Source organism: Camarhynchus parvulus, chromosome Z (genome assembly GCF_901933205.1).
Source record: "Camarhynchus parvulus chromosome Z, STF_HiC, whole genome shotgun sequence".
Classification (NCBI taxonomy): Eukaryota; Metazoa; Chordata; class Aves; order Passeriformes; family Thraupidae; genus Camarhynchus; species Camarhynchus parvulus.
In genome coordinates, this window is record NC_044601.1 from 60,084,043 (window position 1) to 60,351,889 (window position 267,847).

The 267,847-nt window shown below is 43.7% G+C and overlaps 2 protein-coding genes across 2 annotated transcripts; one reads left to right on the plus strand and one right to left on the minus strand.

Moving 5' to 3' along the window:
* Positions 1-8,430: 8,430 nt before the first annotated feature.
* On the plus strand, positions 8,431-210,840 carry PDZD2 (PDZ domain containing 2). The gene is given in 27 exon segments (XM_030968474.1): positions 8,431-8,505; positions 23,069-23,142; positions 73,204-74,026; positions 142,087-142,489; positions 155,883-156,025; positions 156,671-156,803; positions 158,949-159,113; positions 171,745-171,856; positions 173,777-173,925; positions 174,577-174,696; positions 177,218-177,332; positions 179,064-179,137; positions 179,305-179,524; positions 180,563-180,680; positions 183,105-183,237; positions 186,046-186,127; positions 187,084-187,187; positions 187,940-188,105; positions 189,247-190,037; positions 191,194-191,338; positions 193,364-193,678; positions 193,681-196,954; positions 197,573-197,690; positions 200,708-200,809; positions 203,125-203,395; positions 205,279-205,413; positions 206,795-210,840. Coding segments are annotated over 25 exon segments (8,034 nt in total). The 5' UTR covers positions 8,431-8,505; positions 23,069-23,142; positions 73,204-73,547; the 3' UTR covers positions 206,962-210,840.
* Positions 210,841-218,231: 7,391 nt separating this feature from the next.
* Positions 218,232-219,862, minus strand: PMAIP1 (phorbol-12-myristate-13-acetate-induced protein 1). Its single transcript, XM_030969004.1, has 2 exons — positions 219,646-219,862; positions 218,232-219,297 (listed from the first exon to the last, which is right to left on the minus strand). Exons 1-2 carry the CDS (start codon positions 219,695-219,697, stop codon positions 219,098-219,100), a joined length of 252 nt encoding a protein of 83 aa, XP_030824864.1. The 5' UTR covers positions 219,698-219,862; the 3' UTR covers positions 218,232-219,097.
* Positions 219,863-267,847: the final 47,985 nt, after the last annotated feature.

The window sequence follows — 267,847 nt, forward strand, 5'->3', positions numbered from 1 at the left end:
CTAGGGAGGAATATAAAAGTGATTGATGGAAATTGTCAGAAGTAGGTCTATCTGTATGTAATCTGGCACCATCAGAAATGGCATTTGCTCAATGACCTTCCACCAGCCCTGTAATTACAACCTCAAAAAGACTGCAATTGATATAATTTTCAAAAGTTGTATCTGTACCCAGACATGGCCCACGGTCCAGGGGTCTCCATGCAGACAGGAACCTGTCTGGTTTGTAAGACAGAAAATTGGCAGAGCCCAGGCTGTCACACAAGACCCCAGAGACCAAGGCTGTAGGTGTTCCCAAGCAGGCCTGGCCCCTTGAAATAAAGACCTGATGGGAACTATTTCTCTGCTGGCCTCCAACTGGGAGACCAAGTGGCTCCTGTGCCTTTGCCCCATTCCCAGCTTGCAGGCTGGGTACATGGGACATAACTTCGGAGTTACCAACCTGTCACTGTGCTGCCTTTTCCTCCCCTGTGGGCAGATCTGTGGTGCTGCAGCTCCCTAAAGGAGTGGAGCAGGAGCAGGCGCTCACTGAGCTGTGCTGTGCAGATGGGGAGTGATGGCTTTGCACCTGGGTGTCCCTGGATCCCTTTGGCACCAGGTACTTGCTCAGATTGACATTGGCAAGGAAGTATTAAAAAAAATAAAAAAAGAAATGAGCTGACGCAAGACCTTTGGCTGCCTGCATAACAGCCACTTGGATCACACAAGTGTCACTTAGACCCCTTTGATACTCATGGTGTTTATGGCACTTACGCTCCTTTACTCCAAGCAAATTAACTCAAAATCAGTCTAAGCCTTCCATTAAACCTGGCAGATTCATGATAAGGAGAAGGCTCGTTCATTTCCCACTCTCAGAAAGAAATAGGCATATACACATCTTTTGTGCTGATTCACTTCCATGTGGAAATTCACCAGGCTGGCGAGCCTAATGCGCTGCTGATTCTGACCCACAGCTGGACCCGTCTCTCTTCAGGCATATCTTCACTCCTCCCTCCTCTGGATGGTAATTCTCTGCCTTCTGACTCTTTAATGTCACTGAAATGGGATTTGTATGGGGGATATTTAGCAATATTGCATTAGTATTTGACATTTCATCTCTTGGAAGTTTTTTGATGACGTTATTTGCAAGGACATTTTTCATCACTGTAAATTGCACTCCTCCAGGAGCAGTGTAGCAGTTTAATTTTCTAGGTCTGTCTTTTTGTCTCTTCCTCTCTATCAGGATTTCTGCAGATTTATTTGATTCACAGGTCCTTTGGATTTCTTATGCTTGTTACAATGCACCTGTGTCCCAATGGCACAGAAAAACATTTATTTGAAGTAACAGCTCTGGCTTGCAGGGCTTTGGATATGATACAAAAATAGAACTGTGTAGAAAACATTTTTTATTAACTTTTTCAGAATGCTAGACCCCAGGTAGTTCAAGCTGAATAACAACATATTTGACCCAAAAAAAGGAAACCAAATATTGGTTGCTAGAAATGACCACTGAGGGAAGATCTGGGAGCTCTGAGAGATTTTTTCTGCTTCACAGGTCTCCATACCATATGCTCTGAGGGCTACAGAACTCCAACGTGCAGTTTTTTTCATTAGCCAGTTAGTATTTTGCTAGCCTTGGAGCTCCCTTTTTTCCCCCGTGTTTATTTTTCGGGATTTTGTTTGTTTGTTTATTTTTAACAATGATGTAGAATAAATACAAAAGCAAAATGTTACAGTGCAAATGCCTCAATGAAAAGATATTCAGAAAGGTTGCTGTGGCTGTGCAATGGGAGTCTGATAAATACTAACTGCAGCCCACGCAGTTAGTGATATTCTTGTTCTTCTGGGTGTTTTTTATTATGTTTCTTTGCCAGAAAAGTTTTGTGATGGGGAATTTCTAACTGTAACAAATGAAATTTGGGGACAAACCTGTAGGAACAAAAAATATAAACAAAAACAGATGTTGCATATATTATACTGTTAAAAACTGACAGATTAAACTAAAAAATCTCTCGTGAATATTGGACATCTATATGCAGTATTAGAGAGACCTTCCTGATCCACTAAGACATTCTGACAGTGCACCTAATTTCTGCCTTGTCCTCATTTAACAAGATTTTTCCTTTCTTCATCACTTTTCATCTGAGATTCCAAATGCCTTGGACAGGCATCTGCCATATGGACCCTGGAGATGAAGATGTAATTTTTTGTCCTTATTTGACATGGTAGAAAATGAAGACATATAGATATGGAGAACTCAAAAAAACCTGTTGAGTGAGAGCTGCCTTTGGAAATGGTACATCCCTTTCAGAGCTGCTTGAATTTCCAGAAAAATCACTGCTGTTATGAGCAAAAGCTTTAAAATATCTCTTCCTTTCTTATTTTTTTTCCAAGTTTAGAAAAATAGTTACTGGCAGATGGCCTGCAGTGCTCAGCACTCATTCAAACAGCACTGAAATATTAGGAATTTCTATCCATGTGTCCAGGCACACAGAGACCCACATGCACAAGCAGAGACAATTCTAAGCTGGGCTTTAATGTGATTTTTCAAATCAAAGCATACTTGGAGGCAGATGTCAGACCAGATTCAAGCTAAATTTGTAGGCTGAGCTCATCAGAAGAATGGTACTATCTGACTGCAAAGGATTATAATGATGAACATGTGTGACAAGCATTCTATTGAACAACGGGTAGACTGTTTAAGGGATTTGTCTGCAGCAAGTGCTTCCTGTAAGGAGAGGACATCAGACTGGTTGTTTGTGTTATGAAATCAGGATGATCCCTTTGGTTCTGGTGGACTGTAGCCCATGTTGGATAAAGCAGGGGGAAAGCAGGAGCAGTGCCAATACCCAGGAGCAGGGAAGTGCTGGCAGCTGGGTACCCTTGGGGCAGTGTCTCTCCAGAACTCCTTAATCTCTTAAAACACTTCTCTTTGCACAGCCCCTGATTAATGTGATACTGACTAGGCACTGCCTCTGCTATTTGCGCATTAAGGCTGTGGACATTCCCTGCAGACAGATTGCTTTGGAAATGTTTAAGCAAAGTTTGGTATCTATTGCAGAGTTATTTGATAACTCCTTGGTGCCGGAGCTCTGCAGAAAGGCTTAAATCAGGGCTTTTCTTATCATCCCGTCGAGACAGCACACACTCAACTATTGTAAATAAAACATTCTGGTTTCTCCTATAGGTATGAGCAGATAAAGATTTTTGTGCAAAGATGAAGTTCAAATTGAAGAAGGTGCTTTTGAAATGGTAAATGGTTCTATATATGTGACCACATATTTAACCATGAAATCTAATGAATTCTATGACACACAGAGGCATTGCTGTAGGCAAAGGGAGGAATTGATTACCTAATAACAGAATCAAAGAAAAACAAACATGGTGTCAGAGCAGACTTGATAAACACTGCACCATATAAAGAGGGGGATGACTAATTTGCTGAAGGAATTAGCAAAAAGTCTTACCTTGATGAGAAGCTCTAAGATCTGTAGTGACTGATTTATTTTAACCTTAGGATTTATCTATTTCTTTGGTCTCTTGTCTACAGTCATCTAGTGGGTGCATTTGTCCTCTGAAACTGAAACAAATGTTGATCTTGGAATTCTATGGAAAAAGGTCTTTAGAGAACTGTGTCTTATATATACCAAAATAATATAAGGCTTTTACCCTCAAGATCTTGGAAAAATAATATTTCTATGAAGAGTTGTAGCTCTGCGTTTGAATCTGAGACTCTTTGACTAGTAATATTGACTTTGATCCCTTAAAGTATTTATATAGAGTAGAGTTTTGCAGAAAATGAAAATTTAATGTATGATATCCACAAACAATATATAGCAAATGTATCTAGAGTATATTTTCCCATATTAAATTTTAAATCTTGTTGATAATGGCCCTTTTGCTTCCTGCCTTTACCTCTCCACCCCGTATGTTCAGGGCAGTTATGCTTTTGTTTCACACTAATCAAAACTAAATACTTCTTAGGGGTTGACCACTTTTGTGCTCTGAGAGAAACCCATTGTATCTGCGGAATTTTACATCCTAGTCACGCTTGTGGTTTGTCTATGAAAATCCAGGAGAGGCATAAATGGACAGAAATCCCTGCTGATGGATTCACAGCTCTTTGCTTGTTTTTCCCCCTTGCTGTAAAGATGTAGGGTTTCAGAAAGAAGTGAAAATATATTGGATCAGGATCATTGTTTTTTCATTATTGCTGTTCCTGTTTGTGGTTGATGATCCAAATCAAAGCTGAAACAAAGTGGAATGTCACTGCTACAAATGAAACAAGGCTGTGCAGAACCAAATTGTGACTGTGGCTCTGAGCCTGGTGTGACTCTTCATTTTCTGTGCAAGGCTCTATCCAGCTTCCAAGATTCAGCCCTTTTAGTCTCATATTTACTCCAGCACATTATGGAGGAGACATATGTAATGTGTTCCATCTCTTGGGCTTTGCTTATGCAAAGAAAATCACTGTCACTGCTGCTGCAGAGAGAGGAAGCAGCATGGATACATTCCTCCAAAGTAAGACAGCATCCTGGAAAAATTTCTCTGCTTTTGAAGTAATTATTTCCAAATAAAATTGGAACAGTGTGCCCACCTGAGGACCATGATAACTCTGGGTTATTACTGTAATCATGCTGGTTAATTTTTCCATGTAGAATAGTTCATTTCAGCCTCCTTGTGAATGGAATTTACAATAGCACAGCCAGTGGTGGCTCATCCTTGGTCTATCTCATACCAGCTATGTCCATGGGGGAGTCTGTATTAAGGGCAGATATAAGATGAGAGAGAAGATTATTATATCATAATAAAAATGAAGGGTACCAGCTTTGTTCCATAAACACAGCAAAGCCTTTCCAGTGAGCTCACAATGTGTCAGGACTCATGCTGAGGTTTTTAAATCACAGCCTGAAATTTGGAAGCTGCTGGGGGGAAGTCATAATTCAGGTCAATCAGTACCAGATACTTATTGCCCCACTTTTTGCTGTCAGTGGTGGCAGCATTATGTACACCCTACCTTGATAGGATGATGCTGTGCTTTTTCATTTACACCTTATTCTATACCTACTGCTAGACAGTCTGTCCCCAAGCCTCTAAAAAAGACCTATCAAGTCATCCACAGGAAAACTTCAGAATAATGTAAACCCCCCACATCTGGGGACTTCAGGGAGAGCTGAGGGCAGGTCACAGCTCAGCTGATCTGGCTGAATTGCTGGATGCTGTCCAGCCATCCCCAGAGCTCAGCAGAAGATGGACACTGCCAGGGTGGCATGGGTCAGGGCAGAAAATCCTGCTTGCTCTTGGAAAATGTGACAAAATTACAGATTGCTGAAGATGGCATTGGGATAAAATGTTGTTAGGATGACAAAATTCTGCTGTGTAGCCACTCTGAAAGTACTCCATGTTTCTGAAAATATGCTACTGAAGTTTAGTCCTGCTGATACAGCCACACAACCTTATAGGATCTCAGGATCATTTGGATCTCAAAAGCTGAATATTATTCCATTGGCCTAATCTGATCTTACTCTCTGCTTTCTGGGTTCTCTCTTTTTCCTTGGGCTCCAGAACCTCTTTAAGGTTCCTCTGGCTTCCAGATAACTATTTTAGTTTCAGCATTCTTCCCTTATCTAAAGCAATTCAAAATGAGACTTTGGGCACTCTCTGGGAGGTGAAGTATGAAAGACATTGAGGGATATATTAAATCTCTACTCAGCTGGTGTCTGAGAAAAACACAGAATGCTACTGATGCTATCAACATCTGACCAGGCTGCAAAACACAATTACTGCAATTCTTATTTATCAGCGTGGGGAGATCCATACTCCTGAAACCCCATTTAATTAGGATTTTGATGCTCATACTGCTTAAGAGGTGCATAACCTTCAGGAAGAGCAGCAGGAAAAGCAGTGTTTCTCGGGTGTATAACAGGAGAATGTAAAATATTGCTGTCAGCCTCCACAATGACTGATTCTGGTGGTAGATAAAGCTGACCTTTCCATAGAGATCTGCAGAATAAACCCAACACATATAGCACAATATCTTTTTCCACCTTTTGGCCTGAAATCAGAAGTTGTAAGCAGTGATTGATTTACATCACAAAGCCAAAGGCCAACAGCTGCCTGTGAAAGCTTAGTAAAAGACATTGTTTATGAGCATTAGCTTTGACTCCAGTGTGTAATCCTGCCAGAGGCCAAATGCTCTGCAGCAGGAGCACCCAGCCTTCAGTGCTTTATATTGTTGTCTTGTAATTGATGCAGAAAATGGGGAAAACAGACACGACTGACTTTAGAGAGATTTAAATGATACTATTATATGGGAGGAAAGAAAGATAAAGCAGTCCCCTTCCTTGCCACTTCTCTGTTGGTGTAACCCCTGAAATGAACAAAATTCCTCTGATTTGAATAAGAAGTGATTCAGGAATAATCTGCTCTTTTGCCTTAGTGAGCTGTACAAATAGGCTGGACTTGTGTATATTAAAAAAATTAAGATAATGAGTCATCAGAAGTTATTGTATGTGTATATTGGTGATTCTGATCCATACACTGCTGCTAAGGTTAATCATAACATTTGCATGACTACTGGATATTATTTCGCAGCAGAACTGATCGCAGGGAAAAGTTGTGCTCTGAAATAAGGGGTCAGCAATCTGGTTGCCACAGGCCCTCTGGGAATTTTTCATGTCCCACTGGGATATAATCACAGTTTTGAACTGGAGAGTCAAAAGATATAATTCTCAGAGTTACCCTGCTTCACCTCATCATCCATCTTGCTGTTGTGAGCCAGCACCATTTCCAGAGAGCTACCTGGCAGCACAGAGGAGTGATTAGCAAGGATGTCCGTTCTCATGGGGATAAACAATGAACTCAGCATCATTCAGAGGCAGGTTCCTAGAAACAGGGGGGAAAAGTCACGAGTGGGGGCTGAATTAGTTTCTTGTTGCAATGCTTTTAGAGAGGTCTTCATACCCTGTGACTTTGCACTGGCAGGGGCACAGGGCAGCACTGGCCACGTGGGGTCTTGGGCACTGGTAGAATTTATTTCACTCCCAAATCTGTTGCATCCCCAAATCTGTTGCCACTGTTATTTCATTGATTTGTGCGCAGGATTAACCCTGGCCCCACAGGGAACCACCTAATGGGCTCACACTGCAGAGAGAAGACGCAGGGGAAAACCAGGGTGGGACGAGGTCCTCCTGCGTGCTCTGGGTTCGTGGGGTCTGGCGAGGTGTCAGCCTGTTTGCCGGCAGTGCTGGTGGGAAAACCTCCCCTCGCTGGGATGCTCTGCCGCCAGCCCCAGCAGTTATGTCTCGCTCCTGTGCCTGGGATTCCCTCGTGGAAACAAAGTCACCGACAGGAATCGCACACCTGGTTTTTTACACCTCCTCCTGGAGTTCATCAGTGTGAAAGGGGTTGGGTTTCTTCTCTCGCTGCATGCCACGGCCTCGGCGCCACCGGGCAAACCTCGCTGCTCCGCACGGAGGGTGTTCGGGGCGTGCTCTGCAGTACTGTTCTGTTTGCATGGAAGCATTATGCATTCACAGGACAATTGCTCGCAGCGTCCTTCCCGCGCTGAAAAGTCCTAAGGCACTGCCTGGTATCTTGTGGTGAGCCTGTCACTGCAACAAGTGCCTGTAGACAACCCTCTGCTCTAAACGCTGAGCTTGATTTAGTTATCAGCGCAGACATTGCCATCACGAGCAATCATCTTCAAAGCAGTGATAGGCAGAGCATCTGGGCCAAATTGTAACGTGATTACCTGACAGAGTCTTTAATAAAGACAATACTTTAGAGACACTTTGGTTGATCTGAATTTTTTTTTCCAAATTTAATTTTAGAACAGCAGTGTTGGAAACACACTCCCTGAGCCTTTTACGGGGCCATGAGTCAGGAGAGGATTCTAGCTTGAAAGAAAGCAGAGACACTGACCATTTCCTTTTGCAGTACTTAAGGAACGTGAACATGAAAAAGCAACTAAACACTTTAGAATGCAGTTTCATTTTGATAATCTTGAGGTTTCTATTAAAGGAAAAAAAAAGAACTTTGTTAAAATATTAGAAAGGATCAGCTTAGATTAAAAAAAAAGTGTAATTCATTTAAATCATCCCTGGAACTAGCACTGCCCGCTGAGAGAGAACCGAAGATAAAAGGGATACAAGGGGAACGTTTAAAAGACTTGAAAAAAATCCCGATGTGCCCTAAAATATTAAAACCCTGGCAGAGAGCAACGCCTGCTCGGCGGGGGCCGCAGATGCCCGGTAGCTCCCGCAGCGCCGCCCGGCTCCCGCAGCGCGCTCCGTGCCCTGCCCCGGTGTCCCGCGCAGGGAAGGCAGGCGGAGGGAGCCCCGGCAGGCGGAGGGAGCCCCGCCCGCCCCGTCGGGCCGCCCCTCGCGGCATCCCCCGCTCCCGCCCCGCCGGGGCCGCCCCCGCCGCTCCGCGGGCCGGGCCGGGCGCTCCACGGGCGAGGCAGCGGCGCCGGGCCGGGAGCGCCTGCCCCGGGCACGCCGGGCAGGTGTCGGGCCCCGTCCCGCCGAGGTGAGTGGGGAGCGCGGCGCGGGGGCGGCGGGGGCGGCGGGGCCGGGGCTGCCCCGGCGGCGGCTCCGCTCCCGCGGGGCCGGGCACGGCTGGGCTGGGCTGGGCTGGGCTGGGCGCTCCCCCCGCGCTGCCGCAGCGGGACGCGGGGGCTGCATCGCCCGGCGGTCGCTGTGGTCATCCCGGCATCGGCACCGGGGGCTGCGTGCCCCGGCGGACGGTGAGGTGCAGCCCCCTCGCCGCTGCCACCGGGGCTGCGTCTGCCGGGGGTCGTGAGTGCCTGCCCCGGTTGCCGGGGGGCTCTGTGTCCTGCGGGAGGGCAGGGTGCATCTCCCCACCCCAGGGCTGAGGCTCTTCGTCTTACCCAGAGTTGTTTGTGCGGGTTAGCAGCCCCTCCTCCATGTGTCAGTGGGATGCCTCCCCCGTGATCCCTGGGGCTCCATGCCCAGGGGGGCTGAGGGTCGCATCCCCTCGGGATGGAGCCCCCATCCTGTTGGAGGCTCCATCCCCAGGAGGCTGGTGAGTTGCTGGAGTCCATGCCCAGGGGCCAGTGCCGTCCATCTCTCTGTAGGTCAATGGGGCAGGTGTTGGTAGGGTCCGTCCTGCCGGGGTTGGTGGGGTTTCATTCCTCTAGGGGTCAGTGGGCCATATTCCCTGATCTGGGGGTGCTTGTAGGGTCTCTGAGCAGCCCTCGCTCTGTTATTCCCGGCGTGCCTGCCTGGGGGTCGAGGGGCAGCTCCATCGCCTGCTGTGACACTTTGTCCTATCTCCCGGCGTGGATTAGGTCATGTTGTGACAGTGCCTGTTACTGTCTTGCAGTGCACAGGACCCAGGGATGTGAGGAAGAGGGGCTGCTGTTGCAGAAAAAACAGCAACCACCCCCCACTTCCATGTACAGAGCAGTTTAATAAAATCAGACAGCATGAAGCATGTGGCCGATTTTTCCCCCCCAATCATCAGAAGGTGGTTCTCTGTGTCATTAAATACTCCTGTTGGCATAAAGCAGGCTGTGATATATGCAGTATTGTAAGCCGGGGAGCAGTTGTGGATGAGATATGTAACAGGAAAACATCAAGAGCTGACCTCAAACTCTGAAGTTAACTGTGCTGCCTCTCCTTCGGGTGGCCTGGGGTATTCTATTAAACCTGTCTCAGTTTATAACTATCTGACCATTCCACGTGGCCGTAAAAGGCTCTGATGCCCCTTTGAAGGCGCCATAAAGCTGCAAATGGGCTTAATATAGCCCATCCCGTTAACCTCAGTGCTTTCCCTCGGTATCCTTTTAATGAATAGCAACGCTCGTGAATTTCTCTCAACGGGCTGTCAAACCTTCTCTGCTTCTGGCTGGGAAAGAGCGCTGTGAAGCCTTGGGAGAGCAGTCGTCTCAGAACCGCCTTCAGCCCCTCGTCCCTGGGGGCTGCGGGAGTTTGTGGGGCACGGACACAAGATGCTGGTGCGCTCTGGTCAGAGCAGGGGCAGCGCGTTCGAGCACTGTCCCTGCGCCAGCCTCATGGTTTTAGTGGAGACATCAGGGCTGGGGCTTCGTTTTACTGCTGGCAGAGTGGCTGTGAGCAGGTTTTACCGGGGTGCTCAGACGCCTTGGTGCAGGTTCCTCTGCCTTCATTTTAAGGCACACTGCAATGCCTGTACACCCTCTGCAGCTCTCACGTTCGTGTGCAGGGTGCATGCCCTTGCAAATGCTGTGCTGAGCCCTTGGAATGACTCACAAACTTTTGTAGAGGGCCTTCTCCCTCTCTTGCATGGTCTTTGCACTCGACGAATTATCTGGGTAGCCAAAGCTCATGCCAAGTGGAAGCATAGCCTGGGATATTACCGATATTACTGAGTTAATAATTTTCTGAAAAACAAAATGCCTGAACACAAATAGAATGGAAAATGTGTCTTTGAAGTCTTTTTTTTCTTTAAATTTATTCAGTGCTTAGCCTGGAGGAAACCTATTTTTTTAAACTTTTATAAAACTTACGAACATTTTTACAGAAGTGGGAAGGATTCATTTTTCTTTTCTTTTCTTTTCTTATTTTTTTAAAAAGTATTTTGGTTTTCATGACATGCGGTCTTTTCTATGTTCCTTTTGAAATGTTGACAGGGGAATGCTAGTCTAAAAATCTTGATGTGTGAGTAGATGTTTGATCTGGTGTACCAGCTCCTGAGCTGGCAAATACAGCTGCCAGCAGCTCTGCCAGCAAAGCTGAGTCCAGCCAGGGATGCCCAGGCTTCCCAGGGTAGAAATCAAGGCACTGATTGTCTCAAATGAGTTGAAGTAGGGAGAGAAGGTCAGAGTCTAAGTGGTATTGCAAAGGATTTCCTAGGAATGCAGAGAGCTGCAGCTATCTTGCGTGGCAGGTATCTGCTGCAGGGGTTGTTTGGCAATGCTGGTGACATCAAACCTTAATGTTGTAAGGGTCAAATTTAAAAGCTATTGCATATCTTCATGATATTGCCATGGGTGTTTTACTAGCTTTTTAGTAGCTTTGTGAAATAGGGAACATCTCTGGGCAGGACTTTGGCTGGGTGCAAGAGTGCACGGTTGTTTTGGGAGGTAGGGAAGGTTTAATGTGAGGTCCATCTGCCTTAACTCATCTGCACAAGCATTGGGAAATGCTTTCTGCCTTTAAAATCCAAGTCATTACATCTGTGGAAAAAATCTCTTTTTTTTTTTTAATTGCAGTTCTTGTACACTGCACACTTTGTGTCCTGAAAGGACAGCTGAGTTGCCCTAAATTAAAAGGTCTGGGTTTCACCGCAGTAATATGTGAAAAGGTCTTATAGTGCAGACACATTTCTAAACTGCTCTGAATGTTGTTGCTAAAAGTAGCTTCTTTACTATATTTGTACACGTTTCTGTAATAACTAATATTTCTGTATATCATTATTGCCTCCAGTATGGAACTTGTTCTCTTGCTGGGCTGCCTGCAGGTGTTTGTGGGTGCTCTGTGTAGCATTCTTACCTGAAATGAGTTCCAAGCCCTCATAAACTCCATTACACAAGTGTAGAATTTAAAAAACAAACAACAACAGCAAAAAAAAAGTAGTTTTAACTGGGCCATGTTAAGTCAGGAAATACAGAGGCTGAGGCTCCAGCAGCAATATTAACTTGGCTGCAGTACACATCCTGTAAGCTCTTTCATGACATACACCTCATAATGTAAACAGGAATAAGCATGTAGATTAACGTATGCAGAGAAGGATTGTTTTTATGAAAAGAAAAGAGTATTTTTATGGATTTGACCCCCTTGTCCCTGTGACAGCTGGGTCTTGCACAGAGTTTGGGAAAGCCTGGCACTGCCTCACGCCAGGCTGGGCAGTGTGTCCATCACTGACTCAGGCATACCCGACTGCTGCTGGGGTGAGAATAGCAGCAGCAAATGAGTAATTTGGGGTCTGTTTCTGTCAAAACAATAGCAGGGTAATGAACTGCATTTTGTTCTTTAAAGTCTGAGTTGCAGCATGTATGATGCTTGAGCATTCCCTCTTGTGCCTCTCCCCACTGGCGTGCCTGGCCCTGCTGAGACTGCTGTGGTTGTAATGAAGTGCAGTGGCTTTGCTCTGGTGAGCCTCAGCTTTCTGCTTCTATTACCCACGTGTTATAGTAACAGCTCTCCTGGCTAATTTTAACTAGATCATGTACCAAAGTGATTAAATGAATATTGTACTTTAATACAGATCTGCAATGGACCAAGCAGTATTGCTCTTTCTATGATGTTGTCTTAATTAAAGACTGTGTTATTAATATATTTCACTGAATTGATAAATTTAGCCTGAAGGTCAAATAGTCTAATATGACCTTCACCATGTCACAAGACATTATATCTTGTGCAGTTACCACTGCTCTGAGCTGGAGATTTGCATGCGATGTGGTGTCATCTAGGGCAGAGTCTGTGGTCCTTCAGCAGCAGCTTCCAGCAATGACAGAGGTGGTCTGGGTGAATAAAATTAATTTACAGGTCCTCTCCAGGAGAAAACAATTATCCTTTTCTGTCTAAAAAGGGCTCCTAATCAGTATCAGCACACTGATATTGCTGCCTTGCTGTGACATTGTAAAGCTCTGCAAGGGAGGTGGGAGCAGCTGTAATACTGCAATCGAACACTTCTCCTCTGATACCTGCCTAATGGCACCTCCTCTTCAGTGCAGCCTCCCAAGGATGCTGCTGGAGCATTGTTGTAAGCCATGCTGTTGAGCTTTAATTTCATTATTGTTCAATTTGGCCAGCATTTTATTCACTTTCTGTGCAGCGTTAGACAATTTGCAAAGGGAGTTAGTAGCTGGGTACATAACAGCACTTACTGTGTGCACTTAATCTAAATTTCTCTTAAAATGGAATTGTATGAAAGTAATTCTGTAAAACTTTGAAATTACAGTAAGGCTGCTTTTGATAATTGAGTCATTCCCCCCCCCCCCCAACTATATTTATTAAAATTATCATGACATCACACAGAATGGTTCAAATCAAACAGAGTGTCTGGATCCCACTGGGTTTTGGTTCTGGCCATTTTTGCTGTGTGAGAGGTGAAGGTAGGCACTGCTTTGGGGCCTCACCATGGTGGATGGCCAGCTGTGCCCTGTCAGCTCTCACAAGTGGAACAGTACCTGCCAGGATTTGTGCTGGGGGACTTGTCAGAAAGAGCAGCATTGAAAAATGAGAAAACCATGGAAAATGGTCTCTTAACTACATTAAACACTTGTGAAACTTCTGTCATTCTGCAAAAAAACCCTGTAATTTTTACACAGTGGAGCTGTCCTCCCTGACTCAGACTGGGAAAAAGACCTATTCAATGTTACATTTTAATCATATACAACACAAAGACTTTTGCTGTGCTGTTTAAAATCCAGCTTTCTTTCAGGCTGTGTTCTGCCGGGATGTTTTCATCCAAAATGGACTGCTGAGGCTGACAGGAACAGTCTGAAAAAGCAGCTCTAACCTTCCTTCCTGACACCCACTGTGGGAAACTAGGGCATAAATGCATTAACACTTGTCACTGGGAAGAAAATCCTCTCCATGATGGGGACCAGAAGAGAGTGATTCCTAGATTCATGATACAAATTGGTTCATTATTTATTTCAATCAAAGTCTGTAGGTGCTGCTACAATGAAAAATTAAAGTGCACTTTACAGAATACACATGAGCTGACACCCTGCCAAACCCAAAGCCTTCCTGACCTACAAAACGAAGGAGACCTTTGATGCTTCCTCCACTCTTTTCAAATTCTCAGACAAACAGGCTTTGTCCAGAATTTCAGCAGAGGTAGGACCTCCTGAAACAGATACCAAACCCACTGTGTTCACTGTTGCCTTCCAGGGAAAACATCCTGCTTTTGCCTCCTGGTATTACAGATCTGCATGACAGCAGCCCAGCTGCTTGGTCTCCTGTAAATGCTTTGGACTTCACTAGGTGTCCTCTCACCCGTGCCACCGTCCTGTTGCATGTTGTGTCTAAGTTCAGCAATGCTCTCATCTTCCCAGATGGGTAAAAGACAGCTTGTTTCCTGCTGGAGCAGGGTTTTTCCGCTCCTCCAGCTGTATGCAAATACAACACTTGTATAAATCACTAACTGTGATCTGACTGAAGAAGAACACTCCTGCTTCTCTCTCTGCTTGCAGGGCAAAAGCAGTTGCCTGGTGGTGTGGGGAAAGTCTAGCTTTAATACTGAGCTGTGTCTTTTACTGGATGGTCTTAGTATCATAGAATGGCCAGGATTGGAAGGAACTTTAAAGGTCATGGAATTCCAACCTGCCTGCTATGGACAGGGACATCTTTCACTAGATCAGGTTGCTCCCAATTCCATCCATCCTGGCCCTGAACACACCTTCTCTGGGCAAAATGTTCTAGTGCCTTGCCAAACTCATAGCAAAGAATTTTTTCCTAATACATAATCTAAATCTTCTCTCTTTCAGTTTGATGGAATTCCCCCTTGTCTGTCACTACAGGACTACAAAGTCTCTCTCAATCTTTCTTGCAGGCTCCCTTTAGGTCCCGGAAGGCCACAATTAGGTCCCACCCCAAAGCCTTCTCTTTCCCAGGCTGAACAATTCCAAGTCTTTCTGTCTTTCCTTGTAGGAGAGCTGCTCCATCCCTCTGATCATCTATCTTGATGTTCTCCTCTGGGCTGACTCCAGCAGGTCCCTGTCCCTCCTGTGCTGGGAGCCCAGGGCTGGATGCAGTGCTCCAGGTGGGTCTCAGCAGAGCAGAGCAGAGGGGCAGAATCCCCTCCCTGCCCTGCTGCCCACAGGCTCTGGATGCAGCCCAGGACACGTTTGGCTCTCTGGGCTGTGAGTGCCATGGCTGGGCCATGTGCAGCCTCTCACCCACAGCACCCCCAAGCCCTTCTGGGCAGGGCTGCTCTGGGGCTGGTCATGCCCAGCCTGTGCTGGTACCAGGGGTTGTCCCAGCCCAGGTGCAGCACCAGCACCTGGCCTTGTTAAACCTCATGATGTTCCCACAGGTCCACTTCTCAAGCTTCTCTGGGTCTCTCTGGATGGCATCCTGTCCTCAGGTGTGTCAAACCACCTCAGCTTGGTGTCACCTCCAAACTTGGTGAGGGTGTACTTGATCCCTTCATCTGTGTGATAAACAAAGATAATAAATCACACTGGTCCCAGTGCAGACCACTGAGGGACTCCACTTGTCACTGATGTTCATCAGGACTGAGCCACTGACAAATACTCTCTGGATGCAACCCTCTGATCAGCTTCTTATCCATCTAACAGTCCACCCATGAAACCCATGTCTCTCCAATTTAATGAGAAGGATGTTGTGGGGGATCATGTCAAAGGCTTTACAGAAGTCCAGATAAATGACATCTGTAGTCCATTCTTTGTCAGCTGATGTGGTCATTCCATCACAGAAGGTCACTGGGCTGGTCAAGCAGGATTTACCTTTGGTGAAGCTGTGCTGGTTGTCCCAAATAATCTCCGTGTCCTCCAAGTGCCTTGGCACAGTCTCTGGGAGAATGTCTTCCATGACCTTCCCAGGCGCAGAGGTGAGGGTGGCAGGCGATTCCTGGAGTTCTCTTTTCTTCCCCTTTTAAAGATGGGTACAATGTTTCCTCTTTTCCATTCACCTGGGATTTCACCTGGCTGCCATGACTTTTCAAATATCATGGAGAGTGTCTTGCAAACCACACCAGCCAACTCCCTCAGGGCTCTGGGATGCACCTCACTGGGTCCTGTGAACTTACACACGTGGTGGTGCATAATTTACATTATGTATTCAGGGGGTCACAGACCTGATCTCTACTTAGAGTGGGAGTGAGTTTGGTCCCCCACAGTCTCTATCCTGCTGTCCATCCACTTGAGGGATGTGGGAAGATAGCTTGCCAATGAAAACTGATGACTGAGATCTCTTGGGGTGTGCATTTCTCAGGACAAAGATTGGAGAGAGCCTTGGCATCCATGGCTTTTGAGAAAGCTTCTGTCCAGAATCTGCAGCAGAACACAAACCCCAAAGGCTTTGCTTGCTGAATGCCACCCCAATGCTCTGAAGCACACGGTGCAGCTCCTTTGTGTCCCCTGTGCTGGGGAGGAGGGTGGATGGGACCCCTGGCAGCCACCTCTGCTCATTGTTGTGCCTGGCTGTCAGCACATCAGCTTTAATCAAGGCTGGCAGGAGCTTCAGTGGCCACTGACTTCATGTTAAAGACTAAAGTCCCTGTCTCATCTGAACTCAGTTCCCTTCATGAAGGATTTCAGATGACAAGTGGGACAGGTATTAAACTTTAACCAGCTGTTCATCTTTAAAATATTAGTCCTGTTCTTATGCTCTTACCTGTTTTCCCAGTGTGCCTGGGTTTGAAGGAATTTCACAAGTGATGACTGCTTATCTTATGGTCATCCCAGATCTGCAGTGTCAGTTTCCAATTTTCAAGCTTTCCTCACAGGTGTTTCTGCTGGGAACACGCTCACCATGTTTATCTGGGAATACAAATATGCTGAGTTCAGGCCAGCTTTCAGTTTTCTTCCCAGGCTCTCAGCAGCGTAGATTATATTCCCCTTCTCTTAATCATCTTCCCCACCCTTTATTGTTCTGTACCATAGAGGAACCTTCCTCCATACGGGTTGTATTTCAGTCCTTGACTTCTTGGGGTGAGGAGCTGAGCAGAGAAATGTCTTCACTGTTATGATGGGGTTTGGGCTGCAAGATGACATGTGACATGTCCTATTCCAGCAGGAATCCGTTGTGGAGTAGAAAACATCCTCCTGTTTATCTTCTGAATAAAACTATGAGCATTTCTGTATGGGAAATCTGTCCCGTAGCTCAGCTGGAAATAAATAAATGCAGCAAACAAATGGGTGGCACCATTCCAGAATGCACAGTTATCCAGGTTGGTGCACCATGGCTGCTGAGAGGTGTGGGCTCTGGGGAGCAGGCTGTGATGGGCTCAGCTTGGCCTGCAGCCTTGTCTTTCAGGCCATGTCCATATGCTCATCAGAGGATTTAAACCTCTGTGCAGTGAGTAGTCTGAAGTGTGGTGAATCACAGCTCCTGGAGGCGTAGGCTGGAAAGGACCTGCTGGGTCACCTGTGCTTTACTTTCAGGAGGATCCTTCCTAATTAAAGCATGACTGGTGATGCAAGGTGTCTTATTTGGGTCGTTGAATAAATTGCTGTCCTCTCTGTGAGATGTGAAAGTGTATTTACTAATGTGCCTGTAAATGTCTCAGCTGTGAGGCTGTTATTTACTGCACTATTGTAATGCAAATGTTTGTGGTTATGTTTGCATTGATCACACAGAGAGTGCACACAAATTTTATTTCTTGTGGTATTTAGGCTTGCTGGTTTTTTTACTTCCTGCTGTATCTGTTCTGTTAGACACTATATCATAGAAATTGCTTGAAGTGTAATTGCCTGTCACTCAAGAGCCATTTTACAATATAGAGCTGTATCAATTAAAAGATTCTTCCTCCTCCAATTAATTTTGATTCTTAGGGGTAGATAGCATTGTTTGTCTGCAGAGCATCCCAGTAAATCATTTGGTACTTTGTACATTTATTTACATTTAAATGTATTCCATGTGAAAGGTAATGGCCTGTAGTTACAGCTGCAGAAAGAACATTCATTGTCAGAGTCTTCTGGCTGGCTGTGGTGCTCCCAGCGTGGAGGCAGCCCGAGTGCTCCAGTCTGACAGATGTGAAATCACTGGTTGTGATCACTGTGAAATCACAGCCAAAGAGGGGGCAGCTGCCCTCTTTTCCTGTGCATCTAGGGTTGGGAGGTAGGGAAAGGTTTAGGTGTCACAGTTTCAAGTTTCTTAAATGAACTGCTTTTTCAAGTTTGTCAGTCTGAAAAGCAGTGTGTCCTACATGACTTTTGTGGGTGTGGGCAAGCATCAAAAATGGTAGCTCAGCTTGAGAAGCATGGGGAAACTGTTTAGAATTGATATTTCTTGTTTGGAGTGGTCCTCTAATGGAAGAGCTTTTCAGTACATACAGACTCTGGAAAAATTGAGCCTGTGAGTAGGAAGCCTTGACTGGAGAGAGCCTGTTTTGAGATTAATGATTTTATCTGTGGCCATTTAATACCTCCTATAGATGGGAGGATAGCTCCGGAGTGATCTCTCTGATGGGAGGCTGGAGGTCCTGCTGTTTGGAAGGCATGATATGACATCTTTAGTGTCTCTCTTCAGTGTTCATAGGGGCTAATCCTACCTTGGGGTTAGGGGTGGCCTTAAATTTGATGGAGCTTGGATTAGATGCCAACTGATTTAGGTATCTAATCTATAATGAGTAGAACTATTAGTCTGAGTCACGTATGTATGCAAGGAAATTTATCTTGAACTTTATGTACTATTAGATAGTCCAGACAGTGGACATTACATTAGCTACTAGCAATGATACTGCCATGGGCTCATACTCCTAGGGATCTCTGGATCCATTGTTTTTTGTTGTGGGGAAGAGGGAGGTGGCTCTTTCAAGAACTACTGTAAGCTGCTAAAGCTGATTACATTATTATTTTTTTTATTATTTTTTAACGAGCTAGTTAGTCTGTTAAAACTGAACTTGAGGTTTTCTATGGAAGACCTAATACTTGCCTTAAAATCACCAGGTTTCATTTTGGTCTGTAATTGCAGGAGTTCACCTGGCTGCACTGACTGCTGAAAATGGTTGGTATTTCAAGGCCATTGTGTGGGCTCTGAGTGTCAGTGTGTGTGTAGGTTGTGTTGAGAGTCAACATCCCTTATTTGGGGGTGGACGGGACACAAGGATCCATTGGGGCCCATTTCTTCTAAAGCCAGAGCAATCCTGGAGCAAAACCCCATGTCTTTTGCAGTCATCTTTTTCTTTCAGCTCCCACTTCCATTTATTTCATGATGCTGTTGGCACTGCAGGGACAATTTGCTCTTCCTCAGCTGCACTTGGAAACTTTCTGTTTGCTGGGAGGTGCCCTTGGCAGTTTGCATTGGGGAGCAAGCTGTGATTTCAGTTTAAATGAACACTGCTTCTCTTAAATAAGAACTTGTTTAAATAAAGTCAGGTTAAAAACCAACTAGGAGTCTTTATGGAAGAGCTTCCAGTTTAAACACGGCCTGGCAGCGATGTGCACAAGCCTGCCAGCATTTCAGAGAGGTGACCCTTTACAGCAGTGTCCCTGTCTCCTTGTTGAAGGTGCTCAGGAAAGAGCAGGTCCTCAATTTCCCTTAAATATCACCACATTTTGAAGGGATGGTGAGAAAAGTGGCCTATCTTGTGTTGATAAAAAATGAATGCAAATTTTTGTCTAAAACCTGCTTGTTTCAGTGAAGAATGTGTAGAAATACTCATATCTGGTGTGTTGGGAAAGGCTTATAAAGATATTCAGGACAATAAGCAGCTGCTTATTCTGGGTGCTAGCATGCTTTTTTCTGGCTACCTGGTGTGTCAGGTGTAAGCTGCTGCTCAGTCCAGGCCACTGTCTGAAGTGGTGTCCCAGAGGAGCTGTGTGTCTACAGGTGACAAGCCTGGAATAGTAAACCCTCTCCCTGTGCTAGCAGTGCTCTTGCTGCTTATTGCTCTGCATTGCAGGAGCCCAAACTGATATCCAAAATATGAGTTCTGCCTCTCCCTTAGTCTTCCTGATCACTTTAGTATTTGTAATCCCCCTTTTACGCTCCTGTTGCTGTGAAGAAAGGCAAAAGAGGCAGGACACCCTGATTATGTGCTTGAGAAGCAATTAAATGGTGTTGGAAATGCTGCCAAAACATGAAAAGCAAAGGGAAAGGACAAGTCTGGGTAAAAATTTATTTTCTGTTTCTTATATTGTGTGTATTATTAATAGATGGAAATTATTTCAGACAAAGCTGTGAATTTTGTTAGCCCTTCTAAAAACACTCTAATTTTTTTTAAAGCTTCCCTGTGAGTATTATGACCAACCTCATTTCACAGCTAGATATATTCATCTCAGTTAAATGCAATGGACAAAATCTAGAAAACCCAATTGCTTAACATTATAAGCAGCTTGCATAAACATGAATTATTAAGGTCACAAAAGCTCCTAGAAACCAGCTGAAATGAGTGCACTGTTGCATTTCTTTTTTTCAAAACATGCATTAATTAATAAGGGGCTTAGTGCCCCAGACTGTTTCTCCCCCCTCCATGCCTCCATCAGATTTTGCTTTCATCGAGTGGAGGGGAAAGTGTCACTTCTCTCTCTTCCTCCTCCCTTTTGTTTGGCTGGAGCACAGGAAGGTGCCAGACTTCATCCTTCACAAGCCAGTCATTCACAGCTGTGAGACCCTAAAATGCTCAGGCGGGTTCTTTTGGGGCTGTTACAACAGCAGCATGCCCTCCAGAACAGCCAGGGGTTTCATGTTATTCCTTCTTGGACTGCCAGAATAGGAGCAGGAGTCTGAAGAGAGGCTGCCAGGAACTAGAGAGCAGTCACATCCACATGTTTGGGCAGTGCAGAGAGGGCAGGGTGCTGACAGGAGAAAAGTGGAAGAGAAGAAGACAATGAAGAGACAGCCCGGTTTGTGTGGGCGTGGGCATCGTGTCATGTGCTGGTCCCCTCCACCTGGTGTGGGCAGAGGCAGCACGGGGTGGCATTGGAGCTGTAGGAATGTTTGATGGGAGCTCCTCTCCAGCCCCTTCCAGCACAGGAGATAATTTCAGTGGCTTGAGTGAGAAAAGGGCTGCTGTGACTGAGGAGGCCAAGCCCTCCTTGTGTGCAGAGTCAAAGCACATGTCAAGCTCAGCACTGGAAGATTCTTGGAGCAAGGAGCTGAAGAAGAAAAAAAAAAGCAGGAATAGAGTGGTGTTAATTTTTTAAATTAATTTATTCATTTGTGGTGCTGGCTGTAGAGGAAGCAAGTCAGATTAACTGTGTTCAGGGAAGAGGGTGCAGTGACCGAGTGGGAATTGAAGAGAACTTCAGTGCTGGGTGCAGGTGATGTGGGTGGGGGGAAGGCTGAACCTGATGGAACTTCCACAAGAAGAAGCAGCTCAGATGAGAGAGCTTACTCATGGGACTCTGTGTTTAGGAGGGGGGATGCCTTCAGACATGGTCCTAAAATGTGAAAAATACTACAAGCAAATATTGCAAGTGAACTTGTGTATGAGGTGGTTGAGGCTTGGTATCCTGGAGATAGCAAATGGCTTAAGACTTTTTATGTGGTTTGTACTGCAAGTAAACCCCCTAAGGCAGACACCTGCCTGTGCTTATCACAAGTCAGTGTGGAGAAGGTGGGCACAAAGGCTGATGGTTGGCATCTCTGCTGTCTGTGGTCCTGGCATCTGCAGAAGAAACTCAGGTAGGCAGGGTTTGGGTTGTTGAAACCCAGAGAAATGAAATCTTTACTTCTGGCCTTGCTGTGACTCCATTTTGCTTGGTGACTTAATGAAATACAGCACAAATGCCAAGGCATCTCATGTGGGCTTCTAAAAATCTTCCCAGGTACCACACTTGTGCTTTATCTGCGAGGAATCCAGTTCCTGCAGCCACCAGAGAAACAGTTCAAGGAAACACAAATGTTAAAGCCATTGTTCAAATGCCTCTGCTCTGGGGTGGGTACGTAGTTTTAGCTTCTCAAACAGCAAAGAAGTTCTTTGGGATGAGTTTGGAGGGGTGGACCTGCCTCCACCAGGCTGCAAGGAGGGGACAAAAGCCACAGTGCAAACATTCACCCCAAAGAACGATGGTTATTGGGCCTGCCTTGTTAAAAACCAAGAAAAATGTTTGTGCCATGCTGTATTCCATCATGGTTTTTGAAAATTAGCCTCATCAGAGGCTGCTTTTGATATATAATAAAAAAACTCTAAGCAACAAAGGAGCTTTAAAAGAAGCAAAGACTTGACATATTTGTTAATACTCAGGGTAGCAATGCATTAATTTTAAGGCATGCTTTTTTTTTTTGTTAATAAAATGAGGGCACTAATTAAAATTAATCAATTTATAAATCTTTCCACATCCAATTTTAAAGCGTAAATATAACATTTGCCTTGTCTGTCCCTTTTCTCATCCTGACACAATGCAGACCATGTCACTTTTAACTCTTTATGGTAATGAACAGATAAAACTATCTTAAATGATTTGCTAGAAGATATAACAATTGGTGGCACAGTGGAGATAGCTTTTAAAGTGCAGGAAGGATGACAGTGGAAATGTTGGGAGTGCCTCAAAATGTGTTTTAAAGCTTGCCTTTGGGATCTGCAAACCTGAGCAGTTTCTTGCCTTCGCTGCCTCCCTGTCCTCCATTACCACCCGTTTCACAAAAATGAGTTGTCTGTTGGCTGTCTTCCTTGAGGTCCATTTTTCAGTGTGATAATTTGCATTATAAAATACACAGGGATGAATTTACTCCAGTTTTGCTCACAAAGTGAGGCAGGATTTTAATGGGTGAGGTTGGAAAAAGAGAGGTGGTGGACCAATCCACAAATATGCCATATTTGATTAATTTATATGATTTAAAATTAAAAACAACAACAACAAAAAAGGGAGCTTATGGCAAAGAAACTCTTTGAAGTTTTATTTCTGTGACATGTGAGACTGCAGTGTTGCCAATGCTGAAGGTATTTTTCTGTGCCTTGTTTAGAAAGGAAGCTAAACACAACCTTGGGCCTGTGATTGTTGGGAGCTCCTCAATGTATGTTAATTAGTAGACTGTGAGAAAAGTAGTACAGCTGCTCAGGGAACTATATATTCTAATTTTTTAATGTGTTCCAGATATTATCAGTTGTGCCTACAGATCTTTGGTGCAGTTGTGGCTGTGTGGAGGTTGCACATGTCTGTGTACCACAGTAAGGCACTTGCATATAGAGTGCCGGCAAAACTGCTACCCCCTCCCACCCAAAAAAATCCCAAACAACCAAAAACCCCCTGTAGGTGATACTTTAAACTTTAACATGAGCTGTGTGTCTCTGCTTTGTCTCAGGCCATGCCAAAGTGAAGAGATAGCACGGAGCAGGTCTGTTGTGTGTGAGGATGCTCCTCTCTGCTTTCATATGCAGATTTTTAATAAAACAAGTATGCATCTCTGCTTCTTGTCATTCCTGTCCCTGGGAAGTTTAATGTCCCTTGCTATCTTCTATCAGTTTTCTGCTCTTTGTTTTTGATGTCTGTTCTTTATAAATCTTCCAGCCTGAAATCCGCCCAGAACTGCCCCCACTCCTCCTTGGCAGGACTAAAGCTCGGCAGCTGCAGACAGAGTGAAGGTAAGAGGAGAAAAATTGCAAATCCTCCAAGAAAAATGTGCAAAGCAAAGTTATGCTGCCTTGGGAAGGGGCAGCTTGCTATGGCTCTCCTACAGACACAAGTGCTTGGTGGATTAGCAGATGGAGAGTTTAGATCATTGTTTCCAACAGTGTTTGCACTCTAAATATTTATCCACTGTGCACAGGAGCATTGTTCCACCTTTCCAGAGAAGTTGTGCTCAGGTAGGAGGTTTGAGCCCCACTTCCTCCCAAGGGTAATGGGATTTAGATTTGTGATAGCAAGTTTGTGGCTCTTAAACAAAGTTGCTGAGAAGGACTGTTTTAAGCTGTGCTGCTGGTAATCAGTCTGCTTTTGTGAAAGCATAAAGAGACAGATGTTGCAATGCAGGAGTTAAGGCTCCACTGAGTGTTTGCTCGAGGTGTTCTTTCTCCCTGGGTGCTGCCATGGGAGGTGGGGGAGTTCAGGAGGACACGGCTGGACACTCACCCTCCTCATCTCCAGAAAATGAGAGGATTTCTCCTTGCGGAAAGCAACTTCTGCATGGTGCCGTGGAGGGCTTTTTGTCCTGTGTGCTCAATTTTCGGTTTTAAAGTGCTGTGCAAAATGACTTCTTTGCTTCCAGCCACAGATTCAGAACTGCAAACCACCCACTGTACAGCTGCTAATGCACAGATTATCTCCACAGCCAACAGCTTTAAGTAATCAAACAGAGATAATTTTACCTCTGTGACCCAACAAATAAACACCAGAATCAGGAAAAATCCTTTTGCCCACACAATCCTACCCAGGCTTTCAAAGGCAGAGTGAGGAGATTTGTCAGAGCCCGCAGAGGTGTCAAGGTCACCAGGTTTGTCCCATCCTGGATCGATGGTGAGCTGGCAGTGCTGTGGTGCGGGGTGCTCTCAGGAGGTCACGATGCTCTGTAACCTGATGAGACCATCTCTTGCTGCTGCTGCAAAAGACATCAAATGAGTAGGGCATAGACTGGAAGTTGTGTTTGCAGTCCTGCTTTCACAGGAAAAACTGTGGCTTGGATAGGCTTTTGTTGATGACTTCAGCCTTTAACTTTCTGTTCTTTGGAAGAACACACATTTCTCACAGCTATCAGGGGTTTAGCGCCATTAAGAAAACACAACTGTTACATACTGTAACGTTGAATCTGTGGCTTCTTTTTCACTGACCCGTCGCCACCAGTGTTGAGAAAGAGAAGAATTGTAGCCCAGAAGTCATATCAGAAAGCATTTTTTTTGCACTTTAAAAGTCTGTTTCATTTTGCTTTTATTTCCCAGATCAGCTAATTGTGACCATTTTCTTAGAAATGAAGTCTTGGTGTTTTTTAAATTTTAGTAAATTCTAGTTGCTCTGAGCTTTCCCTGCCCTTTCCCCCTTTGTTCTAGTAAACTCATTTCCTTATTCCTGTTATTAAGGATACTTACCATATTGTCATTGGGAAACAGCACTCATTTCTTCATGGAAAGAAGCTGCTTAATGTTTCATGTGTTGCAGTGAATAATTAAATAAAGAAAAATATATTAGCCCACAAAACTAGTTGGCAGCTGAAAGGAAGAATGCATTTGCAGTCTGCTGGGGAAAAGTGACACTCCTGGCCTGGTGTCTTGAAGCATGAGGGTAAGGTTTAAAAGCGAATAGGTCTGGCCTGACATTGAAAAAATCTGGATTTTTCAACTTCCCATGCACTTATAACATTAATCTTTAATTGTCGTATTCTTGAGCTACTGGCTGTGAGATCAGACCTGGAATTGGTGGGGCTAAGGAAAACCAGGCTGGTAAGTGGAATGAAATGTCAGCAGGGACCACGACCTTGTGAACTGTCGGGGATGGAAAGGCTGTCAGCACTCAGGCAGGCAGGGGGCCTGGCAGCCTGATAGCGGATGGCACAGCAGTCTCCGTGTAAATAAGGGGTTTTATTGCCCTTCATAGTCCTTTTCACCCCTTCTGAGCTCTACAGTCATTGCCCCTTTCCTTTCGATTTTGTAATGCATCTTGAAACACAACTGTTGGGCTCTGTGAAAGTGAGGTGAAACACTGGGCAGATGGGATTCTGTGCTGGGAGAAGACTGACTGCTCCCAAATGATCTAAATGAGCCATGGAATTTTTTTCTTTCCAAATGAAACCGAACTGAACTGTAATTTCACAGTGACCTTTGCAGTTTTACAAAATGAGATCAGACACTTGCCATCCTCGTGGCAGAGAGAGCCTCGTTCTAACAGTAATTCAGGGCCCAGTTACAAATTGGGATCTGTGCTGAGTATCTTTTTCTTTACCTCCTCTCATCTAGTTTTTCCTCTCACTGCACATATAATCTCAAATGGGTAACATGCTTTAGTAGAATTTGCTGAGGCCAGAGACAGAGAGTTGTGTGGAGAACAACTGTGCCATTGCACATCCCTTTGGATTTGGTTAGTGTTGGTCTCATCAGCTCAGGTAGGGGCCTTTGTGTTCTTTTTCTAGCCCTGTGTGCTGACATTTGGAGTCTGGATCCCATAATTTCTGTCTGTATCGTGCAATTGCCTTTTGCATTTTCTTTTCTGCGTGTGACCTGCAGCTCTGGCTGTGGTGGGGACACAGTGGGCAGGACAGCAGGGATGATGTGGATCTGGTGTGCTTGATACTCACCAGAGCGACTGCTCAGCAACCACAGAACATTCGCAGCCCTCCAGCCTCCATGTGCTCTGCTGCTCTGCCAGTGTGACTGGTCTGACCTCTGCTCAGAGTGAGAGGTTGGGTTCAATTCAACTTCTAGCAATGTGGGGAGAGCCCTAGGGAACTGTTGCAGCAACCTGAAGAGTCTCCAAAATGAGGAGAAAGGGGACTTTTTATTTCCAAAAAGACACTTAGAAATTCTTTTCAAGGGTTGCGCTGAACCAGTGCTGTTAACTCTTCTGGCTTATGTAAGTACTGCTGAAGTTGTGACCTTTTAGATCATGTCCACCAATTCTTCTCTTCAAATTGACAGACTCTGCACTGAATGGCTCATACTTGGTAGGACAGATACAGAAAACATGAGAAAAACTTTAAGAGGAAATGTGGTTTTTAATTATAATCTCCTGCACCTCATCTTTGGTAGCTCATCAGCTTGTGATGGGCTGTATGGCAGAGAGGATAGAGAGGCAGAGAGGATAGTGCCATTTAAAATGTGCTGCTTATTTCACTGGCTTAGACCTTTACTGTAGACTTGATTCAGCAAGGTAAATAACCACACATCTACTTTGAATTGCATGAATACTACTACTGAAATTAGTGACACTATTCCTGCGGTTCATTTAGGATGCATGGTTGCAGCTGACCCAATTCCTGCTGAAATAAGTGGAAGAATTTCCCAGTATTCTATAAACCCAGGTCAGGTTCTAAATCCGCTTAACCCTTTGAGTGCCTGCTCTGCTGTCTGCTTACCACAGTGTCATGGTTTGGGAGTGGTACAAATGCTGGCATGCATTGCATTGACCCGAATTTTTTCCGTAAGGTGCACCAACAGAGGAACTCTCCTCGGTCCCCAAACACACTGCAGTTCATCTTCTGATGCTGCTCTGTGTCACTATGTGATTCCTCCCCTTCCTTCACCACTCTTGATTTCATTCAGCAGAATCCTCATCTTTCCTGTGCAGGAGTAACAAGCAGGAGGAGTCACTGCACTCGAGAGTCGGTAGGAGGGCAATGGCAGCCAGACCTGGAAATCCAGTAACCCTGGTACCACTGACCTCAGGATTAAACCCTGCTCATTGAAACATGAGCCCAGGCTGCCAAATTGCCCATGATCAGCTTTAAAGAACTGGGAATAAAACCATGCCTGCATCTATTTTCTTTGCAGCAACTTTTTAGCTGGAGGCTCATAACTGGCTGCAGCAATGTGAATAGAGAGCCCCCACAAGAGACCTGGCAGTGTTCAGCTGTGCTCCAGGATCCCATTCTTGGGGTTTTGTTTGTTTGTCGTCTGGATTAAGGGGATTAAAGACTTAACCTTTGTACAGCCTTTCAAATAATAACTTGTTTGTGCTCATACTGCATGTCAGGGAATGATTCCCCCCTACTCCTGATTTCATGATACAAGTGAAGATCTCAGAGTGGTCAGGCTCATGTAAAGTTGTGCTTTAATCCCCCCTAAATTCAGCTCATTGCTCTGTTCTCCGTTTTGTGGTGTTGCTGGGACCAGGGCAGGGTACCTGCTGCAGACCTCTATCCCAGGGGCTGGGAGCTGTCATGTTAGTGGGGGGTCACAGTCTGAGCTCCAGATCCTCATCCAGCTGCTGCGCCTCTGGGCTGTGTTTTTTGTAATCAGAAATAAAATTCGTGCTGCCAGATGGGACCCTGCTGCATGTCAGTGTGTCACTGGCTGGCTGTGGCCATTCCTTACCTCCTGATCCAGAGTGGCTTTTCTAAACAGGTTTCAGAGGATTGTAGTTCTCACTGCAGCCCTCTGAGTGAGTGGCAGTGTCTTTTTTGAGATTCTTTTGGGATTTTTTTGGGGATTATTCCAACAGTGACTAAAATTTTCAAAAGCATCTAAGTGATTTAACAAATTTATTGGCATGTGTGAAAACAAGACTAAGGAAGAGTTGAGGGCTGTATTTAGCTTGAACATTTTTCTTCTACTCCTTGTGCATATTCCACATGCAATTAAGGGAAGACCCAAGGCCACCGTTGGGACCAGCTGGTCCCACCTGCAGGTATATCATCTGCAGGCATGGCCAGGACTTGCTTTCCTCGAAATGGTGCAACACCTGCATGGTCTGAGAGATGCCCAGGAGACAGTCAGGCAGACACACAGATGTGGGTGGCCCTGGCTTTAAGATCTTGTCCTTGGCGCTGCTTCCCTGCAAATAGCACTGATCCAAGAGACTCTGTACATGGGGGTGGGAGTTTTGGGGATTGGATTTTCTGGGGATGGGAGTCCTTGGGTTGAAGTGTGTGAGGACAAGGCATTCCTCTGGCAGTTTTTCCCCTGGCAGGGAGCTTGACCCACCTGGTTCCAAATGGGTAAAAGCAGTTCAATCTTGTGAGTGCTGTTCCTGGAGCTGTGGCAGTGCCATGGGACTCCAGTAGATGCAACTGTCAGCATGGCACTCTGCAGACACTTGCTGGGAAAAAAAAACATGTAATTTTTGCTCTTCCTGTTCTCAATGGACTGGAAGTAACAAGGGCGATACAACTTTATCACCTGGATGAGGTAACAGCTTTCCCATCTGGAGTGTCATCACATTCAGTAATTGTTGCCCCCTCCAGTAAACTACAGCTCTTTTTGAGATAGAGCAGCCAGTGTAAATAGTAATTTAAAAGCCACAATACCTAGAAAAGCCATGGATTTACAAGTCTGTATCCAAGAGTCTCTACTGTCCAGCCATGCTCAGGACATGAGTGACCACTGCTTTTCCTCCAAAGAAGCACAGTACTGTGTCAGGCTCTAACAAAGGTTGTTACCATCAAGGACTTTACTCTAGGGAAATAGCTTTTACAAGAACTGCCTCAATATTGCCTAAAAATGTACTTTAAAGAGAATCCTTAATCAAAGTGATGTAACAACAGGAGTATTTACTTTACTACTTGACCCTGGAACAGATAAGTCACAGAGAGTTAACCATTCTCTGCATTTTAGAGGGGATTTTATCTTGCAAGAAATTTGCCCTACCCTACTTAAATTTAGAAGATGTGAGTCCCCTTGTGTATTCTGCACAGCAAAGGGAATACAAACTGAGCTTGAGCAATGCATGTTAAATTTGCCAGCAGTTCTCACTGCAATAAATACCTCTTGCAACATAACACTGAAATCTGTGGATTGCAAGTCTGTGCTTTCTGGAGTATAATATACTTCATCCACTCCACCAAATGCCCATAAGGAAATCGTAAGTGAAATTAAACCACAATATATGAGAGTCAACTTGCACAGACAGTTGATTTAGGACAAAAGCACCTCATTGTGGCTCCTGACTGTACAATTTTCAGAAACAATTCACAGCAAGTACGTAATAGTCAATAAGTTGGGTTGGACATTAAGCTATGTGGTGGGTAACATGAAGAAATAAATGGAAATGTGGTTACAAATTTGAAACTTTATCTTTGGAAACTCTGTGTAGCATTTTTGAGAGCTCCACTTGACCTGCAACTGCTGGGTAGAGGCAGTAAAAGTGATATAAAGGCAGTGAAAATGAATTAATTTGAAAAGTCTAAGTGAATATTAATAGGACCTGCTATATTCAACAATTTGCAAGCATGTCTGGCATTTATAGATGAACTGTGCTGTTTGTTACATATTACATTAAAGAAGAATCCTGAACCAACATATCAAAATGTCAAACTAACACAGCATTTTTCTTTGATCTCCTTTTTTGTTAAAATGAATTATTGATAGCCTTTTCCGTGGCTGACAGGAGAGATTTCTGATTTTTATTTGCGTATTAGATCAAATCTCCTATTCCTTCTGTAGACAGAGGTCTTTACAACAACATCCAGATACGGCGTGTGCAATTGCAGAGCTTGGATTCTTTCTAGCAGGGAATGTTCTCCCCACCCATCCCGTGCTGCTGTGATTTCTTAAGCTGATATTTTCATTGGACGTCTTTGAGCAAATACACAGCCCACCCTGGAGCCAGCGGTCAGGACGAGGGTGCAATGGCTTTGTGTGGGCCCACAGACCACAGGGGTGGTGGGTGTGCAGCTCCACAGAGGGATCTGGTGCTGGTTTCCCAGGATCTGTGGAGAAAAACCTGTTTGTCTTTTCAGTGATGAGGCTTGGAGAAGGTGTTTTCAGTGATGAGGCTTGGAGAGGTTCGATTTATGCCAGGTTTCGGGGAGATGGGGTGTATGGTTCTGGAGGTTTTGGTGGTACCAGGGGATAACAACGTCTCTATTATCCACCAGCACCTGGTTTGGACATCAGCAAAAACTTGGTCCCTGCAAGACCTCTCAGATGCTCTGAGTTCTGTGGTTTGCAAAACTCTCTGTCCAAATGTCACCCGAATTATAGTTCCAGCAGTCGTGTGCTTCTTAAGGATCCACCTCCCTCCTGGAACTTGGCAGCCCCCAAACCCTTTTGCTGCACTTCATCTGCAGATGCAGAAGTGGTTTTGGCTTGTTTTATTTTAAGGTCAGAAGACTCTGTCAGAGAAACAAATCTTCCTCCTTATGGTCTCCTGTTTATCCTGTTTAGCATTTTTAATTGCTTCCAAAAGATGCTGCTTGAGTTTGGCAGCTGTTGGGGCTCTTCCTCCAACATCTCTGGGTTTATTCAGGCACAAGAAAGGATTGTGCAAGTTGTAGCCATAAGGCTCATGAAAGATTTTAGATTTGCATGGATTTAAATTGTTTCACTTGGTTTAAGTCAGAATAAATTGACTGGAAATGTGGGTGAGGGTGGCCCCAGGCAGAATGCTGCATGGAGGACAGAGGGACACACTTACCTACTTATACTCCCCCATCCCCAAATGTGTTTCTGTTGCTTGCATCCCATTACAGATTTGAGAAACACATTTCCCTCCCTGCAGTTGTGGAATGGGGGACCAGCAGCCCTTGTCTTTCTGTGCCTCCAAGGAGATGCAGAGCCTGTGAGTGCCTTTCCCTGCCTTCTGCTGTCTCTCAGCCAGCAGGTCTGCTAGCTTTCTTCATGCTTTAATCAGGTTTTTTCTCTCCGTTCTGCTGACCCAGTTTAGGCTCTTTGAAGGCACGGCAGAGCTCCCCGGCGGCTGCGGCTCTGCCCTGGGGGGACGTGGATGGGCGGCGGAGCTGAGCCGGCGGAACGGAGCGGCAGCGCTCAGCCCAGGGGAGGAGGGTGCGTTTGGAGGTGTGGGTCTCCTTGGTTTGCTCCCCTGGGCACATCTGGGTGCATGTTTTTTCTCCCTTAACTGCTGCATATGGCGTGCTGTTTTCTGCTTGGTTGTTGGTGTTTTCTTGTTTCTTTTAAAAATATTTATTATTTTTTAAAGGAGGTTTCATTTCAAGGCTGCTGGAGCAGTCCGCAGTGGGGTTTCAGACACGCGTGCTCACACTTCATGCCTTAATAGCACCTGACATAACCTGGTCACAGACACGAGCCAGGCAGATTATCCATCCCCCACCGCTGCTCTGTCCCTCTCCTGTCCCTTTTATGTAGGGCATCCTGCATCTCAGGCAGCATCCCCTGCCTGAATCCCTTGAGTAGCCTGAGGGGAGCCCTCCCTGCCTCCCCTTTTTATCCTGGGGTCTCAGTTTCGTGTTCAGGTGCTGAATTTGTGTCTCTTTTCTCTGTGTGTGGGTGGGGATGCCGGCTTTGCTCCGGCTGCACAGGGATGATTGCAGCTCTGCAGTAATAATTACATGAGCCAGGCTGAGGAGTGATGGTAGGGGAGAGGATCTGTGTGGTGCGATGACTCAGGGGTGGGGTGATGCAAGCCTGGGGCCTGACTTTGTCTTTGCAGACTGCAGAAACTTCTCTCCCAAAAGCTGGAGTCTAGGTCGGGAGTGATTTACCACAAGGCTGCCAGTATGCATTCTCTCTGCTTGGCACTGGCCCCACTTGTTACTGCAAAGGCCTACAGGAAAAGCATGAGACCATTTGTTTTCATGGTTTTTGTTGATATTTGGTGGTTTCCTGCCTGGCTGAAGGATCTCAGGTGGTGTAGGAGGAAAATAAGGACCTGTCCTCATGAGATGCTGTTCGTGATGAATTCCCTGACAGTTTACTTTTTGGAGCATTTATTGCAAATTGATTTTATTTCATCCCATGTTCCATGAACCAAGAAGAGTAATTTTGGCTTGCATCCATATTTACTTTAATCTGGGTGAATCTTCTTGTGTAGACATTCTTTGGGGTATCAGAGGGTCTTCAATACAGATCTGGTCTGGTGCTGTGGCAGCCTTTGGCTGACCCTTGCTGACCCTTCAGCACAGGAGACACCACTTTTTGTTTCCTTTGTCGTACTTACCATGCTTTGCCGTACTTTTTCATGGCAAAAGTCATGGTTCAGTCATGTGGGCAGGAGGTCACCCAGATGGGGACTCCTTGTAGCTGCCCTTCTGATCGCCCTCGTGGTCTCGGCCTTCTGCACACTGTTGCTTGGTTGGTGGCCACACTGCAGAGACTGTTCATAGCCCATCCCTCCTTCTCCTAAATGCTTCTTTAGGTCCAAGCACTCAGCCCTGTAGGAATTGGCACAGAAAGATGGGCTACTGGGTCTGCCTGATGGGTGTCAGGTAGAAACCAGCTTGTTCCAACCTAGGGCATTTCCCATAGGAGTGCTTTGCTGTTCAGGCTCTCTGTAGGGACAGTTGTGTGCAGGAGATGCCATCCCTGTGTATTAAAGCAGAAAGTGCTTTTGTATCTGTTCTACAGACGAAGTATTCTTATTATGTAACCTCTCTTTTTGCCTTTCCCTTGTCTTCTCATACATCTTCATAGGGGTTAATTTTAAACATTAGACCTCTTCCTTCTGAATTCCATTGCTGGTTTTCTCATGCATATTTGTTATTCAGTGAATAAAGCAGGGAACTTCTGAAAATTAGTGTGAGATGTATTTGTTAAAGTGGGTAGGTAGTGGCGCTGGAAGTTTTCCCACAGGTTATTTTGGTCCTGCCCTCAGGAGCTGAGCTGCTGGCAGGGCTGGGCTGCACCAGGGCGCCTGGTGGTTTGTGGTGCACACACAGGCTCTCAGCAGACCCCTGGCTTCATCTTTCACTTGAGATCGTGCCAGGATTTAAGCTCTGCAATGAAAGAAAGTGCAAAAACCCTGCTCCACACACATGGTAATAATACTTTAAGTATATTTATAGAAAGGGCTGGCATTTTTTCCTGTTGGTGTTAAATTATGGTAAGAAGGATAGAAGTGTTACTACAATGCAGTTCTTCATCTCCTCAGAGCATTTATTCTCTGCTGTGTAACAGCTCTGTGTGATACTGATGTTGTATGGTCATTTTTGGATCATTGCTCTCCTGTGGTCTAGGCACAGGTCTTGGAAACCCCTCTGTGCCACCGCATTGCTCCACCTGAGGGATTATCAGTGGGGTTTGTGTGTTTGTCATACAGGTTTGAGAGTTGTGTGGGGCTGAGGCAGAGGTAAGACATGGCATTGATTTTGGACTGATCCTGCATGGACTCAAGCAGAGCCAAGCCCTGATGCCAGGTGCTTTGCACTGCCTCCACAGCAGAAGAGAGTAGCAGGAGCAGCTCAGCTCTTCTGCTAGTGTGCTAGTGCTTTAATTTTTAGTAATTTCTCCAAGAATCAGCTGTTCATATTTTTTTCGCCCCTGTGCAATGGCTGACTTCTTAAAAGCAGAGGCTTGATTTCTTGCAGGCTGTGTTTTCTGTGGTTTTATTAATTTAATCATTATACAGGTGTGTGTATGTATGTGCAGTCACCTGACCAAAAATAGATGCTGTCAGAGCTTTTGCTCCTGCATTCAGGGCATAAAATCTGGCAGTGCTTTGGGCAGCTCAGGTAGCCTTCACACTGATGAATAGAAAAATCTGATCAATTGTTCCTTCAAAAAGCCGCCTTTCTTTTCGAACAGCTCAGACATGCGCTCAGATATATAATACAGGCAGCAGAACTGAGCTGAAATTAATCCAGTCTGTAGTTCCTATAGTGAGAAAATGTCTGGAAAACTTCATAGCAGGTTGCCCCAAGATGGCACTCTGTGTGCATGTCACGTTAAAATAATCTTATGGTTCTGAGAGACCATCTTTATGCACTGCATGTGTCTCTTCCTGGGGAGGTAAGATGCAAGTCAGAGGTGACAGGCATGCAGCAAATATTGTCACCCAGCCCTTGAGTGATGGTCAGTGAGAGCATCAGGGGCATTGTCAGAGGTGATGCAGGCAAAGATAGGAGGATCACAGCAGAAAGGGAACTAGTGGTTTCTGACCAGAACATGACCTAATATGTTTTCATCCTTTTACATGCTTTTTTTGTATTGATAAGGTGGTGTAACTCCCAGATATACATAACATTTCATGCAATTGTTTTGCTATTCCTTTCTCTCCTCCAGTGCAGGGTACAATTCTTTGACTGGGAAGGGAGTCGTGCCCTAAGCAAAATCTGACTGCTGAGGAAGCAGTATTTCCAAGGGGTAGGTCCAAAATAAAAAAATAACTTCCTCTTCTTTTGACAGTGGAAAAGTGCTGAAATATTTTTAAAAAAGTGAGAGGATAGAGGGGAAAAGATGGTACCTTAACTTTAGGTTAGAGATCATAGGATCATAGTTTGGCTTGAGTTGGAATGGACCTTAAAAATCATCTCATTCCAATCCCTCTGCCATCGGCAGGGACACCTTTCCCAAGAGCAAGTTGCTCAAGGCCCCTTCCAGCCTGCCCTTGGACACTTCCAGGGATGGGGCACCCAGAACTTCTGTGTGCAGCCTGTGCCAGGGGCCTCACCCCCCTCACTGTACTATTTTTTCCTAATACCTAATTTAAATGAAATGTTCTCTTTCAGTTTGAACCATTTCCACTTGTCCTGTCATTCCAGGCTGTTGTAAATAGTCCTCCTCCATCTTGTTGGCTCCTTCAGGTCCTGGAATGCCACAATTAGGTCACCCTGAAATGTTCTGCTTTCCAGGCTGATAAACCCCAATTCTCTCAGGCTTTTCTCACAGGAGAGATGCTCCATCCCTCTGATCACCTTGGTGCCTCCTCTGGGCTGACTCCAGCAGGTCCCTGTCCCTCCTGTGCTGGGAGCCCAGGGCTGGGTGCAGTGCTCCAGGTGGGTCTCAGCAGAGCAGAGCAGAGGGGCAGAATCCCCTCCCTGCCCTGCTGCCCACGGGGCTCTGGATGCAGCCCAGGATACATTAGGCTAAATTTTGGAAAATCTTAAGCCCAAGGGGATTAGTCAAATGTATATTTTAATGAATGGAAGATTGTCAAATATGTTTAACTTTGTTGGTGTCTTAGGTAGCCTGTGAGGGACTTTTTTGTTTCTCCTTGTGGAGTAATATTTATGATTCTGCTTTAATGTTTTTCCTTGTCTATCTGAAAAACTGGAAAGAAAATTTTAAAATAATTAAAGTTTTCTCCTTATTCAGTTCATCTGTAGCTGTCATTTATAATTCATTAATGATGTACATGCTTTGAATAAGCCATGTATTTCAAAATGGTTTGTAGAAGGAAAAAATTCTTTCACACTTTCACACTGTATTTTTGATAATAACTTTTATCAACCTATGACTGAAAATTTATCTCCATTTTGAACTTTCTGTAATGGATTGAGATAAAATCTAATTCTGCACTTCACCTACTCCATGGGCCAAACGGATCCTTCATTTAATTAATTCCAGAAAGGAAAGAAGAGAAAGGAGTAATTTACAGGAAGCTCTTGGCCCTGAACCCCCTTCCAAGCAATTGGCAAACTAGGTATGGCACAGTGGCAGTGGGTGAAGCCTCCTTCGTGGGGGCGGGAGATGAAACCTTGAGGTGTGGGATGCTTTCTGGAGCACAGGGATGTTACCCAGCGGTGCTGTCACCCTCTGAGCCCGCTCGGGTGCTCACCCACCGCTGCCTGGGCTGATGCAGACACTGACTGTGCTGCTCCACGGCCTCGGCAGCGCTCACTAACCTGGATCTGATGTGGCATGACAAGACACCAAGTTCTGCTCTGGCAGCGAGGCTGCTCACGTGCAGTGCAGCCCGCCAGGCTCTCCCAGGAAGCGCGAGCTGTATCCGTGCGTAATGGCCTTGTGCAGTTAAGTGGAGCACGCTGCCTGAGATGAAAGTCGAATTTCAGAGCAGGCTTGTTTCCCTCCCCTCCCTCTCCCTGCACCAGTGCCCCTTTCACCAGCACAACGGGATGTCTTCCTGCTTCCCCATCGCTCCCCAAAACACACAAGCCCTCCTTCCTGCGTGGTGTAACTAATCTGGTTTGCTGACTGAGATCTGCCGGGGCCTTTAAAGTGATGCCAGCTACTCTGTACTCAGTGTAGCATGGCAGCATTTCAGAGTGAAGCTAAAAATCCAAATCCAATAAGCAAGGAAATAACCATAAAGAAGAAGCCCTGGTAACCATTCTGTCCATCAGCTTGCTGCCTGATGGGGCAGCTTTGCACTAAAAGTTGGCCATGGACCATATGTTAGAAGTATGAAGACCTCTTTTTTCCTACTTTTTTCCTCTTTAAGCTCAAATCTATGATGAGATGCATTTTTTAAAATCCTATAGGAAAATCACATTATTTTCAGGGATGAGCTCTCAGGCAGTTTGGATTCCTTTTTCTCTCTGTTGGGATTAGCAAACAGCAGCAAAACTCACACTTCTCTTCCTAAATCCCCCTTCAAAATGGAAAAAAGGTTACCCAAGCTCAGGTTTTGTTCTTTTGAGATTTAACTGAAAGAGAATTTCAGTGAGGGGGTTGTGATCCTGTAAGGTGCTGGCTTTCATGAAAATTAGCAGAACAATTTTGTGAAAAATATTTGCATTTCAAGCGAATGCAGATTAGTAAGACTTTTACGGTGAAAAAGACTTTTATGGTTTTGTTAAAAAAACAGGTTAAGTGATTTATTGTTTGTTAAGTTTGTGGAGAGAAGATGACTTTTTAAAAAAGCATTAAATAATCCCCAAAAATATAGAACATCATGTGGGGGAACAGGATATGACAAAAGCCCAGAGTAATGGGGGACACCATCCATAGTGCCAGAATGGGTCCTGGAAGCAGGGGAATGCTTGCTTTTGGAGAAGAATGAAACAGGTGCTGGAAACTCTGTGGCTCTCCAAAATGGCACAGTGGTGTTCTCTTCTGCCAGAGCATTCCAAGGGAAAACTGTTCTTATATGGTTTCATCAGGCCAATTTTAACTTTTATTTTATTTTTATTGTACAAAACAAATAAAGAAATTTGCCAGTGTAGGGAGGATTAAGAGTGGATAATCCATTTTTGTGACTCATTCTGATAAGAAAAGAGCTCATCAACTCCCTGTAGCCTTGCATCTGAAGACAGTTGCTGACAGATTGCACAAAATATGTCCCTGCATTTTTAGGACCCTGAGACAGCATCTTGCAAGCAGATAAAACCAAATAAAATCTGACAAACCGTCTTTGTACTGGAGAGATGAGAGAAAAAGTGCAGATACTTTATGTTAGAGGATTTGAATGTGAAGCTATGAAGAAGGGCATTGAATTATAACTTAAACTCTTTAAATGTTCTCTTGAACATGAAGGATCTTAGTTAATTAAAAGTTATTGCATAACTGCTGCTGGGGAGTGAAAAGTTTATTTTTAATTATACTGTCTTACATAATGGTTACACGATGACAGAGGCAGAGAAAGCGATTTAAGTATACTTTTTTAATACAGTGAATTAAAAAGTGAGGTGTTGATGCATTAATTCATCCTTGACTTGTCCCTGGATCTGTTTCATGGTCTCTGCTTCAGCACACAGTTTTTGAGGACAGTGTCTGTTTGTTCTGGACTTGCACAGCCCACGGCTGTGATGACGACTTGTTGAGCATGGTATTCATCACGATAATAAATAATCTTGTCCACTTTCAGCTTCCCCTTTGATCTTAGAATGTTTTGGCCCGCAGACTGGTACACATGCGTCTGTAACTAATATGCCAACAAATCACATCTATAATTTATTGTAATCGTGGAAAACCTATTTCAGCTGGATGATTTCTTAAGTAATTTGTTTAACTCTGGCTATAGGATTGTATTTTCTGCCTTGATACAAAGAACTGTTGGCTTTAGAAGCTGAGCATGCAACAGTACAATTAAGTATGTTTTTTTTAACCAGAGACAGCATCTACAGAAAGTTTGCAAACACAGAAAGGGAAAGTAAGATAGAGGGGAACTGAATATTTGTGTGAAATGTAGAATAAAAGAGAATCTTGTTTTCTGTCTAACTTAAAAATATTTCCTATTAAATACTCCCTTCCCTTTTGAAGTCTGTGTGTGCCTCATCAGTGTTTGCCAGCACTGGTGAGGTACCACTGTGGGGCTTTGGGTCGTTAGAACTTGCCTGGCTCCTGCATGCTCAGGAAGGAGCTGCTGGAGGCAGCCAGACTCTGCTCCAGCCTCTGCTCCATCTACAGCCCCTGTGTGGGGCCTTGATGGCTGAAATGTTGTGTCTTGAAGTACAATGTTCAATTTATCTAAACAAAATACTTGTCCGGATGGGCCACCACCAGCTGATCAAGCTGACCAAAAAGCAGACAGGAAAACCTCAGGTTGCAGAGTGGTCCTGGGTTCACCCTTGTCGGACTTTAAAAGGTCTGTTTCTGGCCATGAACAAACTACTGCCCATTTACTTCTGCTTTGACAAGCACCCTTCCTACAAAAGGACTCATGATGATGATTGTTGTTGAGCTGGCCTCTAGTGTGTAGGGTTTTTAAGCCAAATTATGGTAGACACCATAATAGCTCTAAGGAAATCTGGTGTGAGACTCCTCTGCTTTATGGCCTTGGCCTGCCCTTCTCCCTCTTCAAATTCTGTAATTTCTGGGAGCACCTAAGACTTTTTTGAGTTACAGAGGACAAGCTGGAATTGATTTACTACCTGACTTAGTGGGGCTTTGAACAGAAACTTAGAGCTATTGAGTATTTCTCGCAAAGTCTTGTCAGAGGTTTAGAGCTTGCTTTGTAAATGCATTTATTAATTAATGTCTGCCTCTCTTTCATGGCTTTGGCTATTATTTTTTTTAATGGAAGCCATCACAAAGGGTTTAATTGCACTGATTTTTAAATTATTTTGTCTTAGAAGTATTTGTTAGGGAAAAAGCATGTGAAATTGAATGGATGTAAAAATTAATAACATCAGATCCTTTCAATAAAAGGGAATTAATGCAATGAAGATATGCAATATCAGGTTGTATCTATGGGGTCAGATATGCAGAGATCCCTGTCTGAGGCACATGAAATCATGAATTTAGAAGGAATGACAATATTGTCTGTTGTTGATGTTACAATATGCTTTCATCCTGTTGTTTGGTGGGGTGGTTGACACTCAGGGGTACCATGTGTCTGGTGTTATCATGCATCTCTATGAACAGCAGGCTTGTGCACTGCCCTTCCCTTTCATGCTTGTCCATGTATCTTCAATTGTCATCTAAGTATAAAGCCCAAAACTCAGTAATTTGATTGTTCATTTGTAAGCTTCTTATGTAGGTCAGTGCTTCTTATGTCCTTTAGAAGGGCTTAATTAAACTCTTTTCGGGTAGCTGGAAAAAGTAGGACAGGAAGGCAGGATGTCAAGTAACTCTTCAAACCAGTCTGATCTCCCATGACCAGGGCAGGTCCTGGAAACCCTGGACTGGGATTAAGATGCCTGCATGATTTTGAGTGCTAGAATCCTGCACCTTTATTTTGGCAAATATCAGGGGAATATTGCATATTGTTTATCATAATTTTCCTTAAATATTAGTGGGGAGTGTGTGCCAATTGTGAAACTGAAAGAAGAGTCTTAATGGAGAGGCACTGAGGCCAGAGATGGTGTTGGGGGTGGGACTTGATGGGTGGAATGGTTCAGCTCCACATCCTCAAACTGCAGAAATATGCTGCCTGGGGAAGGCACACGAAGGAGCAGCAGCAAGCAGCAAATAACCCCATCTATACCCCAGGAATACAAATGGTGTGCATTTGGGTATATGGTGTTAGATGCAGCATTTAGACATTACAGGATGGGGATGCCATAAAAGACTGCAGAGAGCAAATACTGCTGAGCCCTGACAAACCTCTTTAGCTGGCCAGCACACCAGAACCATCACCTTCTCAAAGGCACTTCGCCTTTTCTTTCCTCTTTGTTAATTAGATGCAAGAAAAGAGTAAAAGTCTCTGATTTAAGCACTGGCTTACTGAGCTCAGCCCTGAAAATTGAAATCTGTCTGCGACTGGGAGTTGTTGGCTTCTGCTCCATGGTTCTCTGGGGAAGAGCTGCTCACTCTCACAGCTGATTTCCCTGGGGTTTGGCTGAAAATCCTCTGCTGCTGCTGCCTCCTTGTGCCTCTGTGTATCCCAGGGGGAGACAGTCAGTGTCCTGCTTCCTTTCTGGCATTTTCAGATGGGAGGTTTGTGAGTTTTAGATCAACTAGAAACCAAGACAAGGTAGAACTTAGATTCATTTGAGAGGGGTTTTTTGTTTTTGTTTTTGTTTTTGTTTTTTTTTTTGTTTTGTTTGTTTGTTTGTTTGTTTTTGTCATTGTTGTTGTTTTCTGGTGGGGTTTTTTGGTTGGTTTTTTTTTTGGCAGGGGGAGGCAGTGTCCACTGATTTACTAATTTGTTTTTCTAACTCATTAATTTCCACCCCCTAAATGTAACCAGAAAGGAGGCGGCATCACTTGGCAAAGAAACATTTAGGTTAAGTTTCGTTTTGCTGGAAATGTTTTTCCTTAGTTGTTAAAAACAGATTGAGGTTTTTGACAGCACAGTGTGGTGTCCAGCCCAAGTGTGGGTGGCAGGGAACTCTTCGTAGGGGGGTGCCAGATGTTTTTCTCTGCCTCAGGGGAATATCTTTAAAAATACTCACCCTTCTGGTGAGATCTGCTGCTGCACAAACTGCAGAAACTTAGAGGGATCCCAAACATTTGTGCTGCCTGTGGACACTGAACTGGTGCTCTTGCACATCTAGAGCTCAGTAGGAAGCCAGGGGATCTTTGGTCTTAGAAGCTCCGTGACCAGACATGTCCCTGACTCATCATCTCCAGTGCACTGCTACTGCAAATTATTTGAATTTCCTGTGAGTCTGTAACCAAGGTAATGGCACTCGTTGTCACTGGTGGAGCTGGCTGTCCTGTTTCACTCATGGATTTTCTTTCTGATGGTACTTTGGGAATGGTTGTCTCTGGCTGAATGACATGATCTCTGTTTTGCTTGGTGATTGAAAGTGTCTGCTTTGATCTTGAAATCAGAGCTGAAACTTTTCTTCCACTGATGTTTGCTTTACCCATGCCTAACTGCTGTTAGATGGATATTGACTTCAACTCTGTGAATATCTGTTCTTCTGCACTGTGCTTTGGGGTCAGTATGGAAAAAAATATGTCTTTGTTCTTAGAGAGAGCACAGCATTCTGTGGGAGTGCTCTCAGCCTCTAGGGATCTTTGTCTGTCTTCTGATGGGTGTCTATTTTTGTTTTGAGGAGATTTCTGGACCAGAAAGTCAACAAAATGTAGGTCCAGAGGGATAATGGGAGTTGTGGAATCCAGCTGCCCATCTTAGAGCAGAACAATATGCTTAGGCCATCCCTGATGGATGGGTCCTAGCTTATTTAGCCTATTCTTCAAAAAACCTAAGGCAAAATCATCTTCTACTAGCTTGCTCCACTGCCCTCTCCTTGCAGGTTTTTTCTAATGTGTACCCTAGATATTCCTTGTTGGCAATTAAGCTGATTAATTTTTGGTTTACTCTCAATGGACATATAGTACAATTCACTGCTGTCCTTTTTGCAGCCTTGCACAGCTTTGAAGACTTAATGAGTTCAGACCTCTCTTTCTGAGCATACATACATTCCTTTCTTTGAGCCTTTCCACAGAGGGACATCCACCCCTGCAGTAAAATAGCCAAAATCTGGAATATTTCTCTTGGTCACCTACTAGGTTGTCTGGGAATTTTTCTCACTGTATGCAGTGAAGATGATTCATGGAAAAATGCTGGTTATAATCTGTCATGGCTATCTTTATTTTTAAGAAGTTTTTTTTTTAACCTCTTTATAAAGATGACTTTAGCAGATATGAGCACATGTAAGCAAAAAAAAAATCTTCTTTAACACAAATATTATTGAAGTTCCTTTTTACACAGCAACAATTTAAATGCTTCTTACTTCCTTTCAAAATATAGGATGGAAAGATTTAGGGAATGATGGGCATTTTTTCTTCCTTCTTACCTCAAAACTCTGCTGCAAAAATTGTGCATCTTCCAGAATACCACAGGGCAATTTTGTAAATGTGAGGACAACCAGAGCTTGAGTTGCTTTGTGGATTTGAATGACTTCAGACTATTTTCTTGCAGCTGAATATTTGACTGTGTGGGAGGGTTTTCTCCTAAAAGCAATGAAAAAACAGGGGGGAAGAAAACACTAAGTAAATTACAGTTCCAAATTTATTCAACAGATCACAGTTTCTGTACCATGGATACAGATTATATCACTAATATTTTGCACAAAGAAAGGAGGTAGTGCCACAGACCTGCAATTAATATTTCTCTTCAGCAAAATATTGTGATGTAGCTGTCCTGATTCTCAACATGTACAAAATCAGTGTGTTCCAAGCATTATTTTGCACTCGGCTTCAGTTTCTTGGGAGAAGTGTTGCAGCAGAAACTGGTACTTAGTTTATAAAAAGCACAGTCGGTATCACTGGGAGGGATTTTTGTGCCATGTGATGTGGCGTGGTGTGTCCTCCCCTCAGATTACAGACAGCCAAAGTTAATTGCCAGTGTGATGCCAGGCTGCAGCCAGCTCCGTGGCTGCCTGGCCTGGCCTCCTGGGCAGTTTCCCATGCTACACACTCCAGAGTTTGGGCTACTATGAGAAATATGGTGTGAGCATCTGCCTGCCTGGGCTGCTGCTGCTGCTGCCCATGGAGAGAGCTGGGCACTGGCGTGGAAGGATGTGCCAGTCCCTCGTGGGTGCCCGTGTCAACAGGCTGGAAACACTGAGCAGCCATGCAAGGAACAGCCTCTGGGTCTGGCCATCACAAAAGTGTGCAGGCTGGAGCTACTCCTCCAGCTAAGACAGGTTTTAGTGCTTTGGGTATAACAAAGCAAAGCCTAACCTAAGGATGTGCATCTGCATAAGGCAGGAGATTTTCTTTTTCCTTTTTCAACCACTTTTCTGCAAAACATTCTAAGTGCTTTGTTGCAGACAATAAGTATGTTGTTGAAGAAGGTTGATAGGCACTGCCTGGGCTTGACACAAGTGCCTGTGACAGCAGCACAGTTGGTATAATGACTTATATGCAGAGAACAAGATATCTGCATCCTAGACAAAGTGCTTTCTATGCTAGGACTTCTGCTGCCCACAGATGCTGGGAGAATTCTTCATAACAGCTGGGGTGCTCACAGTTTTGGGTGAAGGCTTCTGTTATCTGTAAGGGCTGAACTCTGGAGAGTAAAACCAAAAAAACCACAATATTTACCAAGGGGCACTTGGTGTCTCTACTTAGCTTTGTATTGCCATCTATTTAGAAATGTAAAATCAAGGTGGTTTTTTTCCCCCCTACCTCTACATGTTTCCATCACCATCATATTATGGATGCTACCAGGTGCAGATGGTCATCAAATCATCATGATATTCCTGCCTGTGCAGCAGTGCACCTTCCTCTGTGTCAGGATCCCACGGGGCATGTTTTGCATGCATGCAGCTCATTTAGGGAAGTACTTGGAACTTGCAGACCGACTGGGAATTGAATTTTATTTTCTCTCCCATGGTAACCACCAGTTTTTGCTCAGCACGAATGGCTGTCTTTCATCAGAAGACACATTTTTAATGGAGAAATAACTGGTAAAAAAACCCCAGAGCTGCCATGCATTTAGAGACAAGATGTGCCTTAGCTAAATCATTACTTCTAGAAAAGTTGTTTAGCCAAGCTGGCAGGCAGCTGCCTTCACCCTGGCCAGCAATAGTCTCCCACCAAACCACAAGACTCTACTTGGAATTTTTCTTAAGAGGTAGTCCTTGCAAATCCTCATCTCAAGCTGCAATTTTCTCTTTCCCCAGTTTCCATGATTTTCCTAAATCCAGGTATCCTTGATATCCCTTGCCTGCTATATCTTCTCTGTACCTCAGCCAATTCCCTACAGTCTAATCTTTAATCATTAGGTTGTTTTTCTTCTTTAGCCTGCGGTTTTGCATTAGTTAATCTGGGTTTTGCACATGCCTGCTTTATCTTGCAACACAGTGGGTTGCCCACTGATGGTCACCTTCTCCACCAGTACAGAGCCACCTCTGCAGCTCTTCTTGCTGGCACAGGAAACACGCTGTCAGAAGTGCAGCAGTGACTGTGGGCACTGTAGACTGGCATAATTTAGGACAGGTCAGGAATTCTCCCAGACCAGAGTTGGGCAATTGGCTGGATTAAAGTTGGCACAGAAAAGCACCCAGCCTTTGAGCAGGGGCTCTGCCCAGTGCAGCTGAGTAATCCTTAAGATGTTTCCTTCCTTTCTGTGTTGATATATAGCATTTTCGGCTAGTGTCCAGGCAGCCCACCAAATTCTGTTAACAGTCTGATCCTAAGGGGATTAGCTAATGACTTTCCATACTGATCGGGTAATGACTTTTTGGAAAGTGAGAACTCAGCAGAAAACAATCCTGGCAATTACAGTCTGCTCATGTCAATACTGCAAGTGTTGCAGAGCAGTTCCACGAATAAAATGGTTTAACTTCTCAAATTAAGTCTGTGTCTGTCTCACCAACCTCCCTACAGTCTCCTATTCTTGTCTGATAGAGGAATATCAGACAAGATATTTTATGCTCCAGACTCTTTGGGGGTGAGAGTGGTTGTAATCTCTCTGAGCAGACTCTTGTTCTGTCTGCTGCAAAAGCTTTTGGTGGCATGCTCTGGATCCTGTCGGCATTTCAGGTGCAGCCCAGCCCTGTGGGTTGGTGGCACACTCGTGTGTCCCCAGGCTGCACAGATCTGTCCCCTCCTTTACACCAGGAGAGATACTCAGTATGCTACTGAAAGCAGCCAAAAACCTTTCCTGACCTTGGAAGAGAAGATAGGATTTCAGACATCCAAATCCAGCACAGGCATCACTGGGGACATAAATGCTCTTTTGAAATGTATGGTTAAAAGGGGAAGTCTCTAAGCAGATCCCTGAATGAAGGTCTGGAAACAAGGGGAGAAATAGTTGCATATGTAAACACTCAGTTCAGAACAGGTCAGAAAGAGGGCAAGTTTGCAACCAGCATTCTGATAGCTCTTCCAGAAAAGTGGAGCACAACCTCACATTGACCCTTAGGGTATGCAAAGGAGAACAATTATGCTATAAGAACAACTCAAAATAGAAAAAAAATACACTCAAGAAGGGTCCTCAACCATACCAACACTTAAGTCTTTGTTCCCTCTGGAGACAAGAAAGAGTGTGCAGCACAATCTTCCTGGTACTTGCAGTAATTTTTACTTTTTCTAAGCACTCGTTGTGCCAACAAAACAACAGTTTAAAGATGTGTTAGCAGCTGCATCTGCAACTGCATCCTTCAGCCATTGTTATGCATAATTACTCACTGTTTTATCAATTCTTTTGTGCTCCCTGTAGTCTGGTTTGAGAGCCAAAGCACATCACTGAGATGTCTGCTTGGGTCCCATCAGAGGCACTGAAACTTGGCTGACTAACTGCTTTGTGCTGTTTGTTTCACCCTCGCTGCTTGATGCTTGATGTAAAAATCAAACCCCTCCAGCCTGTAAATGGGATGGAAAAGTTCATAAGTAACAACAGTGGCCTTCATGCCACAGTTTGCTTTCTAATATATGGAGTTTATAAAATACATCTTTAGCAAATAGTTCGCAGGAGGAAAAACTGCAGATAAGCAGTTTTTTGGAACTAAATGTGGCTGCTCCATTCTCTTCCAGCTACTATTAGACACAGTCTTAAGCAGTGTTGGTAGCTTAGTTGTGAAGAGCAGCTAAATATTGGAAGTGTTGGTACATCCTGATGGTGAGCACAGAGAAATCTAATGCTTGTTTTCACTGTTACATATTGCTTTGGAGATTTTTTGTGCCGTGTACAGCTCACCTCTCCCATGGCTGCTTGCCTCCTCCTTCCCCACTGTCACTGACTTGCTTCCCTGAGAAGAATAATGCCTATCCCAGGTTTCAAAGGAAATTTGTTCAGTGAAATGCAATTACATTTCTTCTTTATTTTGGCAACCTTACTTTTTCCACTCATCTTCACTGCAGTACAAAAGTCAGTAGTCTTTGATGAAAACTAATTTTTACTCCTTCTCCTCCACAACAAAAATTTGAAAAATACAATGACAGATCTTTTTCTGGAAACCAAATATTACATGATTCGAGCATGCACACCCATGAGATTATAATGCAAACTGATTTGCAGTGTGGTGGCCATAGCCAGCTGTTGGCCACAACAGAGTGCTGTTGTGTGCCCTCCTTGTCACTGTTGTCTCCAGTGATGCTCTGAATGGTGCCAAGTGCATCCCTCACACCCTGCCTCGGAGCGGGGGACACCCCTCTTAGCTGTCCCCAAGAACAAGTCCTCACCACTGCCACTCACATTCCTGGGGTGCTGCCTGAGCAGAGATGCCTCCCCTTTCCCTGTGCTCCTTGTCACTCAGCTGCTTTTGTCCTGCTCTGGTCTGGGGCAGGCCCTGCTGCCTCTTGCTGTCAGTGCATTCCTCCAGCTGGTGCAGTTGTGTGCCTCTCTGCCTCTCGCATTTTTTCACGGGCTGAGTCATCACCACTCCTGAGCGCTCCTGCACCTTCAGCATCTTGAATCTTGGTCTGAATCCTACTGCTTGGGCCAGTTTCTGGTATTTTCCTTCATTGTCCTGATTTTGCAGATTATAAATTTAAATGAAGAGGGTTCTGATTTTCCACTCTCTGCTGCTCCCAGGCCCTTGCTGCATAGTAAGCGACCAGCTGACAAACACGGCATGTAACATCATGCATATTCCTGCTGACATTGTTGACAGCAGAGCTCATGCATGAAAAAATTTATGCCATAAAGCATAGGTAGCTCTGCAGACTTCTGCTCTATTTAATGCCCAAGTCAGAATATTGGTCAAAGCTTCTATAAGAACGAGAAATGACATTTCCCCATCTGCTCATGTGAGGGGAGGAGTTTCTTCTTTGAAAAGCAGAATAATTGTTAGAAGACAAATGAGCAGGCTAAACTGCAATATGCTTCAGGAGCAATTGCTCCTGAGTTGCAAATGTGTTCAGTGAACAGGGACTGTGTAGCAGTGCTGTTGGGAACAGGTGTGAAAGCTTTTTAATGCTGCTGGCAAAGCAAAATGGTGCTTCTTTTTGACCATGCAGTAAAATAAGAGAAGGATTTAATAATAATTTTTAAATAATGACCAAGAGGAAAGTTGTTGTGCTTCTTATCTAACTTATTTTCTGATCCATGCACATTTGTTAAAGCAGAGACTGAAGGATGAGGTCTACTGACACTGTGGTCCTGTTCTATGTAGTAGCCTTTCTGCTGGTTTTTGGCAAATGATGTAATTATAAAATAGGCTGGGTTCTCTAAAGGGAATTTAGTTCCCACCCACTTGCCATGAGCAAGGGTCACCTTTCACTAGATCAGGTTGCTCACAGCCCCAGTCTAACTTTGAATGTTTCCAGGGATGCAACATCTACCACTTCTCTGGGCAGATTGTCACTGTCATTACAAAAAAAAAAGATTTCTTACATCTGGTCTGAATCAACACTTATTTAGTTTAAAATCTCTACCACTTGTCCTGTCACAACAGGCCCTACTAAAATGTCTGTCCCCATCTTTTTAACTAATAAGAAAACTAAAAAACTAAATTACTTAAAAAGTCTGCCCCCCTTTACTGAAAAGCCACAATTAGGTCTCCCTGGAGTCTTCTCTTCTCCAGGCTGAACTGTCCCATCTCCTTCAGTCTGTCCTCACAGCACAGGTGCTCCATCCCTCTGATCATTCTCAATGCCCTCCTCTGGGCTGACTCCAGCAGGTCCCTGTCCCTCCTGTGCTGGGAGCCCAGGGCTGGATGCAGTGCTCCAGGTGGGTCTCAGCAGAGCAGAGCAGAGGGGCAGAATCCCCTCCCTGCCCTGCTGCCCACGGGGCTCTGGATGCAGCCCAGGACACGTTTGGCTCTCTGGGCTGTGAGTGCCATGGCTGGGCCATGTGCAGCCTCTCACCCACAGCACCCCCAAGCCCTTCTGGGCAGGGCTGCTCTGGGGCTGGTCATGCCCAGCCTGTGCTGGTACCAGGGGTTGCCCTGACCCTGGTGCAGCACCAGCACCTGGCCTTGTTAAACCTCATGATGTTCCCATGAGCCTGCTTCTTGAGCTTGTCTGGGTCTCTGTAGATGGCATCCTGTCAAACCTCCTCAGCTTGGTGTCATCTGCAAGCTTGCTGAGGGTGCACTTTATCTCACTGTCCATGCTGTCAATGATGATATTAAACAGTCCTGGTCCTAGTACAGGCCCCTGAGGGACACCACTCGTCACTGATCTCCATTTCAAACAGTGAGCTGTTTATCCATTGCAAGATGTGACTTTGTGGCAAGTGCTGCCTCTCAGTTTGCTGAACTACCCTCTTGCCCTCAGGGTGCAGGGTCTGCATTCAGCATCAGCACTTCCCGCCACTGACCACGTGGTGAGACTGTTCACCCAGTTCCCTCCTTTCCAGGCAAAGCCTCTCCCATCTTGAGGACACCATCAGCCAAGGGGACAGAATTGTGATGGCTCTTTCAGTGTTGAAGGTTCTCTTCTCTTCTGCAGCTCAGTGTTCAGTGTAGCAGGGAACTGAAGCCCAGGTCTTGCCCTCACCTGCCTTGCAGAGCCATCTCTGCTGAACATCACAGGTATCTGGTATGAAAAAGAAAATGTTAATGGAAACTATCCAAATGGCATGTGGCCAGGGTATAATCCCCTGCCTGTGAGGTATTTCAAAACAGTGAAACAAATGTGTCATATTGCCTCTCAAGATGCCCTATTCACTATATTTCTAGGAGAAAGACTGTCAATTTTTGTGCTGGTTTTGTGAGCTAAGTTTAAACTAAGTTTCCTGTTGCTCCACTTATGCTAAAAACATTCCCAGATAGAACAATGTAGGAGGGTTGGGTCATACATTTATTTACACATTAATGAAAAGCCACATGCACAAACATTTAGCATTTTATTTTTGTAAAGACAGGCAAAACTCCTTCTCTTTCCCTTTTTAAAAACTCAGATCTGCTCTTGAGTTGTCATGCATTTGTTACAATTTTTTGGATTAGTGGTGTAAGTTAGAAATCCTTTGTTTCTCTACCTTTGCTGTCACTTGTCTAGTTTGTTTGAATTTGATAACGCACGATGAAAGGTCTGTGGGTAATCTGGGCGTTGCTGCTGCCTTAGACCCCATGCAATGTCAGTCCTACCCTGCCTCATCTGAAGAACCTTAATCTTTTTACCTGAAGGTGCTGAATGTGATTTAGTGGGAAGGTGTAGGCTGCTCATCCTGTATCCCTGTCCACTTCTCCAGGCTTGTGTGTTTCATGGCATCATGCCACCGACTGCACAGAGGGGTTGTCAGTCAACCATCCATGAGCACGCCTTTCTACCCAGAGCAGATTCTTTCCAGAGGTTTGCTCGATGAGAGACACATGCTTGAAGGTGGTGGTGACACTAGTATTTAATATTTCCTAGTATCTAAAGGCACTTTGTGCCAAGCTGTTTCAAAGGCACTCATGAAGACAATGGATCACACAACCTGTTAGATCTGCAGAAGGGCTGTGCTGGTGAGCTGGGGTTAGTGGGTCCTCTGGGTATCCAGGCACCTGGCAGTGGTGTGTTTTTCAGCAGTAAATGTTCAAAGCAGGAATTTAAAGCATTCCAGTGCAGTGTTTCCTTCTGGGCAGAAGACATTTGTGCCGACCTGCCTCTGTGTGTCTGTGGACTGCTGTTTGTGCTGTCGAAATGCCAGCTGGCTCCGAGCATCCGCACTCAGTCCTGCGCCGCGAAGGCACAGGCGCCGTTTGGTTGGGCCCCATAAATAGCTTTTGTTCATTCATTGAAAATGCAGTAATTATAAACATGCTAGTTTAATAACTGTGTTTAATTAATGGTGGGTTAGTAAACGATGTATGGAGAGGAGGTTAAAATTTACTAAAGGCTATCGCTGTGTAGCTCTTAATTGAATTAAGCGTGTATTAAACTGGGCCCCTTTCCTATCTCTGGAGAAACGAGCTGGGTGCACTGGAGTGTATGGATGCTATTGATTTCAGAAAGCTCTGGTTAAAGGCAGTACAAAAATGCTCTATGGCCAAAGTCCAGATCCTTCTGCATATATAATAAGGCCAAGGCAGTGTTAGCACAAAATGATAGAGAGCATGATGTTTACTTAAGGAATTCATATACCTGTTATTATTATCACAAGTCATTTCCCAAGAAGGCCTATTGAAAAAAAAAAATTCCCTGCAGTCACAATTTTAGCCTTATTTTGGAACTGTTAGCTCTTATAATAGTTTTTATATAGGAGAATAGGTTGTCCTGCGTCTGGTTTTTCTGTGTATATGTAAAAGCATATAAACACTTAAACACAGAGTCAAAAAATCTTAAGGAAAATATCAACAGATTTTTATTTTGTTTTTTTCCATCCGTGTCCAGCAAGACTGTTTATAGCATGAGTAGTCCTCCAGGAAGATTTGTAACACAAGGAATGCAGGCAAGAGCTGTTAGGCATGGCATCCTTGTGCCCTGTTTCTTTTAGAGAAACTCATGTCATGCTTGAAATGAGTCTCTATAAAACTTGTGTTCTTAGCACAGGAAAGTTGCATGTACATGTGGAATAAAGGTTGTCTCTGTTTGCAAAGGGAAAAATTAAGCAGAAGCTGCAATTGAGTTTGCTGGGAGATTTGGACAAACACTGCAGCTCAATGTAATGGAATAGGGTTTTTTTAGCTTTTGGATTAAAAGCTTCTAATGGACTTTTTAATGTATTTTGAAGGTCAAGTGTTATATATTGCAAATGAATATTTTCATGTTTTATGAGTATGTGCTCTCACTGTATTCATGCGCCTTCTTCTGATGTTGCTTTGGCTTTGCATTATAACCTTCACAACTAGTTCTCCTGGAGCCAGTAGAGTTTTCGCCACGTGGAAAACCAGGAGTTGGCTTTGGATTTTATTTTTTTTTCCCCTCAAGATGAGCAACTTGTATACTCAGGAAAAAGCAGTTTACATGAACTCAATGGGTCAATAGCCCTAATAAAAATTTTGCAGAGAAAGAATCTGCTGGTATTTTTTTCACAGATCCACAGCATCAGGGCACAAAATCTTATCAGAGCTGTTGGATAACTGACTCAGAAAATGCAGACAGCTTGTATTTGACTGTTTTTTTCTCCTATTGTACAGGCTGCAGAATTAGAAATAATATAAAGTGATCATTAGGAGAAAGCTGGGAAGGCCTCATTGACCATTTGACCAAGCCCTCAGTTACAGCACTTTTTCCAGAAAAATGGCATTTTCCTTCAAGTCCTTAGAAAAATTCTGTTAGAACTTAAAAAGGCAGATATTGTGCAGAATTTATCTGCCATGTTTGTTAAAAACATCTTTTCTAGTTTTATAGAAAAGTAGGTCACACTAGGGTGCACTGTTTGTTTTTGTGTTTTACAGACAAAAATGCAATCACAGAAGGATGTTCTAATGAAGCAATTAACAGGAAGATTTGTAAAAATATTTGAGGAATGTCAGTTTTCCAGGAAGTCTGGCAGTTTGGGAAAGGACCAGACTTTTAAGAATATCTGAAATGCTTGAACTGTCAACAAGAAAAAGCAAAGTAACACAAAAACTGATTTACAGAAACATATAAAGAAATTCAGTGGGTTTGGAGGCCTGGCAAAATTCAGGAAGCAGTGGAGGAAGTATTTAATGACAATTTCTGAAGGGCAGGACAATGGAATTGGTTTTGGTGATGTTTGTGCCCTCTGGGGGTGCTTGGTCCTGATGCTGCTCTTGCCAGGGTGAAGGGTGAAGTTTCCACCCCTGTGAAGGCTCTGTGAGTTTCTGGAGCCTTGCATGCCTGGATCTTGGGATGACACCTGCAAGGAGATCTCTTGTTCTCTGGAGGGCTCTGTGCAGCACCCACGTACTGGTTTTGCGGATGAAAGAGCTGCTTTAAATATCAGTGCTGAGGTTTGTGACACTGTGGCACAGTAACACACTTCTGTTTGGGTTTGTGTTGTGAATATTATGCCTCTGGTGTTTTCATGAGAGAAATGTGCCTGGTGAGAACTAGAGCAAGCCAAAACTGCTAAAGCTTGCTTGCGTGGTAATGTTATCTCTTTCATGGGCTATTGCTCTCCCACAATATAATTTAGTTCAGTATAAGTGGCTTCAAAGAAATCCTGCTGGTGTTGCTGCTTGTTACTCTACAACATTTGAGTTAAAATAGCAGGGAAAAAAAGGGTGGCTTAGCTTTGATGTCTGATACTGTTAGGAGTGAGTTGCTCTTTCCTGCTTCAGAGAGCTTCTCACAGCTGTTGAGAGAAGTACTTAGCCCCAAAATGCAAGACTTGTATCCCCCAGGGCTGGCGGAGAAGAGGTTGTGAATAATTTGACTTGAAGTCAAGGTGGTGCTCGGTGGAGCAGGAAATTAGGAGTGCTATTTTTAAATGCTGAAGAACTTATTAAAAAGCAGTAATAGTTTTCATTAGACAAAGAGCTTTGAGTTTGGGAGTCTCATGATTTGAGGTAGCATCATTCATCAAGTAAGTGTTTTTTAAAGAGTGCCAAGTAAATCTGTCTTTCTGGAAGGGTTGGTGACTATCAGGAGAATTAAGTAAGGGATGCGAAGCTTTTTGACATAAATCTTGGCATGCCAAGTATGTCTCTCTAAATTGGCAGCTGGTGTTGCCACACATTAGCATTTAGAATAAAATAAAAATGACAAATTTGTCTAATGTGAGAATAAAACTAACACAGAAATTCTGCTCAGCCTGCATCATTTGGTCCTCTCTCTCCTTTACTCTGTGCCTGTGATTTTCCAAGAATTTTAAAGATGAGAAAGACGCAAGCTTTCATACCCCCTCCCCTTCTAATGCCAGATGGAAAATGGCCCATGGACAGCAAAAGGAGGGATAATTCAGATAATAGGGAAGAAAATTCTGACTGTAAGGGTTGGGGTCACTTAGCCAGACAGGCTGGGGAATCCACACCAGTGGAGACTGCTGTGTGGAATTTGCAGGGATGTGCCATCTCTGTCCAACACTATTTCAAGCAGGGAGGTTGAGCAGTGGCCCACTGAGGTACTTTGCAAACTAGGTTAGTGTGCTTTCTATGACAGAAAAAGGGCAGTCAGCCTTTGAAGATGGTTACACCAGGGTAAAATCAAGAAAGCAGAAGTCTTACCTTTCTTTGTCCTTGCCCAAGACAGAAAAGCGTGTTAATGCAAAGAATATTTGACATTAAAAAATTATGTACAACCAGAGCAGAATAAGATCCAGATCCCCATGGCTGCAAAAAGTCGCTTTGATTTTTTTCCAGACCTTTGGGTTTCTTAGCAGCAAGTTCTCTGCCTAAGGGCTCTTCAGAAAATGGGTAGTCTAAAGCTGGCAGGTCTTGAGATTAATTTTATATTTTTCTACTGAATGTAAGTCCAAGAAGACATGTAGTAATCGTGATAACACATTTACAGCTGCACTGGAATGCCCTGACCCTAACCAGGTCATAAGCTTCAAAAAGTAACTGTTTTCTGTGATGTTAAAACTGCATTTATTCTTTGGCTTTGTAAGACTTTATAGTTCAGTAGACTGTGAACAGAAGTGCTATTTGGTGCTTCAGGAAGATTTTTCTATTTATTACTGCCCAAGATATCTCTTATCTCCAAAACAGAGATGACTTTTGAGGTCTCATACTCTTCAGCACCTGGTTGTACATATTTACACAGAACCGTAAATGAGGTATTTCCTTCCACTGTTGAGTCACTCTTGTCCAACAAGTGGTATATATGTAAGTAAAACCAAAGGTTTTTTTTTAAACTCATTATTCAATGGAAAGCTGATTAATGAGACCTTGAAACATAGTATCCCCAAGAGACAGTTCACAGCACTGCATGCAACCTAGTTCATGGCAGGCAAAAAAAATTAGAGGTGACTTGAGAGTGAGCCATTATATTGTGTTTGGAGGGAAATTCAGGCTCAGGCACACAGTGGAGCTTGCACTGGGTAACAATTCATACAGGTCAGCAGACCTGTGATAACTGGGGCTCAGTGATTGCCTCTGATAGACAACAAGAGGTCAAAACCAGGCTGTTGTGGGGCTCCTGCCCTGCTCGCTGCCAGGGCAGGGTCCTGCACCTTCCCTTTCACAAGCACTAATGGCTCTGTGGCCAGGTCTCCAGCCTGGCTGATTCCCTGGGGCAGTGGCAGGGGTCCTGCCCCAGACCAGCTACCCTCTGAATCCTTGGGATGAGAGAGCATATGAGGACACTGTGCATTCCCAAACATGCAGCAAGGAGCTTGCTCAGCCGTGATGACTGGCTTGGGCTCTGAGCTCTTTTTCTAGAAACATTGTCAGATTTTGAATTTCTACTTTCTCACCACTCTCATGACAATAAATGTTTTGTGTAGCTTCCAAGACAGAAAAAAATGCTGCTTGGTGCCAGATGAGGTTTGCTTCTACTCTAGTGACTCGCAAAGTAAGTCTGAAGTTTGCTGAGGCTGCTTATGGTTTTTAGAAACCATTGCTTTTAGCACGATGATTTTGGTTTCTAAAAGCCCTTTGAGGGGGTTGAAAATTCTGCCTTCAGCCTCCCAAACCACTGCTGTGGTTCAGACTGGTGAGGCTATTCAGTCATGGAAAGTGGAGCAGAATAAATTTTGATAGCAGCATCCCAAAGTAATGATGGTAGGAAGGAAGGGTGGAAAAGGGCAGAGGAGGGAGAAGATGTGTGGAAAGACAGTGTCTGGTTTGTGTGTGTGTGTGAGAGAGAGAGTGAGATAGAGAGAGAGGGAGAGAGAGAAAGAGAGGGAAGACTGAGTCTTTTTTGCTGGAGGAAGAAATCAAAACCCCTCTCTGAGGGTGTAGTCCTGCTCTTGATTCACTGCATGCCAGTTGAAAAGGGCAGCCCAGCTGGATTTCTGTCTGCTGTCCTAAAGAAATCTCTGCTCTCTGAAGCATTTTCTGCCTTAAATGTAAAGATTAGCACCACAGCTCACACTCCTGAGATGTCTGAAGCAGACTGGTGACTGCTTGCTTGATCTTCATTAAGGTGCATTTCAGTGGTTTTACCTGAGTGTACTGGAGATGTTCTGGGTTGTGGTCAAGGTTTGTTGTCCTGCACACTCAAGTTGAGGTCTGATGGAAGAGTTTCCACTCCTGCAAGTCCCTGCTGCCCTGAGGGGCTGGTTAAGGCCTGTGGGGTGAGCTGGTGCCCTAATGAGCTGTGGGCACATGGATAATGAGGCAGAAACGAAATCTCCCACATCTCTGTCCATCTTAAAATTATGAAGCGCAACATAATTTATCTGAGCAACCTTATTTTCAGCATTTGCTTCCTGTTGGAATAAAATCCCAATATTGCTGTATGGAACATGCCTGGGTTCGTCTGACCCTTGCTGCTTGACCAAGGGCAGCAGCTGTGGTGGTTTCACCTCAGAGACACCTTTGGCTGGCTGGATGTTGCTGCTGGCACTTGGGACAAGTCCAGGCAAGCGGGAACTCAGGTTTACCTCTGGTGGAAAGGCTTTAGGCGATGGTGAAGGAAAAGGAGACGGGTCCTGCTGGAGGGTTTGATCCAGAGCTTTATTCCTAGCACACAGACCTCTGAATGCTGCAACAGCTCCAACAGAACCAAGAACCACGTGGTTGCCGTGTCTTTTAAGCCCGGGGAGAGGGGGAGGGAAGGGGTAGGTATGCCACCAACCAGGTAGGAGGGAGGAAGTCTCAGGGGACAAGTGACACCTGTATGGCCCAATGTCCCCAGGGCTGAGAGGCATCTTTTGAACTTTGCCAATCACACCACGCCCTGGCTGGAATACCAAGATTGATGGACAGCTCTCAGCAGGAGGCAAGGGGAGGGGAAGGGAGAGGGTATTGGCACACCTGGGAAAGGAACTGGGATAGCTGAAACAGGGTATTACATCACACTGCAGCAGCTTCCCTCTTCCTTTCTGAGTGTTGTACTTCTGCTTTGGAAACAGCTCTGCTTTATATTTATCCCTGTTATATGATGGTCCAGAAAGCTTGCATTCATCCCCTTTTTAAAATTTTTTCCCTAAGTACAATTAATTTCCAACTAAAGGTTAGCAGTTTCAAAATGCAAATGTAAGAATATGGTGTTCTAATGGGAGAAGAGAAGCTGTGAGCAACCTGCCTATCCCCAGGAGAACTGCAAGGCTGGAAACCCCAGGGATGAGTAGCTGAGATGGGTTAAACAAGGGCTTAATTTTTTCTTTGAAAAACACTATTACCTGGTGTGTCAAGTCTATTCAAAATAATCCAAAATATCTCTTGGCAGATTATGGTTTTAAGAAATCCCATTTAATTCTGCTTCTTTCCTTAATGGATTCCTGTTATGGTTTACACTTTTAGGCTTTCTGTAGAAGCAGGGCAAAATTTCTGTCTGTTTTTTTGTCTGTGAGGAATAGAGAGTCCATAAATTAGCTATTTCTTATGGGAAAGCCTGCAGTGGCAATTCCTGTGGGACATTGTTCCTCTCAAGGGGAAACATCTTTTCAGGCTCGGCTCCTGCAATGCGCATTGGGCTTTTCACATCGGGCTGAGGACCGGCAGGATGAGGATGTGTGGTCATCAGCCTTGTCTGCAAGAACAGTATCAGACACCTAAACTCTTCAGATTTTTAAGGCTGAAGGTAGGGGAAAAGGCAAAAGAAAAGAAAATATTTGGGGATTTTTTAGTATAGTTCTCTGGAACTTTCACAGGAATTTAAATGTGATATTCCAGTGAATATGTCTCTTTAAAATACTGTGTTTTCCCAGTGGATGAGAATTCAAATTTTTTACTAACTCTACTTTATTGTATTTTTAAGGTTTTCTATCTTGAGTCTGGGCATCTGGGTTCAGTTTTTGTTTTATGAAAAAAGCACTGGGACATTTAAATAATTCAAGGGAGAAATTATATGCGCTCAGCAAACAGATGTCGAAAAAAAAAAAGAAAGAAGCTTAAAATCTAGGCCTCCAAAGTCACTTCCATATATTTCCTTTTTAAAGAATGCATTTTTAATCAGCTTTTAGAAACAAAGTGCTGTGCTGACATATACGTACTTACTCAGTGTTTCATCATGGGACAGAACAAAGAAAGTGAAACCAAAGTTACAAACTACTGTATTATAATATGCTAAATAAATGCTGTGATACCAAATTGGCTCACCTGACAAAGCCCAGAGTTACAAGACTGTTGTGTTGTTGTTTTCCAGATGATGTGAAGATAATTGAATGAGTTTCTATGCTTTGTAACAACAGGAGTTCATACAAGGGCTCTGATGGCTCTGGTAAAATCAAAAAGGGAATTAAAGAAGAATACCCTTTCCCAGGAAATACAATCACTGTTCTCATTGTAATTTGTAATTATAATTTTTGATTTATATTTCATACTCTTGTTCAGCACATTTTCCTATTAAATAATTTCAGTGATGAAGTTTGTATTGTGGTGTGTCTCTGTCTCCCTGCACACAGCAAAGCTGTAGGAAGGCTCCTGCCCTGGGTATCGTCTAAACTGTCAGCCAAAATATGAAGAAATGCAGTAATCTGAAGGAAGTCTTGCATGTTTTACTAAGATAATGGAAGAAAAGTAGGTGAAGACAGACAGAAGAGGACCTTGCCCTCCTGAGGTTGGCGCTGGAGGGGTCAGCCCAGCTGCTTTTGAGGCTGCTGATAAAGCTGCTTTTGCCACACGGTTTCTCGGTGCCGCCACATCATTAGTTTGCATTTGAGTTTGAGGTGTTTCAGTCCTGGTTTAGCAGCTGGGTGGAGCTCTGGACAGTCTGATCTCCAGGGGCTGCAGGTTTGCCCTGGAGGGCGCCTGGGAGAGCAGGGACAATGCAGGGTGTCCACCGTGCTGTTGCCTCTCCCCTTGGGGAAATGCCTCCACATATTGCAGTGCCCACTGGGCTTGGAGCCAGCTGAGGAAGATCTTCGAAGATGACTGAATAATCCAGTGAGGGACAGAGGCTGCTACACCTTTCACTGGCACCTCTAAGGGTGGATCAGGTTCAGTGGAGCAAATCTTCTCCTGCCACTCACTGCCATCAGTGTGAAGGTGATTTCTGGGTTTGTCACCTCTCCTCCATTTTCATTTTGGTGGAGGGGATTGCTCAGGTTTTATGGGGTCTTTTAAAGTTGTGTGTGACACTCTGCTCCTCCTCTCTTTATCCACCCTGCCCAAATTGAACCACGCTAGCAGCTATTGCAAAAGAGATGCTATTTAATCAGGTCCATGCTTGCTTGTTGCCAGAACAGGAGAATGTGGACTAGCAAAGCAGGGAAGGTTGTACCTGCTTTCTCTGGCGCTGGGTGGAAAGAATTACACTTTGTCATGCTCTGGCTTTCCTGGCTGCTGGCTTGTGAATGCTTGCTGGCAACTCTTTGTGAGCTTTCCTGCTTGGGAAGAGTGGTTCTTTCTGCAATTTCAGAGTATTTCCTTTTCTTGGTTGTTTTTCTTGTTGGCTCTGAGTCTTCCCTGCCTGCAGGTTGCTCATAGTAAAACATTAGCCACCAGTAAAACTGATTTTTTTTCATAGATACATAGTGCAGTGATATGGCTATGAAATAACTTGACAGCATCTTAATATGTTGCTTGGGATGCTGTGATGACCATGAAGCTGAAAGTGTTTAAGAAAAGTATTTTCCAACACAAAGAGTTGGGTTGAATTTTCTAATGCTGAAATATATGCTGAACATTGATATATGTAATATGGTCTTTGGGAATATTCTGGTGACAACATATACTTATTTCAGGTCCTGATCCCAAGTATGTTTCTGAGCACATGAGAAAACAGACACATTGTGTGTTGATATGAGCAATATTACATAGTTCCTTAAGTGTTTGAAGGATTAATACTTTAGTTTTTGATAACTGGACTTTTGCCTATGCCGTGCTTGCTTTTTTCTTAAAAAATAACCCCAAATGTGTATTTAATTTACAATATATAAGTCCAATATTGTAGTAGCATTATATTTAGTTTTAAAAAGTCTGTTTGGTTTAAATAAGGCTCACTTTGAAGCTTGAGCTTTATGGTGAATTTGGGGGAAAAACGGGGGTGTGTGGTAGTTCTGTTTTGTGTCTTTTCTTTTAGTGGTTATATCCTGTTACAGAGAATGATTATGATGACAGTTCATGTGGGGGAGTCATCTTGTTGCATGTTCTTAATCTTTGGCATGTCTCTGAAAGCCTGCCTAGCTTCTTTCAGATATGATCTGCAGTTACACCCATCTGAACAACATAATACATGAAAGTGCAGATGATGTGTCTTTAAGTCGTGTGTGATTAATACACCAATACTGTTTGGGAACGTAAAGATTCTTGTGTGTGTTTGCTCTGAATGGACTCCCTCTTTTGTTCCTTCAGCCCAGTAAGAACATTGACTCAGAAACTTGAATATTTAAGATGCCTGAAGGCAAGACTTTGCTCTCCAGGCTTTGCTTCTTGTCTTTGTAGAGATGATGACTGCATAAAAGCACATGATTAGATGAAGCATTGAATCATTATTTATAGAGCATAACATTTATTTATGTATTTTTAATTGGGGCTCAATTCAGCATTGAAGTCTTCTAAAGCAGCAAAGAGATACAAAAGAACTACCACGACAGCAACTTCTGTGTGTGAAACCTTTGTCCCGGACTTTGTACAGATTTAGTGAGATGGTATGTGGTGTAAATGTGTAGAAAATGAGTGTCCTGAACAATACATGGTGGTGACAGCTTTCCTGAAGACTCTGCATGTCTGGGCTGCAATATCTGGACTCTGATGAACATTGTGTGCAGACTTCCAGGAAAGCAAGCATCTTCTGAATTTCCCCTGAGAGCACAGGCTCTGCTGGCTGGGGGTAGCTCCTACTCTTATGGCAGCAAATACTTCTCAATTACCAAAGCTAGGTGTTCTAAGAAGCTTGCTCTATCTCTAGCTGCACTCTCCCCCCCTTTTTCTTGACAGATCATTTTCATTTAGGCAAAAAACTCTGTTTGAAAGGCACTAGACCAAAGATTGCAGTGATTGCCTCATCTAGTTATTTCTGGAACCAGAGTACCATCCTGGGCTTGCTTGTGTGGAACTTCAGAAACAGCCATAAAATTCAGCTGCCTCCAAAAGCACAATCACACATTGCCCAAGAAAGGTCAGAAGAGGCATGGGAGGCTTCCAGATCCATGTTCCAAGAGATATGGGTGCAGAAAGACATTGCTGCTGTGGTCAGTACTGGGGCAGGTCCTGTGTGATATCTTAATCAATGATCTGGACAAGGGGAATCAAGTGCACCCTCAGGCAGTTTGCAGATGGCACCAAGCTGGGTGTGAGTGCTGGAGGGCAGGGGGGCTCTGCAGAGGGATCTGCACAGGCTGGATCCATGGGCCAGGGCCAATTGTGTGAGGTTCAACCGGGCCAAATGCTGGGTCCTGTCCCTGGGTCACAGCAACCCCTGCAGCTCCAGGCTGGGACAGCGTGGCTGGAAAGCTGCTGAGTGGGAAAGGCCCTGGGGGTGCTGGTTTGCAGTGGCTGAACATGAGCCAGCGTGTGCCCAGGTGGCCAAGGAGGCCAAGGACATCCTGAATGTATCAGCAATGGTGTGGCCAGCAGGACCAGGGCAGTGACTGCCCCTCTGTGCTGGGCACTGTTGGGGCTGCACCTCAAATCCTGCTCAGTTTTGAGTCCCGCAGTGCAGGAGAGACACTGAGATGCTGAAGTTGGACTCAGTGACTCTGGAGGTCTTTTCCAACCTAAATGATTCTATGAAAGAAATGGATGCTGTAGTCAGCATCAGCAGCATCTATTCTCTGAGAGGTGATAGCTCTTTCTTCCACTGAGTTTCTACCCGCAGGGTTAACCTTCAATTTGGGAAAGAAAAATTCAGTCTGGTATGCATGCTTTGGGAGGCTGCTGTAGGGAGTTCAGCTGGAGGTTAAGAGGACAGGGGCAGCAATGACTGTGTTATGGTTCAGTGGTCTGTGTCCTTCAGAGGTCACACATGAACCCTTTGTGCCTCAAGAACCTCTGCATTGATCTGAGAGCAGGAATGGGAGCTAATTAAAACTACGGAGACTGAGCCTCCATCTGTGGAAATCCTGCTGTTGGCTGTGGTTGAAGTCATGTCCTGGTTTTGGAGATGCATTCCCTAGAGGAGGTGATGAACAGTCAGCTTCATGTGTGCTCTTGTCTGTCAGGGCTGTATGAAGGAAAGCTGAGCTCTGTTGATGTCTTTCACACACCTGAACCAACCCTTCATGGAGAAGGAGTGAAGTGTATGCAGTGTTGAAGGGAAATGCAGGTATTGCCTCCAGGTAGATATTAGTGGTAAAAATGTAAACTGTTACCTGAAAGTCCTTTGGTTTTTCACCTACTGGCTGAGTGGGAAGTGAAAGAACATTGGTGATGATGAGTAAATGAACAGTGTTACGGGATCTGCCTGTCATTGTCTAGGGTAAGTTTTGGGAGAAAACTTCTGAAGTGGCCTCTAGAAAGCAAATTCAAGCTGCCCCTCTTTGAGAAAAGTGGAAAAAAACTGTTTATTTAACAGCAAAGTACTCACAAACATGAAAAAATGAGCAGTATTAAACAATGGAACCTCTCACTGTTCTGAGGAGATGGCATATTCAGAGACAGTGCTTGTCATGGGCTGTAACTGGGCTCACTCAGTCTCTCATCTGTCCCTCTGGTGCTGGAATGCAGCGTCCCAGCCCTGGTGTGAGCTCTTGGTGCCATTCTGGGTGTTCAGTCCTGAGCAGGGCTGATCAGTTCCAAATAAAGGAAAAGCCACAGTCCAGGGAAATTCTCTGCCTAAGCCAGCGAAAAACTGACTAAAAGCAAAGGAGAGCTCTGTCCTGCTGTCTGTCCGTGCTGCAGACAACGCAGTCCGTGAGCAGGAATGCAGGAGAGTGAGTGCAGTTTCTGCAGACAAACCATACACTTCTTCTCTCCCCTTTGCTCTCAGAACCTGTCTCAGAGGCGCAGAACCTACTTCTGGGCCAAACACATGAAGTGGGGATATGGTGAATTCAGCATCATGAAGTCACCCCAGGACACTGCCAAAGCCAAGATGGAGAGGATCTTCTCTGAAAGTCCTTTCCTAAGCTCTACTTGGCACACTTGCTTGGGAGCACTCACAGCAGACTGTTAATTATTTCCAGTGCTCAGGTCATCAGATTAGAGATGGTTAATGGATTTTGGGAATAGTGATGTGGAAATACGCCTTCTTATATCTGGTAGTAGTAGTAGTAGTAGTAGTAGTAGTAGTAGTAGTAATAATAATAATAATAATAATAATAATAATAATAATAGTAATAATAATGTGTGTCTTAACTCAGAACTTATGGGAAAATAGAAAACTATTTATTTATTTATTTATTTAAAATTTTAGCCTTTCCAGTAACACGGTGAAATCACATCAGTCCACCTTCCAAGTGTATTCATTTTGCAGTGTTGTAAGTTGTTTGTTTTCTTGGTGCTTATCAGCATTTAATTTAAACAGTTTGTTGGGGATATTTGTTTGTTTAATATAGAATCACAGTATTGGAACATGAGATGTTTGTGGTTTGTTTGTAATACTAGATGCATGACTCCTGCAGACAATGCAGTCCAAATTTAACATGTTATTTACATTTTCTTGTTTTATGAATAATTAGTGCAGAGATCTTTCCCACAGGAAGATCTTAAGAAGAGTGGAAACATTTAAAAATAATTACAGATCTACTTTTGTACCCATTTTAATATAAGTGTTGTTTTCAGAAAGATCTGGAGTGTACAGTAAATCTCTATAGAGTGTTCAAAACATTACATGGAAGGCCAGTCCCTCAGGAAGCCTTTCATTTGAGACATTTGGGGTTTTGGCTATAAAGGTATAGGTAAATAGGGGTTTGTTTCAAAGTCATACAGGAGTAGGTGACATTAGCAAGGGCCTTTAAAAACTGTGTGACTTATTTAGGTGCCTAAATGTAAATTTGAAGTCTAACTCTGTTACTTATATCCTTATGCCTGTAGGTGTGACTAGTTTTCTGTGTGAAAATGTGTGTGTGTGTGTGTGTGTGTGTGAGAGAGAGAGAGAGAGAGAGAGAGAGAGAGAGAGAGATAGAACTGTGCTATTTTCAAACTTGGAAAAAGGATGTTTCTTGGAATCTGCATACTTAAAATTAGATTTCCTCTGTGGTTACACAATTGTAGAGTAAATCCAGAAAAGTATCTCTGACTAATTATGTTACTGCAGATTTTTACTTCTATAAATTATGTCAGAAATGAATTCTGAGTACTCTGAAAATTCATAATGGTGCTTCCCAGCATCAGCTCTGAACTCTTCAGCAAGTGGAAGAGATCCAAAGGATGATTAGGCATGTTGATGTACAGAGGAGGCTGAATAATTGCAGAACTGGATGGGTACCATTCTTCAAGAAACTCTTTAAATACAGTTCTTTCATCATTGAACAAGCTTGCAATAACTTGGTTCCTTAAACATGCTTTTTTTTCCTGCTATCAAACTGAATAGTCTTTAAGGGCTTAGAGGTAGATAAGTAGTTTTAATGATCTGACAGCTAAAGAAGTTTGCTTTGATATAGTCTGGGACACTAGATCATGTGAGAATTAGGTGATTTTTACTCTTGTCTGAAGTAAGTTGTTTCATTCTGGTATAAATTAATGCAAAAAGGCAAGCCTGTCTTACTTCAATACGCAAAATTACATTGAGAATAAGAATATTGGAAAGATTTAGAAAATCACTTAAAAATTGCAAAGCTTCTTCATTTTCCCACCTGACCTGGACTTGGAGAAGAGGCTGCTGGAGACAGTTTGTGTATAAAGAGGGCGAGGACGAAAGAGAATAATTTGATCATGCTAAAGGGCTTCTCTATCAGTATCAGAAAGAGTTTTAGATTTGATCCTCTCATTAATAATGGATGGCCAGACGGATGCTTCCTCCTCTGCTGTCTCTTTTTAATTCATCTGAGTGATGGTGGAAAATGCAACCCAGTGGTATGAGCCCAGCTGTCTCTCCAGTTTAAAATCCCACTGTGTCTGTCTCTGAATCTCCTCTTGCAACACAGCAGTTCTGGTATGTTGAAAAGTACACTTGGGAAGTCTCCTTACCAAACCAAGCAGGTCAAACAAACTAGTTATTTAATATACAAAAGACCTAAAACTGTGAAGCTGTATCATTGCAGCCCTGGCTCAGCATTTTATTGCCATCTGCAACCCAACTGGCTTTGGTTATCCCTGCTTTCAGAGCAGGGCTGCCTGCATGACTGCTCACCATCCCAAAATACATCATATTTGCTGTCCCCAGAGGACACCAGCCTCTTAAACATAGGCAAGACTGCAAGGACGTGCAGTGATGGAAGGGCTTGTGCTGCCTGACCTGGGGTGGGAACTGGAGCTTTTGGTCAACACCAGGGTTCAGAGCTTCACTGTTAACTACTGACATACAGCAGATGTGTTCTTCAGCTTTCACCTATTTATTTTATTTTTAGTACTATCATTGAAATCCCACCATGTTCCTGGTCCAGTGGGAAATACTTTCTAGGATATCATGATCCCCGATTTCTGGTATAATTTCATTCGATATGTTTTGGAAGTGTGTCTCTTTTTATGACCTTTCTTATGTTGTATGGACATAAAGAGGAAGGAGGAAGTAGATGGCTTCAGAGCTCTAGAAGGAATAAGCAGCTTCTACCAAGAGGCACTGGTTGGTTTTGTGGGATCAGAGGCAGCTCCTCCTGAGCAGTGCTGCTGACAAGGACATACCCTATGGCCTTTGAGGTAATACTGGTGGTGGAAGCTGCTGTGGACTTCACACTGTCCCTGGGCTGAGAGTGATCCAGTCCTGCAGTGCACTCATATGATCTGGAGCAAGGGTAGAAGGAATGTGGAGAGCCTTGCTCTCTTCCTGTCCTCTGGTGGGACATGGTGCTCCACATGATGCCTCGTCGTGGGGGCACATATTGTCCTTATGAAATTTTCCAGTGGCTCTGTGCCTACAGGAAAGCTTTAAGTGAGGCTGTATGGCATGCCTACTTTCTTGTAGCTCCATTCCATCTTTATAAAAATGGGCATAAGCTCATTTCCTTAAGGAAAGATTTTGCTAATTGCCAGTGCTATGGGTACTGTGAGAGCACCTGGAAATAAATAACTCCTCTAGAGAGCTATTTAGTGGCAAGGTTTTAAAAACAAATCCATGTATATGGTTAGGTTTTTACCTAACTGTTGTGCCTCCCTTTAGAGTGTAAGGTTTCCTGCAAGAATTCAGCATTTCCATGCTTGGCTGTTTCAGTGCCCTCTTGGTGAACTGTTCTTTGTTCTCAGGGCTTGCTTGGGCTGATACTGTAAATGTCCTGGCAATTACTAGGTTTGGTTTAGTAAGTCTAGATGTTTGCATGGGCCTTTTGATCTTTAATATAGTGGACATAAATACTTGAAAATCAAAGCAGTTAAGAAAGCATTGCAGGGAACCTGTCTGCAAGAATTGATACAGTTTCCCCACTGCTTTTATTTAGCTATGCTATATTCGGTTTTTTTCTGTGCCCAGTTTGCCGGGTTAACTGGTTTAAAGCAGGTTTCATCTGATCATATTCAGATACCTCTATTTTACTTGGCCACACATTTTTTAGGCAATGGAGCAGAAAGTGCACTTGAAAGATGTCAAGCATCTAGTCTGAAAATAAAGACCTACAAGAGACCAGATAACTATTTTCTCCTTAGAGGGCCTGTTCTTCTCCTTTGGCCAGAAATGGAGCCCATGGTGACAATCTCAGATGAGGATTCAGCTGATGTTAAAGAACAAAAATCCCAGTTTTAATATTCCTGTATTCCTGTTGTTTACTTGTGGGGAGGTCAGACCTGAGGTTGTGGTTTGACTGCACAGAAAATCCAGCTTTAGGGCTCCTAACGCTGTACTAAAAGCATTGAGGCCATGAAATATAAAATGCTGACTGCTATAAAACTTCCTGTCAATTCAAATTTGTTCAAAATCTCTCAAAGCCTCCCAGCGTAAGATTTAAATTTTTATTGCCAGGTCAAATATCAGAAGTCTTCCTATGGCTGGCATAAAGCTGACCTGTAAATGTGCACTCTGGCTAATTCAGCAGAAACCGTGTGCCTCGATCTGATTTGTACCGCTGGGTAATCCAGAATAAAACTAATTTGCTGCTGTCCTGAAGGATTTCAGACCTCAGACCATCACAGCAAAACTATCTTTAAATAACAGTGTGTCTTTTAGTGAAAACCCTGATTCAGTTCCAAAGTGGTTTTCTTCCTTTTTTTCCTACTAGTTTCTGACCAATAAGTAGTAGCTACACTTGAACAGAAATTAGTACATTAATGTCTTTTGCTGGTAGTGGATTTATTTCTCTGGTGCTGAAATGCCCAGATGACTTTAGGAAAACAAGTACAATGCCTTCATCTATATATATAAAAAGATTTACGGTATATGTCAAACATAACCTTTAAAGCAATTATAAAGTCATCTCACTCAGGGGATGAAAACAATTTTTGGAATAACTGTATGTATGTTTTTCTGGAAGTTTTGGCCAGGCTGGAAATGCCAAAGGGGTTATCCTGGAGGATTGGGTCTTGGCCATTTGCACAAATCACCTTTCAAAAATCAGTAATGGGACATTTTAATGACCCTCTACATTTCTGTTTCCCTCTATGAGACAGTGATTATAGGAGCTCTTTACATAATTCCTTTGAGGACAACATAGGAAGAAAAAGCTCAATTTGTCAGAAAAGAAAAAAGCTTATTGTTTATGCACTGAATATCCACATATGCTTTTTGACAGTTCCAGCCTCACCTTATTTAAATAAAATATTCTTATTTTTCCATAAGCAGTCATTTAAGACAGCTTTTGTGCTGCCTTAAGAAAGCCTCAAAGAAGGAGCCTCTCTTCACCTACATAAGGTATGTTTAGCTTGGTGTTTTGAACTAAAAGGCTGGAGATGAAGGAAGAAAGTGTATTACTTCCTGAGCCATAACTAAAAACTTGCACTGAGGAATGGAGAAGGAGATAGCCAGTTTATTTACGTGGGTGATATTTCAGCCTTCGAGAGCACATCTTATGTGGATGTGCTGGGTGGAACAAGGGCAGGTAAGAGCTGATTTTTCTGGCTGTAAATACTCCAGGGATGAAGGTGAGAAGAACTGATAAACACTAAGAAGAACAGAGAGGGCTGTAGAAGCTGCATGTCTGTGGGTATAAACTGATTATGAATACATTTAAGCCAGAAAACAGACCATTTCCAACTATGCAAAGTATTGGGGCAGCTTTCCAGCAAAATATCAGAGATGTAAGTGTTCTTTACTTCTATTTGAAATTCAATGAGTTTTATTGATTAGAGTGTGAAAATGTTGCTGTGATAGCTGGGGTCTGGATTTGATGATGCCCAGGAGGATCTTTGTGGCTGGTGGCACAAGGAAGGGGACCAAACAGCTCTGCTCACCAGGTGCTGGTGGCACAGCTTCCGGAAGAGGCATGCACCCAGGCTGCAGCCATGCAAAGTGGATGGTTTTGTGGTTGGATGGAAAGGAGTAGGACTTGGCTGTTGCCACTGCTTAGTGAGAGGGGACCATGCTTCTATCAAGGTTTTTGGAGCATCTTTTTGATCCTCTGAGAACATCTGGCCCAAAAGCTTCTCTTGCAAAGAAGAGCACCTGTCTTGTGCTGTGGGTTGGGTCTGGGTTCAGTCCATGGGCTGCCACAGCAGTGCAGTGTAAGCCTGAGCCCTAAAACCAGTAATTAGCATGGTGAGAGTCTTTTTAAGATTAAATCCCATTAAAGGCTGATCCCCTTTGTGGGTCCTCCTCAAATGACAGCAGTAGTCATGCTGTCTCTGCACCATCATGATCCTTCTATTTGAACAGGATTAATATTGTTTCCATATCACACTCAGTATATTAATTGACATTTCCCACCCCAGTACTTTCCCAGTTGAGATGTTCTGTGCTTGCAAACATCCTATCTGCAAAATCTTAGTTCACTTTATCCTTGAAACTGCTAATGAAAAATCTCAACAGACCACACTACTGAGATGTAGGTAAGATGGGAGATTTAATTACCAGAGAGTGTTAATCAGTAGCCTCAGAGGGATTCAGAGCAACCAGGACAAAATCTCTTTGGTGGAAAGTTGTCCCCAGGAACAGGGACTCCTTTTCACAAGACAGGAGACTTTGGGCCCAGGGGGCTGCCCGTTCCTAGTTCTGGCTTGTTTTACTCCAGACAATTCCAGTGTGGGCATAAAATTAGAGTATTTTGTATATAGGTCTGTACTCTATGCAAGGCAGGTGGGCTGGTCTGGCAGATCTGTCACCTACAGCAAGTAAGGAAGGTGGTGGTGACTCCATTAAATTTTCTCACATGGGTCTTGAGTCTATTTTGTGGAAGTCAAGAGTAAAAATAAATTTCTTCTTAGCGTTGAGGTTTCCATTTTTATCAGGCAGGTCTATTTTTTCCCTTGATGAACAGCTTACCACCTTTCTATTTTTTGCTTCCATTGGCAGTGGACACCTGAGCTGCTCTTCTCACCAGCACAGAGGTCTTCAGCTCAGTGCTGTGTTGTGTGCTACATCTGGAAGGAGTATTTCCTATTTATGCTTGTCTGGAGTAATTTTTCTAAAGCCAGAAGGTTTTGTTTGAGAATATCAAATCCCTTGAAAGTACTGTATAATTATCTACATGATTAATTTAAGTGTCTGCCGTGGCTCTGCAGTGAGCTCGGGGGCGTAGACAGGCAACCCGCAGTGTATCGATGCCCACAGCTTTTCCTGTGGGGAGAAGGAATGGCGTTTTGAAGGCTGCCTGCCTCCGGCGGCGTGGAGGGGGCTGTCCTCCTCTATCTCTGGAGGGATGTGTGTGCATGGAAGGGGACAGCCCTCCAGCAATGCTGCTAAATGAATGATGGATGAGTTTTGCGCGGAATGCAGATGCCTTTGAACGCTCCAGACGGCTAACTGCAGGATTGAAGCTGAAGTCAACATCAGTGCCCTTTGCCAATGCAGAGGAGATTTGGAGACTGGAGCTACAACTCTGAGCTGCTTTCAAGGAGCCCCAGGATCTCCAGGGACTCTGGCAGTGCTTTTGATCTGGGGATAGTTGGCAAAAGACAGTCTGTAACATGTCTACCCAATGTCAAAACTGATAAACAGCTGAGAACAAAACTTCTTAAATTATTAGGCAAAAGGGGCCTCAAAGAATGATCTGGTCCAATCTTCTCTAGAGCTTGAATGGTTTTGAACCCTGTCTGGTCAGTGAGAGCTGTACCAAAGTTTGCTGTTAAAGCAAAGGGTGTCATTGTCACAAAGGTGTCATTGTCATAACTCACAGGATGATATCCATTAAATGACCTCTTACTGTACTCTCACTAGGACAGAAAATGATGTTGAAGGAAGTAAAAGTAAGAGGGATTGAAATGGAGAGATCTAATGTCTCCCACGACCCAAGAGATATTGCCTCCAATCATTGTTCATGGCAGATCTCTGACCTTCTGCAGAGACCATGAGTGTTGGACTCCAGCACCTGAGATGGTGCTCCCCAGAGTCTTGATTTTCTTCATCCTTCTGACTGTAACGACTACTCTAAATCTACCTGGACATGATTCACATATATTACTCCATCATGGACAAGAGGAACGGACTGCTTTTCTCCTCATGGTCACTGTGGGGCATTGTAAAATACATGAGGACCTTTAACTTGTGCTCTCACACCCTACCTGCAATACTTTTTCCTTTTTAGCAGGCTCTAATTTTTTTTAGTATTTCATAGTAATTCACACTTTCAAGACTGGCAAGTCATGTCAGAACTCTGTTCCTATGGGGAAGTTTTGCTGCTGAGACCTTCCCAGCCCTGTGTGAGGCTACAGAAATACTTTATATGCCAGGTTACCTTTGTCCCCATTGACACATCCTGGGACAATGACCCTTTTTTTCCTCCAACAGCAGGAGATTGACAAGAATGATTCCCTATAAACCCTGGAAAATGTTCAAAGCCAAGGTGGGTGGGGCTCTGTAGTGGAAGGTGTGCCTACCCATGGCAGGGGGGCTTGGGACCACATTCCTTCCTAACCCAATCCATTCTGTGATTCTGTGAAAATGCTGCATCTCTTGCCAAAGATTTGCCACATAGCCAATCCTTTCTAAGTGAGATATTCCTTTTGTAGTACTCTGGATTTGTCCTTGATGAAGTTTACTCTAATTTTTAGATTATGTTTTTCTGATTTCTGCCAAGATATTTGAAATGCTAATCCTGTTCTCCAGTGCGTCTGCAGACACACCCAGCTTGGTGTAATCTGCAGATTTAATATGTGTACTCGCTTTCATTGCCCAGGTCACTAATGAATGTGGTGAGCAGAACTAGACTATATAGATCCAGCAGAGCTCCACTTTCAGTGTCCTTCTGTTTCACAGAATGTCATTAATAACTACTCCCTGGGTATGGATTTATAGAAGTCTCATTTAATCATATTTCCCTAGTATATTTATGAGAAAGTTGAGACAGTGACAAAAGCTGTAATAAAGCCCAGATAAATGATATTCAACAACTTCTCCATTATGAAAATAAATTAATTTGATTTCACATGATTTTATTCTTGCCTCTCCTATGTCTGCTGCTGCTTATATTTTTGTTCTCTTCCACATACATGCAAACTATTTCTATGTTTGATTTGAAGTTTTTAGGATGATTGATGCTAGATTGACTGATGTCACATTTTTCTGCTGCTTCTCTTTCTACCCTTGAAGACAGCCACTGCATTTGCTGTTGTCCTTAATTCTGGCCCCTTACCTGTTTGAGTACTCACAACTGACCAGCCATCTGAGATGGTTTTAGCTGGTTTTGTAGGAAATTTAAATGGTGTTTTTTCCCACTCTGCTGGACTGGAAATACCTGAATTGAACTAATGTCTTACTCTGTTACAAACAGAGAAGAGGATAGTATACCTCTGTACTGATACTGTGTCACACTGTGTACTAATCCCCCATGCATAGTTGGTAATTTTAACAAGGACTAAAGGAAAACTCAAACCAATGTTGCCTCTTTTGGTGTCATTTTTCAATAATTTTCTCTCTGAGCAACGTTTTTAAGCATTGCTTTCTTGGTATTAATATGCATATAAAGGGTAACTTTTTTTAATCTTCTGCAAGTTTCATTTCATTTTTATACCCTGATGTTTCTATTATTTTTGCCTATGTGTTCACACTATTTTTTTTAACTTGTGCTCAGTAACCTTTTAGTGTTCTTTCTTCTTGTCTTTGAGGAAAATAAAAAGCTCGTGATGCTGCCAAGTCTTCTGATCCTTCTTCATTGAGATGCTATTGTGCTTGTGCCTTTTAAGCACAAAATATTGTTTCTTCGAGAAACTACAGCTCACCTTGATTTCTTTTTCCTTTCAACTCTCCTACATGAATTCTCTCCTAGCAGGTTTTTTTTTAATGTACTGAAACCAGGAATTTCTGTTTTGCTGTTCCCAATCCCTTGATTTTACAGGCATTCTTACATGAGTTTCTTTCCACCTTCTTACCCCCAACACATCTCTCTTTGGAGGCACTTCCCTGCTAATTCCTTGACCCCGTCCATTATGTGATAATGTTGCTCTGAAGGCACCAGGACTTTCTATTTCTTACTATTTTCCATTCCTAGTAGATATCTTATGTTTCTACTTTCCCATTACCATTGAGTCAGCTGTTATCAGGTTCTTGGTTTAGGGTTTGTTGTGCCTTCCCCTGTGTTTGTTTCACACTTTCTGCCTTTATTACTAACCAGATAATTTAGCAGTTCTTACTCCTCCTGCATTCTGGACCTCAGAGCAATTATACACATCATCCTCAGTATGCCAAGAGATTCTGCCTCTGCTTTTTCTTTGTTGGCCCACATACAAGCTATGCATTTTTAGATCAATATTCCAGATCTAGGTCTTACTATAGTAAGTTCCAGTTATGTCAATTAAATCATTGCTTTCGTCTTAAATATGAGATCTTAAATAAGACTTAAGTTCTGTGTTAAAAACCCCACATATTCACCAGTGTTTCATTAAGTATTTAAAATGCTTAGAGGGTTTAACCTTGTCTCCTGATCAGTCTGTGTCTAAAACCTCTTGTTTTAGACATGTGCCTGAGCAGTTTCTGTCTTTATTCTTCCCCTTTTCTTCCCTGTTTTTCCTGCCCTGAGCCTAACTCAGAAGTCCCTCTCACTAAGCAAGGGGCCAGTTCCTCCTTTCCCAAGCTGATGTCTATCCCCTGTTGAGCTTTTGGTATAACTCCAGCCTCTTGGTGAAGATGCTGGTGTCCTCCTGTACAAGCATGATGTGCCTCTGAGCTGCTGTTGTCCCTGCCTGAGCTTTCTTGGGGCACTCCTGTCCATCTGAGTATTGCCCCACAGCCAAGGCGGTGGCAGAACTTTGGATACAGCTTCTGGGCAGCAGCATTTTGCAAGAGCCTTCCTTTACACGCATTCTTTAAGGGTATAAGCTCTTCCTACGGCTATTTTACCTCACACAAGCCTTTCATACACATCTGCAAGAGCAGACCTGCAGGCTGCTATCTTGAAGCTGCTGCTTTCTTCAGTTTTCCTGGTGCACAGCACACTGAGCATCATCCTCTGCTAGAAAATAAAGCCCTGAAAGGATCTGGTCAACCAGACTTCACTCGTGTCAGGGTTTTTTCTTGTTTCATAGATCATAATGATCCTGGCAAAAAACTCCTGTCTTGCCTTGTTGCCTGCTAACCCCTGACTCCCACTGACTCCTGGCTGCTTGTGTACCTCCCTCTCCAAACTGCAGGAAATGGGGGAATTCACCTGCCCTACTCTTTTCCCAGGAAACGGGACAGTCACTTCTCTTAGATGCTTTACCCACAAGGTGGTTGTGAGCCACTGCGGCCACGAAGGGAGGGACCCCATTGGCGTCCTCACCGTTCGTGTTTGCTGCTGCCCATCCCTCGTCCAGCTTGGTGGGGAGCTAAATCCGGGAAGAGACCGGTTTAAGCCTATTCCAGCCCAAAATCACTGGCATGGACGGCAGGGCTGTCAGCTTCAGTCGCTGGTGAGGCCCGTGCCCCTCCAGCGGCCCTTGGCAGGAGTGTCTCCCCCGCTCCGGTCAGAGCCTCGGAGCTGCGGCAGGAGCATCCCCTGGGCTCTGCAGCCCGCATTTCACCGCCAAGGTCAGGAGCTAATGGTGACCTTTTATTCCCTTGCTGCGGAGAGCAGCTGGTGCCCTCAAGTGGTAAATCGCAGGAGGAGAGCGGCCAGGCCGTGCGAGCCGGCCCTGGGCCGCCGGGCCGGGGCTGCGGGGCGCCTGCCGCGGCTCGGGCACTTCTAACCGCGCTGTTTTATCCTTGCAGGACGAGACGCCGTGGTGATCGTGGTGGGAAGGACGCTTTGATCCCGACGGAGCGGGGACACCGGCGGCAGGCAGGCCTGGGCAGCCACAGACGCTCACAAACTTGACCCACCAGCCTGTTCACAGGGCCGGTGCAGCACCTGGACACCAAACATCCTTCCTTGACTGTGTTTTTGGTCAGCTGGAACCCCCCAGAAATCTCCGTGAGACTAGATGGGGCTTGCTTTGGACCTGCAGCCCCACTCCGGCATGTCCCCAGGGGCTCCAGGGCACTGCGGCGGACGACAAGGGAGCCAAGTGGGGCCGGGGCTGAGGCCGTGAGGGGATGCCCAGGGAGGGACAGCGATGCCCATCACACAGGACAACGCCGGGGTCTTCCTCCCCCTCCTGTGCCAGTGGCTGCAGAACAGCCGTCGGGAGGGGGCCGAGGGAGCCGAGCAGCAGCTCTGCCGCTCGGCCGTCCAGAAGCTGAGCGAGTACATCCAGCTCAACTTCTCCGTGGATGAGAGCAACCTGCAGCCAGGGAGCTGTGGGACTTTGGATACGGAGATCTGCACCATGTACCTGGCCCAAGAGATGCGGAAAAATGAAGTCCTGGGCTTGAGCTTTGGGAATATCCCTGCCCTGGGGGACTATGGGGAGAAGCGTCGGGGAGGAAGGAAGAGGAAGGCGCATAAGGGGCCTGTGCTCGACGTCGGGTGCATCTGGGTGACAGACTTGAAGAAGAACAGCCCGGCCGGGAAGTGTGGGAGAGTGCGCCTGAAAGACGAGATCCTTTCTCTGAACGGGCAGCTGATGGTTGGTGTGGATGTCACTGGAGCAAGGTAAGGGTGGCAGAGCTGCCCGCAGCAGCTGCCTCTGGTGCCACATGGTGCAGGACACAGTTGATACTGATGGAAGTCCAGGAGAAGAGGTTTTGACCTTTGCTTTCCAGCCCCTGAGAGAGCCCTGAGTTCATTCTAAAGATTTTGTAGAAAATAAAAAACAAAAGCAAATTGATAATTAACCCACGTATACTACTCACACTTCCACTGGAAAATTTTTAGGGGTCACTGGGTCAAAAAATTGTAAGTCATAATCACCAGAGGGGCTGCACTAAAGCAGGAGCCTTCCTGGGTTTGTATAAAACTGTTTTCTTAAGCAAAAATGAACACAGATGCAGCAGCACTGGAAGATATTTTTACAGGTGCTCATATTTTTTATTGAATTATTTCAGTTGAGGGAAGTGTTTTTGACAGCTAAGTGTTGTCTGAGACTTTCTCAAAGCAAGACATTTTTGTGTTTTCCAGTTTGGAACAACTTCATTTTAATAAATTCCCTTTGATTCTAATGCATTTGCTCTCTTCTAATGTCTCCTGACCCAGAAAACTTGAAGTCTTTAAGAGGTCAAATCAAAAATTAGGATTCTTGCAATGATACAGATTTTTCTTGTGGTGGTTTTTTTTTTTTTAATTCAGCTATCCCATGCTGTAAAATCAGTTATTGTCCCAGTTTTGCTCTTTGTGGGCTGGTAGACTGTCTCACATTATCCTTTGCAAAGGCAAAACCCTTTCTCTGCTGTAGATGAGGATGTAAACGTTCATTCATACCTGAGCTTACAATGTACCTGAGGGCATGAAATCCTCCCCCTCTTGCCAAAAGGGAATTTATTTTGGGGGTGGACACTTTGGGACACCCAGCAGGCAGGATCACTTCACTTGAATGTGGCAGGAGTTTGGGCTGACCATCACTCCCAATTCTGACACGTGGCAGAATAAAAGCAGTGACTCCTCAATCTGTGGGTGCTGGGCAGCTCAACCTTCTATGGTTTTGCAGGTATGACAACAACCCTCTGTAATTCCTAGCTTGTGGTTCAAAAAGTGTGTGCATATTGGTACTGTGGCAGTATCAATCAGTGGCACCTCCAAATTTGTGAGTGGTTATGGCAAAAGGCAGTTTGCTGTTTCCCCTTTGTCAGATGTCACTGTTTCTAAATACAAGGGAATTGCTTGCAGTAGGCAGCAATAATGTTATCTTATTAATAATGCAAATGAGAGGTAATAGCCAATGAACTTGAAAATATTTGGATATCTGTCCTTTTTGGCCTGTCTCTGAAGGCTTAATTTAGGGCTTGTTCCTTTTGGAAAGCTGTGTTATTAAACCAGCAAGCTGTGACTGCAGCTAATGGGAACCAAGGGCTCCATTTTCCTTACTTTTTTTGGCCATTACAAAGGCAGAGTTTTGGTAGTTTGGAGCTCGCATTCTTAAAATCCTGTTTTAGAATATTCAACATCCAATTTAGGCCAAAATTTAGGACATTTCCTGTTTTATTTTCAGCATCCAAAGCATCCTTGCCTAACTTGCTGTTGACTGCTATTTGACAAGGGTGATGTTGATGGATGACAATTTGGGACCTTGAGGATGCTCCCAGTTTGGAGAACTGACTTTTCCCTATCAGGGAGCTGGCTGGCAGCTCCAGCCTCATGTTCCCAACTGGAGCGCTTGAGGATGCTTTGAGAGTCTTTCAGTAGCTTTCCCCACTGGGGTGCTCAGAAGGGACATAATTCTGTCTAGCTTTACAATAGGCTGAAAGACAACATCCGCTTGCCTTCTGGAAAGACTGCTTCCAAGAAGAAGCTTTCCTAGGGAATTCCATATTCCTGCTGCTATGGTGGAAGTAGCAGAGCCCTTTTCCCCTTGTTTTTTCAATGTGTTGTTGGGGCAGGACAGTGCACTAAATAGTAGTTCTGACTCAGTTTCTGACTGCCTAATTATTCCCTGGCCGAGTGAGAAACACTTCCAGGTTGATACAAGGAGCTCTGATTTGTGGTATGATTTACTTTGTGGAGCCTGCACATGGTCAGTGAAAGTAAAATACTGCCTGAGCTCCTGCAGCACCAGGTTGGACTGGGCAAGCAAAATCACTTCTTGTGTGTTTATTCCTCACCTGTCAAGCGTTCCTGGGCAGCCCCATCTTGCCTGATGAAGGAGTTTTTTACACTGATGCTATGGGGAATCTGCTGATTTATTCCCTTAACAGTGGAGGATTTGGCATGGGGGTCTCACAGCTCTGCCATTTCCCACCTCTGCAGCAGGGTTTGCAGAAGTGTTCTCACATACCCTGGGCTTCATGTAACCTCAGCTCTAGCTCCAGCCTGCCATCCAAGCCCTCCCTGTTCCAAGGGGCTAAACGAATACACCAGAAAACAAGAGAGGAGAGGTGAGAGCACACAGTCCCTTCTGCTGGCTGTCCTATGGATGTGGTCAGCCTCTAGAGGATGCAGGGGCAGATGATTGGAGCTGGAACAGATTGGGCAGCCCTGGACAGACAGGGCTGTTTTGGCACCTGCCTGGTGTGCCTACAGGTCCTCCCATCTCAGAGTGGTGATGGGGTCAGACACAGTAAGAGCAGCACAACACTTCCTGAAGGAGCCAGCTGTGAGTACCACTCATGTGTCTCTCCTTGCTAGGAAAGCTGACTATGACTTCTTTAAAGAAAAGTTATTTATTTAAATTCCACCTGATTTCCATGTAAACAGCAGAGACAGGTTGATTATTGCTGAACTTGTTTCTTTTATTTTTTGTCTTTCTTTTCATTTAGAGAAACATTATGCAGTAATAAAATCATCAAAGCTCTTTGCTTAACAGAGTATTATTACATTAGAGAGGAATAATGTAGGTGGTGTCATTTTTGGTGATGTTAGTGATTGAGGGAAAATTATTGCTCTCTTTAGAGTCAGCAAATTGTGTGTCTATCAAACACAATTGCAGGGAAATGAGCTGTATTGGAATACTGAACAAAGGTTAGTCAAAACTCTGCCTATTTATTTATCTTCTGTCTATACAACTGTATCTCCAAAATGTGTGGGTTATGTTCCTCCAGACAACAACTCCTATGAATTTTGGATCGCCTCATTTTGGGCTATTACTCACTTACTGAAGGGAGGCTGTTAGTATTTCTACAGATGACAGATGAATCCTTCATTTCTTGAACATAACTGAATGGGGCTTCATTGAGCAAGTCCTTGGAGCACTGCAAAAAAAATTATTTTTCCATGAATATAATTCAGTTTGAAATATTTGATTGTGAATTTCATCAAGCATAGCTGCAGTGCTTGGACACAGCTACCATATACTTTTAATCTTTAAAATCAGTGTTAAGTTTTCAAATTCATGCTTGTAAAAAGCAGAGTAAGATACATTACTAGTGTTGACAGTGTGGTAGAAACATGAGTTATTATTATAATTTTGTCACTGAGAAAACTCAACCACTCCTTCAAGAGATATCATCTTTATCATTGCCAAAAATTACCAAACATTGCCATATGTGGGAATACAGTCAGAGAAGTGGCTGGCTTCTTTTTAACCCACAAACTGGAATTACTTCCAAAAAAAATGAAGAGAGAAATATTTTGGTAGCCATACCTTTGCACAGCGCTTTCTTAGTTTCTCCTCTTCAGTCAGTGTCCAGGGAGGGTTGCTAAGACTCCTCCTCAGAATAGATATGGCATGCCAAATTTCAGGGAATTCAGTTTATTTTCAGAGATGCTGAGAAAGACCTTCAGGAATCAGGTCTGCAATGGGGAGGGAGCTTCAAGTGCCACTACTGAAGGCAAATCTTTTACTTTACCTGAAGCTGAGGGTTTTCAGTAGAGCCAAGGTCTTTCCTGAATGTTTGCTGCTGCTGCACATCTTATGTTCACATCTCCAGGATAGCTGGAACTATGAAGGTAAAGTCCTGCTCCTCCTCACACGTCAATACCATTAGTAGGTGTGTGATATATGGACATTCTAAGCACAGTCCTGCCTCTCTGTAAGTGCTAGCAGCTGATTACAGAGGACAATTCAAAATGTCCAACAAAATTACAGGTCTCAAAACGTGCATAGCACTTTGTGCTGCCTGCTGTAGCAGTCATTAACAGTCCTGGGCTCTGCTGGGTGAAATCTTGATGTTCTTTGTCAAAATAAGGGTTCTTGCTGCTGCTGGAAACAAATTGTGCAGTTCTTGGATGTAATTAGAGACAGATTCTGCCCTGAACAGGGGTCTTCATGAGGGCAGTCTTCTTTGTTCCTGTGCTGTGAGCCCTGCAGACAAGGAACAGACCTGTATCTGCAGAACAGTGCATGTGCTGTGGGGCTGGGAGCAGTGAAGTATTTTCTGTGTCTCAGAAGAGCTGCTCAAAAATCTGAGTGTGATTTGAAAACTGTTTTGTCTGAAGACAAATGCTTTTCAAGGCACTTTTTTATTGAGATCCCCTTTCCTCAGAAGTTTGAATGGGATTATTTTTTAAAAATAAACTGCTTTGCTCCTGCAATAGAATTATTTTCTTGCTGGGAGAAACATCCTTCCCCTCCAAATGTGGTCACTCTTTGATATTCAAGTGCTCCAGTTTTGCATTTTCCATGGGGCACTGCTTCCTGCCATGCTGTGTTGAGGCACTGTCACTGCCTCAGGAGGCTGGCTGTCCTTGCCATGACTACTTTGTCCCTGTCCTGGCAGCTGCCGTTGTCTCTGGAGCATCTGCAAGATTTTGTTGCACTCTGTTACTCATCAGTGTGTTCAAAATGCATCCATGTGCCCCTACTGATCTGTGGGGATTGAATACTGTGGGAACCTCCTCAGTACATCAGCTGCTGCCCTCAGGATTTGTTTTGGGTAACAAATCCATTCCTTAGCTGGGTTGGCTGTTGGGGTGTATGAATGCCTGTGTTATGGTGGAAGGGGGTAGTTCAGGTCTCTCTGCCTATGATGGGATTGTGTTTCATTGGAGCTTTTGGGGATTTATCTTCCTGGCAGTGCAATCTCCTTTATACATCCTCTTTATTACAGAAAAATCACCCCAAGAAAACCATCACTGGTCATCACAGAAAGCTTTGTCTAACAGCATCCCCACCTCCCAGGCACACCAGGTTGCATAGATCGATTGCTCTGCTTTACTGTGTTTCCTCACCTCCTTCCTAAAGCAAAAGTGCTGCCAACACAAAGTGCTGCTCAGTATAAGCAGCTGCTTTTCCTGGTGTTAGTAGGGCCTTCTCTTGGTTATGTCCACAAGAAAATATTTTTGTTTTAATAGGAAAAATAATGGAAATTTATCCTGTCCCTTTGCCCTTGGCCAAGGGGCAAACATTTCTGTGTGAATTCCTTGTTAAAATATTAACAGCACTGACTACACAGCGAAAAATAAATACAGTGGTCCTGGAGACTGCAGCCTCCAAATGCTGTCTCAGGGAATAGAGTTCTCAAAACTGACCTAAAAAATACCCCCAACCTGTTGTGGAATTGAATTAGTTTCCTTTTCTAGATCATATTACCGATCTTCATACTGTTAAGTGATGGATCAGGGCACAGAGGTTGAAACCTGGGCCTTGTTATCATGGGCAAGGATGAGAAGCTTGTGCTGATGCACAAGTCCTGAGGATGGAAAATAAGCAGCACATAGGGATTTTGGCTGAGTTTTTGCTCATCCTGTTGAGCTGCTGTGAGCTGGGATACAGTAAATGTGTGCTGAACCTGCACAAAATGAGAGAAAGCCTATGGGTGTCTAACATTTGCAAGGCACAGCCTAAGTCTCACTGTGCTCCTGAAGTCTGGAGCATGCAGTCCCCTCTGAAGCATGGCTGCAGTATTTTTCACTGATAGTGGATATAAATCCCCTACTCGATAGTGGATATAAATTCCTCCCTCTCCCCTCCCTTTAAATATAGCAGGACTAAGAAACTAAGAAAGAGATGTTTTTCTTCCTTTCTTTTATGTTTCCTGGAAGGTATGAGCAGACTTAGCCACACATGTTGAGAAATAAATGTCTCTGAAGAAATGAGCTTTATTCCAAATCCTCTCTTAAGAGCCAAAGTCTTAAATAGAAGGTCACTAATCCCCAGACTCAGCAGAGATCATTTAGCTGGTTTGTCCTCTTTGCTTTATTAATCTGAGTGTGTGTTCACTCAGTTTCGCCTCCTCACCCTCCAGTTCCTGCCGTCCCTCTCAATTTCCCCAAGCCAGGGATATTCTGTGGAGGCACAACTCATTCCCTTGTAGGAGTGGCCATTAGCAACATCCCATTACCACAACTGCCTCCTTAACAGACTTTCGAGACCCCTCATCCACCTCAAATTTTCATCTTATCTTCTTGCTCAGACAAATTTAATGTAAACCCCATTAAAAATGATGGAAAGACTTCCACTGATTTAAATAGCTCACATCCTCTATGTGTTTGCATGTTTGTCCAAAAATTTAGGGATCAATATGCCCGTCACTGCCTCCTACATAGTGTCAGCACTGAACAACAGAGCTGGCCTCTCTCTAGAAATCATGATTCCCCAGGACCATATATGTGTAACTAGACAACATCCTCAGGGTATCTGCCAAAATTGCTCCGAGCCCTGCCTCTGCACACTTGCTTTTCAGAAGCATTGCATCAGTCTTGAAAAGACTTGGACAGTGGTTGGTGGTGTTGCCTTAGGAGGTGTAAAACCTTCAAAGGTTATAGAGAGGATTTTTTCTGTGCTTTGTTTTTGTTTTAATGAGGTGTGAAAGTTCTGATTAGAAATCTGTACTTTGCTGCCCAATGCATGGCTGTGCCTCTCCATTTAATTTGCTGTTCTGACCACGCTGTAATTACAAGAGAACAAGCCCAGTGTTTGGGAGGGAGCTTTGCCCTACCTGCTCTTCCCTCCCTGCTCATCCTCTGTGGGAACAGCCTGTTTTGGTGAGTCAGCCTTGTGCCTTGTCATTTACCTTGATACCAAAGTGCCAGCAGGATCCCTTTTACATCCTGAGTGGGATTTTCAGCCTGACACACAGCATGCATCTCATGCTCTCAGGTCATCTGGAAGTACAGTCAGGGCACAGCAGAACGTAGCTAATTGGCAAACTGCTGGAATGTGCAAAATAAGAGTCACTTTTTTCCACTGCTCAGCCAAGTAACAGGTGAGGCCTTCAGCCACAGCATCAGTTATTTTCACAGCCTCTCCAGCAGTGCATTTGCTAGTACAGAACAGTGCTTTAGCCATCAATAATTAAAAATACAGATGTTCAAAGACACAAGCAAGGAACATTCCGTGCCCATTATTCCTACTGTCTCTATAATGCTTGTGCCTAAACACACCAGTTTGCCATGTGCAGTCATTCACAGCATCTTCTAAACTGTACACGTGACTTTCTGTTCATATTCTGGGAGTCCAGAATTTTGCACAAAGCAGACTGTGGGCTAAAGATTGATTTTCTTGAGACAGAAGCTTTGAGCTGCTGCAAAAGTAGGAGGTGACTGGAGCCAGGCTACTTAGTGGCAGTGAGAATCCTGGGAGGTCGTCCTTTTCCACCTGTAGTGACTGATGTGCCATGAGCCCTGCAAAGGCACAGCCTCTCCAGTCCTCATTCAAATAGTTTTTCTTACAGCATGATCTAAGTGAGCAGCATTCTCATTCTTAGATGTGTTTTGCAACTGCTCTGCAAAGCAGGACATGATCATACCTTCTTGGCAGCCTCTGGGTGTGACTCTTGCTGTCCTGAAAGATGGACTAGAACTGAACTGTGACCCTCCAGAGCTAAAAGCATTAACAGCGATGGCAGCTTAAAACCCACTTATCCCCTGTCACTGGAAATCTGGCCTGGACTGGAAAGGACAGGAACAGGGAGGGTTGAAAAATGGTGAACATTTTTCAGAGACAGTTCCACGGTCAGAGGCTCAACATCAGCCTCAGAGAGATGGTTTGTCAACATGAACCTGCCATCTATGGACATAAGTGAGAGGATAAGTACAATAAACAGAGGTGAGATCAGGAAAGAGACAGGTATAAAATCACAGAGACAGCTGTTGCAGTGGATGGCTTTTGGGATGGGATTTTTTTAAACATGGGAAGCTCATTGCTTTTTTTAGCTCATGTGACACTTGCCTCCAGCTCCAAGCAGTATCACATGCTCCTTGAAACTTATTTTTCTGTCTCCTTTTTATCAGATATGGGCTAAGAGGCAAAGGGCATATGTATCAACTGCAGACTCTGCAGTATTGCTCACTGTTCTTGTTTCTTTCTCTGGGTAAAATGTATGATGTTCAGCAAGATCATGTGAGCCTCTGAAGGAAAACATGTTTAACAGACCAGTAACAGGAAAAAGATAAGTCGGCAGGCACTGTGACAAGATTTGGGGCAGTTCAAGAATACTTGTACCTTCCAAAACAGGACAAGAGTAAGGCAAGTGGTGACTATTAGCAGCAAAATTCACCCTAGAGCATCCAAGACTCAGGAATCCCATCCAACTGAAGCCTCTCTAACAAGAATGTGAGAAACTAGAGGTAGATGGAAAATGGATTCAGGCTTTCAAAATAAAACAGTATTGTTGAAACATGACTGAAAGAGGTTACTGTTATAGTGATGCCTAAGACTCATTTCTATTGTTTAAAAAGGTGTCAGGGTCTGGTTTTAACCCTTCTCCATAGTTGGAACTATAGATGACCAGATGATCTTAAAAAAAACCCAAAAAACAAACAAACAACTTGCAAAATAAATATTTGATTAATGTAGTAATAACTTTGACCTATGTTTCCTACACCATTATTTGACCACTGGAGTAGGTTCAGGCTAGCAGGGTAATAATTCGATGAAACGAGAGTCAGGGAAGTCTTCCTGCTCATCCTTCTACACTTTGACCAGTGTCTCTTTTTGCCATCATAAATAAAGAATTACTAAGTGCTTGCCAATTTTTCATAGTCTGGGCTATTTTATTCTGGTAGCAAAGAGAAAAAATCAGACATGTGGTAGGCAGTAAACTCTGTGGTACCGTCTCTCTGAATACAGAGCCCTAGGCTAGAGGTTGGGGAATTCTGTCTTGAAAACTTGTGGATGACAAATGGAGCCAAAACAGTGTGTGATGTTCTCAGTGAAAATGGTTTCTAACAAACACTAATTGTTCTGCTGAAAATGACATTTCGTGTTTTCATCTCTGGAAGAGTTCTACTAAAACAGATTTTTCTCGGTTTCCTCTAGAGGGCAATGTCATATAAATATTTTAAGCAATTTCTTGGTTCTGTCAACCGGGAATTTTAGCCTGTCTTATCTAGGAATTTGCAAGACAGCAGTGAAAATTGTTTCTTTACATGCTTTTAAGATGTGTATATACGTCATGTAATCTGATTCTCAGGCTTGTAGAGTGCAGTAGCTAATCCCTTTAAGAAGCAATAAATATGTTGTGCATTTTGGGTAGATTTGGCTATTCTGGAATGTGAAGAAGGAACTGCTGATGAAGATTTGACTCTCTTCTATACCTGTGCAGCTTCAAGGACTTCTAGGAACTGCCCCTTATGTGACAATTGTAAAAAAGATTATAATCCAGTTGTCTAAGAATGAAGTTATCAGTTGTTGTAGTTTATGTCTGTAGCTGGAACTTCAGAGCAGAGGATAAATCTAAATACCAAATCTAAGTGGTTCATAAGACCTAGGAAACAGAAAGGTATTGTGTTATTTATTTCCATAAAAATTTATGTGTACATTCCTGGGTTTACTAACTGTATTGCTTGTTTGATGGATGCTGGTAACAGCACAATTCCCAAGTTATTTGTCCACATAAACAGCTGCTAAAATTAGTATGACTCAAAGGTGGTCATTCTGGACCTTAGGAATTTAATTTAAGGGACATTTTTAGTCACTGTAGTATAAAAATGGTAACTATAGATAAGGGCTGTTTTTCTTAAAGCTCAGGTGTAGGATTTGAAAGATATTTCCATGGGCATAAATTTGTTTTCTGCCACTTGTATCATTATCTTCATTCCTTCTCCCAAAATGACATTAGGAAAAGGAAAATTTGCTCTTGACATTGCAACTGAAAATGGCCTTTGGGAAATCCTTTTAGAGTTTTGTCTCCTTTCCTCTCCTGATGGCCACTAGTCCTTTGGAGATTCACCAACTGGAATTTTGGCTTTACTGGATTGTCTTGCAAATCCCATACATTTACTGAATTTGTGTGTTAGCATTCTTGATAAAATATTTTCTCCGAAGTAGTAGCAGGCAATCTGCAGTTGTCAGGTTCTCTCAATGAATAAACCTGTTAGTTTGTTTTTCCCCAAACAGGAACCACAATTAATTGAAGTAAAACACTTATTCCCCAAAGTGCTTTATTTTGAAAACAATGGCCTGTGAATAAAAAAGCAGTATTTGCATTAGCTTCAAAGCCTGCAGGCATTAGGTAGCAAAGTAAGATCTGCTGTCTACTTCTGAGTAATAGCAACTCTAAGAAAAATCTAAGGTCTTTGGTAGGTTTTAAAAGCTTAAATAGGTGAAAATTGCTTTTAAATTATTGCTGCTGGCCAGGCAGGACTTTTTCCTAAACTCTGCCTTAACAGAAGTGTGATAAGCAGTTTGCAAATATTAAGTTCCTGGGGAAAGTTTTTAGAGACCTTAGAGGAAAGTAAATATTCTTAGTTTCATTTCTCCTGCTACATGAGAAGCTTTGTGTTTGAACCTTATATTCATCACCACCTTCATTTAGGGCTTGTGTTTAGATCTCACTCTCTGTAAATTAGCTGGCAGCTTATTGCTTACTCACAGGGGGATTATTCCTTGCCTGGCTGAAAGGAGCTATGTTTGGGGCTGTAGGTGTGTGGGGAGGTTGTCCACTCTGGGCTGGGATCCCTGTTCATGGGTAGCCCAGGGAATGTCACACCTGCATGCCTGCTGTCACACAATCAAGGCTCACAGCTTTGTCTTCTCCTCGCCCCCTGTGCCTTCCTTGCTGGTGAGCGCTCTGCAGTGCAGCTCTCTTGCTGCTGTGCCCAACCTCTCTGACAATTCCATAACACCATGGGCTTTGCTGGAATGCCTTCCCACTCCAATTTGCCTTCCAAATTTCCTCCTGCCACTGCATATCTGTCCCAGCTATACACTAAATAGTCTAATCCCCAATCTCGTGTTTGGTTGTGGCCTGCATTTGGAAAGTAAGTGGTGTATACAGCAGAGCAGAAAATTATTTAGTAATCCAGTTTTATCATGATGAACTATGTGGTTAAAATAAATCGGATTTCAATAGTTCACCAGTTACGCTGTGGAGAAAGAAATAATAGTTAAAAAAGGTTTACAGATGCCAAATGGATTAGAAGTTAATGGCTGGTGTATGGAATTCTAAATCAACAAGGGTTTACTGTATACAGGGCTGTGCCTTTAAAAGGACTCTATATTATATAGGGATGAGAAAGGCGGAATATCAGTGCTCTATAAGAATGATTTTGTGGCTTAAATGCTTTATCTCATGACCTGAGAAACAAATTATAAACTGTGGAAATTAATTTAGGGAGCATCGTCACTAAGAAAAAAGTCATGCAAGTTAGAGAAGTAAACATCTCTCTTCAGGCAGGTAGATTTCAGATGTACTTCAAAACAAAAGAGGTAAATGACAAGAAGGTAGAAAAAATTTAGGATGGAAGGAGGACTTAGAAATTCATTAATCCTGGCTGGATGAAGAATAATCAGAAGTGTTTTGTCTGATATGTAATTAAATTAGATATCATTATCTGTTAAAACCATTCAGCCAGCTCTAATAACCAAGGAAACCAATCCTGCGTCCAGGTGTTAGCTCCCACACTCTCTGAGGTTTTCCCGGCCTCAGGGATATTCTCTCATTTAATGATAGTATCAATAATAGTATTAAAGAATATGAAAAGTAATAGTCTTCCTTTTTAAATAATCTTCAACATGCAGAGCAGCACACCTGGGATGCAATGTCCATGTCCTACATCAGGGGGAATCATGCTTGACTTTGCAAAGCCAAGATCTCCTCTAGATTAAAAAATGTCATATACCGTGCTATATATGGAGTCATAAACTCGTGTAAGAATCCAGCATGAACCCAGTGTAAAGAACTAGTTTAAATTCCATGTGAAGTTTTGACTTCCTCACATTTTAGTGGCATTTGCTATTTGCTTGTAGCTCATGCTGCTGTCTACAGTAGGCCCATGCTGGTTCCGTCTTCACCTTCCATTTCTCTTCCACATGCTTCTATTTTAAATCATTGACTTGTAAGTTATGCTTTCATGAACTGTATATGACTTAGAGCTATGTATCTATCTCCTGTCAGGGTCTTACAGCCTAATGGACAGCATGTGTGGACTTAAGAAGTGTTGGGTCCTGGTCAAGCCTTTTCCCCACACTGTGAACAACTCATGGCCTCAGTGACAGGGAGGTGATGACAGCAGCTCACTTTCTGCAGGTGCTTGAGCTCTTGGGGGGAAAAGCACTTTATTAAATGCTGGGTTTTATGGCAGAGAGTTTCTTTCCAGGTACTTGTTTGTCTGGTGCAGAGTTATAAAGTCAGAGTACCTTCACAAGGGCTAAAATTCTTTGAAATACCTGTTTCTGCAGAAGTACATTTGAGCAATACCAATAAGCTCTAACTTAGGAGATACCTGCCTGGTTATGAATTTAGCTATTATCCAGTCTTCCCAAGTATCTCCAAGAGGTGTCCGGGTACAAGAGCGTAGAGTTTCCTAGAGTAATGACAGAATGGAAAAACTGAATTCTGTTTTTCCGAGGCCTTGAAGCCAAAACCTGGTCATTTCCTGTGCCTACTTTGAGGGGAAAAAAAATTCCAAAAACAAAACCAAATAATCCCCATAGCCTTGTTTTTGTCATGGTGATTTAGCCAACACACATCTGAAGTCTGATTTCCATATACAGTATTTGAGATTTGCGGTGAACTGAGAAGGTCTGAAGCCAATCCTGCTGGACCTGCCAGTTATCTGGTTGGAGTGCTTGCTCCAGTTTATAAAACTTTGCATATTATACCTTACTGCATTATCTTTTAGAGCTGAAACAGTGAAAAAGTCTCACAGGGCTGAAGACTTTGGATGGGGTTTTGTTAAGGAAAAAGGGGCCACTTTATGGCTTTATTGGGGAAAATGTGATTTAATAGTTTCCTGTTTAACACAACTCTTATTTTGTGAGAACTTCCTTGCAAGTATGAACAGGCTAATTGGGAAGCTGAGGAGGAACCAGTACCAAAAGGTAAGTGTGTGAGAAAGAGAAGAACAGGATTAAATATAACCATATTAATTCATTGCATGGCAGACACATACTGGGAGCAGCCTGGTAATGCAGGGGCCATTCTGCTACCCCAGCTCCCAGACTTTACCCTCTCTCATGGTCCCTTCACACATCCCCCTTGCTTTGTGGTCCCCAGTTTGCCAGTCAAGGAGGCCATAGGGTATGTGCAGGAGTGATGTGAGAGTTTCAGGTGCAGACACGGGGAGGAAGTTTGTATGTAGTCCATGGAATACTGTTTCTGGGGTTCCCCAGGCTCTTTCTCTGAGGACTAACTTGGTGCATAGAATGGGACAAAAAAGAGAATGTGAGGTTGGGCTGAGAGTTTCCTATTTTGTCACGTTTTGCTGCATGCTGTTTCAGCAGCATTCATCAAAGTAGCCTGGAAATTGTGTCCTGGAGAAATAGCTTGATTGAATATATAAGTTTTAAACTTAGCATTGCTTTTATTTTTCCCCAGGTTGCCTGTATTTGGAACTTTTAACCTTTAGATTGTGCCAATTGGTCAAAGTGTTCCTGTGTCATTACTAAAGCTTGATTTTTATTTTTCTTCTCTTTCAATTGATGGCAAAATCTTAGGAGGAAGGCTTGGAACCTTACCAAATGAAAACCTGAAGCCAAAGAAGAGCATTTGTTGTTTGGAGTACCCCTTCTTTCTTAGTACAATCAAAAGGCAAACTATTTTTCATCCCCTGTAAAATGGTTATATATTCATTCAGGTGGAAGGAGGTGAATCCCAAGTATAGGAGATAGAGGAGCAGTTCCTGATTTTCATATGTATAAGCATTGTGGCAAGGCAGATTGATTAACTAAAGAGGTGACTCTTGGCTTTTGACCATGTAAAAGGAGAATTGAACCTGCAGGATGTATTCTCAAATACGGTCAGCTACCACAGATTGGTCCAAAAGAAAACATCACACCTCAAAAAAAGTGCTAAGGATCAGTCATAAATCTTCAATCCAAAAAGATTAAGAGATAGCCTAGGAAAAAATCTAAAAGGGATCAGAAATCCAAGAAGGATGCTGCCCATGGAGCCCATAGGCATAGTGTCTGAGATCTGCAATCAGTACCAGATGCTGCTGATATGTGATGTGGATCTTGTAACAAAGAAATGCTGGACCCATTCAGCCCAAGCAGGAAGCCTTGCAGATTAAATTTGTATTAGTTGGAGCTGTAGATTGCTTTTGCAAGCAAAATTGAGCCTGGGTGTTAAGATGATCTGGATCAAGAAACCCAAATTAGGTTTCCTCCTTAAAGAGGAATGAGCACATTTTGGCACCAGTTTTCATAACGGTTTTAGAAAGAAAATATTTGGAAACAGATGCAATATGTTTCTGTATATTAAATCCAGTCTGTGAAATAAAGCTACTCTCTCTGACTGCACAGAATGGTCAGAAGACTCCTGGAACAAGATCCCCCCTAAATTTTATGTATGTTTTAAGGAAGACTCTTTGAAACATTAATAAGTGGTGAGTGGATGGCATATTCTGATATGTGCTGGAAAGTATGCACAGATGAAATGCAGGATGGTTTGCAATGTTTAAAAAGCAAACAAGATCTGGGCTTCCACTTGGAATATCATAAGGATCACAGCATATTACATTAATGGAGGCTATTCTAGCATAAAATGAAAGCCACAATCTCTGCAGCCCTAGTCTAGGACACTGGGGAGGGTAATATAAAATTACTCCAGGGTGGAGCACAGGTTGCTGGAGGGGACAGCCTCTGTTGTAACCTACATTATTTCTGTAGTTAAAGAGAAGGGAAAAGTGTTGCTTTCACAGGAAATCCTAGTGAGCAAGCACATATGGACAATGGCTTGGGAACTTGGGAAAGTTAATTCCTGAAGTGAGAGCTTGTGTAGCTCTACCTGCTACACAAGTCCTGCTAGCTGGGGTGCTGGCAGTGCAAGTAGAGCCTAGGCATCCTACTGGGTGTTTGCAAGGGGGTAAGACACTCTGTTCCCTGGTCTGCTCTGAAAACACACAGTGCAGAACTTGTGTTACTCACCTTGAGATGTGTTTGAGAGTTGGCGCACTCCCAGCAGCCTTCTTTAGCAGAGGGTCTGGCCTTGCTAGCCCTGGCCCAGAATTATCCTGCAGTCAAGGTAGTGATAGGGGCTGGGAACTTGCACCAGCCCTCCTCTCCATGGCCCTTCCCTCTCTTGTCTTTATCTTATGCTTAATCTCCGTTATGCTTTTTCTGGGATGTGTGGTCATGTTCCATTTTGTGTCATGGCTAAATCACTTCCAACACTGCAAGTGAGGGAAAGCAGGGTGAGCACCTGGAGGCACCATCCTGGCACCATTCTTACACCAGATTGCCAGCAACACCTTGATGGGCTAGTTGCTCTCTTGCCCAAATCAATTTCCTCTGGTAGTTTTGGAAATCCCAGTATGAAACCTGAACAGTCACATGTGTACAGAACCCTTCCAGCCTGCAGCAGCACCTTGCTACCTCCAGATTGGGGTTAGTGGGTCTGAGGTACATTTTTCTCCTCTCTGTTGACCCTTTGGGATTATAGTGAGATGTACATCATGTTCTGTGTGTACAGAGAATATTCAGATTGCTGTTCTTGTGCAAAGGAAAACCACCTTGATAGCTGCATTCCCCTAGGCTCCTGAGCACCCCGTGCAACATTTTACACTCAGCAGAGCTTAGTAGAGTTTAAAATAGTTCTTGTTGTCAAAATATTTCTTGGTAGTAAAAATGTCCTTAGGATACTTTGTGAAATGGTAACCTTTGGACATAACAGGGTAAGGAAAAATCAGAACATAGTCTTTAATGCTGAAAAAAAAAAGAGTTTGTCTTAATTGTGCAATATGGGAGAAAGTTTAGGAGCAGAGAAAAGTGCATCACCTTGGGGAGGAGAAGAATGGAATTTAAATGGAGATCTAAGGGTGAGTATGTAATGTAAGATACTATATCTTTGTTAAGTATTTTTTCCTTCGGTGCTTGCAAGTTTATCTGGAAGAAAATGTCTGACTATGTGTAGTGGATGAAAGTCTTGCTGGGAGTCTGAATTCAAGGCACGGTAAAGCCTGGCTTTTCACTTTTTATTTGATTTTAGAGGGTAATGTTATTCTAAATTTGGCCTGCAAGTTATAATTTCTAAAAACAAGCTTAGATGTGTGTTTCCACCCTGGGAAAAAAAACCACTCTTAGTGATAACAGATTGTTTTGAGCAAATGCATGTTCCTGTGTAGAGTCTCAGAACTGGGCCATACACTGTAAAGAAGTGAATGTATTAAGTGAACAGAAATTTAAATTAAAACAGAGGACATTACTGAGAAAAATGCATAAGTAAATAGGGATTGCAATGTGACAGACAGCTTGATGATTTTTTTCATTCTAATAACTGTAGCTGGAGTTAAATGTAGCAGATAAGGTAAATTGCTTAAAGGCCATATGATTTCTGGCTTATTGCTCTCTGTTTTACTTCAGCAATACCAGTACATTTCATTATATCTGTTTTCTGCTCTCCAACCTCAGCTATTGCTTTGTGTTTTGAAATTAAATACATTATACTTAATGCCATGTAAATCACCACTCTTTTGAACTATGTGGCATCGTATTGTTCTGGCACTACAAATTTACCTGAATTAGAGAACTGCTGAGGGAGAAGGCTTTATCTAAATTTAGAGAAGCCTCTAAATAAATTCTACAAGCACATAAGGAAAATAATTAAAAAGTGAGGTCAGAGCTATATAGTATAGATACATTGCATCATGGCTTGGAGTTTCATGGAATATTCTCTAAAAGTGAGTATTTTTTCATTTATATAATTGATTTTTAAAAATACCAGCTTATAAATAAACTGCAAATGCATTAAATCAGCTCTAATATGATTGCTTACTAAATATAAATATTTCCACAAACAGCTCTCTGCCCTCAGAGCTCAACCTCTGGCTAATGGAGCATATTTTGAAGATCATATTCCAGAAGGGGGCTTGTGGGGAGCATGGGAGGGGGTTATCAATACAGTCATCTTGCCTTACATCACTGCAAGGAAACTAGCAAGCAAAAAAAGAAAAGAAAAAGAGTCTACTGGAGACTAGTGATCTTAAATAACATTTTAAATAACAATTAGCCTTAACATAGGAAGTCACAGTGTCAGCCCTCTGGGACAAAGACCCTACCTATGTCTGGGTTTTCATTAAAACTACTGACTGTATTTTGAGTGCTATAAAAATAATAATTATGGACAAGTGAATAGAAAAATAAAATTGAGAGGTTCAATTTCTTGACAGCTCTCAATGGATTCCCATTCTCAGTTTCCTAAAAGGATTGCTTTCCTTTCAGGATTTTACCTAAAAATCCCTGCATTTCTGTTGTAGAAAACATCTCTGACTATAGCCCATGTAAGTAAGGTGCACAGATGAAAAGCTTGCTGACACACAGAGACAGGGCATCAGAATATCTCTCAAAAATCAGTGAAAAAGCATCTAATTTCCTGCTATTTGTATGGCGGCAGGAATAAGTGAGTGTTTACAAATAATTCTAGTTTAGCTCTTGTAAAGGCCTGTCTGCCTGCAATTTGCACATAAAACCCCGCTAAAGATTAAGGACTGTGTTGTTTTCAGCCAAACCTGGAGCTACTTGGAATTTTTTTGGTCACTGAAATTGTTCTGCACACCCCATGAACTTGCAGCCAGCACAAAAAGATGAGGGTGTAACTCCCAGCCAAGCTCTGGGTGGCTCTAGGGGCATGCTGGCTGTGGGCTGTGGTATTCAGCTCTCCAGGGCTGTTTATAGTAGTTGTGTGTTGGAGCTTTTAAACTTGCATTTTTTAAAAAACACAAACCAACCCAAACTACTTTTGTTTTGCTTGTGTGCAGAAGAAATGGAGGGGGAAAGGTTTTCTCTGCGGCAGTCCTCTCATAGTGTAAGAGCATGTGGTGCAGAAATGGGGCTTTCTGGAGCTGGTGGTTTCAGAGGCTCGGGAAACTCAGTGGCCTGAATGCCACAGATCGGCTGAGTGAACCGTGAGGAGAGCCACACGGAGATCAGGGAAGTGATTTTTGTATTTACACTATTGCAGCTGGGAGCAGATCGTGGCTTTTGCAGTCCTTGACTCCGCCCTGGCATGCTGGATGCCCATGCAATATTAACCCTCTTTTGTGTCATTTTTGTGGTTTTTGGCTGAGTCCTGAAGTTTGTTGTTTTGTTTTAGGAAAAAATGGAACATCGTGTTGTTGTCCTGGCTTATATGTAGTCCTGGTGGATGCTTATTGTGTTTTAAAAGGAATTTCTTTTAAATATGCACATTCATTTTGATGTCCAATAGATCCACAACAGTTTTGGATCCTGGGAAGATGCTGTATAATTAACTTTACTTTGTGTATTGTGTGTCAGGGATGGCAGACATCTAGTGCCCAGGACACAGCAGTGTTGAGAGAATGTCTATGACTGTTGTAAAGAGCAAATGTTTCTGGTGCTTCCAGCTTCTGCAGATAATGCTTGAGATAAGGCAAGGCTTAAAAATTGTGCAGTTTAAGGTACTGAGGAACAGAGCTAATACTTAAGAACTTTACTCAGTTGTTTCCTTGAAGTGTTAACTTCTCATACCCAGACATTAGTGAAACTGATTTTAGTGACATTTAGTTTGTGCTAATGTGGCCCTGTGGTGATTTGTGCTATTTGTTGTTTTTCCGAATGTGAATCAAGAATTTATTTGTACAGAGACAATCATAAGGAAAGAGCCAGAAATAATGGCAGTGCCAGAAATGGCATGCAGTATTGCCCCTGTGGTGTGGCATGGGATCCAACTGCACCTTTGTTAGCTAAGCACTGAAGTGGCTTTTTCTGTAGCTTTCTTTTGACTTGGGAAATGGTTTCATCAGTCCACTATCCTTAATTTTCTGAATTTTTCATTTTTGTACTCCTAAAATTCAAGCTAGAAATTAATATGATGCCCAACTCTGTGGGGCAGAAGAGAATGATCTGTGCTAAGTAGTTCTTCTTGCATATGTATGAAGCCAGTTTTCTTTAGACAGATTTCTTTAGATAAATCAATGCTTTATCTTTATAGAACCGTATGACTCAAATCCTGTTTTGGCTTATAGCACAACAGATTACTTTGAAATGCACAGCTGCGTGTATGTGCGTAAAATATGTAAATGCTAACAATATTCTTTAAAATAAAAGCTAAGAAGATTTAGGGCCCAATCCCCCAAATTTCAGTGGGATGTTGGCTCCTAAACAGACCTAGAAAAGCCCTGCACAGCTGTCACCAAGCTGGGAGATGTCTAATAGTTCTAGACTTTCCTGATGCCCAAGAGGCAGTTTCTCTTCCAGGTGCTCTCTTCCAGGATGCTTCAGTCTTGCCTCAGCCTGAGCAGCTCATCTGTCTCCTTGTGCCCTGGGGACCCTGTATGCCATTTCCCTCTCCATTGTGCCTCCTCAGGCCAGTCAGCAGGAGAAACCACCTTCTCACTCCCTGGGCTGCTTCTGCCAAGGTTTTACCAGGCAGGACTTTGCATTTTACTTTGCATTTGAATAGGAAATTTGGGTCATATATTGTGGCCTGTAGGATAAAGACTTGCTGGATCCTTCTGGACATCCAAGTATGATAGGAGATTGTGCAGAATAACTACTGTGGTCTCTTTTCTGTTTATGACTATAGCATAAATAGGTAGTGACACCAAAGGAGGCACAAAGGAGGGTGTGATTCCTACTCCAAAACTCTTTTGTACTATTGTAATAACCAGGTTGTGGGCAAAACATAAACAGTTTTTGGGTGGGGACTCAGAACAACCTCTCCTCCCACATTAATACCCTGAATTTTGGATTCTGTTTTGCACAGAGGAATACATGTAAAGAAGAGGTGATGGGGAGGCCTTGGGCAGGAGTCATCTGGGAGCTACTTATTTTCCTAGGAAAATAATGCTGGTGAACATTTCTCTCCTCTTGAGCAGAGGCTATGGAATTTGCTGTCCATATCCTGGATGAATTTCCCAGCCCCTCTGCTGCTCAGAGGATGCATGCAGCCATCACAGCCTTCTCTTACTGTGCTCAAAATCTGGTCTCTGCTTTTTAAATAAAGGGGCTTATGAGGTTGGTTGGGTTTTTTTTTTTTTTTTTTTTTTTTTTTTTTTTTTGGTTTTTTTTTTTTTTTTTGTTTTTGTTTTTTTCCTTGGGAGATGTCAGGCCATGAATCATGGTGGGAAGGGAGGCATTTCCTGGTTAGTAGTGTTGAGCCCCAGAAAGTTGCACATCCCAAGGATTGAAAGCTTCCCTTTGGGTTAGCTCTAGGTATGTTAACTATTGGTGTGTTTCATTTCGGCACCTGTTTAACTGCCTGTGCTCCCCGGGAGCTGGGCACTGACATCAGGCCATGCATTTTCCTCCAAGGAACACAGGTTAGAGGCTCCTCTGGCTCCTGAATTCCTGTCTCCCTCTAAACTCATAGAAGGCTGAAAATCATGCTGAAAATCCTGAAAAACAGGAGGGACAGTTATTTCTCTGCCAGGTAGTACTTCAGGGAGCCAGAACTGCTGTGGGCAAAGCTAAGCTGTTAAAAGATGGCTTGAGTACAGCAGGGGACTCAGCGGAAGAATTTAATCCCTGTCCATCTTGATTACAGTTGTGATCTGCTTACTCCTTGGGCAAATATAGTTATACCTCTTCCCCCCCCCCGTTATAGCAGTGGGTTCTCTACCTGTATATGGCAAAAACTTCTGTATCAGGAGATGGCTGTGTCCACAGTCCACAGCTGTATAGTTTAGGTGGCAGAAGTAGAAAATGTAATATTGGCTGCCTTTAGATCTGCCGGGAATCGGCTGCCACACACCTGGAAAATGGCCGTGAGATGTTAAATGACAGCCTGTGATAAAGACACTTGGCTTTGGCACACCAGGCCAGGCTCTGGGGAAGGAAACAGCTCCTGGCAGTTTTGTGGAAGCAGCAGGGGGATTTTAATTTGGATTCCGCGAGTGAGAAATATTTTCAACGCGGGGAGGGGGGGGGGGGCGCATACCCAGGACACCTCTCAACAGGAGCCTGCTTTGGGTGGAGCAAGTGTGAAAAGCGCCGTGTCTAGAGCAGGTCCCGCTGGAAAGCGACCTGTGAAGGTGCCCGAAGGCAGCGCAAGGCTGCTCGGCGCATCCCCCCGGCGGGGGCGGCGGGAGCTGCGGGAGGGTGGGTGCCGGGGGCGAGGGCCCGGTTCTGTCCCCAGGCAGCGGGCGGTGGGGGGTGGCCGTGCCCCGGGGTCACCGCTCCCACCTGCGCGGCAGGCGGGGCGGGGCGGGGCGGTGGCTCGGGCCGTGCGTGGCCGCCTGCAGCCGCGCCCCGCGCCCGGGAGGCGGCGGCGCCGCCGAGGAAGGTGCCTCCCCGCCGGCAGCAGCGGCAGCGGGAGCGGCGGCAGCACTGTCAGCAGCAGCAGCAGCAGCCACCGGCACCGGCAGCAGCCACCGGCACCGGCACGGCACGGGCACGGGCACTAGCACGGGCACCGCCGCCGCCGCCAGCGCGCACCGGCTCCGCGGCTCGGCGCCGGCAGGTGATGGAGCGGATGAGCTGGGGGGGCGGGTGCGGACACCAGCCGTGGCGCCCGCGGTAGCGGGGAGGCTGAGCCCGGCGGAAGGACGGGAGGCGAGGCGGACAGCAGCGTGGAGCCGCAAGTTGTGCCGGCGGCCGGAGAGGGGCGGGTGTGCGGCGGCCCGGGGGGACCCGGCCGCGGCTGCCGCGGTCCGGAGGGTCCGTGCGGGCGGCGGGAGCCGCGGTGACCCGCGGGCTGCGGGACTCTCCCCACCCCGTGCTCGGGGCCTCGGGCTCGGGGCTGGGCAGAAACTTCATTTGGGATCTGGCAGAAGGGTACGTGTTCCCGTGGGGACAGGACTCGGTTCAAAACCACTAAACAGTTCGTTTGGAGAAAATCTTTACAACCCCGGGCACAAGCTGCTTTCCTGTAAGACACACGAGCACCAGATTTTAAAAATGAAAGCGTTGCTGAAAGCCTTGCAGAGGAGCTTCTCTTGGCAAGCCAGCGTACTGAAGGCTTTTAATAAGGAAAATATAGTCTTTCAATTGGATGCAAAAAATAGAGCTGAATTATTACTTCCTAAATCTATCATGATTCCTGGCTTTCAGTTAGGAGAGCTTTTGGTGGCGTTCAAGTGCCACAACCATCATGTTCCTTAAATACCTCCTAATCCCCGAGCAAAGAAAAGTCTTGGTGTTTAGTGTGTTTGGTACACGTAGGTTAGACCTGTACTTCATTCTTATTTCATAGTTTGTGGTGATACAAATCCAGTGCTCCTGCTCAGCTGAGTTTTGGCAGAGTCCTCTCTTGCAGCGGAACTGGGGGACCTTCTAAATGAAGCTAACAAATAAAATATGCTTTGAAATGGAGTGCAGATGGGAAGCCTCTTAAGTATTGTGTTGCACAACAGTGCGCTGTGTGTGCATTTGGCTCCCAGAACTGGGGTTTGTGAGTGTATCCACAATCTGAGCTGGACCCTGTGCTGGTCAGAAATATCATGCATTAGTGTCTGAAACAGCAGCAGTTCTGATGATAAAGGTTAATTTATCTCTCTCCTGACAGTACTTTTGGTGCCTGACACCTCTGGTCAGCATGTTTCTTAGAAATTTGTATATGTCCTAATTTTCTAATTCTGAGATATTCTTAAATTGTGGTTAAGAGGGATAACTGGTGTTTGCAAGTTCAGGCGGGTGGTGGCTCAACTTTTTTAAAGCTGTTTTGTGAGTTATGCAGCTGTCCCTTGTGAGTTGTGCAGCACCCGTGAATTGCCATTTCATACTGACTGATAGCAATAGATTGATAGTAACACCCTCAACAATAGAAACTGAGGCTCGCTATCCCAATTTCTTTATCCCTGCATCGCACCCTTTCTTCACAGTAGGGAGTGTCCCTTTGGCTCCATCTCCTGGCTCAAAAAGAGGATCCCCCTTCATTGAGAAGGTATGGAGAGATGGGAAGCCTGGGTGATATTGGTAAAAAGTGATTGAAAAGGGTGATGAAGGCTTTTGCTTCATCCTGAGCTGTGTGGTCTTGGGGTCTGTTACCGCAAGGTCCCTCCACTCTATTGGAAGCTGGAAATTAGGTTCTCACTTTTATTTCCTGAAAAGAGAGCATGTCTCTTATGCTACTTCTTATGTCTTGGAAAAATTTTTCACTTAGTGACTAAATATTATCATGGTATTTAGAAAATCATAATTTAGAGTTTCTTTCCTCTCATGGATCTGCTCTCAACAGAAGGGTTAGTCATCTCTCCTGATACATCTCTCTGTGTGATCTTTTCGTGGAAATGTGTTAATGATATATCCTTTATGTCATGATTTTTCTGCATGGTCAGGAAAGTGTCTTGCCTGCAAATTATTAATCCACTTGAAATAGAAAACCTGTGGTGCTGTGGAAGGATCTTGCTGTGATTTAGCAGATGTATGACTATGATTGACTTTGTGTGTGAGCAGAAGGAATCCTATTCTGCAAGTACAGTGAGATGGCAGGAACTTTCCTTTGTGGAACATCTTTTGTATGCCCTCTCTTTGGTGGAGAACAGCTTCCTTCAAATGCCAGAGACAGGAGGGAAAGAGCCTTAGCCAGACTACTGTAGAACCAGGGTGCTTGTCCTGCTTGTGACATCCAGATTTCTGTATCCACCCACTGTACCCTGAACTGAAAGGGGAAGGTGTTGGGCTGTTCTGTCACTGATGGATGCTTAGTGTTTGAGGTGCTCGTGGGGATGGCAAAGCAGTAACTTCCTAGAGCTGGCCAGCTATATGAAATTGGGAAGATCTCTTTTGTTTCTGTATAGATGAGCTTTGTGTTCCAGCAGGTGCCAAACAGTATGTCAGTGCCATGTAGTGCTTCGTTGTTATTGCCTAAAGCATGATAGATCATGTGGGTTCACAGTAAGAATTTAAAAAGACAGCATGGCGTGGTCTGGGTGCTGCCTGTGTTATTTTGTTTGTGGGGCACTCTCAGTAGAGGTGTTTCTAACTGTACCAATGGGCAGCAGTTTTCTCTGCCGTGGGGCAGTGTCCCCTCTCTGCATGCAGAGACATTCCTTCTAACATGTGCAGTCTGGCAGCAGGGGGACTCGGGGAAGGGGATAGATAGGTTCATCACAGCTTCTCTCTGGTCATCCAGAACCCTTCCCTTGAGGCTGAACATTGGTGACTCTCTGAAATAATTTTTTGTCTGCAGAGTGCACTGTGGTGGGGGGGGAAGATGATTCTCAGCAGTTTAGTTCTGTCTGTCTTTTAACGTCTGTGCTTAGCTTTTTACCAACCTTTGTGCTTGATATGATCACAGACCCACTAACACCAGCCCTCCAAGGCTGAGCTGAATTATTTTCTGACTTATGTATCACAAAGAGATGCATCAGCTCAAGAGATTCCAGCTGCAGAATGTGTGTGTGTGCAGCAAGCCTTGTTCAGATGTTGTTTCCTTATTTCCTTGCTCATTTGGTGTGAAGCGTTGTTGGCTGGTTTGGGTGTTAGGTTTTTTCTACACTCTCCTAGCCCTGGGATACAACAGTCAAGTTCTCTTGTCTCTGACTGGTTCTGAAGGTAATTTAAGGTCCGTAGTCTTGGTAGAACTGTGATTGTGGGGGACTTGAGGTGGTAGCCAGTTTGACATGTGTGGGTAGGAATGGATGTTGCTGTGAGTACTGTGTGTTTGCTAGGGACTGCAGAAAGGCAGCAACCCCTGAGGAATGCTGGCTGAAAATGCTGGCTGCAAGCATCCTAGTTAGGTTTGAGTTACCTGAATATGCCCTGACTTCACACACAGTCTCAGACACATGCACTTTCATTGAGTGTAGGCCGAGATTTCTTCAGAGTCTTGTAATTTTTCTTCTTCCTCTTTCTCCTCCCCCCAGCCTTGCCCTGTGGTAGCTCTAGTGCAGAGGCTGGGTTTGCAGCAGAGCCTGCACTGCCTGTGAGATGGTTCACAACTTGTGGAGCTGGATTTGGTACCTCTGCTCTACCTGATGAGCAAGAAACATTTTGCTCATCATGGGAATGTTATCACTCGTGGAGTAGTTGCACTCAGTGTTTTGCTAGGCTAAAGACTTGTAACAGCCTGAGACTGCTAATGAGGAATAATATATTCAGTTAAAATACACAGTGGAATCCTATTATTATAGGCCAAAATGTAGTAAATGATGAAGAGCTTAGTCCAGGATTCAGGGAAAATGTCTTTTCTGCAGAGTGCTTTGTGAATGTTGATAGTGATCAGTGGTTGAAGTCACATGAGCCACAACCTGGCACAGATCCTGGTCTGTTTTTCAGAATTGTAGAGAACTGGGGTGTATAGAAACACTCTGACTTGAGGAGACAACCTCAGTCCATCTAATGTCTCAGAGGCAGATCTGCAGGACGAGTGGTTGTGGGAAGGTGATCACAGCACTCTGTGTTGTCTCAGCTCAGGTCCAGTAGATTCTTAAAGTCTTAGGAGAAGGTGGCTCTGCTACCCCTAGACCTGCATGGGATGCAGTGTGGCCTGTGTTTGCTTAGCCCCGCACTGGAGTGTGCTGGCCCAGGTGTGCTGGCTTTGGGGCATGTCATACCCATGTCATGTTTTGTTTTTCCATATACAAATCTCCTCCTGACAGTAAGTGATTGACTAAAACTAATGTTATGTAAATCCAATGTAAATCTGAAACATAAGTTGAGCACTGCAAAGGGAAGGCTGTTAGTGTGGCTGCCAGCATTGCTTTCTGAAAATTTAGATCCACACTGGTGTAGTTCACTTGTCCCACAACATCTTGGTTTGTCCCACATGCCCCAAGAGCATGAAGAAGCTCTTGGCTGCTGATGAATTCTGAAAAGAGCCGAAATTTGCAGTAATTTGCAGAATTTGACCTTTTGTCTCAAGAAACCATGTTGTGGCTTCCAAGTACTACTGTGAGTATATACAAAATAGACAGGGAATGTAACTGCAAATCCTTGCAGCTGCTGGTGAGCTGGGAAAGCAGCAAGGGCAGTGTTGATGTTGCTGACACAGGAATTGTAGAGAGGAACAGGAATCTTGTCCTACTGAACAGGAAGGAAGCTTATTTTCAAGTTCTTGTCCATAAGGATGGTCAAGAATGCTTTGGTGGGGTCAGGCTTATGTGCTGTTTGTTCACAGATTATCTTGCAGTCAACTAACGATACCAGGCAAAAGACCTTTGTCCTTTGTCTTTGAACTCTGACCTTCCTCTTTTGGGGCAGGATATTTTGCGATGTGGGTTGATCCAGTTATAGCTCTGGTGCTCTTTTAGGTCAAAGCTGAAAGGGGGGGGATGCAGCAATGAAAGCAAAAAGTTACTGAGATCCTTAAACACACTGACATGTAGGAAACAGCTTTTAAAAGACCTTTTTAAAATATGAATGAGCGTGAGATGTAAATGACTTGCTAAGAGGCCAGTTTGCAGAGACAGGATAACCATAGGGGACTGCTTGGCTTGTACTGTATATTCATTCTATTGGCTGAAGTTCCTGGCTTTTTCCCAGATTCTTTAATGTGAAAATATTTATTGAAATTGATGTCTTGATTCTGTAGGTCTTGACCAGTGACCTAGGGAGAAGTGTGACATGCTGAGCTGATACTCAGGCTTTTTGTGGTTGAGTACAAAACAGATTTGTTTATTGACTGAGTGGCATCTCCAGTGTAAATTCCCCATTGCTTGGTTGATGATGAGCCAACTGGTAAGAAGTTGGGGAAAGTTGCTTTCTTAAGCAAAAGGAAGTTATTTCCTATATCTCTTCTGGGAAGAAGGCTGTGAAGGATGTAGAAATGCTTTGTGCATGAAATCACTTCAGCTTTTTCATGTTGTTCATAAAATGTAGGTGAAAAAAGTAAAATGCTTTTGGTAGACGCCACCTGCTTAACAAGACCCAACAATGATGCAAGACCTAAAACTGCTGCCCTGCTGAATTCCCAGTGCTGATGTCTGAATAGCAGAGTAAGGAGTAAAGAGTGGAAAAGGGCTTGGGAATGGAACATTCCTCTAGGGTGGTGGATACATTTGTGAGAGAAAGCAAAGGAGATGATCTGAAAAGTGCCTGCTAGCAGTGCAAGGAAACTGCAACAGGTAGGATGTGTCTTGTCGACAAAGCAGGTGTCTGTCCGTGCAGCAGCATTTTCTGTCTGCTTGAGATACTGCTGGGCTCTTCCGAGGGAGCTCAGAAGATATGGGGCTTCAAAGGGAAGGCACTTTTCAGGTCACTCACTCTCCAGCTGGACTTAAATTATTTGTGATTTACACCAATCTGTAAGAACGTGTCTGCTCTTTCCTAGCTGTAGACTCTGTTTTAAGCTTTGGATAAGGATAGTGTCTCATCTCTTCTCATGTACAGCTGCTGCAATCCTTTAAAAGTGTTGCTTTCACTTAAAAACCACGATGCCTTCCATGGTGCCTTCCATGAAGCAGAAGTTTAGACCAGCCAAGATGGTCTTTTGAGTTTATCCTCCAAAGCAAAGAAACTTCTAAAGAAGCTACCTCAGCCATGATACTTGAGCAGCCTTCCAGAAACAGCTGCTGGGGATGTAGAAAGCTGAACTTTTCATGGCTGAACAATTAGTTTTGCTGTTAAAACTAAAATTTAAGAGAGTGCAGGTGCCTGCAAAGTGTGGCAGCTGGCTTGAGCAGCCAGGGCCCTTCTGGAGGATCAGGGAAAAATAATTTTATATTGTTTTGCAGGAGCTCAACTGCCCTGTGAAAACAGTGCAGAATTGGCCAAAGGCAGTTAGTTATGTTTCAGGTGAATTGCAAGAGAATGCTCAGGGAACATGGGAGCACATACTAATAGTTTTAAGGACACTTCAAAGAATTGATTATCATTTAATTTGGAACTCAAAAGCTATGATATACAAATAGTTTCCACTCTGTGTTCCCATTGCTTAGCAAAACCTCCTGCTAGTGCTTGGTTAAGAGCAGGAAGTTGTTGTCTTTGGTGTTGCAATGATGACTTTCAGAATTCTGTCTAATGAAGAGAATGTTGTATCTGCCAGTCCCAAAGATTCAGGACAGTGAAAGTACCAGATTGTGATCCGAAGAATAGAGGGAAATTGGTAATTTCTGTTTGTACAAACTGTGTAATTGACCAATGACTCATTTTATTCTCACAGATAGGGAATTTAGGTGACCTAAAAATACCCTATGTTTTATTGTAAGGTTAGAAGCTTGAGTAGAGTACCGTAACTGCAAATATATGTATATACAAGAAGCCCCTCTGTGGGCAGAGTATTTGGCTGTAGGAAAAAAAGTCTGAAATGAGCTAGTTGTTCTGTTTGGATCTTTTGTAAATCTAAGGTGGTGGTGGGGTGGTAAATTCACAGAAGAAAAGCTAGCTTGTAGTGCTGGTTCTGCTTCCTTGCACATCTCCTGTGGCAGAGGCAGTAGGTAATGGAAGTGATGTGGAGACTGATTTCTATCCTGCTACAGAGGCATTTTGAGATGCTGCAGAGATACTGTAGAAGGCATAAACATCCACAGGTCTCCATACTGCAACATATGGAGAAGGTATTTTTATATAAATATTTGAGAAAGATGTTTTTGTGTTGTGTGGATTTTCCAGGCACCTCCTCCCTAATCCCACTTCTGATGCAGTGCTCGTACACTTGCCTCACGCTCACTCGAGTGTCTGCAGGAACACTGTCTGGAAGGGTAATGTCAAAAGCATCAGTCATGGGTCTTTATACTGATTGACATTAATTAGCCTCTATGTTTTTCTTCTCTCACCCTTGTCCCCTTTTTAACTTCATGTTTTTCCTTTGAAACAGAGATTAATTTGGAGTAGCAAGATAGTCAGGTGCCCTTATTTGAACCTGCCTGCACTCTTAATTTTGTTGGGAAGTGTTGGGGTATAGTGAGGCAGTTCAGCCATGAGGGTGAATCATTTGCTATCACAGTGATGGTTTCTAAAGCCCTCAGCCACCAACCACCTTTCCTTTAGAAGTGTGTCTCTTCTAAGTAATTTTGAGAGACCTGCTGTGCTTTTCACCAGCCTCCCTTTGTTGACTTTTTTTTACTTGATTTCGGCATAGCCTCAAGTCATCTGGGAAGAAGTCATTCCCTTTTCAACTCTGTAGAGATTTGGGAAGCCAAAGTAGCTTCTACGGTGTCTGTGTCATGAGTGTGGACTTATCATACACTTAAACACCGTGTCTCTGGGATGACAGCACAAGACCTGGTGGCAGGTGGGGGAAGGTCTGGGAGGTTTTGAGGTAGCAAAGCAGCTCCTGAACCTTGTTTGGTGAGCTCACTGGGCTGTAGGTGGTGAGGATGTATATTATCAGGAGCAATGTTGCATTTCTTGCATGGTTAGCCATGTTTTTGGCTGTCTTTAACAACCATCCTGTAGAGTTTCAGGTACTGAACAGTCAGTATCCTACCTGCCTAATAGGTTTTCTTCTTTTTTTGCAAACCTCTTTTCAAGTTCCGGCCTAAGCGTCTTCTTAGGTGGTTTGTACTGCTGTATCTTTCCTTTTTCCCCCCTCATAGAGAACATTTGTTTGCTCTAGTAGCAAAGCCATCGCCTTTGTGTCTCATGGGAGAGGTCATCCTGCTGACCTTTCCTTGCACTCTTCCAGTGTCACATAACCTTTCTTGAACTCCGTAACCTGAAATTGCAACATTGCTCCAGCTGAGACCTTACTAGTGTTTTGCATATTTTCCCATTCCTCAGTGAGACCTCGAACAACATCTGTCTTTTTTACACTCTTGCCATGAGCCACTAAACCATCCAAATCTTTCCCTTTCTATATCACTTCCAACTGTTGAGCTTTCAAGCTGCAGAACATATTTCTTTAATCCTAAAGTGCATGACTGCACTTGGCTTTATTACAAGCTGTACCTCCTTTCAGTTGTTTTAGTCCTCAAATGTTCTGAATACACTTCTGCCCATCCTCTGAGTTGACAGACTTTCTCAGCTATATGTTGTCTGCAGATTTCATTCACAGTCCCCTACTTTTCCTATCAAGGGGATTAGTGGAATTGCTAGATAAGACTGTCCCAAGGCAGATCTTTTAGGAAATCTGTTTATAGTTTGTCTTTCTCACCAGAATTTCAACATCTGCACAAGCTGCCCTTCTTCTGCCTTTTGGGAGGTGGAGCTTGGTTTGGCTTTAACCCTGGTCCTAAATAATAAACAGGATGCATTCCGGAGCTGGGCTGGTGGGTGATCCACACGCAGACAGGCATGTGGAGTGTTGGCTGCAAGAGTACATGTGTCAGGGCCGTGATGGTAAATATTTCCTCTTGGGCAGAGAAAAATGGCTTTTTGTTCTAGTTTGTTATTATCAACACTTAGTAGTTCCTGGAGAAGGTTTATTTTCATCTTAGGAAAAAAAAAAAACCACAAAAAAACCACCCCAAAAACCCCCACACAAACTCAGAAAAATAATAGATACATGTAACCAATGATTTTAATATAAAGTGGGAATGGCATTTTTAATTTATACTCTTATTAACTGTAGGAATGACTAGAGCTGAAAATATCAGTTGTGTCATCTCTAAGCATTGAAGGCGTAACTGAAATAGAATTGTCACTGTCTCACTTGCTTATTTGAGTGTGTCTCTGGCAGAAATGGTCTTGAAAATCTTGATCTATGTCTTTCTTTATGGTTAGTGCCAAAAGACCAGAATAGATCATCTCTGTGAGCCTCACAGAAGCCCAGTTCAAGTTGGGAGAGGATTACTGTGGTTTCCCAGAGCTTTGAGCAAGCAGTGCAGCCGTTTCTAAAAACATCAAATGCACCAAGTGGGTCATTATAGAATGGAAAAAAAAAAAAAAAGCAGCGATATTTTGAAGCATATGTTATATATGCCTAAAATGGCCAACAATCTAAATTATTAATGGAGGACACAATCTAGGGCATTAGCTTTATACATTTTGTGAATACATGTGTCAGAGAGAGAAGTCTGTACTTGCGTGATATTCACTAAAAATCAGTGTTTGAGGAAGGTGAAGTACTACAAACCCACTCTTAACTGCTATGTTTTCTTTGTTCAGTGGCTTTAAAGCACACCTGGAGAATTCTAGGACATAAAAGGAGCAGGCAGGCCATTCCTGGGCCCAGAGGGGAATTAGCAACTCTGTGGCATCTGTGAGATGTTCAGCTGATGTAGTGAGAGTCTGGACTACACTAGTTTGAAAATGAACAGCATTTGCCATCCAACCACAAAAATCCATGTGTGACAACTTGCTCTCTGTGGGTGTATTTGAAGAGACAATTTAGAGTTTTGTCCTTGTATTAGTATCTGGAGGAGGACAGATCACGTCCCAAACAGATCTTTTTCTTTTAAAGAATTATCTAAAGGTAGGATTAAAAAATTTATATTTTTTCAGTTCCTGTTCCAGCATGTTCCCTGCTGCTGTTCTGCACATATTTGCTCATCAGAATGCCAGCATTGGGTTCACAGGATCTCTGTTAAAGTAATGGAAATGTCATATGATTGGTTGTTACTATTTAGTCAGTTGTGTGTCAGTTGTACAGTGTACGGTTTCCTCTTTTTTTTTTTCTTTTTAATGGCTCCTGAAGCCTTTATGGGGGCTGATCCCTTTAAGTTGCATGACAGAGGGTTTTTATCACTTAGTTCAAAAATTTTCTGCTTGAAGTTCAATTACTTTCCACAAGGTGTGGAAAGCCCCAGTTCTCTACAGGGGTTATTTGAGGGAATGTTTGTACTTTGGGTGGCCAGTATAAGAGGCTTTGATCCTTAGATCTGCTGAACTGTGAAACTTGTGCAAAAAGTACTTTCCAGTTTTTGTCCTACCACCTGGATACACCTGGTTTGTTAGAGGTAATGGAAGAGGAAAGGCTGCATGGGGATGACTGCAGCTGTCTGTCTGAAACTTTTGGCACTGTCCTAATTTTTGGTTCTGGTGCTTTCTCCTATTGGAACAGATTTTTGAGACCTCCTTACCACAGCTGTGGCGTTGCGTGGGCTGCATAGCTGCATACCAGCCCGGGAATGTTAAACAGAGTTATAATAGATTCTTATTTTCACCTCGTGATTTAAAACAAACTCTCCAACATGTGGTTGTGGCTTGTGTGTTGTCACTTTACAGCACTTGCAGTTTCAAAACAGATGACTGGAATCGCAGTGGTTTTTAAGAGCGCACTTGCTTTTTCCCCAGAGTTTTCCTCCTAGTGGCAAAGTTCCCTTCTTGCTGCCTCCAGTCCAGCAGGGGCCCAGGCAATCTGTCTGGGCATGCAGTGCTTCTGTTCCCCAAAGTCTCCACTACAGAGCTGCTGCTCAAAAGTTAACTATTTCAAGTATTTATAGTGCTGTGCATGAGTTTCCTCTGCTACCAGCTCAGTGAGGCTCCTGGTCCTGTGGCAGCACATGGGGAGGAGGCAGCTAAGCTGAAGATGAGCAGCAGAAATGTTGAGTTTGCCTTATTCTGCAAAGATTTACAGTGTTTGCTGTTGTGTATCTTAGCCTCATTTAAAGTACGCACTTAGGCATGGCTTGTTGATGTAAAGCATGCCAAATCTCCATTGCTGAATTTACAGGGGAGACACAGGGCCAAAGTCCTGTCTTAGCTACCATATAGGATTTTCCTTTAATGAGGATAGTGAAGTAATTGCTTATTGGGACTTTGAGACCAGATCCTCTCCTAGAATAAATAAAGCTAAGCTTATTTAGAGCAATTGAGCATTAATCTCTATAAGGCTTTTCCAAAGATATATTGCAGTGAACATAACAAGGAAGAGAGCTCATTATTTTCCAAGAGAAGTGACAGATGAGAGTGCATTTCCACTCCACAATTATCGTCGCTTCCTTTTTAATCACATCACTGGAAGCATCGAGTGGCCACTGCAATGGCAGTATTTGTGAATGGAGGCTGGATGTATTCAAAACAGCATGAGTGCAGCAGTTTTTCTTTCTTACAATGTATCTTGCCAAATACCTAATTTTCAAAGATTAGAGTCCTGGAGTGCAGAGCTGAGGGTCTGATTGGCTGAAGGACATTCACAGCTCAGTAATGAAACACTGATGTATAAAATGGTAATTGATCCCTGGAGCACCGTGAGCACTGAGCCAGATGACATTATGTGCAGATTCCAGAATGGCAACAGAAACTGTGCAAATGTTGGCACAAAGAGTTAAATGTGAGATTAACTAACCATGTTCTGCAGAGATGGGGCTAAAATGAAATACACCGTTTAAAATATTTGGGGTGGTTCGTCAGAGAAGAGGTTTTCCATGCAGTTCTAATCTCTGTATATTTGTTTCACAGATGCAATCAGAGGTGATTTCTTCTTTAGAAAGGACTGCTGCAATTTACTGCTAAGTTCAAGCCTGACCAGTCACAAAAAAGTCACTTTGGAAGCTAATGGTATTTTTTAATGCACCTGTATCTGTTGTATGTTATTTCTGCATACTTCTTTTAAGAATATTGCTTGCTGAGGAAAACTTTTTTTTAGTGTCAGAAAGGCTGCTGCAGTACTTCAGTTCCAAAAGAATTAAAAATATAATCCCCACCCTGCTGCTGTTTTTAGACATTTGTGTTTGGCCTGTATGACTCGTCCCTCCATGCAGTCCTAACAGAACTGGTTCTGTGTGGGTAGTTAAACAAGCAAGACATTGCAGTTGTGATGATGGATTTTGTGCCCCTGGGTACACTGGGAGGCTGAGCTAGAACTCCTCTGTGGTTTCTGATCTTCCTGGAGTAGTGGTGCTTCTGGTGTCCCTGTGGGCTGCTGTAATTGCAGGTTCAGTACTTCCCATGTTTGTTGCCGTGCTTGGAGACTATCCAGACTCCTTTCTGCCGCACTGAGGGAATAAAGGTCACTTGAATAAACTCCTTTCTTCTGTGTGTGGGTGGGGATAGCACCTGTGTGGTTTATGCAGAGTCATCTAAACTCTGTATGTCTGAATCCTAGTGCAGAGAGTGTTTGAGAGCGTGCTCATTGCAGGCTGGACCCCACCATACCTCTGCCGTACTCCCCATCTGGTGCATGCAGAACATTTCTGCAGCTCTTCCAAGGTAATAAAAGTCATCAGTGTGGGTGGAACAAACATCCTTCCTTCATCAAAAGCTTGGAGAGGTTGAAGGTAGGATAGTAGCCAGCCCCTGGTGCAGGAGAAAAAAATTGTGCTTGGGGCAATCAGCTAATCTTCACCAATTCTCTGCACTACTTTGGATGAACTTTCTTTGCTTGCAGAGTATTTGACTGAAAGGAGTTTCCTTGTGCTGGTAATTCTGGAAAATGTGAAGGTAAATTGGTATGTGTTTAGAGGGGGAAAACTATTTGATTCCCAGAATCCTAGAGACATCAGTCCAGCTCCCTGCCAGCCAGGGTCATGTTCTAGCCAGTTGAGTGGTAGAAATTCCTGATGGATGAAGTGACAGTCCATTTTCCAAGCTATTGGGCAGTCTCCAAGGTGGATTGCAGGATCTTCTCTTGATTTCTTTAATCAGTTGCCTATTGTGTCTGAAAACAATTGCTCGGTTCTTCATTTTAACCATGGCAAGACTGTAAATTAGGTTGCATGCTTATTTTCTTTTTGTTTGAGTTGGTTTCTTGGGAGTCTTTTGGTTGGTTGGTGGTGGTTTTTGTTTTTTTGTTTGTTTGTTTGTTTTGTTTGGCTTTTTTCTTCTTTTTTTTTTCCTTTTCTTTTTTCCTGCCTTGTTGAGTCATAAATCTGTTGGAAGTTGGTAATTCTGCCTCCCCTGTGGCTGATCTCTGGAACAGGCACCCTGGGGAAGTGGTCATGGCACCATGTCTCTCAGAGTCCAAGGAGCCACTAGATTTTGTTAAAACTAAGGCAGTTCTGTGAGGAGCTTGGTGATCTGTATGGGCCCCTTCTACATTGAAATGTTCTGTGATTCTTTGTTCACTTTAACTTATGCTTGCTAGGATTTGAATGTACTTGTAGATATCTTGTGAAATTACAGGCTGATACTTCTGTGAACTTCCTGTCTGTTCAGCATAACCCACAAATAGGGCATCCTGAGCTCAAATCAGTTCAGGTAGTTAAAGTCCTGCTACATGAGTTTCACTGTGATCTTGGGTGTTGCTTACATCATTTTGGCCTAATTTTGTGGGGAAATGGGGTTTAAGCATGCTGCAGGTAGTGCTGGTGTCCTGTTAGGCTGCCCTGTTTATGAGCCCAGGAGAAAGTCCAGGTGGAAATTGTTATGGTGGGTGCAGTGGCTCTTCAGGTAGCTGGTGGGCCTTCTATGAGCCTAAAAGCCTATGTGCAGAGCAGGCTGTATGATGCCACAAGCTAAAACCCCAGTTTTGCAGGAGGTGAAAATGCAGAAAGACACCTGGGCAGGTTGGTAGACCTCTCTGTTTTCCAAGCTGCTGGAGTTGCAAGAGGACTGCCACCTCTACAAAAAAGTGCAAATGGCAAAAAAAATGCTTGCCTCTGATTCATAACCCCCCTGTATTTTTCACTACAGCTGTTGCCTGTGGGTTTTGAATTACTTAGTTTGGACAAGAGTTGGCCACATGAGTGTCTCACTGACTCTCCCTTTCCCGTTCTGCCTCACTGTGTTGTGCTGTTGGCATTATGAACATCCCAGGATGATGCTTAAATCCAAATAAACAGAGTTGCCATGGCAATTAGAAGAAAACTGGAGAAGCACTTTTGTTGTTCTTGTATAATGCCTTGTATGATGCCATGTTCATAGAAACTTCAGCTCCAAGTAGGATAATGTAATTTTTTTAGGAGAAATAATGAAATTAGAATCTGATGGATAACCACCTTGTGGTGGTGGAATTGTTGCACTTCATATTTGCAGCCTTTTGGTGCCTTACAGCCTCCCAGAGCTCTGGGTGCACTGAGCAGGGCAGGTTTTCTTTGGTTTCCTTGAACTTTTGTTTTGGGTAATTTTCCCCTCCAGGCTTTGCTGCTTGCTGTGATTGTGGTGGGTCACTTCTAGTCTGCTCAGTTAAGTGAGCAAAATGTCTCTGTTTTCTTCTCCTGACAGCACCATGGCCATCACCAGCTGACAGATGCTCATGAAGTTAGGTCAGTGGTGCTCCACTGCCAGATGATTGTAGTTAAAAAAATATTTGTAAGTGGCTAGAACTTTTTTTTGATTCTTTGCATATTGATTGATTGGCTTTTAGCTGAAGCCAGTATGTATTTTAGACAGATGAAAACCAGATTTTTTTGTGAGCATTCTTCTTGTGTCTGTTTGCTTTAAGAATGCTTTTAATACTTGGTTCAAAGGAATTTTATCTTTTTTTTCTTCAGAAGATGATAATTTTATAACATGTTGAACATTAAAGTTAATACAGGTATTCAGACTGTATGAAAAGTTTTTTGTACATACATTTTTAACACAAAAATACCTTGCATGCCAGCAATGCCATCATCTTATTCTCTCCCTTTACCTTGTTCTCAGACCTTTTCAGTTCTTTAATCTTTTACAGATGTACCTCCTTACACGGAGGATTTCAAGTCTATAATTTGTAATAAAGTTCTGTTTTCTTTATATATCTTATCTTGGCAAAAACACACTAAATATAAACTGGGGAAATTAAAAGTATAATAAGTAATTAATGATAATAGTTTTAGTGGAGACATCGTAGAAGTAACGTGCATGTGTATTTTAGAATGTTTCCTAAAATTTGACCATGGGCTAATTGCTGAAAGTATTGGAAAGATTTGTGTATGAAGGAGAGTAACAGTGACTATGTAACAAATTGGGGAAAATGTAAAATAAAAAATGGTGTGGTGATCATCATCTATTAGTAGCATGCCTCTATGAGGACTATCAGGGGCTTAATGCAGAAGTCACTTGATGAAATCTGTTGTGTGGTAGGCCAAAGGTCAGTCTCAATAATTCCAATTATCTCTCATGGCCTTGAAAGCCTTGAATTGAGTAGCTCTAGTCATGTTTCTAGCAGTATAGGACACAAAATATGGAAAGTCCTTATTCTGAAGAGTTTGCAATGCAAACAAGAGAGATATGGAATAAACAGGATGCACCAGAGAACTCCAGAGAGGAAATGACTGGGATGTCATTGTTAGTGAAAGTGTCATCTGTGAGAAAGCACTGTAGATTTATAACTTTGGGGCATCATGTAAGAAATGAGCAGAGAGGAGAACTTGAAATGGGTGGAATGATGCATAGGAGGAAGAATGACAAAAAGCATTTTATACTTTGAGAGAAGAGGGGAATGGGAAAAACCCCACAAGGATAGGCCAGTTGCAGTCTTTGGCTGACGTATGGGAGAAAAATGAACAAAGGCTGCTTTAAATAGGGCTGACTCAGTCTGGACTTCCAAGGCAAGGCTGCTGAGTGAGAGCTTTTTACACCAGAAAGTGTCTGTGATCCTGTGGTGTCTGGTACCCAAACTGGTGATGATACTGAGCTTCGGTCTGCTCCTTCATTCAACCCAGATTCTGCTGGCAGGACTGAGTTCAGACTAGGCAGATACAGCAGTCCTCTTTATCTGTTAGCAAGGGGAAAAGATGAAAGTGGTGACTGTGTGCCCTGATGATAGAAGTGGGTGAGGGACTGGGTTTTTACCTGCTTGGGACTGAGCATCTGAGATTGTGTCCCTAAACCTGGGCTGTGGCAACCAACTCTAGGAATCCCCATTCAAAGTATTTATATCTTTGTCCATTTTAATATTAAACTGAGAAAAAATGTGACCTCTCCTAAGTGTTTGAAGATCTACTATGGCAGCAGGGAAGTACAAGCAGTGCATTTAGTGTGGCATGGTTTCTGTTTCTTGCCAGCATGTGCTGCTCCAGGTATGCATGGGTATGTACCTGCTTTGTAAAAACAGTCACAGGTTTGTGTGCAAAGATCAGACCCATGTGCGTGCTGGGTGTGAACTTGGCAGGGATCACTTGCCTTGCTGGAACCACTGGACAGAATTACTCTTTGTATTATAAAGACAGTTCCAGTCTATATTATTCTGTTTATTATATATTTTAAATGGCAGGGATTCCACATGATAGATTCTTTTTTCTGTGTGCACTGAAAGCATTTTAAAAACTGTTTAAATATAATCCATATTAATTTGGCTGTATGGATGCCTTTTTAAAAAGCACTGAGAAGAGAGAGAGGAGACTTTGGGAGCATGCCATGTGCTGCCTCCCATCAGATGCCAAAATCTGTTAGCAGATGAGGCTTTTGGATATTTTCTTGGTGGTCAGGGGGTTCAGAGCAGTTTCAGCGCAGGATGTGATATTCCTGTGGGTGCTGTAAATCCTTTATGTTTGCAGCATGATAGATTGCTCTGACTGGAACAGATGAGCAGTAACACAGGCACGTCTCCCCCTCACCGCTTTCTTCCCTGGGTGTTGGAAGACCTGCATGCTGTGGGTGACTTGCAGGGATGGCCAGCATTTGGTGTGTGTGAGGTTGGTGACCATTACTGGAGGGTTGGGAGAGCTTGGTGAGTGATGGCCAGAACAAAATTTTCAGGCACGACAATAATGAAGATTCTGGGCCACTTAGCAAATACACATGAGAGAGGAGTCCAAAAATGTGTGTGTGTGTGTGTAGACAGGCAAGGTTTGGGTGACTATTTCCTGAGGGTGGACTCTTGAGATCTGCTTAACAGTTGCTGGTTGAGGTTTTGATCATTGTGATCAATAAGGTTTCGATCTGTGCTGTGACAGTTTGGCTGCTCCTCTGCCCTCTTGCTGCAGCATTTCAGAAGAAGGGCAGTGGAGCTGGTGAAGGCTCTGGAGCACAGGTCTGATAAGAAGTGACTGAGGGAGCTGGGGGTGTTTAACCTGGAGAAAGGGAGGCATCAGGGAGGAACCTGATCCCTCTCTGTAACTACCTGAGGGGAGCGTGTAGCCAGGTGGGGGTCGGTCTCTTATCTCAAGTAACATGTGACAGGACAAGAGGAAACAGCCTCAAGTTGTTCCAGAAGAGGTTTAGATTGGATATTAGGAAAAAAGTTCTTCACCAAAAGAGTTGTCAAGCACAGGCTCCCGAGGGAATTGGTGGAGTCACCATCCTGGATGGAGGTGTTTGAAAGAAATATAGATGTGGCACTTAGGGCTATGATTGAGTGTTGGACTTGGCAGTCCTGGGTTAATGGTTGGACTCAGAGGGCTTTTTCAACCTAATTAATTCCATGATTCTTTATTGGCCCTGTGAGACGAGCCCTATTCATGTAGCATTTATTTGGTTCCTGGCCTGTAGAAAAATTGGTTAAAATTGAAGCATTATTGATCATAAGTAGTACATTATTTTCCTGTTCCTGGATCTTTTTCTCATCCATGCAGAAAAATTAAATACTGCATTATTCATTTTTCCCCCTGCATTACATGGTTGTCTAGTATCTCCTGATCTTTTGAAGTCCTGCACTCTGAAGACCTCACAGCTGAAGTGCTAACTTGGCCTTAATCCAGAATTTTGAATCAAAGTCCCATTACGTTGCTTCTTTGTTCAAGGGATGAAACCTGTGTTTCTGTGGGACCTGGGCTGGGCACACAGTGTGGATGCTGTTGCCAGTGAGAGCAGGGTGGAGGGGTCCCCTTCTCCCCCAGCTGCCAGCTGCTTGGCAGAAGAAGCAGAAGTCAAGGAGTAAGCTAAAGTGGAGCCTGAAATGTCCTCAAAGCACTGGAGAGGACTTTTGGCCTGGTTATGGCTTTTTAGCTAAAGGGAGAGTGTCTTTTTTTGGCAAGGCAAAAGTCTCATGAAACAGGTCAGATCAATCCATCTGCTTTTTTGCTAGAAAAGAAGAATTCAAATGAGACTCGTTATCTGCACAGTTTATATATTTAGGAGTTGCGTTAATTATCCTCATTAGCTTAGTTTCTTGAGAGAAATGCTCTTGATCTTACCCCTTGTGCCAGAAATACAATCTGGAACGAGTCTTTGAAAATAAATAACACATTGGTATGGTTCATGCATTGACTTCTGAGTACCCTGCTTGGGCAGCATCTGTCATTGTGATCATTCCTGTCTCGCCTTGTTGGGACCCTTCAGATTATCTTTCCTGGACTTCAGCTGGTAGGAGCCGCCATTTAGCAAATCAATCCACGTGGTTAAGAGGTACTGCTCTCAGATAATACTCTGTGCAGCTTACACTTGTCAGACATTGGAATCTATTTACTGAATTCTTTTCAGACAAGTCGTTTTTGGCACTTTGCAAAGTTTCTTTCCATGTGTCCTCACTGGCTGAATGCTAATTTATTCAGAAAGGCTCAGCTCCAAATGCACGAGACAGTATTTTCAGTTTTTCCTCCTGTCTGGACAGCACTGCATTTGGAGAATTCATGCCTCTTCTCTCCTTTGTGTCCTTAATTTCTTTTGCTAAATGTGTGATGATGTGACACAGACACTTCATACACTTACATTAAATGGCATTGTATTGTGATGGGAAAATCAATCTCCACTCATAGCCTCTCCATTGGGAAACACCCGATAAGCTTATTGTATCTATACAATAAATTGACTTGAAGTGCCTTTGACAAATGACATCTCTGAATTTTCTAGTCTTTAGTGATTCCTTTAGCCTGGAGGATACAATGAATTAGCTGATCTAAGCTGAATTGTCCTAAATATCCTGATTATTTCTACTGTCTGAACCAATAGTGGAAACAGAGGAAAATTGTAAGGAGAAAGGGATAGAAATTATAGGGTATGCAAAAAGAGAGATTGTCAGGTTTGAAGGGCAGTTGTTTCCATTTAATCTGACCTTGTGTATAAAAAGTAGCTGTAGACCTTCTTGAGTGACGTTTGAAACATATAATCACTTAGTTCAAGCTTCGGGATGGGATTTTGCTCTCAGTTCCAATTCCATAAGCAGCTCAGATATCCATCTGCATGGCTCTCAACATCGCAGCACCCGATTATTCACGGTGGATTAATGAGATGCAGAAATTAAACCAAGGAAGTGCTTTTGATCTCCTTTACAATCTAGGAAATAAGGCACAGTGTCCTCTACTCCCCTTCCCCTGGGAACTGCTTGGTTTGAGTGAGAGTCACATTTAGAACGTGTGTAAGCACCAACAAGGGCTTGTGTGCTCTGCCAGCACAGAGCTCCATCCTGCCCTGGCACCAGGCGTGCTCCACAGTGACTTACCCACATGGCCTGGATTCAGGCTGTGTTTTCCAGGGCGTCTTTGCAGCAGCACGTGCTTGATGCCACTGCCCTCGTGGCTGGGTCAGGAAGCTCAGTGCTGATCCTCATGCCTGGACATGCTGCAGTGACTTGTGAGCTGTGTGTTCTTAGTTAGACCTAATTCCCCGCAGGTCTGATCAGCGAGGTGAGCTCTGGGAGTGCCAGCCAGTCATGTGCATATGCACAACAGGCACAGTGTGCCGATGAGCTCTTGTGGCCGCTCTTTAATTATAAAGAAAATAGTTTAAAAGTGGTTAGAGGAGGCCACACCTGGCTTTGTTGGGGTTGGGTCTCTGGGATTGGGGCAGTTGCTCATGGGCAATTGCATGGGAGGACCTTGTTAAAGCCTTAATCCAAATGCTTTTTCTTTCATGGTGTGGATTTTGCTTTTTTGTTGGATTTTTTTTTTTTAATGAGAGAAAAGCTAGATGCATTCTATTAATTAGCTGTGGATGTTTCATTGCATCTGATCTGACTCATGCTTCCTCAACGCAAATTTCAGACCTTTGGTAAAGAGAAGATCTTATTTCTTGGGAATCGGGTCATTGAGATCAGCTAAGAAAGGAAGCAAAACAAGGCTTTTGAATTTAAGGAACTCCTCCCAGTGTACCTTGTTCTTAACTGGGCAGTGTTTTAGCAAGGCAAGGTGTTACTAAATCTGTCTCTTGAGTTTGGAAATCTTTGTGAGATGCTACTAGTCAACCAGGTTTGAGTTTGAAGAAAAACAGGCAATTAAGTGGGGAGGCATCAGTTTCCCCTGCCTACCACAAAGAGCCGGCTGATGTCCCAGTAAATTACAGCTGTCGAGAGGTGGTGATTCATCTCTGCAAGCAGCACAACAAGTGGGAGAGCAGTTGTTTAGTGAAAGCAATGTTCAGGCCTCTTAGCACACTTACTATTTTCCTGTAGAAACTTGGGGACGGATTAGCACATGGTGTTCTTCCTGGAGCCTCCTGAGAACTCTTTCAGAGGGAAACAGGAATATCGTGTTTTTCCTCCCTTTCCCTTGATCACCATCTTTCTCACCCTGCCCTTGTGCTGATGCCACTCTTGGCCTGGGTGGATGGTCAAACAGGTCAAGGGACTAGTGCTGTCGAAAACAAATTCTTTGTGCTTACACTCCCAGGTTGGTTTTTTATACATCAGCCCAGTCTGGAAGTGAACTTGAGACATTATCTGGTCAAACGTTTCGTGGGAATAGGAGACTGGATGGGCTTTTCTATCTAGCACTCTGCATGCTCACATCCTGGAAACCTCCAGCATTCCTGGGAGGCTGCTTTTTTTAATTGCATCATCCCCCTGGTTTGCTGATGGAGAAGCTGCGTGGCTGTGGCACATGGATGGGAATGCAAAAGGCACAGCACCATGGTGGCACTGATTCTGCTTGTCCTAATCTTGCTTCTGCTCTCAGCTCTGCTCTGGGTTTGCTGAGTGGCCTCAGGCAGTGACTCTAATCCATCACAGGTTTCTCCATGACAAGTCTAATGCTAGTGACCTGTGTGGAGCAGAGGGATGCATCCAGCTTTAGTTAATCCAGTTTAGCATGTGGACTAATAAGGGCTGAGAGCTGAGCCCAGTTTGTTGGTGAAATACTTGTTTGTTTCTTGTCTGCTCATGGCTCTGGGGCCGTGGGCGAGCCCACATCTGTGTGGGACATACATTCACATTACATCCCAGTGCAGGGACTGATGAAAGCTGAAACAGTTTGGACCATCAGTTATGTCCCTATAGGGCACCCAGGACATGGGATTGTGTGAATGGTGTGCAGTGATGAGAAGACATCATGGAAACCCTACCTGACTGTGGAAGTAAGTGTGCATGCTGTGAAAATAGACACAACAAATTGGATTACACCTGAGAGGAAAGTGCTCTTATTCACTGCTGAGTGATGAGCAAAGTGAATTTTGGGCTGTGAATATCATGATGTGATTTATTAGTAGTCACTTCCATAGTGGTTGTCATCTATAGATCTAAAGTGGCAATTAGTATGAAGGCACAAAAATATTGTTCTTACTTTATTGAGGCACAAAACCCTCAAATGACCTGCTGCCGGGCATTTCATGAGTCAGTGGGGTTGAGCATGATGTTTCCTTTGAGGAGGATAGTTTTTCTGTGATTGGTTTGTGTCTGCTGATGTGATTTGATTAATGATTGTGAATGTGACTTGAAATTTTATGGAGTTGTTTGTTGATGGTGGGTCAAAGCGTTGCCAGGACTTGCTGACAGTAGAGGCTAATTCATGCTAATCTATAGTCTTGGTATGGTTTAATCCAGTTCATCTTGAGTAACATGTTTCTCCTTTTAAATCCTGGGGCTCCTTTCTATTGCTTTAGTTAACAAATAGATAACCTGCATGTTTTAATGGGAAATTCAAAAAACCCTTCAAACCTTGAGAGCTCTGTAGGTGTCCTAGCTGCTCTTAGTTTGCTGCTTTCTTGAAGTTGGAGCTGGTTTTCTTCCTTCTCCAATTAAGTCAGATAATTAAATCTCCCTTTTTTAGTCATAGTCATTTTTAATCCTGTAGCTCAGCCTGCCAGAGTAAGTCCTCTACATTTCTCAACGCAGCAGATCCCTAGTAAACATGGCATTAAATCCAATCCCATGCTGCTTCTCTCTGTTAGTCTGTCTTTTCTTGACCTCTGCTTTTATGCTGTGTGTTTCCCGTGCTAATCATTATTTTATTTAAATGCCAGATGCACTGTGATTATACTTTTAGCTCAAAGTATAGGGAGGGTTTTTTTAAGTGTTAGATTTAGTTACATGTACTTGATATTTAGAGTACAAGCACAAAGCTGTTTTGACTAAAGCTGCCTAGACCCCATTTGACAATCAAATAAAAAGCTGGAAGTTTCAACATGTCTTCAGCAATACTAATTGCTTCCCCACTTCTGCATTCATTTCATGTCCTTTGTTTGATAGTGAAAGCTTTTAAATCAGCCACTGCATCTTACCTGAAGGGTGCTTTGCAGTTGCTAAGTGTAGGTGTAGGGGATGATGATGTGACAAGGAGCTGAGTTGAAGAACTTGTACATGATGCTTGATGACTTCGATGTACCAAACAAAATTTGAAGGCACTACAAATAATGCTTCACTTCATGGATAAAGAAATACAGACATCTCTTCCCACTTGGATGCTGTTCTTGTTCAGGATTTCTGAACTGTTTCCTTCCTCTGTACCTTCTCATGGAAGCTGCTTTTGGAACTAAATTCAAATAGTTATTTACTAGTTTCATTTTCAATTAAATTTGAATTTGCTGTGTAAAAGACATGAAGATGTACGCAAGAGATTACTTAAATGAAGATATGCTATGCAAGAAAACCCAGTGCAGTATTTGGATTGCTTTATGACACTTGAAAATGAAAACTTGGGCTCTGTAGCTGCAGTAACCTGGCCCTTTGCATAGAGTGGTTGGCACAATTTTATGCTTATTTTATAGGACTTATTTCATAGGACTTCTTGCTAAGCTGTGGCCTGAAGCAGCAGAATAAGTGATGCTGTGGGCAAGGCCATACACTTGTGGCTGGAGTGTACAAAGCCAGCCTGAACACAAGTGCATCCGAGCTGTCTGTATCATGATGTTCACAGCTCCTGTTTGTGTCATCAGGGTGCCTTTTTGACAAAAGGCTGTGATGTACAGGGTTTATGTATGTTTATTACATCTCATTGATTACTGTCTGTTCTGAAGACAGATTAATAATTTGCAAAACAAATTGCTGGGGAGGGGGTGTGTTAGGGGAGTGGTGCTGGTGCTGTATTTTGTGATGTCTGGAAGAGATCCAACAAGGCATGCAGCTGTCTGCCATATAGTTAGAATGAGGTCAGGTCAGCAGCACAGAGTGAGCCTTCCTTCTTGTCTGGGAAGGAAAAAAATAAGAGTTTAGGACAAGGAGAGAAGTAAAAATAAGAAAGCAAAAGAATTCCCCATTTTTGGGGGCGTTGTTCCAAATGGGCAGTACTGTGAAAGTAAGAGTTGGCTTCTGTGTTATGTGTATTGGGAGAGAGCTTTCAAACAACTGCCTCAGTATCTCATGCTCTTCCTTTCCAGAATTTTACTTTTTTTTTCAAAGGAATGTTTTCTTTTCCCTCTTTGCTTAATTACTGTTTTCTGTGAGGAAAACTTCAGTGAGAATCATTAGCTCAATTTAAAAAAAAAAGTCTTTGAAAAACTGTGATTTTAAGGGTTTGGATGGTAGGGATTAACTTTTGCTTCCCACCTAAAGTGATTTCAGGGCTTTTACAGGCTGGGTGTACAGCTTGGGGCTACCGTGGACCTCCAGTCAGGGGAAGCCCTGATGCCTGGTTATTCAGGGATGCAGGGCAGAACACACCTGGGAGAGCCTTGCCTGCGTATGTGCCGCTGCAGTTGTGCAGCACAACTGTGCCAGGTGCTTCTAGAAATGACACTGCACTGATGGGGGATTATTTGTGCTATAGAAGTGAAAATTTCTGGGCCTGGAATGTACCGTGAAGGAGGGAGTAGACAGGGAACTCCACAGGGGCTTTTTTCTGCCCTGTATTTTCTACAAGAGAAAAGCAGACCTGAAGCGTAGCTGCGACTAATGGGATCCTGAGCTGAACTTTGCAGCTTTCCCCTGTGATCGCGGCAGACTGACCGAAGCTCTGCTCTCGGAACTGGCTGATTTTAGGGTGTGTCATTGATTTGTTCTGGATGGTGGCAATTCCTCTGACTTCACTGCAGTTTTTAAAAAAGGAGGAGTTTGTGTTTTTTGTCCAAAACAAAGCAAATCCACAGCAAAATTATGTTGACTGCATTGTCCCTGAAATACAAATAATAAATGCCCCTGATTTTTGTTGAGGAGAAAACCAATCCAGCTTTAGTTCAGGCGCTGCTAACTTGTTATCTTTTTATTCCCCACAAAAATTATTCAGTTCTGATTTCACAGAGTTGGAGGTAAAATTTAGTTCTAATTTTAGAGCTCAAATTCTACCATTTTAGTTATACAGGCACTGTTCATATCATGCTGCAAAGAAAATGTAAGAACCTGAGTGTGCCTCTGTAGTTATTAAATGTTTGCCATTGGGGATAAAATTGGAAGGAGGAGGAAAAGCCAGGCTGAGCCAGAGGGTGATCAAAAGTCCAAAAGGTCTCAGAAGCCAGTGTGCCTGGGAGAGTATAAAAATGGGACACTGATGTCAAAGCCATTTTGGTGCTTTAAGATGTGCCATCCTCGGAGTTCAAGGACCCTGGAGTCAAAATGAATGGCGTGGGTTGGGAGCAGTTTATAACTTCAAATTGTCACTTAATTTTCTTGTTGTTATTGTCATGCAATTAATGTCATGGCCATTGAGCTAAAAGATGAGGGGGTTTGATTGGATTTTTGGGTCTGTAATTGCTGCTGTGATGTGGCTGCCTGGAGGCAAGGACTTGCAAACTGATCTTTCCAATAGGAGGATTATAGCTGAGGAGGGAGTGCTGGGTTTAAAGAAAGAAAAGTTTAAAGCTGTCATATAGTGGTTTCCACTCAGATGAAAAAGAAAAGGATTATAAAGCTTTTGTAAAAAAATAAAAATGTTAAAAAACAGCATTGTTAAAGGACTCACAATGGAAAAATCGCTCTTAGGGAAAAAAAACCTCTTGGGACTTGCATTTTGAAAGCATTATTCCCCACAAGTAGAGGGTGAAGTGAGCTCCCAGAAGGTATGACAGACAGCTCTCAGGGCTGTGCATCTCCAAAATTCTGCTCCTGAGAGAATTTTTGTCATCCAGACTGGTGGCTGAGTTGCTGTTGTGCAGGGCTACTCTCAGCCTTGTAGCCGCTCTAATCTGAGTCTGTGACTGGGGACTTCAGATATTTTGTTGGCTATCTTTCCTGTCACCGCATTTTGGACCCTCACATTTTGTGTAAAAAGATCTCTCCTTCTATCCTTGTTGAGACTTGAAGGTATATTTTGCTGATAGAGGAGAGGTCAGGCTGCCTCCGGGAGGTTGCTGGGCATGGGGGACTCATGCCTGGGGTGGAGAAGGGAGAAAATGAGATGGAGAATATGGAAACACAGATCCATTTGATGAATGAGGGGAAATACCTTCCTTCTTTCCATATTCCCTTGATGCTACCTTAAGCCATTAGGTCAGGAAAGGATTCAAATGTTCATTTCAGACCCTTGATGTGCTGTCAAGTTAGCCCAAGTAGACAGGCCACTCAGGTACGTGAGATGTGTAAACCCAGATTTGTTTCCTTGCTCTTTTTGTGTGATTTACCCAGAATTACTTGTATTATTTACCCAACTTTCTAAAGATCAGTGGTATTGCAGCATGTGAAGATTTTTCACTGTAGTGCTCTATTGGGTCTCTGAGTTGCCTGTATTTGACTTGGATCAAAGCGTGAAGCAGTCACAGGCTTCAGTATTCTCTGGTAAGGGCCAGTGTATTTAGTCATGGCAAGTGCAAAACATCTTCATTTTGTGATTAAATTTCTTTTCTGTTCATGGTAGTATTTTAAAATACCACCTTCATGATAACAGCTCCTTTCCAGAGCATGTCTGTATCTACTGGAAGAGTAGTGGCTATGATATTAATTGTTACAGAAATAATTTTTTTTCACTTATTAGCAGAAATGAGTTAAATAAGGTAAAGCTGGGTCACACTACTGCACAGCATGTGCAAGGCCATGCTATAACCCTTGGCTAAAACACACATATCCGCATTTGGTTTTAAAATGCAAGACGAGAAGTTGAATGCCTTTCTAATTGCCAATGCTAATTGAATTACTGGGGCATTGTGAAAACCTGTGGAAAGACTACGTGGAAAGAAAGCAGCTTGGCTCGCAGCTTGGCTCGAGGACCTGAGCTGACTGGCATCGCTGTGGGTTGGTGTTTCTGGAGAGGCTGGAGTTGCCAAAAGTTTGCAGACACTGTGCTAAACATGGCTAAGGGGCCAGGTTAGCATGGGAGTCCTGCCTGGCTGACAGCCACAGGGATATGCAGGATGCTCCTTGAGCTAATGTGGGCCAGGTAATGGAGAAGGCTGCTAAAATCCTTGAGGCTACAGAAATTTTCAGGTCTATCCCTGCCTTCCTAATGATGGCGAGAAAGCAGAAACATTGACCCAAGCAAACTGAGCCCTCAGTTTGCTTCACACCAGGGATCACTGCTGTACAGTTGGCTGTGGTTCTCTCTCTTTGTATTTGGCTTTTAAAATTCAAATGCTTTGGCCAGAAACGTTATAGCACGAGTCTGTGTCTCAGAGGACATTAGTCTGTAGAGACACTTGGCAGGACCACAGAATATCTGGATGTGGAGTAACTTGCTTTTTCATTTTGTAAACCCTTATGTAAACACATTGTTTGGATCACTGGGAGTTGATTGTTTAACTTTTCTCTCTACAGTTAGAAAAGTAACAACAACAACAAAAAAGCCCAAAAAGAAAAAGAAACAAAACACTACTTATTTTCCTGGTGTGCCATATAACACTTTCCAAATGTAAAAGCCTCTTAGGATATGGAAAAGCAGCAACACTATTTATACTGCCTTTATGAAAAGACTGATCAAAGGAGCACAACTGTGCTTGGCTTTATTTAGCGTTGATGACTGCATTAAGGTCAGGGTGCTTATTATTTTATTGAATTCAAAAGTTGTGGGCTCTGCAAAGCATAAAGCTGGCTGAGGCTCTGGTGTGTGCTCGATTTATATCGTATTATGTGCTGTGCTATCACAACACGTTTTGTGCTCTGATGGCTGCATTTCTTTGACTTGTCAGTCATTTGGAGAGTGTACCTTGTGTTTGGGGCTTGTCTGTCTCACTCTCTCCCTCTCTTTTTAAAATTTTTTTCTCTTAAACCTTGCTGAAGGGTGTTGAGAATTAGGAAGGTTTGACCTTGCTGGGAGCACATGAGTTTTCTTCCATGGGAGAGAGCTAATCCCAGCTGTGTTCAACTGAGCAGCCAATACTCTCCGTGCACAGGTGCAGGGGGGTTAGAAGGCATGCATGTGCCCTGACTCATCCTGCCCAGCTGCTGTGGTCAAGCAGCTTTCTTGGCCGCTAGCAAGGCTCTGAAGAGATCTGTGGAGTAAAAATAGGCATACAGAAAAGCCTGAAGACATGAGATGAGGGCAGTTTCTGCTGATTTCCCATACAGACATGATACCTTGCACCAAAATGTCTTCATATGTTGTAGAAATATGGGACAGAGTGTGGGGTTAGTGCCCTTCTTCCTGGGGTTAGGGAAGAGTGCTCAGATAGATAATAAAAAGGGTTAATATTAAAATGGTGATGTGCCATCTGACTGCACAGCTGATTAAAGCTTTAAGAGGTAGATCAGATTAGATCCCAGACCAGAAATCTCACTAAAAAGCTTTGCATAGCTTTCTATGGGAGCTATTGTCAGTTCTTCTGCATACAGGGTAGTGACACAGCTTTTGTTCTGTCCTGCAGACAGTGGCTGTGAGCGAGCAACATGGTCCAGCTCTGAATATTGCTGGTGTGGGACAGCAGCCTTTTGACATGGCATAGTTCAGCATTTCATTGTTGAGATTTCTCCTTTGTAACTGCTGGTCACATTGGTGGTGAAAGCAGTGCAGCATTTAATGCAGACAAAAGCAATTCTTATGTGCTAGGCAAGTTTGAAATTGTCAGGTTTTCCCACGTTCTCTGGACTTCAGAGTTTGGCTGTGATTAGTGGCCCCCCACTCCTCCTCCAGTAGCCCCATTTCTCACTTTATGTATCAGTTACTCTTTTTAGTACCTTCATTTAGTTACTGGGGGGGGTCCGTCCCCTTTTTTTGCTTTCCTTTAATTGCCTTTTCCCTAGTTGTAGTTTGACCTTACCACCTGCTTGGCAGTAAAGATGATGTGTGACCCTGAAAGTGGAAGGTGAATCATTCTTTCCTAGTCTGCTCTTGTACCACACGCACGTTGAGGCAGCAGTGGCCATGGTGGGTCCTTGTTGGCTGCCTGGCAGAGCTCTCCTGCTGTTGGATTTGGTGAGGGCATAGCCCAGCTGACCCACAGCCTACCTACATTAGCCCTGGTCAGATGAGCTGGAGGTGCTTAAGAGCTTCTCATTTTCCAAACACTGAAGACTTTGGTTCGACTAAAACTGGCAGCTGCTCCAGTAGCAACACTTCACATGCCCTTGATCACTTGGAATGAGGGCTGGTAGTCAGGACCCTGGCAGAGCTGCAGATGTCCCTATGTTTTTTCTGCCACATCTTTCTATCTGTGCATCTCTGCACGTGTTTGAGATCAGAGCTGTTCACAGGGCTGTGCTCACACCTTGCCTGCCCTCCTGTGAGAAGATTAAAGGTCAGCCCTGGGTGCTGGGAGCTGCGGGTCTGCTACAGGTGCTCCTCTCATGACAGAAGATGGAGTTGAGTTTCAGGGATATAGGTTGTGCCTGGTCCTGGCTGCTACAGGGTGGAGCACATGCAAAAGATGGGCTTGCCCTCAGTGTCTGTAGGGGGGGATTCACAGCAAGTGCCTGTAGAGCTCTGGTCTTGCAGCTGTATCCTTGCACAGCTTTGGTGTTAGAGATTAATGCACTGTTGATGCTGTGAGGTCGTGATTTGATTTAATTTATTTCACATTGAACTCATTAGCTGCTCTCTGCCATGCATATTTTTGACCAGCAGTGAGCAAACTGTGATGTGGGTGCCAAGGATGTGTTAGCAGACATTGAATAGTGTGTAAAAGGGTATGATGGGATGGGTGGGGAGACACTTGCAAGCTCCTGACTTCCACTAAGTTTCCACTGCAGGCTTCACTGCTCATCTGGGGATGAAATGCAGGATCTGGCACTCGAGTCTGCAGGGGTGCTTGACCCATCTTGGAGGTGTCATGATATAAAGCAAGTGTTCAGCTGCCGTCATAATTTCCTTAGGTTAAGAAGCTCTGTTTTGAATTCTTTGTGACAGGATCTGTAAAGGTACAAAAGAAATTAATAAACTGAGTAAATCAATAGGTCAGTAAATCTAATAGGGATTTAAGGTCTGCCCTCCCTTCATTGAATTTGAGTAATGATGATTATATATAAGTTTAAACTGCCAAGTTTGGACTTGAATCCAGACTGCTACTTCAGGCTTTATGTCCTGGCTTTTAGCTTCTGGTCCAGATCCAATACATTAGGATTAATATATGTATATTGGCAAGTGCAAGTAGACCTTAAAATAAGCCATTGGTGTGCTCTGTTCACAGCTCTGTTTCATATATATGCATCAAGGTCTTGATTTTCAGATAAAACTGAATAAACTGGAGGAGGTGACAGGCTTTTATGTACAGCGAATGGCTTTTGTGACCCATTTTGGAGAGAGCTGGAAGTTTTACACTGGCAGCTTCTGGGCAATACTGGCCTCCTATCCAAAGAACTGATTTAGGAAGGTACAGAAGGAAGATAGTGGAATGTACTAGCTAATTTGAAAAATGAAAGTGAAATGGCACAAAATATATAAGTGAGTTCGGTGTGATAGCTCTTTTCTTTATAGGACTTCAACTATTAAGTAAGTCAGATGACTGTTGCTTTGCTGAAGGCAAGTCTCTCTAGGTGGTAAATTGTCCTCAGTCCCTCCAAGGTTTAGATCTTTTTTTATGAAAGCAATCCCTCTTGCAAACTGAATTTTGCCTGTGGCAACTTCTCTAAGGCATCAACTTCAAGCCTGGTCCAAAGCTAATTAAATCAAAGAGTATTGATCAAATAGTTGGCCTCATGCTTTGGCTTTGCGTTCTCCTCGCTTGAGTAAGGAGCTGCCTTGAAACCCTGACATCCACTGATGTATTTAGAGCTAGGGAGGGAAAGAAGAACTTGTGCCTCTCTTCCCTTGCAGAAAAAAGTGAAAATGCTGGGGGGATTGAGGAGAAAAACATTTGGAGAGGAGGACTAACCTCTAAACTGGGAGGTAGGCTGGGATTTTCAGGGGCCAGGGGCATGTGGAGAGCTGACAGCATCTTCCTCTGCTGTTAGCCAGCACATTTCCATAGAATCCCTGCCAAAAACTTCTCCAAAGTGAGGGACTCTAGTCATAGCCACTACAAGAAGGGCTTTGTGAGTACAGTACTGGCCCTTGTCCCCTCTTGCTTTCTGTGTCACAGGCAGCTTAGGCCAGCTCTGGTTTTGGAAATGTGTAGTGTCTTACATGAAAAATGCAGTAACAGCTGTAGCAGGGTAATTCTGCCAGGTCAAATGAAATGGGAGTTTGCAAACAGCATGATGAGAAGACAGAGCTAGTACTGGCTCAGTGCCTTCAAGGTAGTCAAGAACTTTCTGTTTACCCGCATGGAATATGTGTGTTTTATGTATGTACAAGAAAAGTGAAAAATCCAGTAGAATACGTCGGATTTAATCAAACTTTTGGAATTTGATAATAATTTTGATAGCTGTAATGGTTAGGATAACAATTTTATTCTATTTTAAAATATCCTATAACTTTAATAATATTTATATCATTGTCCTGCATTTAATGCCAAGCTTTACGTCCTGTAGTATTTTAGATTAAACATGTATTGTGTTAATCATCCAGACCCCAGACTTTGAGCTGGCACCTGAGCTGCTGGTAACCAAATCAATTGCCCAGCACACTTCAGAATTTTTGTGTGGGTATGTATTTCTGTATTTGATCAGTGTGAGAGCACATATCCCAGACAAAGAAAAATTGTTCATGGAAGAGCAACTGCCGCAATATTTCAGAGTAAAGGCTGAAGCAGCCTAATTTTAAGATTTTAAATATAACAGATGAAGCTGTTAATAGCATCTTGGCATCAAGATAGCACCAAAGAAAAAGGAGATAATCAACAGGTGCCCATCCTTTGGTTTTGGTATTTTCTTGTTTTTGTTTTTAATATCTCGTTCCTTATGTATAATGGGGGTGGTGCCATAATTGTCATGGAAACGGGGCACAATGGCGATTAAAATGGATGTGGGTCTTTTGTTTCTGGGACCATGTGGTTGCTGAAGTGACTCTTCTTGTGCTCTGTGGTAATTTGCTGAAATTATCTGATGTGTGTGACTTCCAGGAGCACAGCCAATGGAGATCATGTGTTTTGTTGCTTCTCATCTGAGTAAACACCAACAAATGGGGCCCACAAATCACCTTTATCATTGATCACAGAGGCCTTGGGGAAGTGGTGGTGGTGTTGGATATTTCTATCTTCAAAGAAGCTGGTGTTAGACTGAATTGCTGGTAGGGAGGAGGTGGACCCAAAACCTCCCTGCTGCAGAAGGTTGGTATTAAGTGAGAAGAACGTGGAAGCTGGAAGTCCCTGGGGCTGTTGTTGCTGTGCTGGGTATCAGGGCTAAGGGCTTCTGTCCTGGCCGGCAGGAAGGAGAGTCTTGTGCCTCCCAAGGAATGGGGATGTGTCTGTAAAACAAGACACTGTGCTTGTCTTGCTAAAGCTTTTCGAAAGGCCCTGAAGGAGCAGCCGTGGGTCTGAGCCATTACTATGCTCCCAGAAGGAAATCCTGGTTGTGCGGGGCAGGTGGCAAAATGCCAGCTGACTTTTGGGGAGGGTAAGGGTTTGTCAGGGTTTTACTGCTAGAAATTGGGGTGGATGAGGACAGAGGGCAGCCTTAGGGCTGCTCTAGGGTTGCAGTGAAAATACCACTGTATTGAAGTGCCCGTGGCAGAGTTACTTGGCATAGACATTTACAGTCTCTGCTTTGCATGTGGGCTGTCTTAATGCCCTTCTGTGTTGCTAAAGGAGCAGAAATGTCCTGATACAAGGATGTGATCCAGCCCCCTGCTTGTCCAACAAAGAAATTCTTGTTGCTAAACAAAAGGCTTTCTTAAGAAATATATAGATGCCCAGAGTTTGAATTTATGCTTTTCTCCGTGGGATGAGTCATTGCACTGGTTTTTCATAGAGCCCCTCTGGATTTATGTGGCTGCTGCTCAGATTAAACTCTGATCTGGTGTGTGAAATAAGATTCAGTAGTTGTTGTGCACTGCTGCTGTCCTGACACTTGCCGAGAATTGCTGGTTAAAGTCTGCTTCTGGCTTTTTCTGTGCAGATAGCAGTTACTAAATACATTTCGGAGCATCCTCCTTTCAGGTGACACTAGCTGTCTGCATGTGTTGCTACTTGATGTTTTTTTTAAGCAAACATCCAATACCTGCTGGCTTGTTGGTTGTATTTTGTTTAATTGAATTCAGTCTTATGTGAGAACATGCTGACAAGTCCAATCAATACAGTCAGTGAAAGTGTAGGAAGAGGAGGGGAAGGAAATCAGCTATATGACATGTTATAAACTAATAACGAAGTTGTTGTGATGATTTGTAATGGTAATTTTTACTTCCCCCTGTCAGAACTTGCTGCTTTTTTTTCCCTCCCCGTAGTTGCTGCCAGGTTCTGCCCCGAAATTCAGAGTTATGATTTGTCACACCTTTGGAGCAAGCAGTGTTGATTCCCTTGGGGAGGGGAAGTGAGCTGGAAGAGCTGGTGCTGGGTGCTTTGGGTGGGGCAGCGAGTGGAGGAGGAGCAGGAGAGGAGGGGGGATTGGGGTTGTAGGGAGTGCCTGTGGTGCTGAGCCCTTGGATGCATCCCTGCTGGTCTCTGCTGTAAGTAAACCTGCATGTAAAGAAAATAAATGGAAATCAGAAAAAAGGGAAATTTCTTTTCCTATGATGCTGTTGCCTTTGACTTTCTTTACTTTTTTTTTTTAAGAAGCAAAGGTTTATCTGCCAAGTCAGCCCGCTCTTTAAGAAGCAGGGATGGGCAAGAACTCTTGGAATTAAAATCTGTGAGCCTTGCAGTCTGCTTCAATGCCCTTTGCATATCTTGTGGGGATTTGTAAACTTTGTTTTGCTTGACAGCCTGTCTGCATCTATGAGGGAGGGTTTGCCTCTGGCTAGTGTGCCCTTTGCATTAAATTAAGCAATCCCCACTTCTCTGTCCTGTGAAAGTTGAACTGGAACAGCTGTACAGCTCATCTGTAGTACAGCAACTATTTTTTTTACTCTCCCTCTTTACTTTTTTTACTGTAGCTTTGTCTTTTCTTGTGTGTCTGTCTTCCATCCCCTCGTGCTGTCACTGTTGAATATTCAAACTCTTGATCTGCACATGGGCTAAAAATCATTATTGCTTTGAACTTACAAATGAATTAAGTGAATTCCCACATCCACCGCAGGAAAGGAAAATATTCAGTTTGAAATATAATTTGGAGCCTATAGGAAAATGCATCTGATGAAGTTTGTGCTAATTCTATAGCTTCAGTACCAAAGCGCCAGCTCTGTTATCATCAAGAGTATTGAGTGCAAGCTCTGTATTTTCATAGTAACTCAGTATGGCTAATTAGTTTGAAGGCTCTTTGAAGAAGCCGATGTATTGACTAAATAAGCTCTTTATTTTTCAAAGCAACTAAAGGCATTCTTAATTTACAGAGCAGATAGTTGTAAAACTGCCTTCAGTTTGCATAGCAGGAGCCAGTTGAAGCTGAGTGTGTTCGGATTCAGGCTTACTCCTGTGCTGTCTGCCAGGGTTGGTGTCAATGTGCTCCAGGGAGGTTTCTGGGTCTTTGGCACAGTAGCACAGCATGAATGTGTGCCACTGGGCTGGATGTGCCCAGGAGGGGGATGTCATGTAATGACTGCCTCTGCATCATTGAAATCAGGGGCAGTATTACCAGTCTGTTCCCTGTTTGCAGGCAGGTTGAATCCAATAATGAAGAGCAGCTTTGAGTTTCTAACCAGATGACATGGCTAATCCTAAGGCATGTATAAAGCGGCTGTAGTTATTAGGAGATTTGTGGCTTTGAAAGTTCGGATTCCCTTAGTGCAGTTTGTTAATGGCAAGGATTTGCAGTAAGTGAATAATAGATGAAAGTCATCAAAAGGCTTACAGGGGATTTCTTGTGACGTGGTGCTGGTCTGTCTCATGCCAGAGCTACAGATTTCTGGGTGGATCGTAAAATCTAAAATAAGAAAAGAAAAAAAAAAGGTAAAGAAAGGGAAAAGAAAAAAAGGAGGGCAGTCATTCCTGTTTTGTGTCACTTTGGATGATCAAGTTGATGGTGTGATGCATTGGGAAGCGCAGCCACAGTGCAGAGTGCTGTATGCTTAATTCCCTTGGCTCTGGCTTTTTCACGGGCCAGCAGTGCCCCAACAGCAAAACAGACCCTTCATAGCCCCAGGGTCTGGCAGCTGGGGGGGAAGGGATGCCCCTGGCCATCTTCCCTTCTGCACTGTGCAAGGTGAGCAGGGCTGGTGCTGTACCTCCTCACCATCTGGCACAGCTCTTCACTGGGCTCCCAGGAGTATTTCTGCCTCTAATGCCTCTGGTACCACAGCACCAAGCATTTCCTACAAGCCAGAAGCTGCTCAGACCCCACTGCAGTGGGGTCTGCTGTTCTGGGTGATGCCTCTCCTATGAGACTGTCCCCCCTGCTTAGGCAGGAGGGTGTCCCAGTGCTTGTGCCAGGGACTTTGCTCAGCTGGGGTGGTGCGCAGTGATGCCTGCCCTTTCCTGCTTCTGTGGTCATAGATTTTGTCCTTAGTCACTGGGCTGGTGCGCCTGCAGACACCTTTTGGATCAGCCCCTGCTCAGAGCTCAGGTTGGGGCTGCAGGCAGCTCCTTCTGAGTCCATGAGAAGCACAAATCAATGAACAATTCTCTCTATTGTCATGGTTTGATAGAGGTGTGAGGCAGAAAAAAGTTGGACAGAAAAGCTATGGAGTGGTATCCTGACGTGGGATGAAGTGTGAGAGCTTGCTATCTCCCATTTGTTTTAATTTAAAAAATGCATTTAACTCTGCTGTCATGTTCCAAGTTTAATTGCACCTGTGTTGTATTTGGCAGCATCTAATGAAGCTACAACTTGGGGCAAATCCTGATGAGTTTTGGCTGCAGAAGCAGCTGGGGAAGATTGATTTGATGCTGGGAAAAGCCAGTTATGTGAATAGCTGCAGAAAGCAGAGTGCTGTCCACCCTCCTGACTGTTGAAATAATCTTCACTTCCAGAGATGTTGGTGAAGACTGTCTCAAGGCAGTTTCTGTGATTTTAGTCTGCATCATGGCCTGCCAGAGGGATGCTTGTGTGTTTTGTAGCTGGAAGTGTGGTCACAACAGCCTGCGACATCTGTATTAAATCCAGCAACTCCACTGTGTGCAAAGCATTTGTTGGGAAGCTGAAGTCATCTGCAAGCTCTAATCCATGGGCCCTCCGAGGAGGGCATGTCTGGCTTGTTCATCTTGCAAAACCAAGTGAAAGTTGGGAAATGTTTATGGCTACTGCCATGTGTGTTCCTTAATTCTTGTCCCTTTTGGCTTTGTTCAAACTCACTGTGGTAAAAACAGAAAGCCAGGATGTAATTAGAAGCTTGTTTATGTGAGGATCCATGGAAAGAGGCAAAACTCCCTACAGGCAGATAGTCACATTGTTCAATTCCTGCCTTGCAGGCTGTTTTGCAGAGACCTACTGTAGCTCCCAAAATTTACTTGAGCATTCGATTTTGGGGATGTGCAGTGTGGGTGGAGGTTTCATCCTGGGGGCAGTTGTCACCTGAGCAGGTGTGACCTCTGGGTCAGTGACAGCCTCAGCAACTTGGTAGATGCTGCTCTTTTGTCGGTGATCTGCTTCCGGCTGGGAATCCCGAGCATCCATCGGTGAAGTGCCTGAATGCAAAGCAATGCACTTGCCTGGGCATAAGTAACCTGAACCCCATCACTGGGCAGCTTGCTGGGAAATGTTTGTTCTCACGGGGAATTGTAAAACTGAATGAGTGTCAGCATGGTTTGCTTGTTTCAGAGAGGGCGAGTCCTTTATTCTGGCCAAAGAGCAGGAATATCAAAGATGTGTTTAGGCATTGGGAGAGAAAAAGGCTTTGGTGTGACTGATGGAAACTGTTGAGCAAGAGATGGTGCTTTGTGCAGAGTTATTATGGTTGGAAACCTGTCCCAGCACGCAGGGGAAGCACGGTTCAGCAAGCCCATAGTCAGAGCCGAAAGCAGTTCATCCTGAGGATTTACTGTGTGCGCAGCCGGTCCCCACCGCAGAGAGCAAAACAGTGAAGTTAAATAGCTAAATAAACCTCCTGTCCCTGCAGGCAATGGCCCTCAAAAGGCAAAATTATTGTTTGCAAGAGTGGGTGCAAGTGAAAGGAGACGCTGACAGGCTGGTAGGGAGGGCTGAGTCTGGGCAGCCTGTGAACATTGTGGCTGTGCGTGACAGCATTGCCGGGCGGGTTGAGAGTCTTGCCACTTGTGGAAAATTCACTCCTTTTCTTCCTTGGGCCTAGTTGTCCTGAAATCACAAAAAGTAATGTGTGTAGGGGTACTTTTGTATGAGTTCAGGCTCTTTCCCACCTGTTAAGGTTTCTTGCAGTATTGTCGGATCATACTTTCCAACTTTTCCCCTGCTCTGATGGAGTGTTTGGTTTTCCATTTTGCTGTTAGTGAAGGCATTTCTCACCTCAAATACACATTTCTTAGCTTTGTGGTCAAATTGCAAGATCTGGGGATGCTGAATAACAAGAAAGAGGAAGCAGTTGATTTAAGTAGCTACCATTTTCAGTATTAGGAACAATCCTGGAAAATGCTCAAAGCCAAGCAGTCTTCTGAAAGCAAGTAGCCCTTGCTGCTAGAATTGGCCCCCTCAAATAAATCTGAGAGCTGTGAATTTGTTCCTTCCCTATCTGCCCCCCAGCAGTTGCAGGGTTATTTGAAGCCTGGCTTCTCTCTGTTAATAGGGCTCCTCTCAGGAGTTCAAGTGAGCCTGCAATAGCATTGGAAATAAGTCTCTCCTAACCCAGCATACTGCTTCCTGCTGTAAAGTAGACTTGATTAAATTTTCTGGCTCTCATTTTCATTGCTTGCAGACATCCAAACCTTCACTTCTTAGTGGAAAGAGGTACATTGGGAATTACAACTAATGTTAAAACCTAAATAATGTGATTTGCCAAAACAATGTTGCAGAGATTGTTATTTTGTTTTGTTTCATTGTTCTTTTATTTCTCCCCCCATTTGAGATACCATTGTAAAATTTTGCTGCTGGAATAAAAGGTATTTCAGTGAGATGTGTTTGTTCTCTTACCTTTTGGGCATTTGTGATAATTCCTGCATGAGGAAAAATAGGCAAAGGGGTGATCTCACCTCCCAGAAACAGCCTGTACCTGCCACTAGCACTTCCCTGTGCTGCTGTAGCAGCGCTGGCTGGGGGCAGATTCAGACCCCATGGTCTTGCAGCCCTCCCACTAGCAAGCTTGGCATCAGGGAGTTGTCAAAATCACACATGGAAATTTTTGTGGCATCCTCCCTGGCAGCTCTGTCTGTGCAAAATTCCTGGATTATGGTAAAGAATATCGTCTGTGCTGAACTCATTCAGTTTTGAGTACAAACCATTTCTCTACAGTTAAATCTATTCCTGGCTGTCACTGCTTCCTGGTGTGATTTGAAACTGGGGGCAGAATTAGATAAAAGATTTGCAGGGAGGAAGAGGGAAGGATGTGAGCTGGATGCTTAGAAAGCGGTTGTTTTAGAGGGATGATCCTAAAATAGCATGGAGGAAAGGCAGGAAGCCCTGGAAATAGGGTGGCGAGGTGTAAACACAGTGACAAGATTTGAGAATTCAGAGTGAACTGGCAGCAGCATCACACACTGGAGGTACTTTGTACATGGGTCACACGTGGATGGCTTTTGACCCTCTTCTTCTTCCTTCTTGTGAGGCATGTATGCTTTCCAGCTGGGTGGTTTATTTTGGGCACTGATCTCAGGCACATGATGTGATTCTTGGGATCGTGTCCTGTGCAGGACCAGGAATTGCGCTCAGGGATCCATGTTGGATCCTTTCCAGCTCAAAAAGTTGGAAATTTCCAGCTCAGAGTGTTCTGCTCCATGTTTTGCAAATGGGCTTGTTTGGGCTTTCCAGTATGGAGTGAGTCTTGTACCTTGGTAGGAGCAATATGTCATGCAGGAAAGAGTAGATCCACCTCTGGGTTTCCAGAGGAAGGGAATTTGATGCCTTCTTTGGTAAAAACACAGAAGAGGTGTAAAACCCAACCTGCCTCTTAAGTGCTCAGTGAAACATCAGTTGTATAGGGGGCCATTGGAAACTGGGAGGAGTTGCACAGGACAATGTTTGGAGCTTAGAATCTTGTATTCTAAAGTCATTATGGTGGGAGAGACTATATCTGATCAGCAGTAACGCAGCATAGATCACTCACTAAACACAGGTGATAATGCCCATGTGAAACTTGGTATCATTTTGGCCTGTTAGAGCCAAGGTTTTTGTGATTTTTAAATTGATAACTAGCCACTTTAAATTGCTTAGTATATTGTAACTGGAAGTTATATTTGTGAATGTGGCTGCATATCCAGCAGAATGTCTGTTGGCAGCAGAGCTATGAGCTAACAAATTGGAGCCAGGATGGTTTTTGGATTAGCCCACTTGTGTTTGTACGCTCTGCCACTAACCAAGAAACAAAAGGAATTTGGCTCCTTAACACCCATTAGTCTGTCTCTAGGACCCAAACCCAAAAAGCACCATGTGTTTCTGTCTACTGTGACTTGTAAATCCAGATGTGGAAGTTGTATGTTCACTAAGATCAGGATCTCTGTAAAGCTTGAGTCCAAAATCTCAGCAGTTGGAATGCAGCATCACTGCTCTGCCCTGCTAAGACAGCCATACATCAGCAAATCCCAAAGGATTTTATGATGCCTGCAGCTGCAAAATCTGCTAGGTTTGGGATGTCTGTCAGAGCTTTGGGGGATTCTCAGGTGTGGAGAATTTATAAAGCTCCTCAAGTCATCCTGTTCAGTTGTTTGTTCTGGGAGGGGAGAGGGATCAGTGGCCATTCACATCCTTTTTGCATGTGCAGTGTAATTTGGGGGTCCCTGCTCTGTTTGTTGCTCTCCCGAAGCCCTGCATATGCTTTTGAAGCATCTCAACAACGTTCAGGGCGGAAGTATGTGAGTTTTGTGCTGTGCCAGCATAATTGACATGGTCTTCTCTCCCCACCTGTGGTGGGGATGTGATTCATCTGGGCTTCCTTGTGTGCAGAGAGGGTGGCCATCGTTTGGGTTTTAGAAATGGGAGGTGTGAATGCCATGCAGCCAAAGCCAGACACTGCTCCTGTTTGCAAGGTGTGTGCAACTCCCTTGCCCTGGGCTGCGGATGCACACAGGTCTCAGCCCTGTGTAGGTGAGGGCTGTTGGTGGGAGTAGAAGTGTGGTCCTCTGCCACTGCCATTCTTCTCTTGTCCCTGCTTCTGTGCCCCTGGGACCAGATGAGGGTGTTGTCTGTGTTTAAAAGCCTCATCTTGAGGACTGAGTTTTTAAAAGTTTGCTGTGGCTGGGTTATTTTCAAGCTGGATTGTTTCTCTCCTTGGGTTCATTTGTACTGTTGCCCACATGACCGTGCCAGCACCTGAGCAGACAGGATATGGGGTGGGAGGAAAACTGTAGTGCTATTTGGTGTAGGCTGATCCCAGATATAAGTTGATTGTGAAACTGCAGTATTTAAATCCAGTGGCTTCACCACCTCGGACCTTACAGTAACTCTGTGGAATGCCATGTTGTTGGCCCTATTTTTCTGTGGAAAGACTTGCCTGGGCTGCTGTCAGGGATATAGAGTACAGGAAGAGGAAAGGAATTCAGTCTTCCCAAATTCAAAGCCACATCATTGTGTTGATGCCAGGTGGAGTGAGGTGTCTCACCAGGCTTTATCTTGGTCCTGTGACGCAATTCCATCTTCCAGAAAAAGCTGTAGGCAGGCACGGAGTCCGTGAAACTACAGCAGCAATCCTCCCTCCACTCCCTTTCCACCATTCCTGAGAGTTCGGGATTTCAGAGTGGGCAAGGAGTCTTGCCCAAGGCCTCCTGCCAGGCTTATTAAATATACCTTGAAATGTAACTTCCAAATTGTTTTTTCTTCAAAATTGTGCTAAATCTAGTTGCATTCCGTGCAATTTTAATTGTGAAAAACATGTCATAGACAAAAACACTGGATTCAGTTTTGTTTTTCAAAAAGCTGCCAATCCTTTATCCTGAGAAAAACACAGTGTGCCACAGAGAGCCATGGCTGCTGTGAGACTTAAGGCTGTTGCTGCTTAACCTTGGCCACAAGCTGAGGGCTGCTCATCCTGAAAAGGGAGATGGGAGCACCTTCTGTGTTCCCTGCACTGTTTGAATGCTCCCCCTGGGTGTGATTAGTAGCTGAGCTCCATGACTGACTTCTCCTTTGCCCTTTCTGCCTTTTCTCAAGTTTATTAAAGGAGGCAGAGAACATTGTGTCCCTTGTTTGTGCCATTGCCTGCAGAGCCTGGGGCAGGAAAGGGCTTGTTGGTCACGAGATATTGGATCAAACTCATTCCTAGTGTGCTTCAGTTCTGTGCCCAAGACCATGTTGAAGTAACAGCCAGGTTTGCCAGCACTGTTGCTTTCTGGTAAGATAAATTATGTCTGGAGAGCTTAATCCTCCAAGGAGGTCCATGAGAGGGCTGGTCATCAGGTGTCCTTGCAGCTTTCAGGAAGTGGAACCTCTTGCAAGCTTGGATGTAGCAAGGTTTGCCCTGGTCTTTGTAGGTTGGTGTTCCCTTTTGCCTGCAGACATTAAGGCAAGCTCGACTCCTGGCTGAAGACGTGGCAATCTGTGGAAAATTCCCATTGGTGCTTGCCAAAATCTGTCTTTACTGGGACAGATGTTCTTGCACAGTGACAGCAGGGAGGTGAGGGTTTCATCAGGAACATCAGTCATATCTGTTAGTCATTAATTTGCCTTACCTGAAAAGCAAGTTTGCTCCTTTGCAGACATCGTGGAGAAATGTTAAGTTTAGCTTTTAAAATCCCCCTTGGGGCTCGAAGTTTCAGTTCTGCGAGGATCTGCGCTGCCCTTCATCTTTCCAGCCTGAAGAAGATTGAGTTTCAAGACATTTTACCATGCCAAAGTCCTTTAGAGAAGAGCATAAAAATTGTCTGTCTGTCCTGCAAAGGACATTATAGGTCCCGAGAGGGCTAGGCAGGGGCTCTGAAAGTGGTCGTCTCGACTGAGGTTTCTGCTCAGTTTCTGCCTCGGTTTCTGTCTTGGTGAGCTGCGTGATGGGGTGGCTGGCGAGATGTCAGTGATACTCTGTGTGTATCATTTCCAAAGCACTTTCTGATCTGTCAGGATGAAGGTTTCTGGAGAAATGCTAAATAGTATTATTAGTGTAAAATAAACATACTTCAATATTTCTGACCCTAAAGTGGATCCAGATGCTTTCTTATGGCTGCTGGATCTGCTTTGATTTTTCCATGGCTCAGTGTGGCTGTCCGTATTTATTAAAGTGAGATAGGATGTGACAGAGAGCTTGTCATAGAATGCTGTTGTCAAGTCAGAAAACCTTTATATTTATACATGCACACACTCAAAAAAAAAAAATATATATATATATGTAAAAAAAAGGACAAAATTACTGTCTTAGTCTAAGACACTATTTCCGAGTCTGACACTTCACATGTGTGCCAGGGAGGTTGGAATAAACTCAGTGAGTTTATCAGTTTTTATGGTCACAGCAGTCAGTTCAGCTGTGTAGGGAAGAAATGGGATTTGCATGAATAACTCAAAATAGTCTCCCAAGGAAGTGGATGTGTGTCTCTGTCTTTATAGCTCTGATACAAAAAGGGTATTAAATGTCCCGTGATACCAGCTACAGGTTGCATTTTCCAGCCTGTGGTTGAGCTCTGGGAGAGGTAACTTTCCAGCTCTGTTTCAAGTTTAAAACAATTTTTCTCTGGTTTTAAGGATTATTAACATTTTCGTGGTTTCTCTACTACAGAGAAGAACTAGTCTTCCCCACTGCTTAAGGGTTACATCTTATATGGGTTGGGGTTTTACCAGCACTGGTGCCAGGGTGAGATCAAAGCAGCAGGAGCAGCTGGGTGGTCCTTCCTTCTGAGTATGCCAGTGGGAAATGTTTCCAAGCCAGTATTTCAGTGATATTTTTTAGATCCTGTTTGTGGAGATGATGCTGCAGTGTCTGAGGGGTCTCCCAGCTGTGCCAGGGAGACTTGACACTGCCTTGCAAAGAGTGGAAAATACAGAAAGTGAGGATGGGTGTTCTGCTGGTAAAATGTTTTGGTTTGTTTACTGATACTGACAGATGTTTGAACAGCTAGTAAAATCTCTTGCATTCTTAAAATCAGTGATAATAGGATTTGTTATGTGTTGTGATTTGGTGGCAACTGGAGTATCTGCTCAAGGTTTCTTACCTGGTATATTCAACCAGACCCTATTCCATCCTCTGCAAACCAAAGTGAGAACAGAGAGTCTCATTTTCCAATAAATTTAGATAAATCAAAGCTGAATTAGGGATGCTTTTTGTCCACACACCTTCTCCATCCAAGTTGAGGTTTGTGTTCAAACTCAGTGACAATTGGGAGGTGGTTGCTGATTCCCCACATCTGTGTTGAGAACTGTTGTGTATGCTCATCAGCTCTGATCCTGCCCTGCCTGAGACACTGTTGGTGTATTGATTGCAAAACTCTCTGCAGTGCTCCACAGGGACCAAATGTATTAAAAAAATGACTTTTCTGCATTGCACACTTTAAACCCCTTGAGAAGGGGGATTTGAGGTAGTTTCCATATTTTTGCAGTTTTCTGCTGTCCAGAGACTGTATAATTGTCTAGAGACTGTCCAGACATAATATGAGTCTGTCCCACTGCTCCCTTCTGGCATGGGATGCTCCTGGTTTGATAGAAAACAATTTAAAATATGAAGGTTCTCACTCATTTAATACAGCCTTACCTGTTCTTTGCACAGTGTTGAGAGTTTGCTATGCTTCCCTTGTGGTTTATTTTTTTTTTGCTTTTTACTTAAACAGGAAAGAAATGGTGAAGGAAAAGGAAGCCAGCCAAGTAGCTGGCATGTACTTAGCAGAAATTTCAGGTGGATCAGGCTCCTTGGTTATCATCCCCACCTTGGAAGGGCAATACAACAAAATGACCACAATTTCTTAGTGTATTATTTTCGACTTCTCTCCTATCTTGTCTTATGACTTTAGTGTTCTATCAGTGCTAGTTTTTCTGGTCTTTGGTTTGAAAGAAACTCTTGAGATAATGGTGCCACTTACTGGATCCCTGCTCCCAGCAGGACTTAGCCTGTCCAGAAATACGTGACGTGATCCAGTGTATGCAGTGACTTGCTGCCATGCAAAGGTAACTGCTCACTGACCCAGAGAACACTTCTCTTTTTGTGTGTGTGGAAACTTACTGTGTTCTTTGAACTGCTGAGAAGTACTCAAGGCATAAGCCCATGAGTTACTACAGGCTGCATGCCTGGAACATGCAGGCCATCTCAGCATATGGAGTAAATCAACACAGCTCTGCTGACTTCAGTGCAGCTGCATCTATAACCACTTGCTGTAACCCTGCTCCAGACTGGAGGGATGATTGTGTATGAAGAGTGGATAGGAAAAAAACCCTCCCTTTTTTCTTACAGCTTTACACTTTATGAACAGAATAAATGGGCCATGAGTGGAGGTGAAAGAGTAAATTAATTTTGCCTCTTTAGAATTACTTTATTTGGACATATGTGAAGTTCCTTCTTGTTCTCCGTACTTCCTAAATCAAGTAGTTGATATGCATGCACTTGGTTGCTGGCGTTAAAAAATACATCAGTAATTAGTTCAGAGATTGGTGTTTCAAAAAGCCCCATATACATGCACCTGCACAGAAACAAATCAGGCAGAGTTGACACTGCATAAAGACAGGGTGGGCAGCACCCACATAAGGCACACGACTATGGGAAGAGGAGCTGCTTTCCTGTTTCTATGTGCCAAGAGAAGCAGTGCTATCAGGCTTATGTGTGATGGATCAGAGTGCACTGGTATTGCTGCAAGCAAAAGTCATGAATTTTAATCAACTTTACTGGCTGCCTTGAAATTTGAGTTGAAAGATAAATGTGAAAAACAGGCAGCCCATATTGTTTCTGGAACAGAATTGCCCCTTTTCAGTTGATTAAAAGAATTCTTCTTTTAACTTGATAATCAAAAATAATTCCATGTTAGCTCAGGATTTTTTTTCTATGCTAACCCTTCAGGTCCTGCCTGCTTCATGTGTCTCCCAGAGCCAAGTGTCACCTTGTGGCCACCCAGACAGTTGACCTTTGCTGCAGAGACTTCCCAACTGGCAGGGCTTGTTGGCTGTCTGCTTTCAGCCATTTGGAAGAAGATGGGTTTAGGGCTTTATTTAAATATTTTTTATGTCTGGGGAAGGGGAGGAAAAAAAGGATTGCCTGGTGAAAACTGAAAGGACTGTCCAGGGAGTTGAAGTTCAATTTGTATTCATTGAGAACTTTGGCACAGCAAGCATACTTGTCCTTCCCATCTGTGGCTCCAGGGCTGCTTTTAAGGTTATTTAGTTGTGGTATTCATTTAAACATCAGTCTTCCTAATTAAATATAAGTGATTTGAATGCCGATGTTGTCTGTGGGGGACATTGAAGCTTTGCAAAGAAGTGGGGTGAAAATACCAGCCCTTGTCCCTGGATAGAAATACACACCCATCGTATTACTTCCAGCCACTGCCAGGCTGGTCTGGCTTACTTGGAGTAGTTGAGGGTGCTTTCCTCACCCCTTTGCTTCAGGGGTTATCATAGCTGTTTTTCCTGTTTTGCCATTAAGTCACCTCTGTGCAGGATTAAGTTTGAAGGATTTATTTTATGGCCAAACAACTTTTAAGAAAGGGAAACAGAAAATTAGCCTACAAGCAGCAGGGAGGGAAAAAACTTGGTGGCAGACTCCTGAGTGGTTCTTCCTCTCTCTGCTGTGCTGTTTTCTCTTATGATCTGCGGTTCAATTCCACACCTAGTTTCTCATCTGCTCTAAAAGCTGTAGGTTCAGCAACTGCTCTGTATTAGTAAAGAGTTCATTTCATTGCAGCTGCAGCACAGGCATATTTAATGCTGTGGGAAATTCATGCTACCTTCACTAGTGAGAAAGGCAATATAGTTTTGGGGCCTAAATTAGTGTGAAAAGGCACATACAAACCTGCTACATACAAATTCCAGCTTGTTTGTACTCTCAGTTGGTCACACCCTTGGCTCAGAACCCAAATATTTCAAGAATTTGGGTTGAGGTATATCCTTTTCTAAAAGAAGCATGAAGTTAGATTCCCCTTTTGCATCAGTGGGTGCAGTTTCTGTAAGGTCACAGAGGGTTTGTTTGAAGCAGAAATGTTAATTCCTCCAAGCCATGTCTTGAGACTTTGGTAGGGGAAGTGATGCTTTGCTCTGGTAGGAGAACCTGGGTCCTGCTCCTTGCACAACTGAGATGACTTGGTCCCTGTTTTGATTAGAATATGCTTGTTATAAAGGAAACCCGCCTGATTTCCACGTCTCTATAAAGCATCTGGGATGCCTGGTAGTGCTGTGCCTTGCTGTACTGGGGCCATTGGTGCTGTGCCTGCTTACCCTAATGGCTCATTTTTTTATTTTCCCAGCGGTCTTCAAAGCATGTACATATGCTGAAGCAGAAGATTAGTTTCATTAAGGAGGCTCATTTCAGATGCAGATGCTCTATGGGCTTCTGCACAAATGAATCCTGCCTGATTTTCAATTATTTTTAGAAAATATTTCTTTATTTTAATACTCTGCTGAGAACATTCTGTGCTCTGCTTTCCTTACTTCACCTTTACATGTTGCTGTGCTGCAGATATGGAGGTCAGGGCGTGTGAACTGGTGGCATTTATCAGCTGTCATGTTATGCTGTGGTGGGATCAGCCTGGGTGGCTGGTAGGGCTGTTAATTATTCCTGATATTTTCTTCTGATTCTGAGGAAAGAGCATTTGCCAATTCCTCGCGTTATCCTAACCTGTCCATACACCAGGTAATCAGCTGGCTGAGACAGTGCATGAACATCATGAGGTGCAGAGAGTTGGGATGTTGGGGTGGGATGTGGGCGCTGCAGGGTGAGTGGTCCGTGGTTTTCACACATCCCTTTCCTTGCAGTTACCTGGCCGAGCAGTGCTGGAATGGCGGCTTTGTCTACCTGATCATGTTGCGCCGCATCAAGCGCAAAGCGCCTCTGCCTCCCTCCAACGGCAACAACAGCAACAGCTGCGACCCCAAAGCCAAGCCCAGCCCTGAGCCCGGAGACAGAGCTGCTCAAAATGGGAAAAGGACCAGGAAGTTCGGGGTCATCACCAGGACGCCGGGCAGCAAGGACAGCAAGGAGAAGCTGGGCTCGGAGCACGGGAACGGGCACTGCACCCCGATGGAGGTGGAGGCTGCTCAGCCAGAGACCTCGGAAGCAGAGAGCAATGGGGAGGAGCAGCACCAGGGCACCGGGGCGCCGTACCGGGGCCGCCTGTCAGATGATGGCATGCCAGACATTGGGGACCAGGCTGCCCAGGTACGTTTGATTTGATTCTTCTGGAGAAGAAAGCAGAAGATGTGCAAGCAAATTAGGTTGATTTCTCAAGCAATTCTCTGGTTTTGATGCTCTGACCTTGGGCTGAGCCTGTAGGTGACAAGACAAGCTGTCAGGGCACCCGGCTGTGGGATGGCATCTAAAACAGGGGGGCAGGAGAATTGGAGAGTTAAATAGTAATTGTTGGAAACCTCTGTCATACTCCATCTCTGATGGCGGGTAGGTCCTTTAATCTCTTGACCTGTCAGGGTTGGCCTCAGGATTTTTTGTTGAGACAGCTGATGACCCTATAACACTGGAGCAGGAGATGTCAGTAGAAGATGGTAATTTTTGTCCTTTGGAGCTTCATGTTTAGCTCTGCCTGGACTTGATGTCACCTTGCAATTCATGTTAACATTGGGATTGAAGCTTCCCTTTTTGATGCACCAGACCACATTGCATGTATTTGTGATACGAAACTTGTTTGGCCAGTGTCTGGGAACCACATGGAAGTAATTGTGGATTTTGCTCAGAGTTGATGAGATAGACGATTTGTTAATGTTTGGGATGACAGTGGGATCGGGGCTTTCATTGCTTCTCTCTTTGTCCTAATGGAGATCTTGGGGTTTGTTGCCTGTCTGGAATTGCAGCATTGCTGGATGGAGGAAAATAACCCAAGCCTTGATCAGGTTTCAGTATGCATCTATCACCAGAAGCACTGTCTGCCAATCTTTCCAGAGGCACTGATAGTATAAACAGATGAAGGCTGCTTTGCTGGGCTTGGGGCTGGCTGCAGCAGCTGGTTTTGGTTTTAAGACTTCAAAACTGGTAACAAAGCACTGCGAGTGGACATCTCATCACTAAATTCTGTAGAGAAAAGCAGGGAATTAAACGTGCCCTCTGAATTAGTGCTCCTCAGCACTACTCTAGGGTAGTGGTGATCGTGGTTGTAAAGTTACAGTAATTTAATTTAAAGTACTTTGTAGGAGCTAAAAGCAATTAAAAAAACCTCTGGTTTTAAAAGAAGCGTAATTGCAAAAACTTGCTCTTTGCATCAGTGAGACATGTTGGATTCTATGGTGCCACAGAAAGGGTAGGGTGTTTGTGTGTGTGTTCTTGCAAGCCTCATAACTATAGTCATTCTGAAAGAAAACATTAACAGCTTAAAAATAAATAAATGAATCATTCGGTGTTTTGAAAGTTCTGGTCCATATAAAGGCTTCTTGAATCTGTTCTGAAGATGCTTAAACACATGTTGTAAATGAAATTGATCAGACTTTTTTTTGAAGTGGAAAGCCAAAAATATATGTGTAAAAAAAAAACCAACTCTTGATCCAGAGCCATCTCGTGCTAGTGGTACCTTGATGTTTTGAATCATTTTGGTCTGAGGAGTAAATTGTTAAATTCAGAACATATATGTATCCATGTGAGCAATAAGTAAATTTTTAATGCAAAGCACATACAGGATGGCTTTGTGAAACGTAAAAACATAGCTGAGGCACTGGAAAAATTCAAGAGCTGTAATCTGTTCAGTTGTGGTCTAGTGTCATTTAGTAAAATTGCTTCTCTATTGTTTTTTTTATTTCCTTCCCCCCTAATATTTTGCTTGGAAATATGACCTCCGTCTGTGTCAGCACTAATTACATTTTCCTGACATTTGAATGAGGAGAAATGTGAATATCTGGAGCCTGAATAGCACGCCTAGCTCATCCTTTGCTTTTTAATGGCAAGGGGGGCTTATAGAAGCCCATCACTTACAGCATCTGTGGGGTAGCTGCTATCAGAGTAATGAGTGGCCTAATTAAGGTTCTTAAGTATTGAATAGGGACAGTGAAGAAAATTTTCAAAATTATTTGTTTCCTGTTAAGAAAAAAGGTGAGGAATGAATACACTTGGGAGCCTCAGATCTCACTTCCAGCTCTGTTTTCAAAGCATGACCTGGCACTCAGGCATGTGAGATCCAGTTGTGTCAGGAGCCTTTTGAAAACGGCGTCCAGGATGTCCTGTCAGAAGTTGCAGCCTCCTTCCAGGCTTCAAAGCGCAAGCCAAACCTCCCGTAGCCTCAGGATGAGTTATCTCCTCCTGAGCAGGGACAGGGTGCATTGGCAGGGCACTCTCTCCATGGGGAAAGCAGCCTGCCCCGTGCTCACCATCTCCTCCACATTCTGGCTAATTGAATATCCACAGCTGTCAGCCCTGTGCCCCTGGGGAGCACTATATTTGCTTTCAGGGGACACCCAGCCTGCGGCAGACTAGATGGCTGCAGGTGGGAGGAAAGGCTTTGAGAAGCCACTCAGGGACCAGCATGGATGTGGGAGGACCTCCCTGGTCTTCTCCGCTGCTCTTTTCCCACCCCAGGAAGCAGGTTGGAGCTTTATTGAAACTGAAATGTGGAGTCCAGGAAAATTCCTTTTTTTTCCTCTCCATAAAAAATTAGTTTGAAGTTGTAACCAAAATAGGGGAGAAGAGGTTGGGTTGATCTGCATGTCTTCAGCCACTACTGTGCTGATCCCAGCAGCCAGCTCATGGCCAGTGCCTAGGGGATGTTGTGCTAGGAGAGCTTTTGAGGCATCTACGCTCCATTTCAGTGCCTTTTGCTTTCAGGATGCTTCTCCCACAAGCATGGGGTTGTTCTGCCATTTTGTCTCCCATTTTCTCTGTGCATGCCGCTCATAACAGCAATGCTGGATCATGAGGCGACAGGCGAGATGAATACTGTTTGTCGAGTGAACCTGCCAGGAGATTCCTGTGTTACTGGTTTGTGTGCATGTGCCAGTCCCCTTCTTCAGGCTTGCTTTCATCTCTCAGATCTTGATCTGTCTCTCCTTGCGCTTGGCATTGCTATCGCTGTGTATAAACAAATCTGCTAGGCTGTCTGCTGGGATGTAACCCTCAGTAAATATTGTACCTGTCAATTAGCAGGCAGCATTTAATGTTTACAGGTGGTTAAGTTATGCTGCAATGTTTTTAGGATGAACCTAAATGACTTTTAAAAATGTGGAGATTCAAAGCAGCAAAGCTGTGTATCTGCCTGACAGGAAGATCTCTAAGATCTGGAAAGCAGATCTGACCTTGGAGAGGACCCAGGCTGGCAGCAGTGGGAGTCAAGGGCAGTGATTTAAGATTAGGCAGTCTCTGAGCTGGAGTAATGACCCATCATATCCTGTGAAGATTGGGAGCTTAAACACAGATATCAAAGTTTACTTCTTCTATTCAGTGGCCTGAGACAGGGTGTAGTTTTGCAGGGTGTTTATACAGGCACAGATGGAAGAGAAGTATGGGAAGGGGCTGCTGGAGCCCATTAAAAACTATATAGAAAAGGAAACTGTGAATCCTTGAATAAAACTTATAAAGAACAGGAAACTGTGAACTTTCCTCTCAATATACCAGTCCTGTGGTTTCACTGTGTTGACTGGTAGGACAGAATGCCTCAGTTTTGTTCTCAGTTTTTTTGTCCTGGTCTTTTTGGAAGGTCTGTGAACTGCATTCTGTTGTTGTTCAGCCCCTAAGGAGTGCCTAGAGATGGCCAGATACAGCTGGCATGGGCATGGATCAGAAGTAGGACTGGGATTTGCAAAGACCAGATTAGGAGTGTGAGGGGCTGGAGTCTGGTTGTCAGAGGGGACTGAAACAGATCCAGGTTTTGCTGGCATGATGAGAAGTTTGGCTTTCAGGTTTGGCCAGGTTTGGCTTTCACTGATGAAGCCAGAGGAAGCTTGGACAAAGATGAGTTATACCAGAACAGACTAGCCACCTTGGCTTCCTCCGCCCTCAGCAGGATGCTCTGAAAGTCCTGAAAAACCCAGCTGTTAAGAGCAAAAACAAGACACCCCCAGAACGGCCTTGAATTCTCTTCTTTATAAGCATCCAAATTATTAAGGTCTTGAAATCCAGATCCAAATTTATCAGTGACTAGTGGAAACTGTGTAAAGGACATTAGGCAGCGTGAAAATGCTCTAATAGTTAAGGGAGGCAGGTGAAAGGGACTGGGGCTGTGCATTTCAGTATTTCTCCAGTGCCAAAGATACATGGCATGGGAGGAGTTCAGGGTGTCCTGGGTGGTGATGGCACTGTGGGATGGGGTTGTGGTGGGATACCTTTCCAGGATGGAAACAGATTAGCATCTGGTGGTTCTGCAAACTGTGTGTGATGCTTTTCTGAAGTCAGCGTGCCATCTTAACAAAAAAGGAGAGAAAGGGGAAGGCAAGGGAATGTTAATGCCTTGCCTCCTAGAGGTTTTTGGGCAGCTCTGGGTTATAGCAGTAGTTGAGGATCTTGGCTCCATGCTGTTGACCCCATTGCTTTGGTCTCAGTCCCCAGAGCAGTGTGCCTGCCTAGCCAGCTTTGCTCTTACTGCCCAACTGAGCCCAGCTTGCATGGACCACAACCCTCTCCAGACCTGTGAGCCTGTGCACAGGTGCACACAGACGTGTCTGTATGTAGAGAACCAACCAGGACTTGCTTTTGTACTGCATGGTACATTTTATCAGCAGCTCTTTTCATTCTTTGGGCCCATTATTGCTTTCTTACTGATGTGGCTCATCTTGGGTAGGGATGAATGCTTTTGAATTGCATTTTGCTTTGCAGTTAGGGAAGGCTGACAGCCATTCTACAGCAGTACTTGCCAATTAGTGTTGGTAAATGCCAGCGTTACCTTGACTTTTGGTTAGTGGAAAATGTTCCTTATCTTGCCAAGCAGAAGAGGAAGGCTTAATAGCACATTACAGGAATCAAAACATGAGGCTTGAGATAATGTAATGGCTTTAAGCATTTTACTATTTTGTTAAACTTGATGGGAAAAAAAAAATTCTCACCCTTTTGCTGCACCAAAATGTGTAACTTGCTGTGAGCAAGGTAGTCCAGTGAAGCTACTGAAGCTAAGTTGCTTTACATCATCTTTTTTTTGGCAGCCTAAGCAGTAATTACTGTTTCATCAAGGCTTTTATGGGATTCTTGTGATGCACGGTTTAGACCTAAATAACACTGGGTTTAGGTGTTAATGTAGATACTTTTAGTCATGTAAAGGCCTTCCTCAGAATCTGATTCAGTTCTTAACATCTTTTTATCTGTTGTGTTTTCTTCCAACTTTCATTAACATGGATCCTGGGGCTATCTACTGTCTTGAAGGTTTAATGTGCACTGTGATAAGCATGTCTTTCCTCTTTGTTGTCTGTTTTGGGTTGTAAACTCTCTTAGGGACGAGGGCTGTCTTTTAATTGCAGCTGTACAGCACTGACAAACTTGGCCTTGTTTTTGCTTGGGGTTTTAGGAAATGCTTTGATGTAACTAGCAGTGAAATTACAGTTAATATTTTTTGCTGCCAGTTATGTTCCACCTTGCCATAAAACAACAAGCATCCCGATTTTCTGGGGTTAAGTCGCTTGCTGCCAAATTTTTTCAACTGACTTAAGATTCTGCTTGCCTTTGCTGTGATTTAAGTGATAGCTGCAGCTGTGGTGCTGTAGACTTTAATTTTGAATAACGACTTGTCCTTTTATCTTGTTTTTGTACTGAATTTTCCAAGGGTGCTTGGATGTAGAGATAGTCTGGTAATGGGTAAGTTACAATGTGTTGGTTTTACTGTGTCACCTTGAAACGCGGCCTTCACTCTTGGAAATGAGCTATCCCCAAAGGGAGCGTGCAAGGTTCTGTTGCAGGAGGGCTCAGCCATACTCAGCTATCGTAAACCATAGGTGAAAACCCTCCTATGAAAGCATTTCCCACCCACACAGAAAGGGGGTGTTTGGGCCTTTTCTCTTAATATTTTGTGTGCTGTGTTAAAGAGACAGCAGACCCACAACTGAAATGCAGATGACTAGCTTTAGCTGAATTCAAGTTCACACCATTTTATGTTTTAATCATTAAGTGTGAATAGTTGAAACCAAGTGGACATGCCTAAAAATAGAGTATGTTGTCTGCTGTGGTGCTGCAATGTTTCAGGCATTTGTTGGAATTATAAAGCTACATACACTTAATTTTTGAGGCAGAGTGCTGAAAGCACTGAGCAAATCCTAAAGATTCCTGCTGTGGACAGATGTAATACCAGTCACCGTGAGACACCCCTGTTTAGCTGACATCAGTGTGTGGTGACCTACTCTAGGCTGGGCTTTAATCTGCTGCAGACTGCAAGGGTGTTTTCTGAGAAACTTCAGACTAAGCAACCAGCCATTCCCAAAAGCCCACCAAGAGCATGAGACTGGCTACTCAGTACCCAGTAGAGTGCAAACACCTGTAGCCCTTAAAAGCCTGAGCCTCCTCAGGGGCAATTGCCAGGCAGAAAAACCCCCTAGGGTCAGAGACAGAGGAGAAAATCCTTTGTCTGATCTCTGAATAATGATTCAGCTGATGGCAAGAGTGGAACAGTTCAGAGGGGTGCAATCCAGCTGGTGATGGTTCAGGATGACAAATGATTCCAGCAGGTTTTTGTGAGGGGTGATGGTATAGTTCAGGTGCTTGCACTGGCTGATAAAATGTTTAAAGCCCTTGCCAAGGAAATTATGTCAACAAGCAGTCTGTCTCAGGAGATGGGTCCCTGGGCGACAGTCTTGCTTAAGCTTGTGAAATTTTCATCCACTCTGCTGTGCTCCCTAGTTTGTGTATTTTAATTATGTGTTTGTGTTTGGGGGAGAGTATGTTTTTGCTTTTTACTGTTCCCCAGGCTTCATCCCCTAGGACACTTCTCTTTTCATGGGGAAAGTACTCACATTTTCGTGAAAAGATGCCAAATGTCTGGCGGCTGTTTGTCCAAACAAGGGGACTTGTGAGATCAGAAATGAACACTTGAGTGAAATCACAGTTGTGTCTGTGCTTCTGGCTTTGAGGACATGGAGAATTTATATTGTCAATACTGTGTGGTTCCTGTTGGGTTTGGGGGTTTCCCCCCTCTTTTCAGTAGTGTAGGAGACACACTTGCATCACCCAGAGGCAGAAGCCAAAGGCTTCAGTGGTTCAGCATTAAGAAACTTTCATAGGCAGTAAGGATGGACAAAGAACTCCTGTCTTGGAATAATTTATTGATAAAGAAATTTAAGATTATTTCCCTCCCCGGCTTTTGATTTATCTTGGAGTTGTTCAGCTTGCTTGTGCAACAAAGAAAACAAAACCCAGTGTAGTAGATGAAAACAGGGGTCCTGCTTTCAGATTCAGCCTTAAAAATAACGTGGCTAAGATCAGATAAAAAATACACTCATTATCCACTAATGAAATAATTGTTTTGTTATGAATCTGCAAAAATCAGATTTTTGCATGATTTTCTGGTGCTGAGTCATTCACATTAATATCTGAGATGTGAAGAGTGATGGCTTTTGACTGTATCTTAAGACTGATGCATTCAGGCTGCTCACCTGGTATGTGATGGTGCAAGTTAATTCCCCAGCTACCCATCTGTCTGTCCCACCTGCCTGCTGGGGAATGAGGAATAGTGGGAGGAGGCATGATGTGATCCAAGGTGGGGCAGGGAGCTAGGAGTAGTGCTTTTAATTGATCTCACATCAGTGAAGAATGCGGGGCAGTGGTATGTGCTGGGACCATCCCAGTGTTTTCCCTGTTCATGTAGAGAGGGTTTGTTGTACTACAGGTCTAATGTAATGCATTTCTGTTCAGGGCGTTTTGTGCTGGTTTTCAGCTCTTGTGATCAGCATGCTGGTTGCCAGCTGCTGTGAAGCTTATTGAAGTAAATTTTTATAATGCATGGAACTTGGAACTTTCTGTTCAATGTCATATTTCCAGAGCAGGTTCGTGGCTGGTGAGGAAGATCTCACTTCTTGCTTCTGCTGCTCCTAATGGGAGACCCTAAGAAGTTTGTAAGTGGGAACTGGTCCCTGCAGACAGACAGTAAAAATCCACGTTGAATTAAGGGCAGGAGTCATCCCATGGGCTGCATTCAGGTCCATGTCAGTCAGTCAGTGTGTGCATACAGACTTTGAATGGTTATTGATATTCTTATCAGGGCTTATCTCTGTTTTTGTTTTAAAATTGTTACATATTTGCATCAGCTTCGTCTGAATTGCTGCTGTGACAGAAAGTGTTTTTTCGTAGACAACTATTTTACATTTTCCATTTTACTGTCTGACTTTTTAACTACTTACGGTGTTTCTGTTTTCCATTTGTTTACACCTTGCTCCTGCCAAGCTTGTCTTTTATGAAAGATTTCAAAGCAATTTTTTTTCTTTTGTATATACAGATTTGCAGCTTCTTGAACACAGTACAGTCAAAATAAGTCAAACCCCTTTTAAATCCCCTGCAATTAGCTAGTAAAGGGGAAGCGGGGGAAAGAATGGCTCCAGTGTCTTTTGCTCATTTATTTATTTTTTTCCTCAACACTTGGAGGAAAAACGTTCCTTTTTGTTTTATTAATGATATGCTTATGAAACGGAGTGTTTGATGGTGTGCACTCGGAGCAGGCGGAAGGCGAGCTTCCCCACGTCGCACTGGCAGCACGCTCCCTTTCTGATCTGCAGCACTCTTAGTTTATTCCAGATGTAGGCTCGCTCTCAGCAGAGGCTGCCTGATGTACAATGGCTTCATAGTGGAGAAAAAACGGCCTGTGGGGACCCACTGGAAGCTGCAAGTTGTATTCTCTATTCTCACTTGTGGTCTGTTACATAAGATGACCCTTCCCCTGTGGGCCCCCCTGCTTCGCAATTAATCCAAGTAGAATATTCATACTGTCTTTTAAAACATTTAAATTATTTGTAACCTAGGCACTTTGAAGTTGATCAGATTCAAGCAGGAAAATCTGGTCCAAAAGGCTGCCTGCTTGAAAGAGCCAAGTTGGGAGGAAAGTTGAGTCACTAGGAGTGATGTAACTGTGGAGAACAGAAATTAGCCATTAGTCCAGCTGCAGCCTGACTTGACCATTTGTGTTTCTGCTTGCTGTGTGAAGGAAGTAAAAAAATGCAAGTCTGGAAGGGATTTCAAGAGATGACCCAATCTCATCTTGTCCTCTGAGACTGACTTTGACAGATGTTGGTTCATCATGTCCATGAAATCCTTTGCTGGGAGAAATCCATGTAGGCAGGGCTGCTGCTGCCTGGGATTACAGGCAAAGTCCATGGGGGTACATCTGGGCAGAGATAAAGTTTGTTCAAGTCCCTAACAATTAATTTTTGCTTTTTATTGCTTTGAAACTCTCAAAGCAAGCATGTCTTTCTGAATGTCCATCTTCACCAAATCTCAGGTGAATTGCATAGCATTCTTTGGATTGTCATATACAAGTATACATCTCATGGTGAGAAATGAAGGTCACTCCTCAAAATTTGAAGAGTTTAATAATGGAAAATAAGGGACAGATCAATAAAGCAAAAGTAGCAGCTCTGAGTGCATGGCAGCAGCCAGAGGCTCACTCAATTTTTTAGCCAGCAATCCTTTACAGTGTTACAGTTGCATTACTTTCTCGAGTGACTTTGCACGTTTTCGGAGCCAGTTTACCACAACTCCGCCTTAAGTTGCCCCAGCATTGCATAAGTCCACAGCTACTGTTTCCACGGGTCCATCAGGGGGACAGTCCAGGGTGGTCTTCTCATGCCACTTTAGATTCCCTTTATGGTATTTTGTTCTCTGCCTGTGCTGTCTTGGTTATACTTTTTTTCAAGAGCAGTTGTATCTTGTGATACATCCTTTGCAAGCACGCTTACATCTTGTGATAGCCTTGCTTTAGGCGCAATTTTAGTTACACTGTTCACAAAAGCAATTACTGTTTTCACTTTATGTGGAGAAGTAGTTACAATTTATAATAATTTGCAAAAGAGTATACATAGTAGCAAAAGCCAACTGTTGCATAGCAGATCATAACATCCTGTTATGAGCCTGTTCTCATAACACCTGTTCTCAGGTGCTGCACAGGGTGCTTGTGACCTGCCTTTGGCCAAGGAATATAGTTCAGTCTCCTAAGGAGTAAGCAAGGCTGGATATCACCTGGTCCCTGGCTGTGGTAGGGGCTAGTAGTGCCTCACTCTCTGCCCTTGATGAGGATTTCTGGAGTTTGAGACTGAGCTGGCATCAGCACATCTGTGCTTTGTGCTTCAAGTGCTTTTGCACCAAGAGCTGTGAGGTCACATGTACAGATTTCTTGTGTCGCTGGTGAACAAAGCTGAGGGGATGTTATTCTGAGTTATTTAAAAGTGAAGCTGTGAGAATTACTTTGAGAGGATGGGAAAATTCAGATGTTAATAGAAATGTGGAACTGACAGCAGCTGAGCAGCAACTGGAATCGTGCAGACGATCAAAGAAGAACGGTCAGCATTTAAACTCATCCTCTGGGCAGGGATTAAGCAGGCTCCAAGGGCAGTGACATCAGACCTGCAAAATGCCCCAAAACTAACTACACTTGGAGTTTCCTTTGGGTATTGCAAGTCTCTGGAGTGGAGTGAATGCACCAGAATCCTAGCTTTCATTTAAAGACTAAGTGAGCTTGAAGCCTTTTTGTTCATGAAGGAAAGCTTGAAAATACGATACTTTATAATTTTCAAAAATAAACACATTCATTACTACTTTTTTTTCCTTTTCTTATTTTTTAAAGCATTTAAGCTTTGTATAGTTTAACCTGGAAGTCCCCAGTAACTCAACAAAACCAGCTTTAAGTAAAATTTAAATGCATTTATAAATCCTTAGAATTGGCACAGAGCTTTACTTTTAAGGCTTTCCTGTGATTGACTCACTTAAGATGCACGTTCAAAGCAGCATCATTTTTAGCGAGCTGTGAAGTATCCCATGCTCTGTACAGGGAACACAGCAGCTTCATGGGGAAGGAAAGGGGGTTCTGCTGGACACCCCCTTTCTCCAGGCCTCAAGGAAAGGCTGGCAGTCTGCTCTTCATACATAGCTTTCAAAATCTGGGAGTGACATCCCTCAGAAGTATGTGTATGTTGGTGGGGGGTGTTTGCTTTCAGTGCATGGTTCAGTGAAGAGCAATGAATGTTTTATGAAGGAAAGGGAAAGAACAGTGAGGGGTTCTGATTTCCAGCTGATGACACTGAGTTGTTTATTCCCAGTGAAATCCCTGCAGCTGACCGAGGACTGAAGGGACAGCGTTTTCTTACACAGCACTTGGTGGCAGTGGCATTTGAAAATGAGTGAAAGAAATACATGTTTGGGCATGTGCCAGATGGTTTTGTTGTCTTTGTGGATTGTTTTTCTGCCCATGTTTGCACTGAACAGTGCTTTACTTCGCAAGCGCTTTTGATTACTTTGCAACAGCTTTTGATTTTAGTGGGCATTCAAAGGGAATGAGATTGGTACTTTTATGAAGAGCAGTAGTCTTGCCATTTGCTCTTATTATGTGCTCTGTATATGAATATTTAAAAGTTGGTCAGTTAAGAATAAATTTGGGAATTTTTGCAATAAAGTGTGTGATAGAGAAGAGCGCTAAGGAGTGCAAGCCAGGCACATTGTGGGTCTTGGTGTAACTTACGTTCCAAAAAGCTTTTCCAAGTAATTAAAAGCAATTTTATGACTGCATTGTTAAATTTTATTGGAAAGTCTGCTTCCAAACTGGGTTTAACAAAGGGACATTCAAAGTGGCATCTTAGGAGGAGAATGGATGGTCATCTTTTCAGCCTGGGCTTGGCTGGGGGAGATAGAGAGATTGTATTTCTCTGCTGTACTGTCTTCATTATGTGTGCAAGGTACTTCACAGCAATAAAATTTCTCTGGAGCATTTTCATGCTGTAGTTCAGTTCTGTTTTTTAGCTAGATAAATATAGTTGACTCTTGCCCCTGCATTTAACACAGTGTCTCATATGTCACTCTAATTTATTTTAAAGCATCCTCTGTCCTGACATGTCCTGTTATTCAGCAGGAGACTGGCCCTTTATAAAGGCATTGAAGATCCCAGTTAAACCTGCTGGGATATTGCCCATCTGCAAGGCTTTCAAGTTAACAAATTACCCACAGGTGTATGTTTTCAGGCTCAGACTTCTGGGTCACCTCTTATAGAACCTCGTTTGGTTTTTCTGTTTCTCCTACTTGTGGTCTAAGGGCTAGGATTCATTAATATCATAGATGTTGTTATTATTAATATTTATGTTAACATTAGTAATGTTAGTATTGATAATAATTAATTATTCTTGTTATTTTTCACTTTATTCTTAAAATAATGTTGTAGCTACTGACTTCTTTGTTCCTTTTTCCTGAAAAAGTAATATTTTAAAAGTTTCAGGGATCAAGTGAAAAAAACCCCACATTTTTTTCACTTAATACTCTGATAAACAGCAGTGGCCTAAAATCTGCAGGTTGCTGCTGCAGCCCTTGGGTTTGCCAATATATTTAGCAGTTCTCCTTCTCAGAAACAAGCAGCAATTTGTGCATGCTCTTCACAGTTTGCTATGAAATTTTAATCATCTTTGCTACTTGGGCGTTTGGGTAGTGTGAGAATGTTACTTGTGTGCATAACACACCCAGTCAGAAATAGCTGACCTGGTGCCTGGTGACTACAACACAAGGCTTAAAAATTGCCTCCGAATTGTGCATTTTGCTGTCTTGCAAGCTTGAAAACTTCCAAGGGTTTTTCATAATCCTGTAGTCCTGGTTCTTCCCCTCTCTGACAGCATCCTGGCAACTGCCTTACTTATCTTGCTTGCTTGTTTCTCTCTTTCCTTTTTTGCTCTGCTGATACTGTCGCACTTGTGTTTCCTTGTGCCCAGTCCTGCCAGTAGGACTTATGAGAGCTAGTTTCTGTTGTGCATTTCATAGTGCTCTGAAGTTTGTAAACTGCTTTTTGGGTAAATCTTTACAGCAATTAAAAATAACCAAAGCAACTAAAGGTGTCCTGAACATTATTTTTATTACCTTCCTTATACTGAAAATTATTCTCCACAGTGGGTAAATTTATTATTTACAGTCTGTGCCACAGCTGCCCAGTAAGAAATACTTGATTGGCAGCTGATAATTTGAAGTTGGTGGTTTTTTCCCTGTGTCTCAAATCCTGCAAACCCCTCTGGAGAGGGAAGCACTGCTATGTGATGCAACTCTGGTCCCTGCTGCAACAGCAGCTGCACCATCTGATGTTCAAGGTCCCCCTTGAACCACATCTTGGTCCTCTGCAGCCCTGCACGGCTCATCCTTGAGTTTTGGCGAAGGGGTTTGAGGCCACTGGTTGCTCCAGGAAGGATCAGGACATTGAGAGCAGTGCCTCTGCGTGGCTCAGAAAAGCTGCAAACACCCCTGCAAGGAAACTTCTGCGTGCTGACCCTGCTTTGTGCTGCCTCCTCCTTTCTGCCTCCTTCGCTTGGACCACAGCTAACATAGCAAAGCTCAGCAGAAACACCAGTATAGCTTGGGCTATACAGGTGTGTGGTGATGGGCAGCAAGATGCTAAATAGCTCCCTCCCATACCCTCCCAGCCCTCTCCTGGTGTTCCAAATCCAAATTGAAGGACTTTCTGCACGTTTTCTCTCAGCGAGAAGGTTGCCGCATATGGAAGATGCACATCCTGAAGGGGACGGACGGGCTGGGAATCCAGATAACGGGAGGCAGAGGGTCAAAGCGGTCCCCTCACAGCATCATCGTCACCCACGTGGAGGAAGGCGGCTCTGCACACAGGTGAGGTGACAGTGGTGCCTTCATGGTGGTGGGTGTGATGGGATAACCACAGCCATCACTATTATCTGGGTTCATGAGAGGAGTTTGGGGTTTTGCCCTCCTGTGGTGTGAGGGTGAGAATATGACACTGTCAGACTAAAAATTTATTTTTCTGTTTGATCACTGAAGCTTCTTCTAGAAGGTTTTGTCCAAACTGTAGACAGATCAAACACTGCCTTGGTGGTGAAGGGAAAACCAAGGAGCCTGATGGCTTGTTGAGCTTTACCCCAAGCCCATATTTGGAAGATGTGCCTTTCCCATGGCATCAGTTGTGCAACCACAGGGTGCTTACTGACTGCCCTGGTGTTCCTGATGGGGTGGAGATGGGGCTTGCTACCGTTCCCTTACCTAATCCAGTGGGACACAGAGAGGACTTGTGGAGTCTCAGCCCTGCAAAGAGAGTGAAATTCCCCTGGTTATAACAATGATTTCAGGTGGGCACCTTTCTGAGCCCCTTTTTCTAGAAAGTAATCTAGAAACACTGATTGGTGCAAGCTCAGCATAGTCGTACATTGTCCATGCGTCCGCATCCCACCACGTTCCAGCGGAGCGGGGCACTGTGGTAGGACCACCCTGCAGCTCCGTGTTCCCACTGTGTTTCTGCAGGGATGGCAGGCTGATGGCCGGCGATGAGCTCCTCATGATCAACGGGCAGTCGCTGGTGGGGCTCTCCCACCAGGACGCCGTGGCCCTTCTCCGCTCGGCCGCTGGCCTGGTGCAGCTGGTGGTCTCTAGCAAGGTACAGACATCTCCTGGGTGGTCTCACTAATGTACATCTGCAAGTGTTTGAGCAAGTGCTGTGTGAAAAGGGCGTATTTTCCATAGGGAATCACGTGTGCGCTTTTGCTGCTCTAAATTTAATGCACAGCGAGGGGAAATATATCAGTAGCTGCCACAAATCTGTGGCAAATCAGCACAGTATAGACCAAATTAATGATTTGCTTGTACTGTCACTGTCACTCATTGTGCAGATGAGTATTTATTCATGCACACGTTACCTAAGTTTCGGCCAAAACCATTTTCTTAAAATTACATGCTGAGTAAAGCAGGCTGTTCTGAGCCTTTTCTGCTTCCTGCATGCACAGCCTGTGTACCTCTCATCTCTGTCCTATCTGTGTGCCTGAGATTTCTTGAAAATTATCTCTTGGCTTGAGTTCCTTATTTTGTCCTTGTTAATAGCATGGAATGGAGCTCTTACAGATAAAGGAACATGAAACTTCAGGAAAATGAGAGTGGAACTCATTTATCAGTTGGACTCTTCGTTCTGCCTTGATCACAGAAGAGGTTGAGGGGATATTACATAATATTTTGCTTCTTTGTTTAAGAAAATCCTGCTCACCTCCATTTGCTCTTCTCCATGGAGCATATCCTGCTGCCCCTGGACCTGGGTTGCTGCAGGTGTTTGGTGCATGGCCAGCTGACTCCCAAAAGCACCCAGGGATCTCAAATTAGGACCTACCTGCAACGTGGGTGTCACCAGGACCTTTGAGGTGGTGACAGGAACATCTTGGCCCAAACAGAGCACTCATATACCTGCATTTCCAGGGTGTCAGCAAGCCACTCTTGTCAGAATTTTAAATCTTTATCTTAGCTTCACCATCAGATTTCCCCAGTCATCCCAAAGCAGGTTTCTGTGACTTTAATGTCCGAATGCTCTTAAGGCTTCCCTGGATGCTGCATGCACATGTTTTTCAAGAAGAGCCTCTATTCCACCATATCCAAAGTGAAGAGCCTGTGACTTCTCTAACATTTCTGTTAGACATTGAAGTTCATTGCAGACCTTCTTCAGAGTCACAGTCTGGCATTAACCCCACAAGTGTTTATTCTGGAAACACCACACTTTGTCCTGAAGTAGGTACATTTTGTGTCTCCTTTAGACAGCTGGATTCTGCCAAAGCACATGGCAGTAGACTGCATTATTTCTCCTTAAAATTAAGTGCTTGTTCCTGTGGTGACCTCATCAAAATAATCATCATGCATAAACTTAGGGCATAAAATTTTTCTTTCCTGATCAGGCTGTGAATCTGCTTGTCCTGGGCTCTGTGCACTTGGACAGTTTTCATGTCCCTGGAAGGGGGACTTGGAAAGGCAAACAGTAGGGAATACAGCCTGTCCCATATTTCTGGTAGCCCCAGAAAAGGTGTATGTAGGTGAAGTGTTCCCTAGTAGCTCCCTCTGGGCATTCATTATTTGTTAGTATAGGAATGTAGCTTTGCCTTTTGGTCTGGTGATCAGTAACACAGAATTTGTTCTGAAAGCAGTGAGTCTGTCTGGCCACTGCTTTTGGCTGAGGCACATGTTTGCCTGCCAGAAAACATGGCAAAGACTGGAAGCAGATGCTTGAGCATCGGGAATGAGTTGGTAGAGGACTGGAGGGTCAGTTTTCATTGTATTGTCCTAAGTAGCATTGGTGGGTCAGTTTTCATTGTATTGTCCTAAGTAGGATTGTCACTGTATTATTCTTATGTCTCTAGGTAGATAAACTTGTAAAGAGAACATTCATAGGGAGGGAACAGGAGCACAGGGTGTGATTTGGGTTTCAATTGAATGAGTAATGAGGTCTGTCAATTCTCAGTTCACTCTCAGTGGCATTTACTAAATCCAAAGTGGGGAGGAACAGGCTGCCGAAGAAGCATTTATTTTAAATTCTTCTTTATGAAATCTGAATGTTTTAAGCGTGTATTAGCCTATGTTTATTATATATACACTTTAAAACCGAGCCTGCTTTTTATAACCAGACCATTGAAAGTTTGAGCATGTGCAAGTGTGTAACACAGGGAGGATTACCAGGGAGCTCACTCTGGGCAGCTGAGATGGGGCAGTTTTACTGTGACACTGGTGTTCTCTGCACGTGATGTAATATATTGTGTTGTCTCATGGGTAGGAATCTTCTGAAGGGGATCTTCTGAAGTATCCATCTACCAGTTTGCCAGACTTGCTTAGCACTTGTTCAGTCCAAGACTCTGTCTCTTGCACTGACAATAAGGAAAACGAAGAGCCGGAAGAAGATGTGAAAGGAGGGAATGTGTCTCCTGAAAAACTGGTTGCTGTAAGTGTGGTTTTGGTGTGACATTTTTACTCTCTCTCTCAAAGTCCATTTGCATCTTTCACGTTCTTCTACAGCCTGACAAGGAGGGCATCCTTGGGACCAGGCAATCCCATCCCACCCAGCCCTTCTCTGCACGGGATGTGGGGGAGAAGCTGGAAAGGGGATGGCATTTACTACAGCCCCTGCCACCTCTGAGCTGCAGCAAGGCAGCAGCACAGGGAACAGGAGCTCTCGAGGCCTCCAGCCTATGTTGCAATTATGGTTTTGTTTTTCTCTTCGATTGTTTTCCACCCACTTCCACTGCTTTTGTTGGATCTGATGCAAAGTCTCTTGCCATGCTTACGCAGTTACATGCTCTTCTTTCCCCTCCTTTTGTAACAAAACTTCTTTAACAGTTTATGAGTCAAGTCTTGAAGTTTGTATTTGTTCTGTCAAAGCCAACAGACATTTTGGAGGAGGGATAGGAATTTCTGGCGGTGAACCATAGTTGAAGTTCTGAATAAATGCTGCTGGTTGATAATCTCACTTGCATTCCCTTCAGGGCTGCATTAAGAAGAGATTAAGTGGGTTATTGTTATTTATTTGCAATGCAGCAGCTCTATGAAACTTCATAGGTCTTCTGGGCCTTTTTTGTATGGTGCAGACAAAAATAAAATTATGTTTCTAGTCTAAAGAGCTTGTGGACTGATTTTCCGACAAGGGAAGGCAGGTGGATTCACTTGAAGGTTTTATCTGCTTCTTACTTTCCTTTCTTGTCTTCCCCTCACACTCTTTTCTGTTAAAATAAATCAGTTAAACCTTTCAATGGCTCAGATATGATACTGGTTTGGTGATTTGTTTTGATTTTATATTTTTACACTTACACCTGAGCAAAAAGGCTGTTCCCCAGGATGAGTCTCATGATGCTGATGTTTACTTCCTACATGCCTGTCATCTCTGACTTACTTTGGGTCAATGTTTATAGCACTCTCACACATCTTAATACTCTGACAAATTTTGTTATTTCTTCACTGTCTTCTCTTCTATGTGCAAGGGTGCCTTTTTCGGGGGATGGAGGGAAAAACAAATAAATGTGGGACACTTAGCATGCTGATGTTGGTGTAGTGTTTGTGTGCGAACTTGAGCGGGCATCTAAGCATTCTTTCAACTATCAAAATACTTTGAATTCTTCTACATATCATGCTTTCTATTCTGGTAATTTCTAAGAAGACCATGGCTTGGCAGCACTTAAATATAAAAATCAATTTCGACAAAATTCAATTATGTGTGGCTTCAGAATTAAGCTCCCTGGCATTCCACTGACTCAGCACACACTGGGAGTTATCTGTCACTTGGTTTGCTCATGTCTATTCCAGCAAGGCTCTGCCTCGTTGCCAGTGATGGCTTTTTCATCAAGTGTTTCCTTTACAGATTAATGTAGTGCTTAGGGAAGCTCAGGATGGTTGAGGTGCTCGTGACCATGAGGACACAGCTGCATGAGCCTCCCTGAGCCCTTCTGCTTGGACTTGAGTTTAAGAGCCTGCCCTGATGTCCATTGCCGTGCCACTGCAGCTGGCAGTGGTGGTGGCAGCCACTAACTCGGAGCCAGCTGGATTTGCCTGCCTGTCAGGCGCTCTCACCCCTGATGGCAATAGCTCCTGGCTTTCAGAATACATCACTGGAAGGTTGAGGGGAAATCACAGAAATGTGGGTACAATAAACACTTTAGAAGAGTAGCAGCAGGGTTGTTGTTTTTTTTTTTTTCCATTGTCTTCTCTGCTTCTAGTAATTTCTTTTGTTGAAAGGATGTAATTTAAAGAAATGCAATAAGTTATTGGTGACTTTCAGGACCTCTTCTGTTTTTGCTTGATCTGCACATGAAATCATTGCTTTTCTGATCCAAAGCACAGAATGTGTTTGTGTTCCCCTTGCAATTGCTGTGTCAGCATCAGAGTGCAGACAGGGCTCTCTGCAGCCTGAGGTGGGCAGTCTGTACTGTGTAAACCTCTCAGCTTTACCTTCATCCTCATCCATCCCACTCAGGTCTGGGCAGCCTGAGCTGGGCTGGGCTGTGCAAATACTGCATACCACAGAGGAAGGTAAATGTATGGAAAAGATAAAATTCATGTGGCTTTTTTCCACCTGGCAAGATTGGGGGGGATTTTTCATAGCAAAACTTAGAAGATGATTTCAAGGCCAGTATGAAATCAAAGCATCACAAGATTTTATTTTTAAATTTATATGAGTGTATAGTCCAATTTATTATTGCACAATTGCTCTGGAAATCACTGCTCTGTGCTGCTCTCACACTTTTGATGATATTCATGTGTCTTCTCTTTCTCTCACATACATTCCATTATATCTGTATTGTAGATAAGGGATGACAGTGTGGCTGAGGATTAAAGCAGGAACTAAGCTGGGCTATTTTTAATCAGCGCAAATGTAATTGTATTAGACTTTCAGGATGGGTGGTACTCAAGGTCTGCACCAGGTAAGTGAGACTGTGATCTCAGTCTAAGAGTCATTCATAGATTTGAAGCTGACTCTCAACTCAGCCCTGTGCAGGAGTGATCTTTCTCACCTCTGACAAGTGGTTAATGGATCTTCTTGTTCACTCTGCAGGGCTCTGGCGGGACTTAAAGGGGTGCTGTCAGGTGCTTATGTCATACTGAGTAATTCAGAGTGTTTTATTGTCAGCTGAGGCTTCACTGTCCCTTTTCTGACCCAGAACAATGTCTATCTAATTCTTAAAAAAGTCTAGAAGATACTAGAAACTTGCAGGAGCTTCTAGGTTTGTCAGAGGTATTGTGTCATTAACTTCTCTGTGAATATAATTCACTGCTGAGTGTTCAGAGCCATAATTAATAGACCTGATGGACTTGTGTTTTAGCACCTGATTGCCTAAAGGCTGAACCAGGCAGAAAAAACAATCACTTGGAATGAAGGCTTGTATTCAAATATTCATCCTTGTAGCTACTTAGAACTCATCTGGACCAAGCTCTTAAGGAAAGTGACTTAAGTTGTCACTGTTTTGAAATGGGACATCCCCCCAAGGTCCCTTCCAACCTGGCTTATTTTAAAAATCTGTAAAAAATTAGTTAAAATTAAAGTTATCTTTTCTAGATGCTGGTCGTGAAAAAATTGCCCTATGAGCAGTTGTTTTCAAGTCTTTTAAGTTCTGCTCCAGCATTTTTGGACAGGAAAATAGAGTCTGAGCTAGTCTGCTTCTGCAGAACACAGCAGAAGAGTTTAGTGACACTTGAAAACTGTAATTTAAGAGAAGTATCACCTTAAGTCTTACTTGAAAGTCCACTTGTTAAGTTTCATTAATAAAAATCACATAATACAATTTAAATGGAGTTCTGCTTTTACAGTCTTCTTATGTAAAGCCCTGTTTAACGTGAAACATGCCTTAAAGTTTTAACTTCATTAAGACTTGTGCTGCCAGGCAGAAAAAGGATTACATTAATGTCCTTAAAGTGCAATTCTTTCAGGAGTAGTTTGTCCAAAATGTTCCTTAACCTCAGACACGAAGCACTGGCCAGAGAGTTGTGTTATCCTAAACAGTCCTGAGACATTTTGGGGATTTTTAACTCCTGCACCCCAATCCATATTTTGCCATGTGCAGTTGACACTGCTATTCTGAAAGGTCACTATTTATGTCCAAGTGCAAAATAGGATAATATGATAGTATTTGCTTTGGATGATTTATTTTTAATTCTACTTCACATTTACTAATGTTTCTGTTGCTTGAAATTGAACCTGTCATTGCATTTCTGGCTGGTGGAGCAACCTGGGAAGTGAACTCTAAAGAGAAAGCTCATCTACCAAGAATTTACAAAGTGTCCAATGAATTTGGGGATTTTTGGTCCCTGGACAGAAGCATATGCCATTCGTAGCTCCTTCAAAAGTTACTTGCCTTTGTGTGTTTCAATATCTGATGGTCTGAATATTTTTAAATGTTCAGCTTCAGTGACCAGCTTTATATTAATGGCTTGAAATTTCTAGAGGTTTGTAGAACACAGCAAGAGCGTGTCTGCCTCAGAAGGTTTGGATGTGTAGTTGCTGGAGGCAGGGATGGAAGACTGGGGACTGCTCCTCTGTACTTAAATCTTGTGTTCTTCCCAGATTCTTAAATCTGCTATTCCTGATGCTGGAGGCAGGACCCTGAGCTGAGTCTGCTCCATGCAGAATAGAACTGTAAAAAGAGAGGAGCTCACCCTCATCTCTTCCTTTTGAGGTGGCGCTGGGAAGGGAATTTGCCTCCCTGTGCCTAGGTTCACCATGCAGGCAAGCCCTGGGGACACCACCTCAGGCAGCACCCCGAGCTGCATGACCCTCTGCTGTGGGGTATGAGGGCCTTTCTACTCATATTTAATCATTTTGAGATTACCTGAAGTGTGGGATGTGTGCCTTCACATCAGTACCAGACGTGTTGCACGCAGAGACATCCGTGACCCTGCAAGGTCTTCACCCTCCTACCAGAACAGAAACAGGATGGCTGCTGCTAAAGGTTCCCTGTGTGATCCGGGTTACCTGATCCCTGCCAAAGCCCACTTGTGGTTTTCATGCAAGACATATAGCTGAAAGGGGATTAATAAACCTGTTTGGTGAATGTGAAGAATTGCATTTGTTTAACTCTGCTCCCTCTCAGTTCATATTTTTTTTCCTGTGCTGTAGGACTGACTAGTTGATTTCTGCCATGAGCCTTTCTGTCTTACCAGGGAATCCACACATAATTACCTGTAGCCATGCAAGCATAATGAAGAACAGGATAACAATGCCATAACTTTAAAAACAGTCTTGGGGTCAAAAGTTCTTCTGGAAACACTGAGAGAGAATTTCAGAGAAAGCATTAGCATTGAGAAGGAACAGGAAGCATAACTCAACAATTAAATGTGTTCAGGGCGTGGAGAGGGCCCCTCGTTACTTGGAGTACTGGAGTGTTTGTTCCCATTAGGGCACTGCAGTCTCAACACAGGCTGCAGAAACACAGCTCACTCCTCAAACAGCGCTGGATGGCTGGGAGAAAAGCAAGAAAAATATTTTCCTGGCAGAAATTTGCTTAGCAATGAGAGTCTTTACTTAGGGGTGGGGGGAAGGGGAAGGAATTGAAGAGCCTGGTGTGCAGCTTTTTTATATACTGGGAAGGGTTCAACAACTCTTTTCCTCTTGGTGGTGATGACTGGCAATGTTTGCAGATCCTGCTCTGTGCCCCATCTCTCTTGGAAGGGGCAGGCAAGGGCAGGGTCCAGGTGTACCTTGGCATGGCTCACAGCTGCTGCTCAGCTGTAAATGCTGAATTTGTTGAAAGTCTGGCTGTACTGTACCTTTCTGAGGTACGGTATATGTCCAGCATATCGGTGGGCTTTGTGCCCATGCAGCGCCCTTCCCTCATGCTGTGGCTGATGAGACACACTGGGTCCTACAGTGACACCAGAAGCAAGTTTTCAGAGTAAATATAATTAGGAATTTGGGCAAGAGAAAATGACAAAATGCTTGGAGACCAAATCTTGTCCACACAGTGTTAGGGCTTCTAGTGTTTCTAGAAGCCCTATCACATTAAAATAGGCAATTGCAGTTGGACTTGTTGTGGGGGGTTGCTCAGTGATGGGCTGGTTGTGGTGGTGTGACTGGTCAGAGCTGGGGGAAGGTATCACTTGAGCTGGGGGAGGAGGAAGAGTGCTGAAAGGCCTCCAGGGGTGCAGCATCACTGGATTGCTGTTTTTCACACATTGTAAGATTCACCTCTCAAGGAGACATTAACACGAGTGCGTTCTTCATGTCAGGACAGAGCTCCTCAGAGCACTCCTGTCGTTCCCATTGCCTGGCTCCCAGCCTTTCTGGGCCTTTTCCTACTGCTTCCATCTTAAAGGCAGAGACCAGAGAAAACTCTTTCACCCAGGGTCCAGTACTTGAAGGGTTCTCTGTAGATGTGATGCTGTCTCCAAATCATGAATACCTCCTGTTGCTTGGGCTGGTGGAACATAACCTTTCTTACTTGACCATAAATAACAGTGTGGACAATGCCCAGAGTTACAATTTTTGCTCTTCCCATGTTATATATTTGAAAGCCGAGTCAGCAGAGTAATAGAAACACAAGTTTATCTACAGTACAGGTTCTGCATGGTCTTTGTTTTTGTGAATGAGGGCTTTTCCCATAAAGCATCAGATACAGTACAGCCTGTCTCTCGTTTGGCTGTTTGGATAACTGCCCAGTTTTGAAGGAGATGAACTGCCTTTAACAAGCTAAAAATAACACCCTCATGGCACTGGAACAAGAGAAATGCTGTCACAGCCATGCAGTTCACATACATTAGCAGAAGGATGATACATACTCGAGAATTTTTGAGTTAGTGTGAATGTCTCAGAACCACATCTGCAAATTTTTGACTGTGTGCACTGTCCAGTCTTGGTTGGAATCAGGTAAAATAATTTGAGATGTGCTGTGCAGCATCCATAATGTATGAGATTTCAGATCCTTGAAGATGCAGGTAAGAAAGACACGTCATCCAGGTATGAAAGACAATTCTTACATATTCCATATCTTCTTGTATACTTAGGATGGTATAAAATGCCAGTTTGCAGCTGAAATCCAAAGCTCCCACCAGTGGTGTCATGGGAACACTCTCTGCAACTGTTGGTTGACGTCGGTATATTAAGAAGGTCTTGTTTCATTCTCAGGAGAGCTTTTTATTTTGAGGAGTGATTATTGCATATTTTATCCTTCACTGGGAATTAAAAGATTGTCATTAAAAAAAAAGAAAAAGAAAGAAAAAAAGATAAGCAATTTATTGTTTGTTATGAGATAAAGGCTCCAGATTTGTGGTAAGCCATGAACTGAGCATGTATTAAACAAAATAATGGAGTAGCTGAACCAGCTTTCACACTGCTTGAGTTCCATGTTTGTCATACACTCATGGAATCCCTTAGGTCTCTGCTGTTTACTAACTGGTCTTCTGGGATCTCTCTGCAGCACATAGAGACATCTCGTGGGCAGTGACTAAACTGCGTGGAAAGCATGTGTCCTGCTTTTTTTATGTTTTGGGGGGGAAAAAGGATAAAGCATAAAAAAGAGAACAGCAGGGATCTGTTTGTGTGCATTTGATTTCCTTTAGCTCAAAAGCTGTTTCTAGTGGAAAATCATAATATACTGCAGAAGAAGAGTAATCTTGTCCAAAAAGGATTGGGAACTGTTTTGCTGGGAGCATCTTACTGTTTCCAAGGCATGTGTTGTCTGCGATATGTGTTTCTTGGAAAACGTAGCTGCGTTAGCCATTTCCTGCTTTTCTTCATATTTAAAAGGATATTTTTTAGAAATTTTTTCTCTTTGAAACATTATGAATAATTTTAGTGACTCTTTGGATATCTGAAAATGGAGTGTGCTTTGCTTAGCTGCAGCTCTGACCAGTGAGTCATTGGAGCCAGCACAGCTGGGACCCTGCTTCATCAAGAACCTGCCAGCATCCTCTGAACAGTGGTCCTCTGAATGGTGGTTTCTGGTGTCAAACACATTCAAGAGGGTTTTGGAGAGTCTTGTAAAAAATAAATATAGCATTACTGAAGATGAGAGTAGCTCAGCTCTGCCACAGTACATTTCCAGTCTGTTTGCAGAGTGGGCATAGGCGGATATTGCTGCTGTCTTTGTGCTGGTTAATGACGGGTTTTGTTTCTTGTGCGGGTTGTGTATGACTCTGAATCTACTCTTGTATATCTACTTTGTATCTACTCTGTACATTTTGAGAAGAGACACAAAAATAACTGCTGGGAGTTTGTGCCTACTGAAGTGAGTAGCAATTCCCTGTCTAGCAACTACTGCATTGTACTGAAGGCTTAGGGTTGCTTTTGAGTGCAGGCATTTAGTTAAGTGGCAGACTAGACACCACTTTAAAAGCTTTTGTTTTGTTTATTTGGCATTTCCACCTATTCAGAAAGCTGGGCAGCTCCAGTTCTTGACTGTTTATCAGATTTCCTGATCTCTTGCTGCACATGAACCAAGAGTTTTCCAACACTTTCTTTAAAATTAAGTTAAGGAGGGCTTGGGTTCCCGTTCCCTTTGGCTGGGCAGGAGGAAGTATGGGCTGCTCCTGGTGTTACCAGCATGTGTATTTTCCAGGTGAGCTTCTGGGAAGGTGGTGGAGGCTTTGTTTCACCAGTGCTGCCAAACACAGCCCAAATCTGAGCCCTCCCAAGGCCTCTCTGGTAAATGTACAGAACTACTGTCTGCCTTGTCAGCTTTGCACCAAGGGAGCAACCAGGGCACTGTTTTTTCTAGACGTGCCAGTTCAAGACCCTGAATTAGTGCTGACCTGAAGGTGATGTTGCTTCTCTTTTCCTCCATCCCTGTCTCCAAGTGGTTCTCTGCTTCTGTGTCATGAAAGAGAGGAGCAGCAGTGCAAATTGCCCTTTGGAAGAGGGGAGCAAGCTAGTCCTCTAGCTTGCACCAAAAATTGCTACATCTGGATTTAGTTTGGACTTCTTGTGAGCCCCGTGGTTCCATTTAGAAACGGAGCTCCCTGAGCTTTGGGGTGTATTGTGTTTTGGAAAAATGTCCCTAGGTACTGCAGCCCCTGATGCAGTGTGTCCAAGCTCATCAGCCTCCTTCTAGGATCTGTGCAGATTTGTACATGGCCTAAAACAGAGCAGTAAGGCATAGAAAACTCAATGCTGTCCAAGATTAGAAAATCCATGTCCTCTGCATCACTTGCAATGTTAATTCTCGTAAATTATAGTGCTGCAGTTTGTAATTTGTCTGTGAGATGGATTCAATTAAAGTGAAAAAGAGCTAATTTAAAAGTGAAGGTATTTTACTTTCTGTGCAAGGCAAAGGGGCATGTGGAGTTCCCTGCCTAGCAGATACATTTAAGGCTTAAAGCATGCTGTGCCCCATAAAGCCATAAATAATTGCACAAATAACTGAAACAGCTAGAATTATACCAGATCATGGAAAAAAAATCTTGAAAATTTTTTGAAAGGTTAAAGGCTTTTAGGCATCAGCATGTCTCAAGGGACTAGGAAGAAAGACTTTGTGCAGGGAACAGGTGAAGGTATGCATTGGGTGTTTGGGGCATTGCTCTGAAGAGTCTGTGCTGGCTCCTCGTGGAAGCCTCTTGGGTTCCTCCTGATGGCTGCCCCACAGACAGTGGTGTTGGGGCAATTAATGGTTAATTGTTTGGGGTAGTGCTGCTTGAGGAAAAGTTGTCATGGCCGAAGACCAGGACAGAGTGTGACTGGGACCAGAGAAGATGTGGAATTTTCCCATTGAGCTTGCACTGGTGCACAGCCATTCCTCTTTCACGTGGCTGTTCTGAAGAAGGGCAGTAGTCTTGCTGGTGGACTTGCTTTGCCAACACAGGCAGGACAGAATTTGTCATGCTGCAGACTTCTCAGCCTGGTTCTCACTGCTTCATTCCCAAGCCACCAGGATAAACTGGTCTGCATGCTGCTAGCGCTCTTCGGCAGAGCCAGCCAGGCTGTGCCATGGGGAATTGGGTGGCCTTGCTGATGGGGAAAGGCAGCAGCTGAGGAGCTCTGCAAGAGCAGCAGAAAAGCAGTTTGCTTATCAAATTGTATCAACCTCTGTGTGCCGCCTTGTTTTTGTAGATCGGCAAGGGATTGCCAAGCTGTTTGCGGTTAAACAGTGCAGACTGTCATAATCCTGCTCCTCATCTCGCCTAATTAAGAGCCTGGTCACGCTGGAGCTTTGCCGAGGCGAGGACTCTGAGGGCAGTTGTTCGCTCTGGTGCAGTGCCAGGACTGCGTGTCCCTGATAGTGCCGTTTCCTTCGAAATCAATTGAGATGTCACCGTCACTTGATCCCAGAGCTACTTAATGAACTGGCAAAATGGGCTCTATTTTTAGGTCTCCCTTTAAACTACTGTGCGCGTTAAAGCTCCCCTTGTCCTTAACACTGGGACAGCACTGGGAGGGATTTATTGGTTTAGTTTAATAAGAGACCTACAGGACTGAAATAATAAGCTTCATTTCCTTGAAAGTGAGGAAAATTAAAATGGCATGGTTAAATCTGGGCAGCCACCTCGAGACAGTAAAGCGATACGTTCATGGCCAGAAGGATAAGGTGGAGCTGGGTTTTTCTTCTTGTCTAGGTTATGAGAGAGCCAAAGATTACAGACACATGCCTTTGGGGAGTTCTTGCAAGCTTTGTAGATCAGATTTCTAAGTGTTTTCTGAATAGGATAAAACTCCTGGTGGTTTATTAGGCAAACTCAACAACTTAAAGAATACCTACTTCATTGCAAGTGTTAGTGTCTTCCCCTATGGGTTTATAATTACTGTCAGAAAAATACTTCTGCTAAAATAGAAAAGAAAACCCAAACACAGATAATTTAAATGTTTTAAATGACACAGATAATTTACATGTTTTTGCTTCGTAATTGTAGTCTGAAGCCTAGTTGGATAAACTATAATTTCAGGAAGCTGTTGAGAATGTCTTGAGGCTTTCCCTAGCATTGGTGTTTGCACACATGTGACCTTCTGTGGATCGTACATGGGGTTTGGGGGTTTGCTATCTGTAGGCTCACAGGCTCCAGGATTGCCATGAGGGGAAGGTAGCTTGGGGTGCACAGTTTCAATACAAGTGGAAATTGTGTCCTGTTTTTCTTCCCACCCCACTGGATGAAAATGTATGTGGTTGCAGAAGGCACTGGTACTTTTCTCCTGTGGCACAGTCAAAATGAAATCATGAAAAACCCCATCAGCAAAAAACCAAACTCAAACCCCATGTAGCAGAGGCATAAGATGTGCTGAATAGGTCACCCTTGACCCTGAGTTCAGGGTGGAAATTGGCCCTGGCAGAGATGATTTCAGCATCTCTTTGTACAATACTACAAACTAAGTAATTTTTTCTCCCGTCTTCTGAGCTGGAGGAAGTGGTCCAGCTTTGGGCTGGGAGCTGTGTGGTCTTACCAGCTACAGCTGCCCATATCCATGCAGACTGCGAAAACCAAACAGCTCTACAGCTCCAGACTTGATCTGTGTTGTGCTCAGCTCCAGAGAAGTCAGATTGGACCCATCCCCATCTGTTGGATGCCCAAAGCACGCCAGCAAAACTGGCTGCTTTAGGGAGACGTTAGTCTTGTTTTTCTTCATGTCTGTGCTTCACGTATTTTCCCACCACAGAGTTAGCACTGGCCTTATGCAGCAATTGATTCGTACACCTGTAAGACCACCATGTGATTTTTGTGTCTATGCAAATAATTTCTACCCTTCTACAGGGGAGGCACCCTCACTTCATAAAGAGTGTTCCCACTTGTATGGCAAACTGCCATGTATCTTTGTGAGATCCATGAGGTCCTGTCTCATTTCCATGTGCTTCTGCTGTCTTCTGGGTATCCCAGAAATCTCTTGGAAGAAGACCTTGGGATACTTTGGCTGTGGTCTAATTGCTGCTGGTTTGGGTTTCTTAGGTGGGGTTTTGAATCCGATGTCTTACATATCTTCTGGAATCAGGCCCTTTTCAGGGTGACCAAATCACAAGTGCTGGGTTTTTTTTCAGACTGGTGAATGAATCGGATGGTTCTAAGTTTACATGGAGCTGTGAGCTGCAAAGCATTTGGTGCTGGAAGTGGACTCTAAAGTAGTTGCTGCAGTGCCTTGAAAGATCAACAACTACTAGCTAGGATGTACAAATCCTGTGTAAATTAAGTGTAGCTGTTCATGTTGAAGGGGAAGGAATAAAAAGCAGTTCCCATTCCAGCTTCCTGTTTCTGCCAGTTTTATGTTTTCCTGAAGTTTCTACTGTTCAAACTAAAATCACGAAGTCTAGACTTTGCACAAAAGATAAACTTTGGCTTTGTTGGCTTGGGTATAAGAGGGACTGGGGGATGGGAGGCAGGTTGTGGGAAAGACTGACGTTTTTAAGATTGAATAGCAGAAGCAGAAATTATTTTTACAGGAAAGCATTTGGCTACTTGGGTGGGGTTTTTTTAAAACTGACTTCCAGCAGTTCACCAGCACCTTCCAAAAATGCAGGGGCTGGGCACAGCCTGCCCATGGGCAGCTCTGCTTGTCCCTGAGTGCAGTAGAACAGGAGGCAGAGGACATGTGGCTGTGCTGCTTACCTTGTTACTTGGCGTCCGGGCAAACACAGTCGGTAAAGAGACTTCTCCTGTCCTGATGCATTTACTCAGGGTTCTGGGGTTGTGATCCCACCTGTAAACTTTAATTGCTCATTTCCAGGCTTTTAAAGTGCTTAGCTGTAATAACTTTCTGTTAAATAAGCTTTTCATCCTCAAGCTTTGCATTGGTGCTCAGCAGACACTAACAGTAAAATAATGCTTTTTAAAAGTAGTTTTCTCTGTAAAGATATGATGTCTCTGGAAGCCTGCAGAGCAGCACAAATGGAAATAAAAGCTAGAATTTTGTTCAAATGCATGACGAAGCAACTGAGTGAGGTGCCACAGAGTGCTGGATGCATTCTGGAGGCATTAGCATGGTGTCTTGCAGAGGATGTGTGACTATAATGTCTGAAGGCATTACGAAAAATTACTTACAGAAAATACTTCATACAATTACATGTTTTGGAAACAAAGATGATGTGCAATGGAATTTTCTGTCCCATAAGGACAATGAAAAAAATGTCATCAACCTGTCTGGTTTACAAGAACTTTTTTTTTTTTTTAATGTCTTTAAGGTGATGGAAACTGAGAAGTCTCAAGATCCAGCTTGTGCAGAAGTGTCCAAAGGAAACAATCAGAGTTCAACTCTGGCAAGTGGCATACTGAAATACAGAAGTCGATCTCAAGGTAAAGCTGGACTGATAGAAGATAGCAATTGTAGATTTTTTTTATTGTAGTGTATTTATTTTAACTCTCTAAAAGTGAGATAGGATTTCTTTGAAATCATATTAGTTTATTTTGGAAGAAAAATCCCATCTGTAAGATAGTTGCATTCAGCCTCCTGATCTGAGCTATTGTAGGAACAGAAATATTATGTGTATGTTAGAAGTGTCTTGTTTGGTTGTGCATTTCTTTCTTTTTTTTTTTACTGTTTGCATTGTCTGTATATTTCAGTGTGCTCTGATCAAAATGCCAATTACAGTGATTCATCCCCAGATTTTCTGTTGCTTTGTCCCAAGTCTTAGCAATAATCTGTGTGCAGAGCTTGATCATGTTCTCAACCCTAATGCTTTCTGAGGCTCCCTCCCTCCTGTGTTCACCCTAATTTCCAATTACTAAGGTATATAAGGATACTCCAGGGTGCTCCTCTGCCTGTGGTTCCTGAGGCTGTGAGTTGGTGGTCACAGGGGGATCCAGACCCTGTTGCTGTGAGTGCTGATGCCCTTGGGCTGTGGGTGAGCCTGGAGCATCTGCCAGCCTGGACTGCAGCATGAGAAAGGAAGATGCATTTGGAGATGGGCAGAAAATACAGAATTACAACTGTTCTCCTGAAGAGAGGGAGAACTGATGGGAAAGGGTTAGTTGTAGGTGCCAGGGAATGAAAGAATGCCAGGATGCTGGTCCTGCCAAGATTGCTATCCTGTCTGTGTGCAGCAGCAGCAGCCTGTGTGCCAGGGGAAGGGGAGTTGAAAAGCAGAGATTCCAATTTCAGATCCCAAAGCAGGGAGCAGGTTTAAATTGCGCTCTGGGCAGTGGGTACAAATTCTGCCTATGGATGCATCAGCAGAATTGCTTTCATGCTGAATGAAAAAAAGCAACTGCCCCAGCTCTGTGCTCCATCCCTCCCTGGCACTGGCAGCGATGCTCGCACAGCCTCCAGGCAGGAAGGAGGTGGCAGAAAATGTGTTTGGGGCTCTCCTGGGCGAATTTTCAGTGCATCTACCTCAGACCATGACTCCCTGTTCCTGGGATACAGACAGTGAGGATGAAAGGAAATCAGAGCTGTTGCTCTCTCTGGCAGCTCCAACATAAGGCTGGTTTAAAGTAATTTGAAATCCTCGTCATGAAATGCAGTTTGTGCAAATTCTGCTTGTGTCTTGGGTTTTCATCTGTAAAATAGGGGTTAATATCCCTTCCCTGTGTGGTGTGGAAATGACAAGGATAAATGTGCGGGAACTGCTGTGACTGGGGATTCTGCAGGACCTTGGAGAAAATGAGAATTGGAGGAGCCCTGTTGCGAAGAGTAGGGTACTGTGTGGCTAATTACAGGATGTCCTTCAAGACAAATAATTCTGTTTCTTACATGTACTCTGCACTCCTCTCTTTAAGACAAATCTACAGAAGAAACCTAGAATTGTTGCCAAAAGGAAAGAAAATAGCATTTTTTGGCACATTTTTACTTTTTCCATTCCAGAAAAAAATTCCCTCAAAGTGACATGACACCTCCAGAAATGAATACTGCTGCAGTGTCAGGTCTTTTAATTTTAAATACATGAAGCCTGAGAACTTAGTGCACTGGCAAGTGCCATTGGGTGTGAACAGATGAATTTCTTTCCTGTCCCTGAGCTACCAACTCAATTATCTTCTGCTTTTCCTTAATACCATGAGTTCAGTATCAATGAAAGATTGCAGAAAACCTATGACAGCAGGAAAAGTTCTTGGTTGAGTGTGATCAAAACTGGTTTCCAACTGCCTGGCTGGGAACTGCGTAGTATTGTTTTAAGGCACTTTAATTTGGGATTTGCAGGAGGTGGTTATTGCCTGCTGGTGAGAGAGGCTAAAGCAGCTCTCAGATGTTGAAGGATGTGTTTCTGTGGTTGTTCTTAGGTGCCGCATCTCGCTTGGAGTCTGTGGGAGAAGACGATGAGCTGACAGTGGAAAATGGTGAATCAAATTACGAAATAGCAGTGAAATATTCCCGAGGTGGAAGAAAGCACTCTCTGCCCCAGCAGCTGGAGTCAGCAGGAGCCAGACAGGTGAGCGGGAAGGCAGAACTGGCTGTGAGCACCTCATGATGCTTGGTCATGTGTCATCTGCCTGAAGCTCATAGAAATGGGCAAGGGTCATGAAACAGGATCACACAGGTACGTCATGGGACTGAAACCAGGCCTGGACACCAAACTGGGATGTCTTGGCCACCTGTGGAGAGCTTCTTTGAGTGTTGTGAAGGAGAGGACTGCTTGCTTGTGGCCGCAAGGTCCTAAGGCTGTTTGTCTTAGGAATTGCGGTTCTAGAGATCTGAGGACTTAAAAAAAATTTTTAAAAGTCCCTAATGCTCTTTATTTTAATTGTTTTAAAGTGTAGGCCTTTTCCTTCTCCTTTCCTTTCTCCTTTTTTTTTTTAGCAAATAAAGACTTGATTATATCATGAGGTTATCTTTAATCCTCTTAATTTAAATTGTGACTGATACATTTCAAAATGATTCTACTGTGCGAAATGTGGGAAAATTACTGTGGCAAGATTCACTTTGATTGTAGTGAGCTGGGGTTTCATCCCTTGAACATTTCTCTGAATATATCTCTAAGATACTGCATCCCTCTTCCCTGACACATGTAATTTTCCTGGTATGACATCTGCAGTATCTTTGCCAAGCAATCAGAGCAATTACCCTTGTTTGTTGATGTTAGGACTACCATATCGTGAAGAAATCCACACGTTCCTTCAGTGCTGCCCAGGTGGAATCTCCATGGAGACTGACCCAGCCATCCATCATTTCCAACATCGTCCTGATGAAAGGGCAAGGCAAGGTGAGGATTTCTGCGTGTTTCTCACATGTAGCGAGAGCTGGCATTTAAGAGATGTCTCCTGTACTTCCAGCTGCTCTCAAGGTAGCTGGTAATTGTGCTAATGATAAACAAATCCCATTTCCAAACATAAATGCCAAAGTAACACCTGCAAAATACAGGGGATGTGATGTTCGTGTTGTCCACTTGACACAGGATGGCTTTCATTCTGGTTTGGTGCATCTCGCCATTACTGAAGTTATCAAATATTTATAATGGATCTCTAAATATGTATGTTTATGCAAAGTCAGTGCAGCTACAGAACAGTACCTGTTCGCATGTATATTTATGGACAAGCATATTTTCCCTCTGTGGAATCTGGATGCATTTTTAAAAAAAACAAATTACTGCAAATTAAGCATTAAACCTGAAGACAGGTTACTGGCTGATTGTTTCTCAGAGAGCACTGAATTCCATGGGTCAAAGAGTCATCTTCTCTCCCTCAATAATGTGTTTACACGCTTGCTAGATACCAGCTGGCTGAATGCTAAGAAAAAATAGATAAGCATTAACCTAGGTATACATTGTTTTCCCTAATCAAATCCACGCTAGCATTGGAGCTGTCATTTAAATATGCTAAAAATATGCATGTCCTTTTGTGAAATAGTCTTCAAAGTCATCAGATGGATTTGTTTTGGACTAAGAAGATTTGTTTTGACTTTCAAGCTCAAATGCAAAACTAATTCCTTATTGTGCTTTATGTTAGAAAAAGAGTTAGAAATAGTTACTTCTATGGGTAGACTGGCTCACAGTTGCTTTAACTTCCCTTGGTTTAGGAGCTGTGGGTCTTTTATGGTGAACAAATATTTCTTCATTTCTCTTATTTTTTTACTCTGTTTTTCTCAGTAAATTAGATTATTTCTCCCCCTGGGATTAGCCACCCTCTCCTGCCCTTCTGCATTTAGCTCCAAAGTTTTAGGTAGCAGCTTGGGAGAATGCAGACCCTAGAGATCATGAACCACCTAAGGCAGCTGCCATTTTGTGTGCCTTCCACCAGCCTCATGATCTCCTCTGTTTGGGATTGCACCTTGTACAGTTTGTGCAATAGTGCTCAGTTTATTATCCCTGTGCAGACCTGGGACTTGAAATATTTCTCTGCAGAGTTGCAGTGTTGGTGGTGGGGAGCCAAGGATTTGCCTTTAGGTTTGCATCCAGATCTGCAAGGGCTGGTTTCCTGCTGTGGAGTGGCAGTGCTTGTCTGGGAACATGGGCTAGTGTAGGAACTGTAGTACTTTGCAGACATATTTCTCCCAACCCTCCCATGGAGCTGTGGGGAGACCTCCTGTGTCCAGGCTTGGGAGTGCCGGGAGCCTCCTGCCTTCTGCAGGTTGATTTGCAGTAGATAATTGCAGAGGGTTGAAAATTACTGGAGTTATTTTGTTCTGCACAAGGGAGCTAAGTTGCTGCCTGTCCAGAAATCAGTAATGTCTTACCAAGTTATTGGACTTGGTAAGTTACTAGACTTGTGGTGGCCTGTTCTGTGTTCACGTAGTGAAACAAAAGATCTGATTGTTGTGTTGGATTGTAAACTCAGTGCTTGCCCTGGCAGCATCCCTCAGCTGGAGAGTGCTGCCCAAGGCAATAATAATGTCCATGGCTTCAGATCACTAAAGCACAGCAGTTCCCCACATCCTTTGTCCACCTGGTCGGTGGCTTTTCCCTTTATTCTGTAAAATGCATGAACAGCAGCGACGAGAGGGGAAATATGGGAAAGGGTTGTGGACGAAGGAAGTGATTTGTCTGGGAAATAACTCAGCAGAAGGGGGAGAGGTTCATTCTGCTGTGTTCATCAGTTCTCAGGTCAGCTTTGCGAGATGGTCCCATAGCCTGCTGGGGTAGTGCAGGGGTAACAGCTAATGGATGGAGCCCTGGGGAATCTATTGATCTAGATTTATTTAAATACAACGTGATATATGTCTCCAGAATAATTAAAAATGTGCATGTGAGTGGTAGCCCCCACATGTCATTCTCCTTTCAGCTACATTCCTTACATTGCAGCACTGACCTTATGTCATGTTCTGAAGCTTTTCTTTTTCCTGAGGAAATGTAGGATCTGTGATAAGATAGGATAAGAGAAACTTATAGTTAATCCTGGATATAGATCTCAGGGGTAGGAATTGACTGTCTGTTAATTCTGAATAAATGTGTTACTGTTTTTAAAATGGGAAATCTATTGACCCCATGTTTTGACAAAACACAAAATATTCTCGGAGTTTTTGCTATATCAGCTTAGGGTGCCTGCTGCTATATTTTGGACTGATGAGTGTGTTGATAATGGAGTGAAAGTAAATGAGAAATGGGATGAGAGAGTAAGTTGGCCAAACAATTCATCAGAAGATTTTAGGTTTTCATCTTTCCCTTGTCTTGTACATTACTGGTAGTCTTTCTCACACAGATGATAACAGAGTAAGGTGGCAGCTGTGTGTCTTCTCCTCTCTTTTTTGTAGGAAAAGAGAAAATTTCTTCAAATCTGTTCTTTCTGTAGGGTCTTGGATTCAGCATTGTGGGAGGTCAGGATTCTGCTCGTGGACGCATGGGGATTTTTGTGAAGACTATATTCCCAAATGGAGCAGCGGCTGCTGATGGAAGGCTTAAAGAAGGTATGGTAGAGAGAATCCAACTTCACATAAACGACCACAGTGGGATATTATTTCAGTCCAGGGGTAAAATTCAAGTACAGCTATGTTTAGGCACCTGGCCAGCAGCAGCAAGAGGCTATGGAAAATGTTAAGTGCCCTGTTTGTTCATCCTGTGGAAGATCATTCATGGCAATTAACCTGACTGTATTTCATACTGAGAAGGGGGAACTACAGAATAGTGGCGGCTGCTTTGTTTTCCCCTTTCTCTTTCATGAACTTTATTTGCCCAACAGCAAGCTGCAATTCTCCAGTTGGAGAAGGTCAGTGACAGCAGGAAAATATAGATAGCCAACAACACCTGGCTTAAAGATGCGGGACTGAGAAGGCATTATATATAGGGACGTGGAGTCTGGGAGAGGTTCATTTGAGCCCTTATACTCTCTAAACCTCCTGCTATGATTTTGACAGGACAAGAATCATAACCACAAAAAAAAAAAAAAAAGGATGGGATTGGCAGTAAGATCACTCTGATTAGAGAGGGAAGTATAGCCAGGTTTTATTACTGCTTTTCCAATCTTGGTATCTGAGCTGAATGCATAGCCTGCTCTGTGTGTGCTGCACCATGGTCTGAGTGCTGTGACACAGCATTCTGACAGACAGACAGACAGACTCTTTAGTGTTGAAAATACAAAGTGACCATGCGTTTAGAGTGGTGTTTTACAACCCTTCTACAGGGGTTGTGTTACTTTGCTTCCACGGAAAGCTCCTCCTGTGTTACTTCTCTCAAGCTGCTCCTGTGTTACTTCTCTCCTCGTATCATCATTCCCCTCTTTCTGTCTTATCACACTTGTTGTATTTGAGGCTGCTTTTGGTGCCAACTCTCACACTTGCTGCCAGAGGGAAGCTCGCATCCCAGCATCATAGGTTGTGCACTTGCCGTGGGAAGCCAGTAAGTAGCAGCTGTCCCGTAAACCCAGGAATCATTTGCAGGCTATTCATAGCTTGAAAATTCTTTTTTTTTTCTTGACTGAAGCTAGGAAAGGGAAGGAGGGGTAGACTTAGCTGACAATATTGCCCCATGTCATTTTGCACAGACACAAGTAAAATTGAAGGAAGTGGATCTGGATCATGCTGACCCTCTTTTTAATAAAATGAAGATAGATAGCTCAGCTGGGTGTAAGTAGTAAGACCTAGAGCCTGGAAGCTGGTAGAAATCTGACAGGACATGTTCCTTGAGGTGAAAGAGACATTTGTTGTCACAGCGTGTGGGCTACTACATGCTTCTCTGTCCGCAGGCATTTAGTAAGGGAACACATTTGCTTTCTGCACGTGGATGCAAGGTTCGTTTTCTCAAACAGGCTTTGAAGTGATGTGCTGTAGTGTTTCACTTAGTTCCTCATTTCTGCTGTTAAAGCTTACAAAAGAAAGGCAGTTTTATAGTACCTTTGGACTTTGTGTCATAATAATTTTCAGACTTCAGTTAAAATCCACAGCATTTTCAGCTTGTTTGTGGGAATGGGAATGCCAAGTTCAGAATCTCTGCTGGAGAACAGTTTTTACTTTGGTAATCCATCACTAGTAACTTGTAGAGACATTACTACAAGTGGAAATAAATTGAGAACAATAAAAGGCTTTTTATTGGATAGTTAACTGAAATCCTTATAGTAGTGGATCACCTCATGTTCAGGAAGGATGTTTTAAATATTTTTAGTCTTTATATTGCTGACCTCATTTTTTGTATCTATTTACCAGGGGATGAAATCCTGGAAGTTAATGGAGAGTCTCTGCAAGGACTGACCCATCAGGAGGCCATCCAGAGGTTTAAGGTAACATGCATATAGCACTGAAGAGCTTCACGCTCCTCTTCACTCATTGCCATCTCCTACCCTCAGCTTGATACTCCTGCGCTGCCGCGAGTTACTGTGTGCAGGTTTGGTGACAAGTGTACAAACGTTGGTCACCTCACAGTGGTGGTTCTGTGCTGTCTCTGCAGCAACTCAAGAAGGGCGTGGTGACGCTGACGGTGCGCACGCGGCTGCGCAGCCCCAGCCTCACGCCCTGCGTCACCCCCACCCTGCTGAGCCGCTCCAGCTCCCCCAGCACTAGCGGCACCGCGCCCGTCCCCGGCCTCGAGGAGCCCGAGGGCTCCTCCTCCAGCCGCAAAGGACCCGGCCCCAAGGACAGGATCGTCATGGATGTGACACTCAATAAAGGTGAGCGTCCATCGAAACGGTCTGGGGAACAAATCTCTTCTTCTTCGGGGAGTTTTTGGGAATAGCTTAGAGATTCTTATGCCTAGTGCACCCAAGTATGCCCATTTGACATGGAATCACAGGATGAGGCGGAAAAGTACCCTCTAATGCAAAAACTTCTGAAGAGTTCCCCTTCCTACATTTTGCTTTTCCAGAATCAGAAGCCTCTTATGGGTAGCAGTCAGTATCCATGCTGCTGAGAGAAGGAGTCTGTGGGATACCAGGCAAAATGTAAACCAACTTCCTGGCAGCCCAAGAGGCTGTGCCTTTCTCTTAAAGAGCATCTCCAGGGAAGGCAAAGCTGCACAGTGTTGAAAAGCTCCCCGATAATCTGTTTGAACTCCTCCATGAGGGTTGCTCTCATTAATAATTGCTCATTATAAACTTAAAGCATATGTTATATGTGGTAGACAAATATGCCTATTTTTAAAACTTATAATACAGTGATTTTAAAGGTTGGATTCAAAATTTTGAGAGAGAATGTAAGATGTCCAGTGATCCCTACAACAGGGATGTTGTTACCTGAAGGAAACCAGAGGTGAAAGTGGACAGAGTTGACCATTGAACCAGAGATAATGCCTCACCTTCCTTTGTGCTTCTTTGCTGAGGAATGCCGTACAGATATCTAACAAAAGAGAGCAATACAACTGGCAGCATCTTCTGTGCTCATGTTTTCTGCAGTAATTTTAGGTGACATCTTGATTGGATTGCTGCCTCTCCTCCTTTGTGCCTTGGACCAGATCAGACCTTTCCAAGAGGTTCCCACGGTGCACAGAGTTATTTTCTGAGATACATCAATCTCAGAAAACAGTCAGGATCAGCTGTTTTCAATCCTGATTTCCACTTGTTGGTCTTAGCTTCCTGACTGACTGCACCTAAGGCCAGCCCTGAAACAATGACACGAGTCCTGAACTCAGATGGGATGTGGGAACACAAACACTTGTGTGTCCTTTGCGATTACAATCTGCCACGTTTCTTTGTACTTCTTGTTTTTCACAGAGCCAGGGGTCGGGCTCGGCATCGGTGCCTGTTGTCTCACGCTGGAAAACAGTTCACCCGGGATATACATTCACAGCCTGGCCCCAGGATCAGTGGCTAAAATGGATGGCAGATTAAGGTTGGTTAAAGCAGAAACATGCTGGAGTGGTTTTACAATAAAATCGATTGAGATTTTGTTTTCACCAATTGGTTGATATAGCAGGGAGGAAATTTATACTTAAGAGTTCACCAAAAAGAAAACATTTATGTTAAGACATTTCAAAGTAGTATTAAATGCCCAGGAAACATTATTCTTTGTTCTGGAAACAGCATGATCATTAAGGTCTGGGTTGTTTGGTTGTTTTTTTTTTTAATTCTCTATACAGAAAGCTGAGGCTAATAGCACCCTTTGAAAAAGGGGAGCAGCAGGAAGTGCAGCCTCATGCTTTTTTGTGAGAGCTGCAGCCAGAGACCCCAGATTGGGAGGAAATTTGCAGAGCACTGCTAAAAGCTCAGTCACCTGAAACTCTCCTAAAAAGAGCTGGGATAAATGCTCCTGCTGCTGCCTGTGCCCATGGCTTAGGCCCTTACTCTCAGTCTGGTAGGATTGCTGCAGGCTGACCAGCAGCACTCTGTCATGGAGCAGGCGTGTATCTAGGAAGCAATCATTCCCAGGATTCCCTTGTGCCTACATTGGATTAAGTGACAGAAACTTGCTTTTCCTCTTGTGGAGGCTTCATTTTTGAAAACCATTGGAGGAAACCTTGCCACTTTCTGCGTTCCTCCATAAATGCTGGTGGGTGCTGGGAGCATGGCTCCAGCGGGGAGACTGTGCTGAAAAGGTGCTGGGACTGTGTGATCCTCTTTGAGTGTGTGATGTGAGCGCTGGTGCAGAGAGGCTGAACAAATGCCTTGCTAGAGAGTGCCTTCTGTTTCCTGGCTCACTAGGAAAACTGCAATAGAAATTTGATTTCTTGGAATAAGGGAAGAAGATAATTTTATGGTGGCATTGCTGCCAAAACCCTTGAAAGTTCCTATAACGTAGAAATGTCTACAGGAGATAGCATTTAATGGTAACTTGCTTTCTTGCAGGCCCCTTTGGAAAACATTGCAGTGCTGGTTATGTCTGTATGTAACAGCTGCATTGTTTATTAGGTTTATGTGATTGATTATATCCAGGCATGCTTCCCAGATTTTTAGCTTGCTTCTTTGAGACATTGCTTCTGTTGTCCCATCAGTGATTTATGCCTTCATAGGCCAAGACTTACAGGGTGGTTTTGATTTTTGGAAAACATTGTTAATCAAATGTTGGCTTTGCAATGCCAGTGGAGGTTTGAATCCAGCTCTTCTGTATTTGAGCTCCCTCTCTCAGTCATGTGGCTGTAAGTGACTCCATTTGTGCAAGTCTAAAAGATAGGCAGAGTAGTGAGATGATTGCACAACTGACAAGTCACTCTTCACTTTCCTGAGCCTGTACCAGAAGTGCAGGTTACTGAATTGGAATTGTTATTGTGCATTTGGTGTGTGCACTCATAGTGTCATACACCACAGTGTCATTGTCACAAGTAGCCCAACACAAGCCGGCAGTAATAGCTTCATTGAGAGGGTCTATTCAAAGCAAATGTTTCAGGAATTATGGAGAATGCTTTAATGATATCCCCAGCTGATGATATTTTCTTTTGAATAGTTCCAGATGACTGAGCACCATAAGCAAGAGTTACAAAACTGAGAAAACAGAGCTAAACAATCATAGAATCATGAAGTGGTTTGGGTTGGAAGAGACGTTAAAGATCATCTTGTTTCAAATCCCCTGCCATGGGCAGGGAATCTTCTACTAGGTCATGTTACTCAAAGCTCCATCCATCCTGGTCTCAAACACTTCCAGAGCTTCTCTGGGCAACCTGTTCCAGTGCCTCTCCACCCTGACAGGAAAGAATTGCTTCCCAACACTGATCTAATCCTGCTTTCTTTCAGTTTGAAGCCATACTCCTTTGTCATACCACTACATGCCCTTTTAAATCACACAGTGTGTTTTCCTTTCAGGAGCATTTTGTTTTGTTTTTTCTTTTTCCTTTTTTAATGGGTTCTCTATGATAATTTTCAACAAATACAGGCTTACCAGGCTCAATTTTTTCCTGGAGTAATTTCATAAACTCGTATCTAAATAATTAATTTCTTATCAGTGTTTCTTGTAAGTAATTCAGTATGGTGTGAAGGAACAGCCCATCTGAATCCCATTTTTCCTCTTCTGTGCTCAATAAATATCTGAATGCAGAACTGGAACTGAAGCTTGCTTTCACCCTGATATGAATGCAGACAGTTTTCTTGGTTGATTCAATAGAGATTTTTTGCACTGGCAGTAAGTGCAGAAGGGATCTCTGAGCCTCCATTGTGAACTCAAGAGGACTTAAACCATTCACATCACTGGTAGCAGCACCTTCTTTGAAAGTCATGTATTTTCCAGAACACTTATGTCTTTGAAAAATCTTGGCCATCAGTTGAAAGCACAGTGCTTTTTGCGTGGAAGGTGGTTGTGATGAGGTGACTGTGTGTCTCTGTGCAGCCGGGGTGACCAGATTCTGGAGGCGGATTCTGTGAGCCTGCGTCACGCAGCACTAAGCGAAGCCTATGCAATCCTCAGTGAGTGTGGACCAGGACCAGTCAGCCTAATCATTAGTCGTCATCCTAACCCAAAGGTGAGGAGAAAATGAGTGAGTGTATCTGGATTGTTTTCATCTGGCGCTGTAATTTGAGTCTTGCTGTTGGAAAAGCAGAAAATGAAGAAAATGGCTTTTTCTTGCTATGGCATGTATTGTGCAAGATGTCAGGATTGTAATGATGCTTCCCAGTTTTGTAAGTCACAGCAATGTTGGACTGTCCCTGGTGCTTTTCACTTAGTCACTCACTGATCAATTGCATTTTCTTGGAACTGCTTGAATGAAGTGTTCCCATCTTTCTTGGTACTTGGATGAAGTAGCAACGCAAATACAGCACAAGACCTCTTCCTCCCAGAAGTTATTTTGCAGTTACTTTGTCTTTGAGTAGAATATAATTTAGGGCCAGGAATATATGTATCAACAGCTTGAATTGATCAACTGTAATAAAGTAAAATCTATCCAAAGATCAAAGTTTTCCTTCAGGAATTAAAATGTGAGAAAATGGAGCACACTGCTACTGAATCTGTGCAAGGTCAGTTTGGAAATAAGGCTGTATTTACAAAGTAAGTGTTCTCAAGCATTTTTTAAAAATTGATGATAGAAGATGAAAGCCTATTAGCCAAGCTATAGGGAATAACAGCTTCTTTTATTTCAGTATTTCAAAGAATTTCATGAGTGTACGAAACCTTCCTGTTTAAACAGGAATGAAGCTGTAAAAATATTTGCATTAGTGGGTCCAGAAAGCTCTGACTTTTGAACTCATAACTACAAATGGCCTTAAGAAAGCCATATCTAGGAGCACTCAGGTTTCTTATTTTGTAATTAATAGTGTATTTTCTGCTAAATCAAATATACAGTCAACAAACAGGGGTCTGCTTGCCAGAGTTTATTATCTTTGTTGGGAGGCCTTGTGCTGCTAGAAAGAAAGAGGCTGTGGTTCTATTAAAGGTAAGCATGGTGAGGGTAAGAATTGGGCTTATAGCCTAAGATAACAGTATTTCTGGTGAATCTGTGTGCTGTGCTGAACCAAAACAATGGTTCAATGTGATTGCATTATTAAGGCTTACAGCCTTTCTGGATTGTCTGTAAGAGGCATGAAATAAAAATGCTGTGGTGTAGAGCCTGCCCTTTCTCATCTGTCCCTCTTTTGCTGTGGTGGGATCTTGAAAACTGATGAGTGACCTAACCTGGTGTCTGCTGAAAGGATGAACTGAGTTAAGCTAATTGCTTGGTATTACTCAGTAACAGAGGGAAACTATTAAGTGGCTCCTATTACAGTTTTCCATAAGTGATATTTAAGATGACGACAAATCCTTTGCCAAGAAATGTATGAAAAGCTGAAAGTTGAACTGGAGAGACTCTAAAGCATTTTTGCAGTACTGAATCCATAATCCTGGCAGTATTGAATCCATAATCTCTCATGGCTGGATCTCTGGAGGAGTGTCCCTATAGGAACCCATATTTATTGTTGTGTTACTGTCACCCATTTTCTGAAAGTACTGGGGGATTGATAAATAAGTGTGGGTATTTTTTTTTTCATTTGCTTATAATAGTACCCCAGTGTGCAGATTGGAGTTAGGAATTAACTTGTCCCTTTCCGTTTTGAACTGCCTGAACATAAAGGATGCTAAACATCAAAGCTGGCAGAGTTTGCAGAAGCATGGATTTCTGGTTAACTTAAAAAATGTGCTGCAGTGTGCCTGGGACCTGTTTTAATTCTTGGGATATGTTTTACCAAAAGGTTTGTGTTAAGGCCATGGATCATAGTCTAAGGATCTGGTCCATGTTCTGCAGGAACTCCCTGTGCCCCAGGAGCCCAGGGACTTTTGGTTTGCTGTAAGGTCATGGCACAGGCTGGAAACAGAGATGTGTTTTTACAAAGGTTCATGTTGTTTCGAACATTTTTGTACTTAATTTCTTATTTTATAACACAAAAGATCCACAGTACATTTTGCTGCTGAGTATGTTTGCTTTGGTGTTTTCATGTACTTCCAAAAGAAATACCACAAAATTTTCTTTCTGCTTGTTATTCTGACTGAATATGGCATTTATGCCATGTTTAAACTGCTGAGTTTGCTTCAGAATCTCACAAATCTTCATGGTTCAGGAAGACTCAAGTCTGTAGTCTCTATTTATGCTGAATTTTAATTCATGTAAATCAATGTGCATAGAAAGTATTTTTGACAGAATTAATTTACTTTCTCTTCTTAAATATATATTCCTGCAGACTAGTTGTTCCTGTATAAAATCATATGTTTTCCAGTAATAAGAATTAAATGTATGGCAGTAATTATGGGCTAAATTAGCAAATTTGGTAAACCAGTATTTATTCTTAAACCAGGGAAACATTAATTTCCAATTACTGATTTAGGTTTTCTTTTAAAAGCAAGGAGAAAAGAAAATTAAAAAGACAGCTAATATTATGGGAAGTCTGGTATTCTTCCAGTGGGTTAAGTGTAGAATAGCTTAAGTTTCTGATGTATGCTTGCATAAAGCAGTCTTTGTCTATTTTAAAGTCACATTTTCTCAACAAATCAATACACAGCTTTTAATTGAGTTAAAACTGAACTCTAATAGCTTAATTTGATTTCTTTAGGTCTGGGACTGTTTTATTTGTTTATATTTTGTGTCACTTGGATGTAGTCTTCTTGCAGCTGGCAGGCTTCTGCTTCCTAGTTTTTGCAGGAAAGTGGCATCGAGAGAGTCTGAGTCAGGGGAAAGGGCTTAGGAGCACTCAACTAGGTCTTCTTTATTGCATCTTTAAAAATAGTGACTTATATGTTCTTGTGGTAAGACTCTTGCAATTTCTTGTACCCTGTTTGAGCTTTGTCTTCCACCCCACTTCAGGTTTCAGAGCAGGAGATGGATGAAGCAATCGCACGTACTACCCACCGAGAGAGCAAGGACTCCAGCTCCTCTCACGTCACAGGTAGCAACATGTTCTCTTCTCTAGTGCCTGTTCTCTAACAGATGCACGAGCCCTTAAGGGCATGCTCTGAAGTTCCCCAGCATCAATATTTTGAGAGCCCTCAAGACAGCAGAACAGTGTAGGGAGTATCATCACTCTGTCCACTGCAGAAATTTTAGCACAAACATCCAGTTCAGATGTATCAGCAGCTTATGTAACTCACTTTTGTCCACTGGACTGCCATGACCTGAAAGTAGGGATATGAAGAAGTGGTGGTTCTGAACTTTTTTCAAGATGAGGGGAAGCACAGTGTTCCAGCAGGGAAAGAGCAGGAGGGGTCTACTCCATCCATGTATGCTTGACCTTAATGGCAAAAAAGCCCCAAAAAGGTTTTTGACCATTTGAAAAAGTCCAGGTGTTGTATACTGGACTATATGTTTTAACACCGTTTTGATCTTTAAAGTCATGTCAAGATGTGTACTCTGGCATCTCTGTGATGTGTTTGAACTCCGGCATTTCCCAAAGTCTGGCAGATGAAAGCAAACTTTTGGCAATGGCAGAGTGACCAGTAAGGTGATGTTCAGACAGAAATGTTAGATTTGTTATGATCCCCTTTTTATGTGTGTCAGCTAAGATCTTCATTGAAGTTGACCTTGCCAGTGGCTGCTGATTTGTCTTCTGAGGTTACCCCTAGTCAGCAGCATGCTCCAACAGATGGGGAAGACCATCTCCTGCTCCTCTCTTGTTCATAGCACTGCCCTGGGCCTGGCTGGTGTAACATGTCTCGGTGGTAGCATTCCATCTGATCTGAGAGGGAGCTTGTGAAATGCTGAATGAATCTCACTTAAGAAAGCAATTCAGATACTAAATAAGTGGGATTAAATGCAGCCACCAGCTCAGAAGATGAATGAGAAGCCTGTTTGATTATATGGACTACAGCTTTAATTTTAGGCATCTAACTAATCTGTGTTTAACAGGAGCTGTGCAAAAAAGTCCATCTCCTAGTGTGAAGGCCAAACAAGGAGAGACCTCATCTCCCCTCAGCTGGACTATGAAACGCTTCTTGGAGCCAGCAAGCCGGGTAAAAGGATTAGATGCAATAAAAATAGAGCCTGCTTCAAATTCAGCTTTTACTGAAGCTATTACTTGGTCAAGGGGTTCAAAACCAAACCTGCATGCTCCTTCCCTGTCACATGAGCTCCATAAAAGGGTTTGTTTCTTGTGTCACACATTTAAATTGTGAGAGCAGCAAGGTTCTCTTTGTCTGTGTGACTGTAGCCTTTGGGAGTGATGTGCAGAGCATGGCAGAGAAGGATATGGGGGCCCACCTCCTGCCACGTCCAAGGTACCCCTGCTCTGTGGGACACAGACAAAGTTAGCAAGAAGGACCTGAGCCTGTGGGCAGAAGGCTGAGACTAAGTGCCTTTATATAGCCATTGCAGGGAAGAATCTGTTTTTCCTGGTAAAGCCCTGGAAGCCATTGACACCATGTCTGGCGGTACAAAGCCTTCCCTTCTCTCAGTGTAGAACAAAGGGAACTGCAAAACTGAATAGTTTCATCCCTTGTTTCTGCACTGAACCACCCCTGTAAAGCAGTGGGATTTGGAATCCTTTTTTATTTATTGTATTGGCTAAAAATGTGTTGGTGTGCAGTGTTTCAGACATCCAATTTCAACAGTTTGGCTCTCAGTATACTGACAAGTCCTCTATTTTAAAAAGAGGGTTTAAACTTTATTAACGCAGCAATACGTGTGGTCTGTGTGGGGCTCACATGCAGGCAGGGGCTTTATACATCGAGGACAGCAGGTCACCAGGGTCACTTCTCTTCAGCAGGGATCCATCAGCTCTGAGGCAGAGCTTTCCCAGTACTTCTCCCACGATGGTTCGAGCCATCTCCCCTTCTCGGATGCTGTCCCTGGCTCGTGTGATGAGGAGCAGCTCCGTCAGAAGAACAGGAGCAGTTGGCTGGATGATGGCTCTCTTCTCCCTGGCAGCCTGAGTAAGTGATGCAAATGTGTCTGGTCATTGGGCTGGTGGGGCAGAGTCACTGGAGGCTGGGTTCCTGTACAGGAGAGCTGTGGTGGTCCCTGTGCTGGGAAGAAATGCCTGGCAGTGTATTGTAAGCCATTGTTGATCACATGAAGTTCTGGAAAATTGAAGGAATTTACAACAATCCACAGAAATGCCTGTTCCCATGATATTTTGTTCAAAACACTGTTCTGATAGTGTGAAAATTACTTTGGTTTGGATTAAACTAGATTGACAGCACCGCAGAGTTTGGGGTTTTTTTTCAAATGACTGATCATCTTACTTATTACATTTATGGAGACTGTTCATAGCTATCTCAGAAACTTTTGAGAGGGTCAATATATGTATAAAAACAAACAAATGTGCATTTGTACATCAGATATTTTGAGTGTGTATCTTTCTCCCTGTAATAACTGGCTGAAAGAACCTTGTGTGTCCTTACTGATGTGCATCTGATCACAAATTCAAAGGATGTATTTGTTCTCCCTTTCCTGTGTTTCTCAAGTAATTTCTTTGTCTCATCTTATTTTCTGTGGAAGTTATTTAATGTTTAAAAGCATTTTTACATTTCTAACTAGCCACCAAAAAAAAGCAAAACAAAGTAACTTCCCACTAAGTGAGATGCAGTTCTTTCTAAGGAGAATGTGGGAAAGGTTCTTGGGTTTGTTACTTGCTAATTTGAAATTGATTGTTGTGTGCTTCAGTCTTTGTTCAAGAAAGCAATTTTTACTCTCTGTGAATTAATACAGGAGTCCTGAACTTAGATTTAATGAAAATGTGAAAGAAAATCTGTGGTTTAAACTAAGATACACATTTGAATTTGCATCCCTTTCTTCTTTGAGTCATAGTCATAATTTAGAAGTAAACTGAAAGTAGAACTAGACATGCTAATGAACTGATTTTGGGAATTACTCATAAATTGTAATGCTATCTGCAGTCCTCTTGATGTTTACTGTAGTTAGAGGGAGAACATGAAAAGCCTGCTTTTTGCTTTGTGAGGAAGAGTTAAGCTTTCTCTGTAAACAGACCCACATGTATTCTGCTGTAGTGAGATGTGCAGTGTTAAAAATCATCTGTAAGTACAGTTAAAGTATAACTTTCTTTTTCCCTAGCTGCTAGAGATGCAGGAGTGACAAAAGCAAATGGTTTGGCTTCTCCAGCTAGTGGGAGGTCATCTGGCCATCACAACAAGCATGTGGAGTCTGTCCGACCCGGCATCCTCAGCGACAGCCCCAAATCTGCCCGCAGCCCCTTTCACCGACAGAGGCGGGTTGTTTTCTATGATGGTGACGCCAGTGATGACGATGAAAGTTCCCACTTGCACAGAAGCCAGAGGGCCAAGAGCCAGGAGGATGCTGGCATTGTCATTACAACCTCGTCTGTAGAAATCGATGATGAGAGCCAGGACAGTGAGTCATCGAGATACAGTGGCATAGAGACATCTTCCCCTGTCTTCAGCAACTCTGTGGAGTCTGCAGACAGCACGCTGGAGCAAGTTGAATCTCCTTTTTTCCCCATCATAGCATTTGATTACTCAAGTGTGCCTGAAGTTCGTCTTGGCAGCCTGAGTTTGAGGGAGCTCCGGGAAGCACAGCTTGAATCCAAGAGATCGCCAAAACTTGAGCACAGAGCAGTCACCAGAGTGAAAAGCATGATGAGCACTGAGTGCCGAAGCCTTCAGAGACATAGGACGGAGGAGCATGGCTCTTACAACAAGCCTGTTGCCAGGATGCTCCCTCACAGCAGGAAGTGTGAAGCACCTGATGCGGTTGGGCAGGGCCAGGTTGAAGTTGTTACTCTGGTTCGCAATGAGCACGAGTCATTCGGCCTGGATCTGGAAATCCAAGCCATGCCCTTGAAGGTTGTCGTCACAGGAATGCGGCCAGGGGGACCAGCAGAAATGGTAATTTGTAATTTGAGTGCCTTACAGTGATGTGCTTTCCCATTGTGGGGCTGATTGTTATTATTTTCATGGTTATTATTAAGCAAGTGGTCTGTTGAGAGTAAGCACAACTGAGGTGTTTGTCCTTGCTGGGCAAAATGTCTCACCCCATGTTGTTCTGGAGCTGCTGCTAAATAAATTGTTTCTGATTCAGAGGTGCACCCGGGCTAGTTTGAAACTAAGAGAGGCAGGACACAGATCCACTGAGATGGCCTCATCCCTCATTGCAGTTGCAGTTTTGAGGGAATGCAATTTTTGTATTTATTTTCTAACTATGGGCAAAGACAAAGTAAGTAAATCCTGGTGGCAGAGGATGGTGGTAACAAATGTATATTATGCTTTACTGTTTTATATGCTCATGTCCCCATATTACCGGAATCTGGAACCAAGAGGTTTAGGTGCTGGCCAGGTTTGCCAAGAGCTACAGTAATACCAGTAATACCAGTAATACATTGCTCTTCTGCATCTCATACATGCCCATACCAGTATGGATACGTGCTTCACGCTGGTTGTAGAATTGCTAGATGCAGAAGTGCAGAAAGAAGAATAATAATGCTGTAGCATTTTTAATCTCATTAGCAGTCTCTAGAGTAAGAGGGGATATGGCATAGCAGTTTGAATAGGGCTGTGAGGTCTGGGGATTTGGGTTTTGTTCCCGCTTTTTTCTCAGATTTCTTTTGCAGTATTTAGAAACAAACCTTTACCTTAAGAGCTCAGTTCATGGCTGTTCACTGGTTTAAGAGAGTTCCACCTGAGAGGTAGTTCGTGCATGGAATTAAAAAATGACACACAGTGTTCCAGTCCTGAAGAAGCTAGGACTGATCTATCCTATTTCATTTAACTAAGAGGGCTATGTCCTCCATTGTGATACTCATCTCCCAGAAAAAAACAGCAGATCTTTTGACCTTCCTTTTTTAGATTGATCTTTAATTCTCCTCCTGGCAGAAACACGATCTGTTCTTTATTTATGTGCTGGCAAACTGACAGCAGTGGTACCTGTGCTCTGCAGTGACGTGAAACAGGGGATGTTGCTCATAAGCTATTAATTGCTTCCCTGCAATCTCTGCAGGGCTTCTGATGTGTATTTATAATTTCCTTGAATCTCTCTTTGCATCAGGGATCAATGGGCAAGATGGCTGTAGGAGATGAGATTACCACTATCAACAGCATCCCCGTCAGCAAGATGATGTACGAGGAAATCTGTTTGCTTATGCAGTGTCTTCCCACATCCGTAACCCTGGAGATCCAGAAGGCAGCGTCAGGTGAGAAAGCAGTTTTGCTTTTGTACCATTTATTCTGGGTACAAGTGTACAAAATGTCCTTGGATCTGCTGGGCCTGACCTTCTGCTGTCCTAGCTTTCCACATGGATTCAGAGAAGAGGACGGGGGGGCATTGTGTCTGCATTGGTGAGCCAAGCAAAGCACTTCATCACCAAGTCAAGCTTCAGGGTACTTTCTGGCACCATGATAAGGGGAGAAAACCTACTCCTGTGTGAAGTATTCAAAGTTCCCACACAGAGTAGGTCCCTCCTGCCAGTGTTTGCAGAGGTCTGAGTCATTTGATGCAGTCCTGGAACTAAAATGGCAGTGGCTCTTGTCCTGACAACTCATTTTATTGCTGTGTCTGTTCATTAAATATATAGACCCCTTATAATCAAATCTGTCTCTCTTAAATCTGAAGTTCTAGTAATGTTTTTATGAATGGACAATAAGACACTAAAACCCTCTTTTCTTTCTTTTTTTATTTCCTTCCTTTTTATTATGTCAGAATTCTCTAAAGTGCAGGAAGATGAAACAGAAAACTAAATCTTACAAAAATGTTTATTTTGATGTTTCATTACAGAAAGTTTTCTAGTGTGAGTTGAAATACTGAATACCTTCTTGCTTTCTGCTCAGGGCTGATTTATGCTTCTGCAGCAATATATGAATCCCCACAGACTGTACAAATTATGTGGTGTGGAAATGAGTGTTTGAAAAACAAAAGCATACTTTTCAAATTCAGGAAGAACATAATATTTTGCTTTGTTCTAGCTTATGATCCTCTTTGTGTACCTTTGTGTACCTGGGAACCTAAAGTGCTTCCAGATGCTTGACTTCCAGTTGTTCTTTAAGGAATTCCAGGCTTGGCAGGATCTTGTTCTTGTTTCCTTAGATTGCTGTGGGTTTTCAAACCAATAGCACTGGGGCAAGGACACATTGGCAGTACTTTATAAGGCAGTTCACCCTTCCCCTTGTCCTATCCCACTGGCAAAAAAGGTGGTAATCCACCATGCTGAAGCAGGGGAGTATCTCAAATTCTAATCTGGCTGCTTGAGATTGCCCTCCTGAGGTGTTTTCCCTTGTTGACTCCAGGAGGAATCGGTACTTCTTAACATGGATACGTAAGTTAAGTGATGTGGATGATCCTGCAGGTTTGTGTGAGAAGTACAGAGATGTGCAGGCACCTTTAAATGAGCAGGATAGGACACTGACCCTGAATAGCCTCTCCTTCTCCATACACTTTCTGGGCTCCATGTCATAGTAACTGGCCTGTGGAAGGCACCTTATATGGGGATGCATGTCTCAGAAGCAGTGTAGGGAGGTGGAATCTGGTGCATAGAGTGAAGTGCTGGAAGCTGAACATGTGGAGAAATGGGTGAGCAGGAATGTGTCAGAGTGCAGCAGTGACAGAGAGCTCGATGTGCTGCCCAGGAGTGGGTTAAACATGTTCTGGAAGCCGGGAGAGGTCTGTGCCAGAAATGCAGTACAGCCCATGTGCTTAATGTGTGCATCACGTCACCCATGCATGTCACATTGAACACCTGCAAAAGTGCTGAGGGGTCAGAGCCAAGTTATTTATGCACAGACTGTCACTGTGTTATCTGGTCACCTTTGCTATGTCAGGGCTTTCTGTGCTCCCTGGGGTCTCTGTTGGAGACTTCAGAGATGAAACAAGTGATGAGAAGCAGTGCTGCTCAGCGTGACTTACTGCATGCTGACACTTTGGTAGTTGGCTGCTTGACTGCTGCAATTTCAAAGATGAGAGTTAAACAGATCATGACTGCTCACCTTGGATAAGTGGATTGCTCCCTTCTGTGCACTACTCAAATACACATGGTTATGATTAATTTGAGTTTTTGTAAACATCATTACAGAGGAGGAGGAGTGCAGATCAAAATGAAAACATGTAGTCTATGTGGGTGTCTATTTTTGTAATAAAACCTGGTGTTTTCTGTATCACTTCTTATATTTGACAAGGTTTTGCCTTTTTTTTCTTTTTCTTTTTTTTTTTTTAAATCATGATGTAGCTGTCAGCAGATTTACAAACCTCATCCTGTCTCCAGGGGTAGACACTCAAAATCAGGCCAATGTCAACAGCATCTTCACAGCAGAGGAAGAACAGAGCTCTGGGAAGCGAGAAAGAGCAGGTCTGCAGACTGCTGTCGGTGGCTGCACGGCAGAGAGAGCAACACTGCCGCCCGATGCTGTGAGCAGGGACGTGCACAGAGGCAGCCCGAGGGCCAGCCGTGAGGAGGACTGCGCTGCCATCCCTGTCACTGACATCGATGACCTGCTCAGCCAGATGGGTGCCCCCGAGGGCAGGGCCTCGCGCACCCCGTCGCGCGCGAAAGTCCCCTCCGAGACGAGTACACCACCATGTGCTGTTGTGGCACTGACGAAGGCTGCCCCAGCTCTGAGCCACGAGCACCCAAGGAGGAGCTGCTGGAAAAAACTGTGAATTGTGGAGCTAATGCACAAGGGGTTTTGGGGCTGTCTGTGTTGGACTCCATCAACACAGGCAAACTTTTTACTGTGAATAAAAACTCCTTAAATAACTATTCTAGGAATTTTAGCAGTTTAAATGAGGATGAGTTGCCTGCAGCAAACTCTGTGGAAAGGAAGAGAAGTGACCCATTTCCAAAGTCGATGTATGGGGCTGCGGAGGATTCTCACTCGGATGCAGAGTCTATCACAGAAGCCTTTGACAGTGCTAGTGAGGTGTTGCTTGGGCAATGTGCTGCTGCTAATGCCCCCACCACAGGCTCTACTGTAACAGAGTCAGATGAGGAGCAAATTGAGATTTGTTGCATGAACGACGAGCCACAGAAGCCTGCACAGGAGCAGCATCGCACCTCTGGAACAAGCTCATCCTCACTGTCCCCGCTGCACCCTTACAGTGGCAAAGCTTTGCAGAGTGAGGGCTGTGCAATGTGTGGGTCACTGGAGACAAGCATCAACAAACTAGGTTTGGAAGATCATGGTGGTCCCACTCCGTGTCCTTCACAGTGTCCAGATGTGTCCTCTGCATCCTTGTGTTCTCCTTCCTCAGTTCTCCTGCCAGAAGAAGACATCCTAAAGAATTCAGTCAGTATCCCTGAAGTTTACTCTTTCTGTAACAATGGTGCCTTACGTACAGAAGAACAGATAGATTTGGGGAACAGTAATGAACATAAGAAATGCTGTGAATCCATTGAAGAGAAAGGATCTCTGCACTGCAAAAAGACAAGCTTTTGCTCTGCTAGAAATGTCAATATCTTGGAGAACAGCTTGTTTGAGAAAGAAGGATGTCATGATGAGCAGAGATCCAAATCTGAAAGTGAAATGGCAGTTGATGACTGTAATCAAGCTGTTGATTATTCCTTGGTGAAGAAAGAAACCAACAGTTTGTCCACCTTGTCTAAAACAGACAGCAATCATGTGAATGCATCGCCAACGAGAGGGATATTGCTCAGGTCACCCTTTCCCACTAGATCTAAAGATCCAAAGGCTAATGCAACTCATGAATTGCCAGGAAAAAATGAGAAAATTAACTCTGTGACTTCAGGAAGGACTTCAAATGGAAAAGTCCAAAGCTCAGGCACAAATCACTGCAAAGGAGCTGCAGTACCACACAGCCCGTCCTCACAGAAAAAATCCTGTCAGGAGTCTAAGGCAATGGCACAAAAAAGTATAATGGACACCCTTTTAAATAATCAGAAATCTAAAGCAGGACCAAAGCTAAAAGGGTTCACCATCAAAAGCAAAGCAAAGACAAATTCAGATTCTTCTGGCATTACTCCTACCAAAGTCAATGGAGCTGATCAGAAAAGGGCTTCTGTTTCTCCACAACTATCCCCCAAACTCCTGGGAAAGAAAACACCGTTGTCCCGTAACTCACCTACAAACTCGGATCCTGGAAAGAGCATTTCAGCAGCCTCAAAGACTCTGAAATCAGAGCTAGAAAATAAATCGTCCCTGGTAATTTCTGAAGATTCACTTCTACCTCTCCTGAATGGCAGCAGCAGTCCAACCATGAGTGGTGAAGTGAAATGTGGCTGTGGGGAGCTATCATGGGGAAAGCCAAAAGAGAAGCGAGTTTCCATGCAGGCTGTGGTGTGTCAGGGTAAGGATGCTAAGGTGGATGATTTCAGTGCCAGAGACAGTCAGTCCATAGTCACTTCACCTCCTCAGGGGATACCAAAAGCTGAATATGTGAAAGGGAGGACTGATAACCCTGGAGAAGACCTGAACACAATCAAAAGCATCCATAGTGCAGATGACCTTAGGCAATTAGATCTGCAAAACGTAGGAATGGCTGCTGGAGTGTGCTCTTCTTCATTGGGGTCCCCCTCAGTTCAGCAGGAGCAGCTGGAAGGGCAAGAGATCCAACGCACTTTCATTGAGGTGAAGCTTTCCTCCTCATCATCCCCTTCCTCCTCCTCCTCTGCCTCGTCCTCACCAGCATCATTTTTGCGGCTGCCATTGCTGGAGAAAGCAGAAGAGGTAAATGCAGAAGTGTCTCGGCTGACTGAGGAGATGGGGACCATGCAGTATTTCTCAAGAGGACATACTGCTGGAGACAGACGTCTCTGTGGCTTGTCAAAACCTGTGACGAGGACCTACTCGGTGCCATCTCAGTTATCAGGTCACTTGAGGGAGGACTGCCATGTTGCAGAGGTTCACCCTGTGCAAGGCCCTCAGGGCCAAACTGCAGAGGAGAAATACCCACAGGCAGCAACAGGGATGTTAAAGATGGTTCACCTGAATCTGCCTAACAGCCAGAGTGCAAAGGAGCAGGCTTACACCTATAAAAGTGCCCAGAAAGTCCATGATACATCCCCTTCAGCCAGTGACATTAGCTACCCCACTGCTGATAAACTGAGAAGCTTCAGGCGGAATTACTATTACTATGAGCTGAACTGGCCCCATGAGCCGATTTCATCCTTCTCTGTCAAACAGAGGATCAAATCCTTTGAAAACCTGGCAAATTTTGACCGGCCCTTTGTGAAGGCCATTGATATCTGCTCGGCTGCAAGGTTGCCTCTTGCCAGGAGGTCGTGTGGTGGCTTGGCCACCACATCCAGCTCTGCTGAGTCACCGTGGGCACTACGGCGCAGCTTGAGCTCCTACGGTGGCAGTCCCAGCCCAGCCAGCACCGTGGTCAAGTCTCCCCTTGGCACAGAGCCTGTGTGTGTGCCCGAGGGTGGCAAAGGGGATGGAAAGCCCCAGAGGAGCGAGGAGGATGGTGCTGGGGCAGACATGTCAGCCTTCCCCACCTCGGCCTCACAGGTGCGCCGCAGCCGGGGCCTGGGGCGGCCACTACTGTCCCGCTCCAGGCTGCGGGAGCTGAGAGCCCTCAGCATGCCCGACCTGGACAAGCTGTGTGGAGAGGGCTTCTCAGAGCCCGCAAAGCCTGCCTGCTTCAAGACAGAGCTGGAAATCACACCCCGCAGAGTCCTTGGCACACCTGGCCAGAGCGGGGCATCTCCAGCAGCCTGCTGCAGCCCAGCAGAGCTCGGAGGGATGGGAATGAGAGCCTGCAGCCCCCGGGACAGCGGCTCAGGGACGCCAGGTTCTGCCTCAGATGATGACATGCCCCATGGCAGATCTCTGGATGGGGGAAACAGCTGGTCTATCAGGTTGGTGTCAGCTTTGCTGTTATTGTTTCATCCCTGCCCAAGGCAAAGCTTCCGCTGTGCTGCAGGTCTGCCCCAAAGCACTTTTCAGCCTGCTGTCCCCTCACAGTCTGGGGCTGCCATTCATGACCTTGATGCCTTGGAGCTGCCATGCTGCTGTGTCTTGGCTTCAGTACAGAATTAAACATTCTATTCTGGAATGTTGGGGCTCCTTTTCTGTGGCCCCTCTAGCTGGTTTTGGTCAGTTTTTGGCCATGTTACAGCACAGCGGTAGTGGTGGAGAGGAGGCTGCACAGCACTGCCTGCCAGGACAGCCTGTGGTGACAAACGAGCTTGTTGTCCTGCCAGAAGTAGTCTTCAGATGTAGCTGTCTCCTGTTAATGTCTGTTGCTAAAACCATTAGGGAAAGATGAGGGGAACAGAACAGGGACTGACTTTCAGAGTTATTCTTAAATAATCTTCTCTGCCCCTTCCTATTCTCCCAGCATACACCATTTCTTACCAGTTTTCAAGATTCCTTCTTTGTCATTTATCCTAATAAAGCCTATGCTGTATACATGAAATGTATCTCTACAAAATTGGGAAATACAGAGCTCTTCTGTCTTTTTGTGTTTATTTTAGCTTGGATCAGCTGCTCATCTCAAGCCTGGACCAGCAAAAACTGCAATCTGTTTTGTCAGTGGTAGTACCAAAATGTGATATTGCTGCTATGCTCCAAGAAGTCAAAGCACAAGTAAAGGTAAAAACCACAAGATAGAACTGGGTTATTGGTGGATTTATGAGGGTTTTCTTAAAGGCAGATAAAATCTTTTCCAAACTGTTTCAGGGTTCCTCCAGTAGTCACATGACAGGCTTTTACTATCAACTGCAGTTGATGTTAATTTTACCAATGCTGGTTTTAAATGCCTGCTATAAACCTGTGATAATTTTGAATGGCTTTTTGTATAAGGAAGTTCAAAAGCAGTTGTGAGTCACAATAAACAGACCTATTTTAAGTGGAAATGTATTCCTCCATCTGGGCTCCCCAGTAACTGCACATCAGAATTTAGCTTTCCACCAGCCATCTGGGTCAGACTCAGTTTCCCCAGTGTGCAGGGGAAGCTCTGCTCCTCTTTGTGCCTGGTGCCTTTTGCTAGAAGCTGCAATCAAGAAATTGAATTTATTTTGTTCAGTGCTGAACTTGAACACCAGAATGCGGCTGCTGAAGGGTTTATAAGACACTTCTGTGACCTTTCTGTTCTCTTCTGTGGAAACTGGTTTTTGTATCAAGATAACCTGCTTCATTATGTAGGTGTTTGAAGAAGGCTTCCAAAGTGAAGTGCCTGCCAGAGCATTGCTTCCCTGCTTTTGGTGTTTCTGTTTGTGGGATACATCCACATCCTTTTTAAATCAGAACAGAAGTTGATAAAATAATGATGGTGCTGGAAGGGAAACTGCCATCTGGTCTGCATAACTGCTGGCTGAGCTGCATCTAGAGTGTTTTTGAGTTTTGTTCACAAAGATTGCAATTTCAAACATAGAACAGGCTGGGGGGAAAAGGACCTCCCCAAAATATCCAGCTTTATCTCCTTCCAGGGGACAGCATAGCTAAAGAATGCAAGTCTCAAAAGTTTGGTGAGCCAAGAGGGCTAGCTAGGTTTACTGATAAAATTAGGATTGGATTACATAACTGGACAGAGGTAATTAAGTGCTCTCTAAAGTATTTTGCATATGTTTTTGGAGATTATTTATTTATGCCACTTTTCAAAGCCTGAGAGCTCAAATATTTATAAAGCTGAATGCTTTTTGGAATGCACTCCTTGTCTGCATAGTTTCTTATCCATATTTAAGCCCATTGTGGCACATACTCTGGAAAATTTTATGCTATTCAAATGGTGGATTTTGAATGTACAATAGAACAGTTCTTCATAGTTATTCAGTTGCTGAAAAATGAGATGGACTGCCTGATTTGGACTGGGAGCTTCTCTGGGAAGAGTTTGTCACCATCCTTTGCATTAAACAGTGCTGAATTTACTGTTACTAGCATTTAATAAATGCTACTGGTATTAATTTAAAAACAGTAATTTTATTTAGGTCTCTATGACTGGTATCTTTGGTTAAGAGTCTAAACAGAGGTGATTACTGGAGGCCTGGTGTGTCCTTTGTGTGTCCAAGTAAAGCAGGAAGCATCTGCAGCCAGGTCTCTGCCCGATATTATGTGTGCTGGCAAGGAGCAGCTTTGAGGGCTGGGGAGGGCGGGAATGCACCTTGGGAATGGGAAGCCAGTATCCAGACTGTGTTGTTGACTGGCCCAACATATCTGATCTTTGGATAACTCTTTTAACATCTGAACTTCTGACTTTCCTTCCTTCACCAGTATAAACAAATTAAGTTGAGATATCATGGGTTGGGAAGAGCCTGATCTCTTGAAGAAAAAGGGTTTCTGCAGTACTTAACAGTCAAAGATATGTGTGTTTCCATTGCTTGGAAAGGAGATAGCCTAGTTACTTAACTGATTTTATTAGTTCTAGCCAGACATAAAGCTGTTCTCACTTGAGTACAGGTGAGCCAGGTCTTAGCATTTACAAATCACTGTGGACAACGATGTTCTGGCCTCACTGCTCCGCTCTCCTTGAGTGCTGATGGATCCGTGGTGTGGAGCAGGATGACATCAGTTTCTGACATTGCAGGAATGCCTCTAGTGTAGGATATCTTCCAAAGACACTATGTGGCAGAGAAACATGCCATGAGACCAAGAATTTGACTGTTGTTTCACCACAAAATCTAATGATCTGTGGCTCCCTGTGCTGTCTGAAACAATAGGCACATGCTGAATTAATATGTTTAGTGAACTAAATATATCATTTAATGCTAAATAGGTTAAGGGATTGGATTCTAATGATTTGCTGTTACTTTGAGTATTGGCAATTTCTGGAAATAACTGGTGTTAGATGGGATCCTGGGGAAAAGCTGAGAAACCTGCTTTCTACTTCCCACATCTGATGCTCTGCCCCACAAATAAGTACTATGTGCCTGCTCCACCAAATTCCTTTCTACAGGTCCCCTTACACCACAAAATGTGATCTCTGTGATAGTGTCAGACCTGTTGGATACAAACCTGTGCCAATCTTCTTCCTGTGCAGGATGCTCCCATTTCTCAAACAGCACAGCTCAGTCATGTTTAGGTCACTAACAGTCTCCTTACTTTCATCTCCCAAGAGAAACAGTTTTTTCTGCTGTCCTATCTGACCTTCCCAAGCTTCAGTAGTGTAGCCACTCCCCCTTGCAGGATTGTCCAGCCCTGCTGAGAAGAGGGTGATGCAACTGCCTTGCATTACATCTATGTTACTCTTTCAAAGAAGAAGAAATTGGATAAAAAAAGTGTTAGTAATACACTGAAGAGTACAGTGCTTGGTCCAGAAAGGTGTATGGAAATATTGAATTTTGACTGCAAAATGTTGAACAATGCAAAACTGACTACAGCCTGTAAAAATTAGGCTGGCCAAGGTTTAATGCCGTTTCACTACCTAATTTTGACTTTGTTTGCTAGCTGTGGACTGACTGAAGAAACCTTTCTTGTCACCTGAGTTCTCCTAGATGGCTGCTTCATCTGTAACATGAAGTGAAATGCATTTAATATCTCAGTTTTGATTCCTTGAGTTGTCTCTTTTCACCTGCCATAATTTGTGGGTACTGGGAATTTGTCATTTATGTGGGTAGTTGGTCTTAATCTTTGGTTTTGTGTTTCTTCTTCCCCTTCCTCCATTTTTCTGCTAGAGCAAAGAGGACACATACTTTGTAGTCTTGCACAAAGAAGAAGGAGCTGGCCTGGGATTTAGTGTTGCTGGAGGAATAGACTTGGAACAGAAATCAGTCACAGTAAGTGATGGCTGCAAGTCATTTTTCTACAAAGCTCACTTTAAAGTAGGCTGGTGATTAGATCAAGTGCTCATTTATCAAGACTCACTGCAAGTCATTCACAGTGTCTCTCAGAAGCAGCAGTTTACCATCTGCTACTGAAATCAGAGTGTCTGGGAAGTGTAATTTTTATTATTGGAGATGGATAACAATTATGCTTTCAGGCTTTAAAAATCTGTTACTGGATGGGGTGGGCTAGATCTAAATCCTATCTATGCATGTAAATAAAATTCTGCATGCAGCTGCAGTGCACAGAGCCTTTTAGGGGAGACTTTAATTTCCAGCCCTTGAAAGGAAACTCTGTGCAGCAAAGTTTTTGAAGGATTTTTCAGGTCACGAGACTAATTGTTGCAGACCTCAGCAAACAGTATGGATTTCATGGCACAAGTTTGTTTTGATTTAGTAAGGCCTGTGGGTGGTCAGTAAATGAGGGTTGTGGTTAGGGTTTTTTTAAGTCTTAAGCAGCATTATGAACCAAAGATAGTGTCCTATTAAGATACTGGTATGTAAAAAGTGACTTCAAAAACAGATCAGTGAGACAGAAAAATCCAAGAAAACTCATGTTCTGTGTGATGGTTTTTTTAACACAAAATGTACATTTAAATTCTGCCCTGAAAGAGAGAGATCCATTAAATGCTAAGGTTAGAAGAAGGAAGGGTATGTCCTCAGTTTTGGGGCCTACAGAAGCCCTTGCAGGAATCTTCTGGGTTTTGCATTTACACAAGACTCATATAAATAAATGTATTTTATATTAAAGTGTCATTAAGTTAGAATATGGTCAAAGTCTAGAGTGCAGGCCTCTACTTCTCTCACTATAGAAGTTGTTCCCTGTCTCTGGCCCAAACAGTGGCAGCTCTGAGCAAGAGGAAGGCTCAACAGTGTCCCCCCAAGAGAGATCCTTAGAGAATTCCTTACCTGGAGACTGTGACTCTACCTAAAAATTAAGATCCTGAGCTCTCTCAGACCAAGGAACTGATGATGTCCGTTTCCTCTATTCTGTTAGCCATGGGACCAAATGAGTGTCAGTTCCTGCTCTTTCTTGACGCTTTTTGTTCAGAGGGCGTAAAGGGATCTTCATCATGTTCTTGACCTACTGGGATTCTGGGTCCTAGCTAGATTTAAGGGTGCTGAGCTGCTTAGATGGGCTGTTATATCCACACTTGGGTGAAGAAGTGGAAATTCCTAGTGAGCTTCAAGGCACTGAGGAGGTGAGCAACTAAGGGAAGGCAGCAGATTTTTGGGCATGACTCCTGTATTCCACTTGCATTTGCATGCCTTCATCTGTTATTGAGGCTTTTATTCCAGCTTTGAATGCTGGCTTAGACTGGCTGGAAATTTATCTCATTGGATCTGTGGGGTTGTAGCAGGTGCCCATGTCAGCATGGCCCTGCAATGAGATGGAATATGAGCCAAAAGGCCTTGCTGCTCGTCTGGGTATTAGGATAAATTCCTAAAGATAATGCAGAAATGTGTCCACAGATTTGCTGCCTTGAACATTTGCTTGGCAGACCTGGTACTGTCTCCATGGGAAACCATATTCTGGCTGCTAAAATTAGAGTGCCTAATAGGCAAGTCCTTAAATACTGGGTCTTGAGTCTTTTAGTCTGTTCCTTTTTGTAAATAATACATATCTAAACTTGATGGAAGTTTTCTCAAAGTTTAATCCACCCTGTATAGAGTATTTTTTTCCCTAGAAAAATGCATTTCAAGCTGCTAAATCATCCCTTTCCATCTATTTGCATGATATTTGATCAGCCATATTGAGGCAAACAATTAAATACTTGTACAGCTGCAGTAAGTCAGAGCCTTTCTGTGCACAGATGTTTAGAAATGTGCATTTGAAAACAGCACAGGATGCATGTCCCAGCCAGTGGGAACTGGGGGAGTGGGTGTTGCACACCACAGTTCTTGGTGGTTGCTGTGGCACGGACGTGGATTTAACCTCTATGTCAGTTGAAGTATGTTAACTGAAGGCCTGTGAGGAGTTTAGTGAAATCATAAGTGACTTGTGATACTACATTCCCTAGCTGGTTTTGGTCATCTTTGTCTTAGAAATGGCCATTCAATAACAGCATCTCTGAATTCCCCCATCCCCAAGTGGAGATCTGTCTGGTCACTTTGAGGGTGTTCACTGGAGCAAATGCTGTGTGCTTGGTAGCCCGGTAGGGAGCACCGGTTGCAAATTGCGGTAGGGTGTCTCTGTTCAGTCTGGCCTCTAGAACACTGTGTATGGTCATGAGGTTAAAACATCCTTGTTAAAATTACCTTTCTTGTAGGTCCACAGGGTGTTTTCAAAGGGAGTGGCATCTCAAGAAGGGACTATCCATCGAGGAGATCTTGTTCTGTCAATCAATGGCAAATCTCTGGCAAGCTCAGTCCATGGGGATGTCCTGAATACTCTTCATCAGGCAAGGCTGTACAAATATGCAGTCATTGTCATCCAGAAGGAAAAAGACAAAACAAACAATTCCTCCGGACTTGAGATATCAGCTACTGGCAGAAAATGTGTGGGGTCTGGAAAGGATGTTTCAATGGAAATAGGAACAGGTATGATCTTTGTCCAAGAATAGTTGGAAGGATTCCTTTGCCGAGCAGACTGAAGGCAAAAATGTCAATGTGTTTTAGATTAAGAGCATCTGTGCCTTATGTGATTGAAGGGAGAAAATGAAATTACCTTTAAATTTTATTTGTTCTCCTTGGAATCTAAATACAGTTTGGGGTTTGGCTGTTTGTGTTAGTCTTTTTTTTAATTATTGTAACGAGGCACAAACTTAGAAGACCTAATTTAGGGCTGAATCCAATTTCTACTTAGGTAAGTGGTTCCACATATTCTTCCAATCCAGGATAAACTCCTTTTAAGTAATAGCAGTAGTCAATGCAAGACAGAAAACAACCAGAAATAATTTTAAAAAATGTTAAAGTCCCATGCCCTGCCATTTATTAAGCCTAGGGACTGAGCTTGTTCTTTGTAAAAGCAGATTTCATACAGTTTCTACTAGAAACATAGAAAAAATATTTTTATGTTGCAGTAAATGGAAGTAAACCTACTGAAATCAGCCATCCCATAGGAAAATAGGCACAAATGGTTTAAGTGGAAATGTATTAGTGGAATAATAGGTTCCTGTTTAGGAACAAGACAGCATTTGATGTAAAGGCTGCACCTGGGGTGTTAGGAAGAGACCTGAAATTTTTTTTTTGACATTTAACACCCAAATCCCTTGAGCACCTATCTGGATGGTGCTGCTTGAGAGCAGGGGATGACGCTCTGTGCTCTGTCCACCCCAGAACAAGGACACGGAGCTGCCACTCAGTTCTTTTTAATCTGTTGGATGTAATCATTACTGTTCTCACGGGGATTTTTTTCCTGTAGCAGTTTCTTTTGTTTTATGCTTACACTGGGTTTTATGATATGACTTTGTAACACAGCTTATTAAAAAAAAAAAAGAAAAAAAGCACTCTGTTAATTAATGGATCAGCCTTTCTGGAATTACTCCCATGGATATAATCTGTGTAATTACTTCAGAATCCCTCTCTGCCCTGAACTCCCTACATCCTGCACCCTGACAAATGCAGAATATCTGCTGGGTCCAGGCACTAGGGGGCAACATTATCTCATAAACAAAATAGTGTTGGGTTATTCAGAAGATCTTTCCACCCTTCCAGGTGAAGGACATCACCGATGTTTTAGATAACGTTTAAAGTTGTCCAAGATAACAGTAGCAGTAATTTGTGGTAACACAGTCTACATAATTATTACATTCACACAAGGCAAAGAGGATCCTGTTTTCCAAAACTGCAGATTTATTTCCTCCTAAGCAAAATCATGTTTCAAGTCAGCTACAGCAATATTGCACTTCAGAAATATCTGCTATGTAGGAGGTATGGTACAACTACAGTTAATTATAATTAAATACATAGATAGGAGACAAGAAACAATTTTTCCCCCTAGTAAGTGATTACAAATTTTTGCTTAAGAGAATGGAACATGTTTGCTTAATTAAACATTTCATTCATTCCTGTTACTTAAAAAGATATAGTTCATTAAATAAGCAAAGGGAGCAAATGAAAGAAAAAGAAATGCTCTCCACCTCCTATTTTTGTAATTTTTCAGTTATTTTGTTGATATTTAGAGTATTTGCTAAATTTGCTAGCTATAATTTTGCCAAAAAAAAAGATGCCTTGGCAGGTTTTTGTTGAACATGTTAAATGAAAATGTCCTTGTGTGTAAATGCATTTTGTACTGTCTCCCATTCATAGCTACAAGAGAGTACATTCCCTTCTGAGAAACTTGGTGGCATCTCCTAGTCTGAGTAACTGAACAACTGAACTCTCAATTGTCCTGTCACGGCACCAAAAGCAAAAACCAACCAAACACAACTTGCTATTTACTGTTATCTGCATAACAAGATGCTGTGCATGTTCAATTGCAGATCCAAACCTGGACATGAATGATGTCATCTGCGTTGAATTATTGAAAACCTCTGCTGGTTTGGGATTCAGTCTTGATGGTGGAAAAGCTTCCATTGCTGGAGATAAGCCCTTGCTTGTAAAAAGGATATTTAAAGGTACTACATGCATGCAGTGAATGTTATCCCAATTTTCCTTTTGTCTGTGCATTGTACAGACATTTCAGTTACTGTGCTCAGCATTTTTTGAAGCAAGGGTGGGTTTTGTGACTCTCATTTATTGCCACTTACTAGGCCAAAGTGGTCATTAAAAGAGAAGTGCTCCCGGGAATGGCTAAGGATTGCATCTGCTAGTAAATGTGGAGCAATCTGCTTTGCTAAGAGTATGGGTCTGTCCACTATTCTAGACATTAGACTACAGCAGCAATCATCTATACAGTGGTCTGAGACATTTATGCCTTATCCAGTTCTCTTTTCTAAGAAATAACATAGTGTATATAATCAGCGTGGTACTGAAGCACCACCCTGCATTATGCCCAGTTATGAATTTTACCATATTTCTGTCTTTCTGTTTTCTTTTTAAGTGTTATTGTTAGGTTTTGCTAAGAATATGGGATATCTGTAGTCAAAAACTGCCAGTCGTGGGTGCTTTGTTTGTCAGCAGGTAGTTAAACTTACATGAACCACACATGGAAAGAAAACAAATCCCAGAACTGTGCTGTGACTGTCATATGTCACGTGTCAGTTTAGTGAAAAACAAGGCCCTTTCTGAAGGTGGCTGAAACTCTGGATGAAACTACATGTGCACAGCATTTTTACAGAATTTCTTTTCAGTGATTTATTCCCTCATCAAGATAAAAAAGTCAAACATGTATCTACTGAATTACTTATCAGTGTGTGTGTATGTATGTGTGTGTGTGTGTTTTTCCCCTCTCTAGAAAGTGCTTTTTAGGGTAAAGGGCATGTTTAGTTTTTGAGCTCATTCATTTATATCCTTACATACAGTCTTTTTGCCCTCCCTGGGATGGCTCATGCTAGTTTAATTATCATTACAGGAAGCATACTTTCATCAGCAGTGAAGGGTATGCCTCTCTCTAGAAGCTTTCTGTGAGTGGTGTTTGTACAAAGTTTGCTATCAGTGTTTGGTTTGTTCATCCCAAGTTTTACAGTCTGCTGCATTATTTGCCTGTTACCCTGTTAAGGTTGAGAAAGTACATCCATGCCACATATAACCTTCATGGTTATTTTATCAACCAGGTTTTCTTACAACTACAGAGATAAGATTCAGCATATTTCAAACACTTATGTTGTTTCCTTCAAAACCAGACATCTCTGAGAACAAAACTTTATCTTGGTTAAAATAACCTTTTCTGTGAGATGCATCTGGGGTACCTTGCTAGAGCTGGGGTGAACATTAGTGACTTGTATTGAAATTGGATGAAGTTGGAAAAAATGGCTTATTTCATCCCAGTGGAAAGCAGATTTTTGTGGGCTCACTTATTTTTCTTTTAACACTGACTCTTCCCCACTTTTGCTTTAGGTGGTGCTGCGGAGCAATCTGGAAACATAGAAACTGGAGATGAAATTCTTGCTGTTAGTGGGAAGTCATTAATTGGGCTCATGCATTACGACGCCTGGAACATCATTAAATCTGTGCCAGAGGGGCCTGTTCAGTTGCTAATCAGAAAACACAGAACTGCAGTATGATGGAAGCACTACGTCTAATCACACTTGCTAAGACAAACCATTTATAACTGTCTAAAAGCTGTCTTTGTTTATAAAGCCACACAAAAGTGTCTTAATGCTTTACAGAGAGGTGCTAAGAGCCTTATAGAACCACTGAGCAAGCGTGTGATGAGCTTCAAAGATCTCACCTAATGATTGGGGATGAAGGAAGCCAAAAGTTAGAGACAATTTTGTATTATGTGGCAGTTTTATTGGAACTTCAAGACCTCTCCTGGGTTTGATTTAAAGTATTTTGACTGAGATAAATAACACTGTGCCTGTCCCTGATATTTTTAGTATCTTGCAGAGTGTTGGTAGTAGAACTTGTTGGTTGCCATCCTGTTGACAAGGGTGGGTTTTAGACTGTACTATATCACTTAGCTGTAATAAGACTTAAGGACACTTCCTTAGGGTCTGGTCCTTTTTTTTGTTGTAATAAGAGAATGTCTGGAACAATCTCACTTTATTCTTCTAAGTGCAGTTTTGCTAAAAGTGCATGACAAAAGAGTATAATTTTGCACAACTTGTATGCCTAAAATACAAGCATTTTATTGCAAAGCTGAAAAATCCTCTTAAAATTAATGAACTAACTCAGCATCCACCACAACTGAATCTACTTCTAGGTGCAGCTTGTATCTGAAGGCACTTGGTGTTAATGCGGTAGAAATCTGTAAGAAAATTATGTCCATATAATAGGTGATTGTCCACCAAGGTGTATACTGAGTTGTTAGTTATGATTAAAATGGGGGCGATAAAAAACTGGGGTCTGAATTTTCAAATTTAGGCTTCTAATGTTAGGCACCTTTAAAATATATATATTTTTAAAAGGGGGATAATTTCAGGTGCTGAGCACTTACAGATCCCACAGGCTTCAGTGACCGCTAAGAACGTCTGCAAGTTGGGCTGCTTTTATTTATCTTCAAGAGGTTTAAGGCTACCCGACTTGAAAGACTCAAGCTGAAAAGTGGTGATCTAAAAATGGGGATTATAACAGATTAAATCTGAGCTGGCCATATTTGTGGTGGCTTTTAATTGGTCTTTTTTGTTTTCTCCTGTCCAGTATTTATTTTCACTTGTGTGAGAGTGGGTTGAGGATATGTGTGTGGATGATGCAAGTACACCCAACTGCGTCAGGACTGGGCTGATACTGAGGGTTCTGGGTGGTGAAACTGAAAACAGTTTGTGTAGATGGGAGAAACCACGGTGTTGGGCACAGCAAAAGAGAAAGGGTTGCAATGCCACAGGAGCTTAGTTTGGATTTTCTCACCTCTGCTCACAGAAGAGGTATCAGTAGTGGGCCATGCTGCTTAGTCTGCTATGCTGGGAGGAGAGTGTATGGGTGCAAGAGATTAGACTCTGTTATTTCTCTTCCTACATCTGGGATAAACAACATAAAATGCATACAGGAGGGAATGGGCCAGTGTCCTTATCAGCTGAGAACAAGTTGTTTGTTCCACAGTGCTCAGGTTGTACATCACATTAGGCTGGAGACTGCTTGCAGCCAACATCCCCAGGGTGAAGAGTCCTCGGCCTGGAACCAGTCCAAGTCTGAAGTGCTGCCTCTGTTTTCAGTGAGCCAAGACACTGCGTAGCTGTTAGAAAAAGGTCTGGGCTTGTCACTTGGCCCTTCCCCAAGATCATACTGTAGTTCAGTTTGTTTACATTTATTCAGCAGTGCTTGAAGCAATTGCTTCCAGGTTAGTGGAGCACTTGCTTGGGTTCATCTCTGTGACAGCTTCATTAGACTTCAGCTCATGATGAGCAGAAGAAAATTCAGTTCTGCAAGTCAACCTGAGACCAGATGAATAGAAAAGCTGTGCAATGTTTGCCTAAAAGTTAATAAATAGATTTAATTCTTTTTCAGTGACGTATTAGCATGTAAATCCAGGGAGAGATGCAGCTTTTGGTTACAGGAAAGGCAATACTGTATGTAGTCCTACAGCTCCTTTGCGTGCCGGATTTCTGCTGAAACTAATTCAGGTTCAGTGCTGTGAGATGACTGTGGAGTTGGGTCCCCTGTGAACCCAAAGCTCAGCCACTCTGTTGGGACTGGTCCGTGCTTCCAGTCACCTCCATGGTGGGAGAGGCTTCAGCAGGATGCAGCTCTTAGGGCTGGAGGACCACACAGATTCCAGGCCTGTGATGGGATAGAAGATGTTACCCCTGCATATTTGCTGAAAAACAGGGAGAAGATAATTCAGCAGGGACAGCTGAATGGTGAGGCCTTGTTCAGGAATGACCAAAATCCAACTGTAATAGAGTGTATAATAGATACATAAAATGCATGTGGAATTTAATGCAGCGTAGTGAATGCATACCTGTATACGTATAATACGTGCAGTGCAGTACTGACTTTTTGCTACTTTAATGTGGTAAATCACAGTTGTGTTTTAGGCAATGGCATTTTTTTCAGTCCACAGTCTAGAATTCCGAAGGTTCCATCGCAGGGAGGTATATGTCTCCCTCACTCCTAAACCAGTGTGAGCTCAAAGGTAGTCTTCATTTTGTAAATTAAAGTTAATTTGAGGTGTCTTAAGATGATACGTGGTGGTATTTTCAGATGCTTATTTGCAGGTACTGTTCATTGTGAGTGATTTAGAAGGCTTTTTTTTCAGTAATCAGATACTGTTCAGTATTTTATTTTACATGCACGTAGATAAGTTTGGCTGAGTAACAGCAAACAGAAATGGGGATTTTTGTGTGTGATTCAGTAGTAGCTATAATTTAAAAGATAGGTTTAATGTTTTAAATCTGATAATAGTTACTATGGGTAGAAAGATAACACTTCTCTACTAACATTAGAGCAAAGCAGAAGAATTGTATTTAACCCTGATTGTTTCTGTTCCTGAAAATACTTTTTTTTTTTCATTGTGGAAGAACAACATCTTCACTGATGTTGGTATGATTACAGTAGCATTTCCTGACATCTCTCTTGGGGTGACATGCCCTGAAAAAGCTCCAGGATTTATGCAGTATGGGTGTCTGCCTTATTACAGACAAGATGGTTAGACCAAGCAGATGTAGTAAATTTTTGGTTACACACCTGGGAAAGTAAATGTTTTTTTTCTGAGAGCCTGGTTGCACTAAAATGGTGGAGGACATTGCATTAGTTCATCAGTATTCAGTAGGATCACAACCATTTTTGGCCTTGCTGTTTGCATATCAGTGCCCATGGTGATCCTTCACCCTGCTGGAGTGTTGGCCAAACTCTGGGAGAGCAGTGACTTGGCAGCTGCATCCTAGAAGACCAAAAAATCAAGATGAAATTATGCACTTCTTCACCAGGGAGCTGAAGGCATTCCAGACAAGGGGAGTTTGCTCCTAGATGGAGAAGGTTTAGGGCTTTGGTGCATCCAGGCCTGGGGCAGCTGAAGGGGTACATCACGGATATGAGAGCAGCGAGATACTGCCATTGCATATTCTGCAACCTGTTGTACCTGGAAGCTCTTTCCAGCTTCTCTAGGGACTGCATCTGTATTGAAAGCTCCGAGATTAGGGAGGGAAAAACGTTTGATCATTTTCTCGCTAAAAAAAAAAAATAGAAGGACAGATAAATATTAAGAAACTGTTAAGTGATTCATATTTCCTAATGACCCTCACTTAAAATTAACCCTGATAAATGTTCTGCAGTCGTTCTTGTCAAATTCTGAAGAAAGTGTTCCCAGATGGGAATGTTTACCTGTTTCTATGTTTAGGTTATGTAAATGTACAAGTGAAAATATTGATGAAGAGTAGACTAGCTCATGAGAGAAATGGGGATCCCACTGTAGGTAGATTTTGTGTGTTAGTCTGATACACTTATTGTATAATATTGTACATTTACACTTTTATTTATATAAATAAAACTTCTTTTAATTAAAACTGTTTAATATGCCTTGTATATTATAAAAAAGTCAGTGCAATAACATGAAATAGATTGTACATTTGTTGATTTCTGTCCCTTCTATGTCAATCTGTATTGCCATAAACTGTTTTGGTTGGGTTTTTTAGTGATTTTGAAAATAAATTGTATCCTTAGTACTCCTCTAGAGATTTAATTTGTTATGCCAGAGTCTGTCCACAGTTGGAACTGGCATCACAGGGACGAGCATGTCAGGGAGAGCAGTGAAAGACTATGCAAATATTATCCAGGTGTGCATCTAAGCTAGAACAAAAATGGCACCCTCTTAAAAACTGCCAGTATGAAGAGGACTCAATCATTTAAGAAGTGGTATGAGATGTTTTATAAAACCTGCTCTGGTATCTTGTTTTTTTCCTGTCCCTGTTCCAAGAAAATGTGGAGTTTTCATGAAAGCAGCAGTCCCTGGAGCATGCTGCCTATAAACTACCTCCTGCCCTGGGCTGTAAGGGAATGGAGAATGATTTTATAAAGCTAGGCCTAACCTGGTATTTGTTCTAGTTTCCCACCTGCTCTGGGGATAAAATTCCCTTCAAAGCCACAGTGAGCTGGTGGAACAGGCTGGGCTGGAGACACTCTGTGGATGGAGTGGAGCTGAAGTGGAGCTCATAGTGGGAGGGGGAGACCACAGCCTCCAAACTGGGGAGGTTTGCATCAAGTGGGCCACTCTTAGACACAGTCCCTGCACAGCAGGCCAAAGCAAGCCTTCCTCACAAAAAGATGAGCCAGCCCAGAAAGTTCTTCTCTCAGCCACCCTGATGCGTGGAATGCCGGAGGTGCCCAAAATGGTTACACTGCCTGGCAGCACACGGACACATCAGCTGGTTGCTGCAGGGAAGGCTGAGCTGGAGGAAGGGCCTGGCAAGTTGGAGTGTTTCTATCTGCACTGCAGGCCCGTGTGCATTGCTCTGTGTTTGCCTGCTGGGTTGGGTGCTTGCAGCAGCACTCCCACATGGCACAGGGCACTCCTGACCTTTCCCTGCTGTACCCATGGCACTTGCCTGCACCTTGTGCCAGGCCTGTCAAGCCTCACCATTTCCTGCTGTGCACGGTGCTGCCTGGAAGGGCCAGGTGGGGTTTTGTGCAAGGGGAAGGAAGGCATTTGCCCTCCTATGCCAGTGGTGCAGAGGGCATTTCCCTCGTGCCCAGGTTTGTGCCCCAGAAGCCGCCGTGTTTGCTTTCGGTTTCCTTCTCTGGGTGCCACGCTGTGAGGGTGCAAGCGAGCAAGAACCTCGTGAGGAGGGATAAGCCCACAGCTTCTGCTGACTCATCCTGTGGGAAAGGCCAGTGTGGCTGGCTCCCAGCCTGCCCTCTGGGCACATGGACTCTTTCCTGGGCTGGAGGGGAAGAGGAGGAGCTTTGTGGTATACCAGTTTTCCATTTGGTTTGGGACCCTTTTTTCCCTATCCCTTGCACACAGCCATGATGATGAGGGATGCTGCAGAGTCTGTGCTGTTGTGTAGTGAAACTGTGCAAGGCATAAAACCAGCAGGCTGGGAAGGAGATGTTTGGGAAGCTGTGGGATGGTGTGTTCCCTCAAGCTTGGTTCAGCGCATTTGTCCCCAACTGGAGCCTGGCTTCTCCCCCCAGGCTCGCATGGTGAAAAGGAAGAAGATATTTTCAGTCATGATTTCCTCTGCCTTTCCGCTCCCCCTGCTGTCCTCTCCTCTTTCACTGACTCCCCCTTCCTGTCTGTCCTGACTTCTCCAACACATGGCCTGAGCTGGGGTCAGCAGGGCTCAAACCTCCAAGCAGCCTGGCTCTTGTAAGATTAGTCTTTAATATCTTTAATTGAAATCTTAATTGCAACGGTCATTAGCTAAGTAAAGAGGAATACAAAAGCAAGAGGACACAATGAACTTACCTGTAAATGGATTAGTACATGTGACTTCATTTATCCACCAAGACTTGTGAAGTACTAGAAAATTTTTACTTCTCTCAGTTGTGAAAGCCTTAGGGCACAGGAAAATGAGGAACTTGAAACATTATTCTACCTAAAAAGTTACATTTCATTTCTCTTTTTTTTTTTTTTTTTACAGCTTTGCTGCTCTCCTGCTCTCTGTTGGTATCACTGAATGCAATCTGAATAGGGTCTGTGATTCGGGTGTATCTGTTCCTTCATCTCTATTTCCAGGAATGTATCAAAAATGCCTCTTTACCACATTTGGCCAGATGCTAATGGTCACTGTCCCCAAGCTGGGATGCTATAAAGAAGGGCCCCTGGGGAGAAGGTTCCCACAGGCCACCCTAGAGTCTGTGGCTGGCCAGGAGCAGGGCAGGTGGTGGCTGGGTATGACACCCATGAACACAGAGAAGTGATGCCACAGGGCAGCACATCACTGCAATGACAAAAAGAAGTAAAACTTTCCCAGACTGTGGCCCTGGGCTGCACTCTGTGGTCCCCATGGCCATGCAGGGTCAGCAGCCAGCCAGCCACAGCTGCACAGGTGGCATGTCCACCCTGCTGCCTCTGTGCTGCCAGTCCCTGGCCCATGCCTTCTTGCCTGGTGCTGGGAGATTTTTGGTCCAGGGTTTGGGGGCTTGATTTTTTCCTTTCTATGCAATACTGGGTTGCATAACTGCTTTTGCAGCCCCTTCTTCCTGTGTCCAGCAGCCTCATACCAATAGATGCCTGGAGAGCGAATGATCTGCATTGTCTAGGACTGATTCCCCACCACTTCTGTTAAATGAGGTGTTTCTTCTTCCCAGGAGCATGGCTGAAACCAGACCGTCTCCATCAGTCTTTAGTAAAAGCCCGTTTTGGACTCTGTTTATAGGGCAAGCCTGTCTTACTTCCTCTTTCATGTAGCTGTGTTTATTAAAGCACTTGACTCAGCTAAAAGACTTCACAAATTAATAAAGATTGCAATAATTAAGTTCTTTTCCTTTACAAAACCCCTCACTTTTAATGATGATATGAAAGAACATTTCATGCAAATAAACGTCATTCCCTAAAACGAGGAGTTGCCCTTCCATCCCGTAGAGTGTAAAGCTGTGACTAAAAGGATATTTTGTGTCAGTCAGGGTATTTTGTGAAGTTAGTCAATATTAAATGCAGAATTTCCTGCATTTCCACCGATAGTTGCATATGTGCTGGCCTCACCTCTCTGTGCAGGTGAATCAGTCTGATACTGTTGCACTGAGCAAACAAGTTACCTTGTTCTGAAATTCCTTGGATTTTTCCTTACATACCAAAGCCATTTCCTTGATGTGCTACAGTGGTGCTGGGTAATGTCCAGTGTCCTGGGGCTCTTGTCAAAAATTGCCTCCCTAATTCCTGATCCCAAGCAGGGCAGACATGACTGTGGCCTCCTGCCTTTGTTGCAGCTTTGTCACATCCCTGTCAGGAGCACAAAGGGGAAGGTGGGAAGCAGAATGCTGCCCTTAATTTCTGCCATGCAGTAGGGGACTGTGATACCAGCTTGGACCCAGGAGCTGAGGGAGGTAGTGCCAGCATCTTATTATTGGCAGTATTTAGGGGTGCTGCTGAAAGTAATTCTTTTTTTTCTGAGATTTGCAAGCTCGCCTGTCCACTACAAAAAGGTTCCTTTCCCCTTCAAGTGATGACCATGTCATGAAGGAGCTGAGCTCTGAACCTCATGGTGCTCCCACCATCCTTCCCTGGGGATGAGGGAATGACACCAAAGCCACCAAATATGAAATGGCTGAAGAGGAAATGGCTGACAGTGTTTTATTTATTTGTTTGTTTGTTTGTTTGTTTGTTTATTTCATGGGATATCTCCTGTTGCTGAAGGAGTGACAGCAACCTCCGCGCTTTCAGAGGGCTGGTGAGAACTGCATTGCAAAGAGCCCATGCGTGAGAAGGCAGGGCAGCCTTGGTGTGGCCTGTTTACACGGCCAGACAATGTCCTGACGCACTTGGGTGAGGACCCTTGTTTACAGCTGTAACAGATTTTGGGACTATTGCTCACTGACAGTCCCACCATCAGACAGTCACCTGCTTCAGGGGAAACCCTGCCAGACTGAAAGGCAATGCATTATATCCCCAGCTCTTCCTGCCCAGCCTCCTTACGCCTCTGTGGATGCACATCATGCCCTCACACCCTCTCGTGTTAATGGGAGGAAAGTGATTCAACTTAGTCCCATCCAGCAGTGTCTACTAAAAGTAATGAGCAGCATATGAGACATTGTTTTTCAGCTGATTTGCAAAAACATCTCATGAGGGGAAGAGGAAGTATCTCCTTGTCTGGCACTTTGTTTGGGAAATACCACTTGTGCATTCAGTCTCAGGTGTGAAGGCATGAGCAGGCCGAGGGGGCCAGGCTGGTTTTCACTTGGGGGACCACGGTACAAATACAACCCAGGGCTGCACTCCAGCCAGGTGCTTTGGTAAATGGAGAGTGTTGTAAGGTGGCAACTCTGTCAGTTTGTTCGCCAGGTGGGTTTGTTTTGCTTTTTCGATATTAGATGCTTGTGGGTGAGTCAAATGCATTTAGATTGCAATGCCATGCCCCAGTGATAGAATTTTTTTCCCCCTGCCCTTTAAGGAGGAGCAGGTCACAAGTATCATGCTATGTAGGTGACTGGGCACTGCTCTGGAGGGCTGGAGAGGGGCCAGACTCCATTGGGAAGCAGGTGAGTGTCTGAATGTTTTCACAAGTATGATCATTCATGCAAGTATGATTTTCTGGTGAAACTTTGCAAAACCAGACCTCTGTGCAGCACCTATGGTAGCACTTTTCACCAGAGTGATGCCCTCCAAAGTAAAAATCTTTCTGGCTTCTGCTGGTGACTAAGTGGGAAAGAACAGGGAGTTGCATCTCTTTGGGATTTTTTTCTGGTTATTAGAAACAAGTCTGTTTGGCCCAGAAGTTCTTAATCCTCTTTGCACTGGGAACGTGAGCTACAGGGATGGTGCTCCTTGCCTGTGAAGCTGGGAAAAAGCAGCACAGTGAGTGAGTAGGGAGCCTGCTGATGTGCTTGGCATGGCAGGGGAGGACCTCAGGCTCTCCTCTGCATGGACACATCTTTGGGTCCCAGCATTGGGGAAGAAGAATGTGCTGTGCAATATCCCCCTGTTATTCTCTTGTGATAAGCAGCATCATTTCCCACTCTTCCCAAACTCCAGCTTCAAACTGTGGAGAAAGTAAAACTTTGCCTGACAAAATGCTGTATTCCTTTCTGCCTGCATCTTGGACAAAACCCTTAACGTGGATGTCCATCCTTTACAAGGAACACTCCTTTACAAAGCTGCAGCTACTCTGGTAGAAGTAATGGGCTCCCAGTGCCACCCAAATATTCTGCAGCCAGTAGTTAACAAAAAATACTAGAAGAGTGTCTCATTTTGAACTTCAAGGTCATGGTTATGGTTTTCTTTTTTTCCTCTCAAAGGCAGAAGGCAAAGCCTAATCTACCAAAGCATACCTCCTGGCACTCTGCTCTTGCCCTCCTGCTTTTGCCTGCTGACATGGAAGCATGGAAGGAATTTGCATAATAAAGCCATGCTTTCGCAATCCACAAAAGAAAACCCAAGTGACAGCAACCTTTGTGACTCATTTTTCTTGTAAACACTTTGTATTTATTATCTTAGCAAGAAGTCAAGACATACATGCGTGAGGCGTACAGCAGCACATCTGGCACACATCCAGAACAGGCCTTAAGGAAAACAAACTCATGTTGATAAAGTCAAAAGCAGATCCTTTGCAAAAGTAACAAAAGAAATCTAGGGTGGACATCAGCAAGCACTTGGTCATATACTGGCACTAACCTCTTGCATCTGTGCCTTTTTCCTGAGATCCTGTTGAACACTGCCATTCTTGACAATGCATAGAAAAACCTAAAACATTTCAAAAAAAGCAAATAGTCTTTGCATAACCAGGCAGACAAATACTGTGCTAAGAGTAAACTTGGATATCCCCATGACAATGCGTTTATGAGTATGCTTTTTTTGGTAATATTTATACGTGCTACAGTCCGAAGAACAGGGTAGGTCCTACAACTCCACACCTCATTTCCTGTTGACTTTGCAAGTAGTATGCATCAAACAGAACAGTTTTATTCACATACTTTTCAGCTATTAATGTGAATGCTAATGCTGAATTCTTCTGAGAGTTCCAGACAGGCATGGTCATTGTTCAGTGTCCTTGATGAAGATTCCAAGACTCCACCAAGCGCAGGATATACAATAGCAAACCTTCTTATGAAGCTGGAGCTGTCTTTGATGAAGAATTGCCCAGCTGGATGCAGTGCTAGCCTGGGAGCTGGTGTTCTGCTGGTCTGGAACTCTTTGCCTTTATTTTTTAGTATCTGAAAAACTGACCTATGTACATGTCAGTAAAATGCACTGCTTTGCAGTATAAGATAAATAACAACTATCTTTGAAATATTGTGTTTTCCCTGAAAAGGTACTGGCTAGCTTAGAGGGGAAGGGAACCATGCACGTGGCTCAAGCCAAGAGCAAAGCTCCCTGTAATGCCACTGGGATGGATGGGGTTAAGTCTTCCACGTGGAAAGAAGGCAAAGTCAGTCAGCTTCTGCTCAGTGACAGAAGTCGGTGTCAATACAAAACAGCCCCTGCACAGGTTGTGAGAGTGACCAGAGCTACGAAATTACAACTTTGCAAAGGCAGATTAAGAAGATATAACAGAAAAATAAATTATAAATACAAACAAGAATTCATCTCAAGACAGGAGAAGGCATAATTTGAATAGACACAAATAACAAAGTGTAACTATACAGCCTTAAAAATTCAAATGTGCTTATATACAAGGGTAGTTAAGAGAAGGAACTCTCACCAGTGACCTTAGAGGTAGCTATGACGCAGCTTCGGCCTTTTTCTTGCTATCTTGGACCCATGAAAGATACTGTTTAAGATGGAGCCTAACATGAATGGAGTAGCAAAGTTATTGTTTGCCTTCACAGCAATGAACATGTTTAATTCAGCTCCCCCGAAGCCAGCCAAAGGTAATATCCCCTCAGTGAGATGGGTCATTCCCACGTAAGCCCTCAGTGGTGATGATGCATCACCATCCACTGGATGTGCTGCCACAGCTCCACCATTCTGGAACTCAGATGAGGAGGCCATGAAATGAAATGGAAAGAAAGTACAAGGTAAGAACCTTTGTCCATAAGTATAATTAAACATTCAAAAATCTAAGGCTACTTTCTTGTACCATGGAAATGCTCAATTCTATTGATATTATTTCTTCAAAGAGAGGTAGTTGCTTTCTTTGAATAAATAACATTCTCAGCAAAACTTGAGATTCAACTTTAGGATCTACTTCTATTGAAGTTATTTTGTTACTTATAAAGACACAGCAGAATTGTACTGTTATCAAGAAATTCTTTGTAATATTGAAAGAATCCTTCCACAATTACCTGTGTATCTGTGTATGTGTAATATATATTCAGATACATATCTTATAATGCCAAAGTATGCTTCCCTCTCTGAAGCATGACTTATTTCCTTTATCATCAGAAAATATTATCCTTTTTTTTGTTTATATAATATCGTTTTATATTTAGTTTTGTCATGTTTTGAACATTTTTTCATACTGTGTTTTGAGATTAAACAAACAGCTTTTGATGAATAGTTCTATTAAATGCTTATGACATGCACTAGCAGTGCATACATTTATATTTTATGTATACATACTATATATATATAAACTTATACTATATATTTGTACTATAGACTAGAACTATGCAACACTGTATTAATTCATAGAATTACAACTTTTAGTCTGCCAAACAACATCCTGTAACAATAACTTTCCAATAAAGATAGTGGTTGTCTTTAACGAATTTTAATAAACACCACTAGATCCCTGTCCAGCAGGATCCACAGTTTAGAGAAGAGTAGCAAAAGTCCAGCAACTGGCTTCTTCTGTGTGGCATGTGATCCCAAATTCCAGCAGACTGACTTTTTTTTTTGCTTCATCCTGTAGGTGGGCTGAGCTCCTCGGTGAAACATGGCTATGGGACATGAGGACCAGAGGGTGACTGGGGAAACGAGGTTCCTGAAAGCGTTCTCAGACCACGGTGAAGGGCAAGTTCAGTCTTGTCACAAATCTCCCCACGTCACCAGCTCCCCCCAAGTCATCACTGCACAGTTTAGGGGCTCAGCCCATCATTATCTTTTTTCCCCACCTGGCATTCATACGCCAGAATTGCTGTAACATTCTTCAGAGAAAACATGTGATAGCCATCCTCCAGCAGCTGCAGTCACCCAAATACAACGCAGCGAGATTTGAGGTTTCTTCATCTCCCAATGTCTGTGGAGCCTCTTCTTCCGAACCCACAAAGCCAAGGTCCTCTTCCGCTCCGTTCGCCGTGTCCGCGGGCAGCCCACGTTCCGGGGCGGAAGAGCTTGGCGAGCAGGTTCAGGAGCCTCTGCCGCAGGTCCCACCTGTCGCCGATGCGGGTCAGCTCCAGGGCGCACTCCGCCGCCGCCTCTCGCCCTGCGGAAACGCGCCTGCTTAGCGCTTTCATGAGATCCCCACAGCACGCTACTTTTTGCCCAGTTCTTTACTTTTTCATCATCACGAAGCACACCCCACCCCGCACCCTTTCTGTCCCCCACTCGCTGGGAGCAGCAGCTGGATCCCTCTCGCCTCCACACGGGCTCCCGCAGCCGCGCCGGGCGCTGGCCGCCCATCCGGGGCTGGAGCCGGGCAGCAGCGCTCGGGCGCAGGACCGTGTGTCCCTGCTCTGTCCCTTCCCTTTGCCTGTCCCTGTCCTGTCCCGTCACTGTTCCATGCCATGCCGTCCCGTCCCGTTCCCCGCTCTTTCCCTTCACCCTGCGGTACCTGCAGGAGCAGCTGGCGGCGCGGCTTTGCGCAGGGTCCGGCCAGGCATCATCGCGGCGGTGGGACAGGCTCGGCGGGGCACAGAGCTCCGGGGCTCGGCGAGGTTCGGCACGGGGCGCCCAGGCTCGGTTCGGCGGGGCACGGAGCGCCCAGGCTCGGCGGGACACGGAGCGCCCAGGCTCGGCGGGACACGGAGGGCTCACGCTGCTCTCGGGCCGGCGGCTGCAGCGTTCTGCCGGCTCGGAGGCGGAGCGCGGCACTAAAAGCCAGTCCAGCGGGGATTTCCCCCGGCCCTGACGTAACGAAAAGGCGCGGGGTTCCCTCCCCCCGCGCCCGGCGGGCAGGCGGTGGCGTGCCCGGGCGGCGCGGGGCCACGGCCGGGACACCGCCCACGCTGCCGGCCCGGAGCGGGCTGGAGGGATGCGGTGCGCGGGGCGGGAGGAGATGGGAGGATGGGCTGTGCGCGGGGCAGGCGAGGTGGAGGGATGGGGAGTGCTGAGGGAAAAGGGTATGGAGGTGTGGAGTGGGCTTGCGGTGGGTCAAGGGAGATGAACGGTGGGGTTTGCATCGTCTGCGTAAGAAGAGGAGAGGGGCGAGGTGGCCTTGCCCTAGGGAAAGAGAGATGGGAGGGTGGGCTGTGCTAGTGGTGGTGGTGGTCCTGGAAAGGTGGACAGGGTTGCAATGATGATGCTGAGGAAGAAGAGGTGGAAGGATGGAGAGTGCTTGGACAAGCAGAAGAAACAGATAGGGTGTGTTATTATCACAGAAGTATAGAATAGTTTGATTTGGAAGGGATTTCTTAAAGGTTGTCTAGACCAGCCCCACTGTATTTTGCTGCTTGTAGCCACAAAGACAGAAAGATCTTCAGCTAGATCAGGTTGCTCCAAGCCCCATTCAACCTAACCCTCGATGTTTCCCAGGATGGAACATCCACCACCTCTCTGGGCAGCCTGTGCTGGTATTTCACCATGCAAATGAAAAACTTCCTCCTTATAGTTAATCTAATCAATGCACCACGAGTTTAAATCATTACCCTTTGTCCTATTGCAAAAGGCCCTTCTAAAATATCTGTCCCAGATTTTCTTGTAGGCCTCCTCCAGGTACTGGAAGGCTGCAATAAAGAGTTCCCAGAGCCTCCTTTTCACCAGGCTGAGCAACCCCAATTCTCTAAACCTTCTTTCTATTCAAAGTGATGGTGACCTTGCCCTCAAACCAAGCATGGGGAAACAAGCTAGCCCATACTCATGTACCACTTGCAACAGCTTGGGCCACCCCCCACCACCACTGCTGGATCTTCCCTGTGGCAGTGCAGGGTCTGCATGGCATGGCTCTGGCTGACACATGCCAGGGCACACTTACCTGTGCGCGCTGTAATTTTAGATTGTGCTTTTTGCAAGAAGCAAGAGCTAGAACAAAGTCACCCTCATGTCTTTGTGATTGTTGCACAATGTTGGGAGAGCTGCCAGTGATAGGTGGATCTCTCATCTGCCTCCCCTCTCTCAGAGAGTTGATATTTCATGTTGTGACACAGGCCAGACTTCTGCTTTTAGGGGAAAATTAAAACTGCTTGATGTAAAGAGAGCACAGATGGGGCAGACATAACAAAGAACTGATTTGTGGCTGAAAGTCAGTAAATTACTACCTCTCCCATCAAAACACAACTTAAAATGTCATAGTGTAATACAGACCCACAACCGGATGTTGAGAGGCTCCATTCTATGGGGTAGGAGCCTGTGTCAAGTGTCTAGAAATGCTGGTGACTTTGAAGTTCCATTAAAAGGGGAATCATCACCAGCTCAGTGCAGACAGCCTTTTTCCTGCTATTTTCCAGAATGATGGCACGCTTGAAACACGGCTGATTTCGCTCCCTGTGTAGGAAACCTCAGCCCCTTGGTGCCCGACAGGAGGCAGCTGGCACAGTGGTGCTGCAGGGCTGGCATGTGTGAGGGGCAGTGATGCGAGCTCATGGAGAGGGCATTTCTCAGGGTGAGATATCTGAATGAAAGCTATAGCTGGATGAGGCTTTTGCAAGGCCAAAACAGTAAACTGGCTCTGTCAGCACCACACAGTGCACCCTGCCAGATTGTGACCTGGTGTCAGAGCAGCTCAGGTTGGCCACAGAGAAGTTTCTAATATTTTTGAGGATGTATTGCCTTCGTCTCTCAGCTGGTATAAAACCTATATGGCATGTGGGCTAATTTCCTTGACCCGATGTTCTTGGGGTCCCTTCAGCTGTATGAACACTGCTGTTAGTAACTCAGCCCTGTTCAGTCAGAGCTGGCCTTTGACAGTCATTTCTGTTATATAAGAAACTGTGTCTTCAAAACAAGTTTGTTGGGTTTTGGGAGATGGCAAGGCAGGTAAACAGGTCAGGAGGATGTTTGCATGATGCGTCATCCCTCGTGGAGGAGGTGTGGTGGTCTGCAGCATGCGATGCCCAGGGCTGCATCTCACAGCCACAGTCCAACAGCTGCTCCACAAATCATGGAAGCCTCTCCAGAATGTGAGCACAAGGGGCTGGGGCCTTACTGAGAGTGCCCCCCTACTAAGGGGCACCCCACATGCCCCTCCTTCCCTACTCAGTGCTCAGCAGTGCCTAGTGCGGGCGAAGAACCCACAGACTCAAGCCATGAGGTCATACTGGTCTCTTGTGCTGCTGGCACGTGTGTGTGACTTTGCACATTTATTTTGCATGTTTAGACAGAGCCAGGTATGACCTGCAGCTCGTTCTTCTTTGTGAATCTGGAGACAGATTAAATCCTTGGGCAAATTATTTAAATTACTCTTCCTCTAGTGAAGCCAAAACCAAATTAACCTCAATCCTGTCCTGCTCAGCAACACTTCCTCACCCTGAAGGCAGATAAGCTTAAAGGGCATCTTGTCACTATACCCCCACAGCCACACAGAGAGATGGGCCCTTCTTTTGGGTGTATGTGGGAGACATACTTTCCTAGCAGGGCAGCTGGGCTCAAACCAGTGGGATAGTTGAGAGCATTAATTTATTTTCTTTGTTTTATTTTAAAGTAGTGATAAAGGTAATAAAAATGGGATAATAGATAATAAAGGATACAATGGAATACAGAAGGATAAAAGGTAATAAAAAACGGCACACTTCAGTGTGCAAAATGGGTTAATAGACCAACCTGTGAGCCCAAGTCCCTAAAGTGCTTGTCTCCCTCTTGCTGCAGTCAGAGCCATGTACCTGAGTGCAGTGGTGTAATGCAGGGAGACCCACTGCTGTTTAGAGGGGAATTGCCTCAATTTCCAAAACTGACCCACATCCTTGCAGGGTTTTCCTGGTGTATGAGGGAGTTACTGATGTGTAAATCACAGCCCATTTCGGCGGGAACAGCACACAGTGGGGCTGCTGCTAATTATAGGATTGTGCAACAGGGCTGAGCGAAAAGAAGTAGATGGTGGTTTCAAAAGCCACTGGCAAGCTCTGACGTTTTCTTGTTTCGATTCCCCTAAATAAAGAAGTGTCTCTGTGGAAAGCACAGACCCCTGGGAATCTGCTCTACCAGCAGCCACAAAAGTTGTTTCTTGCTGTGGCCACACTGAGCAGGACCACAGGTCACCAGCTGGGCACAGCCATGGCAGGGAGCAAAGCAGCAGCCCAAGGAGCACTGCCCACTGGAGCTGCTGTTCAGTTTATTTCTGCTTAGTACCATTCAAAATTATTGCAATTACACAGCTGAGAAGAGAAAATCATCTTTAGATAATGTGCCCCAAGCTTCACTGGTGTGGGTGATGTGGTTTTATCGGGAACGTGTCCATAAAAGACAGCATGTGACATACTCTCACCACACATAAAAACAGTGGGCAGGCTTACTGAAAGGAAATCGAATGTTGCAGAAACGAAATCAAGAGTGGGAGAGAAAGGAAGCTAGGTGTTTTTTTCTCTGAACTCAGTTATTTGTGCTGAATCATTTTCAAGCTGCTTCTGCGTCTTCCTCTAAGATCTTAAATAAATCTGTGATACTGCTTCATCACTGGAATTTATCTTCTCATCTTCTCAAGACTGGTGTTGACAGCTCTTGTGTTAACTGAGAAGCTGTTTGTTTTTCTGTCTCCCTTTTCCCGTTTCTGCAGACTGCAGAGTCGACAGTTCCTGTTGATCCGTGTGTGTCTCTGCACCCGATCAGGAAATTTGGCTCTATTGTCAGGAGTACAAACCAAGGTCATTTCAGGAAAGTGCAGTGGCATGTGGCCATGGGCCATGCTGAGAGGGTGATGAGAGCCATGGATAAGTTTTTGTTTGTTTGTTTTTGTGGTGTTTTTGGTTGGCTTTGGTTTTTTGGTGTGGGTTTTGGGTTTTTTTTTTCGTTGTGTTTTTGTTGTTGGCAGTTGTTTGGTTTTTGTTTTTTTGGTTTTTTTGGGGTTTTTTTTGCCAGGGTTTTTTTCACAAATCATTCTAATTCTCTGGTTTGCTCTTCTCAGGCACCTTTCCTCCAGGGATCTCTCACTGTTACAAGTAAAGCTTCCTAAATCCTCCAGCCTTAAGCATTAATCCCAACTTCTCTTTTCAGAGAAATGGCCTTGCTCTGTGTTAATAATATTCTGGTGGCAATTGCAGTAAAGCTTTGGCCTCTGGCAGCTACTGCTGTGGACACCTCAGCTGTGGTGAGGGAAAAGGTTAATCCAGCTTTCAGTAGTTAAGTGAAATACTCCAGCTAATTTGACTTTGATTTGACAATGTGATCCCAAACCACCCCGGAAAAGAAACTAAGAAGAACAGCGCATCCACTGCTGGGATATAACCCTACTTGCACAGATCTCATGTGCTGTTTAAATGTTACCTAATGCCCCACAATTTAACCTTAGACTCTCCCTCCTATGCTGTTCTCTCTTGCCTGCTTCCCTTGAAAGCTTAAATGCATAATTTTCTTAGTAAAAAGTTAACTGTGTAGTTGCTCATATATTACAGTGCTCTGTCACTGCCAGAGGGTTAAACACACACCTTTTCCTCTGTGACCACCTCTGTGCAAAGCAGGCAGCAGTAATCCATTACTTGCAAAATGCTATTGAAGAATTACTCACATGTGTCTGATCTGGTGCCCATCCAAGCCAGAATGGGCCAGCCAGTACTCCTGCTGAGAGCAGTAACATTTGGTTGAGGATGGAGTTGAATAGCAAAGAGACTTCTTGATATAGCTGGAGTGTAAGAAATTTTAAATTTTATGCTCTTTAATCAAGGAGTATTTTTAAGGAACCTTTGTTGACATAATTTTCCTGGTCTTAGGCTAAGATCAGTTTTAAATTAGGTGGAGCAGATTATCTGGTGAACTGAATATTCTGTAAAAGCAGAAAGCAGAGCTCCTGCAGATGACTCCTTGTAAAGACATTCCTAATTCATCCTCTTTGGTGACTACTCTTAGTAGTCACAGAAAAGGTTTCTAGCTTTCTAAAAAGGTTGTAAGAGATGGAAGGATTCGCAAGGTACTTTGTTAAGTGGGTTTTAGCACCTGTGGAGTTGACAACACCCTCATAAAAGCCAGTCTTTGCAACTGCTATCCAGAGGTAGGAGTTAGTAAAGTAAATATTGGCGTTGATCACTGTTTATGAGGCTGGTATTTGCTGAAGAGCTCTCCTTCATGTGTGTAGGTGTCTGTGCAAACGCCAGGCATAGTGTTAGCACAGCTGTGCCATTACTGCTGGGTTTTTGCAGAGGTCTTCCCTTGGACAGTGACTGCGGCTGTTTTCTGTCTTGCTATCTTTGCTGAGAATGTGAATGTGCTCCATTTCTGAAATTCTTTATTGCCTCCTGCTCTGCCAGATCTTTTTCGGGCTCTGGCTCCCTTGTTCTTCTGGTTCCCTTGTTTCCTGCACCTCCTCCGCATTTTGTCATAATTTTTGTGTATAGTCAATGCAGCAGGCGTGGGGTTGGAAAAAAAGGGAAATCTCATTTGTGAGACAGTTGCTGCTTTGCTGGCATGCCACCGCCTTGCAGCTGAGGCAGCAACCTGGAAACCCTCACAGGGCTCATTATTGGTGACTTGCTGTGAATCTAAAGTGAAGTCTAACAGGAGAATTAGAGAATCCAAGCAAGCTTTTCTGGACACCAGCATAGGGACCTGGGATTCCCAGTGTAACACAGCACCAGTGCCTCAGTGCTGCAGTCTCCCCTGTACCTTTCCAATGCTCTCCAGATGGGACAGGTGCTATTTTGCATGGGCAGATTTTCAGACTATTGTGAACAATGATTTCTTTGAGCTGGGTGAGCTGGGTTTTGGAAGTGCCTCTTTTGAACAATCTGTTTGGATAAAGAACTCCTTAGTGCACCTAAATCCCACAAAACAGACATGAAGTGGAAAAGGTTTTAAATGGAGCACCTCTCCTATGAGGAAAGGCTGAGAGAGATGGAATTGTTCAGTGTGGAGCAGAGAAGGCTTAGGAGTGACCTAACTTTGACCTTCCAGTAGCTGAAGGGAGCTGACAAGAACAGCAGAAAGGGACTTTTTATAAGGGCATGTAGCAACAGGACAAGGGGGAATGGCTTCAAACTGAAAGAGAGTGGGTTTGGATGAGATATTAGGAAGAAATTCTTTACTGTGAGGGTGGTGAGGAACTGGAACAGGCTGCCCGGAGAAGTTGTGGATGCCCCATCCCTGGAAGTGTTCAAGACCAGCTTGAATGGGATTCTGAGCAATCTGGTCTGGTGAGAGGTGTTCCTGTCCATGGCAGAGGGATTGGAACAAGATCTTTAGTGCCTTCCAACCCAAGCCTTTCTATGATTCTGTGAACTTAGAGCAAAAGAGAAAAAGATTTAACAAGAGAAGGCAGGGACTCAACCAAGGTGGAATATATTATCTTTTGTGAAGCATTCTCCCTTGAAATTTTTAGGGCTCTAAAAAGTTTTTTGGTATTTCATTCACTCTAAAGATTAGAAATATACATTTTAATAAGGTAGGTGGTATTTTCAACGTAATAAGTGTAGGATCTCCTCTACCATTTGAATTGTCTGTGGTTTATGTGAATAAGCCATTAGGTGTGTTTGGTGCATCCTGAGGCCATGTCCTTGCCATAGTGAAGAAAAAAAAGATAATATGATTTAGGTTTCCCTTCAAAATGTCTATTTAGGAAAAAAAAAAAAAAAGGCACAGTGAAAAGTATGAGACTTTATTGTGAGTAGATCATCACAGTCCAGACCTCAGGACTTGGCAGAACCATAGGAGCAGGCTGTTCCCCTGCTCCAAACATGCATACACACACACACACACACACACACACACACACATATACACAGACACACACCTGCTGTAGTTATGTATCCATTTTAGGATACATTTTAGGGGGTTGCAGTGAATTTTAGCAGCCTCCTGCCACCAGAACATTGCTGGGGGAGGCTGCACCATTTCCACTTCAGGATCTGCATGCTGCATTGTGGCAGTGTGAAACCTCTACGCGAGAGGTCACTTTGTGGGTTGTGCTGGTAGAGAAGCAGCACAGGCTAAAACTGTGTCTTGCTGAAAGCTGACAGAGTGGCAACCAACTGAGAAGGCAGAGGGACCACTTGAATCATCACTAGTCTGACAACAGATTCAGTTATGAGAGTGCTGACAACAACCCATGCTGTGAGGTAGTTTCACTTTTAAACTTCATGACTGATAGCACTGAAACGAGCTCATTTCCGCTTCTATTTTTGATTTGCAGACACACACAGAGGAGAAGAAGAGGCTGACTTTTGCTGCCTTTTCTGAACGGGACACAAAAGCCTCCCAGGAGATGGGAAGTCCCCTGCAGCTGCTCTGCAGACAAGCCCCAGGAGCCTTGGGCATGAAGGGCTGCAAGAAAAAATGTGTTGATGGCAATGACCCTGCACAGAAATGGAAGGAAGCTTGTCCCTTCCTGTCAGAAAGGAGTCCCTTTGGGCTCCCAGTGCTTTCTCTGTGAGTGGGAGCAGCCCCCAGAGAAGAAGGGGACATGCTGGATGTGGTTGGACAGGGTGGTCAAATGCAGAGAGGAGTGCTGTCTTCCCTGAGCTCCTGTTACCATGCTGACCTAGCCATTGGATCCATCCACATCTTGGCTTCGGGAGAGCCCTGCTATGGGGGAGCAGCTTCAGGTAGCATCACCAGCTGCAGATCATAATCCCCTCTTTGCTAAGTGCATTTGAGATCCTGCTTCATGTTTTTTTCCAGGTGACACCAGGGAATGCAAAACCAGCACAGAGCTGATTTTTCATATCCATGCTGGCTCTGAACATGGGGACGAACTTCTGCCATGCATCCATAACTTTGTGTGGTGGGAGGTGTGTCTCCTCACAGCGTGAACGCTTTGGCTGTGGTTGTGCTGCTGAGGGATGTTGGTTACTGGTGTGAGAGGCAAAGCTGAGAGGATGACCTTTGGCATTAAGAGTGCAAACAAAAAAGTGAGAAATAACAAGTCTCCCTTCAAGGGTAAGGACACCGTGTTCTTCCTCACCAGAGACCTCTCTGCAGATGCACCGGCTGACTCCAAAGAGAATAAAGGAGAAGTAAATAGGGGAAACAGAAAAAAGAGGGTTGCACTTAACAACAAACTATTTTTTGTACTTTAAAACCTGTTTCTATTCTCTGAACCCTATGTGCTATGGGAAAGACCTTTGCCAGCTGCTCCATGCCTCCCTCATGGGTGTGGGTGCTGTGTGTGTGCCCTGTGCTCTGTCAGGGCTGTCACCATTCCCACCTTTTCCACGTGTGCAGGTGAGGAATGGAGGAGTGTGGGTGCCCAGAAGGAGAAAACAGAAGGGGGACAGTCTGACCAAGAGTGGGGGTTGTGTCCCACAGGCACAGGTGTAGGAGCTGACCTCACGTGACAGCATCTTGGGCTCCATCCTGTTTTGTGGTCATGATGCCATCCACCCTGCCTATTTCATCATCTTGTGGTGGGCTATGGTGTGTGCAACTGCAGAAAAGTGCACACAGGCTGTGAATCTGGAAGGAGTTCTCAATCTGCAAAGACACCAAAGACACAGGAAGTCAGAGTCTCTTTTGTTGTTTCTTTTTTGTTTGGTTGTTTTAAGGTTTTCTGGGTTTTTTGGGTTTTTGGTTTTTTGGTTTGTTTTTTTTTTTGGCTTTTTTTTTTTTGGTCATTGTTGATGTTGTTATTGGGGTTTGGTTTTTTTTTTTTTTTTTTTTTTTTCTTTTGGGCTCTTTTTTTTTTTTGTTTGGTTTTTTGCTTGTTTGGGGGGTAGGGTTTCTTTGTTTCTTTACTCTGTGTGCTTTTTTGGTTTTAAAACAGGGCAATTTAATTGTCAGGTGTTTTCAGGCGTCCAGCAGGGGAGAAGCTGCTGTGGTTATGGCAGAGCATGGTAATGGAAAGGAAGAGGTGAGGGAAATTCTGTGCTGAGGAGGAGACAAAGGACCTTGGGGAAGGGGTGAGAGGTGGAGAAGCCTACCTGAAGTCCCAGGGTGTGGGACCAGTTGGCCTCAGGACTACCAATGTATCATTGCACCCTGAGCTGCATGTTCTTGCTGCCCAGCAGCGGCCACATGAGGCAGAAATCACAGTGTATGTAGCAATTGTGGCATCTGGGTCTCCACCCAGGAGTTCACAGGCTCACAGGACTGCAGATCTGGCCAAAAAAATTGGCAGTGGTAGTGTCAAGTCTAAAAAACCAGAAGGCTCAGATGAGAAATACCCACAGAAGTTTGGATGCTCAGTCGAGTTAAATAACGTAAACTTTCAATTTCGGCTAAGGGCTGACTCACTGCGAAAACCACCTTTTTTTGTGGTATCTCAGTGATTGTCAAAAATTGGAAAATGACATCATCCCTCAAAACAACAAGTGAAACACCTTGTCAGGCTTTTAAAAGCCTCAGTTAAAAATGTCTTCACATTGTATATGTGAAAACAGACTCACAAGAGCCATCAGTCAATGACCCATTTCAGTTCTGGGTAGCACAGAGAATCTCTAGAAGCCCTCTTTGTGAATTTATCCCCCAAATGATGAAGCATGTACATTAAGCAATACACTGAATTGACATCTCTAAAAATCATTCCATCTATCCAGGGTATTCTTCATAGTGCGTGTTTCTGATTTTCTTACTTCAGTTTTTTCTTTTAATTTTTAACTATTTTTTTTTTAATTGTAATGTGTTTTGAGCAGAAGTTCTGGGTTTTGAACAGCAGTTTGTCTCTTCCTTCTGAATGATATCCTAACAACCAACCACATCCAAAAATTAAAGCAAAAAAATTGCATGTAAGCACTTCTGGTAAACAGTAGCTCTACTGATCTTCAATTTTTTTGTTGTTATTTTTGGTCTAGCTATCCTAGGTTGTAAGATATTTGAGGTGAGGGTTGTTGGTTCATGACACAGAATTGACATCATTATTACTATTACTATTACTATTACTTATTGTTTTTTTCATTAATATGTGAAAAATTGCACTACTAATTTACAGATCATTTATAACATAATGTTTGGAAATGTGAGGTATACATGTTGTTGGAGCAATCACCAAAATTATACATTTTACCTGATACTTACAAGATCTTAAAGGAAGATCATATTTTTTCATAGATGCATGGGCAAAGTGACCCACAAGCTGAAAACCTCTAAGGTACAGCTTTCCCCCTAAAACCAGAGCAACAGAATTACTTCTCTTTCATCAGTACAGGGTTCATTACTAGAGACAGATTGGAAACATCCTTATCTGCAATTTCCTGTATTCATTCTAATCTGACCCCACCTGGAATACTGTATCCAGTTTTGGGACCCCCACTACAATAAGCACATGGACCTGTTGGAACAGTCCAGAGGAGGTCAGGAAGATGACTCTGTGAAAACAGCTTGAGAGAGTTGGGGTTCTTCACCCTGGAGAAAAGAGGTCCCTGGGGAGATCTTCTAGCACCTTCCAGTTCCTAAATGGGCTACAAGAGAGCTGGAGAGGGACTTTTTACAAGGGCATGTAGTGATAAGACAGGGGATGATGTCTTTAAACTGAAAGAAAATAGGTTGGAGTAGACATTAGAAAGAAATTCTTTCTGTGAGGGTGGTGAGGCATTGGCAGAGGTTGCCCAGAGAAGCTGTGGGTGCCCCATCCCTGACAGTGTTTAAGGCAAGGCTGGATGGGGCTCTGAGCAACCTGATAGAAGGTGTCCCTGCCAATGGCAGGGGATTTGGAATAAGACAATCTTTAAAGTCCCTTCCAACCCAAACCATTCTATGATTTCATTTTTCAATTATTTTTTATATTTTACCAACAGAATAGGACCCTATAAATTCAACAGGTTGTAAACCTAGGGCATGGGAAAAATGTGAACTGAGAAATGGAGCCATTGGCAGCCAGGAAATGGAGTCTGTTGAATGACCTCCCATGATACCAAGACCTTGGTGGTTACAGATTTCTCCCAGGAACAGAACATGGTGTGCTGTCTGTAGAGTAAGAAAATGGGCAAGTTTTATAAAAGCAGAACCTCTAGGCATTGCAGTTGTTGTACAAAAAGATATTTCCTACCTGCTGTATTCTTTTTGTCTACTTAGTTCTAATCCACAGTCCAAGGGGTTTGGCGCTAAGGCGTGTTTCAGAGCAGAGTTTTCTGGAGGGAATGCTCAAGGCAGCATTCATTGTTGCTGAAACGCTATGGTCTCAGCCATGAAGAAAGAGACTTTTGGTGCCCTTCTCTTAATAGCTAAGGTCATTCCAGCTGGATGCATCTGGCTGCTCTTCCATCCCCACCAACAACCAGAGTATGGGCACACCCAGTGGCAAGGCCTTCAGCCCTGCGGCTCACAACTTCCTCATAGGCAAACTGAGGCAGTGTGGACTGGATGAGCGGGCAGTGACACAGACTGAGAACTGGCTGAGTGGCAGATCTCAAAGGGTCATAATCAGTGGCACAGGGTCCAGCTGGAGGCCTGTCACTAGTGGTGTCACACAAGGCTCAGTACTGGGCCCAGTATTGTTTACTTTACTCCTCAGCGACTTGGAGGAAGGGGCAGAGGCCTCCTCAGGGTGTTCACTGATGACACAAAGCTGAGGAGTGGCCGACACCCCAGAGGGCTCTGCAGCCCTTCAGAGGGACCTGGACAGGCTGGAGAGATGGGCAGAGAGGAATTGTCTGAAGTTCAACAAGGGCAAGCGCAGTGTCCTGCACCTGGGGAGGAACAACCTCTGGCACTGGTACAGGCTGGGCCCAACCTGCTGGAAAACAGAAGGACAGGGACCTGGGGCTCCTGGTGGACAACAAGCTGTCCATGAGCCAGCAGTGCCCTTGAGGCCGGGAGGGCCAAAGGTGTCCTGGGGTGCACTGGGAAGAGCATTGGCAGCAGGCCAAGGGAGGAGATGCTGCCCCTCTGCTCAGCCCAGGTGAGGCCTCGTCTGGAGAGCTGTGCCCAGTTCTGGGCTCCTCAGTAAAATCCCATGGAGCTCCTGGAGTGGGTCCAGCAGAGAGCTACAAAGGTGATCAAGGGACTGGAGCATCTCTCTTATGAGGAAAGGCTGAGAGGGCTGGGCATGTTCACCCTCTAAAGAGATGAATGTGAGGGGACCTCCTTAATGTCTGTCGGTGTCTGCAGGGAGGGGTCAGAGCAGGGACCAGGCTCTGCTCAGGTGCTGAGCAAAAGGACAAGAGAAAATGGGCAGGAACTGAGGCATGGGAAGTTCCACCTAAACATGAGGAAGAACCACTGTGCGGGTTACAGCACTTTGGAACAGATACCCAGAGAGGCTGTGGAGTTTCCCTCACTGGAGGTATTGAAGAACCCTCTGGATGCAATCCTTGGCAGTGTGTCCTAGAATGGCCCTGCTTGAGCAGGGAAGTTGGACCCCATCGGCCTGTGTGTCCTTTCCAACCTGACCCATTCTGTGAAATGTGATGGAAGAAAATTCTTAATGTAAGTCGAGAAGTATTTGACAATTATGTTACTGGTGTGGAGGGTCGAAGTCACTGTGTTCTCTGGGATAGTTGGGTCAGTACATTTTCCTGTGGTTGCAAAGTATTTAAGCACATGCTGTAGGCTTGAGAGAGAATCAGCACAGCACATTAAGCATTGCCAGGCAGGGGCAGCTCAAACATGCTGGTAGTGGGGGCTATGGAACATCTTAGAAAGAAGATGTTTGGACCACTGAAAGCAAAATGGACATGAAGCAATATTTCTCTTATTTTATTCTACCTGTTTCTTGTAATTTAGGAAAGTAGGGACTCCTTTATTCAGATAATACATTTAAGAGCTACCTATTAAATAAATATAATAATATTGAATCCTACAAGAGGAAGTTTTCTTCTGAACCTGTTTGCACTTTTGACTTGTTTGCACTTTTGACTTCTACTGTTTGGCTGTGTGACTAAATTCTGCACAGGAGTTAGCAAGCTGCAACCTGGTTACCCTAGCTCTGATTTATCACTTAATTGTTTTTCTCTAGCTTTGCCAGTATTACTCATTTGTGATTTACATCATTTGCAAGACACGTGAGCTGGATAACTATAGTAAACTTTCAGAAATCCAGGAATGATGAGACATGTTCACAAAAATAAACCTAGGCCAAACCTGCTCTGTCTCTGAGGATGTTTGGCTAGCCTGTTTCATTTATGTCCATTGGCATGGAAAATCAGCTGATGGGAGGGCCTCTTTAAGAATAAAACTGAGAAAAACTGTTTTGCAAAGGAGGAAAGCAGTCATCAAAACTTATCTATGTAATTATGGACTATACAGATCTTATATTTACTGAAACAGAGGAAATGGAACAACTTTAAACTACATGTTTAAAACATGCTTCAGCCAGTATCCAACACAATAAAAATCTATATTCATTTCTCTTTGCTTTAACCTTAATTTATGTTTTCACACTTCAGTAATCTCTGGTAGAGAGAAAAGGGTGAGAGGCCTCCCCACAATCCCCTTTTATAGTATTTCTCTGATTGTTTAGCACTGAATTATCAGGAATTTTTACTTCTGTCTGTAGACTAGCTGAAGACAATTTTAGTGATGGGGAAAAGGGACCATTTTAAAAGAATAAATTTAAAGTTTTAGAGGGAGGACAATCTTTACACATTTACAGTTGATGAAGCAACTATATGAACAAGACCGTGGGGAAAGCTGCACTCAATTAAGACCATTAAATTGTGTTCTCAGAGAGTCTTAAAATGTAAAACCTAGTGGGGGAAAAGGGAAAGCAGAAAATACCTCCAAGGACTCCTTATGAGAATAATTATATTTGCCTCTCTCCCTCCTACAGACACCAGAGGAGTAGCCACTTCTTGTTGTGTGGGGTCAGAAGCTCTGCTCATTACTAAATTTGTAGATGGTATGCTGGAAGATTAGTCTTTGTTTAATGTTGATACTTTCTACTCTCCATTGTGTCATGGAGCTTTAGCCTAACCACAGCCAGTCAGTGGAAATCCCCAACAGGTAATATTTTCTCATTCTTTTATTCCTTTGGCATTTATGTTACAAAATATATATGGGAGTTTTTGCGTTTTTTCAAGATATTGGTGCAGAAGACAAAAATTGAAGGAGAGGCCACCCCAGAGAAGGACATAATCATCAGATAACTAATTGTACCCTTTCCCTAAGTTCTTATCTTTGGCCCACAGAGCTGGTAACTGAGCCAGGCTCATGGCATTGTGACAAGAATGCATGAGCAGGGAATGGGATAAATCATCTTCTCCTTTGCTGCCTCAGCGTAACAAACCCAATTACCCAGTTTAACACTTGCATCATTTAATTACCACTCTTTCCCCCAGTGCTCTCCCTGGTCTTAAAATAGGGCTGCATATCCTCAAAGAGCTGCTCCAGTGGGCCACCTGCATGACCACAGTAATTTGGCCCACTTGCAACATCTCTTCCTCCTCTGCTGCTGGCTTGCAGATCCCTCGAATCCCCATCCGAATTTCTGGGATAACAGGCACTGGAGTGAAGTTGCACTGAGAGATCCCACCGTGCATGTGTTTGTGTGTGTGTGTGTGTGTGTGTGTGTGTGTGTGCATGCCCGGAGGGGTGGGGTGATAAACATTGCTGCTTGCTCACAGAAGTGGATTCCCCTCTGCGGTGGCTTCTGCCACCACCCGCAGGAAAGTGAAATAATCACAGAACTCTCAGTGGTGTTGCAGCTCTCTGTGTTGCAGTTTCATGAGCAATAGACTTCGCTACAGAGCCAGTTTGATTCCTTCTGTTCTTCATTTTTTTCCTCCTTTCTCTCTTCCTTACTTTTTTCTTTGTTTTTCTCCCTTTCTCTTTGTTTTCTTCTTTTGGGAGATGACATATTTGTATACTACCTTTTAAAACCTCATAATTTTGCGTTGTAGGACTGCTCAGATATCTGCAAAAAATGTTTGCACTGTGGCCCAGGATGGGGGAGCTGCAGATGACAGCTTTTGGCAAAATTTCAATAATTTACTCACTGAGGTGGCCTATAAATCTTTTCTATTTATAACTTTTCAGCCTGATATTCAGGTTTACTCAAAGAGGACCTGAAATGACTCATGGTCCATATTTGACCCCATGTTTGAGGAAGATACCCTCATGACTGTGAACAACCTGTTCAACAGGGCAGCAAAGACACTGTAAGTAAGGAGCACTTTGAAAAAGGCTTTAAAATTCTGTGTTTTGGCCTCTGCATGGTAAAACTAATTTAATCAGTTTCCTTCCTTGTACTAGCTAGACCATAATAATTTTCAGTCACGCTTACATAAAAGCACTTATTTTAAAAAAGGGAAATTAACAGGAGGCAGAAAACAGCTTGATTTTCAGAGGAACGTGAGCAGACTTTGCATAGACAAATGCTGATGCAGTGATGTTGGTGCAACAAGTTTCCAAACAGCCTTTGTTTAGACACCTTTATACAGTTTCCAGATGAAGGAAGGGAGACAAGTGGTCTCTATTTAACTTGAACATAGTCCCTCAAAATGCCTTTCCACCATTCAAAATCGATGGAGAATGGGTGCTTACTGAGGTTGTTTTTCCATTCAGTCCTGAGAAACCGTGAATATGCCATGTAGCACCTCCATTGTTATGCTGCCTGCGTAGGTTTCCTGGGCACTTAGGAGTGAAAGATGCCACGAAGAAGGGTGCAGGTAGGGTAGGGCGGTGGTCAAGAAAGTTTAGAATTTAGCAGAGCCTTTCAAGCTGCTTCAGGATGAAGGGGGAAAAAACAATGAGTGAAAAGGATAAGCACAAGAGATGGTAAAGGATAAAAGTGTGGGCTAAAATGGTAAAGGATAAAAGTGTTTTCATGTGTGGGGGTTAATGCCCATGGAAGCAGTAACAGAAACATGAAAACCTGAATGGTCTCTTACTCTCTTACAGCTGGTAAAGCAAAACCTGTAGGAGATGCACAGCGCTCAGTGCAACAGCAAGAAGCTGTTACCAAAGATTTTCCCAGGCTAGTTCCCAGCAAAGGGCTGTTCTGTGTTCTTGGAATGGAGACACAGACCTATTCTGCAGAAAGGAAAAATAATGGAAACAAAACCCCAAGCATTACAAAAATCCTGTGAAAATGAAGGCTTTGCAGTAGACAATTCAGAGGGAATCTGTAAAACCTAGAAAACAGATATTGCATCATTTCAGCAGGGGGTTAATTTATTATTCCACATGAGTGGAATAATAAATTCTGCCAGCCAGGAGTCACCCAGCAGAGCTGTGAGTCATCCCCTGAAGCATCCCTCAGCCTGGTAAAATTCATGTATTTTTTCCAGCTTTGCTTGAGTTGTGTATCCACTTGCCCTCATTTTACAAACCAAACCCTAAGTTACTGATTCAAAAGCAACAACAACGACAACAACAACAACAAAAAGCACACACTCTTTCAAGTCTGGGTGAAAATTAATATTGAAATTCTTGGACTCTGTGATGAGTTTTCAGATATTACTTGCTGGTTGAAAGGCTTAATCCTGATAAGTCCCTGCTTTAAAGCACAGTGAAATGGGTCACCCTGGTTATATCATGCTTCTGTAAATACATATCTTGAAAGGTCCCCAAAGCCTAGTACATAAATCTTTTCTATTTATAACTTTGTGAAAAACCTCAGCTCTCACCTTGAAGCCTTCCCATAGTAGGTATCTTTTTGAATTAAATGTGATTGCTGATGTCTGAGGTTTTCTTCACCTTGTAGTTCAGCCCTGTCTGACTGGTGATAAATCTGTTTTCTCTGACCAGCTACTAAGAGATCCCTCTGGGTACAGTGGGCTGAGCAGTTCCTTTCCATAGTTATTGTGTGCTATAATCAAAGATCACTGCAGTCCGATTACGAAGGCTTTTGCTGTCAGGAGTGTGTGTGACTGAACAAGTTGCTGAAAAGAGCCACTGTCCTTTGCCTGGACCTCTGAGATGTCTTTTATCTTGCTTTATCATTGCTGGTGGGCTGAAAAAGCAATGATCAACTGTAGGTGAGTTTTGCCTGCCTCAGGACCCAGGCTTTTACTTAATGGCAGCTACTGAGAAAAAAAGTGCTCTGAAAGAAGGGGCTCCAAGCCAGTTATGAGAAAGCAGCAGGTTCCTTCAGAAGCTTAGCACATTTCTTGGAGTCTGAGCAACATGACTTGAGGGGCTGGATCCCACCTTAGAAAACTGAGTTCCAGTGTGACTGTGTGAGGTCTTCAGATTCAGCTCACCCCTTCACAGAAGTATTTCCTGATGGATAATTTGATATTACATTTTTGAAACTCACACTGAAGTGCAAATTCCTTTATTTTGGAGGAAGGCGCAACACCCTGTTAGACAGGCAAAGAAAAATTCCAGTCAGCAGTTTGCAAACAGCTGCATTTTATCTCTGCAAGAGAAGAAAGGAGCAACAGCAGCCTTTAATTGTTTGAATTTCAAAAACTGATTTTAGAGTAGAATTTTGTATTTAGGGATACTTCTTCACCAGAGAAACTGCTTAAGTCTATCAAAATTACATTTTCTGGCTGCTTCCCTGTTTCCTACCCTAAAATGATGGCTCATGGCTAGTGTGGGCTCATGGAAGAGGGCATTAATTTTAGTCAGATATTCTTTAGTAAGAGAAATAATTTCAATTATTGAAGAATAACAAATGAAATTTTTGCTTTTGATGCCATACCTTTGTAGAGAAGCTAGGGACAGCTGTGGAGAGCTGGAGACAACTGGCTTCGTTCTGCATGAAAGCAACACTGCTGCAAGTTCTTCTTCAACATCATGAAGGTGCCTGAGTGGAAATTTCAGATGTATGGTTGTACATAAGTTTGCAGCTTACACAGGGACGAATTTTCTGACTTCACCAGAAAGGACAGTAGACCCAAAATGGCCTTTTTTGAGGGGGTCATTTGGCCTCACTTAAGTAATTCACAGCATCAGGGTGAAGTTTTCACAGCTGTGGTGTTCCAAGCAGGCCAGGGACTGAGAGGGGGAACATGCCTGGCACCTGTGTGTTGCCGCAGTCCCTGTGGCAGCCCCAGCTGCCAGCCCCAGCTCTGGCCCAGCCGCCCACAAGAAGCAGATGGGTTCAGCTCTCCTGGCCCCACACAGCTGCAGCTCTGCGGCTGCTGCCGATTTAATCTCGTGTCTGGGCTTCACGCCATCTGCGAGCCTCGTGGGAGGCAGCAAGGAGTTCTCCTGCACATGGGTGTTGATTCCCACATGTCTGTGTGTGTTATCCCTTGGGATCAGGGAGCAGCAATGGCTGCTGTGTCCCTCTGGCAGAGGTTACCATCGGGTCAGCCAAAAGGGCAAAGGTAGACTCATGTCTGCCTGGAGCTCCAGCATCTCCAGCCAGTGCTGAGACCCCCAGTCTAGGTTTCAATGGCAGCCAGTGCCAGACTTGGCTCTAAACTGTCCCTGGGGAAGCATGTGTTTCCTTAACTCGCTGTCCTGTGGGATGGAAGTTTCCTGAATGTGGACAAAGGGAACAATTAATAGAAGTTAAAAAATTATGAAATTAGTAAAATGTCTTATGCTTTCCCTCAGTGAGCCATGCCAGATTTTGCATGTCAAGGCTGTTGACCTGATGCTGGGTGATGATAGAGATTGGTGCTTGATGTCCTGTTCCAGGTGTTTGTGCAATACAGAAATGGCATATCTGCCAGACAGGAAACCATTTTTGGCTGGTTCACTTCAATTCCTGGCAGCCATGGCCTAACTTCCCTGTGCACAAGTTTATCTTTCTGTGCTTTATGGTTTTCTTTGTAGCGAGGGAAAGAGGTAAGACATTTTTCACCAGAAATTCCTGTAGATGGTCTGTGCATCTCATATCCCAGCAGTGCAGGGAAAGGTACCAAGAGGGTTTGCTGTGGCTTACCATGGCTGAAGATATGTAGAAATGGAAAGGACAGGATCACAGTTATTTCAAAATGCCAAACCCTGCAGAACTGGACTTCAAGCAAAACATGGACCTGCCTGCCCAGGTTTTAGTTCAATCCAGAAGTAATCAGGCATCAAACTAATTCTGAGCATTCTTGTTCAGCCTGGAGGTCAAACACATCATTTCTGCACATGCCATAGTTTTCTCTCCAAAACAGGAAAGCAATGATACCTCAGACTGCCATTAACCTTTAGTAAAGCAAGCAAGGGTAGACAGGAATGACACCTACTGGACACATCTGGGTACCATCTACAGCAGATGTACAAATCTGGGAACAGGTCTTTTAAAGCAAATTACTGCAATGACTGCGCTACTTTGGGGACTTGAGAGCCCAAGTTCTGTTCTCTAATAGAGTTGTGGGACATTGTTATATTTATAACAAAGTGAGGTCAAACTCAGGACATCTAAGGGCAAGCTAACATTTCTCAGGAAAATATTGCACTGTTTCTGTGATTCAGTTCCCTTGACCATAAATTGTGGAAGTCCTGTGGTTTCTTCCCTGCTGCATCAAGACCATATTGTTTAGTACTTGAATTGTGTTTTAGAGCTGAAGAATTATTAAAACTCCTTATTGTTTAAAACTCCTAATTACACCTTTATGGCAAGCATTTTAAAAAGGGTAGAAAGGATCAACTTGGTAACTACCACCCTGTCAGCCTCACCCCTCTGTCTGGGAATATCATGGAACAGATCCTCCCTGAAGCTTTGCTAAGGCACGTGGAGGACAAAGAGATGATTTGAAACAACCAGCAAGGTTTCATCAAGGGCAAGTCTGACTTGACAAACCCACTGGCCTTCTATGACAGAGTGACCACATCAGTGGACAAGGGTTGCAGATTTCATTTGTCTAGACTTCTGTGAAGCCTTTGACATGGTCCCCAACAACATCCTTGTCTTTAAATTTGAAAGATATGAATTTGATGGATGGACTATTTGCTGGACAAGAAATTGGCTGGATGATTGCATCCAGAGTGTTTTGGTCCATGGCTTAATGTCCAGATGGAGGTCAGTGACAGGTGGTCCCTCATCACCCTCAGGGGTCTGTACTAGGACAGGACTACTCATCAGTGAAAAGTCAGTGTGATCAAGCGCACCCTCACCAAGTTTGCAGATGACACCAAGCTGAGGTGGTTTGACACACGTGAAGAGCAGGATGCCATCCAGAGGGACCCAGACAACCTCTCATGGAGAGGTCCCTGAGAAAAATCATGAGCTTGAAGGTGAAGTGCTGAGGCTGCACCTGGGTTAGGGCAATCCCAAGCATCAGCACAGGCTGGGCATGACCAGCCCCAGAGCAGCCCTGCCCAGAAGGGCTTGGGGGTGCTGTGGGTGAGAGGCTGCACATGGCCCAGCCATGGCACTCACAGCCCAGAGAGCCAAACGTGTCCTGGGCTGCATCCAGAGCCCCGTGGGCAGCAGGGCAGGGAGGGGATTCTGCCCCTCTGCTCTGCTCTGCTGAGACCCACCTGGAGCACTGCACCCAGCCCTGGGCTCCCAGTACAGGAGGGACAGGGACCTGCTGGAGTCAGCGCAGAGGAGGCACCAAGGTGATCATAGGGATGGAGCACTTCTGCTGTGACTGAGAGAGCTGGGGTTTTTCAGCCTGGGAAAGAGAAGGCTCTGGGGAGACCTTATTGTGGACTTTCAATTATTAATATTTAATTAAAAAGACAGGAACAGATTTTTTTATTAGGACCTGTTGTAATAGGACAAGAGGTAATGGTTTTAAACTAAAAGAGAGTAGATTCAGATAGTTAAAAGGAAGAAAAGTTTTATAATGAGGGTAGTGAAACACCAGATAGAACAAGCTGCTGAGAGAGTTGGTAAATGTCCCATCCCTGTAAACACTCAAGGTCAGGTTCATGGGGTTTTGCCCCACCTGATGGAGTTGAAGATGGCTCTGCTCATAACCTTTAAAGTTTCCTTTCAATCCAAACTTTTCTAATATTCTGTGATTCTGTGGATTAAAATTTAAGAGGTAGAGCTCGAAAAGGCAAGATGTCTATTTTCATACAGGCAAAAGTTCATCATCCCTAACTATTCTGATACAAAAGCAACTTGATGTGACATAAATGTTAATTTTTTACCCTGACAGGTGTTGGTTCTGGGGCCCAAACTAACAAGGCACAAAGGTGCTGTCCTGCTGTAGGTGGCCTTTGGGCTGAAGGTCTTTATACAGGTGGATATGTCAAGGCCAACACCACTTGGGCTATGCAGGGTGTGCAAGATGCCACTGCCTTTGATACAACATGTGGCTCTTCAGATTGAGTTGTTGGGTTTAAGGCCTCTTTTTGGTCTTTACAACCGACTCCTGGTGGGGACATTCAGCCAGGCTCAGAAAGGAATGACTGCTCACTTAGTGAACAGCAGTGGATTTGCTGGTGTTAGAGGGGGTGCTGACAGAAGAGGGTTATACCTTCTGTGTTTTCATAGTTCTCACGGGGCTCTTAGGTGGAAACTGAAGGCATATTCACTATTTAGGAGAACTTGGCTTTTTTAGAAAGTACTGTGTAGGGTCAAGGAAAGGATGATTCTCTGGGGAACTGGCTTGGCCATCTGAGACAGATGACGAAAATTTTTTTAGGGGATTCTTCCTCCCCCACCCCCCCCAGTCTACTCCTTTATAGTTGCCTGTCTTTTAATTAAATCTGCCATATCATTGCTTTTCAGTGCTGTAAGATTATCCAGAAGTTTTTTGCAACACAGTGTAGTGGTAATAAGGCTGTTCCACAAATCATCCTGCCCCATGAGTACCAGTGATTGTGGGTTTATGATGTGGTATTCCCATGTCTGAGAGGTGTGACCAAGGCTAGGATAGGGTCAAGGTCAGCACCACATGAGGACAGATTCACAGGAGGGTTCCATGGCTGGCTGCCAGATAAAGGGAGTCTGGAGCTGGATTAGAGTGACCACAGAAAGGAAAAGTTTTTAATGTTGCTGCAATGCCTTAAAGTACTGGGATTTATATACCCAGTACTTTATATAACCCATAGAACAAAACATGTTGACGAAAGGAAAAAATCCTTAAAAAAGAAAATCTGAAAAATAAAAAATAAAAAATCCTAAAAATAAAATAATGCCTGGAAAAATGGAAGAATCAGAGAGATGCAGTCAGAAGCACTGCGTATGCACTGCTGATTGCCAGCTGTGTATCCAGGGGGTGTTTGGGTTGGAAGTGAAGATCTCACCACACTGGAATTTCTATAGTGAATAATTTGAGATTTAGGCCTGTGAACAGACCATGGTATATACCCCATTTCTCAGCCATGAGATATTTTCTAGTAACTTGGCTCCCTCTGCTGTGTGTGAGCTGGTCTGAAACAGGAGGATTTGGATGGGCTTTTCAGGGAAATCAAAGGGGGCTCTCAGTTAATAAAAAATTACAGATCTTGTGTCAGAATATGCCTGGCTTTTATTTATTTGCTGTATTTCTGCTGGTGGTGTCCAAGCCCCCAGCAGCTTCACCAGCACAAGTCATGCAAGGCAGGGGTCAGAGAGACCACTGCCAACATTCACAGTAAGTCAGTTTCTTCATGGGAGATTGACATTTCCAGTTTCTTATGGGAAGATCTTAATTTTCTTCCCTCTGCTTAAACAGCAGCGGGATATAAAATTAAAGAACAATGTAAATTTGCACTTCTTATTGCTAGGAGAGTTGTTTGCTCCTAATGGATAGTTAGCTTAGGTATTACCATTTCCTTGCTGGTTTCCTTATCAGCCTTGTTGGTTTTCTGTTTTCATTCAGGGATGGCTTTCCCTTCCCATGATCATGTTGTACTTCCCACTGCAGGCTGAAAACAAGCTACTGATGACTGTGGCAGTAGGTATCTTATCAAAGGTACCTCCAGGGCATTTAAGTGAGTTGGTTTATTAGTCTCACTTCTGCTGTGGATGAATTGGAACAATCAGTATTTCAGAGCTGTTTTAAGTGAACTCTGTTCACTAAGATAATAAAATAAATTCAACTGCTTTGGAGCTGGATGGTCTCTGCCAGCTCCAGCTGGAGCAACCAAGAGGCCAGTGAGCATAAGTTTTCAGGCTGCTGGTTGCTGGCAAAAACGAGTTATCAGCAGAAAAATCTTGAAATCCTGCTGGGTTTGTGTGCAAAATACACTCTCAGGTACTTTCTGATTGTACTGTAATAAGATCAAAACTTACTAAGAACCTCCCCTGTCCCAGAACAAGACCAGCCCTCTGAAGTCCAACACAGATTATGTTTGTCAGAGAAGCTGTGGATGCCCCATCCCTGGGGCCAAGTTGGATGGGCGTCTGAGCAGCCTGGTCTGCTGAAAGTTGTCCCTGTCCATAGCAGTGTGGTTGGAACCAGATGATCTTTGAGGTCCCTTTCAACCATTCTGTGATTCTATGATCAAGACTCAAATCCTTCATTAGGTGCTAAACAAAGGACACATTGATTTGCTCTCCCCTTTTTTTTAATAGCAGTCCCATTAGAAAAATAGGACTTGCATCCATATGAAAGCCTAAAGTAGCAAATGCGAGTCTTTCTATAAGCTCAAGGAGTTTGGGATCAGGATGTAAGTGAAGCAAAAGGAAAACTTTTGACAACAATTAGAAATGGCCTTTGCAAAAGTTCTGGTTTTTCTTCAGGAGCTGCTGTTTTAGCAATGCAGGATATTTAGAAATTTCCTGTCCAGGTACAGCTATGTAGGTGGGAGAGACCATGATAAAAGCTGTGCCAACTTTATTGTGTATACCTGAACTCTTTGCTATTTCCTTCCTATGTTGTGGTCATCTAGGTTGGTTTAACAGACAAACATTGTTCCAGACTTTGAATATTTACTTTTCATTTGGATTCAGATTAGATATACTCATAGGAAGGCTAACATACTCATTTCAGCCAAGTTTTTATTCCAAAGATGGCTGTTGATTAGCCAAACTATGACCCTGAAAAACCATTGAGAGATGCATTGGAACAGATTAATTGGGAAAGATAAAAGTGGACAAGACTTTTTATCTACATTTATACCAATTTTGTTGAGACTGATAGCATTTGAGCCCAGGCAATAGACACATCAAGTTTATGATGGTGTCTGCATTCCCTGGTGCTTTATCTTTAATGTTACTCCTGTGGAATCGGGATCTGCAGCTTAATCAGAGAAAAGTAACACGAAATAATGCATATTAGAATCATCAATTCTAATTGAGATTAGAATTCTAATGAGAAGTAGCTAAGGAAAGTTACTGGATAGTTATGCTTTGATTTTGAAAAGTCTCGCAAATGAATATTAATTTGATTTAAAAATACTAAATGTAATTCAAAGATACTGGAGCACATAATGAATCAGAATGTAGATAGTTGTGAGTATATCTTTAAATATGACTGACCACTTCCCTTTCTACCACTGCAGAGCTCAAGACACACAGTCATAGTCCAAGAAAACATGAATCAACCTATAATTGTTTTTCATCTCAGAGTTCAGGGACAGCAGTAACCTGCTCTGCATCATCAGACAGCTGCAGGTGCATTTATTTATTGATCTTTAAGTGGTTTAGTTCTGGTGTCACAGGCACTGGGGCTGTGGGGTGGGATTTACAAGAGAGTGTAAAGGAAAGGTTAATCCCTGAAATAAAGCAGATTCTGCTGAATTCTGAGCAAAACACTTTCCTTTCTGGAACTGGTTTGAATTTACACCGTTAAAGAGGTGCATCTGTTCTGCTTTAGCCCTGATTAGGAGAGCCTCACCTCTGCTGCTGTTGCTAGCCCTGAAGGCAAACAGGAGGATCAGAGCCCAGCTGGAGGGATTCAATAAAGTCAGATTGATTTATCAGAGCTGGAAGGGAAAGGGGAATTTGGTGGGTGACTGAAGACTGTGTTAGAGCAGTTACTTCAAACCATGGCAGTTTTTGTGTTGTTGCTGTAGGACTGATGTCACCACTAAAGGAGGTGAACACCCAGGGTTTCAGGATGAGCACTGACTGAACATTGAATTTGTGCCTTTACTTTAAATGCATATGTGTTGTCATTTCCCCTCTAGCAGGTCAGATTCTTACTGCCTTGCCCCCACAAACTTCCCAGTATTTCTTCCTCTCTAAAATGCACCACCAGCCCCAGACAGGCATGTCTTGATTGTTTCCAAGAGTTGGGTTTATAAGAACTGCTCCTTTGCATTTGATTACTTCATGTTTGGAAAGGGTAAAGGATTGGTATGTTTATCCATGTTCAGAGCTGAAAAGGTCTGTGTGCTGTGAGCCGTACTACCACCTGCTTTGTTGAGGTCAGAGCTGGGTGGAGACTGAAATCCTTGCTACCCAGTTATCTTATCTGAAAGACATTGAGTTAGGAGAAGTAGTACTCAGGTGGTGTGTGTTTGGATGAGGGGATGACTCCTCACTCCAGTGGTTTGTGGTATCCTCTCTTCCCCAGGCAACGGTTACTGCAGATGAAATCTGAGCACAGTTAAGGTGCACAAGGTTTTTTGGGGGGATACGTCAGCGTTCTGCAGAGGCATCGCTGTGCTGCTGACCTGAAATCACAGCATTGCGCTGGGAACCAAAAGGTGGTGCTGTTACTGCAAGAAAGAGGAGAAAAACATGCATCCTGATCTCTTCAAGGTTGTTGTTGATCAGCTACGGAGCAGGGGGAGAGCTAAGGGCTCTCCTGTTTTTTACAGGAAATGCAGTACTCCTGGCTTTCTTAATGTATAGGACAACTGGTGCTGGGGGGTAGAACTCAGGAAAGCAATAAAACACAACGCAAAAATAGGCACCTGGAGGGAGGAGAAGGAAGAAAAAAGCCTTAAGTCACAGGACTTCACGTTGTGAGGTATCAGGAAGCGAGACTGGAGAGGGGTGGCCGCTGATACTGGGCTGGGCTCCGCCAGGCACACAGCCCATCATGTGCTCTGCCAGGAGGCAGCCGCAGAGCAGCTGCTCCAGTGAGACATAAATCAGGAAATGGAAGCTTTAAAGATCCTCAGAACTAAAGGGAAAAGCAGTGGGAGAGCGTGGAGACCCTTAGTGTGGAAGCTCTGTAACAGATGTAACAGGAACACTCCTAAGATGGTGTTTGCTTCTGTCTTGGCCTCTGGAAAGGCATATGTTGAATGGGACATTGAGCTACTCAAACCCAGTCAAATCACATTTAGACTAACACAGGAGTAATATCTAGGTGCTGTGCAGGTGGATTAGGAAACTGGTGGTCCTGCAGAAAAAGGTGCTGTCCCCTGTCATCTCCCTGTGAGACTCTTCCCATGACAATCACCATCATGTCAGTGAAGAGGTCTGCTTCTCAAAATGTCTTGATGTTGTGGCGCAGCTTGATATGTACTGGATTCTGTCCTTTGGGGCAGAAATTGTCCTCAGTCACTGTGGGGAGATTGAGATTTACAAAAATAAAAGATTTCAAATTCAGCCCTGGAGGGGTCCCTCAGGGTTCACTTCGTACAGCAGGATGAAATTCAATTGCACAGCCTTGGCCTGATGGGAAGTTGCTGTATCAAATCATTTGAGGAAGCATCAAGACAGCCAAACTGTATAACCATTGTTCTCAGGCCATAATGTGCAGCAGTCTGAGGTACAGGGCATGGCATTCTGCGTCCTCTTCCCCCTTGCTCTTCTAGGCCACAGGTACAGCCCCACTGCAAAAACCTGCAAAGAGTCTGAACCGATGTTCCTCCTCTCTCCCTGTGACTATCAGCCCTATTGAATAAATTCAATTTGTTAAATGGATGGGAAACATTGCTTGAGAATGGGCTGAGCTGTGCACGAAACCACCCACACCTAATTTTTGTGGTTGCAGATTAATAGCAGCAGGTGTAAGTGCCTGCTGTGTTGTTCAACTCATGTGTGTGCTTTGGAGCAGAAAGATCCCTTATTCTTGCAGCCTTACCTTGCTCATCCTTCAGGACCTCTTTCCCATCTGAAAATGAAGGAGAATAACTCAGTAAGGAGCACTGGATGACAAAAAAAAACCAGAAAGAGGTTAAAAATGTAGAACCAGAAGCCTCAATGGGGACCTCCAGCACCCAGGTCATCCTGGAAATGCTCTTAGTTCTGCCACTAATCTCTGGTTTGTGTTCCTGTGCTTTGATACCTCTCTGGGGCTGTGTCCATTCAGAGCCTGATCTCTGCACACTGCTGTATGATCTCAACTGTTAGACCTACTAGAAAGCAGCTGCTATGAAAACTTTTATATCCCCCAGGACATAAAAATTGGGAATGCACTGTATTTGGTCTCTAATTGAGGATGTTCAGCCCTGATTAATGCCAAGAGGAGTTAATGAGAGGCCTTGACTAGAGTGCAGCAGTGTAGATCTGTAACCAAAATCTTTGTATAATCAGAAACATGCCAAATACTCAATGTATGTGTCAGACTATCCCTCTGACATAAGTGTATTGTACCTGAACATGAGATAAGTGGGAATAAACAGCAAATATTTGGAAGAATGGTTGCTGTGTTTCTGTGTGCTGAGGAGCTCTGTAGATGTAGCTCAGGGATTTTGCTGTGCAGTGATATTCGTGTTTGTACTGGATGTTTTCACTTCTTATCACCAATGTCTTAAAGCTTGTTTATTGAACTCTGGGTCAGTTTATTCAGGTTTAATGACTCTTCCACCGCATGTTTTCATTTCAAGCACATTTTTGTGGGGGGAACATTTTGTGTGCTGTTGTGTGGCTATTTCAGGAGGTTGATCTTGGGTCATTCATTGAACTAGTAGATGGATGATAGGAATGATTGTTATGATCTCCCTCTCTTTATTTTTATTTTTTTAACATGTGTTCTTCATTTATGTCTTATATTCCTTTTTCTGCTTCTGTAGAGGGTTGTTGGTGAGGACAAAAGAGAATGTGGTTTCTAGAGGGTAGCTTTAGCCTACATCAGAGTTTGTGTCCCAGAAAGAGAGAAAGATGTTCTTGTGGTTTATGAATAAATGTGTGGAATTTAATGACCCATGCTTTTTTCTTGGTGTTACAATAAACTTTTTAAGAAATCACGACAGGGAATTCAATTATAGGATACATTTGTGGTAACACAAAAAGATTGTGGCTTCGTTAGAAAGCAGATTGGGATGCCCTGCCTTAATTTCTACTTATGTAGGAGACCTTGTTGAATGCAAGAGATGAACATGTGTGTTTTCCGGAGGATACTCTCTGACTGGGGGATATCAAGTTGTAATAAATCTGAGTCTCTGAGTAGTTCCCACACTGTCTTCTCATGCTTTCACAAGCACAGTGAACAGCTTCCAAAAGCCTCTGTATCAGACACTTACAAAGCCTGGGCTGGCAGGTCGGGCTGTGTTTCTAAATGCACATCTGGAACACAGAGGCACTGACCTCTTAGCTAACCAGCAGCTTACAGATGTGTCTGTTCATCAGTGAAAGAGAGAGCTGTGGAAGCTGTCATGTAAGCTGCTTCCTGTGTGTCAGGACGTGATGACAAATCATCCAGGCTTCAGAAAGACAGGGAGAGTTCCACTGCAAAAAGTTTGAACTTTCTCACAGAGAGACAGACACTGGTAGTTTTCTCATCCACCTGACAGATATTCTAAATATTCATCTGAATAACTTTAATGCATGCTGTCTTAGTGGGACAACACTATGTGTGCAGACTCCCATCTCCAGACACTGATGCCCATGGCTTATTTTGCATAACACGTGAACAGATTTTTGCTGTTTTGTAGATAGGAGTGACTGAAAGTGAACCTTTGCCTTGAAGATATCGTGGGTGCTCCTTGAGCATGCCCTGTCCTGTACTCTTGCTCACAGTGGGGAATCTGAACTTAAGATATGAGTCCCCTGAGTGGAGAACTGGAGCTGCCAGAGACAAAAAGTTCCCACTTTGTCTTTCACAAGGCCTTTCACCACTTTGTAATTAAAAAAGCATTACTGTATAATTGTGATGTAATATTTTTGTTTTCCAATTAAGAAGTAAACAAAAAGGCTGGTGTCTGATTTAAGCCCGAATTACCATGGACTACATACAGGAAAAGAAAAAGGAAAGGAAAGGAAAGGAAAGGAAAGGAAAGGAAAGGAAAGGAAAGGAAAGGAAAGGAAAGGAAAGGAAAGGAAAGGAAAGGAAAGGAAAGGAAAGGAAAGGAAAGGAAAGGAAAGGAAAGGAAAGGAAAGGAAAGGAAAGGAAAGGAAAGGAAAGGAAAGGAAAGGAAAGGAAAGGAAAGGAAAGGAAAGGAAAGGAAAGGAAAGGAAAGGAAAGGAAAGGAAAAAAAAAAAAAAAAAAAAAAAGAAAAAAAAAAGAAAAGAAAAGAAAAGAAAAGAAAAGAAAAGAAAAGAAAAGAAAAGAAAAGAAAAGAAAAGAAAAGAAAAGAAAAGAAAAGAAAAGAAAAGAAAAGAAAAGAAAAGAAAAGAAAAGAAAAGAAAAGAAAAGAAAGCCAAAAAACAACCAATGGGGGGAGTGAGGTGTCTTTTTGTTATGTGATGTAACATTTTTGGTCCTCTGCAATGTGGCTTTTCAGTGAAAAGGTGCAACTTTTTTCTGTTCCATACCTATAGATAACTCCCTCTGAGTTAAATATCTCTGCTCTTCAACACCTGTTCTACAAGTATTATCTTAGATCCTAGGAGTATCAAATGCAAAACAACTCTACATAGAATAATCTAGATTCTTACGAACTTTTCTGATATGAAAAAGTTTTCAAAAACTCAGTGAGATGTTTTGAGTCTTTACAATGTTGCTTCTTATCCTGAAATAATTTTATAGTCCTGCATTAGGGCTGAAAAGATATTCAATACTTGGATCTGCTAAAGACTCTTTGTGTGGCACTGATTGGGTCATTTCCTCCTCTTTTCTAATTTGCACCTCTGAAGAAGAGTACCAATAAATCATTTCCTCATCATGTTTTCATGTTGATAAATTATATACCTGCAGCTGTAGGAGGGATTAATTTCTACACTGCCAAAAGCTAGATTTTGCTATTCCCTCCTCTAATAATTGTTGGGCTTTTTGAAATATCATTGCTGTTAATTTCTGTTGGGATATAAGTGTCAAAGATTGACTTGCAGTCACTGATGAGCACTTTGATGTTGACTTGATGGTCATTACAAGCACAACGAATTGCAGATGGAGAGTTCTTGGAGTGGTTTGGTGCAGCTAGATCAAGGTTAGGGTAGTTGTTCATCTTAAATGATCTCTGCACCTTTCTTAAATTCAGGAGGAGACAGTTAGTTTTGATTCCATCATTTGGGACTGCTCCATAGCTTGGGCATGGATCAAGCTTACTGCCTCAAATACGTACAAAGCCAGGGTAGTAAGAAGGGAAAATTGTGCTGGATTTGTATTGAGAAATCTTTCCCATATGAAATAGCAGTTCTAGCCTAGGAGTTATTTTTGGTCTGATGTTAAAAATCTACATAATGAGATAATCTACAATAAGAAATTTTCCCCAGTTTTTGTGCATGGGCAAACCACATTGACTGAGAAGTGTTGCCAAACTTGTCTGCAGCATACAAAGCAATAATGCAGTTCTGTGAAAAGAAGTGTGTGTAATGACTGACATCTGTCTCCTTCACAATATCTGCTATCTCCATGGCAGTAATTGCCACATTTATGTGAGTAAAATGTTTGATTCTAATGTCTGATTTATCCGTGACAATCTGCATAGTATATATTACAGATTAACAAAGCTGATGCTGAAAGATTTTACAATAATTTGGAAAAGCACAGTAGCTATTCTACTATATGAGTGTATAATAAATTTGTTTAAAACAAGAAATCAATATGAAACTCTTCAGAGTTCTGAATGTGTGTGTGCAAAAGCTAATTTCATGTAAAAAACAAATTCATGGGAATGAAATGAGATCACTCTTGCTTGCTTGCAAGAGCTCTCCCATGGCAGCTGTGTGCCTTTGACTGTCTCGGGGGTGTAATGGCTTATTTTTAAGTAGTCTGGTTTATACTAGGTCCTGTGGATTTACAATACTAGTATGACTGTGGGATTGCAGTTGTATGTGTGTTGTGTGCTTGAAGTCTGTTCAGTGAATAAAGATCTTCTGGAGATCTGTATGCCAGTATGCAATATTCCTTTTTTGGGGCAGTGGGAGAAGAGCATTTTCTGTACTGATTTCATAAAACTGTGACTACATATCTATTTTACTTTTAGCCCCCTTCTTTCCACTTCCACAAAGATTCATAAGACTTTCTACATCCAAGTATTCCTGGTTGTATCTGGCCAATTCCTTTGTACTAGCTCTTTCTATTCTCTGAGGCTTACTCATGGCTGTTCAGCCCAAATATGACATTTTTACATTTTTACTTATTTCAGCTGGCCAAAAAGGAATAACTCTAGACTAAGAGATGATGAACTCCTGAGAGCCACCTTTTTTTTTGTCCTGATTCTTTCAGCACACCCACACATAAAAAGGCAATTCTTGTTTTCTTGATGCCACTTTGACAACCTGCTGAAATTTCAAATTTCTGTTTATATCTCAGTCAAAACATCATGCTTTTTACATGGGTTTTCTAAGCAATACTTTACAGGAGAATAATACTGGTGCCATTTAAATTGATGCTAGACCTCGTGTGTCCTGCAAATGGTCTGGACACCAGAGTTATGAAAATGCTGACTGTTGCTGATGGCATCATAGCAGGAGTCTATGTGCTTCTAGTAGTGTTCACATGTAGTGTTGGTTTTGGTTGAGGACTTCTTTGGCAAGTTGAGACTTAAAAGGGATTTTTTTTCACCAAAATGACTACTTCCACCTCTGAGATAACAACCACCACACAAATAATAATTGCGGTCTGTTCAAGAATGGAATGCTCAACACTACTTTCTACTGCAGAAACATGTCTCCTCTCTGTATCTGGCAAATTATAAAACTTCTAAGAATGATTTACCAACACATTCACGCAAGACTATTACTCTGAGTGATTCTGCTAACCAGCAAATATTACACCACTGAATCATAATGGTGTTAGAAAATATAGCACCAAGAGAGAAAGGAACATCCCTTTTCTGTCTTCTCACCTGTACTCTAAGATTTTGTTCATTTTCTGGCTTGGCGAGGCTGTATGTGTTAAATGTTGGAAGGTGACTAATTTCTCTAGTGCTAATTTCTTTGTGCTTAATTTCTTAGAAGTGCTTTTTTTTTTCTTTTTCTTTTTGGATTTTCCCCCGTCTCTTTCAGTGACCTTTGTTCTAACAGAGAAAGCCAGGTCATGCATTTTCATAGGGGCAAAAATTAGCTAAAGAAAGAGGACTAGATCGAGTCATCTATATTGAAACAACCAGAGGAATTTAAAATGGAGCACAACTGGTATGTCAACAAGTTCTCCTGGAAAACGCTTTGACACTTGCCAGAAATAAGAAATTTTGTCAGTGGGTGAACTTTAGAGGAAGTCAAAGAGGGAAATGAGAGAAGTGAAGTATTTTAAAGTGAAACTAGTTATGCAAAAGTGCTCATGATCACTTTATTGTTCTGTTGAGTTCCAGTCACAGCCCCAGTGTGTTAGGTTTTGCTCAAAAATAAACATTATCTGCTAGCCTCAGGCTAAAGCCTGACATGGAAAAATAGCCCCAGTCCAGAAAGATGAACAGGCTAGAGTTCTTCCTTTGCTTTTTGATGAACTCAAGTAAATGACATGTGCTGGTGGATCTTGGTCTTACAGGCTGTGTAAACTTGTACCCACAGATGCATGCCTCAAAACAACTTTTCCAAATTACTTGCTTCTGGAATCCCTTTTATCTGATGACCAGTGATTCTAATCTGGATCTGAGAACTTTTGTCAAAACTGTAGGGTTTTGTGATGGGTTTAAATATTAACAAGTCAGCATTTCCTAATAGGAAAAAAAGCTTATTTGAGAGAGTTCCCATCTGGTAGTGCTCAGATCACAATATCTTGTGTCTCTCTGAAATTAAAACAGATGGAATATCTTAGAGCATTTCATCCTGCTCTTCTCATTTCAGATCATTTGCCTTCAGGAGGTGGTCTTTGAGAAACACTAAATCTGATAAGCTGAATAAGAAACTGTGAAAGTTGGAAGCACTGAGGGAGACCACTCTGGGAAGTTCGTTAAGTTTCATCCCTTAGATCTATAACTGATTAATCTGCAGTCTTCAGTTTAACAGTTTGACTGCAATGGTTCCTCATGTGATCAACTCCTAAACAGTTAAGATGTCACTTTTGTTGTTCTTCCTTCTTTGTTTCTTCTTCGTTGTTTGGGGATTTTGTTTTTCTTTTGGATTTTTGGGTTTTGTTTTGGTTTTTTGTTTTGGTTTTTATTTGGGTTTTATGGTTTTTTTTCTTCTTGTTTGGCAAAATTCACTTGCATCTGGAGGCTACAGTAGCTGGTGAGTGTCTCTGCTGTCCATGTGAAGAACAAGGTGGAAGTACCCTAGTCCTTCATGTCTCCATTCCCCATGGAAAGGGAACGGACAGAAGATACTATATTGATCAGATTGAGAGACCCTCTCAGAAGAGGCCACTGTTAGTGTATCGCATCAAATAAAGAGTCTAAACTTACCCAGGACTTCTGATTCTGTGTGTTGCTAATTTTGGACAAGGCAAGGCTCCCTGGTGCAGTGGGAGCTGGGGAAAGGGTGGGAGAATTTTGCCTTCCACTTCAGTCTCTGATTGAAGTTTTTTTCCTAGAATAGGGTTGTTTTCTGAGAACCTTGCATTGGTATTGAGCTGAGGTCTCTAGGCAGTGACTTCCCATTTCTTAGTCAATTCTATTCCAGGATTGGCAAATATGTGTAAAGAAAACATTGCATTTACAACATGAAGCTGTGACAGAGCATGTTTAGGTTGTTCATTTTGGGGCTGTCCTGGCCCCACACAGGGCACCCCAAGAGTCTCCCCATGGGCCTGAGAGCATTGCCCAAACAGTTCTTGAGCTCTGCCAGGCTGGTACTGTGACCAATTCCCTGGGGAGCAGTTCCAGTGCCCAGCCACCCTCTGGGTGGAAAAACCTTTTGCTGATACCCAGCCTAAACCTCCCCTGGCACAACTTCAGGCCATTCCCTTGGGTCCTGTCACTGTCACCACAGAGCAGAGATCAGTGCCTGCCCCTTTGCTTCCAGTTGTGAGGGTGTTGAAGGCCACAGGGACATCTCCCTCAGTCTCCTCCTGGCTGAACAGACCAAATGAACTCAGCCACTCCTCACATGGCTTCCCCTCTAGGCTCTTCACCATCCTTATGGCCTTCCTTTGGACACTGTCTTACAGGTTAATACCTTTTTTACGCTGTGGCACCCAAAACTGCCCCCAGTACTTGAGGTGAGGCTGCCCCAGAGCAGAACAGGACAATCCCCTCCCTTGCCTGGCTGGTGATGCTGTCCCTGATGCCCCCAGGACACTGCTGACTCAGTACTGCTAGCCAAGCATGCAATGTGTAACTCCAGCTTACAGTAAAAGAGCACACTGGTGGGCTATAACACAGCCTTGTTAGGCTGTGTTCAGATGCTTAAATTCAGATGCTTAAGTGACCCTCCTTTTTATCCGTCTTTCTCTTCCCACTCCAAACTACCCCAGCCAGTTGGTTTAGAGCAAGTGGAATATCATATGTTTCCCAAAGGAAAGCAACTGCTCAGAAAACAACATGTCAATCTGCTTCAGAGAGGGCTAGTCCCAAGACGTGTGAACATAAGTGCCTCCAGACCACTTGGCAGAGCCTGTGATTCTTCACTTGCTTTCAAAGCTGTGCAAAGACAGAGTTGTCAAACAGTGCTGAGCACAGGAGTGTAGGTGGGCTGCTCTCATGAAGTTGCTCTTTTGCAGCTGTTCTGCAAAAATTAAAATATACTCTCTTCTTCATCCTTGGACCAGGTGGAGATGGAAGGTACTGCAAGAGATGATGCTGTCAGGAGGCCAGGTCTGTAGGCAGGCATAGGACATGTTTTCTTTGAATTATCTCAGACTCAGTGTAATGTGGAAGTCACTTTCTGGAAAAGACCTAAAAATGAAGCCCCAAACAATTTTTATAAACTTGGGTTTTCTGCAGCAATGGCTGAACCAGCCTTTACCTTCTGTTACCTCCTCAGTTCTGGCATCTGATGGCCTCAGATATGCTGTTTTACCACACCAGGTGCTGCATGTGGTGATGCGTTTGGCCTGGTGTTCATGCAAGGGGCTGTTAAACAACAACAACAAAAAGGGGTGGTGGTTTGGGAGCAAAGGAGGGAAAAGAGTTTTTTTTACAATGTCATTGTTGCCAAAAGAAATACATGTCTCACTGTCAAACTACATATCTGGTAGCTCTATTTCTTGGCATATTTGTCTTTAACCCTATGTCCTCGTAAATGTTATGGCACAAATCTAAACTGCAGGTCATCGTATTCTTATCTTTAAGTCCATTCCTTCAATGTGTTAATAAAACAAAAAGTCTGTCTGCTTGCAGCCTAGTATATTTCCATAACACCAATAACTAAATTAAGGAATAAATCTGTGCTCCGAAGACTGTGCTCCTTTAAACCTCCCTTCTTCCAGTCTTTTAAGTCCCTTCTCCCTGGAAATTGGGCAAGGGTTTCTTTGTGCTGGCAGTTGAAAGGAGGCAGATCTCCAGGTCAATACCAGCACATGAGTGAAGAGAAAGCAGGGCCAAGATTCACTCCTTCAAGTCCAGAGGTCTTGACTTCGTTTCCCTTTGCTTTTGAGCTGTGCACAGCACTGAAAGGTTTTTTATGTAAGAACATAAAGCAAAATAAGGCACTGTATTTGGAAATCTGTTTTTACATAGAAATCTGGCATACAGAAGTTCTTTCCTTTGACAGGACTTTACTTCTGCGAGGCTTCCACATGCAATATTTAAGAGATTAGGCAGTACAAATGCCAAGTCATCAGCATTTTCCTTCAGTACTCATGGTCTCTACAGCCTTGATGCAGTTTGATGTTTTCCAAGTAGAAGCAGTGTTGTTTTTGTGAATATTTACCCATGCTACTTGCTGGGCAAATGCTGAGAGCAGTTTGCCAAAAGGTTTTGCTTAGAAAAGAGGTTCTGATTAAGGAGTTTCATAGAGCACAGTTTGTATCAGTACACTATCAAAACAGCATCTCTGACATTTGCATGTGACCTAATGTTAGAAGATATGTTGATTGTGTAAACTGAAAAAAATAAACCCAAATATGAAGATCTGTTTAGAAAGAGCAAATAATGGATCATAGAAATGGGGGTTAATTTCTCCAAGAGAAAAGCTGAGTCCATAAGGACTTGCCATTTCCATCAGCCCTACAGAAGATTGTATTCCTGAGAACAAGACTCACTTCTTCGGAATTTCTACTCAGTGTTTCAGCTCAAACTTGTTTGTTAAAAAAATGAAATAAATGCACAATGTGGAGCGACTCATCAGCTGGGGACAGCTCTGACAACAGTGCTTGAGACTGCACATTTAAGGCATCACTAACATCTTCCAGTCGTGCTGGCAGGAGAAAGAAGAGAGCACTAATTCTTATTTGTTTATGCTAGTTTGGGCTGTTTTGAATTATTGATATGTCCCTTGAAACTGTCTCTGATCATTTCCCATTGAGCACAGAGGCATGTGGTGGTAAGTAGAGACCTGGCCTAGCTGCTGGACTTTCTCCTGCTGAACTCAGCATCTGAGCTGCTCGTAACAGAAACAGATGTTTCTGCTTTTTAAGGTCTGTGGGAACCTCACTTAACATTTTTTCCCCCTTCTTCCTTGCAGGAACAAATGCCAGCATAGCCGAGATCCAAAAATCTTGACCTCAGCTTTATGTTATTATTGGACGTTATTGCGACTGGATATCCTATTGTCCATTCTCAAGTAATAAGCTGATAGCTTTTAATGCTGTATTTGCTTTTTCACGCATACTTTCTACGTGTTTGTTATTGAGATGCTTCCTGGCAATAAATGAGGGAACACATAATCACTGTTGCCTTCAATGCAAGTGGGTCTGCGAGATTCATCTTGTTTCAAAAGCAGTAGGCAAGCTCAGGAACAAGCCCAGCAGCAACTAAAATGAATCATTCCCTTTGCTTTCTTAGTGCTCTAAGCAGTCACCTGGCACATTATTGCAGGGATCCATGTCAACACTGTGCATAAGGCCTGACTCAGTCCTGAATACCCAGACACAGATATCTCAGAGTGCTGGGTAGTGCATGTTAAGCTTAATATTATTACTATTACTTATAAAAGAAGGAGGGGGGGAAAACTTATTTAAATCCAAGCCTGGCTTAATTTCCTATATGTCAACAATATCTGCTTTTGCCAAGGAGACCATTGCTAGGCAGGAGATTTGCTTTCAAGAAAAGATGGGCTTTATGCCATGTTTCCACAGGTAGCTCCTTTGTGTGAATTAACAGCTTTAATTGCCAGCAGGAGGACCTTAGAAGGATTCTTGGCAGTACTTGATCAGGGGATGTGCCAACTTCAAGCATCCCTTGGCCTCCCTACCCGTACCAACATTTTCAAGATGTCAAGGCTCTGTGGAGGGTCTCAGCACTGCCTTTTCTCTGGAAGAGAGCTGGACCTTGGTGAGTGGCTGGACATGAGCCATAGGGCAAAGCTGTGGCTGAGCAGTGTATGAAACAAGTCCTTGCTTTTGCAGCATAGGCTCTGCCTTCCCTTCTCTCTGCAGCTGCCATCAGGAGCTCAGAAAATAAGCCAACTGGCTACATCTCTTGCACAGGGCTGGGAAATGGGAATGACATCCTGGGATTTTATTTATTGGGCATGTGCAGTTCCTGGAGGGCAAGAGTGACAAGGAGGCAGTTTTCAGAATCACAGAATCATTTAGAACAGACCTCTGAAATCACTGAGTCCAACCTTTGACTGAACACCACACTGTCAAGTAGACCATGGGACTGACTGCCCCATCCGGTGGTTTCTTGAATACCCCCAGGAATGGTGACTCCCCCACCTCCCTAGGCAGCCCATTCCAACATTTAACAACCCTTGCTGTGAAGAAATTCTTCCTGATGTTCAACTTCAAGATTTAGTGGGTCACCACCCCAGGTAGGCTCACTTACCAGCTGTGTCCGGAAGTTCTCTTTCATACTCTTCACGAGTTTGCCAGAGCTCCTCCTGTCTCCTATAAGTTTCCAGCTGATATCTGGCAAGTCCTAGCCTCCCACAAGAAGGAGGGCTGTCAATGTGAAACATCAATCAGGCACTTACAGAATAGCTCATCTTCCTCTTCACCCGGGGTGGATGGTCCACAACAACCCCTCACCAGCATATCTGCCTTGCTAGCCTTTCCCTTGATTCCTACCCATCATCACTATCCCTGAGTGCTCTACAGCCAAAACACTCCCTGAAATACAGAGTAATCCAACTGCCTGTCCTTTCTGAAGAGCTCGTTGCCACCTACTGCAGCTCTCCAGCCATGAGAGTCATCCCACCACATTTCCATGTCTATGTCATAGCTTTCCTGCTGCTCAGCAGCCTCCAGCTCCTGTTAGTAACACACGCTCTCTGCATTGGTGTAGGGTAACAAGCAGGAGGAGACACCTACTATGGTGTCCAGTTAGGAAAAACAGTTATTTCTCCCATTCACAAGCAGTTTTGCCACTTCCCCTGTTTCATCAACTGTTGTCACCAGCCCAAACATGAATATGGCTCTTAGTGGTGGTCCTACCAGGAGACTATGATGGTAGGGGCAAGTTCATCATTGATACAATAATGGTTTAAGCTTACATGGGCTGCAGGCAGAGGAGTGACAAACTGCCCAGCCAATCTGGGCAATCTCAGAATTAAATGTTTTCCTGTTTGGATGAAAAAGTGGTTCTTCATTTCTGTGCCCAGGGCCCCCACCTTTCTGGACAGTGGCATTTCAGCTGATTTGAATGTTTTGTGACTCTGCTATGGAAATGTGTGCTCGTGTTGCTGTTCCACGCAGGGCTGGTGCCCACATGGGGTCTGTCATCCCCACATGTAAAATGCTGCGCTAGAAGGAGAGGAGAGAACCTAGCATGGGAAATGCAAATCCCCCTAGCTTCCTGCTATTGCTGTTTGTTTGGAGATGGCTTAAGATGTAAAAATAAGTCTGATCCTTCAGTCTTTGCTTTACTGAATTTTTTACATGCTGGTCTGGTACTCAGCAGCTCCTGTGTATCCTGCCTGGCACACAGCACCCATGGGGCAGCAGATCACCCCTGTGATTCAGTAGCAGCAGGGCATGCAACATAAAACCCTCCTCTGTCCTGGCCATGCTGGGGGTGTAACATAAGGTCAAGTGCTGGGATGATTCCGCTCAACTTCCTCTACAGCTAATCCTTCTGCAGGATGAAGCTCAGCATGGAACTGCTGGGTGGGATGCTGTCAGCATCTCTTGGGGGCCTCTTGCAGTGAGTTCTGTTCCCCTCCTTGTCTGCACTAGGCACTGCAGCTCTCCTTGCATGAGCTCAAAGGAGAACTCTCAGCTCTCCTTTGAGCCCAGAAACAATGTCACAAAAATTGCATTGAATTTCAGAGGTTTCACAGAATTCAGAAAACCCCTTTCATCAGCTGCTCTTTCCAAACCTCACCCTTTACATTTTTTTAATCTATTTATCTTTTTATAAATTCTGTTTCATGCCTAGATCTTGTCCAGCATCTCTGCCACAGTCTCTGCTCGAATCCCTGCCTTCTTGCTTAGCCCCTGAGAGTTTTCACCCCTTCCAAGGTTAATTAATGAGGTTAAGTTTAAAATGAGGCACAGTTCCAAGCATGAAAAGATCAAAGTATAAGCAGATGCCTTGTCTCTATGAAATCTGACTTTCAGTGCATCTACCCCTAGAAGCCAGCTCAAGATGGAGACTTTCCTGGCCTTTGCATTGCATTTCAAGATGCTTGTCACATAGCTTTTGCTCGGAGATTTGTGATTTTAAAATGGCAAGGAAATGTTGAATAAAAGGGCATGGCAATAAAGTCCCAACTTACATGGATGAATGTGGCTCTGTATGTCATATTTTTGGAATGACACCAAGTACATGGGATTTCCAAAGTCTTGCTAAAGTAATAGCAAGTGAGTACATTATTAAATGCCTCCTGTATTTTATAGGGATGATACCTTTACAATAATAGAGATCCTAATTCATGTGATACATGGTTTGCTAATACGTTTTTAGAGATAGTCTCAAATGCAAACACTCCCTACATTCTTATAGCAATTAATGCAATAATAAACTACATGGACCTTGTGAGTTAGGATACCAATGAAATATTCAGACTGATTTTTTTTTAATGTGTGCGAAAGAACACCTGTCTACTGTGCGCCTGGGGAAAAACCAAAAGGGACAACTTGTAACAAAAATTTTGCCTTCACACAGTAGCAGTGACTTGGGTCAAATCCTGTTGCTGGTGGCTGGTCGTGCTGATAAGACACCACTTTGTCAGTTGCCATAAGGAGGTTTTTCAGTTTCCCTTCAGATTAATATAAGAAGAGATATCATAAACAATTGGTAGTCTATAAGAAGATTTAAAAGTGAATAGCTGCTCAATCTGAATCTAGGATATGGGAGAAGGAAGGCATTTTTAATAAAAGCAGGGATGAGGTTTTCAAGAACTAGGACTCCAATCTCCCACTGAGAAATATTCTTTCTCTATCTCAGAGAATTTCAGTAGCTTGTGTTTTCAGTATTGATACCTAAAATATATTTTTTTTCTTTCTTTCTTTCTTTATGACTGCACAGATGAATTTTCTGGCTCAACTGTGAAGTGTAAAATTCAGCTTAAACTTAGGAATCATTTCAGATGGATTAAAGCTACAGTTTTCAGGGACAAAATAGCTTATCAAGGGAATGTCTGTGTGTATCCTGTTGAAAAGTTGGAGAAAGACCCTGTCCTCTCTCCCATGTCCTTTCTCTCTCTGACATTAGTAGTTTTGCAATTGACCCCAGAGTCAGTGGCACCAGGAACAAACCAAGGGCCTCTTTTTCCTGGATTCTGGACATCCTAAACCAAATCTACATTTAGCAGTGACTTTTCATAGCCTGGCAGGATGGGAACATTTTTATCATGATTAGTAACTCCTTAGGGGATTTTTATGGACATAAAATGTGATGAACACCACTGTACATTTTGTAAGGATAGGTTAAGAAGGCAGACTGCTTAACTTGTGGTGACCTCCCACAGAATTATGATAGCACTGTGGTATAAATCTGCCGGTCAAATGTTTCCTCCCTGCAATGCAATAAACATCCTGGTAATTTACACTGGTGTAGCTGGTGATGAAATGTGCCTGAAGCACAGATGTGTACGAGGCAGTGGTCCTGGGCACTCCCGTGGGAGCGGTGCTGGGATGCTGTCTGCACAGACACTGGCTCTAGCTGTGGGCCAGGACCTGCTCCTGCTTTCTGGCCCCTTCATCCTGTGCTAGAAAATTCCTTCATGCAATAGGTGTCCTGATACAAGATTGGTTCTCAAAGATTCTGTGGCAACATCAGTAAATATCTCTGACTAGTGGTCTATCCTATATTAGTTTGGCTTTACTGTGGGTTTTTTGTTTGTCAGGGTTTTTTTAAGCTTGTATGTTTTCTACATTTCATTTGCAGACTGAAGGGCACAGTTCCTTTCATAAACCTGCTTCTGATCAAATTCTTCTTTTTTGCTCTTTCCTTTTTTATGTGTAGTGTTGGTTGCTTTTGTTTGTTGGCTTTTTGACATTCACATTCTATTTGCTGTTATCTGGACAAATGGTTTCTATGAATCATATTAAATGTTTGTGATGCTTGAATGACACCATCAACAGATGGTAAATGTATTGTAGCACCGCAGCATGGCTAAGAATAATTTGGGACGTACTGCCACCTAATGGCTTTGCTGACAGTAAAGGAAATCAAGAGTGAGCTTGGCTCCTATTGGATTCAGAGAGAAGGTAAAAGGTTTTCACTTACCAAGTGGAAAAGTGTATTTAAATTACAATGCTGAAGAGAATGTGTGCATACTTGGCTATTTTTGACTGTTTGAGATGGTGCAGTGTTTCATATCCCTGCTCTGGTCTGCCACAGGAGTCAGTAAGTAAGTAGAGGGCCACATCTGTATTTTACTGGCATATAACTTGAAACATTCTTGAGTCGGTGTCATTAAACTTAATGGTGCTTCTTAAAACAGAAGTTCAACAATTTTGCATTGCAGTTTCAGAGATGTCTTCCTTTGGCTGCAGCTTGACCTCTCTTAGTGGTAAAAGAGAATAAATAAATGCAGCCTGTGGCACTCCGAAAAAAGGAGTTTGTCAGCATGTCTCTCACCTCCTCTGCTGAGAACCGCCTCCTAAACACCCTTCCTGATGCATTTTGCCATGATTTCTTCTAAGTGCAGAAAAAAATACGTGCTCCCAACAGGTCTTCAAATATTTCTACTGTGCAAAGAGATTTCTTTTTGCTGCCATTAGCAGCAAAAATTATTTAGCCATGTTAAAGCCTGAGCCTCAAGAGCCATGAGCTGCTGGCCGCAGTCAGCAAAACACCTGGTGTTCAAGGTAGTCCTCTGGGATCCAGCCTGGGAAATCCCACAGAAAGGGAGGCACAGTTCTGCCTGAGATTTGTACAAGAAAATGACTGTTATTTCTGTAGCTGCTCAGGAAAATGGTAAATGCTGAACGGTGAGAAGTGTCTTCCCTTGCCTCTGCAGCCCCAGCTCTGGCTCTGTTTCTGCACCATCCAGAACTTTGTGGAGATGCTCTGAACACACCTACACACCCTGTTTCTCTCATTGGACATGTATTCAGTTCCCCTGACCTCCTTCTCCCTGTCTGTGTGTCCCTGGCTCAAGCCATGCTCTGAATGAACCTTGTTGGTGCCCCACCAACCCAGGAGCACACTCGGGGCACAGGGGCTGTTGTGTGTGTGGCTGGCCATGCACAAAGAGAGATCTTGGTAGAAGAATCCCTGCAACTAAAATGTTACTGCAGTGGGGTTTTTTGGTCAGATTTGCACCACCCAGGAAATGGTCCCACTTTTTGATTTGTTCCTTGATCAATTTAAAGTGATGATTATATGCTAACCCCTCCCCTTGGAGCATCCCTCAGCAGCCCTGTGGACTATGAAGTGCATGGCACACTGTCCTACTGTGCAGTCACTTTGCAGCTTCTTAATCCTTTTATCTTGCCCTTGATGACTTCAGGAGAAATAAAGAATAGTAACTTCTCTTTTCCACTTCATCTAATCAGTGGCAGACCTGTGTGCATGTCTGATATCCAGAAAACATAAATTAAAGATGCTCTTAAAAAACTGTGTGTATCTCTTCTAATACAGTTCACATCTCAGGCTTAAGTAAAAGGGTGTGGGAAGGGTATGACTGCATAAAAATGCAATAGTTACAGAAATAGGCATGTTTGAAATGGCCCAACTGGGTAAATGGTCTAGCTATGAGATTAACTTGCTTAATTCCCTCGAGATTTGAAAACTTAAATTCACATCCAAACTCTCTGATGTAAACAGTTCACATATTTATTCAAATCCTTTTCCTTAAAGAAAACAGATAACATTGTGCTAAAGTTAACTATGCACAGGATGGCCTCTGTGAGTGCAAATTATTCTAATGAAACAAGGGAAACTCTCAAAGTATTTGAAGTTCACTCTGTCAGTGTTCAATAGACTGCATCCCTGATTAATGGTACAGACAGGACTGATCAGTGCTATGGACTTATTCCTCTAGGGAAACAAAACCCTGCCCAGCCTTCAAAGAAATAACTGCTGGCAGTAAAAAAGTCACTTTGGAAATATGCACAGGGATGTTTTATATAGTAAAGAAAACTCTTCTCTGCCCTGGGGAAAGCATGTAAAAAAGGGTTATGGGTCAAAAGGGAGAGTTTTCTTCTCTGCAGTAAGTGAACAAGAGGCACAGACTGGAGTTTGTCAGTGTGTGCAAGGTTTCCAGGAAAGAGCAAGCTGAGACAACTTCTCAGGCATGACCTCTTCTTACCAGCCTGCTTGCCTGAGCACTAGGCTGAATCCTAGGACAGGAGACTTCTGGCAATATTACACATACATGTTTCTTTCCAGCTTCCTCAAGCTTGCAGTTGGGTAATCCTGACTGAGGATCACCCCTGGTCCTAATTGATTTGCACCCAAGGTCACTTTGGCTTAGGCCCTGCATGCCCAATGGTCACAATGTTGTTTTAGGAATGATTTATCCTCCTACACCCAAATGAGCTCTCTGGCGCTGTGTCGGATGGTGCGCACACAAGTGGGAAATTCAATTTTTCACTTGAGCATCGAAATTCCACTAGAGACGAAGTTCAGTTAAATCTCACGTAACTTTGATCATTTTGTATGAAATGTCGGTTGCCAACAGGAGGTCAGAGGAAGTAATTTAAATTGATTGTTTGTAAAGGAAGCTATCAGTTAGGGTTTAATGCATTTGGCCCAAGATGAACTTTAAAGCAGGATCTTAAATTGCTTTTGGGTTGGTCTTCCTCTGAGCCAAGTCCAGCAAGAGCAGTGCTGCTGTTCAAATGCAGTAACTGTTTTGGTAATTAGGTTTTTAAAGTATATCCTAAAGGACTTGTACAGTACAACAACAGTCAGTTCGGGAGGAAGAGCAAGGGGATTTTTCCAGTATAAAAGGGACAGCAAAAGATCGGACAAATAGCTTTTCTGTATACATTACAGACTTAAGTCAGCAGGAATTACTTTAAAAGTCTTCATCTCAACTAAACAAAATGTGATATTACCTACCTGCCTGCCCCTTTTCACAGCTTAGCAGCTTATTTGGATTGATGGATTTGAACCCAAGTGTAATTTAATGCAACGGAGTTGGGAACTCTACATTTTCCTACTGGTGAATGCTGCTACTCCCTTGGTGTAATTTCCTTGTTCTTCCTACCCAACTCTGCCTTTCCTGAGGTGATACATAAACCTCTCCTGCAATCAGGCTTAGTGCTCCCATCTGCATAAAACCATTTCCTCACTTAACAGATGTGTGATGTGTGAGAGTCACTGCAGACAGCAGCAAAATCTCCATTCAGCAAAAGTCATCAAAACTTCTGCTTACAACTCAAAAGGCTCAGTTCTCAACAGCCTCTTCTGGATTCACACACAGCTGCTGGCTCTTACCACATCCTGTGTGCTTGGTTCTCGCCCACACACTACAAAAGTGTCAGCAAAGCTGTGGGCACTTGCTAAATCTTACAGTACTGATGTCCTGAGTGGATTAACAAATTATTAATAATTGTTTTAGTAGGTTGGTGGCCTAAGCGTAGCCCTTGGATGTTCTTGGCATGGAAGGGTGTCCTTGCTCAGGCTGCTAGGCTAAAGCTAAGCTCACATCAGTTTAACCTCTGTGTCCCTATTGGAAAAAAAATTGTTGCCCTATTTGGGCTCATCTTACCTTGATCATGTTTTTCACATTATCTGAGCTACTCCCGGCTTTGGGGCTTGAATGCCTGTAATGGGGTCTTCATCTCTTGTTTCCATGCTCTCCCTTCCCATTGCATTTAGAGGCTGGAATGCTGTTAAAATACATGTGTGATGAAATTAGGTCATCATCTTCCTCTCAGCTGTTTGTTTCTGGCAGCTGGTCCTCCACAGCAGTGCACCAATGGGGCAGGTCAGTAAAAAGCTATGAGTGTGAGGAAAAGATGAGGAGAACTTCTGCAAAACCTGGGATGCCTCTGGGGGTAAAAAAGGCCCTGTGAGAAAGACCCTGTGGTTTTTGTCATTAGAGCCATTCTGAAATCAGAGCCAGCCACATCTCACAGCCAGAAAGCAAGCTGGGTCAGAAAGCTGGCAGAGCTTTTGGTTCTGTTTTGGTCGTTGTCCGAAGCTGATGGGCTGTGAACTCTGAAAGCAGAGCTCTCCTTCCCACCGCTGTGCTTGGAGGATTGAAGTGTTTATGGTGATGGGTGTGGGAATGAAAAGGGGTTTGGATGGAAAGCTGAGGTACTGGGATACACTGGTGTGGGATGAGCTGTAGGGATAGGAGGCCATGTCTCCTCTCTAGTCACAAGCAACTGCTTTGAAGATCTTCTAGAGGAGATAGTTTTCCATGTGGTGTTTTCCTCACCATGGGGCTGCAGATGCTCACTTCCCTTGGACCACCACCTGTACATGAGGCCAGATGCCACCAGCAGCTCATTTGCAACCCCCAGTGGCTGAAGGGGCAAAAGAAGGGATAGTATTGCCATAGAGATTTTCATACTTAGAGTTCTACAGAAGTGGACAGGATGCTGGGAGAATGTAGCTTTAGAATTCACAGTTGTTAAACTGGTATTTTTATAGAGTTGTGGAGGGGGAAAATACCCTACTTGTATTCAGTCCTAATTTATTGCTTTTGTCGCTTATTCCCATTTTTGTTTGCTGGGGTTACAGAAGACACTTTGGACACATATTTCCCTTAATTTACATGGCTTGTTGTCCTCAGAAACACTGGAATGGAATGAGCAGTTCTCCACTGCCATTGTGCCCAGTTAAGTCTGCATGTTTCATCCTCGTGCAGTAATTTTGTCATGCACAGGTTTCTGGTATTTCCCTTTCTCTCCTCTGCTCCAGCTTTGCTCTCTGCAGCTCAAAGAGATATGTACATGCCAGACATTTTCATGGATCTGAAATATTTTGAATAAGAAAGCTTTGGGTTACACATTCTTGTAATTTGCTCAAAAATTAACACTTAGAAAACTCTGCTGTGATGTCAGTCTGGTTGTTCTTGCAAAGCAGTCCTCACACAAGGGCAGGTTTTTATACTTCACATTATTTCATAGTTGAACAGGTATCTGGGAGTCCTCCTTTTATCTTAGCCCTCCCTTCAGCCTTCTTGGCTTGGCTGTGACTAGCCAGGGGTTTTAGGCTCTCACTGTTACGCTTGAGCCCCTGACCCACATCCATGGGAGCAGGCAGCTTCCCAGAGCCTCTAGCAGCTGATACTACTACAAATTGTCTTTTTGTGCTTTTCCCTTCCCCTACTCACTTACAGCTTAGAACTAATTTTTCAAAGCAACAAACCCCTTAATTTCAGCTGGACATTTCCTATTTATGGCTCTTTTTGCCTTATTTTGACCTTATTCACCCTTAATACTTTTTTTGAAGACAGAAATACAGAGGGAGAAAAAGAGGGCTTGAATCAAGTCTAGTTTATTGATCCTAAGGAGTATTTGCTGCCTTGCTGCACTAATGATGGCTGTTTTGTATGAGAATATGATGTATTTCTGTGACACCCACACAACCTTTGTGTCCAAAGGTTAGCCCAAACCTTTTACTTAATGCCAATTTGCAGGTAAATTTGTCCACAGAGCAAAGAGAGACCCAATTCTCATGGAAACCCTAGTAGGAGAAAATTTGGAACATTAAGAGCAGTGATTGTGACTGGGCCAAAAGAGTAGATAGCAATAGATAGATAGATAGATAGATAGATAGATAGATAGATAGATAGATAGAGATAGATAATTCATAAAGAACTATAATAGATTGTTACATAGATAGATAGATGAAATTCATCACACTATGATGCTCTTTATTTCAAGAAAAGACATTGTTGAAGGGCTCACCAGGGCTTTGGCAGCATCTGAGTGTCAAACACACCAAGGGCTCTCTCAGCACAAGCTTGGATTGCCCAACACATGCTGAATGCCAAATTATTTTGCTGAAATTGGTAAAGGCTGCAGTAAATCAGGGGTGACTGAAGAGTAACCACATATGAACTGGTTTGCCAGTGCATTCTGCTATTAATGATTACCCACCCTTCGTTGGAGAACAGCACAAGCAGCACAGCTGGTGTATCTAACCATTAGCCAACGGATGTTTTCCCTTCTGTTCTGACTAAACTGCTGAGGGGGGAAGGTGCTGTCAGGGTTACACATTAATCATATCCACTGTGGAGGGGCTGATGCCATCAGTCCCTGGAGTGGGAGCTTGACACCTCAGGGGAATTGTCACCCCAGCTCCAAATCAGTGCTGCTGGGGACAAAGAGTCACCCACGCCAACTCAGGGAGGGAGTGGGAATTCTAGGATGGATGGAAAAGACAGAGGAAAGACAGAGAGGAAAAATACTTGGAGGAGAAGGCAGCAAGCCAGCAATGAATGGCATAGAGGCTAGGGTTGTCCTGTCCAGGCCAGACGTGGGAGTCTTCAGACGGACGCTCCTCAAACATTTCGTCTCCTCTGCAGAGGCACTTGG

Coding starts and splice junctions, on each gene's coding strand:
- PMAIP1 (XM_030969004.1), bottom strand. CDS start 219,697: ATGATGCCTGGCCGGACCCTGCGCAAAGCCGCGCCGCCAGCTGCTCCT. Junction 219,298..219,645: donor GCCGCCAGCTGCTCCTGCAG/GTACCGCAGGGT, acceptor GCGTTTCCGCAG/GGCGAGAGGCGGCGGCGGAG.